The sequence below is a fragment of the Pelobates fuscus genome, chromosome 1 (genome assembly GCF_036172605.1).
Source record: "Pelobates fuscus isolate aPelFus1 chromosome 1, aPelFus1.pri, whole genome shotgun sequence".
In the NCBI taxonomy this organism is placed as follows: domain Eukaryota; kingdom Metazoa; phylum Chordata; class Amphibia; order Anura; family Pelobatidae; genus Pelobates; species Pelobates fuscus.
In genome coordinates this window covers 30,816,032-31,104,389 of record NC_086317.1, presented here as the reverse complement: position 1 = coordinate 31,104,389, position 288,358 = coordinate 30,816,032, and the positions used below count along the sequence as shown (strand labels likewise).

The window sequence follows — 288,358 nt, the reverse complement described above, 5'->3', positions numbered from 1 at the left end:
CTAAGCTCCATATTCCTCTCTCCCCAGCTTCATCTCACCCTCTGCCCCAGTTCCAGCTCCGTCTCTCATCCCAGCTCCCTCTCCCCAAGCTCCACGTTCCTCTCTTCCTCAGCTCCATCTTTTCTCTCCAGGCTCCATCTCCCTCTCTTTTTTTCATGTCAATCTCCCTCTCTTCTCTCCATCTCCTTCTCTCTCTCACCCCAGCTCCATCTCACCTTTCCAGCTCTGTTTTCCTCTCACACTCAGCACCATTTCCTGCTCTTTCCCAGCTCCATCTTCGTATCTCTTTCTCCTTTCCATCTTTCTCTCACCCCAGCTCCATCTCACCTTTTCATCTCTGTTTTCCTTACATACTCAGCTTTATCTCCTACTCTTTCCCAGCTCCATCTTCCTATTTCTCTCTCCTTTCCAGCTCTATCTCACTCCAGCTCCATCTCTCTCTCACGCCAAGCTCCATCTATCCTCTCCAGCTCCATCTCCAGAATCACAGTATAGCTCTATCTTCTGCATAATTCTTCTTCTGAACATTGCAGCTCCCATGGTGTGTGGTGTATGGAGAAGCACTACTGAGGGAGGATAGGAGCTTAAAATGTAATTTCCTGCTCACTCCCTTAGAAACTTCCTGTCCATCCCACTGGACTGTGAATGGTCTCTGTGAGCAGCACCATCACATGTTGCTGCCTCATTGCACCTATTCATAGGTGATAGAAATCCCTCAAGTGGTGACCCTTTGCAACCCAGGCATGCTGGGCCCCATACACCTGTATGGGCTGTACCCATCTGGTGTTTGCCTTAGTGAGACTGCAGGGGCATGATCTATACACTTAAACTGCTTCATTAAGTTAAGATTGTTTCGGTGGCTAGATTATCCCTCTAAGATTATTGAGATTATTCTGTTGGTGTCAACCCAGCATACTTTATTTCATAATATAATTCTGTTGCAAACTCCCGAAAGTTCTGATCTCTCATAGGTGGAATTTGGTTCATTAGAGGTGAATGGACAATTGTCACAAGTTGGGGAATGAATAATAGCCTGGGGAGGAGGTGTAATTTGATACATTTCTTCATCTTCTGATTTCACCACATTATACAAGCCATGCCATGAAAGTTTATCTAATAAATCAGCAGCAATAGATTTTATATTGTTTTGAGAAGACAAACAAAAACTTAGCAGTGTTTTAATTCTTACCCCATACAGTTTATTTTTAAGCTGACAAAAATTAAATCCTACATTTTGAATAAATGCAATTTTAAAAGAAATAATAGTTATAATTTACCATTGGGATGTTGAAAAAACAAACTATGGTTTATTTATTAAATATTGAATGATGGTGAATTGAAAACTGATTTTTTTTTTAATAAATTGTTTGATTCAGCTGGTTTTCTAATTGTGCTGCTTTTGGCCTTAATTTTGAAACTTATTTTTTTTCAATTTGCAACAATTCACTTCAAAGTTATTAAAGCCTTGTGTTTTTAATAGTGCACACTCCTACCACCCATATCACTGCATTTATAACATTCTTACTGTTAATGTAGAAACTATGATTTCTTTTATAACAGTCTAAAAGGACAGGGCAGGCTACGCAAGCAGATGTTAAAGGAAATGTAGGGAAATAGCACCTTCAGGGGTGTTCTGAAATCTAAGGATAATCCAATATAGGGAATACAAGGAGAGAGTGGAATATAGTGTTGTATATATTAAAAACTGGTAGTTATAGATAAAGCAAAATGCACTTACAAATTTGTGGAGCCTGTGCTTGGCTCCAGAGATATCCCCCTGGACGGTGCAATCCGTCCCTGGTCAGTAAGGCGGTACAGGACCGAAAATTGGGACTGCCCAACCAGAAGTGGGACGGTTGGGAGAAATACTAATGAATGAGTTAATGAGCAAATAAATGAATGAGTTTCTTTTGTGTTATGGTGATAGTTATTGAGAGTTTGAGAAAGCTAGCTAATTTGAGTAGCAGCACCTCCTAACTGGCCGGCAAATTACTACTTACTGTCAGCCAGCCCTTCACCTCATTATGCCATTGGTAATAGTTGAGGGCAAACAAACAACAGTTGGAAGGCGTAAAGGGGTTGAGAAGAATGTGGAGCAGGGTTAATAGACCATAGACTGCCGCCTAGAGCCCATAGGTTCTGTAGAGGACTCAAAAAAATTGTCTTCCATTTTTTTTTATTTTTTTTTTTGTGATTTCCTACCTATTTAAGTTCCCAACATCCCAGTCTATCACATGACATATCACTGGAATATCCTCTTTACAATACAGCAGGGATTGATAGAGTAACTCAAAAGAATAAAAGGAGATGTACGTGAATGAAATAACCAGTATATAGGACACAAGTTAATGGGCTGGGTCTCAGGAGGCTATGTGTAGGAAGAATGCAGAAGGGCAAATGGTTAACCTGACTATGGCCCTGTGGGAACTTAATCCTATACTATACTAACTGAAAAAATACAGTGTTACAAATAATAAGCGTAGATTAGTTTAAAACGAACTCACGCCTTAACTAAAATTGGATTGCTTTGTAATGTGTTCTGAATGTACAGAAGAACACATGATGATTCATATATTCTTTCTATGACAAACATACTAACATTTAAATGAATAGATCGCTTATCAGCTTATCAACTTGGCCTGGGGCTTTAGTGAAAAGTCAGTTTCTTCATAATTCTCCTTCAACTGATTTTTTGCTGGCTGGTTTTGCCATCTACCTAATGAAGGGGTTTTTCAGGAGGGTAAAATTAGTATCTTTTCCATCGTGCACAGCTGACTTTGACAAGCTTTCATCACTGCTCCCTATCTCAACTAGGTATCAATAATTACATTGAGAAACACTAGATTTTAACACCATCAGTGCCAACTGTGTGTCCCTAGCATTGTGCCAACAATTGACACTAATCTGTGTCTTTTAGAAATATAGCTTAGAAAAAGGTGCTCTCCATGCCTGATTTAAAGGAAGACTTTCAACAAAATCTATAGAGATTAAAAGGCTATACTACCATTACCTTGCAAGAGGAATTATAAATATGCATTATGCCTTTCAATTTGGAATAAATGCCACTGGGAATATATAGGTCTACCAAAGAAGATCATTACCGAGACGGAGGGTAAAGCCAGCAGCTACAGGGACCCCAGGTGGGCTTGCTTGCTTTGGAAGGGCTTGTCCTCACAGGCAGGTATCAACTCTGTCCTGTCCTGCTTCCAGCTACTGCCTTTTCAAAGCCATTTGTATTTCTTAGGCCTAGCTCTTTCTTGATATGTCCTCAGGACCAGAGAAAAGTGCAGCCAGAAGCAGGTCCAAAACATCTGTTACTGGATTCCCTGATCAAACTAGACAGGATACACAGCTCGCAATGGAGTAATGGCACAACACATTATTTTGGACAAGGACTAGCCTTTAGTGACTTGTCCTTAAACATGTGGTGAAATATATATATTAATACAAAGTTGAGATAACAGGTAATAAACAACATAACAATAATAATAATATTGTAAAATATTCATACAAATTGTGGGGAAGAAAAACGCAAGTGGGATTATCTCTTTTACCTGCATAAACCACAATATGCAAATTAATGAGTCTTGTTTTTCAGCTAATACTCATAACTGTTACAATCAACAGGTGGCAAAGCACAGGCCTCACAGCCAGACAGGAGAATATATGAAACATTCCTAAATAATATTACAATATACACCCTACATAGGGTAAATTAAACATCAGAGTCATCCGGGGACCTACATGACGTGTCAGGCTTAAGCTCCCAGTGATGGTGACTACCATCACACAAGCATATACAGAAATGTTACAGTAATCATGCAAACACAGAGCAATATGTTGAATACAGAAACAAAATGAGGCTAAAATAGGGCAACACGTCTACATTCAATGGGATTTACTAGTCTCTGAGAAGATAGGAATCTCACTTTATGGGAATCTCAAGCATTATCTTCACTTCGGTCTATTATTCCCAAAAGACCGACTATTATATATAAACGAGCAGCCAATCTTAAAAATAAACTGGCCCCTAGTCTCCTTCCCGTATATCCCACATCCTCTACTGGCTCTTTTTTACAACCTGTTAAAGGCTTCTACAGCTGTGGACATTGTTCCACATGCAAATACCAAAAGAGAAAAATTATTAATTTTGCAAGTACTCAAACTACCAAAATATATCCCATTAAAAAACACATTCAATGTTCAACCACCTTTGTGATTTATTTACTCCAATGTGGGTGCGGAGCCCAATATGTGGGCCGCACCACCAGAAAGCTTCATATCAGACTTTTGGAACACTTTAATAACATCAAAAAGGGTAAACTTGATCATAGTGTTCCAAAACATTGTAGTACGTGTCCACTCTTTAGGTGGGAAAATTTTCAAGCCTTTGGCATAGAACATGTTACTCTAGGATGTAGGGGAGGAGATAAACTCCAAGAACTAATCCGCCAAGAAGCCTTTTGGATATACACTTTAAGAACATTACATTGTGGTCTTAATGCGGAAATAGACCTACAAGGTCTTATTTAGCACTTCACAATGTACTGTTTATCATTCGTTCGATATGGTATTTCTCTTTTCTCTCTCTCATTAATATATATATAGTATATTACTATACCTATATTGGGTTTGGGTTGATCCATTTTGGATAATACTATCAAACATGATTTTTGTTATATTTTATTTCCATATTTTGTTCCTTTATTGTGTATCTTTTCGGATATGTTCTGTATAATATCTCTATTTGAATTCATGTTTAATACTATGTCTTCGCTCTGTAAATTATATTTGGCTATTCTGGTCACTATCCTGAGCCACTACTATTTCTAATAGGCTTTATATATATTTCTTTGTTCCCTATTTTAGTTGTTTTTTGCTCTAATGGATCCCCCTTTTTTATGTGGTTCTCGATTTTCATATCTATGGCGACATGTTCGCCTGTTGTGTACATTTTTCTCTTTATAGACCGTACACATGCGCATTATCGCGCTCGACTCTCGAGCGCATAGAACTCTGGTTTTTACGCATGCGCATTTGGAATGACGGACGAAACAGGAAGTTTTCCCTTGCGTTCCAATCTGGAACGCATGTGCCGGTGAACGGCATGAAAGAAGATTGCGATGGGTATAAGAAGCTCCTCTACAGTCGATCCTCTATATATCCCTGACGAAGTCCCTTACCTACCTGGACGAAACGCGTTGGATATTGGACTTTATTGTCTGCTTATTTTATTTATATTTTATTATTTTTTATGTATGCTGATTTATTGTTCCTGCTCTCTACTTTGAATTGGATTTGTGCTGCCTATTTCTACACTGCCATCCAGTTCCACTGAGAGTGGAGATATGCCCACTACTATTTTACGTCTGTAAGTGCTCCCAATAAATATTTTTTGTACTTTCTTATACATACTTCACCATGTATGGCTCTTTTTATCCATCTCTTTAAGACATACTTCGTTATTTGATCTACTATCAAGATCTATACTTATATACCCCAGGGGGGTGAGAGGCCTGATTTGCATTTTCGTTTGTGAGTTTAATATCTAAACTTTACACTTTCACATTTAATCCAAACAATATTACGCTATGATATATATTTTTATCATTTCAGATTGTATTATATTCCCATGTTGAATATTCTTATTCTGGATATATTCTCCAGGTTGTATTAATTACATGCTCATTTGAAGGTGTCTTCCACTTTTTTTCTCTGGATTATCTTCACTCTACTTGCATTTTGTTATGTATTAAAAGAACAAAGGAGCTGAGGTTGACTTTCAAAACTAATTTTATCTACTTTTGCTAAGTTTTTTTTTCTTTTCCTACTACTGGGCCCCTTTTTCTAGTTATTGTTAATTAAATGTAGGCTCACTTTTACTTTACAGTCCTTTTTTACTGAATACCCAAGACCAATCTCGCAATGGTTGAACTATTAGGGTCACGAAGGTCGCAACAGCGACCAGGCCGTGGAGTTCGGCCTGTCCAGTGGAGTCCATTGGGGATGGAGAGTGCAATCAATAACAGTAGCACTGGACGACCATGGCAGGTTGTGCCACAAGGTCCTGGCATGCAAGGGGTAGAGGAAGGCCACAGGCAGGCCAGTGTTTGTGTGTATCAGTGTATGTATCTGTATATGTGTGTCATTGTTTTTTGTGTGTCAGTGTATGCATCTGTGCATGTTTGTCAGTGTTTGTGTGTGTCAGTGTATGTATTTGTGTATGTGTGTCAGTGTGTGTGTATGTCAGTGTATGCATCTGTGCATTTTTGTCAGTGTTTGTGTGTATCAGTGTATGTATCTGTGTATGTTTGTCAGTGTTTGTGTATGTCAGTGTATGCATCTGTGCATGTTTGTCAGTGTTTGTGTCTGTAAGAGTGTATGCATCTTTGAATGTGTGTCAGTGTTTGTGTTTGTCAGTGTATGTATCTGTGCAATTGTGTCAGTGTTTGTGTGTGGCAGTGTATCTCTAAATGTATGTCAGTATTTGTGTGTCTCAATGTATATATCTACACATGTGTATCATTGTGTATGAATCTGTGCAAGTATGCCAGCATGTGTTCACTTTCTTCTTAAATAGAAATTGAAGGTCTTTAACTTCTACGTCATCATGTACAGTGTGATGAAGCAGAATGCCACTAAAACTATAAAGATCAGTTTTATGACAAAGGAAGGAAGGGTCCCTAATTTAAAATAAAGGAGCATATTTAATTAAGTTAAATACTAAATAATAGTAAATAAAATAAAGTACTAAATGTCAGCTCAGACTATGTCAAATACAAAATTTGAGGATTGCTAATGGAAAGATTTAGGTCATGGAGTTTGAGAGATTCACATTTTTCTGTTACTTTTGCCTAACATTTTTAATAATCTTGGCATATCTCCGCAATTCACAGTCTAGATCAGGGGTAGGCAACATTTGGCACTCCAGATTTTGTGGACTACATCCCCCATAATGCTCTTACACCCATAATGCTAGCAAAGCATCATGGGAGGTGTAGTCCAAAAGGTTGCCTATGCCTGGTCTAGATTATGCATCCTTGGATGTTTCTGGCCTCTAGTGTGGAAGTTGAAAAATTGTTATGTCCACTTATAATAAAGTTATGTTTTAATGTCACAGAAGTTATTCCTTACAACTAATGTTTTTTTTTGGTTTTTTTTTTTTGCAGATTGATACATTTAGGGGGGATAGCTTTTATTTCTCAATGAATTCTTGAGTTTTCCGCAAATACAAATGGTGTTTTCTCCATACCAAATAAAGTATTGTTTGATTGTTAAGCAGCTATCATTTTATATTTCATGCTAATTATAGTGGTTTCAGACTAGTATTTTGTTCCATGCAGGGAATTCTGGGCTGCCATATATGTGAAGTGTAAGGAGATTCTTATGCTCTTTTCATAGTTTTTGTTTGAGATCAAATCTAACCATTGAGTAAGACTTATATCATAATTTTTCAGTAGGCTTATTTATCACACTACCGCAGCTGTGCATATTTTCTTGTATGATTTTAGTGGGTTTTTATGTTTTTTTTTTTTTTAAATATTTATTTTATGACAAAAAGAATTGAACTGACAATTCTCAGGAACATTGTTTAAAGAAACTTAATATGTAAGCAAATGACATGTTAATAATGCTATTGATGATATCTTTGTCAAAAATGTATATTGGTTGAAATATAAGCAACCATATATTAATATTCTCATTTAATCCCAAACAGTATTTATCAACAGGTTTTAAATTTCGTCTTTTAGTGGTGAAACCCATGTCAAACAATCTACTATGGGAAAATAAAGTTTTAAGAGGATTTAACCAAAATGGCCACCTGCACACGTTGATCAAAGGCTCCCCTGACTGTATTTCTGATTCTCAAGAATAGAAGTATGAAAAAAATGCTATTCACACCAAATAAAGTACCGTATTTTTCGCTCCATAAGACGCACCTCACCATAAGACGCACCTAGTTTTTAGAGGAAGAAACCCAGAAAAAAAATATTCTGAACAAACTGTCCCATAGTGTTTCTTACTATGGGACAGTTTGTACAGAATATTTTTTTTCTCCCCTGTCCCATAGTGTCCCCCCCTTCCATAGTCTTCTCCTCTCTCCCATAGACTTAATCTCCCCCCCTCCCCACAGACTTCATCTCCCCCCTCCCCACAGACTTCATCTCCCCCCCCCTCCCCACAGACTTCATCTCCCCCCCCCTCCCCACAGACTTCATCTCCCCCCCCCTCCCCACAGACTTCATCTCCCCCCCCCTCCCCACAGACTTCATCTCCCCCCCCTCCCCACAGACTTCATCTCCCCCCCTCCCCACAGACTTCATCTCCCCCCTCCCCACAGACTTCATCTCCCCCCCTCCCCACAGACTTCATCTCCCCCCCCTCCCCACAGACTTCATCTCCCCCCCTCCCCACAGACTTCATCTCCCTCCCTCCCCACAGACTTCATCTCCCCCCCTCCCCACAGACTTCATCTCCCCCCCTCCCCACAGACTTCATCTCCCCCCCTCCCCACAGACTTCATCTCCCCCCTCCCCACAGACTTCATCTCCCCCCTCCCTCCCCATAGACTTCCACCCCCCCTCCCTCCCCATAGACTTTATCCCCCCTCCCTCCCCATAGACTTTATCCCCCCTCCCTCCCCATAGACTTTATCCCCCTCCCTCCCCATAGACTTTATCCCCCTCCCTCCCCATAGACTTTATCCCCCTCCCATACTGTCCCCCTCCCCTTGTCCTATAATTACTTACCTGTCTTGCAGCGTTGACCGGCAGCACAGGGCGCACCGCGGTAGTGGAACTTGAATTTCATGTTCCGGTTTCCGGCGGGACTGAAAGGAAGTGCGCACTCAGCTTGTGCACACTTCCTTTCAGTCCCGCCGGAAACCGAAACATGAAATTCAAGTTCCACTACCGCGGTGCGCCCTGTGCTGCCGGCCAACGCTGCAAGACAGGTAAGTAAAGCTTCATATTCGCTCCATAAGACGCACAGACATTTCCCCTCACTTTTGAGGGGAAAAAAGTGCGTCTTATGGAGCGAAAAATACGGTAATGCTTTTAGTCACAAAAACCTCTATTATTATTTATAATTATTTATTTACTAAAGAAAACTTTAAAGGCTAATAGTAGTATTGTAGGGACATTATTTGAACGTTTTGATTTTGTTTTTTCTAAGGGATTTTGGTCATTTTAAAAGCTTATCCAAAAATATTAATTCAAGGCCAGATTGTGATATCATGCTGATCAAAATGAATTAAATCAAGGCCCTTGTTTCTTCTTCCCTTACAGTGAATTGGAAATTAAAGAGGACAATGACTGGCATGATCATTCTGTTATGTTTGCTTATTATTTGAAATGTTTTTGTAAATTATTGATAATTTCCAGTGTTGTTAATAATTTGTATTCTTCATAGAAGTTTGAAAAAAAAAAAGGTCTACAATGTTGTGTATCAGCAAATCCTCTCACGTTTTGGACTCCACTCTACAGTGGATCAGTCACAACCTTAAAACCACCTTCCTAATATCATGTAGGTAATGCTACCAAAATAGTTGTGATGCTTTCAGGCATGGACTCCACAAGACCTCTGAAAGTGTCCTGTGATATCTGGCACCAAGATATTAGCAGTAGGTATTGTAAGTATTGTAAGTTGCAAGGTGGGGCCTCAATGGATCGGATTTGTTGTACCAGCACACCACAGATGCTCAGTTGGATTAGGATCTGGGAAATTTGGAGTCCAAGGCAACACCTTGAATGCTTAGCCATGTTCCTCAAACCATTCTTGAACAATGTTTACAATGTGGCAGGGTACACTGCTGAAAGAGGCCACTGCCATCAGGAAACACCATTGCCATGAAGGAGTGTATATGTTTTGCATCAATCTCTAGGTAGGTGATTTGTGTCAAAGTAATATCCACGTGAATGCCAGGACGCAACGGTTCCCAGCAGAACATTATCCAGAGCATAACACTGCCTCCTCCTGCCTGCCTTCATCCCATAGTGCATTCTGCTGCCATCTCTTCTCCAAGTAAATTATGCACACACGCGGTCATTGTCACGTTACCTATGGTGTCTACCTCAGATGAGGCTAGACACCTAGACGTCCGTCCTCAAAAGGGGGGCTGGCACGCCCGATCTAATCAGTCTTCCCGGCCGTTTACACGCCGGCCGCGATAGCTCCGCATCCTTTTATGACGCGGCACTCATTAGCCGACGTCATGACGTCAATCACGTCCCGATCCGCCAGAAACCACGAATCAGGACTTACTGGGGGCAGGGCCAACAATTAAGAGCCAAGGTATAAAAGAGTATTATTTGGAATGGTTCATTGCCCTGTTGTGGTTCTAGCTAGTCTGGTCACTCAGTGCACTTTTGTCTCTTGTCTTTTGGTTTTGATTCGGCTTGTATTTCCGACCCTGCTTACCTCTCTTGTCCTTTGACCCGGCTTGTCTCTCGATTATCTGTCCTCTCATTCCCTCGACCTCGGCTTGTCTCAGATTATTCTTTGCCTACTCCTTATGTTAGTCCGGCCATTCTAAGGTCCGGTATACGTACCTTTCTCCTGTTTGCATTCTGCGTGTTGGATCCCTGTCACGATCCTGACAGTCATCTACCTAATCTAAAAGAAAACATGATCAATCAGACCAGACAAGCTTCTTCAAGCGTTTTCTTCAGGCGTTTTCAGCAGTGGACTGAGGTCATCATGGGTCATACGCAACAAACTGTGTGTTCTGACACCTTTCTATCGTGATTAGCAAGTTTTTCAGGAATTTGAGCTACAGCAGCATTCTGTGTAATTAAACCAGACAGCCTAGCCTTCACTCCTTATGTGCATCAATGAGCCTTTAAGACACCAAAAAACCTGTCGCCAGTTCACCAGTTGTCTTTAGTTGCAACACTTTTGGTAGGTACTAACCACTGCACCGCACCAGACTTGCCATTCTGGAGATGCTCTGACACATTCATCTAACCATCACTCTTTGGTCCTTGTAAAAGTCACTCAGGTTTTTTTGCCCTTGCCCATTTTCCCTGCCTCAAACATGTGAAGTTCAAGAACGGACTGTTCACTTTCTGCCTAATATATCCCAACTCATGATAGGTGCCATTCTATAAGTATAATAAATTTTATTCACTTCACCTGTCAGTGGTTTTAAAGTTGTAGCTGATCAGTTTATATATTTTTTGTCCCATTTGTAGCATCTCATCTGTTATGATGGTCCTCACAAATATCACATCGATTTTGTGGGTGAATATGACCCTCTTTCCTAAACTGAGTGATCGCTCAGTCACCGTTTACGATCTTCTTTCCACCTTGACAGTCTTTGCTCAATGCCCACTTACAAATCAGGTCACTGAACCCCACGGTGACTCTCTAATGCTGTTCTGTAATTGTCTAAGGATTGAGGTCAGATGAGTAAAGTGTTTTGCTTTGAGTTTAATTAAACCCCATGGCTTAATACTTTCATATTCAATGAGTGCTGAAGGCCATTCTCAGAAGAAAGATATGATTTTTGTTTTATTTGTGCAACAAATAAAATAAGTATTGCTGGATAAAAGGCAGGGCAAGAATGGTTGTTCTTTTGGCACAAAACATTTTTTTTATATTTTAAGCATGATTATTAAAAAAAACCTCACCTATTATAACTAAACACAACATTTACGTCTAACATGCATGGGTGTCTGAAGTGCCCCTTTAAATACCCTCTGGCCTTCGAACATGAGCAGCTACACAAATGAAATCTCTATTAATACCAAATAAAGTAATGTTTTAATGCCAGAGTTGATATGCCTTACAACTACTGCTCATTTTATACTGAATGTTAAATTTAGTAGGATTCATTTCCGGTAAGGAAACATGGGCTTCTGTGTTTTCAAAAACGTAATGTGATCCTAATCGTCTTTTCATACTTTTAGTTTATTTTGAAATCATATCTAATAATTGAGTCAAAATCAATTATATCATAATTTACCACCAGACTTACTTATTACAATACCACATTTACAAAGTCTGATCACAGGTGAAAGCCTATCTCTACTTTCCTTGAATTTGTACTAAAAATACCATTGTCCTGCTTTCGAAATGTGGTTTTAGGGTTTATATATCTCTTGGTTTATTATACAGCAATTAGCATTTAATTCAGATTTCTCAGCAACTCTGTTTGCACAATGTAACGTAATACGTTAGGACATAATGTCTCTTTCCGAGCATAAAATATTTTAAAATATCCTTTCAGTGTGGGAACATTATATCGATGATCTTTTTAGCACCTATTAAAACTGGTTGAAGAAACAACACAATAATATGCTGCTTTTATTCTGTGTGAACAGTGTGTGTAATACACATCATACATAAGTGTGCTTTTTAACAATAAAGCATGTCTAAAAATAAAGAACGTGTCGTGACCTCATCATCACCTTTGTATAGTATATGCAGCACCTTCTCAGTTATACCAGTTTTTCTTGGATTTATACCTGAGGTTGTAAGACAAAGGTAAATTTATAAATTCCTGAGGTAGTGCAATTATGACAATGTTATGTGTCAACTTTGAGAGTTAATCATTGAACATTGAACCTAGTGTAATGGATGGTTTCGCACACAAGAGGATAAAAACCATTTAGGCGATAATCCCCTTCCAGATAGACAAGCAGCTACTGCAATCACCAATCTCCCGAACTGCAAACTACACGAATCCTCCAACCCCCGATCAAGAGACACACGAACACTGGAAACAGCCGAACAGGAAAAGCCATATGAACAGCTTACACTCCTGGCAATCGGGATACACTCCAATTCCCCCCAAGAACGAGACGACACTTCACTTTGAGGGTTAAGCAGGAACTCATTTACTGGGGCTACCTGCATGGCTTTTATGCAGGTCTCCCACCTGGTGGACACTCCCCTAGGGGACCAGATGGGAGACTTGGAAACATATAGGACACTGACCAATCACAGACATACACCTTTAAACAATCCCACAATGCATTACAATCCCTCCTCTCTGGCCTGGAGATAATTGGGAAGTAATCCAATTATCTCCAAGGACAGAGGCAAAACTCCATTACACACATGGCAGACAAAGGACAATAAAAGACATAAAAATACATAATGATACATTTAGTACATAAAACATATACATTCTACATATCCCCAGATAGCTTAGATCTGAGCGCACATTATTACTGAATGGCGCTCAGATCACATACATACAGTTCAATCGCCATGGAGCCAAAGTCTTTCACATAGTCTTTCATTACACGAATGGGCTCCATGGCTTAGCTATCTGGGGTAGCATATTCACATATCCAAAGTACCGAATGAACTGGTGTTCGACCCTAAGAGCACGAATAGGAACCAGGGGGCGGACGGCTCAGCGGTGTTCGCGCAAGTAAGTGTCCATTTTCAGTTCCATAGTTTTAGCGCTGAACACCGCTGGCCGTTCGGGACTTGTAGAATGGACGCCGCCACATGTTCGGCAAACGAACAAAGACCACCCTGCATTCGTCAATTAAGCTGTGGTTAACCGCAGCTTCAGGGAGGTAAATTGGCGGCACACTCCAGCTCCTAGGAGGTCGTGCATTCTGTAGTTTGTTCGGTAGATAAAATCTACCGAACACCCTGGCAGAAAGGCACGAATAAGCCTTTCTGCAGGGAAAATACAGTCTTTTTAAAGTCTGGTCCATAGTCCAAAGGGAGCAGGCGGGCAACCAGGCTCCTCCAGTGGACAGTGGCGAGGTTGGTTTCGCCACACTTCTCCCCTTTACCAACTAGACTAACAGGTTATCTGACCTCCTGCCAGTCAGTGCCCTGGTTAGTCCAGCAACCCACCCATGAAGCACAAACAGCAGTACAGCCCACCCACAATAAATGGTTACTCCACCTGGATAACGTGGAAACTTGTCCATGTCCAGGTGCCTCATCATGGCTTTGCAGAGGACTGGTAGGCTGCCTTGGTGGGTTTCTGAGTAGGCAGAGACCAGCGGTACTCTGCCCTGGTGCCAGCGCTACTACGGAAATAGCCTGGTTGGAGCCTGGTTGTGGGAGGGGGAGACCGATTGTCTACCCTCTGGATATACCGCTCTGTGGCTGGGGGACGGGACCGACCGTCCCTACCCTTTGTGCTGTAAGTGCAGAGACTACGGTCCCATCTGCACAGTTGTGTGACTTAACATCTCCCCTTGGTGGGTTAGGCTGAACGCTGGTGAGAGGGGGTAACAATCTCCTTTCCCTGAACTGTAGACTGCCGCTGGGGAGAGGGGTTAACAAGCTCCTCTCCATGAACCGTAGACTGCCGCTGGAGGGAGGGGGTAACAAGCTCCTCTCCCTGTCACTCTCTCTGCTGGTGGAGAAGGGGACCAACTGTCTCCCCTTTCAATATATTGTCCGGCTGCTGTGGAGGAAGGACGGCACCTTTGTCTCCCTGGGACACACACTGCCGCTTATGAGGAAGGGCGACACCTTCAGATCCCTGGGACACACACTGCCACTGGGGAGGAAGGACGACACCTTCAGCTCCCTGGGACACACACTGCCATTGGGGAGGAAGGACGGCACCTTCAGCTCCCTGGGACACACACTGCCGCTGGGGAGGAAGGACGACACCTTCAGCTCCCTGGGATACACACTGTCGCTGGGGAGGAACGACGACACCTTCAGCTTCCTGGGACACACACTGCTGCTGGGGAGGAAGGACGACACCTTCAGCTCCCTGGGACACACACTGCCGCTGGGGAGGAAGGACGGCACCTTCAGCTCCCTGGGACACACACTGCTGCTGGGGAGGAAGGACGGCACCTTCAGCTCTCTGGGATAAACACTGCCGCTGGGGAGGAAGGACAGCACCTTCAGCTCCCTGGGATACACACTGCCGCTGGGGAGGAAGGATGACACCTTCAGCTCCCTGGGACACACACTGCCGCTGGGGAGGAAGGACGACACCTTCAGCTCCCTGGGACACACACTGCCGCTGGGGAGGAAGGACGACACCTTCAGCTCCCTGGGATATACACTGCCGCTGGGGAGGAAGGACGACACTGCTGCTGGGGTCTCTACCAACCTGCTAACTCACGTGCCCACTCTGCTTTGGCCTGCAGGTACTCTGCCACGTGTCTCCTCACGGGCTGCAGGTATTCCTCTGGGGGGTTGGGTCCAAGGAAAACCAGCTGTGATCACAGCTCTTTGTCAAACTCCTCCTGCGTGTAGCTGGGCGCCATGCTTGTTCTGCTGAAGTTGCTTCTTTTGTAGATAGGGGCGCTGTACGGGTACTAGCGTTGCCCTTTATTTGTAATCCAAGGAATGGTGTTACCCTGCAGCTATGCTTCTGGGCTGTGGAAATGATCCCGCCGCTTGCCACCAATTGTAACGGACCGTTTCGCACACAAGAGGATAAAATTCCCCCCAAGAACGAGATGACACTTCGCTTTGAGGGTTAAGCAGGAACTCATTTACTGGGGCTACCTGCCTGGCTTTTATGCAGGTCTCCCACCTGGTGGACACTCCCCAAGGGGACCAGATGGGAGACTGGGAAACATATAGGACACTGACCAATCACAGACATACACCTTTAAACAATCCCACAATGCATTACAATCCCTCCTCTCTGGCCTGGAGATAATTGGGAAGTAATCCAATTATCTCCAAGGACAGAGGCAAAACTCCATTACACACATGGCAGACAAAGGACAATAAAAGACATAAAAATACATAATGATACATTTAGTACATAAAACATATACATTCTACATATCCCCAGATAGCTTAGATCTGAGCACACATTATTACCGAATGGCGCTCAGATCACATACATACAGTTCAATGGTGTTCGCGCAAATAAGTGTCCGTTTTCAGTTCCATAGTTTTAGCACTGAACACCGCTGGCCATTTGGGACTTGCAGAATGGCCGTCGCCACGTGTTCTGCAATTGAACAAAGACCACCCTGCATTTGTCAATTAAGCTGCGGTTAACAGCAGCTTCAGGGAGGTAAATTGGCGGCACACTCCAGCTCCTAGGTGGTTGTGCATTCGGTAGTTTGTTTGGTAGATAAAATCTACCGAACACCCTGGCAGAAAGGCATGAATAAGCCTTTCTGCAGGGAAAATACCGTCTTTTTAAAGTCTGGTCCATAGTCCAAAGGGAGCAGGTGGGCAACCAGGCTCCTCCAGTGGACAGTGGCGAGGTTGGTTTCGCCACACCTAGTACCAGAGCATCTTTAAAATGTAATTATGTTGCGTGCTTAAAGTATGCAAGTTTAACTCTCCCTTTCCCCCAAAGCACCAACTTTTTGTAGAATTGTACTAGAGGTGGTGGAGATATGGAGATGGAGATTTCAAGGGACAAGCAGTTACAAAAAATAAATATAATTACACAGACATAAAAATGGACTTGTATGAAATCCACCATTTGGAAACTTTATTTTGCAATTAACTTTTTTTTTTTATGCAGAAGTATATTACTTTTGGGAAATGAAAAATACAGCACAGTCTGGAGCCCAGATGTCATATGACTACATCATCCAGAATTCAGGCCCTGGGGAGATAGCGCAGCTAAGCGGACAAGGGCACATGTAGGAGTGTGGGGATAGATGCAGGGGAGGGTCTTTGATAGTGGGTGTATTGTGTGGGTGGGGGTTAGGGCTATGTGAGCTAGCAGGGGGGAGGTCTTACCTCAGTGCCACTTGGGATTCGGGCCAGTGAACAGTTTCCCGCCCGCCCACCCCGAGTAGGTTTAGTTAGTCACAGCGAGTCGGGGGTATGTCCTTGCCAATTAAGTGTGGTTATGTTAAGGATGGAATAAGTTCCTCATGTTTACAGGTCTCAGCCTCCCCTGCTTCAAAAGGTTTAACTTTAGGTTGCCTGAGGTCTCGTGCCCATCGAGCGTGGATAAGGTCGGCTGATGGCAGGCATTGGAATATGTTTTTTATGACGGGGGGGGGGAGGTGAGAGGCAGTGGTGTTTAGGAGCCACTGCAGGTTTTTATTGGCAAGGACGGGGGGTTCTCTGTATAGCACTGTATGTTGAGTTGTTATTTATATATATATGTTATTTATGTTTTGTTGCTAACAATTTCGTTACAGAAAGAAGAGTTTAATATATGGAGTTATGGGTGTGTTATACAGTAATTTATTTATGTTTTAATAAATGCTGTGGCCTGTTCATCCATACCACGTTGTCTGTCGTTATTGGGGGGAGGTTGAATGGGGTTTATTATGTTTATGCTGCATCGTAATTCCCCACTACGTACATACAAGTAAATCTACATGTGTAAGGGCTTGACCACTTGTCTCTGATGAAGACCTCTGGTGGAATGCTTAAGAGGAGCAGCTCCTATAAGTAGAAACTGCAGGGTAAATGAACCTCTGTTGTAGAACCTGGGTGTGCATGTTTAGCCCTGTTATCAGGAAGAAACTCTGTCAGTTCTCTGCTAGCTTCATGATTTTAGAAGTCTTCCGTAGGATACCAAGGGGACTTACATGTTCTCAGTTCAATTTTTCAAATTAAAGCAGCTGCTCCCATCGCTAGCCAACTCCCACCCCCAAAAAAACATTCACACACGCATTTGTATATTCATTTCAACATGTGTTGATGTGCATCAATGTTGTAGAGGAATATCACAAATATCCTGAATTTTCCTTTGGCTTAAATAAACTAACTCAGCAGTATTAAATTTCTTTGTATCAAACTCAATGGAAACATTTTAATTAGCATGACCTAAGTTACCTAGACCTCACCCGGACATGTACAAGTGGGGCTTGTGAAAGATATTCATTGTGAGAAATACCAAACATTTTAATAGCTTTAACTGCGACACAAAACAAATCTTCTTCTTCTTCTTTCTGATGTTGCAAGGAATGTAGAAATTCACCCAAGGATTAGCACATTAAAAAAATAACGCAAATACCCATGGGGCAATTCTGCTAAGACAATGTTATTTATATCATCTCACTTACGGTTAACGATGTTGGTGGAAATATCAATGTATTTATTTTACTCTTTTAACCTCTGGAACAAAGTCCCCTTTCAACACATGTCTTCAACTTATTCCCACCCATTATGTCATCTAATACCCTTCATAGCCTACAAAACAAAAATAACACTCTTTATTTTATAATCACTACATTAAACAACTACTGTAATCCATAGGCAATACTAACGGTTATAGCTTGTATCTTCACACTTTCCAATTGGATCTGTAGGTAATTCAGAAGCAAATCCTGATCATGATCATCTCGTCAGTGAAAAAGATATATGATATTCAATAGCGGTCTTATATAATAACAATATAGTCTTATATACTAACAATAGCCTAGAGTAAGTGAACTGGGAAAATACGTCACTTGTATCACATTGGTTATTTGCTAAAAGCTCGGATTTCCAAGTTTACAGTCGGCAAATGTAATAATTTGAAGGGAAATGAGGCAGAAATTTAGGTCTTCTCATTTTAGCATTTTGCTATATTAAATGAATAAAAATGATGTATGAAAAAAAATTAGAACTCAGATGCAGAAGAAGAAAACAAGGGTGGAATCGTGCATTTTACAACCTCAAAATCTCAACCTCAAAATGTAACAGAAAGCTAATCTAAATAAGCTTGATTGCTTTGATTATTACAAGAAAAATCTGGCACATCAGTAGCCATAACATAAGAGGGATTCCTTTTGCCGAGGGTTTCACTCTAGAGTCAAGTCTTGAGATACATGGGATCTCAACTTGCCATTTCCAGAAGGATTTAGCTACATAACATAGTCTGGTGAATGCATCCACACGTATGCGGTGTGGCAGAGAACAGATTTAATTCCAAGAGTTTCCAGCCAGAAAAAAAAAATGTGCTTGGATTATTGTGAGCATTCTAATGAATAAATGTAATGTTTTTATTTTGGATCATACCACTAACGTGGACAGAGAGGAGGATGGACTGTAGCCGGTACGGTGGATCATCTCCCATGGCGTTACGTTTAATATGTATATCTTGGCATCCAGACAGCACACGCATAGATGACAACAACAACAAATAACCTATTGACATAATAATTTAGCAGGTCAAAACATATATATGGTAGAAACATAAAGGTAGAATATGGTCTGGATCCAGGTTTTGTGCAATGGGATTAGATTAGTGACCCATTCTAGAACTCTGATATAATATATTCTAAAATAGAATTCTACAAAATACCTTCTTTGGGCGCTTCCCAATGTCAGAGTCTGCTTTGTACTGCGGAATGCAGTATTGTAATAATAAACTTGATTAATAAAAGGGAAGTTGAAGTTTTATTCATGAAGGTTGGCATTATATCGCTTCCTGCAAATACCACAATCTTCCAAAAAGTACTAAATATCTGAAAAACTGTTCTAGAGGTATTTATGAATTGCATAGGGAGTGGAAGTAATTGTGGACAGGTATATGTTTGTCTTTTGTCGACATTTTGAAATTTTCCATCTAGATGTAGTAGTTATGTCTATTTACATTTGTACTTCTTCCACTGTGCACAACACACACAAAGCCATCAATTAATAAAGCACACCCTAGATGCAAGTACTGCTCCCAGCTATTGCAACATCTATCTAAACACATAAACAATCATGTGTTTGTCATTATGTAATATAGTAAGTGTCATAACAATTTCATTTTTTTAAAAGGTTGATGGTGTAGAGAGCACCCTGCACCCCATCAGAGTGGGCTTATAGCTGTATCACTTTGTAAAAATTGGTGCAGCTACAAAAAAATATCTCTATCCCCCAGGACTTTGGTGATCTCTCTCTCTTCCTTTTCTGAGATATCTGAATCGCGGCTATCCACATGCATATATACTATTTGTGAATGGGCTATGTGACGGAACCAATCTCGCCACATTGTTTTGGAGGAGCCTGATTGCCCGCCTGCTGCCTTTGGACTATGGCCCTGGGAGATTGGGCCCTTTAAAAACAGTATTCAGCCATACCAGAGTGTATGTCACTCAATCTGGCCCTTTAAATACAGTGGGGCCATTCGGTACTTGCCCTGTGTGAGCAGTGATACCCCCCAGATAGCTATGCCATGGAGCCTATTCATATAATGAAAGACGATGGGAAAGACTTTGGCTCCATGGCAATTAAACTGTATTTGTGTGGTCTGCGTGCCATTCACCTAATAATGTGCACGCAGACCTGAGCTATCTGGGGATATGTTAAATGTCTGTGTTTAATGTATAAAATATGACTTTATGTATTTTAAAGAGTTTTATGTTGTTTTGCAACCATGTGGTTAATGGAGTCTGCCTCTAGTCCTGGATAATTAGATTTCTTCTCCAATTATCTCCAGGGCAGAAGGGAGGAAGCCAGGATGCATTGTGGGGATGTTTTACTTTTACTGTTTGAGCCAGGGGGAATAAAAGATACTTTTACTAAATTTTGAACCCCTGGTCTGATTCATGCCATTTTTTAATATGTTGTTCCCCTGAATGGATTGATTGTGGATATGTATTTTTATGTGAATGTGATGTATGGTTTTAAAGTTATGAAAGTTGTGTAAAAGTATATTTTGAACTGTACACATAATGGGATTAAGTGTCACACTAAGGGGAGGGGATGTGTGGGAGGTAACATCTATGTTATTGGTTATTTTATGCCTCCCCCTGGGTGTGGCCTGTATGTGTACTCATGTAATAAAAACCAGGCTGGGTGCCCCAGCACCTCAGACCACTGCTTGACCTTCAACACGGAGCCTTGTCTCGTTCTTGGGGGGATTCACTGTATGCTGTTGGAGATTGATTGCTAGGAGTGTAAGCTGATGTCTGCTTTTCCTATTCATCTGCTAGCAGCTATTCGTGAGGTTCCAGCTTGGAGTGCTATCTTATTCCCTGGTATGCAGTTCAGGAGTTTGATGCATTCGCCTATAGCCAATTCGTGAGTTTTGATGTTCTGCAGTAGCTGTGCCTTTCTGAGAAAAGGGGATTATCGCCTAAACGGATTTTAACCCCTCATATGCTGAAACGGTCCGTTACAGGCTACGTATAAACCAGGGGTAAGCAACATGTGGTATGCGTGCCATGCATGACTTGCAGGGTCCTTTGCATGGTATGCAAGATGCCAAACCCAAACAGGTTGGCTGGTGAGAGCAATGGTCTCAATTGGATCAATGCATGCTCATCTCCTTCCCAGCTTTCCCAATTTCACTTGAAATATATGTTAGTGCCACCTGAGGGGGTCAGAACTAATGGTAATTGTGGCACACAGTGAGGGTCTGTCCACGCTAGAAGGAAGTGATATTAGAGCACTTCCTCACAAAAAAGTGGAATCCAAACAGGACCACAGCAGCCAGCAGCAGTCCAGTGCCTTGCCAGCCTGGTGCCCACTGGACCTCAGGAATGCCACCCTGCTGCTGCTATATAGCAAATACAAGGAAGGGTGGCTAAAATGTAATTATATTGAGGTTGTGTGTGTATCAGGGCCAGATGTCCCACTAGGAAGAGTAGGCACATGTCTATGGTCACCTGTCCTGTAAGGGGCGCCTATTTACAGCACTTATAATGTACCTTTTTGGAGTTTAGGTGGCTGGTGAGGGATGGTAAGTGCCAGGACACTTGTTCAGTGTCCTCTGTAGTTCAGTCTCCTTTGGTTGATAGCAGAGCTGCAGGAACACTTATTGAGGGTGTAAAACTCAGTGTTCTTTTAGCTCCTCCAGTGTGTGAGGCTGGACAGGAAGTGGAAGGGATCACTTCCCATATGCACCAAAACAGCCTCTTATACAGGAAATGCATTGCAGGAGGAGCAGGGACAGCACTGAGTGTTTCACACTGTATATCAGCTCCTGCAATTCTACTATCAATCATAGGAGGAAGAGTACTGTGCAATAACCCTTCAAACCCACATGCCCGCACCCTAAACATCCCCTTTTTCCCTAACTAAATGTATCTCCTTCCAAAACCAACAAACTCTTTCCTTAGTCACAAAATACTTTATGCGAGCATAAACCTGAAAAAACATTTACCTTAATCCTATGTTTAAGTCTTCTTAAACATTAAACACCACCTGTATCTCAATACTGAATCCAATTCTAATCATAAACCCAATAATTCAAAACACCCCATATACCTCAACTGTAACCCCTCTCAAGATTTTAATCCTCTTACATTAGTCTTTAGACATATTACTGGGCCTTAGAGTGGCTTAACATTAATAAAGATAGAGACAAAGTCAGTAATAGCCATGGTCAGGATAATAGAAAACAGGGATATACGAATAAGTCAGCCGGGTCAGGATTCCTGAAATATTTAAAGTCAAAAACAAGCCTGGTCAGGATACCAGATATACACGAAGTCAAATACAAGCCGAGGTCAATATCAGAATATTACAAGAGACATACTATAAGCACTACAATTGTTTCAATGCAGAAACCACAATAAGGCTCTGAATAAGGGAACAAATAAGCTCTATAGTGAATTCAAAAAGTATGAAAATGGGGTCACCTAGATTATGTGGTCACTTTAAGGCTTAATGTGACGTCATGTGTATTTGAACTATATAAGGATGCGTCATTCGAACGGACAGCGTCCAAATTAATTCAAGGAAGTAGCGGCTGTCTGCGGAATTGGTAAGTATGCTCACATTCAGCATTTCGGTTTCCAGGCCACGCTGCCTCATGGAGCGTTCAGCCTGCGCAACCCAAGGAGGGGAGTTGCTCAACGTACAGCTGGTAAGTGACGTTACCAGCCCACACACAATACATATAGCCCACACACAAGCAGTCTCCTATAGACTGTTAGCTCGTTTGAGCAGGGTCCTCTTCAACCTATTGTTCCGGTACGGTTTCTTGCAATTGTCCTATTCATAGTTAAATCCCCCCTCTTATAATATTGTAAAGCGCTACGGAATCTGTTGGCACTATATAAATGGCAATAATAATAATAATAATAATATACACAGTCCACTTACATACATATTACACAACGCACAGAATACTACAATCTGTTTACAAATATACACAATAACACACACAGTCCACATACACACACATATGAAACCCAAAGCAGCCACAGCATCAATGCATAACAGAAACAGAATATGCCAACACACACCACACACATTAATAAAAAAACAAAAAAAAACACATATCAGACTGTGGGTAGGATAAACAGTAAACAGAAATGCAATACTAAAGCACTTGTTGCCCCACCCACCTTTGGATAATTTGTTTAAATGTAATGTAAAATGATAAAATAAAAAATGGAAAGACATGTTTACCTTCAAATATACTAATATCCTAATTCTACTACAATTGCATGACAAATGTACAACTTGAACATAATTAGTTTTGACAGTCTGGAAGACAGCATTCCGTCTGCATGATTGACAGTTCAGGGGGGCTGTACTATGGCTGTAGTGGTTTGTAAAAATCTCTGGAGTTTTAACTCACTCTCTCCAATGATGGAAAGCTGTTATGGTGCAAATTCAGACACTTTCAGAACAGCACATCCAGCAATCTGCCCGTGTGTCTCGGTCGGTCTGTCTATCCATCAATCTGTCAGTTTGTTTATCCACCCATCCATCCGTCTGTCTGTTTATCTGTCTTGCTATCTATCTATACAAAATGCAGAGTTCTAAGTATTTTAAGGAGATAAAAACACAAAGCTAAGCTAACCATTTGCTAGTCGTATTTCATTTCCAGTTTTAAGGTAAGCCGTTGGCGTCTGTAAGGGGTGTGCCAGGTGTGTCCACATTTAGGAAACTACCTGCTCTTATGCGCCAATTTATTATAACTCATCTGCCTCAATATGTAAATTATCATTGTAAATTATGTTTATTACTAGATCAAACACATTTGTTTCATTTTTTTTAATTAGCTTTTTAAGTATTCGGTTAAAAAAAAAAATAACATAGCTACTATTTAGTTTATTTGAGTAATAGAAATGCACTTTTTCATGGCTGAGTTGTCAATTAATGCTCTCCGTTTGTATAAAATAAGCTCTGGGTTCACACCACCTAATTGCTGCACACCTTAGCCTCAAGAACAGCTGTTATTAATTCCCAAGTCTAGGGTAATTCACTTATTTCACTAGGCTGTCAACTGTAGACTGATGTCTTATGCCTCCGATATGCGTAAGTACAAGACAAGAAAATGTTTAGCATTTTTCCCACTACTCTGAAATTACTTTATTTTTCTCACAGCGGCACGGGGGACTATACATGAGCTGGTCACAAAGGCAGAATACTGTCCCCATTAACTTTCATTCATATCAGAAGAATGCTGTTTGGCTATACTGCGCATGTACACACGTCTCCATTCTCTACCAACGGGAGACTCCGTGCTTGGGTGAGCTACACTACACATTTGCTGTTAGAGTTTATGAGAAATCAGTGAATTATTGTGATATGACAGCCACTTACTGACCCTGGAACCCTGTAGCGGAGTAGTAGTATTATCCACGGTAGCTCCGCTGGTAGACAGGATAGGTAGATCCAAACAGGTAAAATACAGGTAGCGTAGTTACAATCCCTTCCTCCCAAGAACTAGACAACACATAGCTTGGAGGTCAACTGACACATAGCTTGGAGGTCAACTGAGGTCTTTATTAGCAATTCCAGTATATATGCGAGTCCCCATGCAAGGGGTTTCCACACTCATATAACAGGGGCATTCTGCACATTTCTCCCATCAGGCACTGCTGGATGAGAGGGATACTCCCACTAAAATATACCGTTAAGTGGATTATCCCTCCGTGCAGCAGAACCGGCATTTCACATTAAAATGTATAACTTTTATAATATTCACTGTATTCAGATGAACGGACGTTCGGTAGATAGCTGGGGTCAGAGCGCACATTTCGTGAGATTACCGCCCAGATCCCAGCATAAATCACCGAATGCCGCACTGAACCAATAATACATTCAAGTTACCTTCAAACTACCGATTAACTGTAGGGAACACTTTACCGAAGGACCGAGGCTCCCGAACAGCTTGGAAGTCCAGCGGCACTTGCGTCGCCAAGTAGCTGATTTTAGTTCCAGGCGCTCGACGACAAAGTACCGCTGGGCTAACAAAGGATCCAAGATGGCCAACCGGCGCGTAGTCGGTAGCCGAACGACGGCCACCCTGAATCCTCTTAATTACCGATTGCAACAATGTTGCAATCCTTAATGGGAGCCACACGACCTCCTGTGTGTGGTCTCCCTTCGGTAGTTTGTTAGTTTCACGAACAGAGTTGTAATTCACTGTTCGTGAAACAATTGCATGAATGCTGACGGGTTTTTATGCCGCCAGCATACGAACACTATAGATACCTGAAACACATATTACGCATGCATACACTTGGTTCTTAAAGTGGTACATACATATTTAAGTAAACATAGTTTTAAAGTGGCTGCTGTTGCCACAAACCCCTTTAAGTGCAAAATCTAAGAATTTACTGCAGGTAAAATATCCACTAAATCTCATAAATCAACCTTTCTAGGCAGAGAATTACCTGTCCTCATTGTTAAGATTCTTCTTTCTGCTGTATGTGAAATCTCTTTTCCCAGTTAGATGACCTCTTATCTCTTGTGCAGTCTTGTGATAAAGGGTCACTAGAGAGCTGGTTTTATTGGTTTAGTATATATGTGTAGTAGAGTTGAGATGGTCATCAAGATAGTATTTATCAGGAAGATAAACTTTGTAGCAGGACAGGTACAAAACTATTTATAAAGTACATCTGCCGTTCAGCAAGACTGGTCAAAAAAAGCGAAACATACAAGACTTTAACCAAACTGTATGCAAAACAATGTAGATCAAGTGGTTTTTGAGAAAACAAACATTAAGACATAGGCAGCAACAACCATGCTATAATTCCTTCTCTTAAAGTGACACTCCAGGCACCCAGACCACTTCTGCCCATTGGAGTGGTCTGGGTGCCAACTCCCACTACCCACTAAATATTGAAGTCTTCATAAACTGCAATATTTACCTTGCAGGGTTAACTCCTCCACTAGAGCGAACTTCCGGGTTTATAGCACACATTTCGTGTGCTACAGCATCACTGGACGTCCTCACGCTATGTGACGACCTTCAGCATCGCTGAAATCCCCATAGGAAAGCATTGAAAGCATTTTTTTGCAATGCTTTCCTATGGGGAGGTCTAATGCGCGTGCGCATGCGCAATCGGTCTCCCCGGATGACGTCGGCGGGTGAGGAGCGTGGGTGGACTCTGAACCTGCCTGGAGGGAAATCAGCGCTGGGTACAGGTAAGTTACTGAAGGGGTTTTAATCCCTTCAGCAACTTGGGATGGGGGGTGGGAGGGAGAGGGGACCTGCAGTGCCAGGAAAACGGTTTGTTTTCCTAGCACTGGAGAGTCCCTTTAAGTAAGCAACTTAAACATGCAAAGTCAAAAAAATAAAAAGAATATAAATCTATGATTATTGATCTGTCCAATCTTTCCAACAGCCTGTCCGATGGACATTAGATACCAGTTTTTTTATTTCAGAAAATAACTTGACCGTGTCTTTAGAGCATTGGTGTTTTAAAAACATAATATTGTATATGTTAAAATATTGGCTTGTTGGGATATTAAATTCACTATTTAATTGTGCAATACTCTTAAATCCTTCCCCTTGGAACAAATCAAAAACTTTTATATTCTCTCTGTTACGCCAAGAAACTATGTTCAAATCAGCGAACAAATCCTCCAATATAGTTACTGGGATCTCCTTAAATATGTAATTTTTTAACTGACATTTCTTTATAAATTTCATCTATATTCTCAAAAGCAATCCTAAGGTAAAATTATCAGCATCCCTAATTCTAGCTCCTAATACATCTTGGTTGATCCATAAGAGGCTTGTCAGATTTTTCACCCCCATTAACTGTTGCTCGATCCAATACCAATCCTCCGTTTTTGAGGAGGGGGATTGGATCCTACTTACATGAGTAAGCACACAGGCCTGTGCATAAAACCCTGTCCCACTATTTTAGCTTCAGAAATGTTATATAAGGCCCTGTCCGAACTTTTGGTTCAGCTACAGTCCCAGTATGTTTAGATCCTAGACATAATAGGACTGATATGTGAATCTATTTTGAGTTCTTACCTTTAATTGCATTTGATGTGTAAAAAATATTATAAGGAAAAAAAGTTAAAACATGCATGGTTTCCCATTTTATTCACGCTTAATGTTGCATTAGGTATACGAATAGGATATTGAAAGATAATAATTTTGATCCTTTAAGAGTTAAAGAGTTGTTTATGCTCATTCTAGTGTTCATTGTAGACATTTACAGAAGAGATTCCAATGAAGAATAACCTGATTCACTAAGTCTCACAAGAAAAAGCCAAAAGTGATTGGTACATATGTGGACAAGTTACATTCGTCTTAAACCAGGCTTCTAGTTGCTGTCAGACCAAAAGCCACTACAGGCTGTTCTCCTTAAAGAAACACTATAGTGTTCGAAATCCAGTTCTGTATTCTATAGTGTCCAAGTTCCAAATTAGAATCAGTCCCGACCCATGAGCCATAAATATCATTAAAAAAAAGGGCTTCCTTGCAGATTGTTCAATCAAATGCTGTGTCACTTGCTGTGACAAGTGCCATGTGAGTTTACTTTTCAACATTTTTAAAACTTCTAGCATATCCATAATCAAAATATTAAAATAATTTCTTTGTTTCCTTACGTCCAAGTTAATTGACCAGAATACAGTATTTAAATTGACGTATGGATAGTTTTATTGCTCTATCTGGAACCAGGCATTTCTTTGAATATTTTTTTTTATTCCATATTATTACATTCGCGGTTAGGCACGTTTGATGGAATTTAGCGATAGCCGGAAATGAAATACCACCTTTATCATAATTGTTTTGTAGGATCTCCTGAGAAATTCTTGGACAATTATTTGCCCAAATAAAGTTTGAAAATAATCTTTGGAATTGTAAAATCCTATCCTTGCCTAGTCTAAAAGGTAAAGACCTAAATAAATATAACAATTTTGGAATTGAATAAGCGCTGACTATATTTAAACGTCCCATCCACGAGATCTCAATTTTACAAAAAAATTTTCAGTTGCTTATCATCAATTAAGATGTAAATATCCCCGTAGTTCTTGTGTATAATACCCTGAATATTAAAGGATAATTTAATCCCTACATATTCAATATACTCCAAGTTCCAATTGAACTGAAATTTAGATTTAAAAGTGGATAGTTCTACCTCAGATATGTTCAAAATTTTAGTTTATTTTATATTTATTTTAAACTTCGAAATTTTCCCAAATATTTCAATTACTTTAAACACCTCTTGAATAGCAATTACAGGTTTCATCAGGGACAGAAGCACATCATCGACAAATAGGGAGATTTTGTAATCTCGCTCAATTGTTTTGAACCCATATATATTTTTATTTTCCCTAATAAGAATAGCCAATGGCTCAATAGATAATATATATTTTAATGGAGCCAATGGACAGCCCTGCCTAGTACCATTTCTTATTGAAAATGAAGGTGATTCAAAAAAATGGATTTATAATTTTCGCAGTGGAGTCAGTACATAATGACAAGATTTTATTTTTAAAAGGACCTACAAAACCAAATTTATTTAATACTCTTTCTAAAAATCTCCAATCGACTCTATGGAATGCTTTTTCAGCATCGAGGGCTAAAATAACTATTTCTGAGTTCATAAGATTACTCTTAATTATCAAATTAAATATTCTACATATGTTATCCGTTGTACCTCTGTCCCTGATAAAGCCAGACTCATCGACCGATATTAAATCAGGAATAAGCAATTTCATTCAATTAGCTAGGATATGAGAATACATTCTAATATCTAGTTTTATCAAAGGAACACTCCAGACACCCAGAAAACTTCTGCCCATTGGAGTGGTCTGGGTGCCAACTCCCACTACCCTTAACCCTGCAACTGTAATTATTACAGTTTTCATAAACTGCAATATTTACCTTGCAGGGTTAAGTCCTCCTCTACTGGCTGTCTATCAGACAGCCACTAGAGGAACTTCCGTGTTCTTAGAACACGAAAAGTGTGATTTACGACCATGGACATCCTTGAATAATGCTTTCCTATGAGGAGGTCTAATGCACGTGCGCAGCCATTTCCGCGCATGCGCATTGGGTCTCCCCTGCCGGCTGACGTCGGCGGGGGAGGAGAGTAGGCGGAGCCTGATCCAACACCAAGGGACATCGGTGCTGGATCCTGGTAAGTAACTGAAGGGGTTTTAAGCCCTTCAGCAACTTGGGATAGGGGGAGGGAGGGAGAGGGGCACTGTAGGGTCCTGCAGTGCCAGGAAAACAAATATGTTTTCCTGGTACTGGAGAATCCCTTTAAGGAAATCAGTCTATAGTTTAATGTATTTGTTGGATCCTTACCTAGGAATCAGAATAATAGAGGCTAACAGCCTCTCCTTAGGGAAGGGATTTCAAGAAGAAACTTCATGGAATACTTTCAATAATATAGGGACCAAGATGTCCGCAAATGTTTTATAGAACCTCGCTGAAAAGCCATCCGGTCCTGGAGCTTTATTAGATTTAAGGTGTTTTTGAATTAATTATTTCTGTAGTGGTTATGGGTGCATTCGATTCATTAAGTTTTACAAGAGATATCACCGGGATAGACAATTTATTCAAAAATTCATCCATTTCTAAATTTGTTACCCTGGAATCCGGGACGTTATATAAAGCCGTATACGTATCTACAAAAGCCTGGGCTCTTTCCTTAGGGCTTAAAGAACACTTATCCCGGACTATTATGTTTTTGATAGCTTTAGCCATAAAGGTGTTTTTCAATTTATTCGTAAGCACTTTACTAACTTTATTGTTATTGTGATACCATTTTTGTTTAAGGAATATAATCGATTTATTCACCTCATCCAAGATTTTTTTTTATTAATGGCTTGTTTCAGAGATGAGATTTCGTTTGTAATAATTTGGGTTATTTGAGCCTTATTTACTCTTTCTAGTTTGGCCAACTTAATATATAGATTAGAAATATTTTCATCATTATTTTTCTTTTGTCTCGACCCTGCTTTTAGAAGGACCCCTCTGGCAAAGCTTTTTAAAGTGCACCAAACTGTGGATATAGAAACCTCAACATTATCATTGGTTTTAATAAAGTAGTTGAGTTCTGTAGCTAATTCAGAGTTTACCTTATCTATTAATAATGGGCTTTCGTTTTGTCTCCATCTGTTTCTAATTTTAAAACAATTTGGGGGTTTCAGTGTTAGAACTACTGGGGCATGAACCAATCCTGGATTCAACAACTAAATCCAGAAGATCGGGTCTAATTAAAAAAAATCTATATGAGAGTATGACTGATGAACATGGGAAAATTAGATATAGTGTCTTGAACCTGGGTTAAAGGTTCTCCAGCAGTCGTATAGTGAATTTTTCTGCAAAAATTCACTAAATTTGTTGGCGGAAGTCTTAATTTTTGGATTCCAGTGTTTATTCTTATTTTGGTTTTTGTCTAATTTTAAGTTTTGAACACAATTAAAATCACCACCAATAATTAAGTTTCCACACTTGACCTTTTCAATTTTGGAAACACAATCTTCCAGGAAACTCAATGAGAAGTCATCGGAGCATATATATTCACCAGAGTGAATATCATGTCATTTATCTTAGCAATTAGGAGCAGAAATCTGCTGTTAGGGCCACTTTCTGAATGAACATATTCAAATTTAAGATTTTTCATCAAAACGATAGCTGCACCCCTTTTTATGATTGTGACGAAATGCCTTTTGTCACTGGATTTTTAGGTGACAAGCTGCCCTTTGCCCCTGGCTGTTGGAGGAGCCTGATTGCCAGCCTCCTGCCTCGTGACTATGGCCCTGGGTTGTATGGCCCTTTACAAACATTATTTGGGCTAATGGATTTATATTGTGCTGCTGCTGGCCCTTTAAGAACTGCATTGTAGCTTATGGACTTGTATTGGACCATGCTGGCCCTTTAAGAACCATCTGGGGATATATTGAGACTTTGTGTGACAATGCCCCTTTAAGACTATGTCCCCAGACCTTTAAAATACTTAGTCTATGGCTTTCGCTCGCTTGGTTCAGTACATGGAGCTTACTGAACCAAGTACCACACAGACGGACCACCCAGAAGTGGAAGTGTGCAGGCAATTTACCTCTCAGGCTGGGAGCCTGCTGTAGGTAAATTGCCGACCGCTGGGTGGCCGCAGTTTGTGAAAACCAACACGTGGCGGCGACCATCTTTGTTCATTCGAACGTGGTCAGCGGTATTTGTAGCCAAATTCACGGAACTGAAATCGGCTACACATTTAGCCGAACACCGCTGACCCCTACCTTCTCCTACACTAAGTTTGAAGTCGCAGAGACTAAGTCCCGTTCGGCAGTTTGAACTCACTGCTATACTAAGCTAAATGCACTGACGGCCTCGTTCGTGCATTCGAATGGGACTTTCTGCATAAAATTGACCGGCCGCACAGCAAAAAATCTATGGAACTGTTTTGGGCAGGAAAATGTGCTTGCAGTCAGTCATAAAGGACTTCCGTCTACCTTTTTATGTACTGTAGGGATTTGTATGATTTTTGGTTATGTTTATATTTAAAGTATGCTGATACTGAATATGTATGTTTTATGTGAGTATGATGCATATTTTTAAAGTTACAGTGTATGTATAAAAAGTGTATTTTTCCTGCCTGTGATAATTACATTAACCCATTGTGTTCGGTAATTATATCACAGGCAGAGGGGAAGGTTTGTGTGTAATTGCTGGGAGTGTGTTACTGTAATGAACATGTTTTATTGGTGGTTCTACAAAACCCTGTGGGCGGGACTATATGTGTAAAACCTGCATAAAAGAAAGTCCTTTGGTGCCAATTAAAGCAGATCATCTTGTTCCTTCAGGAAGTTTCGGCTCATGTTTGGGGGATTGGAGAACTACACTCTGGGAATTGCTATAATCACTATACTCCTCAGGGTATGATCACTAAGCTCTGCTAAGAGTTTGTTCCTGTTCCTGCTCTCTGGAATTCGGAGAGGTTGACCTACTGGAAGCTGGACCCTGGTCTTGGGTCCAGAGTGGGTGGAGACAGCGAGACCCCAACAAAGCTGCGGCGGTTCGTGGGAGTCTACAGTGGTTATGGTGTCTGGCGGAGTGCTTGGAGTCCTTGGGAAGCACTAGGAGCATCTATCAACAGGAGGTACCTGGTCGGGGTGCCAGCGGTTCCGTTACAATGATTACCTTCAAGGTTGGCATAATATACTATCGGGGGGTTACTAAAGTACCATATTTTAGTAGGAGAAGAGATCCAATGGGTTTCCTGGATAAAATATATATATGCAGCTTACTTTTCTTTAAAAAATGTACACAAAGTCCCCCGTTTTTGAGGAGAGTTAAGCCCCTGGATATTCCATGAAACACACCTAAGTGCCATTAAGCTTGAGTCCTATATCCATGAATTTATTCTCCAGTTTAGCGACTCTATCTTCTAATAGTTTATTTGATGAAAACAGATTCTTATTCTCTCCTTGTAATTTCTGTATTGTTTGGGTCTGTTCTGTTAGAGTAGTAGTTAAATGAGTGAGCTCAACTTTGAGCATAGAAATACTTGAGTCAAGATCTTGCTTTATTTTAATATAGATTTATTCAGGGGCTCTTCCATTGACTGTTGCGTTATATTGAATGGAGGATTTATCTGTATATCTTGATACTGTGTGGTATCTCTAGAAAGGTTCAATTATTCTCTTGCTCGTTGGAAATTGATCTTCTATTAGTCTCATTGTTTTTTGGGGAGTAAAAGGTACTGATGCCTTTATTTCAGAGGTTATAATTTTATTTTTATCTTTGTTTGCAGCCAATATTCCCTCCTTATTTTCCTTATTACTTCCTTTGGCTCTTCCTTTACTTTCTCTTTTTTCTTTTATTTTCCCTCCTTTTCTTTCTTCTTATTTCTTATCCTCTATTTCTTACTTTTTCTTTTTCTTTTTTGTTTTTTTCTCCCCTTTCTCTTGATTTTTTTTCCTTTTGTTCCTTTTCTTTTTTCCCCTTTCTTCTCTCCTTTTCCTATCTTTTTTCCTCCCTTTTCTTTCTTTTTTCCCTTTCCTTTTCTTTTTTTTTTTAAACAAAAGCTACAGAAAGCCACTGCATTCCTTTAGTTACAACTCATTTACTCCTCTAATCAATTCCTCTAATCAATTCCCCTTTCTGTGATAATTTCTTCAGCTTCAACTTTTATCGTTGATATGCTTTCCCCCTTTGGTAACCTAGTTCATGGCTAGGTAATTGCCAAGGATAGATAAGACATTATGGATTATCATCAAATTATCATGAAGTGTTTCCCTGAGAGACTTGTGATGGTTTTGTAGGTTTGTGTCTTTTTACCATCTGCCAAAATATAGCGATATGTTCCCACGATGCAATTCTCATAGTAGGATAGCACAAAATCAAACTACTAACTCAGATTACTATGAGTTCAATAGACTAATAGATCAATTAGGTAGGATTTCCTTAGCATTGGTGTTGCCGACAGGATAACCTGCCCGCAGTATTAAATTATTGTCGGAAACCGACCCTCACCTTTACCACTTAGTAAGATGTGTGAAGTGCTTCTTTTGGTGGTATCCGGTTAGCCCTCCAATATATATTAACAAGTGACCTGTAATCATTCAATGTACAGTGTCCTTCAGTGTCCTGCAGGCGACCTTCAGATGCACAGCATTCAGCACTCAATATAAGATGACCCGACGATCAATGTAAAGCGGACCTCTGTTAATATAATGCTCCCAGCATCACGGCAAAAAGCCTGCGCATCCTAGCTTCACCCAGCACCTACCTCCAGCATAATGTACATGCGTGCTACGTCATGATGCCCCCCAGCCTCATGATCACGATTTCCTAATAAAACAAAAGTTCCCTTGGATATACTGAAACTGTCGCACCCTGCTGCTGAGCCCCAAGGTTTGCAGTCCTCAATTATGTACGTCCACATTTTGTTGTTGTTGTTTGTATCGGTTTGAAATGAATACACAGCCGTAAAGTCAACTTATCTCTGTATTAGATCTATATGAACTTACTATGTCGATATGTAATGAAATACTGGATCTGTTTTTGGTATTGTTGATAACAAAATAAAAATGAATAAATATAAAAAAAAAAAAAATGACTGATTGTGTCCAATACTTCTAACAGGGAAACATTGAATTCAGTGCTTCACTGCAAGAAAAAACAGATTTGCTGAGCATGGCTATTACTGTACATGTACCCTGTTTTCTCAGCGCTACTATACAAAAACTGATGACCTCACAGAAAGTGCAATAGCTACCGAACGGAGACTGTCTTAGCTTTGGATTACACCTAATTTTAACCGCTTTTCTCCTTCATTTTTTTTTAAATAAAAAAAATTAGGGGTACAATAACCCAACAGAGCATGGAATACTAGAATATTAAACATAAATAAAAAGACTATTCCTTTAATGTGCAGTTGAAAAATGAATGAGCAGAGAATAGACCTCACCTCTCTTGGTCGGGTATTGCTGCCATCTAGCTGTTGTAGGTGAAAATGCAGCACACATATATTTATGAGAAATATTGAGATTATGATGAACAGATTTATTTTATACAGTAAACATTCCATTTATTTAAAATCCATGTTGTCTGAATGTATACTACAGCATTATTTTTGTGATGATCAATAGATTCACAATATACTGTGACAGGTGGCAAACTGCACGACTAAAGGAACTCCCCAATTTGTTTGAAGAAATTTTAATTTCTTGACACTTTGGGGCAATTGTTCTTTAAATAGTGTGGTGAAATGAACACAGAGCTCATCAAACCATAAGTTAGAATTGCAATTCTGTTGTCAGGCACCACCACAAAGGGTTTAGTGAATACATTTTACCATGTGTTTATAATTCTTGGGGAAATTAGACAAATGACTTAAAATATTTTTGCAAATCTAGCAGGGGCAAGGCAAGAGCAAGGTCATTCAGTCCAGTAGTCAATATCTAGGCAGCAACGTTAAGCAATGGTAAAAGGTCAGGAAACCAGTATAGCAGGGATGGAACACAGAACATCTGAGCAATGACATGACACAACTGGAGGTTGCGTCTCGCCCCTGGTTTTCGCACATGTGCGCATTCAGGCGGCCGAGACGTGGGAGCACCGCCGGGCAGGGATGGAGCGAAGGTAAGTCCTGACACATACAGACTCTGATAAAACCACCTCTTCATGCTGATTTATTTGTATAATTTTATCATATCCCCTTTGAGGTGCCGTTTTATCAAACTAAAGAGATTTACATTTGTTAACCTTTCTTCATAACTAAAATGCTCCATTCCTTTAATCAATTTTGTAGCTCGTCTCTGCACTTTTTCTGGGGCCATAATATCCTTTTTTAGAATAGGTCCCCAGAATTGCATAGCATATTCAAGGTGTGGTCTTATCAGTGATTTATACAATACCCTACTGGCCTTAGCAACTGCCGAATGACATTGCATATTGTTTTATTGTGTCATTTTATGTGTGTTTGAATGGTTTTTGCTGTTATTAATTCTGTCCATTAATTAGGACTCAAGTGTTGTTACTCCTGTGTCTGTCTCCCTCCAAGTCAACGGTGCTACCATCAGCTCCACCACGCAGGCTCGCTGCCTAGGTGTTCTCTTTGATTCCGACCTCTCCTTCAAGCCTCATGTTCACTCTATCGCCAAATCCTGTCATTTCCATCTCAAAAACATTGCGCGCATCCGCCCCTACTTAACGCCAGATGCGACTAAGGTGTTGGTCCATTCCACTGTCCTTTCTCGCCTTGACTACTGTAATCCGCTTCTCAGTGGTCTTACGTGCTCCCAACTTGCGCCGTTACAGTCCATAATTAATGTGGCAGCGAGGCTCATTTTCCTGTCCGCCCGCACCTCCCATGCCTTACCCTTCTGTCAGTCCCTACATTGGTTTCCTATACAATATAGAGCTCAATTTAAAATTCTGGTTCATGCTTTCAAATCTCTACATAATGCTGCTCCCACCGATCTATCCTCCCTTATACACAAGTATGTCCCATATAGGCCCTTACGATCTGCTGAAGACTTACGTCTATCTTCTGTCCGTACTCCCACCTCTGATGCTCGCCTTCAAGACTTTTCGAGGGCTGCACCGTTCCTGTGGAACTCGCTTTCCTCCTCCGTTAGATGCCCACCCAGTCTCCACTCCTTCAAAAAATCGTTAAAAACCCACTTCTTCATAAAAGCGTATCAATTAAACTCTTAATAGCTCCCAACTGATTCCTCTTCTGCAACTGTCACTAGTCTAATACTATCCTTACCTTTTGTGTCATTTTACCCCACTCCCTCTAGCATGTAAGCTCATTGAGCAGGGCCCTCAACCCCTCTGTTCCTGTGTGTCCAACTTGTCTGGTTACAACTACATGTCTGTTCATCCACCCATTGTAAAGCGCTGCGGAATTTGACGATGCTCTATAAATAATAATATAATAATAATAATAATAATAATAATAATAATAAAGCATTATTTCATTTCTTGTTACCCCCTTTTTGAATATTTGTACTTGAGAGTAATTGCTTCTAGAGTTTTTTTACCCTTTTGGGTTTTTTTCACCCTTTTTTTTGTCTAATTGATTTGTAGTTGGGTTATGCCCTAAATTACCCTACAACCATCACAAACACGGGCACAGAGTTATTTTGACCTTGTGACTAGTGTCTGTTCATTTTGACATTGCATATTATTGCCTAGTTTGTTGCCTATAAAAATTCCCAAATCCTTCTTGTATGTTGTTATCCTTAATTCCCTACCATTTAGGGTGTAACCTCTCTGATCTATACTTATACTTACTTCTTCATAGAATGCAATTAGGTTAGTTTGACATGAGCTATGTTTCATAAATCCATGCTGATTATTGCTAATAACAAAGTTCAATGAATTCCTGAATATTATCCCTTAATAACCCTTTAAATAATTTCCAAGCCACATAAGTTAAATTAACAGGTCTATAATTTCCAGGCAAAGATTTTTAACCCTTTTTGAATATAGGAATCTGCCTCCCTTCAATCCTCCGGTACAATTCCTGAAAGAAAAGAATCTTGAAAGACTAAAAACAGGGGTTCACTTATTTCTACACTTAGCTCCTTAAGTACTCGTGGATGAATACCGTCAGGCCTCAGAGCTTTATTTACATTAACTTTCTTTACCTGCTGTAGCACCTTGTCTTGAGTCATCCAATCTCAAGTTTTTTTCCAGCAATCATTTGCATATCTCTTGCCATAGTTTCCTACTTAATAAATACTGAAGAGGGGGGCGTGGCCTGGCAGCGCGAAGATGGACGCGAGAAGTGTCGGCTCCTGCGAGGGTGATTGCCATACCGCAAGTAGAAACGCGAAATCTGCTATAACTGACTCCGAAGCCAACACACAGGTGACTCTACACCATAATGTCACAAAAGGTCCCCAAAAAAACGAAAATGCGCCCGGCACAAACCCACATTTCCCCGCTCACTCCGCCGCGCATCAGCTTACAAGATGGCGCCGGCGGCCCGGCATCACCAACAACCTGCTCTGAAAAGAGCGATTGCACCTCCATATCGATGAGAACCACCGAACCTGCATCAGAGCATGTCTTACACTGCATGCTCCAAAAGCTCCAGCAATCCCTACAAGCGGAATTTGCCAAACTGGCACAAGATGTCCGCTCTGACATCAGAGAAATTAATGAACGCGCAACTCTGATAGAGGAAAAAACGGAGGAGCTTATAGACGCACACAACAAGCTGACTGCGGCCTGTGATAGTGCAGAAACTAGATTATCATACTTAGAGACCAAATTTGCAGACCAAGAAGATAAACAGGAAGACGTTAAATGTACTTAGCAAGGCAGTTAATTTAGAAAATACGTTTATGTTTATATATAAACCGGGTTATAAGATTTAGATTTTCTGGACCGGCCCAACATACTTAGTCTAATTATACGGTCAGTTACACCATATAAAGGTTTCACCCTCCCCCCATCTCGCTCCATGGGGCCATTTAAAAAGACTTTTCCACTCAGGTTGGATGACCTCTGTCCGACCCTCTCAATGTATATAGTTCTCCTTTCCTTCTTCTTCCCTATTCCCACCCCACCCCCTCCCCAACACCCTCATAATTACATACTATGTGCTACAAACATATATAAGGTTCGAGCCATCAGCATTATGAACCCGAAACTTACACTACTCATTACCGAGACATCGAACAAGCGACACCTCAGATATGTTCGACATAATTGGCAGACACTAATATGCCTATTCAGAAAGACAACTCACTATGAGTCGTGGAGGGACACACGGATAACACAAAATAACTTGAATATAAAACACAGCGATAAGACATACATCTCTATTACACTCTTATGGCACTAATTATCCTATCACTTAACGTTAAAGGTTTGAATTCTCCACATAAACGACGAATGGCCCTTGAAGAGGCTCGCAAAGCGAAAGCCTCCATAGCTTTTTTTCAAGAAACTCACTTTTTACGCTACAAAATGCCCAAATTCTCTTCAAAACAACACCCCATAGGCTTCCATTCCGGATACCTGAAAAAGAAGAGAGGGGTTTCAATCCTAGTCAGCAAAGACGTCACTTTTTCACTGCACAAAAAGAGGGGAGACAAAGAGGACAGGTTTCTACTCGTCCAATGCCACATTAATAATGAGCCTTACACCCTCCTTAACGTCTATGGCCCACATGATAACCAGGCCTCATACCTCAACAAAATCTTAACGATGGCAGATGCTCACAAATTGGGAACACTCATAATAGGAGGAGACACAAACTTCATTTTGGACAACACATTAGACTCCTCCTCAAACCTCCGGGTATCCCGCAAAACTCTTGCTCAGCGCACCACTTCTACCGGTGCCATCAAGCAACACCTTCACGATTCAGGTTATGTAGATATCTGGAGGATACTCCATCCCTCAGAGAAGGACTTCTCATTCCACTCCCAGGTCCATAACTCATACTCGAGAATAGACAGGTTCCTCATACACTCAATATGTGAGGAACTGACTCTGCTGGGTTTCAAACCCTGGTTTACATGCTGCTAAACCTCTTCCTTACCAGTACACCAGCCTGCCTTTTGCAAATGTACCTGAGATCTGGTATCCTTGACTCTACAGCATTGGTATCAGTGACAAGTCTCTTCAGCTGTGTCTGGTCATGTGTCTGGTTCTTGTCCTATAAAAGCCACTTCCTGTCTCTGTACCTTTGCCAGATTATTGTGGTTCCTGTACTCTCTAATCAAGCTTGTTCCTGTTTCGCCTACCTGTTGCTGATTTTGGACCGTTTTGACTTTGCTGCTTCTCCTTCCCACTGACCTCGGCTTGCCTCACTACGATTATCATCTCTCTGTTCCAGTCTCCCATCTCTGCTTAAGACCAGAAGGCCACTCAAGGCTCAGGGGCTCAACCACCTGGGTAACGAGTGGCTACCTCTGGCAGAAAACATTTCATGATCTGGCTACTGGACTCCAAAACTTTGTAACATCAATATCATTACACAATACTAATACCCCGCATCCAAGACACAAAAATCGGTCTCATAACTTGGTCTGACCATGCCCCAATTACGCTCACTATATCCACCCAATACCCCAACAGAGGGGGAGGCTCTTGGAGACTAAATGACTCCTTACTGAGAGACCCTGACATTGTCACACAAATCAAAACAGAAATGGAAGTATACTTCCAAACTAACTCCACAGAAGACACCTCCATCCCAATAACATGGCAAGCACACAAAGCAGTACTCAGAGGCCTGTTTATAAAACTGGCTAGCTATGCTAACAAAAAAAGACAAAAAACATACACCGACCTAATCCAACAGATAAAAGTCCTAACACACACAAACAAAGGGAACCCATCCCCGAATATCTACGTAAAACTCAGGTAACTACAAACCCAACTTCAAGAACTAGAACTAGACAAGACCAATTTTATATTACAGAAATACAAACACAAATTATTCGCACAAGGAAATAAGGCAGGAGCGATCCTAGCATCTAAGTTAAAATCACGGATGGCCAACTCTAGAGTAGCCTACTTACTACGACCAGATAAAACCAAAATCATGAACCCACAAGACATCGTTGAAACGTTCGCAAAATACTACAGCTCCCTTTACAACCTCTCAACTGACAATAGCATGCACACACCATCAGTAATACAAATACAAGACTTCCTCAGCACAGTACACCTCCCTACACTAACTCAAGCAGAAATAGACGCACTCACTAAACCGTTTTCGGTAGAAGAACTGAAAAACGCGATTAAGAAACTACCCTCCCATAAGTCGCCAGGACCGGACGGTTTTACCAACTTATACTATCAGACTTTCTCCGACACCTTAGCCCCACACTTCACCGAACTTATTAACCACTATTTTTCCACTGGAGTGATCCAAGCGAACATTTCTACGCTCCCCAAACCGGGCAAACCAGCAACGCTTTGCCAAAATTTCAGACCCATCTCATTACTTAATTGCGACACAAAAATATACGCCAAGATAATTGCAGACCGTCTCTCGCTCATTCTTACACGAATAATACATAACGACCAATCAGGATTGATCAAAACTAGACAGGGCTCAGATAACACGAGGAGAATATTGAACATTCTCGCTCACATGGACACACACAATATGGAAGACCTTCTCCTGGCGCTGGACGCAGAGAAGGCCTTCGATAGACTGAACTGGGAATACATGACCCAAGTGCTGCTCAAATTCGGATTCCCTAAGGACTACATCAAAGGCGTTATGGCGCTATACTCTACTCCGTCTGCTCGGGTCTCCAACGCAGGATTCATCTCAAACCCTTTCTATATCACTAACGGCACTCGCCAAGGTTGCCCCTTATCTCCCCTGTTATTTGTGTTGTCCCTAGAACCATTAGCGTACAAAATCCGACTACACGCCAATATAAAGGGCATAACCATTAATAACACAGAATACAAATTGTCGATGTTCGCGGATGACATACTTATCTCCATGACACAACCAGATCTATCATTACCGCATATTCTCCACACACTAGAGGAATATAGTCACATCTTATATTACAAGCTTAACCAAACAAAAACCCAGGCTTTACCCATACGTCTCCCAACTACAGAAATTACAAAAATGAAACATAAATACACGCTCGGTTGGAGACAAACTTTCCTCACCTATTTAGGGGTGAAAATCACAGGCACACTTAGAGGCATTAGCACCTGCAACTTCTCTACTTTACCGCAAACTTGTAAACTGATTCTGCACAAATGGAAAGATGTTATGATATCCTGGTTCGGCTGGATAAACGCCATCAAAATGATGGTCTTACCCAAAATATTATACATATTCCGAATGCTACCAATACCCATCTCACCTACGTTACATAAACAAATACAATCTATATTGACAGGCTCAGCGATCGACCACATGTGGACTCCCAAACATTGCAAACCAATACTGCCACTTACCAAATACACCATCCAGCCATGGGACTACCTCCATCGCTCCAGCGGAAATGACACTAAGTTCTCCCTCTGAGCACCTATCACGTCTCTGAACTCGGTGTCTCCATGGCTATCCCTAGGTAAATGGGGGGAAAGGGGGATCTCCCGAATTGCAGATCTATGTAAACAGGGATCCATAATACCATTCCCGGAACTAAGATCACAACATCATCTACCCCCATCTTTTATCTTCCCATATATCCAGCTGAAGAGTTTAATCTCTGACAGGGTATCTGCACACAGCACTTCCGACACCCAACACATACTTCTATACAACCAATGTCATTATACACCGGTCAGGAACAAAACCCTCACGAGTTGCTATTCAATACTACTAAACCAAGTTCCTCAACCAGAATACAAATACCGAACAAGCTGGAGGGAAGAATGCACCCACTGTCCCACAGACAAACAGTGGTTGACATCACTCCAGGCTCTGAAAGGCATCACAACCTGCTACTCCCACATTGAAGCCCATAGAAAGCTAATTTACAGGTGGTACTACACTCCTGACAAAATTCAAAAGATGTTCCCCCAAGCCTCACCTACTTGTTGGAGATGTGACAGAGATAGGGGAACAATGACCTATATCTGGTGGGATTATCCAGATGTAGAACCACTGTGGGTAGAAACACAACACATATGGGAACAACTGGGGATCAACCTTCCACCGATTACTCCTACGCTGGCCCTTTTCCTATTACTCCCAGGCGATGTGTCCCGTGCGGACGCTCACATACTGCTGATGACAATATTAGCCACAAGGAATATAATTGCAGGCCACTGGAAAAAATTGGGTTGCCCACTTCCTGTTTTAATATGGCACAAAACCAGACAATTTCTCAGATATGAGGTACTATCTGCCATCACACCCAAACAGACCCATATAGCACGGTCGAACTGGCAGAAATGGAAAAATCTAGAATTACACAAAGTACACTACATTCTCACTAAATTACGAGGAAATATAGTGTTCATAGTGTTCACTCTTCTCTTAGAAAACTTAAAACAATTAATCACAACGTACGACTACGAACTATTTTACATGTATATACTTGTACCTAGGGAATTGATCCAAGGATAGTGATTAATTATACCAAAAGATTAGGATATCGTATAGCACTCATATTCGCCCCTACAATTGACACTTGACACTTGAACACAGCACATGGTAACTCCACTCTCGATTAAAAAGTCACAGTGGGCTGTCAATTTATGATCATTATGAACAATACGCTCAGATGTTGGAGAGAACTCCTAAGACTCTTATGATTCTGTTGATCCTTGTAATTCTAATGAACCTAAAACCACAACTATGTATGTTTGTACAAATGCATAATCACACTTGATATGTATGTCATACTGGATTATATTATGGATGTACATCTCCCATACCCCCCCTCCCCCACCCCCCCTCTTCCTTTCTGTACCCCTCCCCTACTTGAAAACTGAAAATTCATTCAATAAAATACTAATTATAAAAAAAAAATACTGAAGAGAAAATGTTAATTAAACGTTTTGCCTTTTTTTGGTCTTCATTCACTAACATGCCTATCTCTCTGTTCAGTGTGCCTAAACTTTCATTTTTTGCTTTATTAGAATTTCTGTACTTAAATATTTTGGGGGTGTTGGTTTTGCTCTCTTTGGCTATCAATTTATAATTTTTTTAGTTCTGTCATTCTAATTGCCTTTTTTTGCATGCATTATTGGCTTCCTGATATCTTATATAGGATGCTTTTAATTTGTCTCATTTAGATGCTCTAAATGCCCTTTTTTGGTTTTAATCTCTTGGTTTACTTCCCACTAAGTCACATCAGTTTCAATGTGTTTCTTTTATATTTATTACCCAACAGTACAATGCATCTTTCTAATATTTGAATTAAGAGTTTCCATTTATCCTCAATGTTTTTATCAGTTAAGAGTTTAGGGCAGTCAATATGTTGTAAAACTGCCCTTTTCTCATTGAAATTGGCCTTTTTAAAATGATATGTTTTAGTATACCCCACTTGCTTTTGATTTTTTAAGTTTATTTCAAAAGACTCCATTTTGTGATCACTATTTTCCAAATGCTCCCCTTTACCCAGTTTATGTCCGGGTAATTAAAATCTCCAATAATTAAGGTGTTACCCAGATTTGCAGCTTTCCCAATTTGCTAAACAGCTGTTCTTCCTCATTATTATTTACATTAAGTGGTTCATAACATATCCCAACTAATAATTGATTTCCCTTTTTTTGGCCATTTACCCATATAGCTTCCACATTATTCTCATCACATTCCATGTGCTTAATATTTGGCATTAACTCATGGTTAATATACGAACATACCGCACCACCATTCCTGATTTTTTTCTATCCTTCCTTAATAATGTGTAACCATTTAAGTTAATTGCCCAGTCATGTGTCTCATCCCACCATGTTGCTGTTATGCCCATTATGTCATATAGCTTAGTGTATGATATTGTCTCTAGTTCCCCCATTTTTTTATTTATGCTCTGTAAGGATTAATATGAGATTGGCTAACACTCCCTCTCTGAAAGGATTAATGTACTACTCTGCTATCTTGTGTTTTACGAGATCTCTGTTTCTTAGAATGTTTCTCAGAATGTTCCACCTTTTCTTGGTAATGACACACACTGCCCTACTCTGTTTCTAACCTTAATTGACGTAATCAAAGAACGAGGCTGACATGGATTTCTACATCACATATTCACTTCCCATTGGTTCATGCACCGAAACAGCTGTCTTTCCCGAGGCATAATGAATGCATTCATGTGTTAATGTATTGATAGGTATTATTGTTTTTACTGGTATGCCTGGGATCCGCCTAGACACACCGTCTCTGTATAAAACCTTCGTTCCACCATTAAACGGGCGGAATAAGCTCTGAATTACATGTTGTCTCAGTGATTTTGTTCCACAAGCAAGCATGAAATTGTGGTTTTTCTGTTGGGGCAGAAAGAATAAGCCTATAGCAAGTCAGTGGATGGATGTGATATATCACTAACAGGGAATCCTTTTTCTAACAGACTCCTTGCATTTGTAAGCATACATTTAATATTATCATGGGTCACTTCTAATGTATGTGAATTTTAATTTATTACATATCTCCTCTGTTCTGATATTGCCACTCACCCATCTCCACCCTCCCACCCCACCCATATGCTGAGCTAAAGCACATCTTCTTTCTATCCTATCTCCATTTTGTAGTTTTCTATGTCCCTCCCTCCTACCACTAGATTAAAATCTCCTCCAATCTCCTAGCCATCCTGTTCCCCAACACAGTAGATTCTCTTCTGTTTAGGTGCAATCCATCATGGCTGTAAAGATTGTACCCATTGCAAAATCGGCCCAGTGCTCTAAAAAGCCCAAGCCCTCCTTCCTACACCAAGACTCCAGCCACGCATTGACCTCTCTAATCTCCTGCTGCCTTTCTGCTGTAGCGCGCGGCACAGGTAATATTTCTAAAAATATTACCTTGGAGGTCCTTTTCTTCTGTTTACTTACTAATTCCTTGAACTCATTATTTAAGGCATTCCATTTTCCTCTGATTTTGTCATTGATACCAATATGGACCATAGATACTAAAAAGTAAAGCAAGGTAGACACACTCAACCAGTTAATACAAAGTAGCCCCAAATGGAGCTCTGTAAGTAAGTATTGGGTGCTCTGAGGCTCTATCCCCAAAAGTCCATATAAATGTGAATACAAATGGAGTAAGGAGCACAACCAGAATAGTTATATACCAAGAAATCTTTATTAAATGGGAACACACTATTAGTGTAGCGGAGGGCAATAGTAAAATCCCCGATATCCGCTGGTTACACAGGTACATCCACAGTCAGCGCTGAAAAGTTAGACAAGTTCCCCAATCCTCCCAATAACCGGACGAAACACAGTCTGGGAGTCAACTAACTGCTTTATTCACAGACTTCCATATTTATGCAGTTCCCCTTGCAAGGGGTTTCCTTACAGATAGTACAGGGGATTTCTCCCATCAGGCAACAGGATTATCCCAACAGGCATTGCTGCACGAGAGGGATACTCCCACTAAAATGGACGATTAAGTGGATTATCCCCTCGTGCAGCAAAACCGGCAATTTATACAGAAATCTATATTTTACACAATTTTACTCGCTTTTAGACGAATGACCGTTCGGTAGATAGCTGGGGTCAGCGAGCACATTTAGTGAGAATACCGCTCCGATCCCAGCTAAACTAACCGAACGCCGCACTAAATACATTAAAACATCGAGTTCGGTTTAAAAGTACCGAACATCGATGGGGAACAGAATGTGCCGAACGCGGAACTCCCAAACGCTCTGGAAGTCCAGCGGTGTTCGGATCATTGAGTAGCCGTTTTCAGTTCCAGGCTCTCGACGACCGAACACCGCTGCAGAGACAAAGGATCCAAGATGGCCGACCGCCGCATGGTCGGTAGCCGAACGACGGCCACCTAGGAGAGCCCTTAATTACCGATTGCAACATTGTTGCAATCGGTTAATTGGTGCCACACGACTTGTGAGTGGGTGGTCTACCTGGGGAGCCCGCATTCGTATGGTGAACGGCCCGGATAGCCGTGTTTCGTCGAACGAAAGGTTTTGTATGCTGGCAGCATACGGCTGCCAGCATGCGAACGGCCATAATACATCACATACACAGTTTAACATATACAGTACACATTCAGCCTACGGACAACCTTTAGTAACTATAGTCCAGAAGTGGCTAGGTTTGCCACAATGCTCCCCCAGAACCAAGCCGGCATACACAGTCTGATCCCAACGGATCGGCTTGGGGATGTCCGGGAGAGTACTCACAGATCACTTCTCGAGTTCAGTCTGTCTGGATAACCCATCGGCGTTACAGTTTTGTTTTCCTGGGCGGTAATGGATGGTGAAGTCAAAGGGCTGCAGTGCCAAACTCCAGCGCAGCAGCCTGGCATTGTCCCCAGACACACGGTTCAGCCACACCAACGGGTTGTGATCTGTGAGTAAGGAAAAAGGTTGTCCATACAAATACGGTTGTAACTTTTTAAGGGCCCACACCACGGCCAGGCATTCTTTCTCAATGGCGGCGTAGCTCACTTCACGGGGCAACAACTTTCGGCTTAAGTAGGCTACGGGATGCTCTCCGCCATCGGCTCCCACTTGGCTCAGCACTGCCCCCAATCCAAACATTGAAGCGTCTGTGTGGACAAGAAATCTTTTAGTTGGATCAGGAGCAGTTAATACGGGAGCATTAGTCAGAGCTGTCTTGAGTTGTTGGAATGCCTGTTCACACTCTGGGGCCCAGACAACCAGTCGGGGAAGGTTCTTTTTGGTCAGGTCCGTCAGGGGTTTGGCCAGGGTGCTGTAGTCGGGAACAAATTTTCTATAATATCCGGCAGTCCCTAGGAACGCTAGCACTTGAGTTTTAGTCCTTGGGGTAGGCCACTTAGCTACGGCCTCAATCTTGGCTGGCTCGGGTCTCTGCTGCCCACACCCCACTCGGTGTCCCAGATACTGCACCTCGGCCATACCTATGTGGCACTTACTAGGTTTTAACGTTAACCCGGCTTCCCCAATACGGTCTAAGATCGTAGGTGGTCTTCCCAGGTCTGGCTAAAGATGGCTATGTCATCTAGGTAGGCACAGGCATACTCCTGAAAGCCGTCCAGTAGCCGATCTACCATCCGCTGAAAGGTAGCCGGAGCGTTTTTCATTCCGAAGGGCATGACCTTGAACTGGTACAGGCCAAACGGAGTGACAAACGCCGACTTGGGGATGGTGTCATCGGCTAGAGGAATTTGCCAGTATCCCTTACACAAGTCAATGGTAGTGAGATACTGACCCCGTGCCATCTTATCTAGCAGCTCGTCTATCCGAGGCATCGGGTAGGCATCCGACACCGTTTTGTCATTTAGCCTCCGGTAGTCGACGCAGAATCGGGTGGTGCCGTCCTTTTTAGGCACCAGGACTACCGGCGATGCCCAGGGGCTATCTGAGGGTTCGATAACCCCTAGCTGTAACATTTCGTCTAATTCTGCCTTCATATGGGTCCGGACTGATTCCGGAACCCTATATGGAGCCTGTCGCATAGGTAGCTGTCCCGGGGTTTCGACTCGGTGGGTGGCTAGTGGAGTGTACCCAGGTAAATTGGAGAAGGTAGCCCCTTTAGCTACAATCAGCGCTTGTACCTGGGCACGCTCGTGAGGGCTTAGCCGCTCCCCCAGCTGAACTCCCCGGGAGGGCTCTATCGGTTCCTCCGGTTCTAGCAAGTCAGGTAGGGGTAGATTCTCCTGATCTTCTAAGGCGGAGGCACAGATCGCCGTCACATCCTCTATCCTCTCATGGTAGGGTTTGAGCATGTTCACGTGGAGCATGCGTCTCTTCCCTACCCCTGAGCAGGGGCCAATCACATAGGTAGTGTCGCATCGCTGCTCTACTACCTGGTATGGGCCTTGCCAGATGGCCTGCAGCTTGTCTGTGCGGACGGGTTTTAAAATTAAAACCTTCTGTCCCACCTGAAAGCTGCGGTCTCTGGCTCCTCTATCGTACCAGCGTCGCTGGCGTTGCTGCGCCGCCTGGAGGTTGGTGTGTACAGCCTGAGTTAGCGCCTCCAGACGGTCTCTGAACTCCAGTACGTATGATACGATAGCGGTTTCGTTAGTAGTACTCTCTCCCTCCCAGTGTTACCTAATCAAGTTCAAGGGTCCTCGCACTCTCCTCCCAAACAGTAGTTCAAATGGGGAGAATCCGGTCGACTCCTGGGGGACCTCTCTATACGCAAAGAGTAGGTGAGGCAGGAACCTCTCCCAGTCTTTGTGGGTTTCCCCGAACGTCCGAAGCATCTGCTTCAGCGTCCCGTTGAACCTTTCACATAGTCCATTGGACTGGGGATGGTAGGCAGAATTGACTATTGGCTTAATGCCACATACCTTCCACATATGTTGGGTGACCTCGGCAGTAAATTGGGTGCCCCGGTCCGATATTATTTCTTGGGGAAACCCTACCCTGGAAAACACTTTCATCAAGGCTTCAGCTACGGTCTCAGCATGAATGTTAGTGAGGGCCACAGCCTTGGGGTACCTGGTGGCGTAGTCCACTATGGTTAAAATTTACTTTTTGCCAGAGGGACTGGGTTTTGGCAGGGGCCCTACTATGTCTACAGCTACCCTGCTGAAGGGCTCGGCAATAATGGGTAGGGGACATAGCTTGGCCTTGTGGCGATCCCCTCGTTTACCTACTCGCTGGCAGACGTCGCAGGAGGTACAATACTGGCGCACGTCCTGAGAAATCCCGGGCCAGAAAAACGCATGCGTTAAGCGATATCGGGTGCGAGTCATCCCTAGGTGTCCTGACAAGGGAATATCATGAGCGATTCTAAGCAGCTCCTGCCTATATTTCTGCGGTACCACTAACTGTTTATTGGTCAAGGTGACAGACCCGCCCACGTCTTTTGCCGTGCCACGGTATAATAACCCTTTCTCCCACGTGTATCGCTCCCCCTCTAGCCCTGCCTGGTCAGTGTGTGCCCGGTCCCTATATACTTGTAAGGTAGGGTCTGTCTGTACTTCGGTCACAAAGGTAGTCGGGGTATCCCAAGACATGGGAGTCGGGTGGGGGTCATGGTCTCTTACCTGAGCCTCAGAGTGTATCGGGGTAGCCGTGGTGCGAGCCTGCTGCCGTGTAGTTACTGGATGGGCTTCCTGGTAGGGAGCCTGTGGAACAAAGGCAGAGGTCATCTGGCCCAAATCATTCCCTAGAACAACATCTGCTGGTAAGTTCTGCATTAGTCCCACTTCTACTGTCCCCTCTCCCGCACCCCAGTTCAAATGTACTTTCGCCGTGGGTAGTCGGTATACAGCTCCCCCGGCTACCCGAACGGCCACAGATCCGCCAGTATGCGTGCCCTCAGATACCAAATGGGGTGCTATCAGGGTTAAGGTAGCTCCCGAATCCCGCAGTCCCTGAACCTCGTTCCCCTCAAGAGTTACCAGCTGCCGGTGATGCTGCCGGTTATCGGTGGCTCGGACCGACATTACCTCATGCAATATGCCCAGGGGTTCCTCCGCATGAACACTCCACAACTCCTGAGTGGCTGGTTCCCTCTGGTAATGGTGAGCAGCCGCCCTGGGAACTGGGTTTGGACGCCCCTGATTCCAGGTGGGCTTGCCACGATTTTGGGTACATTCTCGGGCCATATGCCCCCATTGTTTACAGGAGTGGCATTGGATGTTGGCCCGCCCGTTGTATCTGGAAGGTGGAGGTACATTCCCTGGTGCAGGACGGAACGGGGCGGCGGTGGGCGCTGGAGGTGGTGTAGCGCTAGGTAGTCCTGTGGGTCGGGAGTAGCTTTTGGCTATAGGTCCCTGGTGCCTCCGTGCATCGAAGTGTTGGTCGGCCAATCTAGCCGCTTCAGTTAGGGTAAGGGGTTCCTGTCTCTCACCCATTCTTGTGTCTCCGGGGATAGTCCATTAAAAAACTGCTCCAGCAACATCAGCTGGCGCAATTCCTCCATGGTGGTGGCTTTGCTGGCCTGTATCCACCCTTGGAAGGCTTGATCTAGTTTGTGTGCCCATTCTGCGTGCGAATCTCGCTCTGGTTTGCGCAAGTGTCTGAACTTGCGCCGGTACGCCTCTGGAGTAATGGCATACCTCTCCAAGATTGCTCGCTTCACCTTTTCATAATCTTTGCTGTCCTCACTGGGCACAGCACGGTAAGCTTCGGCTGCCCGACCCGCTAGCTTGCTTGCTAGCAGTTGCACCCATACTGTCCGCTCTAACTCATGTAGATCACACAGTCTCTCAAAGTCCTGCAAGTACCCATCGATCTCATCTTTTTCCTCGCAAAATGCTTTGAAGGCCTGGTACGGGATCTTGGGCTTTACCGGGTTGTAGAGGGACCCTGTGTTGGACTCGGTTCGAGTCAGGGTGTGCTGCGGGCTGTGTGCCATTACGTATTCCTGCACATTTGCCATCACCATATGCATCATGGCCTCCGATATAGGCTGCGGCAGAAATGCTAACCTGGTCCTCATCTCTCTTTCATAGAGCGTTTCTTCCATGACTGCTGGGGGTGTAGCGCTGCGGGCTTGGTCTCCCTCCATCAGCTCGGCAATTAGTACCGCCTTGGTTTTGCTGCTGGCTACTTTACCCCTGGCTTCCAGTAGTTCCTTTAATGTCTGTTTCTTTAGTTTAGAGTACTCCGTCTCCATTCACTTCGGCAGTCGGTTCTTTCGTTGGATTCTGCTTGCCATTCCCTTTTCTTATTCGGCAGTTGCAATTTGCACGAATTGCGCTTTCGGCTGTAAGTTCGGATCCCGTCGCTTGCCACCAATTGTAGCGGAGGGCAATAGTAAAATCCCCGATATCCGCTGGTTACACAGGTACATCCACAGTCAGCGCTGAAAAGTAAGACAAGTTCCCCAATCCTCCCAATAACTGGACGAAACACAGTCTGGGAGTCAACTAACTGCTTTATTCACAGACTTCCATATTTATGCAGTTCCCCTTGCAAGGGGTTTCCTTACAGATAGTACAGGGGATTTCTCCCATCAGGCAACAGGATTATCCCAACAGGCATTGCTGCACGAGAGGGATACTCCCACTAAAATGGACGATTAAGTGGATTATCCCCTCGTGCAGCAAAACCGGCAATTTATACAGAAATCTATATTTTACACAATTTTACTCGCTTTTAGACGAATGACCGTTCGGTAGATAGCTGGGGTCGGCGGGCACATTTAGTGAGAATACCACTCCGATCCCAGCTAAACTAACCGAACGCCGCACTAAATACATTAAAACATCGAGTTCGGTTTAAAAGTACCGAACATCGATGGGGAACAGAATGTGCCGAACGCGGAACTCCCGAACGCTCTGGAAGTCCAGCGGTGTTCGGATCATTGAGTAGCCGTTTTCAGTTCCAGGCTCTCGACGACCGAACACCGCTGCAGAGACAAAGGATCCAAGATGGCCGACCGCCGCATGGTCGGTAGCCGAACGACGGCCACCTAGGAGAGCCCTTAATTACCGATTGCAACATTGTTGCAATCGGTTAATTGGTGCCACACGACTTGTGAGTGGGTGGTCTACCTGGGGAGCCCGCATTCGTATGGTGAACGGCCCGGATAGCCGTGTTTCATCGAACGAAAGGTTTTGTATGCTGGCAGCATACGGCTGCCAGCATGCGAACGGCCATAATACATCACATACACAGTTTAACATATACAGTACACATTCAGCCTACGGACAACCTTTAGTAACTATAGTCCAGAAGTGGCTAGGTTTGCCACAATTAGAATATCTCTTTAAATATGAAGCCAAAAGTGGAAAGTCATATCATATTGTAAAGCAAAAACCAGAAAAATTCTGGATATATATATAAACACCAAATGCGTCATGTGTAAATGGCAGGAATATCCGTATCATAGGCAACTAAATGAGATACCAATACAATCCAAACCCCCAAAAAACAAATACATGTAGAAAAAATACAAAAAGCATACCAGACCTAGTGAGAAGCAGGGACAGAGTCAATCAAAAAGCCCCCACTGTTTCGGCAAGAAGCCTTTATCAAGGGATGTTGCTTTACAACATGATATGACTTTGCATTTTTGGCTTCATATTTAAAGAGATATTCTAATAGTGTGTTCCCATTTAATAAAGATTTTTTTGGTATATAACTATTTATGGTTGTGCTCCTTACTCCATTTGTACCAATATGGACCATGACAGCTGGGTCATCCCCTCCCAATAATCCATCCACTCTGTCCGCACCTAGGAGACAACAAACTGTCTGGTTGAGCTGATCAGAGAGGCAGATTACCCTACCTACTCTCTTAATTTTAGAGTCCTACCACAACCTGTCTAGTTTATCTTACACTCAACCCCACGTGTGCTAGAGGGACTGTTCCCTTGGCTGTTAGTAGGACCAGCTTCCTCCAGTACAGCTACTCTTGATGCTTCTTCACTCAAACGGGCAAATATGTTAGGTTTGCACAAAATCAGGACTAGCTAAACCTTTCCTCTTCCCTCAACCCCTGCTACCTTGCCCCAAGTGTTATCCAGCTATGTGCTTGTTCCCCAGCTGTCCAATACCACTGCCTGCCCCCATTAAACTGCTTAGTGAGCAGCAGACCCCTCTCAATATTGGCAATCTTCCTCAATATTGCAATTTGCTTCTCCAGATATCCAATCCCAGCTGCCAGAGAAGTCAGTTGCTCACACCTGCCACAAAGGTATGGATCCTGGCGGGATACACCCAGGAATGCATACATGTAGCAAGATGTCCACTGAGAGGCTGGGAAAGGAGAGAAAAAGACAATCAAGGGAGCTGGGGGAGAAATATACACACAAAGGGGCCAAGTGAAGTAAGAGACACACAAAGGGGCTGGGGGGAGTAAGAAACACAAAGGAAAAATGGGGGATAAGATATACTAAAGGGGGAAGACATTTAAAAGAGAGGATAAGAAACACAAAAGGGGGTAAGAAATTTAAGAAGGGGAATAAGGGGCACACAGGTGAAGATGCATTTTGGTGGGGAACAGAGCGTGGGGGGTGGCAAAATGCATCTTTGCCTGTGTAGCCAAAAATCCTTGCAGGCCCTGACAGCTGCAATATTTATTAGAAAGCTAAAGTTATCACAGCAGGATCACTACTGGAGATGCGATCATGAAAGGAAGAGCTAAGATAGATAGATAGGAAGATAGAAAGAGAGAGCTGGAGCGTTATACAGAGACATGTACTGTGTGGGGATCACTATATTGCAGCTCTGTATAATCCATCACAGTGACCCTGGCTGTGTGAGATAGTTATTTTATATTCTTATTGTGCCCAGCTCTGTGTGCTGTTGTACAGGTATCTCTGTAGTCTACCCAGCTCTGTGTATTGTGTAGATATATTTGTATTGTGCTTAGATTTTTATTATTTATATAGCGTCAGCAAATTCTGTAGAGCTGTAAAATGGGATGGTTTTCTCTGTATTTTATATTTGTATTGTGCTCAGCTCTCTGTATTGTATGCGCATCTCTGTATTATGCTCAGCTCTCTGTATTGTATGAGGATCTCTGTATTATGCTCAGCTCTCTGTATTGTATGAGTATCTCTGTATTATGCTCAGCTCTCTGTATTGTATGAGGATCTCTGTATTATGCTCAGCTCTCTGTATTGTATGAGTATCTCTGTATTATGCTCAGCTCTCTGTATTGTATGAGCATCTCTGTATTATGCTCAGCTCTCTGTATTGTATGAAGATCTCTGTATTATGCTCAGCTCTTTGTATTGTATGAGGACCATCTTAAAACTTCACCAGCTGCCACTGGTCTCCATCACTGACCAGTATTAAGACTTCAAACTGTTTTTAATGGTTCCTCTGGGCACCGCAGTCCTTTCGGTCTTCAGAGATATTGCTAAATTCCCATTCCGCTATAGTCCATTTATTAATCAAATTTATAGTTACAAAGCTGAAACATTATGTACATTTTGTCCCATTTGTAACATCATCTATTTACTTGGATTGTCAGCTGACCCTATGAGAAAATCTCACAATTATCACGTGGTTTATTAATTAAACTGGCACAGGTTTAATGAAAAAACAGAACTTTTTGAAAATCTGTTTTTTATTCCGAAAATCTGTAATTCTGACTGGCCCCAAACCGAATGGGAAAAAAACATTTGCTGCAGTTAGAGGCCGTTAGTCCTGCAAACCCAGACATTGTTCACAGTATGTAATGTTAGAATCAATCCTCGGCAGCACAGTGTTAAGTTCTCTTGACATGTCCTCACCGGTGGGGGCATAAAGGAGAACTTAAAGCTACCTTATAGTATTATGGGAGCCATATTAATCATATGGGGTGTTCGCTTTAGTAAATATACTAATAGCCATTCGGATGGGAATTCAGCCCTTTTCACAGCCATTTTTGTTTAGTGAATATAAAATATAATTTCACTTCACTCTGTAAAATGCAGCCAGAAAACTCATATGTGTCCTCAAAATTCAATAGGCATTTAGGTCCTGCCGAAAGTCAAATTGGACTTTCTTGGAATTTCTTACAAATTTTGCTTTGCATTTTACTGCCACCTAGTGGATTTATCAAGTAGATTTTATCACGGATCGGAGTTTGGAGAGGGAGAGAAGTTCTATTGTGTTCTATATTTATGTACGGATGTCAGTAGGGTATTCCTAAATCAAATTCACAACCACATGTTTCTCAAATATATATTTCTCTTAAAATAATGCTAATGTAAACCCGACACTTATTGTGCACTATTTAGTGTTGTTTTTGTGAGGAATTCATGAATGATGATGTCTAAACTGCAAATTAATGTATCAATAAACCAAATGATATCTCCTTTCTCTGACCTCATGTTCATTAACCTCAACTGCATCTGCATTGCATTGATAATAATAGTAATAATTACAATAATAATAATAACTATACTAAACTTACTTTGGAGGCAGAAAAATGACAAATACGGCATCTTTAAAAACTGGGGTAAATAAGCATTATTGATCTGAATTCTTGTAGTGGATTTGTTACTCTGTTATACCAATAGATAAACTAGAGATGTTTATGAGCACACTTTGTTTTACCTTTTCTTTGTAATGTCTTCATTCCATTCATGTATCCATGAATGCCTAATACTGTATACATTTTCTTATCTGATTTCCTGTTTTATTTTCTTCCACTCATTCTGCTATTTCTACTCTGTCGTATAACTGGTATGTATATTAATGTTTTGTTTTTCAAGTATACACATGTGTAGCTCTTTTTGCTTTCTTGATTGCAGTGTTACTCTTCTTAACAGTTTAAACGTCTAAATATCTTTTTTACTTGGGCATGGCAGAAAAGTTTGGTTCGGCCTAACCGTTTCTTTTACAAAAATGAAATTATTTTAGGACCACCATGAACTCCAGCACTCGCTCATCTGACAGTTCAGCTTGTCCATATATCGTCCATGGAAAAAAACGGGAACACGATTTGCACCTACCAAACATGGTGCATAAACGGTGTGCTGAAAGAGATATATACATAATATATCATAATTCCACTTCATACATGGGTTCCTTGGAGTTTGTGTCTGCTGTATACAACAGCTTTGAAACACAACTCAGGAAGTGGAGCAAAGCCAGTGAACCACTCATGGACAGCCGTTTCGTTGTTAATGCAACTCATCTGCATGAGGTTGCTTATTGGCTTGCTATGGAGGCTTGGCGTTACTGGTGAATTACGTACCAGCACAGTTGTGATGGGGAAAAACGTGTGGTTGAAAACCCCTTCCACCTGATGTAAGTGGATAGTTAATACATTGTTCAACACAAATACACACACCAGTCAAGCCATAAGACTTGCTTTTCCCACAGAAATCTCACTTTAGCAGTGCTATCTGTACTGCAAGGGATTCTGGTTGGGCATAAGCAAATGAGCTCAACATAAAAACATATTTTTACCTCAAAATTTCACTTTATACATGTATTCCTTGAAGTATGTGTCTGCTGTATACAAGAGCTTTGAAACACAACTCAGGAAGAGGAGCAAAGCCAGTGAACCACTCATGGACAGCCGTTTCATTGCTAATGCAACTCATCAGCATAAGGTTGGTGGTTACTGACTTGCTATGGAGGCTTGGCGTTACTTGTGAGGTATTAACAACGAAACGACTGTCCATGAGTGGTTCACTGGCTTTCCACCTGTTCCTGAGATGTGTTTCAAAGCTGTTGTATACAGCAGACACAAGCTCCAAATTTCTGCTATGTGAGGACTTCATGTCAGATATAGTGGAAGAGCACTGCCAGGAGTACTGAATGTGGTAATGGTACATTGGACATATAATTGTTATTTTATTTTTATTAGTACATGCTTTGGCTCGTATCTTACTATTACCTTCTGCTACTTTACAAGTTTTTCATTTTTATCCTTTTTAGTACTTGGATTTTTTATGTTTTTTATCTTCTTTTTATTGACATTTGATATAAGCATTTGACAAGTGACGCACCTAGACTTTTTATGATCTCTTTTACTACCTGTTAAACTTGTAATGGAGAACTGTCGCTTCTCTCGAATTTACACCACCGAATAAAATAGCGATAAGCACTATTATCTTGTGTTTACCTTTTTCTTTATGAGATGCTCCATTTTCTTTTTTACATTCAACATCTAGCAAATTACATCATTATCCGGATCAGATAGGGCAAAGTCAAGGCACACGCTGCAACCATAATAAATGTTAAATGTTAAATTTCACCCTCTTATATCTATTCTTTCTTACTTTTTTCTAATATGCATGAGTGCAAAGGAAAGAGTTTGTAACAATGACTGACAGGGAGCAATGATAGAGTTGCCCAGTTGCAGGATAAAGAGGTGTGAAGTTCTATATTTAATCTTAATTTATACTCCGAGCAAACACACATGTATATACACTGATCAGCCACAACTTTAAATCCACCTACCTAATAGCTTTGGGGTCCCCCTTGTGCTGCCAAAACAGCTGTGATGCATTGAGGCATGGACTCCACAAGGCCTTTGTCCTGCGGTATCTGGCACCAAAACATTAGCACCAGATCCTATAAGTCCTGCAAGTTGCAAGGTCCATGGATCGGATCTTTTGTTCCAGCACATCCCACTGATGCTCAATCAGATTGAGACCTGAGGAATGTGAACTCTTTGTCATATTCCTCAAACAATTCCTGAACAATATTTGCAGTGTGGTGGGGTCTTATCCTGCTGAAAGAGAACACTGCCGTCAGGGAACACCATTGCCATGAAGTGGTGAGCGTGGTCTGGAACAATCTCAAGCCAAGGTTTCCGAGCAGAACATTGCCCACAGCATAACACTGCCTTTCCATAGTGCATCCTGCTGCCATCTCTTCCCCAGGTAAACTATCCCTGCACCTGGCTATCCACCTAAGAAAAGATCAGACCAGCCCACCTTCTTCCAGTTCCGATGCTCCCATCTCCATTGAATATGCTTTCAGTGATAGAGAGGGGTCATCCTAAGCACTCTGACCTGTCTGCGGAAAACTGAGATAGACTGTCAATTCTGACACCTTTCTTTTCAAACTATTTTTATTGAACAGTATTTAAAAAAAAAAAAAAAACATATTTCACAATTAATTTGGTATATAAAGAAATCAACATTTAACAATAGAAACAAGTAAAAATAAGAAGGGAAGGTTAAAAAAAAAGGACAAAAATATTTTTTTTTAAAAAGGGAGGGGACGAGTACTATCCAAATGTATAATAATAAAAAAGTGGATTTTTTTTTCCAGTCAAAATATAATACAGAGAGTGATATAGCCAACTTTTTGTCTAAATATATTGTATATCAATATGTAACAGGTTGTGTGGAATTGTTTACAGGAAAACCTCTTTACTTATTTCATTTTCCCAGGTGTCCCAGTAAAACAGCAATTTCACTTTTTGAGGTGAGGGTTGCCGCAACGCCCAGTTCATATCTTTTGTTATCGAGCACTAAAATCAGTGCTTCCTTAATTGATGGTAAAGTAGTAGACTCCCAATAACAAGGTATGATTGACGTGGCCGCAATAGGAATGTGGCCTACCATGATTCTTTCTAATTTACTTGATGTCTTGGGGAGATTTTTTAATAAACCCACCTCTGGAGAGACTGTTGTAATTGACGGCTCTATCTTTTTAATCAGTGAATGTATTCCCAGCCATTACGGCTGCAATTTTGCAAAGTGCCACCATATATGTGAAAGAGTACCAAGGCCTCCACAACCCCTCCAACCCTTATCTGAATATTTTGTGTTCATTTTATGAAGTCTAGAAGGGGTGAGGAGCCACCAATATAAAATTTTGTAGTGATTATCTAGATGGTTGGAACACTGTGTGATCCCTTTGAGAGATGGTGTGAATGCAAGCTATTCCTCCAGGTCCCATTTCAGACCCAAATCTTTTTAAAATCTGGCACCGTTCTATCATGACCAGCATTGAGTTGTTAGCAATTTGAATTACAGAGCTTCTGTGTGATTGGACTAGATGTGCTAGTCTTCGCTCCCCACATGCATCAATGAGCCTTGACCACCCATGATCCTGATGCCAGTTTACCGGTTCTCCTTCCTTACACCACTTTTGGTAGGTACTAACCACTGCATACTGGGAACACCCCACAAGACTTGCCATTTCAGAAATGCTCTGACCCAGTCATCTAGACATCACTATTTGGCCCATGTCAAAGTCACTCAGAACTCTTCGTTAGCCCATTTTTCCTGCATCCAGCACATCAAACTGTTCACTTGATGCCTAATATATGCCATTGTAATGATGTAATCATTAGATATTCACTGCATCTGTCCGTGGTTTTAATGTTGCGGCTAATTAGTATATATATATGCATATGTATTTATAAAATATTTTACCAGGAAGGATACATTGAGATTTCTGTATTTCTGTACATTGAGAAATGTTCAAGTATTTCCTGGGATATATACCTGGGATATATATATATATATATATAAAAATATATAGTGACAGTTTCCCTTTAAGGACATACTATTTTTCATAACTGCTATTACTTACTTATGTACTTGGAATTAAAAAACAATGTTTGATGTGTATGGATCTTTGGAGTATTAAAGGGACACTTTAATTCAGCATACAGCTACAGCTTAATGTAGTGGTTCTGGGGCAAAGAGACTGTCCTTGTAAACTCAGTAGTTTAAGCACTGCCTTTTCTGAGTAAATGCATTATTTACATTGCTGCCTAACACCACCTCTATTGGCTGTCACTCAAACAAGCACCACAGAGGCTTCCTGATGCAATCCTGCAAAGATCGCAAGGCCAACATCTTGTACCTTGTTTGAACATTGGCAACATATTTATTGTTTTGGAGACATACTTTTGTCTTTCTTTATAAATTAATCTGTCAAGATTTAGAAAACAAAGTGAAAGTAAACTTACCAGATTAGATTATATTGTAGAGGATACATTTTTGTGCTTGTTTTGTGTGTACATATTAGATGATCTCAAAGTGTAAAGCATTAGTTGTAACTTGCTCATACGCTGTTGATATTTATAAACTACCCTGTGAATTGTCCAACTGTCTCTGTTGGTGACAATATTGTGAGCCATTTTCCACTTTTATTGTAAAATTTACTATTCCCGCTTACACTTTAAATAATTTTAGCAGATTATGTGACTAATGCACATGTATTTGTGGAACTGGTTGTTTGTTAGCTTTAGAAACTTATTAATGACTCAAGTTTTAAGACTCTGTTTCCTTCCATGTGGCTAAACCATTTCAAGTGTTTTACCAACAACCCCGGGCACACTGTTTTCAAAAAGTACTCTCGTTGACACTCTTTTGTTTCCATACTCTCTCTCTACATCTTCTTCAGTGCTTTCTGTGTCCATTAAAGTGTTTTACCCAACTGTTTGCTATCTCTTCCTCTCATTCAGTACTCCACACTCCTCCAGCACATTGTTTCCCTTCCATTACAGTACGCTCTTCTCAAGTATTATGGTTGGGGATTCATTAACAGGAATGAACAAGATGTGAAGCATTGGGAGAAGTCCATATACCAGGAGAAGCGTCTATGGTACCTGGTTCAACAGACTTGGAAATTTGTTTCAGACCAAACTGCAATTCGGTTGAATTTGGGCCAATCGAATGAAGGGCTGAATGCCCAAATTCTGAACTAACATGCTCCTGAGATGAGTAATGAAAAAAAGATGATTGATGGCTAGGGGAGAGTCACCTAATGGTGATTTCATTTATTTAATCGAGAATTGAGCAATAGAGGGAAAATCTGCAGAAGCAGTAAAACAAATCTATATTTCTATATTATATATTTAAGAAATATAAATATATATATATAATTATCGATTCTTTATCCTCCAGTTTGTCCCTCTATTGGTTGCTGTCTCTCATTGGATGTGTGTGCTGTAAAATATATACATAATATTAAAATGCATGGCCCGGCATGCGAATGATGATAATAATAATAATAATATCAAATTATTTAACCGGAATACGTGCATTTAGCTTATGCCCTGTGATCTAGATGTTATTGTTAACCAACATACCACTAATCGTTTTATCATCTAAGGAAGGATGACAACATGATTTCATCTTGCCAGAAATCAAACCAATCAAATGAATCCCACAATTCCATGCACTCTGGTCTGTGACCATAAATGGGAAGATGCGTACAGACTTGTATAGCAAAATAGAGAGATACTCAAGTACCTACACACCTGCACTTTGCATCTTGTGAGGATACTAGTGACAGTATTTCTAAGTGCTACAGATAAAAGTACGGTATTTCATTGTATTCCCACTGCACTCCCCACCCTAGTAAGTACTCTATCAGCATTTACTAGAGTGTGGTATAGATAATGCCAATTTTTTTTATTTTATTTTGTATTTCATATAGATACCTTACCAATGTATAGTTATTGAAACTATTATATAAAATAATAATAAGCTTTGAGGTCTCTCTTTCATCATCAATACAATACTTTTTTTTAACTATAGTAAAGTATAGTAAAAAAAAATTAATGAGTTTAATTTAATATTTTCCAGTTTCTTCCCGCCCGCCCCTTTGCCCTGTTTCTTCCCACCTGGCCCCAGATAATGCCGAATAACCTCCGGTGACGAACCGACTATAAATCAGAGTTTATACATCATGTAATCACGTTTATATGATGAATTTTATTTATCTATTTTGAGATGTAAAATGCTCTTCCAATTTGTGTTTCAACCACAAGTTTCCAAGTAATGAGTATCTTAGGAGACGTAAACTGGCTCATAAGCTAATTCTTCTTAGTATGATCTTTCCATGCGATTCATATCACACACAATTATTACAAACAAATAAATAACAAATAGTTATGCCGATGTTTTTATTGGTTTAGATATTTGAATTACTTTAAATAATAATTAGTACAGCTGCTTTAGACAAAAGGTTTTTTTTTGTTTTTTTTTATGCAAAATGCAACAAATCTCTGATTAGTGTTAGGTTCTGGTTAAAAAAAATGTAACTAAACTTTGTTACATAAAAAGTACAAATGTAGTGGTCCATACGAACAGAGAAGGTAGACTTTTGGGGGGTTTTCTTTTCTTTTTACACAAATAAGTTCTGAGGACAGAATGATACATTTCAGCATGAAGTTAACAAAAATAAAAAAAAAATAATAAAGTATTCAATAAAGAAGAGTTCAACCTTGTGGCCTAGAATTTGCACACAATCCAAAAAGTTTTTTTTTTTTATGGTAGAAAAAAACCCAAGAAAACACACATGTTTTAGATTATTTGTAAAAAATCTCAGGCTCATTTATGTGGATGTTAAGAAAAAAAAATCACGATAAATCTTTTTTGGCTTATTCAAACATATCTGCTATGTTCAATTAAAAAAAACGGGCCCTTTTTGAACAAATTCATCATGTATACCCATTGCAATGCCTCTATATAAAATATATTCAATATATGTATCAACTGATGTCATCAATGAAACTGTCTGTGTTTTGTACAATCTAAAACCCTATATTGCCATAAATGTGACTTTAATTGTCTAACACTAATAGAATTTTATTTAAACCAATTGATGTATGACTCACGTTATAGTGTTTATTGAATCACACAACGAATTGTGCTGAACTGAAACATAATTAGCAAAATTAATTAAAAAAAATTCCAGTATATTGCCAACTTAATTATTTGGCATACATTTTTCAAATTTGGTACAAACTTCAACACTATACATTGTTTAGTGACGAAACCCCTATATTTTATTTTTGTTGTAGCAATTTGTTTATTATAATTAGCACCAAAGCTTTCACCCATTTCATTCTATAAATAGCCTAATTAGTAAATGTATGTTTCCTGATAATTCTTTTTCAATGTTTTTTTTTTTTTTTCTGAGCGGGGGGTGGAGGGGGGGGGAGGGGAGGTTCATAAAATGGATCAAAAACTACAGAAAGTAAAGTTAGCATTTAAGAGCAAAATAATATCTACATATTCATGTATAAAAGGGGAACACTCGTATACACATTAAATCAGGACGATACTATTTATAGGAATAGTCCTAATTATATTGTAAACTTCAATTAAAAGATTTTGGATTTATTAATCCAGACACTTCCATGGCTGTTTACAAAACTGAGATTTTATGGGGGGAATTAACTGGAAATTTCAAACTTTAGCTGAAAATACTTGAATTGGGAAAAAAGTTTGAAATTTAGTTTAGAATTTTCTCAGCTATATCCAACCGGAAATTGAAGTTTCATGGTCAGTTCAAGGGTGGGATAGGAATAAAATTGATATAAAAAACATCAGAACATTTGAAGCTTCTCTTGCCATAATTCTCCATTTTAGTTATTAAATCCCTATGTGTAAAATATGTGGCCAAGACTCTCAAACTTTTGATGGACTAAATATTCCACAATTCTCCTCCAGCGGCCATTATGCAGTATAGAGAGTGTCCATTTTGTAGGATATTTTTGGTGATAAAGTATAACTTAGAATTGAGTTCTATGTGGGTTCCTAGATGCTATGGGTTTCAATAGCTTGGGTGAGTGATGCTTAGCTCTGTCTTCATCATACTTGTCTTTGATATAAACTACAAGCATCAGTCAAGGTTCAGTCTGTTTCAAGGACACACAACTCTGCCCACATTTTGGTCTTGGGACTGCCCTGTTTGTTCATAGACATCTTAAAGGACCACTCAACAAAAGCTGAAGTGCTTTATGGGTGAGGAGTACCCTCATTTTACTCCAGTTTATAAACGTGCTCATTTCTCTGAGAACTTTTAAAAAATAACCAGGGAATTCCCCCCTGGCTGTCAATCAAACAGCCATGGAGGATTCCTTCCTACTTCTGTTAGCACCCCTGAGCTAACGGAAGTGGCAGGCATGCTCTACTTCCTCCCTCACCGACCACAGACCAGCTCGACAGCTTCATCCCTGCACATGCGATTGGGTGGGCGTGCGTGCATGAACAGCCGCACGTTCAAGGTCCGATATACGTGCACTCAACATTGTGCACGTGCATGCACGAGCTGGCGTGCATGTGCACGTGGGCACCAAGTCATTGGTTATTTCCTTGTGAAGAGACTGAACATCTCTTCTGGGGGGGAAAGTGGAGGGGCTTACAAAGGCTGCAGTCATAAGAACTGTAGCTTTTGTAAGCTATTTTAAACTATATTCCCAATGAATACAATCATGAAAATATGCATGTATGTATTGATTGGGGGTATTTCTACTAAATTGTGGGGCTTTTTTTGGTGGGGTTTTGGAGGTGTGGAGTGGTCCTTTAATTCTAAGTCCTCAATAGAATAAGAAAGGAGAAGATCTCTGGGGGCAGGATGGTAAAAAGTGCTATGGATGGATATAGCTATTAAAAAATTTTTTAGACTCAGTTCTAGTCCAAAAATCATTAGGACTAATCCCCCTTTGTTTCATTTTTGCATCTAACAATAAATTAGACTATAAGAGAATAGTAGGGTCAAACTTTGTGCTTTTATTTATGGCTAATATTGAGGTTTAAATGGATTAAAAGGCTTAAAGAATAAAATCATGATCACAATGAACCAAATGCCGCAGGTACAAGGTATGAGTTTTGAGATGGGCATCGTGGTCACACGTAAATGCATATTGACGACTACTTTCTAAATCTGAATTGCCATGCTAGGCCAAGCTTATTGTATTGCATATAAATTGCATTCTAAGTACTAATACTTCATATTGTAAACTTTAAGCATACAGAGTTTATATTCAAGGCCACAAAAATTTTAAATGTCCCTTCTTTGTTTCTTTGGTTGGCCGAGCTCAACTCGTAGTGTATAAATGCATAACTTATATAATTATATAAAAAAAGAAAAAAAATACCATTGACTTGAATATTTCGATCTGACAAACGCACAGCGTTCGCGACTCAAATAAAACTGGCGCCTGCTTATTAAAACTTATAAAAACACAAGAATTCAGATTTTAAACAATGAGGAAGATAATTTTACGTTCAATTCGAACTTCACCCAAGTAGAAAAAGCATCACATACAAATTCAACCTGAGAGCATTGGCAGATAAATCTGATACGTCTCTACAAAATCCCTCCAATAAGCATCCTTTATTGCTGTAATAATCATGCTCAGTGCTATAATAAATTCATCTGTTGACACATATTCAAATAAACCAATTGCATTAAAACTGTGTCAAAATATCATTCTGACTTCCGTGAAATTTTTTTAAATACTAAAGTTATGACAAATATGAAAATATTATGAAAATATTTTTTCCAATCATTACTAAATACATATATAAAAGGTTGCGATTTTTTTTTTTATTCCTTCTCTTACAACAACTTTGTGTCCCATTTGATGAAATTGTAGGATGCGGTAAATTTAAAATATGAGGTCCTGAAAGCTCCTTTTTTAAATATCAGACAATTCCAGTTTTATAATATCATTAAAGATAATCTAATCTATAATAATTCCCTTTAATCATTGTTTATATTGTATCTTTTTTTTTCCAGGTGAAGGTTTCAACCTTCTATAATACTGGTCGTGGTATTTGAAAAGCTGGTGCAATATTCCTAAAGGAAGTCTGAAAAATAAATCTTCATATTGCCCTTGCTTCATATCCTACATCTCTTCTGTAGCCTTCATTAAAATAATAATAGAATATTCATAAAAGTCCTGTTTCTGAATTTTCCACTTGGTGACTTCTCTCGTTCTGGATTTGCATCCAAATCTTCTATCATACACTTAGTTTTTGGCACTTTCTAATGTCCTTGCGTGGCTCATTCGACATATTCCTCAGTCTCAAGGAATGTAGTTAGTCTTCACAGTTTGACACTTGGTACTTTTTTTGTCAAATATATTTGGTGAGAAATTATCTTTCCAAAAGTTCCACTTTGTCAAAAAAGACTGTCTTAAAAATATTGGCACTGGAGATTTCTGTGATAAATGACTTTTTTTTTTCAAATGGTTCCCATAAAATTCAAAAAGTATACAGCCTAGTATCATTTAAACACCATTTCCAGATAAACCTTTATCGACTCTACTAAGTCCTATACATATTGGTCCAAAGCCTTGATGCCATTTTATAATACATCTTTAGCCTCTGAACTTCGTTAGTAATACATTTTTGTAATCCCTACTTTCTACAATAAGTCTATTTGGCATGGTTCCCCTACGTTCATATGCCTCTTACATAAGGCCCTTGAGTAGCATTGAAATCTCTTACTAGAGTTTAATGCAATTTATAGGGGACTGTATTCCACAACAAAAGTCTTTTAGTCAGTAACTTAGTAGTAACTTCCGAGGTGGGATGGCATGTGGCTAGCCGGAAGTCGAGTGTTGGGATAAATACTTCCAGTTGGAGAATTCCAGTATGGATTTGGAGCTGCAAAGAAACTGGATGATGTCACAGGTAAAGCTGGGGGGTGAGGAGCAACAAAGTTCATCTTCTGAGGGTGTGCGTGGTAGGAGCTCATGTAGGGAAGTTCTGATGGGTACTTGTACATGGTTGATTCTGGGGGATGTGGCTGGAGAGCCTGAGCAATCCCATGAAAATCAAATTTGTAAGCGTAGCGCTTGCCATGGACCTTAGTCATAATATTTTTGTCATAGTAGTAACGAAGTGCACGGCTGAGCTTGTCATAGTTCATGTTGGGCTTGCTCTTTCTTTCCCCCCATCGTCTTGCCACTTCATCAGGGTCTGTCATTTTAAACTCTCCATTGGTTCCCTCCCAAGTAATACAGTTAGAGTTTGAGCTGTCAGACAAAAGCTCCAAAAGAAACTGCCATAGTTGGATTTGTCCACTGCCTAAGAAGAAAGAAGACATAGGGAAGAAATTAGAAAGAGACACAAAATAGTCATGTGTAAAGAAATTCTATTCTAATACCATATATAATTTTGTAATTGAACAGAGTTTAACATTTAACTAGAGCTGGACATTTCTTCCAACCCTATGAACCTATGCCTAATAATGTGTAGGTCCCCATTGTGCTGCCAAAACAGTTCTTATGCATTAAGGCATTGATTCCACAAGACCTCTGAATTTGTGCTGTGGTATCTGGCACCAAGACATTAGCACTAGGTACTGATTAAGATCTGATAATTTTGAGGGGCCAAGACAATACCTTGAAAACTTTGCCATGTTCCTTATAGTGTGGCAGGGTGTATTATTTTGCTGAAATACACCACTGCCATCAGGGAACATCATTGCAATGAAGGGGAGTACATAGTTTGCAACAATCTCTAGGTAGGTGGTAGGTGTCAAAGTAACATCCACATTAATGCCAGGACCCAAGGTTTCCCTGCAAAACATTGCCCAGAGCATAACACTGCCTCCGCTGGCCTGCCTTCTTCCCATAGTGCATCATGCTGCCATCGCTTCCCCAGGTAAATTATGCACATGCACCTGGTGATCCACCTTAACTAAAAGAAAAATGTATTTAATCAGACCAGGCAACTTTCTTCCATCCCATGGTGCAGTTCTGTACTTATGTCCCCATCACAATAGCTCTTCTGCATTAGCTACAGTAACTCAGACCAGATGAGCTAGTCTAAAGGCCCCACATGCATCAATGAGCATAGGGAGCCCATGACCCTGATGCTGGTTCACCAGTTATCCTTCCTTGCACCACATTTGGTAGGTACTAATTACTGCATAACGGGAACACCCATGAGACTTGCTGTTTTAGAGATGCTCTGACCCACTAATTGGCTCTTGTCAAAGTCACCCAGAGCTTTTCTCTTGTCCATTTTTCCTGCTTCAAACACATAAAATTCAAGAAATGACTGTTCACTTGCCATCTAACATTTTCCACCACTTGACAGGCGCCATTGTAACGATATCATCAATGTTATTCACTTCACCTGTCAGTGGTTTTAATGTTGTGGCACTCAATCCAAGGTCCTATTAAATTCCAGTCAGGCCATCTCACCAGCAAGTTTTCTTGGGCAAGACATCTAACAATATAGATCTGCCTACCTCAAAGCCTCATATCCAAATAATAAGCTTTCTTCCTCACCACTGAATATCCCTTTTCTATAATTGTAAAGCACTACAGAATATTTTATTGCTGTATACATGCTAATAATAAAAACGCTAGGTAAATAAGTTAATATTAGTTCACATATCAATAAATGATTTATTACTATTTACCTGGATTTGCAAGCCGGCTGCTGGTTGGGCCAAGGATTTGATACGGATCTGAAAATAACGTATGTTCATAATACTTAAATGTATTGAAAAATTTTCCTTACATGCTAACACACAGTGTTCCGTAGCACTTAATCATTCATAAAATCCAATACTATGAGATTGGTTTACTACATTGTGTGCTGAGTTGTGACTTGCGATATTCAGCCACAAATCTTAAATTACTGTTTATTAAACCAGAACCAAGTGTATTAAATTGCTTTTGAATCATTTTTTTTAACAGTTTGCTCCTTAAATTATCTTAAAAAATAAAAACAAATGGCAAAACAATTACAGTATCTAAAATATATCTTATTCACAGAAATTAAAAACCCAGTTAAAGTTCACTCTTTATGCTTATCATCTTGCAACATTTACAAGAACCTTCATCATTTAACCCCTTAACACCGCAGCCAAATGTACAAGTTGTGAACGAAACAAAACGTAAACAAAACCTGGCATTTGCGCTATATGTCTGTCCAACCGTAATTCACCTCTTTCATATTAAATGCACCCCCCTTATTATATATCATTTTATTCAGGGGAAACAGGGCTTTCATTTAATATCAAATATTTAGCTAGGAAACATAATTTAATATGAAAAAAATGGGACAAAATAAGATTTTTTTTTATTTTTTTCGTTCTACATGACATTTTAACTGTCAATGTCATAATACTGTTTGCTTTTACTGCAATAAAATACACATATTTGTATTCAGCAAAGTCTCACGTGTAAAACAGTACCCCCTATGTACAGGTTTTATGGTGTTTTGGGAAGTTACAGGGTCAAATATAGCGTGTTACATTTGAAATTGAAATTCGCCAGATTGGTTACGTTGCCTTTGAGACTGTATAGTAGCCCAGGAAATAAATTTACACCCATAATGGCATACCATTTGCAATAGTAGATGACCCAAGGTATTGCAAATAAGCGATGTCCAGTCTTTTTTAGTAGCCATTTGGTCACAAACACTGGCCAAAGTTAGCGTTCGTATTTGTTTGTGTGTGAAAAATGCAAAAAACGCCAATTTTGGCCAGTGTTTGTGACTAAGTGGCTACTAAAAAAGACTGGACATACCTCATTTGCAATACCTTTGGTTGTCTACTATTGCAAATGGTATGCCATCATAGGGGTAATTTTCATTCTTGGGCTACCATAGGGTCATAAAGGCAACGTAAGCAATCTGGCGAATTTTAATGTGAAAAAAATTAAACACAAGCCTTATATTTGACGCTGTAATTTTTGAAAACACCATAAAACCTGTACATGAGGGGTACTGTTGTACTCAGGAGACTTCGCTGAACACAAATATTTGTGTTTCAAAACAGTAAAAAGTATTGCAGCAATAATATCGTCCCTGTAAGTGCTGTTTGTGCGTGAAAAATGCAAAAAACGTCACTTTTACTGGCGATATCATGGTTGTAATACATTTTACTGTTTTGAAACACTAATATTTGTGTTCAGCGAAGTCTCCCGAGTAAAACAGTACCCCCCATGTACAGGTTTTATGGTGTCTTGGAAAGTTATAGGGTTAAATATAGTGCTAGCAAATTAAATTCCCTATACTTTCGGCATGGGTGGTCAGGCAGGTCCCGCTAATTGTAATTAATTAGGATACCTAATTATGTAAAATTATTACATAAATATATGTGTAGAATTAATATATGTATATATATACATATGTGTATATATACGTATATATATATATTTTTTTTTAAATATTTTTATTTATATATAGGTATATATATAGTGATATATATGTATATATTTATGTATATAGATATATATATTATTTCGTTCTATGTGTATTTTGATATAAATATATATATATTAATATCACAATACAGTTAGAACGAAATAAAACACATCTATATATTTTTTTATATTTTATTTTTAATTATTTATTTTATTTTATTTTTTTACGTATTTACATATTTATTTTTTTTATATTATTTATAAATATATATATAACAATAATTATATATATATTTAATCAGTATCAGTCTACGTGTAATTTGATTTTAATATATATATATAATTATATATATATTAATATTAAAATACACCTAGTCGGTGTATGTGTGTGTATGTATATGTGTATATATATACTTAGATCATATATATATAATATATATATATATGATCTAAGTATAAATTTTTTTTTTTACACTTTTAACATTATTTTTATTTTATTTTCAGCCAGCAGGGGGACCAACTGTCATTACAGTTGGTCCCCCTGCTGGCAATGCCTGAGCCAGCTATCCCGGCCATGTGATTGTGAGGTCCTCGCAAGGACCTCACTCTCACATGACCGGGAGGCACCGGAGGAGGAAGATGTGCCGCGGGGGGGCTCCCTGGGAGTCCCCCCAACCGCGATCGCCGGCGTGGGACCGCCGGCGACCGGGTAAGTTACTAAAAACCGGAGGGCGTACTATTACGTCCGGCGGCGTTTAGAGCCGCTTTTAAAAGGACGTAATAGTACGCCCTCCGGACTTAAGGGGTTAATTATAATTTTGTTTACAAGTGTGGAATGTGGAATGCTTGAGATTTATAAGCAGGTTCTTAAAGGGTTAATCCAACATCTTCTTTTATAAGTGGCCGTAGGGCAAAGAATCAGTATATATCCATCATTTCAGCTTGAAACGCTGGCATGCAGAGATATTTGCACTATTGTAACAAGTGTTTGTTGCACCGCCCAAATATATGGCCTAGGCAGCCCGAAGCTCTGTCAACTAACATTTTCTCTGAATTTCGGTCTGACCAAAATGATAATTTTTGAGTTTCCACTGATCCGAAATTCAAAAACAGCTAACAGCTTTTTAAATGAATATTATTGAATCACAGCCTGTGTCAGTATAGCTAGGAATCTGTCAACATTGAAGTTGCTGTTTAGTAGATAGGAGAGTGCGCTGGATCTTGTGTATTGTTTATTGTATAATATGGCCCCCAGCAGCACCCCATTTAAGCATGTTCAGGTGAGTGCAACCATCCCCCATGTTTCATAGCTAGAAAGGGAACTAAATAACCACTTCATCTCACTACTTATTTATATTGTAAAGGCAACAATTTGAAGAAAAGAAGGGCCTTTAACTTTTAGTGCAAGCCAGCTACTGCCATAAATGCTCCATCAAGCTGCCAGGTCATGAGGTTCTGTAAAAATTCTCAAAGAGACTTATATACAGAAACAGTAACTGCGCCATATTGACAAGGGGAATGCTCATTTTCTATCAAAATATCTGCAAAATTAACCGAGAAAAGAGGAAACTGCCTTTAGACTTTCGGATCTGCCGCCGTTAATAAACATGCGGCAGAGTCTTAAACTTGTAAGGCACATTTTTCTTTTTTTTTGTTTTAACCTTTTCTATGGGACAGGTCTTTTGCTAAGAATGGATAGAGAACTACTATATTATTAGAGCATTTTCTGGGGGGTTTCTTTCTGATTTGAAAGTGTAAGCCTACTGAAGTGCAGCAAAAAATGACTGTGTTTGTTAATTTGCTACCTGACAGGCACGAGATAGGAGCTTTTTCTCTTTCTTTCAAGATCTAGTTTTTAGATGGTTAATACTAAGTGACATATTTCACTGTGCTTACATTTATTACAGACAATGGTAGGGTTGCAAGCTCGTATATGTGTTTTTGTTTGTGATTATAAAATGTGCAAATTTCCTTGTCTCCCTAATTCCCCTTTGACTGTTTTTTTTTTAAATCATAACATCGGGGGGTACATGTTTTTAAACTAGCCACAGGTAAAAGAAAACAAAACACTAACCATGTTAAATATCATAAACTTACTCAGTGATGCATTACTCAAAGTAGTGGAATAGAACAACAAAAACAAATGTCCCTAACATATTACACACAAAAATACAACATAAACCACAAGACAGATAACAATTACATGTTTTTTTTGTGATTTTGTTTAACATTTGTTAGTGAATTATAGGTTTATTTTCCTATTTGCATTTTTCATTCTAACTTACCCAGCTGGGGTCTTGGGTCCTCTGTTTTGGGTACTGTGGTAGATGGCTGGGAGGCTGAAATAAGAAATAATAATAATAATAATAATAATAATAATAATAATAATAATAATAAAATCACCCATAATATACACACACAAGTAGAAGTGAAATGTATTATTAAGTCTAATGTTATGCATCAAATTCTTTGCTGTTACATACATTAACAAAATAAAATAATTGAAGACAAGAGAATATAACTTCCATATGTTAAAATGTAGCAAAGAAATTCTTCAACTAACTGTTACATATTATGAAGAGCCTATAACAAAACAGAATGTTCAAGGCACAGTCCCTTTTTCAAGTAGGCTAGTAGGTGTATCATCACATTTTCCAATTATTCGTCTTTTAAATATGCAACACAATCAGTTATTCACAAATTGACACAATATGTTACATTTTCTGTTGTGTATTTAAGGAACACTAAACTATAAAAAAATATATAAAATATTTTTTAATTAATTGTAATTATTTTATGTTTAGATCACTGGGCCTCACATCCTTTTTAAAAAAAAAAAAATAATAATTACAATCATAATTAAACTTACCTTTATTCCACTGGCAGGGCGGTCTCTTATCAGCAGCCAATCGTCCTCCAGTGGAATCATCAATCTTGATGATTTTTGTTCAATCAGATGCTTCTCGTGAAGAAGCATTGAAAACACAGGGTGCGGAAGTGACAAGTGTCAGTACAATGCTTCCTATGGAGAGGAATAACTCTTCCAAAGCAATGCATGCACTGCTTCTCAATGAAAAGAATTAGTCACTTTTGGCATCATCATGCTGGGTGTAATGATACCAAATATGAAAACCTTCGGAATTCAAAGAATATAACGAGGAAGTGATACTCGCGTTTGTCTGTCTGACATCTACTAGTAGCGTGTTTATTTATTTATTTTGCAATTATAATGTGATCTCCTTGAAAAAAGGTTTTGTTTTTTTTAAAGTAGAGGAAATTGATGAGCACGATGATATCTTTAGTACTGTACATTTGGATTTTTATGTTGATATTTTGGGATTTAATTTGATTTCCGTGACATATAAAAATAATTTTACAATGTCGGTGTTACCTTTTGATTGAGGTGCAGGGTGGTTTGTCCAAGCGGACCTTCTTGATGGCTCATAGGTTAGATCTGTTAGAAAATACAAATTCATAAAATGTAAATTCATGTGTAAAATGTTTTGTGTAAAATACATTCAAAATATGAGAGTATAATAGAATATATTTTCAAACTATCTATTGCATCTAAAACATTTCAAGTTCCAATTTCTCATCAAATAAAATGCACTAGGCAGTTTGTTTACACACAAGAACACGAATGGACTAATCCGAATGGATACAAATTCATCAGAGTGAATTTTAGTTTGGTGGTAATTTACTTGAAATTCTATTTCATCCATTGGATGAATGCGGACAAACAACAGATTACACATACTCTCAGACTTAACGAATCAGTATGTCAATTTTATCATGCAGCTGCCCAACTTAATGGTTCTTATTTTATGACCTTATTTTTAGAAGGATGGCATGTTAAGTTGTCCACATCATTCTGTGTTTTTATACTACTAGGGCCTCATCTTCCTTGAAACCCAAGATGTTAAATTGAACATCTTGGGTTTCAATAAATAATTTCAAGGCATGAAAAAAGTATTAATCTCAATAATCTGTCTTTTTTTTTATAATAAAAAAAAATAAACTTGTGTGTGCATTGGGGATAATTCCTATAAATCAGAGTACAACCACTTCAGAAAAAAACCTGGTCTAACTTTCACAGACTTAATTCAAATTAAGAGAATAGTCTGAAGTTTATAGAATATAAACCACCTAAACTGTTCTTTTATGACGATAATATGCTTATAGACCTTTGTTGTAGTTATTTTCTAATTTCAATAAAATTATATTTCTCCTTTTTCAGCAAAATTTACACTCACATTTGGATAGCAGATTTGCATAAACTATAGTCTATCAATTATCAAGACTCTCGGGAGCTGCAGAGAGTCAAACAACACAGTCGTAAACATGAGGAGCATGAATAAGTAAAAACTGCAAAATATATATGCAGATAAAATAAATAATTTATTTACCTGGCCTGTTTGTAACTCTTTGTGTTGCTTCCGGATAAGCAGATGTGTTTGGAAAAATAAAACTTGCACCCCCTATAGAATATCAACAAATATTAACAAATAATTAAATATGTTTAATTTCATCAGAGCAGTTTAAATAGTGCTTCTAGAATACCTTGTTACATATACCTGGTAAGATTTTATACAACAACATATCACACTTTTAAATGCATGTTCTGTAACATTTATATGCGCAGATATTGTACAATATTGTACAAGTGGTTTAATGTAAAGATAGTTCCAAATACAGCTAATATGTGTCTTAGAGATTTTTACAGTTAGGCTTTTAATTCAGTTTAGCTTCTGTTTGGTACATGAAGTAATGTGTTTCTTCCTCTCTTGTAGTAGAGAGTTCAGGAGTACATATCATTCTAGGTCTAAAAGCATCAAACTTCTCTGCTACTGTGGTTTCAAATTTCGATCAGTATCCACTACAGCAATCAATGTACTCAACCAATCGTTATCTCTATATAGTCAGCGAGTTTAGAAATTATTAACAATGGCCTTGTATACGCATTTCAAATGATTTAATATTTTTTTAATACTTTTTTTTTATTATATTAACTTATTTTTACATTATATATTTCTGACATTTTAATATTTAAAAACTAATAATTTTAAAATATAATCCTAAAAAATTAAAACATTTGAAAAGCGTATGCAAAAAATATTAAATTGATCCCAAAGTAAGTAGACAAACCTACTTTTTGCTATCTGCCTCTCTACGCACCTCTCTGTCCATCTATTTATATATCATCAGGGTGAAAAGCATTAACACTGTCCATGACATAGGGTGACACAATTAATCCATTGGAACTCTGTGATCCATGGTGGATGCAATACGTTAAATATATACTTCGATCAAGATAAACGGTTTAGAGAAGAATATTTGGCACAGCTAGGCCATTGAACCAGCACAAATGTTTAACCAATAATAAATGCCAGCAAGATGGCCAGGTCTCAAACCTTCGGAGTATCTTTGTGATGGATCAAGCTATATGGGGCAGGCATGGTGTCAATGCTCATTCTCCTTACCGTACAAACTCAATTGGCTTCCAATTCAGGAGCACTTTGTCTTTAAATGTTTTGCGTAAAATAAATACGTACACATGCTAGCACCTCTCTACCAATTTCATTTCCAACTGATTTACAGACTCTCAGCTAAAAGAGTAAAGTTAAAAAAAAAAGGGCAAAATGTATTCTTTATTTTCTAAAATAAACAAGTCACATTTTGATGAACATTTCAAACAAGACAGCAAATGGACACATTTGCAACAATACGTTTATATTTGTTAAACCTGTCACCTAATTAATGTGTAATGTTGTATTTCGAAACAGTTTAGTCAAAGACTCCGCCAAGGTAAAAACAATAGCGCCACTTTAAGAAGCATTATTTTTGGTCATTTAAAAAAAAAACACCAGACTATAATTAAGCTCAAACATATAAAAAAATATGGCTAATACAAACTTTCACTAACAAGACAAAACAAAAATAATGCATAAAGTAGCTTACATGTAAAATCTGTAGGTAACCATATTTAAATTATACTAAAATTTTTGTCTTTTTTTTTTTTTCATTTTTCATCAGCAAAGTTGACTCGCAGAATTGGCAGCAGCGCCAGAATTACCTGAGTTTCTAGCATGCATTAATCGTGGCGAGTTTTGTAAGGCCTTATCAACATCATCTGAAGTCAAATGTGGAAGAGGAGCTACAAAACAAAACAAAGCAACACCAAATTGAAAAAAATTAAATAAAATTAAGAGGTCTTAAAGTTTATTTAAAAGACCAGTTAGTATTGTGTTTAATTTTTTTAAAGGAATTGGACTGGAGATGAGCAAATGGCAAAAACAAAATATGGATGGAGTGATCAATATGTTGGTGAAAGGTGAAATGCTAAAAATGGGGAAAAGCTAAATGACGCAGAAGATTTCTCATGCAAATTTTAAATGACTTTCCAAAAACCTGTTAGGGCTCCTAGGAGATGATAAGGAGTGGATACAATTTTCTGATAAGTAAATCTTTGGTTCTGTGAGTAATAATACTCAATACGAAAGATACTATTTTATATCATATTAATACTCTAAATTAAATTGTCATTAAAATTAAATAAATTGCATATTGAAAATATTTCTATTTAAAACTCAAAGAAAAAAAATGCTTATTTGAAATAGAAACTAATGTTGTTGTTTTTTTTGTTGTTGTTTTTTAACAAAAGGGATTAAAGCAAAACAATAAATTGGTGTTAAAAATTGAACGTTGTTTAAACTGCATCCTGTAATCTTCTGGCAACAAGTCAATGATTTGGCAAAAAAAATGTAGATATGACGGCAGGATGTAGTTTTAGCAATAGGTTACGCTGCACTGCATAAACAGGATATCCAACAATATAATTGATATGTATGTAAACAGGTTGTTGATCCAAGGACAAATCTGATTTCCATTATGGAGTCAAGAAGGTTTTTTTCCCCCTTTTTGTGGCATAATTGGAAATGGCTACAATTGTGTTCTTTTTTTGGCCATCCTTTGGATCAATAGCATAAAAGAATGGGCTTCAGGGCTTAACTTGATGGACCTTAGTCTTTTGTAGCTATGCAATTTAGACATTAGCACTACACACTCACAAATACATTCTGGAGGGTATAATAATTATTTAGTAAGGGAAACGTATATTATATTTTAAAGTAATTGAAGCAGGAGGCCTCAACGTTAAAGCAATGTTTGATGAAATTTAACTACATTGTAAATTATAGGTTAATAAGATACTTATGACTATCTTATCTAATTTGTTCCAGAACGCTATGAAATTTTCATCTAGTCTTACATACTAATTTGTAAACTGATTTGGGAACTTTTCATTAAAAGTAAATTGCAGAATTATCCATAAAAGGTCAGCTATAACATTAGTAAATATTATGTTGTTTCACTATTCCTTTATATACCCTGTGTTCTTTATGAATTATAAAATTGTATTAATTAAAAAAAAAAAGAAAAAAAGAAATGTAAAAATTACATAAATTTAGATGAATAATTTGAAATTAAGATTTGGTGAAGTCTTAACATTATTGATTTGAAATTGGTAATGGGCCATTGGTTTGTGCATTGATTTATATATGCAGATCCTCAACCATTTCATATAATTAGACTGTACAAGTTAAATACTAAAAAAAATGCCTACAGAAATGAACTGATTATGATACTGATGATTATGAAAGAAGAATTTTGAGAAGCAATATTTTGGTCAGCATTCCTTAAGAGTCAAGGTTATTCATGCACAATCAAATCATTTTTTTTTAAATACTTTGTGGCGTAACATTCTAAATATGTTTACAGCCGTTCTTACTTTCTCTGAGGTAGTGAAGATGTGAGAGAAGAATGTCGGCATTGTAGCTTGGAGTGAGTCTGTGAAAGTCTTCTTTGGTCATTTTGCACAGCTCCTTCCCATCGATGTTATGAAACAGCTGCACATCGACGTCTGGTAGGCCATATTCTTTAATTGCCCATTCCAACCACTGCCGTACATGGTCGGTACTCCACAAAGTTGGATCTGAATCAAATAAAACAGAAACACAATCTGTTCAATACGTGGACGACATTTTTTTTATATTATTCTGTTTATTCTGCTCAGGGTAAGCTCCACAATGTCACAAATTTGATTTCTTGCAAGATTATAATAATATAGCAATACCCAAGGGTGTATATATATATATATATATATATAGAATCCCATTTTTTTAATTTTATTAATAAATCCCTGAATCCGTCATCAGACAAGTTATTCTTCACTAATGTCTGCACTGCAGCAAGCAAAGAGCTCCTAGTAGATACCTCACAATGGATAACGACATCCTCACAGTTAAGATATATGTAGATGGGGCCTCATAAAACGAATCATGTATACGTTGTTTCAACCAATGATTCAAACAGGCAATATCAGAAAATCTTTTAGGTGGCCCCTTGCTATCTGCTCAACATCACTGTTTGCGAGCCCTTGTCTTGTAGGGAGAAACTATTTGCAATCAATGTGGGGAAAAAATAATCTATAGTTTAATTCACACAAATATGGTATCTCAGAACAGTCAATATGCGATTATATGATGAGTTTATTAATTAAAGATATACGTATTTAGAATGATAAAATTGTATTTGCTGTTCAAGTCCAAAGCATAACTCATGCATTGTCAACTAATCTTAAAGATTTAATGCAACTAACAATTAGGGCATAATAATCCAATTTAATTTCCCTTACAAATAAATACTATTTCTCAACAGCAAACATCCTAAAATGCTTAATGAAAGCCTGTATTTATTTAAATAGATGTCTTTCTTTTTTTTATTTTATTTCCTGGCAGAAACATTGATAGTTGATATAGCACAAGATGTTTTTTGATTCTGTACAGAGTATTTTATGTTAATGAACTAGTGTTATTTTTACGTGGATATCTTGAACATAGTGAACTAAGTCATTGGCTTAATAAGGTGAATAGGATTGGTTCCATACATTCTGGGAACTGATGCTCTTGAGAAGTTTTCCTACATGCCTAATAAACTTTTAGATTCATTTTGGACTGAAATACTCCTTTCAGAGGATTGCAAAATATATACATATTAATACAGTGTTAAACAAAAATCTGCACACCAGTCAAGTCAAGACTTGCTTCTCCCACAGAAATCACAAATCTGCAGTGATGTTACTACCGCAATTTTTTTCCCCACCATAACCTTTTTGTTTTATATATATATATACATAGTAGCAGCACACTGATTGGCCTATGTTCGTGCCTTTTTGGTTTGTTCTCCTGATTAGTTTCCCAAACAAACATTTGGCCAAGCCAAAATGAAACATGGCTGAAATTCGTGTGTCCATAAAAATGTTCTATCTTCAGATAAAATGATTCAGCAGAACTTAATTTTCTTGTCGTGCACACGTCTAATATGTAATTCTACAACCAGAAAGAGTAGTGTTGGTATTCAGTAGTAAGTATACTGAAGGGTTAATTAAGGATAAGCAAACAATAAGTTAACATATCTTATATAGGGAATACACTGTGAGATTCCACTTTAGTACAAGATCTTATCAGAAGTTTAGACTGCAGTGGGGCTTAGAAGAGATTGGTGAGAAGTTCCCACGAGAATTCACAGACCTAAAGCCAACCTCTCACCTTCATTAATTTCAATAATGAATACTTCACATATGCAGATCATTTTTGGGCACCAGTACACATAAACAGATAACGTAGAGATGAAAACATGATCAGAGCCAAGGAACAAAATGAATAATAGGAACAGATTATTTTAGTTACGAGGAAACACTTTTCAAATTACGTATAGTTTACAGAAGAAAAGAGGTGTCTAAGAGGATAAACAGTACAATAACTACAGAATATCTACAAGCTTGCCAAGTTTATACAGTGATTGTTAAAACCAACAAGAAAAAAACATTAGCAATCTCGTCTTCAACAGGGCAATACATAGGACATCGCACAAGACTTTGAAAAGGGAAATTTCACCTTGACCCTCAAAAATAAAACGTATATCTACACAATGGACTATTAAGGTATCAAAGTCATTTGAAGAGATGACATCATTAAGTCATCCTTGGACAACTTAACTAAACGAAAACCATGCAACTGGAAGCTGGTGTACATTCGTAAATAATGATGTCATGTGCTCTAAAGTAATTAAAGAAGAACATATAGAATTCAGCAGTTATCTAACGGCTATAATGAAATCTTTGATCTTTTTGAAGGAAGTATGTACCGGTATTTGTTTAAATCTTTAGCAATTAAAACAGATATTCATTATACATCTTATACAAAACACAATTGCAGCCATTTCCATCTGCTGCAGGATTTATATAAAAACACTGTTAAAATATTTTAAATAAAACAGTCACCGTATAGTGGTCTTAGTAAAGCTATTACATACTTATATTTATATAATCAGAATGTAAATAGAATGTCTTCATGTAAGCATAATGTCTGCATAAAATTAGTATAGTTGCTTGACTGTAACCAGTGTCTGTACTATATAGAGAAACAGCCTGCATTGAAGCTGCAATGTATTCTGGGCATTCCTTAGCTGATGGGAGATCTTGCCATCAGTTTATGCTCTACTTACTGATATATATTATAAACTTTAACCAGGGGGGTCAGAATAGAAAAGATTACTCTCAGCAAAATCAATGTTTTTTTTTATTTTTTAAAGAACTGTATTTTGATTGAAATAATCCTTTAACATTGACAAATATACAGTTACTAAAAGAGTAGTATGTTCTATTTTGGAATACAATCCTTAAGGACCAGATTATGATTGTGGCATAGATCAACACTGGTCTTTAAGCGGTTAAAAAAAAGATCAATGAGTTTTTCACCAGAACATCCCTTTAACCCCTTAAGGACACATGACATGTGTGACATGTCACGATTCCCTTTTATTCCAGAAGTTTGGTCCTTAAGGGGTTAAAGACAATCTAGACAATTGGCTATTCAGGAAAATGAAGCACCTGGAAGTCAGGCAGATGCCCGGTTCTGCCCAAATAATTCTGGAACATATATATTAAAAAAATCTCCAGTTTTCATCTGAAAAAAACATATAGGTTTTGAGTTTGTTGAAACCTTCTTGATCACAAGAAGGAAAACTTTTCAGTATGTTATAAATGATTTATTTTTCAAGTCACAATCTTTTGTTTTTCTCTCTTGACATACGATTAACCTTTATGATATCATTAATCACTGCTGCACATGTTGGCTTAGTTGCCAGGTACGGAATTGTAAAGCCAAAATGATGTGCCATGAACCACACCCAAAGCTACAGAACTCCAAAAGAAAGGAAGGTATCATGAATTATTAATGTCTATTTTTTTTTTTTGCCAGAATGTCTATAAAAGCAAGTGAACCTAAAAGGCAGCCATTTTATTTTTCTACAATAATTGTTTACAGTGTGTCTAAAGTCAATATTTGCTTCAAAGGGAAGCAAAGCAGACATTGCCCTGACCCAGACTGATTGGAAAGGAGTTGTTTGATCTCAAAGGAACTTTTTTTTTTGGAGTTATGCTGAAAATGTCTGGAATGTCTATGAATGCTTGATAATTGAATTTTCTTAAAACTAGAACTAGAAGTTTATTTTTTTGACAAATGTTGTACTTGCTTTATAGGTGTAACATAGTTGGTGGGGTTGGAAAGGCATACGCCTATTAAATTAATTAGGTCTACTTTTGTTGACCTAGACTGAGCAAGTGTGTCCAACCTTGGCAATCCACCCAATGGTGGTCTACAATATACTACTTCTAGACATGTTTGCAAACCAATTGGAAATGTAGCTCGATTTGTAGGATCATCTCAGATCTGCAAAAAATGCCAGGAATGCTTTATCTTTTAAGTAGAGGAAACCTACCGTTTATAAAATCTTATTTTAGGCTTACCCGGTAATTGGCATCAGTCTGAAATTCAAACTATCTCCTAATATTTTTGGATCATAAAGTCCTCACTTAGCTCTATTGAGGAGCTGTAATTATTAATTTTTAAGAATGAAGTTGAATATCACTAATATTATATTATTGTAAGTTCCAAGTATTACCAGGTAAGCACAAGCAATACAATTGTAACAAAGGACATATACAATGTAAACGAGCAGTAATTGCAGCACAGTTTGGTTTAGTAAAGAATAAGGCAGGCGATTTAATGGTTTTTAGAATAATGGGAGATGTTATGGTTTCTGTAAGGTTATTCTACAGCTGTGGAGCTGTGCAAATTGCTCAACTGCTTCCTACTTGTTACATGGATTCAAAGAATAATATCCTGGAAGTGGAACAACATTTTAAGAAAATATATATTTTTTATGAAATGTTTGTTTCCTGGACAGGCTGTCTATGTATAGATTGCCCCGGCATTGTAATATAAGATAAACTGTCCTTAAGCTATTTGGCTAAAATAATTAAGGACCAAAAAAAATCCAATTTGTAGCTTTGATGTGTAATCTAGTGCAACACCTTATATTATTTTCTTGTCATCTTTGCATAAGTCTCTATAAATAGTGAGTCACATAACTTTGTGGAAAAAGGGACAGATTATGGGTTTTGTAGTGTAACACACTAGTCTGTTCAATGATAAAAGCATTTGGTAATTAAAACTCCCCTAAAAGGTGATACATATGTTAATCGCTCTTGATATACTCTTTGACCTTGAAATGACTTTGTTTTCATAGTTGTGTGCGATCTTACCAGCGGGGACAATGACTCTTCGTTCGTTGGTTGTCATGTTGGGAGGTGGTACATGCTTCTCTTCTAAGTAGCTGCCGTAGTTCATCCCAACATCGGACCCTCCACTCATCTTGCCTCCTTTTGCTATACTGCATCCATCCGGGGAACTCCTGGGAAAAGACAATATTCTCTAAGAAACTGTTCAAATTCAGGACCCAGTGCGACTCTTTTCATTATTAAACCCATGAGAATAAATAACGGTCTGTGCAGTGATATCAATCTGGACTTTATAGATCATATTTCAAAATGGAATGTTTCGCTCCTTTAATCAAAAACAGAACTTTACAGAGCTGCCAAAAGTTCAATAAGGAAGAAATTTTAAGTTAGCATTTAGGGGGCCAGGTTGTGATGACTGTAGACACTTCAGTAAGGGGTTAAATAGAACTCAAAAATAATTAAACTTACAAGGTGATATACGAGTGTTTCTACCAAAGAAAATATCCATTTGTATCAATAAACCACCCTTTCCATAATTATCTACCTCAGCGAACCTGCTACTGTGTTCTTGTGCCAGTTTAAACCTTAAAAAAGGGCTTCTTTAGAATCTGCATTCTCAAAAATATCTGCAGACACCTTGCAGGGTGTTAACACATAAATGGATCTATATAGAAATGTATTCTTGTCTATATTTCATTTTTTTAATAAAACTTAAAAAAATAACTCAATGTATGTATTAATGTAATTTATAATTAACCCCTTAAGGACACTTCTGGAATAAAAGGGAATCATGACGGAATATATCCGTCATCTGTCCATACGGGGTTAAAAGTATTGCTTTGTTCCTGTCTAAAGAACACCACGGTTGTAGTTCTCTATGTAATATATGCAGTTTAACTCACAAGAGTGAATCTTTGAGTGCAAGATTTTGGGATTGATACATACAATGTTTTTTTTTTTTTTTTAAATGCTATTGGCTTTAACCCCTTAAGGACCAAACTTCGGAAATAAAAGGGAATCATGACATGTCACACACGTCATGTGTCCTTAAGGGGTTAAAGCTAGTTTGAGTTGCATTGTATATGTACATTTATTTCTTATTTCTTTCTATCTTTCGTTCTTTCCTTCTTTCGTTCTTTCTTTCTATGCTGGGCAGGGAAATGGTTAACTATTCCAGTGCCTGGGAGTTCAGTCCAATACATGCAAGGGAGATAATCGTCTCAAGATCATTATAGCTACAGGTGGCATTTATTTTCTGAGATACATTTTCCCTTTGTTTTTAGAATAAAGTAAGATAGAGATCATGTGAAAATGTGCTAATCGCTAACAAACATTAATTCTGATGTTTTTTTCCCCTAATCAAAATTAAGGGAACGTTTAATCAGATTTGTTAAAATGTGGAAAAATAAAAAAGTTCTTCACAGCTTGAGATGGATTATTACAATACATTTTTTGTTTTTAATTTGATATAAAGGCCAATACTGCACCGCCTTTACGCAGCAGTAACATTTTCCCAGATTATGCATGGTTTTCCAGTGCCATATTTAACCCTTACAAAAGTCCCAGCCACTGGATTGATTGATCTCCGTAAAAAAAAAAAAAAAGTCTGTATATTAGTCAATAACCCCAATCTCTAACACTAAGCATGATCTATGACAGGCATTGGCAACCTCCGGCACTCCAGATGTTTGACTACACTTCCCATGATGCTTTGCCAGCATTATGGGTGAAAGAGCATTATGGGGGATGTAGTCCACAACATCTGGAGTTCCGAAAGGTTGCCTATCCCTGATCTATGAGGTCATATTTTTTTAACACTTTTACTCATAACCCCCATTTTGTTTTGTATGTGGTTGTACAATGCCATATATGACATAATTTACTGTATATGATGCACTTCATGAGTACTTGCTCTTATTAATACACGATTAAAATAAAATATAAAGAAATAGAGGGACTGATTATAAAGTATCCATTCTATTCCAATATCTCACAGAGACTTTGAAGTAATAGCATAGAAACAAAAACCATAACATTTATTTATATATGTATACAATATTTAACCAGGAAAGATACATTGATATTTTTCTTGCTTTCAATTATGCAAGGTATAATATTATAGAATATATATTATATATCCTGCTTGTTGGTATTTGTAAGGAAATATCGGTATTATGTGTCAGATTCCCAAAATGTCAACTAAATGTAAACATTATAATTGTATAAAAACATAATGCCAACATACAGTAAATACAGTTGATTGGCTACACCAGGATTCTGTATCATGTAAAGTATCGAAGGCTTCCTTTTTTTACCCATGAATAACCCATGGCTGCATTAATCAAGCCTCATCTAGGTGAAGACTGACATTGTAAATTCCGATTATTCTTTTTATTTTGAATTACAGCGAAGAGCAATATAAAGCCAAGCATCTATTCATGGTTTCGTAGAATGCAGTTAAAAAAGAATAATGAATGACAAAGAAGCCATGTTGGGATTTACAAACATAGATCTCAGTAGAAAATGTGTTTGATGTTTTTAATCTCATTAATTGTAGTGATTTTTTATTTTAATTTTTTTTTGCAATAAAGACATTGCAGTGGAATGAACTAAAGGAAAGGAGAGCAAATACTTGCTTCCAGTTTGTTAAAGCCCTCCCCAGAAAAATACATTTACGTATTCATTTTACAGGAAAAAAAATAAATACAATTTTGGTGATCGTTTGCTTTGCGAATAACTTGTCAATGGATAGATTGAAACACAATTTTATGCAGGTTGTGCACTTAGAATGATTGTGTTTATTTGATGCCCGTAGTACATGTAGGACAAGAGGCACTGACTGTGAAGTTTATTCAATAAACACTGAATTACAATGAATTGAAAACTGAATTGCAAAATTAAGACAAAAAGTGCTGATTTGGTCAAATGTATCTAGATGGCAATAGCATGACTATTTTCGTCTGATTACTATAATTTCAGTTCAATACAATTCATGTTTAGTAAATAAACCCCTATAAGCTTATGGCTAGAGAACCATAATGTATACACTCCTATGGAAAATGAATGTAACAGCTGAGAACCGATGCCAAGTTACTTAAAAGCATGCCTTTCAAGAGTCAATACGACCTCCCTGTGCAAGCTGGGGTTTTCATAAGAACATTGTGCTTCGACCACACTCACTATTGTAGATTCCTTCTCTTGTAGGCAGACGGGTATTGGCACAGACAATCTACGCAGACTGTGAAGTGAGTTTAAATATATGTAAGTTGGATGTGTGTCAAGACAAGCTTATTTATATAAAGAACCCTACATTCATGACTTTTCATGTGCTACTCCTTTTATATATCAAGTAACATACTAGTGGAGACAGACAGATTTCTTCTACAAATATTTTTCTTGGTGTACCCTCAACACATTTGCTTAAGTGTGGTGTTTGCCCACAGGACGTCAGGGAATGAGTTATACCCTTCAATATGTAGCAGCAAAAAGTTAAAACATTTGCTCAAGGAAAAAAATTATTCAATATTAAATTAAAATTGAAAAAAAGCCCCTCCTCCCCCCTCCCCCCCATACCAATTATTATTTTTTTTGTTTAAATTCCAAATTCACCTTGTGTATTTTGTTATATGTGATATTGTATTTTTAAACTTTTTGTATGTGCCAAGGTTCTTTGTCCACTAGATGTTTAGATTTAGATCTAAAGCAGGGGTAGGGAACTTTCAGCCCTCCAGATGTTGTGGACTACGTCTCCCTTCATGCTTTGCTAGCATTATGGCTGTAAGAGCATTGAAGGAGATGTAGTCCAAAACATCTGGCGGACCGGAGCTTCCCCATCCCTGATCTACAGGAACTCCCAAACTGATTCATACAAGCAGGGGAATTCTAATGCCACACTGACCCATGGCCAATATTGTTCGTTCTTGTAAATGCCTTTTTAAGATAGAGAGTTATAGTTCTCTCTGCAGCATTGCTCCCTTGCCGTGGGTTCAGCTGTGTCCAGGGTTCCGACGTATAACCAGCCATAGCCATAGGAGATGGACTCAGGATGAGAGAGTAAGTTTGGGATAGTGAGGAGTACAGGAAGACCAGCAGGAAATGGACTGTGGACCATAGTTGAATACAGTGAGAAAAGCATTAATAGTTCTAGGAAAGGCATGAAAGTAATTACAGGGAGGAGCAAAAGTGCAAACCAACTAAAAGGAATGGTTAATACAAGGGACTGGATGTTGAAAAGTAGTTCCAGTAAATGGAGAATAAAAGAGAAGTAATAAACATCTACAGGACATTGTGGTAGAGTGAAATGGGAAGGAATATGTAGTAAATGGTTGGTTGGTTTTGGGGAATATTAGATGAGGTGAGAAATAGAATTAGAGGGATGGAAGCACTTATCAGTGGCAGTATGTGACAATAAGAGATTTCTAGACACTCATTGCTTTTCCCTTTTTATGAAAAAAGAACATTACCTGGCATCGCCTTCCTATACTGGCAAAGGATGTATCAGTGGCAAAACTAATGAAGAGAGAGTCCAGTGCAAGAATCCTTATTCGAGCCAACCCCTATAGAGCACATTGACCAAAAAACTGTGAACCCTTAACTGTTGTATAACTCCCACAATGCTTTGCCAGCTGGGGATCTACTAATTGCCCATCCAAAAAATGTATGTTGCTGCCACCCTCCTGTTTTATAACTTTTGTGTGCAGGACGGTGGTTTGCCTGGAGCACAGTGGAAGCAAGATGGTGCAATTTGCTGGTTCCCATGTCCCTCTCTCCTAAGTGTGGTTCTATGTGTCCATCAGGAGGCAGTGACATACAATGATTTCCTATCAGGGCAGTGCTGCAAGATGTTGTTCTGATCTAGCTGAGGCCTATCCTTGTGGGCTGTTAAATGTGATCCAATTTGGGGAGATATTTCTAACTTCCCGACTGGACCACGTAGTGTTAAAGGGCCCTGGTGCTTGATAAGGAATGGGATGCAAACATGTATCTTAAATCAGATACAAGGTACAGTATAGTGCATTAACTAATTAAATACCCTCAATTCCTGTTCACATATCCAAACACTTCTAAGCAGATCATAAAATTATATTTGGTAAGGGCTGATTATCCTTTAGAAAAATAATTTTGAATCCTCTCGGTCAGCCCCACCATTAAGAGTAATTCTGCTCTAACAGACCCAGAGGAGTCGTGGCAGAAATACACTGGCAGCCAAGTGTGTTATTCAGTCAAATAAAACCTAACTATGGCTAGATTGAAAAAATATTAATTGTCATATGTCCCTGGGCACAAAGATGCTGTGTTTACATTACGCGCTAGAATTGGGAGAATAAATAAAGTAAAGCAATACTAGATTCACAACAAGAAATGTTAAAATCATATTATTACTTTAATTAGTAAGACTCTATTAAACTTGGCAATATTTTGATTTTCAGACTAAAGTCATAATATTTCCCAGCTGAATTTCAGTTTCCAAGGCCAACAAATGAATGTTTTTATTTTATTAACGGGACGGTAATGTGATAGTGATATCATAGGGTCAAGTTTATCGAGTTTTCAGACTTACAGTATTAAGCCGTAAAATGAAAAAAAAAAAGTCATAAAAAAACTTATTGTAAGAGCTCAGAACATACGATTAGCTCAGGGTTTATGAGAGCTTTACAGCAACTGCAAGCATGAAGGCTGAGGCTGCTGTGAGAGTAGCTTCATTCATGAAAAACAAGCTAATGGAACATTCAAGTACTCAACTTATGCCAACTCAGTATTGCTGGTGAGTATAGTCAATTTGCAGACTGTTTGAGATCAGGCCTAGGCTCCAGGTCTAGGGTACCCTTAGCTACCTAAAATATTTCCTTCCCAAGTCAGTAGATGACACTTGCTATGTACAAATCAATACAATATTTCACTGTACACAGCATAATATTGGAAACAATGTTTCAAACTGTTGATTCCTTTAAAATGTTTTAACTAGGCATCCCAATTGAAAGAAAATTCACGGGACTTGCCTATATCTACTTTTTTTCCCCCCAGGAAAGTCATATTTTAAAGCATAGAGAGGTCAGCCATCATTGTAGGTTCATCTGTGTTTCAGAAACCAATTATATGCCATTTAGGAGTTAAATCACTTTGTTTAAACAGCCCTAGTCACACCTCCCAGCATGTGACTTGCACAGCCTTCCTAAGCACTTCCTGTAAACTGAGAGCTAATGTTTACACTTCCTTTATTAAAAATTCTGCTTCATTTAGAATTGTTTTTATCTCCTGCACTATTAATAATGTGCTAGACCTTGTAGGAGCCTCCTGTGTGCGATTAAAATTAAATTTACAGACGAGGAGATAACATTGAGAACAAGTAAGTCAACATCTGATTGAATATGAAACCATTTTTTCACGCGGACTGTGTGAGTCACATCCAGGGAAGGTATGTCCAGGGCTGCATAAACAGAAACAAAAGTGATCTAACTCATAAATGGCAGAGGATTGAGCAGTGAGACTTCAGTTGCACGATCTAGACACCTAAACGGCTTCATTAAGCTAAAGTTGGTTTAGTTACTATATTGTCCCTTTAAATACTTAAATAGTTTGCCACTTAGTTCTTTTTCATATGAAATATAATTGTTTTATGATATGCCGGCCCACTTAATATTGATAAATATATGCTAATATAAATGTAATCACAGTACATTTCTAAAAACAAACAAAAAAACCAAAACAGTCCCAAATCTGCTTATAAAAGTATGAAATGGAGATAGCGTAATAAACAGTTTGGCATTATGCATTTTAATGACAGCTGACAGGGTTAATATGGTGTGTTTATTTCAGCCATGTGTTTTTACTTTTGGTCACCTCAAGATGGAAAATTATATTTTTGTAATCCATTTTGGAGCTGATTTTTTTTTTAAAATCTGTTTGCCTTTTCAACCACCACATAAAATAGTACGGCGATGCCAAGTGCTGTAACATAACTGCTAAATAAGACAGCTTAGACCAGATCAAAGTATGAAAACATTGGTTTTTGAGCACCTTTCCACTCCAGTATTTATTTACAGCTCGGACTCAGACTTGAAAAAATAAAACAAACACTTTCCACTTGGAGCTAATGAAAGTGAATAAAAAAATGCTAGCATTCATAAAAATAAACTTTGTATATCATGAATTTCAAAACATATATATGCTTCAACTAGGATTAGGGGGAGGAGAGTGTCACTTTAACGGGGCAGAACATTAAAGGCACTCTAAAGTCACCCAAACCTCAATGAAGTGGTCTGGCTGCAGTGGCTCTGCCTTTGAAGTTTTTATAAACTGCAATGTTTCCATTGTAGGGTTATTCCACCTCTAGTGGTGCTTCCAGTAAAACTCTGTCATGTGACGTGGAAGACTGGATCGTGCCCCTGAGGCTCAATGAGTATTATTGGATTGGACCATCTCGGAGGAGGCCATGTGGGAGTTGGAGACATGAACAGTGCAGAGGGAGCCTCGGCATTGGAAAAGGTAAGCAAAACTTGAATTATATTGTGTTTTATGGCATACGAGGGAGGAGCAAATATAGAACTAGGGACACTATAGCGTTTGGAATATAAAGTTTGTTTGCTATAGTGTTCCTTTAAGGACATCTCCAAATCATGATTTAATAGAGGGTCCAGCAGGATAAGGGATGAAGCTGGAAGTGTTTAGGAGAATTTAGAAGAGCTCCTGAACTCAAAGAATCATTACTGTGCTCTACGCGGTATGATAAGGCTTACAAACATCCTACCTTCTACACCTTGAGGAAGAAAGAAAACAAGTGTCCACTCATATGTAAACATAGTCTTCGTATAAGATGATTAATAAACATATTTTTACTTTATCTATTATTTTTTACCTGGATCCATTCACTTGATTTGGGTTACATTCCATCTTGATGGTCACTCTGGATGGAGGTTGTGACAACCAGTCTTGTTGAGGGACACGAGGACTCATTTTTGAAGTTTGCCCATATTCACTCGAGGAAGATGCAGTCATCTCCGTCTTAGTGAGATGCTGAGTTCCGTAAGCGCACTCAAACAAGGATTGATCGTCACTCACCACTGATAATGCTTCCTGTAAACAAACAAGGGAAATGCTAAAGATTAAAATCATCTAGAAACGCAGCTAATTTTAGGATGGGGGGGGGGTAATATTTTATCATGGATCTCAAATATAAATAGGCACAAATGTCAAAAATGTTTAACCTTATTTTGGACATGATGTAGGCCATCCATTAAAAGTAAGTGGGTTTCGTTAATGATACATAGCTACATACATTACATTAAGTAAAAACTAAAAATAACATTTATACATTTTACTTAATTTCATGAAACTATTTGTGCGCATGGTATACCGTGTTTCCAAAGTATGTACACTGCAGTGTACATAGAACGCTGCATGTTTACAGAACTGTACCATCAACCATGTAACATATGCTATGAGTCTCACCAGGCAACATAAAAGAGATTCCAGAAACAAAGCCATTCAAAAGCTCTGGCTACTCAACCAAACATAAATTAAGTGTGCAGCAACAACTCACTCAGAGATCATAAAACCACCTAGGGCAGTGGTTCCGAACTCAGTCTTCAAGTACCCCCCTACCAGTCCAGGATTTAGGAATTACCCTGTTGTGTCTAAAGTGTTTTTTCCCCTTTTTTCTAAAAACACCTTAGACACAACTGGGTAATCCCTAAATCCTGGGCTTATAGGGGGTACTTGAGGACTGAGTTGGGAACCACTGACCTAGAGCAACATATAAGGAACTGTGGATCTTCCTAGTCTCAACTGAGGTCAAAGATCATATTTTGACAATGAGAAAGAAAATGGGCAAACATTTAATTTATGTGAGAATTCAAAGAAGACAAAAAAGAGAAACATTAATGCTTACTTCACATTTGCAAAAAAAAAAGCAAAAAACATTTTGATGACCCCAAAGTGTTTTGAGATATTGTCCTCTGAACAGGCAAGTCAGAAAAGAATGTTTTGGAAGACATGAATTCCGTTATGTCTGGAGTAACACAAACACAGTATTTTGCAATACAAACATGAGGTGTGATCTAATGCCAAACCGTAATTGCGTTATACAGCATGACAATCAAAACACAAGAGCAGGTTCCCCTCAGAAAGGCTCAAAAGAAACTAAATTAAGGTTTCAGAGTGACCTAGTCGAAGTCCTGAATTGAACCCAGTTGAGATGCTTTGGTGGAACCCGAAATAAGCAGTAAATGACAACAATTCTACAAAGACAAATAGGCCAAAATCAGTCGATAGCGATGTAAAAAGTTGAGTTTGAATAGTAAGACACATTTGGTTGCAGTTGGTGCTGATGTAAGTTATTAATTTCAAAGGGGAAAAATAACGTTTTCACTTTCCTCAAATAAATACAACTAAGATAAAAAAATGAATTTGGTGTTTTTGTTCCCTTACATTTTGTACAAAGCTCCGAAAGCATACCACGTTCATATATTATTATATAAATATATTATTTAGGAAGAGGGTAAATGTGTTTTTTTTTTCCACAGGATTGTAAATGGCTGTATTACTATTCATTATACTGGGTGCACTCTAGCCATCAGCTCAGTTAGTTAATGTACCAATTATTTGATCTGTTTAAACTACGTGGTTGAATGTGCATTTTCGGGCAAGGCTAACGTAGGATTGCTGACACTGGTGATACACTGTTGAGCTGATCAATACCAAAATCTATAACTCAGGACATGCTCGAAAAGAAAAGGAACTCTCTAAATTTGTGTTAGTAAAACACTTGCATAAACTGATTATTCTTACCATTTACTAAAAGGCCTATTTGATCAGTGGTGGTGCACGTGTGCAATAGAACATGGCTGAAAAGTGTATATAATAGTGTGGATATATTATACCCCTGCATGTGTACAGCGCTACGGAATCTGATGGCGCTATATAAATAGTAAAATAATAAAATAATAATGTGTATGACTCACATATTATGTCTTTAAAATTAACCTCTGCCCCCTATCCTTATAAATTTAACTCCGTGCAATGTAAATATGTAAGTGTGATGAAAATTATTATAATAATACATTTAAGTCATTTTGGTCAGAATACATTAGGAATATGCTGCATTGCAATCAATGATTAAATCTGACAAGCTAGAATATGATAAGTGAATTTTTTCATAAAATTAATTTTCGATCGTTGCCACAGAAAATATTTTTATTAACACCACTGGAGGATTTTGTATTTAAAACATAATAAATTCAAAGTAATGTTATAACAACATAACCTAAATCTCAATGTATCATACAGTTCAAAAATTATTAATTCATGAATTCATTTAAATAATTTTTTCAGGAGTCAGATGTCGAAGCTGTGGACATTACATTCCACGCAAATGCTTTAAGCCATTTTTATATTTTTTTTATCTGGTGGTTTTACTGTGTAACAAACCACACTGTTTCATGTTCACATAGTTATGTATGTAGTGGTTTGATATGTGGTTTACTTGTTTCCTTACATTGTTTTATCTTGCACAAGGCAAGACGGTTACATGTTGTAATTACCTCAATTACTGGAATGCCATTAGATGGCTTTACACTGGTTCTGGTAAATTTTATTTCATTTCTATAAGCCAAAATTATTGGACGTAGTGTAACAGTGTGTCACACTTTGTCACCGTAGGACACACAAATAATAACAATTGTATTTAAAAATATCTTCTGAGTAAGAATTACAGGTATAACTATATCCAGAATACTTGCCAACCCAAAACCAAGGTCTAAAATAAAACATTTCCTCTTTATCTGGAATAAAATCTATTTAAAGAGACACTGTAGGCACTAAAGCCATTTCATTTTTCTGAATTAGTTATAGTGCCTAGAGTCCCCTGGCACTGTCCTTCCATTCAGTGTTAAGCCATTTTATAGCAGTTTAACAATATAAATTGGTCCCTGGGTTCCCATAGCCCAGCCCCTACTGGAGGTGTGGCTAAGGCAGATATTACATGCTTCCTTCTAGCCATACTAAGTCATACCAGCGCTGTGATAGACTGAAAGTGGTCTGCTGACATTATCAGCTAATCATTGCTATTCAGGCTAATGCTTACTTACTAGCCCAAGCAGCACAGAGGGCATGGGCAACTATAGACTCTCATTTAAAAACATTTTAATGTTGAATGGAAGGATGGAAAGATGGTGCCAGAGGAATCCAGACAATATAACCACTACAAAGCGATGAAGATGTTACAGTGGCTACAGTGTCCCTTTAACATTTTTCTCTTATTATATTTCTAAGATATGGATGTCAATTCAGTTTTTCAAGAGTCCACATCAATAGTTTTGCTCTGTTGGCAGGCATAGGGAATTGCATTCATCTTTATCTCATTTTACCAGCAGCAGCATGAGTTAAGCAGGGGAGGTATGTTGGGTGGCAGAGTTCTATACACAATGTTATGGGGTTATTCACTAAAAGTCTGAATGACCCCTTACCGAATTGGGCAAAAACATCCAGCTACATACGGGACCAATCAGATTGTAAAGTCTGGACATGGAATTCAACAATGTCCAGATCTTGTAATTCGGGCCTCAAACAGGCCTTACTAACCAGCCATCACGTGAAAAAAGGTAAATAAATAACAAATACATTTTAAAAAATGGGGGTCATGAAGGCCCCTATTTTACTATCATGGATGTATTTTACCTCCATTGTGTTTAAAAAGCCATTGCTGCCCAGTATCTAGAAAAGGTCCAATCCCATTGGGCTGCAGCCCGTGGGCAACGGGTGGAGGTTATTTCAGCATTCCTACGGGATGACCTAGTGCCCTCCTTGGCCTCCAACCATTAAACTAGTGAAGAGGGGAGGGCCTTGTGTCACCTATTATAGTGGGTGGGGTCCTGATAATTATAGTAAAAGGGGAGCACCTCATCACCTCTATGTGGCCCCCACCCATGAATACCCAGTTGCATGATAATGGTTAATCAATTTGTAATACTGTTATTATTATTTTCATGTACAACATTCAATTGTTATCTTATTTAAGACAGGGATCTAGAATATATATTTTTGAGTTGTAAAAAATAAAATTTAGAAATCCACACCTCTTTTCTCATGCAACTGGACGCCTCAATCTTAGCTCCCAGTCAATCATTGTTCTAAGATCTGTCCTTTTGCCCGCCTGGCAGTCAGCATAGAGTAAGCATATAGAGGAGACATGAAACAATATTTCTGTTTCTCCTCTTCATCTGCTTTATTTGCCCTGGATTTGCCTTGTCTGAACTGGATTATGATGTTTGCTAAATCTGTAATGGGTATTTTTCAAAGATAACTGAGAATCTCTTGAAAAAAGGTAAACACGGATTTTAGGAGATGTTCCATATTTTATTCAGTTGTTTAAAATCCAGAGAAGTGCACTTTCCTTTTCAATATCTTTAAATGTAAAGCATTTGTGCATGCATGGTAAGTGCTTCTACTGAAATGCATCGTGTACGGGTGGAAATGTTCTTGTTGTAAATGGAATCCCGGGAGGCCATGTTTCAGTAGATTATCCATGAAGCAAATAGTTATTTTATGTTAGCTCATGTGGATCATCAAGAATGATATTAAACCTTATATGTTATCTTACCATAAAGTTCCATTTGTATTAAATATTTGTATATATTGTTTTGTTTTTATTAAGAGAGGGTAACAAACATACATGTACATGTAAAGAACATAAGCAATTTCAAACAAGATAGGTCAGAGGAGAATCGCCAAATATATTCAAACTGGGATGAAGGCCACCATGTTATCAAACATTTGGTAGACAAATGTACCTGTACTAGAGAGGTGGATCCATACCTCCCAAATCCTTCTGCCCCTCTTTTCTATCCTAGCGTCCACCATTTCTAGGAGCTCCTCAGCAATAATACTCATAGTAAGAGGTCCACAACAATAATACTCCCAGTAATGTGTCTTTAAAATACAATAAATGTATTTAGAAATCAGCCAGTGTAAATAAGAAACGTCCTTATTCTAAATTACATTTTAGTTCCATAAATTGTTATTAGTAAGTCACCTTAAATTTCTCAGGACATCCCCGCCCCGGTAACACTCCCACTCACACCCCTAAAATTAAAGTGTCCTCATTTGTCCATTTAAAATTATGTGAGGTAAGCGAATCAAACAAAGTGGCCAATGGGTTTATAACCTAAATGTCTCTAAATTAGCTTTTTAGTATAAATTAGATGTCATGTACATTGAATTTAGGCTCAATCAGTACAAACCCCCGAATTAAAGAAAACACTAAAACTGGTAGCAGTTAGAACACTGCCAGTCTCTCTTATTATTAATTGATCATTCCTCAATATACTTAAGTACCATTTCACAAACAGGATCTACACATGTAGAGAGGCAAGTTGAGTAAACAGGTATATAATGCGGAAATGATAAGGACTTCATTTCCTCAAAGCTGTTCCCATATATTGTAAAGGATCCGACTCTTAACCTTAAAACTAAAGGGTCGTATCTTCAATATTTTATTTTTTCCCACGGATGTTAGTGGTTAATAGGTTACCTTTCTCTAAAAAACAAAACAATGCTCAATTAATTTATTAGAATAAAGGTGAAAGATGAACCATTTTTTGGACAAGATTTAATTTCACAATTAATAAAAAAAAAAAAAAAAGAAATATATATAATATATAAATCCTAAAAATAAACCATGTATTGGGTGGCGGTGTGTAACTCATTCTGCTAGTGCTCTGTGCTAAACTAGCATTTTCGTCACATTTTTATATTGATTTTTGTATCTGTAAAGAGACAACTAGCAGATTTAAGCCAAAACAACATAACTAAAAGGTTTTCCATATTGTCTGTTATGATCTAGTATTTAAAATTCACTTTGACTTGAGTCATTAACCCTATGGAGTTGTCGAACCGTGTATACCCTCATAATTAAAACATCCGCCTGCAGATATATCAAAGGATGATTATAGCTATATTGCCACAAATGCAGGAACAGCACAGAACTAGTCTATTCCTGCTTTGTTGACTGTCCTGAAGGGGTAAGTAACTGTTGTCAGGGTGGGTTGATGGGCATGTTATTAAATGGGGACATTTCAATCATCTTAGGTTTCTAATAATGAACATTAGTTTCATAATGCATCATACCTAGTAATTTAGAGTATTTTTTGAATATGCACACATTAAAATCCAGTGTTGTATGTTTAAATACATTTAAAAAATTGCTACATACACAAATATGAAACCAACAGAAAAGCAGAACAAAAAAGAAACAAGTCAAACAGGCTCAGGAAAATATATAAACAGCTAAATATACCAGTTACAATAAAGCTTCAACTGTACAACCCACAACGAGACTTCCAATAAATACCCCACCATAATTTCTTAATGCTCAATACAAAATAATGACTTGATCATGACTCTAATTTTACTTTAGCATTTGCCGTTATAACTTTTTAAATATATATTTAACTAAATTTTTATTAAAAGTATAAAATATGTCAATGACATTTTTTTAAATTTTTTTGGCTTTAGGATCAATCAGGTTAAGAAACAAACATAAAAAAAAAAAGAATTAATCTGTCAAACCATACACCAAACGCTCTTCCAAATCAATCAATATTAGATATATCAGTTATCCAGATTGATCACAATGTATCAGCCTTTTAATTAAATGAATAAAAAACATTATATGTTATACGTCATGATACAGGAACCACAGAACCACAATGCCCGTCTGGCTCTTATCTGATTCTATCACGTTAATGTAATTCTGATGAAGTAAGCATTGACTGTGAGTGCAGTACACAACTCTTAAAAACTCCAAAAAAGACAGTGAAACGCCTCTCCCTCTATAGTATTCACTATCAATGTTACTGATTATATTTAAAATGTAAAAGACAATGCCATCAATAAAAAAAAAAATATGGACTTACATTGGGATATTCCTTGTACATTGTGACAAATTGCATTTGCTGCATTTTTGCAGATAATGTAATTCCCAATATTTCATCCTTTCCTTTTGTCTCCTTTCTGAGAGACTTGCATGTAGAATTTTACTTCCTGAATAACTAGCCTGAATGGCTTATTCTAATCTCCGCCCAATGTGCAGATCACAAAAGAATAAATGTGATTCGGTTCCAAGACGATGTTGAGGAATCCTTTGGGGTGGGATGAAAATGACGGTCTTCTGGTCTGGTTTTTACGCCTTCTTGATATCAAGGAACCTGTGACTCACAGTGAGCAGTGAGCTTAGATTGCAAGAGTATCGAAGAACTGATGTGTAGTTTTATGGGTAATAGTCACTCGTGGTGGAAGTCACGATACCAGAACATAAGAGTCTGATTTCATATCTCTCAGTGTGCCGTAGCTCTCGTTCGAGAGGATGTTGTGAAACTCCTATGGGAAGTGTATATGTTCAATTGATTGTTCTGAACATGTTACAAATGTGCAGTGTCTTTAAAGTACGACAAATAGTTTCAACTTCCTGTTTTGCTTCCTCTCATCTTTTCCTCTATTACTTTTCAAAAATAAAACATAAATCAAATGAAGTGAGCAGAATGTGAAAAGTCTTAGTAATGCACAGCAAAAGAGCGATTTTGATTGTGGATTGCTGTCCATTTATATGTAAAAATACAATTTAGTAAATGTGCACATTTATTTAATTTAATTGATCTTCTATAGTAGAAATATTAGATGACAACATTTGAAAGAATCTGTTGTATCCTTAACTTGCAATATTTTGACAGGGTCATGAATGATTAGCATTGAAGCAAAAATAAAATTCTTGTGACATACATTAGATATAAAAAAAATACATTATTCATAGGTATTTGTAAGGAACCTAACTGCGTCTTGGGGTTGTAACCTCTTACAAATGAAATAATGTCTGTATTTGGGATCTGTACAATATAGGGAGTTCCAGGCTAGTATTTCAAACTACGTAGAGGTTCAGTAGCATACCTAGATTCTTACGTCCTCACTGGGTTAGATAGGAGATGTTAATTCCATAGTCCTTGTGCTAGATGATTTTTGGTGGTCTTGCATAATCTTGAGGGTGCTTTGGGTCATTATCTTGTTAAAAATACAGGTCTGCTGAACTAGTGCAAGTTCTAGTTAAAGTTAATAAACTGATAAATAATAAATAGCAAAAACGTACATTTTCGGAAAACATATATTACTCGAAAGAGCTACAAGTTGCATTCCTGTTGCCTTGTGCCCAATATAAATAAATAAACAAGCAAATAACGTTGGTGCCTATGAAAGTGTTGTCTCACTGGTGAGAATGTCTCACTAATATATTTAAATATATTATATTATATACACTGCTTCCTGTGGCTTTAACCTCTTAAGGACACATGACATGTGTGACATGTCATGATTCCCTTTTATTCCAGAAGTTTGGTCCTTAAGGGGTTGAAGAAGTTGGTATCCAGTTGACCTTCTATTGGTGTACCCCAATATCTTGGAATTGCAATTGCAATATGTAATATTTGATGTAATGTTAGAAATCCGATATCTCATTCAATGTGAACTCCAAATTGTTTTGTGTTTTATTTTTTCCCGGGTGAAGTGTACGGGAAGATTTTCAGGTGTTTGAAAGCCATAACTACCACGGACAGTTGGACTTACGGTTCTGCAAAAGTCTGAAAATTACTTATTTCATATATTCATTTTGGAGTGGCCACGACTCCTAACCACAATTATAAGGGGTGATTTTACATGTCAGATTAATAGGTAAAAAATAAATCTGTATTAGGCCGACAAAAATTCTAGTTTAATGCATTAGAATCAACTTTTCTCTGAGTATACAGTTATTTATTACAGGATACCGTATTAATGGGTTTCACATTGCATAAAAGCATGCTTGCATATTTTTAACTTCTGCCAATTGGAACTGAAATACAATCTGGAACCTTTACAAAACCCATGGTCCTTAGAAGCACGTTGTAGTTTGTATCCTTTAAAAAAATAAATTAAATATAGAGAGAGAGATTTTTCTTTTCTGATCCATTATTGCCATCAGTTGGATCACTGACATATTAGACTGGCATATACAAACTATATCAAGTTAGCTCTATATTTATATAGATGTAGCTGCTTGTTTATTGTTTTCAAATTAAGCAGACACATGTGGTTTAACTTAGCTAAATAAGCCCAATGAAACTCAAATATCTCATGCACCTATTTCTCTAAAAATGGAACACAACTTCATTTTTTGGTCTTTTGAAAAATGTATTCAGACTTCATGGAAATATCCCCCCGTAATTATTTTGGATATAGGATACCCACTCGGGATGGGTGAAAGGTTGCACCTAAAAACGAAACACTGGCATTTGTTTGCTCTTCACACTGACATTTGCTTGTTTATTATTGAGACTTTTTGTAAAACATTTCAGACTAAAATGTAATTCTCATTTTCTGAGTTGTACAGTTCAGAATGTGAACCTTTGACATTGTGAAATGTTGAGTTTTAAATAATATAATAAAAAACATCAGTTAGGAGGAAAATATCTGCGTTCTGCGGGCATACTTGCGAGAAAAGAGGGTAAAAGTTCCAGCAAGGAAAATATTGGTATTATTACAAATTAAATCATTTTGTGAACTACTCAGTGATTTTGTCAGAGTAACAAGTAAATGTGCATCCCTATATTACCTTAATGTTACCTGTACAGTTCATTATTTATGTAGTGTTTTTTTTATATTAATTAATTAATTGGTACTTGCTTTCCTTTAAACTTAGTTTGAGTTATAGGTTTTTGCACAGCACGGCACAGCACGGCACAGCACGGCACAGCACGGCACAGCACAGCACATTTTTTTTTTTTCAAAATCTCTGTCTCTCTCTCTCTCTCCCAATAAAACTTTCTAAACAGCACAATGATGCTGTCTGTCATTATTTGTTTATTTATCAATTCTTATATGAAGTCACACGCCGCTTCTTTTATTAGCTCTACTTAATTTTAATTTGCAAATCCCTTGCATTAATCGATTAATATTTACTAATTCTTTACACCCTCCAGTTTCATTGTTGAGGTCTCACAGTCACCTTACGTTAATGAGACCTGATATAGTTTTGCCAAGAGATAAAGCATCCCATGCACATCACAATAAGTTACTTCCTCATTACTGCACTATTTTTACAAAAACAAACAAAAGAAGGAATGAAGACCACGCATGTATTCTGTCTATAATCCATGTCCTTTGTTTGTTATTACAGCAATTGGTTTATTCATTCTTATGATGATTGAGCTATTTAACTACATTTAAGATGAATTATGAGTCACTGAAATCCAATTGCCCATTCTGTACCAGTCGGCGAAAAGGACCCAGACCCTAACTCTACTAACTTATTTGTGTGGGTACAATACTTCCAGGGTTATTTACTAAATTGAGAATTTAAAGTGATTTCAAACTCAAGGCAGCAATGCTTTAAATTCAGCTACTTTGGCCTTACATTTAGAACTCGCTTTCGAATTCTCACTTTAATGTAAATTCTCCTTTAGACCTCCTTAACATTAGAATCCATATTCAGTTATAAAAGAAGGAGGATTGCTGAGCTGATACCTCCCAAAACATGGAGAATATCAGGGAAAGTTCATCCATAGGGGGACTTGAGGCAGCGCTCCAACAGTTTTTATGTGAGAATAAACGTATTTTCTGTAGTTTAGAAACACTAAGATTATTTTTATGGAGGGGAGGGTGGTAAACAAAAAATATGGGGAAAACATTTGTGTCTCTCTAATTTTGTAATAGGTTTCAGTTTTGCAGGGCCCATCCCCCCTCATTGGTAGCTGTTCGGAGAAGCTAACTAGAGAGCATTTAGGCATGTCCTAAAAATGGGGCAGGTTTGAAATCTGTCCTTTTTCAGCTGGTTTTGCACATGCCTATTGTCCCTGTACAGAGCAATTTCAGGAATATCCATTGAGTTGATAGCAGCAAAGCCAGTTTACCATGAGTGGAGGTATGCTATTGGTCCCTATACTCGGGGGCCATCATTGACTCATAGAACCAGATAAAAGCAAGAGGCCATCTTAGAAGAAGCATAGAAAAAGCACAGCAGCAGCAAACGATTTTGCCCCCCTGGCAAATGTTAATGTATAATATAATTTTCTCTCCCACAGTCTCCCAGGTAGTATGAGGGAATTTACTCAAATATATAATCAATATATATAAAGCCAGGAAAACCCAGGGTTGACAAGGTAAGGGGTACATTTCTGATACAGAGCACTATGCTGCCTGTTACTAATAGTTTTTGTATCCCCTAATGCATGTACCCACCATCTTCTTTAAAGTACACAGTCACTCTACAGCTGAGACCTGAGACGCTCATGCTGTGGCTAACTGAAAAGCTGTGAAGCTTTAAACTGCAGGACTGGGGCTGTGACTCTGATGACTGATCTGATTTTGATTTCAATCTGTTGCAACCTGTAATGATTGTTAATTCTGGTAACCTTGTCATCTACATCTTGGCTCCATATTACCACTGCAGATTAGTTATATCACTAGCTGCAAAGGTAATAAGGATCTTGATGGTTTTACCCTGTTTACACTATGTGCTGAGATCTATTAGTTAATCAGGAGTAGCTGACACAATTGGAGTCTATCAGTATCTTAATGTCTTATCGCTGTGCACTGTGTTTGCTGACAGCTAATGAGAGTTGACATGTTTCATAACAGCAGCAATATTTAATAGAGAGCTAAAGTTATCATAGCAGGAGCAATATTATAGATGAGATCATGAGAGAGCTTGGAAGATAGACAGAGAGAGACCTGGAGCATTATACAGAGACATGGACTGTGTGGGGATCTCTGTATTGTGTAATCGATCACAGTGACCCTGGCTGTGTGGGGTAGTTATGTTATCTCCTTATTGTGCCCAGCGCTGTGTGTTATTTCTCTGTAGTTGACTCAGCGCTACCTGTTGTGTTGTTATCTCTGTAGTCTACTGAGATCTGTGTATTGTATAGGTTGTGCCTAGCTTGTTTTATTGAATGAGCATCTCTGTATGATGCTCAGCTGTATGTATTGTGTGAGTATCTCTGTATTGTATAGGGAGGAGTAGAATTGTAGGGGAGGAGTCTAACTCCCCACCATGTTAAAGCTATACCAGCCACCACAAGAGATAATGTGACTAATAATTAAAAATATGGAATTCTTTCCCCAGGTAAGTGGGTTAATCTCATAAGAGCAGCCATTAGGCTGTTAGAGTAGGACCTGCCAAAAATGGGGTACGTTGACATTGTGGCAGGCTTATGCAATGTATGATAATATAATGTAACTAAACCCCCATTATTTTGGCCTAGATTAGATGTTTTTAAAAAAAACTAATACAATCTGTCAACATTATAGTTGCTGTTTAGTGGATAGGTGAGTGCACTGGATCTTGTGTATAATACTTAAAAATAATCTTAAAGTATATCCTACCCTGGGGGGAATTAAGAAAACTGGATAAATAAATAACATAAATATGTGCACCACCATGAATGAATGCTTTTTTAAACCACAATGCGTCTATACATTATTGCTACTGCTACCTTTTTAATTTTCACATATTTATCACTGTATTATTTTGACATAGAATACTAAAATTTCAATTTCAATTTCATGATAATGTATTTATTTTGGTAATGTGGATTTCCTTACTTGAAATGGATGACAAAACAACGCTTTACCTTTAATTATTAAAGTGCCACATGAGTATGATGTGTTTTGAAATTGTTGTACCTATCTGGCACTCAAAGAGTGACCAACTATCATACCATCAATCTAGTAGTACACACCATATTTGTTAAACACAGGGAAAAAGTAGACAGAATATTTAAAATATTGGAAAGTGACAACTCTTCTTTAAGTTAGCTTTTAAAATATGTGTTCCCATCCTTATCTCAGATTGTTTTGTTTTGCTTTTTTTTTTTTTTAATGGAATACAGAAACTCTTAAGAAGTTTCTTAGAGTCAAATGAATTGCAGATACTTTTTTTTCTCTGAGTTTGTCACTCGCCACCTCTTCCCTTTGACCCGATAGTTTATTTTGTGTAACATATGTTAAAGAAATACTCCCTGGGCATTTAACTTAAAAAAATGTCATTGTTTGATTGTTTTCTTCAACAAAGGTTGTTACTTTGCATGCCATTCCCATATCTTCTGCACCACGTCCAACTTCCCCGAGAAACAACAGGAAGGCAAAGTGCAAACTCAGAATAACCACATCTAGAGAACAATGCACTCAACTGAAAAAAAGAAGGTATTGCCAAGGGACTTGATAAATAAAGGAAAAAAGCAACTAAACAAGCCTTCACAAGTAAAGTTTTATTGTCATACACGAAATGACATTAAATAAAAGAAAATAATCTTCTTCTTTACCCACCTACTTCCTAGATTGTCCATCCCCGTATTGGGAAATTGTGTAGATGTTTACGCATTTTCTTTATTTTTGTTTGTTTAGTTTAATCCTTTTTTTTCAGAGTTATTTGCGTGGATGAAAATCACCCTAGTTGAACCGCCATATGGATGATGTTTGGCTACCTGAAGACATTTTATTTTTTTGTACAAATTGAGTTGGCCAAACCAAATGTTTCCACCATGCAGAAGTCTAATGATTTGAGATGATCCATTACTGAATAAAATGGAATACATTTTTGTTACAGTTCTGTTAATCTAGGTAAAACATGACTAAAATCAATGGAATCTAAACAAAAATTACTAAAAGACCCAATGTGCATGGGAGTGAACACTGTCGTTTTATTTTAAAGTCCTGCCATATCAAAGGAAAGGTGTAAAAGAATAAAGACATCACCCCATGGATTTTTGATCCCAAACTTGATTACAAAACTGTAACTGCAGCCTGCCCTCTCTCCTTCTGCATTACCAATGTCAATTCCATGCAACCTGCGTAGAAAATGTTAGCAAACTCCCCTATTGTAACTAACGTCTCTTGTCAATACTCCAGAATTTTTGGTTTAGTGAGTAAATCTTGAATAAGGATTTTTAAATTCTGGCCTTGTTGATAGACTACAGTTCCCCTATGTTTTTGACTGTAAAAGATGTGCATAGAACTATACCAGTTGTATACCAACAAGAACCAAGGCCTGGAATTTGACAAATTTTCCATAACGTTTGCAGGTAACTTGATTTCTCTGAACAGCATCTAAATTATTACAAGACACAGTGAAAATTAAGGAAAATTCAATGACAGCTCCCTTAGTAATGAAATAGGATTTATAAGGAAGTCCTCATGTGAACATTTCCTCATCAATTTTTGTTTTGTTTTATTCCAATGTATATATCGCTTTAAGTGATACGAAGCTTTGTCGATATCATTTATGTGTGATAAACAAGATAATCATGAGTCTCACTTCATTGTGAATCAAGTGCATTTTGATTTTACATCCGTTCCTGCTAAGAATACAAAGAATTTTATATGTGTTTCAAGGATTCCTGCCCTTCCTGAGCTCGCTTGCTAAATACATCTTTCTTGGCTGAATCGTGTACGACAAGCTGATGTTTACTTGGCTTGGGAGGAAATAACATTTTGCAATTTTCCAGCAAATATTTTTTTTAATTCATTTTGAACTTCATTTAAGTCAAAACAAATGAATTAATTGCAAATGAAATGGAGATTCATATTTCATTGCAAATAGATTTTATTTTATGAAATAAAAACCAGTAGTGATAATCATAGTAACAACAAAATTACCAACTTGCATTATCAAACAATACAGAATTGAGAAGAAGGTGAGAAAAACCACCGATAGGTTTTGCTAATTTTTTATAAAGTGTAATGTTATGTACAAAGTAGCGACAGCAACGTATTGAATGTAGAGTCGTGCTGGCCAAAATGTAGCTCTTCAGTTGTTACAGAACTTTAAAGATCATAAACAGAATTTTAGCTCTATAATGAAATCAGGACCCATATCACTCCTGATCAAAGTCATACATGTTACAAAGTGCCATTATCACTTTAAAACAGCTCCGTCACCTTTATTGATCCTTGCATATCCTGCAAAGACACTCGAAGATGACATACCTTCATGGAATGTGGCAGTCAGGGGAGGAAATTGAGGGAAATGTATTGATTTAAAAGCTGTCCCTCGTGGGTGTCAACATTTTTTTTTTCAGCCAATCACAATTCATCCACCCACTGCCACGCCACTGTTGTACTCTTCCTCGTGTATATGAGTGCAAGACTGAGGTCTATGAAGGATCCTGTGTGACTGTGGGATCCTCCATAGCCCAACTCTCGCAATACTTGAAAAGATGTTCATTTCCATGTGGGAACCGGCACAAAAAAAATTACAGGAGAAGCTCTGCCTTTTTCAAGTTTTGATAACTTTGCCATCATCCCCACTTTCTTTGATGATATTTTTTTGATTGTACTAAAATTTCAATGTAATTCCAATGCAGTAAATAGGAGAATTTCTTATAGAATTTATTTTTATGAAATACCCAGAAATGTTATCGATGAGGCAAAGTCTCCATGAGACCACCCCAACTTCACGTGTTATTACAGAGAAACTTTCCTGTGGTGTAGGGCTAATGTTAATGTTAGGTGAGGGATGAGGGTTAGTGGTAGGTTGTGCATATTTCCAGGAAGAATATATTATTTCCTTCATTCTTTGGCATAGAGAAAAACTAGAAAAATAGATCTCTTAAAAAATCTCTTAAAACTTGAAATTACTTTGTGATTGTGTTTTATTATGAGAATTCTTATATTTATCTAATTTCACCAATGTCATCATCATTAATGTATCACTCAGCACTCGGAACATATCTCTATTCCAGTGAACAAAAAACAAAAGTGAGATCCAATCCAACAGGGTTATTCACTAAGTTGAGAATTCAAAGTGAATTCTAAGTAAATTTCAAATTTAAGGTCAAAATACTCAAACTGATAAAATTCTCGATATCAACGATGCTTTCGTTCGGCTACTCAGGGCTGAAATTCGGAATTCACTTTGACCTCAGTTTAAATTCTCACTTTACTGAATAACCCTTCAAGTGCCATGTTTGACATGTAATTAACTGTTTGAAAACACACAATCCCTCTATATTCGGGGCAGAAACCCCCCCCAGAGATTTGGATTATATTAATACATTATGCACTTTTTGTTACTGCCCATTAGGCTTGTTGGAAAATCGGAAAAAAACTAATTTGATTAAATTTCTAAATGTGAACTTATGGACTTACAGCTATAATAGTTTGTTTTTCTCGGTGTCTTAAAATCAAATGAATTAGTTGGAAGCTGGTGAGTATTACCCCTTGATTCTACATAAATCCATGTTAGTTCCAGCCATTTTGGTGGAAAAGTGATATTTAACTAGCTATTCATCAAATATTTTCATCTGCTCACCCCCTACTCTTCAATCTAAATGACTAAATCCTGCCCACCTGAGTTGGTTTTCCTGCCATGGCCCCCAATTTCTTTGCATCTATAAGTAAAGAACATGGAAGGGCTTTGTATCACTGAATAACAAATGTTTCCAGTGATTTTAATGACTCGTAAATCTCACCCTTCATTTTTTGAGCAAAAACAAAGGTCTTGCAGTGATACCCTGCAGGTCACAACGCTCCCAGGTGTATAATAAGCATTTCACACAAAAAAATGCAATTAGTCCCAACACAAGAAATTAAATGTATCAAATGTAGTTAATCCTCGTACAATATTTAATTTTAATTCATCCAGCTATGAGAAAAAAAATATATCAATTTACTTTTACTTAAGAGTAGTACGACATTACTCGTAAACTTGATCACTCCATGTCTCGTAATCAATCCAATGTGTGCCGACTGGAAACAATGTAAAGGAATAGCTTCATTGAACACAGAGGAGTTCAAAGCATCTGGACGCGACTATGGTTAAAAAAGCCACAAATTACATGCTTCTTAAAAAACCACAGGATAACAATCCCAACAGAAGAAATCTCCAAGCACCTGCATTCAACTGTATATACAAAGAGCAAGAACGACAAACAACATATCCACAGTGCACAGATCTGATACGAATGAACAACAATACAATACGTTTGAAAGTCACATTTGAACTCATTTATGCTTAACTAAAATGCAAAACTCAGAAACGAGGGCTAGGAAAGGCTAAATACACACTTCCTGGTTCAACAATCTAATATAAAAGTGTGCAGTAAATCAATCAATACCTAAACTGATTTAAAAACAAACAAACATGATGTCACTTATCATTCTGATCATATGAACAAATTCTAACTTTTAACTTAAATGTTGCTTTATATAAAAGAAAGTTTTTTTTCTGTTCTTCTAATATTCCCATCGGCTGTCAAGTGCAATATCTAGCGTCGGATCCAGCATCAAGTTGCTCTGCATTGGCTGTTAGATAATACATTCAATGTTTTTAACAATATTGTTTTCACGATACCCTGGGTCACTGTCAAGGAGCCTTGAGTGTCAGCTCTCCTAATCGTATCTGTAAATATTTATCCCTCGTTGGTCACATGGGACTAAGGTACGAAGACTGGGTAGATGATGTTATTAGTCCGAGTGGTCTTGTTTTCCTTTGTCAGATAGTTTTTTAACATTGGTTTGGTGCTTGTGGTATGTTTTCCTTTATACAATGTCTTCTCGACTTTATTAAAAAAGAAAATTAATGAAAAAAAAGAAAAAAAAAACGATTTTAAGCTTTCTTTAAGTGTCTTCAAACTTTTGACACATATTGAATATATAAACAGGAAAATAACATTAAAGCAAACATGTAACTTTGTCGTTTTTGATGATATGCCTTTTTCATTTAGAGCGTGTTATTTACCTTCATATATTCAAGTGCTGATGTTGCAAACCCTGATAACATTTCTGAGCTGACATTACTACATACATAACAGTTTTTGGTCCTTGGGATATACAGGAAATTATAGAATGTCATGTACTAGTACAAATAATGGGGAAACTTCCTCTGTGCGATATGCAATCAGAATTGTAACTGTTTTCTAGTCGATGTGCAATATTTTGTATATCTACCAGGAACCGTCAATCTTCACCCTAGTTCTTTAACATTACTCCAGTGCCAGACAATGTAAACATAATGTATGGGAACCTTTACAAGGCAATGCCATAGAGACTATTCTAGATATATCTAATATATGTGGACAGCATATCTCACAATGATTAGCCAATGCAACATTTGGCTGGCCGTGATGAGAATGAAGTCCACAAACAACTGTCAAGGCTAGCAGTATATCTAAATGCAGTTCATGCCTGTAGCCTTTGCAAGCCCTCCCCTTCTTACCCCACCCTGACGTTCTGTGGCTGCACAATCACAGACTACCCAATGAGGATCAAATAGAAGTCTTTGCACGGCAGATGCTCTGGGCAATTGCTGTCTTTTGAGTCTAGCTCAGCTGAGCTAACCAAACCAGGAAGTAACAGGACTGGATGTCTGATTGACAGCTGAAGGGGTGTAACAAGGTTAGGTTAGTTTATAAAAGTGTAACTTTCTATTGAAATCTGTTTTCTAAGTAACTAACACACCTAAGAACTCTCTCTTAGATGCTTCTGCTTGCTCTTCCATTTCTGGTCATCTGGGAATAGTACATTGAATTCCAACTGGTTCTACATGATTCCCTCAGTGTATAACAAAAAGGAATAATTCATATATCACATATATGAATAAAATGTACTTAACTGAATAAGAACAAAATAGCTTCCCTAGAGGTCTTTCCCACTTAGACCTCTTCAATATCAGATGTGTAGAAATAAGGAAAAAAAGGATGCAGCTAGGAGCTAAATGAAAACAAATAGCACATAGCGATGTACAGTTAAGTTAAATAACACACTGCTATAATAGTTGCACTCACAGAATTTGTATGAAATATGCGCCTTGAAATCCACTAAGGGATATTTCTGGACCGCTTCCACTGGAGAATGGTGAATAGTAAGCAGACTCAAAAGGCTTTTTATTTAGGCAAAATTGCCTAATCAGAGATAAGAACAAATTCATCAATGGTACATTAAAAAAACAAACATGCATGTTTGTTTCATGTACCATTGCTGAATTTGTTCTTATCTCTGATGAAGTCCACTGTGTTGGACGAAACACGTAAGATTTTATTTTATTTTATTTTATTCATTTGTTATATTTTATTGGGCAATTGTGCCTAAATAAATCTCTTTCTTCAGAATTGTGGTTCCTGATTGTAACCTGAGCCTTTTGAGTCTGCTTACTATCCACCATCCTCCAGTGGAAGCGGTCCAGAAATATCCCTTAGTGGATTTCAAGGCGCATATTTCATACAAATCCCTGTCTAATGCCTACCCTATCCCACCCACACTAGAAATTCAATATATCCATTCTTGGGTTTGACCATAACAATCTGAGAATAGAATCTTCCTGCCAGTCTAGAAATAGCAGGGAATATTCCATCAGGTATTCCAGGTATGAGTCCAGCTATCCCACGTATGATAAATATAGTCATCTGCTTAAAGGGACACTCCAGGCACCAAAACAACTTAAGCTAAATAAAGTTGTTATGGTGCCATAAGGCCCAGCAAGACACTCTTACCTTACCTTCTAGAACGGTTTACTTCTAAGTTGCCTCCAACGCCGATCTCAGCTACCCCAGTCAGCATCCGGTTTCAGAATTTTCACTTACAGGGAGCGCAAAGTGCCTCTGATCAGAGGCACCGCTGATTGACTGAGAGGGGGTAGGCTAATGCTCTCAGCCAATCAGCGACTCTCAATTCACTAAACTGGCTTGGAAAAGGTAAGTTACTTTTTAAGCCAGCTTAGTGAATGGGGAGTCACTGATTAGCTGAGAGTGTCAGCTGATCGGTCTCAGCCAATAAGCAGTGCCCCTGCCCGACGGGGTTGAGCTGAGACCTGAGCTGCAGGCAACTTTAGGGTTAAGCCATTTGAGAACAGTCTAACCCCCTGACGTAAGAGTGCCTCCAGGGGCCTCCTGGATCCACAACAACTTAATTTAGATGAAGTTGTTTTGGTGCCTGGAGTGTCCATATAATGTTTAATCAAAAATGGCACAGATGTGTTACTTTAGACTACAGGGGGTGAAAGATCTATATGTTTTGTAGATCCATAATATCTTGGGATTTATGTTTAGTAGTTCCCTGTATTAAATAGTATTAGTTGGTTTGCAATGTTAATAGCACTTCATTATCAGTTACCAAAACCACAATAATAGTGTATTGTAGGAAATGTCTTTCTTACGTTGGAGGTAGAACTTCCCTTTAAAACACATAGATATGTTATGTCAGTGACTCATTAAGATGATTTGTATCCTATAGCAGCTATCTTTATTACTGCCTCTCTGTTATTTATGGTCATACCACTGTGCAACAGTTTTACAGCTAGGATGCCATCGGTTGTGAAACTTCTAGACATTTTGCTTTTAAGGAACCAATCAAGTAACCAAAACATTATGGTGATATCAGAACTGACTGGAAAATAGTCAAGACTGGAAAAAAAAAACTCAAGCCAGGAAATTTCAAGACGTAAAATTTGCAATTCCTTGTCAAGAGCCGTGAAATATGTTAATGCTTTTATATATTTAAATATAAGATTAATAAATACACCTATTTAAGATCGATACTGATAAGTACATTTTGAAAAGGCATTTACGTCTCTACAAACTCCGGAACTATTTTCTTGCACATACGATATAAATTGTGAAAATTGCATTATGTCGCTATTCGAGAGAACAGTTTCCTATAATTTACCAAATCTCCCAGAACTCTTTAAATGCATTTTTTTGACTCATCCATCTTTATAGAAACTAATGACATATACATAATACAGGTCAAGAATTGTATAAATATTACGAAAAAACACGAAATATTTTGCTAAAAAACAATACCAACCCTGGCGCCTATCTAGCAGATCAATGTCTATTCGAAAGTTATTTTTTTAAGTGTTTTATTTATTTAACTCATTTTAGAAAACTGTTTCCAAAGAACTGTACCACTTCCTGCGTTTGATACATTGTGGGATACGATCCAGTTTTTTTCTCACTAATCGGGATTGGTGAATTACTCACACTTTTACACACATCCTAAGCTATTATTATTTATATTATCATTGGTAAAGCTCTGTTATTTCCCTCAGCTCTGTACAATGTGTGGATACAACATACAAGTAACTTTGATAAAGTACGTTTGATACATTGGAACAAGAGATAATGGACCGCCCTGCTGAAACGATATTACAGGGAGATCGGGATAACTGCACACATTGTAAAAAGCACTATATACCAAGGAAAGATTGATTGTTAGGGATCCTCACAGTGTAAATTATATAAATATATGGAGTATGTAGGAGACAAGGTGGACTAACACCAGCAAAGACTATGGGGTAATTAAGAATTCTTCTTAGTAGCGCCACCTACTGCCCAGTCTTCCAATGACATTTGTTATAAATAATGAATATGAGATATATGCCATACTGCAATAGGTATAAGCTATAACTTTGGTGTCAGGCGTATTCAACTTTGCTTTCATTTTTTTTATTTTTTATTTATTTATTCCATAACAAGATACTCTTTGACCAAAGATTATTACTTTTGTATTTTTTTAAGAGAGAAGGGTTGTGTTTCGAAACTAAAGGCTGTTGTATTTTATCTTTGCAATTTGTTGACTTGACTAATTGCTTGAGTAGTTCTATTATACGCTGTTATTCATTAAATTGAGAATTGTGTGTAATTCAAAGTGAATTTGAAGTTTTAGTCCTCAATAGCATTAATGGAATTATCCATGACTCGGAGGTAGTTTCCAATGCAGTTATCATGCCTTAAAATTTCAATTTCTTGTTTACTTGACTTTGAATTGACGACGACAAGAGCTGTGTGAATTTTCTTTGTATGTCATCATAAAATTTTACAATTTTATTTTTCCAATTTTAGTTAAATAATTATGTATGCTGTTGAAACTGCAATGCCATTTTTATATTTGGAGCCTACAGTTTGTTTTAGCTGAAAAAAAAAAACTTATGTAAAAAGTTATCCAATTCAACAAATGTATAAATTCAATTCAACTGTAAAGTTCTGCAATTGGCTTGTCAGCTCACCACAATGTATTGGCTTAGTGATTAGATCTCAAGGTCCTATATTTTTCTGTTCTATATAAATATACATGACAAGCAAAAAAAAATGTAATGACAGCGGTATAAGTAATTGTTGAATCAGTTCTGGTAGCATTTTTAAATTATCTTTTTAGTTTATTTGTAAACATTGTGACAATCTTTGCCAGCTAGTGATTTGGGTGAGGTTCACTGCAATTATAGAAATTCTAAAAGAACAAAGCTTCATGATTAGAGTAGTATTTTATCTACATTCAAACCCCATGAATGGAAGGGTGAAGGTTAATATTTCCCCTTGTCCAATTATACCATGCTAGTTATATTATTAAATAACTTGTACTTTTTGGGGGCAATTTCTCAATTCTGAAAGCACATATGGCAGTGAATGGTTTAATGCGTAGTTTGAGGACAGCTACTGCTTTTCAACATCTACTGTGTGGCGACAAGCCTACCAACTGTCCTGATTTTGGTGGTTCTGCCCCAATGTCCTAGGTTTGTTCCCTGGTGACTTGCTTTTGGAACTGGCCCTAGAAAGTGTACCAGGAGATCATCAATTAACGAGCATGCGCATCTCTAAAGTGCCGGCTGACAGGGCTGCCTTCATGTAAATACACGCCATATTGAAATGCCTATTCTTTGGGTGGATCTGCTCATATTTGGGCAGGCCTGCCTCCCTTGGGCAGCGCCAGTGATGCAGTTATCATCACTGGCCCGCCCCTTTTACCAAAACCACTGGTGGCTCACTATACAGGATGCCAATGTTGGGAGGTTTGTGTTGAGGATCAAGACATTAAATTATGGGTCACAAAATGCCAAATATGAAACTCTGCTAGAAACACAAAGACTCAGTAGTGTTCAGAGGTGGCATTCTATATAGTTAAAAATACAGTATTAAAAATATGCCCTTATTTTGGGCATAGGCTATGAAATTATTTATTTATTTTTACAATTTTAACAATTTTTTTTTACATTTTTTTGCAGGAAATGTTTATTGAGGACACTAAATAACTGTATATATTTTAGATTGTGAGAGGATGAATTAAAATGTATTAGTTTGGTATCAATTCCTTGACATTTCACTAAGGCAGTTATAGGCAAAAGTGAGTTTCTGGCACTTGAATTGGTGTAGAGGCTGTGAGTAATATCAGGGAGAGAGGAGGGCTTGAGCATCCCTTGGCACAGTTCTTAGTATTGGCATAGGGGCACATTTAAAGGACTAGTGGTTTCAGAACCCACAGTTTAACTACTCAAAGTTTGAAAAGCTGATTTGACCCTGCCAGACATCAAACATGCCACTATGAGGTTCGCACAATTACTATCAATAACCACTGCTCTATGTTAGCCCGGCCTTTTTATCGCGTATAATTTTCCTCCCTTATCATTAGGGCATAAAGCTGCTTGCTACAAAAAAAAACAACAAAATATGGATAAAAGGACTGAATGCTTCAGAAGTGAATGTAAAAAAGGAAAATAATTTTCAAAGGCATAAAAAACACAATGAAAACCCATTAGTGTTACCATTAAGCACACACACAAAAAAACACGCTTAATGGAGAGATCTCATTGAGTCCTGATTGTTTTAGCTGTTTATGAATCACAACCTTTCAAAAGGCAATGAAATTTACTCTATTCTAAAGATGTTCCCTTGCGATAGGTTGCAGTCTATTCATTGTTTTAGAGTGCTAAATTCCTTGCTGGGCCCTATGGTAATGGGCTCCGCTCTTAACGGCCGCTGACAGGTCAAATGGCTGAGCAAAAATCAGTTGAGGGAAAAGGAAGTCTTGTCGGAAATGAGATTAATCTTGTAACGAGTGTTCAGGGCTGATAACCCATCTGTGCTTAGAATTACTTTTAAATGGAGAGCATTTAACCTTCACCTGACAATCTGCATTCAACTGTTATAAACAACATTAAAGGGGCAGTACGCTCTATTTTTCATGTAGACTAAACATTTATTTTAGAATTTTACGTCCAGCTTGCGGTGTGGAGTTTGGAGATTACAGAAGCCACATTCCAGGACTTTAATTGAAAAAAAAAAAAAAAGCATGAAAACGCATTGAAGAAAGGAAAAAATAACGAAGACAATGGAAGCTGGAAATGTAATTTTTGTATTAATGCTAATGTGCCACTTGCTACAGGATAACAACCGTAGCTCTCAAGGGTCCAGAATCTGATGGGACAGAAATGACAAAACAAAAAAACAAAAAACAAATATGCATCCACACATTTTGGAATGTGTATCTTACTTAAAAAGAAGAGAGTGCTAACAGTTACAGGGGCACTCTAAGCACCAGAACCACTTGAACTTAATGAAGGTTTTTGTTGCTTAAACCCTGTCCCTTTTTATCAGAAAATATAACATATTTCTATTTCAGAGAACGAACAAAGTTTACATTTGTGCCAAATCACGCCTCTTTTGGCTGTCAGAATGACAGCCAATAGCAGCACTTCCACTTGAAACACCTTAAAAAGATAAAGATCTTTACATTTGTCATCACTCGTTATGAGGACACTGAACACTGGTACTAGATAAGTACTGGATTCAATGCGTCCGAGAAGCATCAGATAAGAGAAACACGGAGATTGTTGCGCATGCACCATAGGTCCTCAGTGCGTCTCTGTGAGAGACATTGTATTGGAACAAGATTGTCAGCCTTGATGACCTCAGAAGTGACAGAGTGGTTGGTGAGAGTAGACTGTCCCTGCACTGGATTACAGATAAATCCGAATTGCAGATGATAACATAGGTTTTGGGGGGTGTTTGCTTAATTGCAAAGACCCCCGAAGGTGACATGACTGGTACTCTATAAGGGGAAAGAAATAGTATAACTATAAAAATGAATTGATTATTATAAAGTTGAAGTGTTCCTTTAAGTAAATCTTAATGATACACTATAGTCACCAGAACAACTTTGGTTGTTCAGGTGAGTAGTATCAGCCCCTGCAGGCTTTTCAATGTAAACACTGCCTATTCAGAGAAAATTGCTGCCTAGGGACACCTCCAATGGCAGTCACTCGGATGGGCACTAGAGGTGCTTCCTTGGGCAGTGCTGCACATTCAGTGTCTCCACCCTCTGCATGGAGACGCTGAACTTTCCACATAGAGATGCACTGATTCAATGTATCTCTATGAGGAGATGCTGATTGCCTCCCAATGCTTTCCTATGGGAATGCATTGATGGGCTGAGATTATCAATCTTGATGATCTCAGCTAAGAAGGCATACCGGGGGCGGAGTCAATGCTGGCAGACCTCCTGGAATAAAGGTAAGCAAACTCACCTTTTACATTAGACAGAGGAGTTGAGGGACTACAGCTATTACAGCTATAGTGACAAGAATATATGTTTGTATTCCTGTCACTATTGCGTTCCTTTAACTAAATCTATATCGCGGTTGCTGGCTTCGCTAGGGACGTGGTCCCCTACAAATGTAACTTATCTGTTGATGTAAAAACGAGAAAAATATAAATGATAGACTAGCAAGAGACATGAAAAACACACACATTCATAAAACCAAGACAAAAATAGCCAAGATGGAACCTTAGCTGACTTGAAGGATTTTTCCAGTTTAACTCTTTTTTTTAAAAAACTCTTTTGGTTTAAAATTTGCAATTGGCTGGTGAATTCCTGACAATTCCCATTTTAGTGGGTAACCCTGAAGAATATTCCCTAGACTAGGAATTATAGAGAATAGACAAAGGAATTATAAATTAAATGCAAAAACAGCAAACAGAGAAAAATTATCTTCAATTTTTGTTTTTGTTCTACACGCAATTCTGTCAACTGTCTTCAATTTTAGGCTTAGCGAATAGCCCCCAAGAGCATCTTAGTCTACTGTAATTCCCATAAAACTGTGCTTAATCCTTTGTAGAACACACTAATGAGACATTTACACTTTCAGGGTTATTCACCAATGTGAGAATTCATAGTGAGTTCAAAGTGAACATGAAATGTAAGGTAAAAATAGTTTGTATTCCTATCACTATAAAGTTCCTTTAAGTTTGGCTAGTATGAAGTTAAATATACAATATTCATTGAATTCACACTTTAGTAGATATCCCTGCTTGAATTCGAGAAGAATGGCTTCGATATGGATCATATTACCAGCAATGGAAACGCCGACTGTAGCACGTATAACTAGAACATTTCAATAAATCTGTCTGGTGCTGCGGCCGAAACTTTTTGCAGAACAGAATTAAACTCTCCTCCTGCATAACCAAGATAATGCAATAAAAATATTTTTTACAGAAGCTTACAATTGGGCATTTCACTTGCTCTTATGCAGCACATAATTACAACGAAACACGGTTCCAAGTTAAATATATTAGACATCTCCGAGCCAAGAAGGGATTGGTCGAAAGCCAGACTAGAGATGTGTGGAGCAAACCCCGAGCCACAGACAAATCCACAAACTGAGCACATGTCACTTCCACTTACACAAGGCTTTTTCTATATAACCACTCATACATGACCTACGGAATAACAGGGGAACCAGTTACAGGCTATGTATAAAAAGTTGGGGAAATTGCTTATAGAAATTCCTATTGTTGTTGTTTTATGTGCATAGAGCATTTATATAAGTATAACATGGAAACTTTTAAGATTTCTACATTTACAAAAAAATACATAAAAAAATCGGCCACTGTGAAAGTGGTTCTACAGTTTTCAAGAATAAACGCTGCTATGATTTAATGCATCTATATAAATATATATTTTTTTTAAATCACCAGCGCCACAAAAATTGAGACACAAAAATTGACTAATATAGAAACTTAAAGGGATCGCTCCACTTATATACATAACACCCATTATTTGCCATGTTCTATGTATCATTCTGTAGTTTTTTTTTTTTTTTTATATTCCTACAACACAAAGCTTTCTGGGTGTCCAAGCCAATGCTACATCTCCCTAGGGCCAGGCTATGCTTCATCGTATATGGGAGTGGTGTGTAACATGTGCTTCTGTCCAACTGCTCATCCTATATTCAAGCCCGATACATTAATTGCATTACAAAGACAAATCCCAGACAGCTGCTCATGAATGCAGCTAGATATGGATGTAGTTCATCATCACCTCACAGCTGTCCGTTTAGTACCGGTTTCATCTTTTTCTGTGGGTAAGCACAGATGACAAGATGTTTGCGCCAATAGGAAAAGGTGAGCGACCTCTGATGATAGCTGTTGGATCTCATAATACCATACTTCATATGAGGCAATGGCAGCCATCAGGCCTCAAACAAACTCAGCAAAAATAATTAAAGGAACACTATAGTCATCTAAATTACTTTAGCTAAATAAAGCAGTTTTAGTGTATAGATCATTCCCCTGCAATTTCACTGTTCAATTCACTGTCATTTAGGAGTTAAATCACTTTGTTTCTGTTTATGCAGCCCTAGCCACACCTCCCCTGGCTATGATTGACAGAGCCTGCATGAAAAAAAAACTGGTTTCACTTTCAAACAGATGTAACTTACCTTAAATAATTGTATCTCAATCTCTAAATTGAACTATAATCACATACAGGAGGCTCTTGCAGGGTCTAGCAAGCTATTAACATAGCAGGGGATAAGAAAATCTTAATTAAACAGAACTTGCAATAAAGAAAGCCTAAATAGGGCTCTCTTTACAGGAAATGTTTATGGAAGGCTGTGCAAGTCACATTCAGGGAGGTGTGACTAGGGTTCATAAACAAAGGGATTTAACTCCTAAATGGCAGAGGATTGAGCAGTGAGGCTGCAGGGGCATGTTCTATACACCAAAACTGCTTCATTAAGCTAAAGTTGTTCAGGTGACTATAGGGTGCCTTTAAATAAAGGAAAGTTTACACTGTTTTCATTTGTTTTATTCAGTTTCTTTCTTAGTAAAGGATATTTAGCATGTGAAATAACGTGTGTGTATAAAAGATTTCAAGCAAATCTGAAACGTGGACTATTCAATAAAAGTAGTTTTTTTTTTTTAAAGAAAACCTAGCGTGCTATCCTCTTTGCAGTTGTGTACTCCATCATTCCAGTGACAATGGTACATCACTCAGAGGCAGCAAAGATATATATAAAGAGACGTCCCATAGACCCCCTATTAATGATAGTGACACTCACATGGAGCCCGTACTCTTGGAGTAACGGTTAATTTTAATGAACTGGGCAGCAAGACTCCTTCTATTTCCTCCATTCCATGACATTTGCCATTGTGCACATTAACAAGTATTACCCTATTCCCTCGTCCCAGGTTCACAGAGATGTTTAAACGGTAGAATGAGGAAAGCTGCCCTCTCATCTACCATCATTCCTACGAGAAATTAGTTATTAAATAAAGGGCCCAGAGCACCATTCAACAATTTGGAAAGTACCAATTTAGCATGTAAGAATAGTAGATAGATTCCTTGTTATTCTAGTACGATTACTGCAAGCCTCTGAATTTCCAATGGGATAACTGCTAAATACTTTTCTACTTCTCCCTGCCTCTAGATATATATGAAAAAAATTATAGTGAAAAATTTCAAATAACAGGTAAAAACTTTTCTTCCAGCTACGAAAAACCCGGCCTCCATAAAATCTAGAGGCCATTATTCAGAAAATCATCCACTCTTCATGGCATCTGCTGACTACTACTCTCTATTTGTTCCCTTTCAATCGCTGTCAAAAAAAAAAATCACATTCAAATTACAATACTGTGTTCAGGAATAGACCCAGATAATGGGGTTTATTCACTAAATACCCGTTACATGCACAATTTAGGTTAAAAGAAGCAATTTGGAGAAAATCTCCAAGACAGGTGATCTGGAGTTTTCTTTTCCACCTCAGTTTTACGGCCCGTCTTTCAAAGCACCTCAACGAGCTGTTTAGTCAACAGACCACCGATTTTATCTAAATATGTCCCATACATTTATGTTTGTCCATACAATAGTCATTGTGAAACTTTTAGCAAGTCAGAATAGAGTTTTTCTATTTTATTAATTTCAATAACTTTGTTAGCAATTATTTAAAAAACGTTTTGAAGGTTCTCTACTGTGGAAAATATTCTTTCAGTAATTTTACTCTACCCCCCCCCCCCCCTTCAAGCGTAATTCCACAGTAGGATCTCCTACCAACCCCTCAGCACTGTGCACAATCCAGGAAGGACATAGACATGCAATGTACGAGCGGGCAGGAAAAAGCCTTAGAGCCCCATCAATTCTGTTAGCAATGCAGGAAACACTAGTATTCCGTTTTTGTAGAATGATAACCAGGTTGCATATGCCGACCAGGAAAGGAGTAAGATCTCAGGGAATGTGGATTCTGATATTTCTACACCACTGATATGACTAGTAAAAACTAACAACAAATGAGCCTCTTACATGTTGTTGTTAAAGGGACACTGTAGACACTCTAACAACTACATATTATCGAAGCTATTATAGTGCCTGCAGTAATGCTCTGCAATCTACCCTACAAAAAAAACCAATATTAAACTAATTAGAAAGCTTGCAAGATTGGATTGAGAAATGGTGAGTAAATAGTTTATTTATTTATTTGTTTTTGTTTTTATTTTTGTGCAGATGGGGGAGTGGGGTAAAATGTTGGGGGCATCAGGACTGTAGCGTTAGGAATACAGATATGTATTCCTAGTGCTACAGTGTTCCTTTAGGCAGTCAGTAGTATCTATAGAACATTCAGATAAATACAAAGTCATACATACATACCTTTAAAACAGAAAACAATCGTATTTTGCCGAAACATAAAAGAAAACTACAATATATAGCATTTATCAAACTGTTAATACTTTTACGCCTTTTATTTTTTCAGATTTTATTGGAACAGTTTATTCGACCTGTCTGTATTTTTTATCTGTTCTTCTTTTGTGAACTGACCATTATTATTTTAATATATGCCATATTTTACCCAACATAGTTCAACATGATGGATACTATATATAAATTGTAAATTAATTAATCACATTTACTTTATGGCATACCTGCATAAAAACAAGTGTTAAATATATCTGTGATGTTTAACATGATTAGCTCAGTGTTTTACTAAACCTCCACTAGGCTGGGTTAGCTGTTGTGTTTATTTATTTGGGTTTATTTCACTTTCATATTGAGGATATTTTCACCTATCACCAACTCTGAGGGTCGTACGTCTCCGTAGCACATCTAGAATGTGTTCCGGAAGCAACTGTCACTGTGTCATTACTAAGTTCATTAAAATGTAACTGGCTACCAAGAAGCCCAATGGACACTTTGGTGGTTTGATAAAAAACGGTACATAAAAACGGTAAATAAAATTTGGTAAAAAAATGTCTTGCTATAAGTGAATTCAATGTGTTCTTTTTCTACGATCTCTGTAAACCCCGTGTTGAGTTTTTAAAGTCTACGGCAGAGCTTGAAACGTGGAAAAACACCAGTGCTTATCTAGCAGAGCTTTGCATGATATATTTGGACTTTGTTATTTGAAACAATTATATCACAGTCATGTAAGTAGGAAATGATCCTTGGTAATGTTTGTAAATTATCAGCTAACAGAAAAATGACCCTAAGGGCTGCCACATACCACAATTAGAAAAAGTTTAGTTCCATGATTTATAGGGAATTATGAGGGTCTTGTTGAGTTGACTGAAAGAGATAACTTTTTTGGAAACCACTCAAACATCTGGCAATAAAAGATAAAGAGATATGAGCACCAAGCAGACTGTTATTTAATGTTGTGTATAAAGTGACACCACAGCAACGCAGTTCAGTACTTAACTAACAGCACACAATAGGAGAGATCATCTTTAAGCACTAAGACATGTCATTTGATTGCAAGCTCTTAGGGCCGAAGCAGGCACTTTCTACTTTTGTTTTCTTGTTTAACATTTTACCAAACTATTTGAAGTGCTCTCCAGTTCACAAATATTAAAAGAACACTCACAGCACTAAAATTACTACAGAGTGCTGTAACAATTATTGTGCACCTCTGCACCATTGTCAACAGTTAAACCATTTGCTTACAGTTTCAAAACTTACCTCAAGTACACAGGTCGCTGCCTTCTGCTCCATGGAGAGCTCCAAGGTTCCATTAGCTGAGCTAATTTCTGCCGTACAGTGTGAATTCAGCTGTTCACTCTTAGGCAATGAGCTAAGCCTTGCAACGGTTAGCAAATGGTTTGAACTCTTACATGTAATGGTGGGTTCCAGGGCAGCCTTGGCACCATAACCACTACATAACATTGTAGTGGTTATAACGCTTTGGAGTGTTCCTTTATAAAAAACATTTTTTTAAAATCTTATGCGAAAATTGCCCATAGAACAGCCTGCCTCCTCACATAGGACAAGTGGAATTGTTCTCTAAGTGATAGGAGCCTAATCGCAGCTGCTATCAGTGTACAAATAGTCATGTTCCTTGCATCATAGCCACTCTGTCAAGCTAACAGTGGCCATTTATTTATTTAACTCACAAAACATACCATTCTAACACATTGGCTTTTTATCTGTGTGACCTATTGATTACACCCATTGGATATTAAAGGAACACCATAGGGTCAGGAACACAAACTTGTATTCCTAACACTATATTGTTAAAAACACCATCTAGCCCCCCTGCACCCCCCCTTACCCTGTACAGTGTGCAGCACAACACCAGGAAGCACCTCTAGTAACCATCTGAGGAGTGGCCATTGGTATCCCTAGGCTGTATGGTAAACACTGCATTTTCTCTGAAAAGACAGTGTTTACTGCAAAAAGCCTGAAGGGAATGATTATACTCACCAGAACAAATACAATGAGATATAGTTGTTTTGGTGACTATAGTGTCCCTTAATCGTCTCTGGTGTTCTGTGTCTGGGCACCCCAAAAGTAAGGTAAATCTGAGACCAGGTTCAAAGGAGCTTACAGCTACAAGCAATGCTTTTTGTCACACACGTGTGTGCGTCTGCAGTATTTTGGGTATTGGGAGTTCTGATTGGCAACCTGTCGTTCTCCTGAGCATTTATATGCATGCTTGGCTGACACACCTTATTCTCCTGTTATGTCTGACATAAACTGACCTTTGAAATTATTCATTATAAACCAAGCCATCAAGATATAATACTTCTCCAACTAAGGCTCCATTTAATTCATTTGGATACACTTTTCAGATGATCACAATCTGCTAGAAAAACGTTTCAAATGATTTATACATAGAAGTGACCATTAACAGAGTGTGATCATTTGACAAGCGAAACCACAAAAATTTTAATTGAGGCCTACGTCACCTGTGTCAAACACTGACTTCCCACATGAAATGATCGTAAAATAAAGCGGTAGCCAGATTTCTAATAAACAAAATATCTGTACAGCACTGTAGTAGAGCGCCGTGTGTAAAAATCACACAGGACATTCTAATGTATATATTATTAATTATTTTTATAAAGCACTAACAAATTCTGCAGCGCTGTACAATAGGCGGACTAACAGACAAGTATTTGCAACAAGACAAGTTGGATGCAGGGACAGGAACAGAAGGTGTTGAGGACCCTGCTCAAACAAGCTTGCTTTATAAATGTACAGTGCCGTTGTAGACTTAAAAGGAAGATAAAAAGATTGTGCCAGTAGATTTTTAAAAAAAAAAATTGGGATCAAGAGGAAATTAAATTACTCATTGCTTGCCCCACCCACTTTATGACATGTTTCATAATATGCAGAACCATTATTCCCACCGTAGTGGTTTACTTAGCATGAGTCTGCATTGGGATTTGATGTAACAAAAAGGGTGTGGTTCAAAGATTTCTCTCTCTTTCTTGATACATTTGTGTTTAATTCTTAAAGTAAATCATGAACACAATACTATTCGACAGGAAGTTGCTATTGAAAGCACTTCCTGTATTGGTCCTCCCTGGTTTGGCTAGTTATCTACATGGGAAATTAACAAAGGAAGTATCTGTCTGCAGACTTTTTATCATTAAAGTTATGCTGGGGCAGCAGTTTGTGTGATCAAGGTAGCACGGCAAACACATCATTACTGCATTTTTACTACATATACATTTTGCAAACTTTAGCAAACAGGGCTACAAGCATACTAATAAAGATTAACAGGTTGTTTTTTTTTTTGGTTTATAAAATTGTGTATGACTAGATTAAATGTTTCTTTCCCTAGAAGCTTTTGTTTGCACATCACATCCTCCTGTTATTACTGATTAGAAGGAAAGAGTTGAAGTCAAAAGATATGGAGATGTATAATCCCAAAAAATATATCTTTAACTATAAAAAAATACAAATGGTGGAATTACCCATTTTGTTTCACTTAGAAACCAGAAGTTATTACAGGACTTGATTCATATGGTAGCTCTGCATATTTGGGTTATTTGGCAAAATCAATAAAAATAATTATAAAAATTTTGCAAACCTGAAAATGATGCAAAATGATCACAATTATGGAAATTGTCAGCTGATTCTATTAGTTTCCATGGCGATTTCACACTTTTCAAACTTTGCACCAAACCCTTCCCTGTTAATATTCGCAGGGCAGTTGTTATTTATACAGCATTCAGTATACAAATTCACAGGGAAGTTAATTCAATTGCTGTTGGGTTTACCTTATGGTCAGTTACTCATAGAAAGGCTTAAAATGAGAGAAACTGGATTTGCAAGTATGTTTAGCACCTGCGTCAACAGTTAATTATCTTCACTGAATATACCAATACTACAATTTAATAATAATTACCATCTCATGTAAATATATAAAGACAAGATGTGTTAATTGAAAAACAATCCCTAAGGTATGAATAAACTTTGAAAACAAGCTGTGCACATAGCTAATACTTGATTATTTGGCAAGATAATTGCTTAAATTGTTATTAACCTTTTTCAGTGTTTTCCCAAATCGACTCAGTACCTCAACTCTTCGATTAAACTCTTTGCATTGTGTATGACTTGTCTTTATTTTGGTTGATTTTACTTTATTAGGTGGTACTAGACAATTAACCAATTTCTTAATTGGATGGTACTAGATACATAGTCAATTTCTTTATCAGGTGGTACTTAGACGCATAGCCATTTATGCAAATATAACAGTATGCAGATAACCTTTTAGTATAGCTCACTCACCAACAAATATAACACCAGATTTTATAATTATAAGAGATGTAGTCAATCGGCTTAATGGACAGCAGTATGAATTAATAATACAACAAAACATTGAATATCATTACTGGAGGGGCGCATAAAAAAAAAACAAATAGGGGAAAAAACATTGTGTTCCAACACTACCCCGAGCCTTCTCAGCCTATGCCACACTGTGGTAAGGCAAGTTTGCAATGATAAGAGACTAAGAGGAGAGCATTCTGTCCTGTAAAGTGTATCTTAAGATACACTTTACAGGACAGAATGCTCTCCTCTTAGTCTCTTATTTACCACTAGGGTTACCCCCTGCTCTGTCCTCTGTGATCAGTTTGGCCACCCCATTTTTTCTCCAAGTTTGCAATGATTCACTGGTCCAAAGGCCCAACCAGCTCTCCTAAGTGGATTGCCAAAGAACTAAAGAAAGCTGGTAAGCAGCACCCGGGCTCCAGAATCAATCCACACCATCTGACAACCCATCATGTCTGGCCCTACTCTGGGGCTGCAGTAGCTGGAAAGTATCAATCTAAGCCCCATTACCAAGTGGCAACACTGGCGATATCTGGTGTCCAGCTGGAGATTCCTTAATGCCTCTAGAACCACATAAGTAGGTTAGAACCTGCTTGAGTATCACTAAATTGGAACCTGGTATAGTGGTAAAGTTGAAAGCTTTAGTTCTCACTCTGTAGGACAGCTTCAGACAGAATTGTGAGCAAAGGCCATCGAATGCTTGTAAAGAAACCTCCATAGTCTCTTGCGGCAACATCACAATGTGTCCCTGTCAAATTGGTGCTTCACCATGCACACATGGTTGGCAGTCATCTTAGGTAGGTAGCGCTGGTACTAACTCATGGCTGGAGTAGTGTTCGGAGACTCAAAGTGAGTCTCTCGCCTCTTCCATCCAAAGAACCCACTAGGCCGCACTGTATATTGTAAAGGACTCCATATGCAGGTCTGCGATTTTAGCTCTATATCTCTCGGAGGTAGATCAGCCAGTTCAGGGATCAGGGAAGTATCTATCAAGCTCAGCAAGATTCCAAAAACGCCAGTTAAACCATCAATTATAATAGATTAGTTAGGAGCTCTCGCAAAACACATCCTCCTGCATAGAAGTCAGGCCACATGTTAGTGTGAGGTAATGATAGTGTACTGAGCACTCAATCTGACAATTTGTGGGTTTTTAGCTGAGAATGATTACATCTACTGTCCACTTTACAGCTCTTTACTTTATCTACATATCACATGTCACAATTTTTGATGTATCGAGTTTACATTGCAGGTTATGTTGTTAATGTAAGTTCTGAGTATATTATCAAAACACTATTATTAAAATCAGATTGATGAAATAAGCTCAGCATTTAACCGCTGATAAAGACTCGAGTTTAATGTTTAAATAGAAGGTGCAATGGTGTCCTGACCGGAGAGCCGAGCAGTCGCATGTACTAGCAGCTCCGTTCCCGATCAACCTCAGAAGAGCCATTAAGCTGGAAAAAGCTTAAAATAAATAGCTAAAAAGCAGAGATGTCGCAACAAAAAGGAAAGAGGAACACGGACAGGTCGGAGAAAGCAAGTTTCTTCACATCCAGAGCCAGCCAGCAGAAAAATGTACAAACGCAAGAGCAGGCCCAAGATGGCGACGATGACAACGTGGAACAAGAGGAACAAACGGCAAATCAAACACCCGTCTTAACACAGGACTCAATGAAAGCACTGCTGGAAGAGATGTCCAATAAAATACTCACCAAACTGGATTCAGCCATGAAAGATATACATAAAGATCTACGAGAGCTGGGCACAAGAACATCGCACCTCGAAGACAAAATGGCGGATTATGAAACGGCCCATAACACCATGGCAGACACAATGGACGACCTACTCGCCAGAATAGAAGAGCAGGATGTCAAAATTGCGGACATGGAGGACAGGGCCCGCAGAAACAACCTGAGAATACGGGGTGTTGCAGAAACGGTAAACACACCGGACCTTATGGCCTACATCACAGGGCTTCTAAAACACCTCCTACCTGACTGGCCCCAGGAGATGCTCCTGATTGATAGAATCCACAGAACGGCGAAACCTGGCTTTCTACCGCCGGACACCCCACGAGATGTGCTGCTCCGCATGCATTATTTTCACGCTAAGGATGCAGCACTCAACGCTAATAGAACGAAAAAATCAACGCCGGAGGAGTACAAGAACATTGCCATATATGCGGACATTTCCACCCATACACTGAAACGACGGAGGGAGTTCAGAGACATTACTCAAGCATTGAGAAACAGCCATCTCCCATATCGATGGGGATACCCAACAAAGCTCCTAATCACCAAGAAAGGGAAGACGACGGTAGTGAAATCACCGGAGGAGGGGACCACCCTTCTCAGATCCTGGGATATCACACTACCGGACCCCACAACCGAACGAAGGCACATCACTAGACTTTCCCCGGACTGGCAGAAATCGAAAAAGCGCCAAAACTGACCACAAGCTGAACACACGCCACATGGAGACAACCCTTGACTGATCGGGCTAAAACCTGGAGAAGGCCAAGAGTGGGTAAAGTAATAAAATGGCACAGTGACTAACGAAGGACTGATACACTGGCACCCTTTATTCAAAAGACTAGTGCAGATAGAGATGATATGGGAAAGACCGTTATACACTGTTATTTACTACTGCTTGCTAACACGAATAATGGGGTGATATTAATGTGGGAAGGGGTCATTATAGACGGGAAAGAACCCGCGGTACAATAGATAAACCCAGGCCCTCCTAGGGGACCACACATATAATGATGATCTCCATGACAGGTTCAATGTATGTATGTACTAAATGCCGACACCAATCACTACTTACCAAGGTCCATAACAAAAGACTGAGGTTAGAGGACGGAGAAGAAGTCGGACGGAAGCTTAGCTTCAACCCCAAGGCACGAAGATGCAGTGCCTAGCCACACTAATGGCAATGTTTAATGTTGTATATATCTATGTTAGAGTTGTTAAGTTTTATTTTTTATTTCCCTATTTGGTTTATTCATATACCGCTACACAAGGTCATTGTAACAATAATCACGAAGTAGTAGAGGCTACACGGGGACGCCCAACGCAGATATCTCTGACACTAGCAGAGTCAAAACTTAGTAGAATTACGGGACTGGCACGACCGGACCATAGGAGCTCACACCTCCAAGCCCAACAGACACCTTCACTCGGCTCTAAAAGCTGGGAAGGAGTGCAGGGTGTCGCAAACATAGAACTGACAGTACACCACACAGCAAAACACCACAGGAAACCACCGTGAAGATCTGTACTTATAATGTGCGGGGGCTAAACAACCCCACGAAAAGACACCTACTTAATAGAGAGATTAAATCACTAGATGTCGATATACTGTGCCTACAAGAGACACATTTTAGGCATAACGATCACCCACAGATCTTGACAGTACAGTTCCCACACCAATACCACTCAACGTCACCACACAAATCAAAAGGTACTTCCATACTTATAAGCAAACACATTAACTTCATACCACACACCCAGGAAGTGGACAAAGGAGGCAGATATGTCATAGTAACCGGAACGATAAACGATATGCCATATACTTTAGTGAGTGTATATGCGCCTAACACTAACCAGGGAAACTTTCTGCGCAGCGTACTAAATAAACTAAACAAGCTCAAAAAAGGCATTATGGTGATCTGCGGGGATTTCAACCACATACTAGACCCTAAATTAGACACCACGTTACCACAACACCGCCACCGGCATCGCCCGTTAGCAAGACAATGCAAAAGTCTGCAAAAAATCCTACACGAACACCATCTCTACGACTCGTGGAGAATCACACACCCGGAGACCAAGCAATTTACACATTTTTCTGCCGTCCACAATTCCTATTCTAGAATAGATGGGTTCCTAATATCAGGCTCGCATTTAGACCAAATACAAGCTTGTGATATACAACAGATCACTTGGTCAGATCATGCACCAGTAACTTTAGACATGAAAAACACGTATGATTTTAAACACCGTAGCCCATGGAAGCTAAATAACACATTGCTAAAGGACAGGAACTTTAATAAAGATCTCCAAAATGATATAAACGCGTACTTTGCGACTAACGACAATGGAGAGGTGACACCAGCGACCTTATGGCAAGCACACAAGTCAGTGATTAGGGGCCTACTGATAAGAAGAGCTGCGCACATTAAAAAAATCACCCAAACAAAACTTAGTGCATGGAAAAAGGAATTATATGATCTCAACTCCCAAAACCAATTACATCCACTAGCAGACCTTAAACAAAAAATAATGACAGTATCCAAACTAATACACCAACAGGCCCTAGAACAAACTCAGTCACACTTGGTGAAACTAAAAATAAATCATTATATGCAGGGAAATAAAGCGAGCAAACTACTAGCGTCCCACCTCAAAAAGAAACAAGCTAACCAGAAAATAGCATACCTCCTAGACGCCAAAGGCAAAAAAGTTACCAAACCCAAAGACATAAGCGATGTATTCGCCAAATACTACCATAACCTATACAACTTGAAAGAAGATGATAACACTGTCCAACCTACAGAAACGGGCATCCAAGATTACCTGACACAGATAACTCTACCAGAACTCACAGCACAACAAAAAGCAGACTTAACTAAACCAATAGACGCCCAAGAAATCAGATCGGTTATTCAAACATTACCCATAGGCAAATCACCTGGACCAGATGGTCTGACGAACCTGTACTACAGAACGTTTAGCGAAACACTGGCACCCCACTTAGCTTCGACTCTTAACTATGCAACAGCCACAAAATCACTCCCACGAGCCATGTCGCTGGCCCATATAGTCACACTGCCGAAACCCAATAAACCCGCTACAGTCCCACAAAACTTTAGACCCATCTCATTGCTAAACACTGATGCGAAAATTTTCGCGAAACTTTATGCAACAAGACTAGGGAAGATCATACCACATCTCATACACCGGGATCAAGTGGGATTTGTAAAGGGAAGACAGGGATCTGATAGCACGAGGAAAATACTAAACCTGCTGCACAAACTTCAGACACAGGGACAAGGAGGCCTCTTTGTATCCTTAGATGCGGAGAAGGCCTTCGATAGGCTGCATTGGGGATTCCTCAAGGCAACTTTAACTAAATTTGGGATACCACAAGAATTCACAGCAGTGGTGGAATCACTGTACAGCGCACCTACAGCACAGGTCCTGAACTCAGGCTTCACGTCAGAGCCCTTTCACCTAACAAATGGCACACGACAAGGATGCCCCCTGTCACCACTGCTTTACATCCTGGCCCTTGAACCATTAGCCAGCAAAATCAGAGAGAATACGAATATACATGGCATACAGATAAGAAATACAGAATACAAGGCAGGTCTGTTTGCGGACGACGTCATTCTGACGCTCACGCAACCACTCATCTCACTCCCCAATCTTCTCAAAGAAATCAAACAATATGGGGACCACTCTTACTACAAGCTTAACCTCACTAAAACACAAGCTATGGGGATAGGGTTATCTGCTAAAATACTGACCCAACTTAAGGAAGGATTTCAGTTTGATTGGAGGGAGGATTATCTCACTTTTCTAGGTCTAAAAATCCCCAAACACCCTGCGAAATTGCTAGAGCTAAACTATGGTAGACTACTGCGGGAGATGGGGGACACAATGAACAGCTGGGAAGGCAAATTTTTGTCGTGGATAGGTAGAATGGGGGCCATAAAAATGATGCTACTACCCAAGTTCCAATACTTATTGCGCACTCTACAAATTTTCCTCCCAAACTCGTACCTCAATAAATTACAACAAATAATCACGAGATTTGTATGGGCAAACAAAAAACCCCGAATAGCCACAAAACTCTTATGCAAACCACTGAAACATGGAGGCCTCGGCCTCCCGCATGTACACTTGTACTATAAAGCCGCCTTAATGTCAACAGCCTTGCAGACACACGAAATGAGCGAAAAAGGGGAAAGACCACAATGGGAAGAGATAGAATCTGCCGAGGGAGGTCATAAAGGCTTAAAATACTTGTTTTGGGTACCACACAACTTAAGACCAAAACCACTACAAGTTTTGCTGACAACAGCGCTACTGCTGAAAGAATGGGATTCATCACTAAGGAAATTGGGACATGATAAAAAATGGGCATTACAGACACCAATGCAGAGTCTGGCTATAGCCAACCCCACTATAAACATTCGCCCATGGGTACAAGCCGGATGCACGAGAGTGGGCCACCTAGTAAGTAGGGGCACAGTCAAACACTTTCCTGACTTGCAACAAGAATACACCCTGCCAAGTAGCACCATATTCTCGTACCTCCAGATAAAATCCCTACTAGGGGACAATACTAGCAAAACCTCCTCCCATTCCCTAAAGATACTAGATAAAATAAGTGAAACAGGCAATATGCCGAAAAAAATGTTTTCTACGCTTTATGCAACATTAAGTGACAGCACACCAAACGACGCACTCGATAATCTCAAAGAGGACTGGCACAGAGACATACACAAACGATTTACAGATGACCAATGGCAAAAAGCTTTTACAGCACACAAAGGAAGGTCAAGATGCTCCTCACACGTGGAGCTGATGAGAAAAATCCAGTATCGGTGGTACCTGGTATCAACCAAACTAGCTAAAATCTACCCAAACACAACAAACCTATGCTGGAGATGCAGGGAAGAGGTGGGAAACATGTACCACATTTGGTGGACGTGCCCAAAGATAACAGGATACTGGGAGAAGGTGGGGGGGATTATTAATGACGCCTTACACACGAACATAGCACTAAAACCCGAGAATGGTCTGCTCTTCATGATCCCGGATGAGCTCCACAAAGCACACAAGACACTTCTATTTCACATACTAATAGCGGCAAACACGTTGATAGCACGAGCATGGAAGCAGACCACCTGTCCTAACTCAACAGAGCTCCTATCTCAGATTGATCTAAATCTAACATACGAAACTAAACTCACGACCACATACTCTACCCCGACTCACCTTCTGGAGGCCAGACAAGAGTGGGATTTGTTTATACAAGGTGGGAACAAAGAGACCCAATCTCTTAACACACGAACACTAACGGCTAAGTAAGACACTATAAGATGAGAAGAATGATTGACAACACAAAGGTATCATGTACCCCCAAACGAGCCTTAAATAACAATAAGGGCAAGGGCTACTTCTATATTAAAGACTAGCAAACACGCAGACTGTCAGCACACAGATGCTCATACCTTTCCTAGAGTAATAGGTTTTCTTTTGGTAATGTGTTGTTTTTCCCATTCTAAAATTGAGGAAGAGAAGGCCACACGGCCAACGAAGCCAGCTTTGTGTCAAACAGTTTCAATGTACATTGTTAAAAGGATGTGGATTAATATGTCACCTACAATGAAAGAGACTCTACTGTAAACGGTTTATGTTTTTCTGTTTTTCTGTATTATTTTTCCTTGTTAACATGATGTGCAATATATGAAAAATCTGAGGTTCTGCTGAACCTAACAACACTTTCCCCAACACCCCCCCCTTTTTTTCCTTTCTGTACCCCTGTTTATGCTCTATATTAACTGTGAAAAAATTTCAATAAAGAATAAATTGAAAAAAAAAAAAATAGAAGGTGCAATAAAAGATCTACTCTGAAGAGAAACCATATTTTACTCTAAAACTTTATTTTTTTAATACCAGTCACACATCCTCATCCATTATAGTGACTTTAACCCCTTAAGGACACATGGCATGTGTGACATGTCATGATTCCCTTTTATTCCAGAAGTTTGGTCATTAAGGGGTTAAAGCCTTCCACTGAACCACTTGTAAAACCATTTATACCGCAGATTAAATATACCTTAAAGAAAATATTTGTTGAAAAATTAAAACATTTATTTTTAATTGGTTTATGCACAAAACGTATATGTACTTGACATTTGTAATGTTAGTTGAAAAAAAGCCAATGCAGGGAAAGAATTTCCAAGTGGCCTATTCAATAAACGTACACATTGCTCAACATGTCTGAATTCAGGTAGATCAAGTAAAAAAAACAAATGAAAAAAATAAAAAAAACATTCAAAATAAAGTACCGCGTCTCACTAAAACGGAAAATGTCACTTGTCAATATCTTTAATTTTACATTCACTCATCCGCTTTATTTATGAAATATTGTGTTTGTTCACTATACACCTAACCGCAGCAAATTGACAAAATGTAACCTAAAATAGACCAGCTACGGCTACAGCTCATCAGTTGTTTTTGCCTAAACATAGCACAATGTTACAAGCTGGAGTCTGATAAATAATCGGAATGCTTATGAGGTCTGAAAAATAAAATTAAAGGCAGAAATCCGTACTGCTGTGTTTACATCTTTCCTGGGACTGATTGCCTCCATCTTGGCTCCCTGTCAATCATTCCTATGCAATCGGCCCTTTTTTGTCGCTGAATTTAGTAGGTGGAGATAAAAAAGAAACTATGCAATGTGTGACCTTGGTTGTGCTTGGACTAAACTAGAGGAGCAATAATCCTGAGCATGGGCCCTCTCACCAACACACCATATCATATAAAATGAGATCTTGGTATGATTGCTTATATTCTTGTTTATATTCACCTATTGTACTCTTGCCCTCACATTGCTCACTCACGCGAGAAAGCCAATGTAAAGATAGAAATGAACAGCTGAGATTTTTTTTTTTTAGCTAAGATTCCCTTAGTCTGTCTGGCAGCTCAGTGACATTCAACGGAACTAAATCGCCCAATTATCTGTCATCCCAGAATTTATTTCTATATTATTTGTAAGAAGATAAGAAACTGTATCCCACGTAAAATGAAAGAAAATGGTTTTATAGAAGCTGTCTCTTTATTTAGCTGCCTCTTTATACACACATCAGTCCAGCCATGAGACTTGCTTTTCCCACAGACATCTCACTTTAATAGTGCTCTCACTACCTCAAGGGATTCTGGGTAGGCGTATGCAAATGAGCTCAACAAAGAACCACATTTTTGCCTCATAATTGCACTTTATACATGGATTCCTTGGAGCATGTGTCTGCTGCATACAACAGCTTTGAAACACAACTCAGGAAGAGGAGCAAAGCCAGTGGACCACTCATGGACAGCCGTTTCGTTGTTAATAGAAACATAGAAACATAGAAACATAGAAACATAGAATGTGACGGCAGATAAGAACCATTCGGCCCATCTAGTCTGCCCAGTTTTCTAAATACTTTAATTAGTCCCTGGCCTTATCTTATAGCTAGGATAGCCTTATGCCTATCCCACGCATGCTTAAACTCCTTTACTGTGTTAACCTCTACCACTTCAGCTGGAAGGCAATTCCATGCATCCACTACCCTCTCAGTAAAGTAATACTTCCTGATATTATTAATGCAACTCATCATCATGAGGTTGGCTACTGGCTTGCTATGGAGGCTTGGCGTTACTTCTAAAGAACATACCAACAGAGTTGTGGTGGGGAAAAAGTGTGGATGAAAACCCCTATTCCATTAAACCAACTCAGATGGGCGGAATGTCTCCGAAATAAAAAGCCACATGGACGGTTTTCAGATAACCTAAATTTTTTTTTTAGCTGTGCACAAGTCACGTGTGAGCATTGTGAGCGTGCATATGTGCACGTACAACACCAAGCATGCATGTTAACATGTGATACACAGGAATGCATCATGGGAAGATACATATGCCAGAATCTGCTGCTTACCTTAATTTTAGCCTTCATCCTGTGCACTCATTTGCATATCCAGCAGGGCATTCTGGAGGAATTGTAAATATATATAATTGTAAATATATATTCACTTTATATATTTTTGTTTTATTCTAGGTTAACTTCTTCCTAAATGCACTCTTAAGAATTATTCTGCAAACTTCTCTTCTCTTGTTTTGTTCCTGAGACTGCGGTTAGAATTATATATGTCAGTTAAACACTCACAAATTGCCCTAAGTCACAAAAATTAGGCACAACAAAGCTGTGTAATCACCACAAACCTCAAAATGTCACTTAGACTCACATGAGTTAGCACTTTGGAACCACACCATCTGCTAAACAGAAAAAAACAGTTTGCACTGTGCAATATCTTATTGTTTCTTCTTGATTGCCTTTCAAAAACACAACTGTTTAAAGAAATAAGGGGATGTATTCACTAAACGACAATACAGAAAATATTGAATATTAAATGTTTTTATTCTGATCAGAAATTATTTATAAAAGATGCACGGTTTATGCTGTGCAGCCAAATTGCTAACTAGAGCATTTAAAAAAAAAAAAAAAAAAGTTTGTAAATAAGCAGAGGATTGGAGACCACCTGTCACTCAAAGGGTAATTGTAATATTTAATAAAATTTACCAAGCGCAGTACAGAATCAAAATGAATAACTAATAGTAGACCTTGGTGTCATTATAGGGAGACTCAGCTATTTGAAACTCATCCATTTTAATTATATTTTGAAATATGCAAAAAAAAAAAATACAATATTGAAGAAGGACTTACATTTTGTGCCATAGGTATACAAGATATCAAGGGACCAGGAAGTGGCTGAAAATTATTAGCCAATCCTGGTCCTCCAAATGTATTCTTTACGACTGTGGAGAAAATCCCATATTTCCCATGTGACATGTAGTTCAGTAGCATAGTTTATGACAATAAATAAAGTTACCAAAGAGGCCGGTTTATTACCTTGTTGAATAGCTCTAATAATTATTTGTTTAATTAATGGAACTCTGTGTGGATAACTCACAGTCTCTCATACTGAAAGCTATGAGTGAAAGTGCAAGTTAACCAGGAACTTGCATTGTGGGTAAAGCTAGGATTTCCTTGTAAAAGAAGGGCTAAATCTTTATGCAAGTCTCTGCAACTTTAATGATTTGAGTGATTTGTTGGTTATTATGTTTTTTTTGTTTTTTTAATTCTTCATTTTGTAGTAGTGAGCTCATCCACCATATTTTAAATCAGTGTATGCAGTATATGGGAAACCACATTGCTTATTATTTAGCATAATAGTGCACTGGCTCCTCTCTTTCCCTCTAAACGTTACCTTGTAGAGATGGAAATATCGACAGACAGGCAGTCAGACAGAACAATAGACAGACACATAGACAAGCAGACAAACCATGCATACCATCTGTTCCAGGCCAGGTGGGACCGTCCCACTGTCCCACTAAGTTTGTTTCCTGGTGTCCTGAATTTTATGGACACCAGAATATGCCTGCAATCAACATAGGGAGTGTGAACCATTAGACTCGCCCACGCGCAGAACACTTCAGAAGCTCTCTGAGTATGACCTGTACTGAGTGGTGGCAGCCAGACAGGTTGCTAATCCTATTGGCGTTCACATACTCCAGGCTGACGCAGTGCCCAAAGTTGTCATTCTTTCAGCCTTGGTGACCCACCTGTCTATACCTCCAATTATTGATAGGCATGAACATACAGGCAGACATAGATAGATATATAGATAGATAGATAGTCTCAGTTTTTTTTTTATCAGAGATAAAAGTCATCATAATTCCATTAGGTCATCATCAATCGTCATCATAACCTTGCTCAGAGGAGACATAATATTCCAGTAGTTAGTGATCCACCCAAGAGGAAGTAAGCGCTGACCATCATGTCAGTTCCAGAACAAGCTACTGTGAGCGCATTTACAACTTCCTGATGCTATACAGTCATTGCCACAGGTGGCCATGGGATATTGTCATCCTTAGAAGGACACATTGTTTTCTACATCAGCACTAACTGCACGGTTACCCTATAAATATGATGAAGTACAAAGGTGTCTATTCACTTAGCATTGCATTATGACCTTGACAACTGACTTCACCAGCAACATTTAGGCCAGCAAAGAAGACTTGGAAAATTTGATAACTAAACGTTATCCTTTTTCGGCTGGTTTCTTATATTTTGGCAGAAGTTTCCAAAGTTCCCATAATTTGCTGTTTAGTGAATAAGCTCCATCTATGTAACCTTAAAATAAAGAAAAGTATTATGTGTATCTTAGAATATAATTTACATACCGTATGTCTCTGAAATTCTAGTTAATATTGAGGTAGCATTACTTGTGTGAGAGGTTAACACACCAATCATGCCTAACTATTGTGAGATAAGCACAGGATTATCTTAGCTATACTGAAAGGTGAATATCAGGCAATGTTTGAGTTTTCTTAGACAGGTGAGAAAACTTAAGCTTTGCCAAGTGATTCTCCTCTACAGTAATCATCTCTTACTTTGTAAATACATAATATTTAGATTGTATTATTTAATCAGTTTATTGGGGAGATATCAATTCAATTGTGAAATGTCGTCTAAATTTGCAACAGTGAAACAAAAAATATTTCTAGGTTTATAAATTTAGAGATTTGACCAGCTTCCCTATTTTGGTTTACGTACGCAAGTCAGTTCTCCAGCTTTCCTCAGTTCACTGTTTACTGCCCAAACCTCATCTCATAAATCTCATATCTGTCAGAATTCTACTAACAGGACATATTTACTAAACTGAGAACGGAAAAATGTAGACAAGGGAAATACAAATTTTATAGAAATCAATTTATTTTTTTAAATTACCTATTTTAGTCCAAATGTTGCAATTCCTTTGTCAAACCCAAACAAACAGCAATGGACATTAAATAATGATGAAATAAAATAACATATAGTAGAGCTCTTTTTTTTTAGAAGCTTTGAGCTCTAAAATTAACTTTAAACTTTAAGGTTAATATTTAGATATTTTGAGAATTAAAACTCTGTACTGAGGCGTGTAATCCAGGACAGTTGGCATGTATGAAATTGATAAATTTGCACTATCATACTGTATATATTTATATTAATCATGTCTGTATATCTGACTAGTAAATTAAACTTATGACTCCATTCCCTCATGTAAACAGACTCTATATATGTTTGAGTTTCTGAATACAGATCTAACTTTGTTCGGGCTTTTTTCAAGTACAAACAATAAAATATCTTATCACAGTAGACCAGAGCTCCAGAGAAGATATAAATATTATGCTTTGTGATTTCATTGTTTTTGACAAGTGGACTTTCCACGGCCAAACCAACCATTGTCTCCTTTCTGTACTTTAAAAATAATAAAGAAAAACAATTTTGACAATGTTTACAATACCGTTTTAAGCATTTCGAGTATTCTTTGTATTTGTATTATTGTTGAATCTTTGAATTATCATTATGACAATTCTTTTTTTTTTTTTTTGTTTAAATGTTTGTTATATTTTAAATTTTTCCTGCCTGTTGGGAATGAGTGTAAATAACCATCTACCTACATGGATCGTTTGCAAAATTAATATTCAGCAATTTTATAATATTGGTAGAACGTAGCAAATTATTTAATTTCATTTTTTTAAATGTATGCATCAATTCATGCAAAGCAATGCGTTGAGTGCAGCTGTAAAAGTTCCACAAAAAAATTAATTTTAATTCTAAAAGTGTCTAAACTATAGTTTAAAGTCACAATTCAACTACCGTCGCATTAAACAGATTACTTAAGACTTTATCTGTATGCTTTGATTGATATAATAAATTCCCATCGGCATATATTTAGATATACATAGAACTTAGAAAAACATGCAAAGTTTCACAAGACGAAAATATAGCCAATTCATTTTTTGTTATCATGCATGTATTAAAGAAAATGTATTTAACCAGAATGTTACTTGTTACTTGTTCCCAAGTAAATACTGGCATCAAGAAATTATAATTGCCCAACTTGATTGAACCATGTTCATCGAACGATTAAGGACTGTTTGTAATAGATCCTGCGAGTCTGAGATACTGTTCAATTCACTGAAATATCACACCAACATATAACTGAATTCTTAGTAGTTAATGAGCATTACCGTTGTATCAATTTGGAACATTTAACATATCTTCTAGAAACAGTTACTATATCAACCAACATTCTCAAGCCCTGTCAGACAATGCACGGTTCGATCCAGCAAAATGGAACATTTGATAAAATTCCCCTGATGTGATACCATAGAAAAATGTCTAGGAAGTAGAATGCACAAATGTGTGTATATGTGCAGATACTTGACTCGTTTACTCAATTCCATCACAGAAAAGTATTTTTCTATAGATCAACTGAAAGAGGGCACGGTACACATTAACATTGTGTCTTCACAAAATAAATATAATTAAAAAGAGTGGCAACTCTTCTAGTCATTACAACTAGACAATGCAATACAAAGAACATTTATCTCTTCTGCATTTGAAATATACCTTCAAAATGTACAAAGAAAATGTACCTTGTACAGACAACCATGAAATGAAAATACAACGACATACAACAGTATAGAAGACATCAAACATTCATTGTCAAATCCAATATCAGCAAATATTAGCCAATTCTTTTAGTGACTGGGAACATGGATTAGCCCCAATCATTTTCTTTGTAAATGTTTTCTAAACATGCCAAGAAAACAATCATATAAACAGCCTTGATACAATGGAGTAATTTACCAAATATGCTTTAAAGAAAAGGATTAAAATAAAAAGACAATACAAAATTAATCAAGCAGAAAAAAGTCTAATAAAAACAATCCACAAAAAAGCAAAACACACAACACGTAGTACTACAACGTGCACCATATCATACTAAAAGAGAAAAAAAAAAGATAAATAAAAAACATGAAAAAACGAAAATCCCAAATTTATCTGAACTTCCACGACATGGAACATGGAATTACAAATAAATATTTTTTTTTGCAGAGATTGACTTTTTAAAGCTTGCGGATGGTCGGGATAGGAAAAAGGAAATTTACTAAGCAATGCAGAGGAAATCTTGTTGCCTTCTATTGTGGTAATGGGGGTGTAGCCCGACTCAAACTTATCTCTCTCGATAAAGAAAAGAAAATAAAAGCATCGAAAGAACTTGTTGCTGAAAATGATAGAACGAATATAAAATAAAATTGCCATCTTACCTTGATGGTGCTTGCCATGTTTCCAATCACTTTTGCGGATTTGTTAATTATCGGTTATAATAATTAATGCTTCGCACTGACCAGAAAGTAGATTTGATCGAGTTGTTTGAAGCGGATGAGATTGTGCTAACTGTGGGAAATGAAGTCAGCCAATGGCAGGAAGAGGATTCTATTGGCCCTGGTTACAGCAGTACGAAGAAACAGGATATTTGGGAGCACTGAGATAAGAGAGCTTAAAAACAATGATGTTTTTCTTGATGATACGTGCTACAAGTTTTTTTTTTTTCTTTTAGTTTTTTTTTTTTCCAAGTGTCAAATGCCCATGTCTGCCTGGGCAGGTGGTTGAGAATGTATAGTACAAATGATATGCACATTCAGGCAGGATACAGATGTTGGAAAAACTGGCCAAGATCTGTCTCAGTGCATTGTAGAATGTCCCTTGCGTATATGAATTTAGTTTATGCTTGTCAGCGAGACTTTTTTTGTTTTGTTTTGTTTAATTTAAATTTCTATTGATCGTAGAGGAATGGCTTTAGAATCTTGTTTAGAAATATTGCACACATTCATTAAAAATATGGAATAAACAATATGGAGGACAGGTTGGACGATATAAATATATACTTATACAATAGGTTCTATAATTATTCTAATTGATGTGACTTGGTAGCCCATCTATACAGGTACACATTTAAAACCACAGAAGAGATAACAGTAGCACTACACTATTGCATACTTTTTTTCTTTCTCTTTTCTCTTCCAAAATTATCTTTGTCCCTTTACCTTTAATTCTGGGTTGCGACTGGCGCTTAGCAAACCCACCAATTCCAATTGCGTCAGTTGGACAGCACCAGGGCATAACGTCTCCCAGTACCCAAACACCGGATTAGGAGCTAGGGAGTACGAAATACTGTGAGGAATATACATTAGAGTTCTGTGGGGAATATCACATTTATTTAGAGCTCTGAAAAGTGACATGTAAATTCTGTCACAAGTTTCATTGTATTTATGAAAGTGTTCAAAGTGATCTAAAAAGTAACCCTTTTCTTTATAGTGAATTCTGCCAGTTTTGCAGAACTTTCCCTTGCAAATTTAGAATGGTGGGAAAAGGATAGGTCAAACAGCACACTTTGCTCTCATTAAAAGTAACGGACATATTGATAAATCCAAAGAAAAAAGTTACTTGTGCACTATCCTAAATCCCTATGCACTTTTAAATAACTGCATTGTTAGCGTAGAAGAAGTTTTGCCTTGACGTGGCAGGAGAGCTTACACTTGAATGGCCATTGGAGTGATACTAAAAACCCTCCAGTTGTTAAAATGTGCATGGGGATTTGGAATAGTGTGCAAGTAACTTTCGGTTTCTTGTATTGTATGCATCGGGACTGATGTGTGCTATAGTCATCGTGCCAGGAGTAGTGGGAGTTTGAGGGCAGGGCTTAATTTTGTATGTTTGTATATTGATAAATCTATTGCAAAGCTGAAAGATGGTGGGCAATCTAATAAGACAAAGTGCAAGAGCAGAAACAGAAATACCCAACAGATATGTTCAACAGCGCCAAATGTTTGCTGAAAATTTGCTGCAAATGTGTCTGTGATACATTGATAAATCTAATTTTGGGCCCCAGCACTCCCATTAAAGGATCACTATGTGGTCAGGAACATAAACATGTATTCCTAACCCTATAGTGAAAACCCACCATTTAGGTGACTTGCTCCCCCCCTTAGCCCCCTCAGAATGGGGTCAAAACTCACCTTATTTTCAGCTCTCCAGGGGTCTGCCGCCGCTGGCCCCGCCCCCATGGTGACATTATCAACATTGCCGATATTTAGCCAATCCAATGGAAAGCATTGGATTAGCTAAAATCGGCAAGGGGCGGGGCCAAACGCAATTTTGGCCAATCAGCACCTCCTCGTAGAGATGCCTTGAATCAATGAATCTCTATGAGGAAAATTCAGCATCCCCATGCAGAGCGTGGGGATGCTGAACGGCAGGGTTGCTTACTGTGCAGCCCTGAGCCAGGAAGCCCCTCCAGTGGCCATCTAAGGAGTGGCCACTTGGAGGTGTCCCTAGGGGCAATGTAAACACTGCCTTTTCTCTGAATTGCAAAATATAATCTTTAAAGGACATCAAGTCAATCTACACATTGTGCGAACAGTTTTGCTAGTAATATACAACAGACAAGAGGTCGTGCACTGAGACTGGAAGAAATGAGTTTTCACTTACAGCAAAGGAAAGGGTCCCTTACAGTATAAACAATAAAGATGGAGAGTTCTCTACTTTAAAAGGTTGTCTTATCAGCTTGCATATGTATATATATTAAAAAAAAAAAAGAGCTTAGATGCTTTTTGCAAAAACTGAATATTCAAGGATATAATTAATATGTATGTGAGCAGCTTGTTGTTCCAAGGAGAAATCTGATTAGGATTTTTACCCTCTTTGTGGCATAATCGGAAATGTCTACAATAGTTTTTTTTGCCTTCAGTTGGAGTAACAGCATACAAGAATGGGCTTCAGGGTTGAACTAGATGGACTTTAGTCTTATTTCAACCTAGACTACTATGTAACTAAATAATTTATAGGCAAAATGTTGGGATTGGTTTTATTTGATGACTAATATTTCTTTTTCAATGTGAGAGATAATTGTAAAAGATAAAATGCACCACAGATATTGCAAACATAAAAATAAGTATTTATCACTAACCCAAAGTGAATTAAAAAAGAATGTCAAGTTTTAGACAAACATAGGCAAATGCTTGTCTATTTCGGCTTATAATTTTTATTCACTTTGCATTCCTGACAGGTTTTACTTTAGCAAATAACTCTATAAAGGTGTATTCACTAAAGTAGGAATTCAAAGTGAGTTAAACGTTAATTTAAAAACCTAAGGCCCGAGTAACCAAACTAAGAGCAGAGCTGACATCGAGAGTTTTCCCAATGTGGATATATTGACCTTAAATTTGAAATTAACTTTTAACTCTCAATTTAGTAAATAATCCTGAAAGCGTTACTTAATTTAAATAAAAACTTCAATATCTACAGAATATTGCTGTAAGCAAATCAGAGCAAAACAAATTGTAACTACCTAAATCTACCTAAATCTATAGCATTCACATATAACATTCTTTGGTTAGTTTTATACAATAGCTGGGGCTGGGCAACTGTGGTCTCCGAGTGGAAAACTAGAAGAACATGCTAAAGCTAAATCTTTGAAGACCCACTGCCGTGGCTGGTAGCCTTGTGCACTGTAAGAATATTCAGTTCGGGAGAGCCATTTTTTCCGGTATATGTACAATTTTTTGAGATGCCCAAATTTTGGCAATGTGTTGGTTCAGTTCGTTCAGAAATTCCATACCGAAATCCAGATTTGAAAATAAACAGGGGTAGAATGATCATTCAGGTCACTCAGGCAATGCTCGAGGGCCCGGGCGAGTGAGGGGTCAGCGAAACCTCCATCTTGACGTTGGGTTTGTGGCCCCACAGCACAGGCCAGCTGCCATGCTATTTTTTTAATGATGGTAACCGCGCATGGCAGCAGCCATATTTAAACCTGTTAGGTGCCCAGCAGTTCCCAAGTTTGTTGCCATAAACTTCCATTAAGCAATGATCAGAGCGGCCTTTGCGCTGGCAGGAAGTGATTACACTTCGCTTCCTCCCTGCGCATTGTCAGAGAGCAGTGTGGGGGAGAGGGAGTAGGCAGGTGAAGAGGAAAGAAATGTCACAGGCTCTGCTGGGCCACCAGAGTCCAAAGGTCCGAACACTGAATCACTGGGCGACCAGGAACTAAACCACTGGGCCACCAGGGACCAGATACTGAACCACTAGCCAACCAGGGAATAGGGAAGTGTGTCCCTTACCTAAGGTTAGCTGGGAGAGGACAAATAATTTATTGTAAATTTTGGGAGGACACAGACTGACTCCCTACACACTTCACACTCCTCTCTCTACTCACCTAGCGTCCTCAGGCTACCCATTAACAGTCAAACACCTCACTCACAGCTACACACTCATCACTCACAGCTACACACACATCCACACACTCATCACTCACAGCCACACAAATCACTCACAGCTACACACATCACTCACAGCTATACCCACAGCAGCACACACTGGTCACAGCTACCCATAACAACTCACACATACTACTGACATTTACTTACATACATCCCTCACTGTACGCATGCTCAGTAACACCTACAGCTACTGCACTTACAATCACCCTACGCATAGCACACAGTCACCACACAAGTAAACACACTGACAACACACACCCTAAACAAACTCACTAAACACACAGTCAGCCATACAGAGCCACAATACACACATCACACACAGCACCTTTACAACACTACAATAGCTACATCATTTACAGCCACTCTATACCTAGACAACGCCCAAAATCTCCCCTCATTTACAACACACATGGTATCAACCCACACACATGCAGGTTTTTAAATGAACACTCCAAGAATCCTATAGCCTACTGTAGTGGTAATGGTGCCAGGAGCACTTTGGGGCCTTTCAAAGTAGCTTGAGAACAGTTTGACAACTTACCAGGGTCCTGGAAATTATACACACTCTAAAGCCCTAAAACACACACACTACAGCCCCTACCAACACACACTCTACAGCCCCTAAGTAAACACAATTTCTACAGTGCTTCGACATGCATACACACTAGAGCCCACATATAGTACACAGCAAACAGTCTCCTTTATACACATACTACACCAGGAAAAGACCCCTCACAATCTCACAACACTCACTCACCAGTGTAAGTGTGCCACTAAATTTGCTTTATTTTAAAGGGGAAGGGGTTGTTATTTGAACACTGTTTTTGATTGGAGTAACTACCTAAAAGTAACTTTGTCCCTAAATAGGGGTCCTGCATGTGAGGTAGTCCTAACTGTGCAGCTGTTACACATCCATTCTTGCTATGCAGCAAACTTATAATATCTGTGAGAGTCGCACAATCAAGAGGGAGAAGAGTGCGTGCAATGTGAAGTGGGGGGCGACCAATGCATCTAGGCCAATGGTGGAACTACCAGGGTCGCAGAAGTCGCAACTGTGACCTGGCCCTAGAGTTCTGCCTGTTAGGGGGGCCCAATTGCAAGCAGGGCAGCAGCAGGCAGCTTACATAGTTTGCTCACCTGCTGCTACCCTGCAAAGAGTCCCGCGCTGACTTCTCTACTCAGCCAGGCCCAGGTGGTGGTGTAACTGACACTGTGCACCCTTTCTGGTAACTCTCTATGATATTCCCTCCCTGACGGCTCTGGCACTCAACTAGTGTGTCACAGCGCCGTCGAGGGGATTCCCATTCAGCGTTGATTCAATACTGTGCGCCAAAACTGCGAAGGAGTCAATATCATAGAGGGTTACCAGAAGGTGTGGACAGTGTCAGTTATACCACCGGACCACGTAACAGCAACTGCAGCACAGGACCACCAGGGCAAGTGGTGCCTTGGGGTTCCACCACACAAGGGATGGAGACAAGGTGCAAGCAGTCTCATTTGGCCTGATAGAGAAGGTAAGTGTTTTTTATGTGTGTCAGTGTTTGTGTGTCATTGTATGCATCTGTACATGTCTGTCAGTGTTTGTGTATGTCATTGTATGGATCTGTGCATGTGTAATAATATATGCATCTGTGCATATGTGTCAATAGTTGTGTGTGTCAGTGTATGTATTTGTGCATTTGTGTCAGTGTTTGTGTGTATTAGTCTGTGTACATGTGCATATGTGTCTGTCTGTTGTGTGTGTCTGTTCATCTGTGGTTGTGTGTCAGTGTTTGTGTGTGCCAGTGTATGTATCAATGCATGTGTCATTGTAACTCTCTATGTATGTCAATCTGTGTGTGTATCTCTAGTAGTGGATCTGTGTGTACAGGTGTGCTCAAAAGTTTGCATACCCTTGGAGACTTGGTAATATACGTACCATTTTTTTAAAGAAAACATGAGTGAGCATGCAAAACACATTTCTTTTGTTTCTTATGGGATTCATATTCAACTGTAGGTTATAACAGAATGGCACAATCATAAAAAAAAAACATGGCAACAAAGAAAACAATTAAATGACCCCTGTTCAAAAGTCTGCACACCCTTAGTTCTTAATACTGTATATTGTTCCCTTTAGTATCAATGACAGCATGCAGTGTTTTGTAATAGTTGTCTATGAGGCTCCTAATTATTGCAGGTGATAGGGCTGCCCATTCGTCTTGGCAAAATGCCTCCAGGTCATTTCGCATAAACCGCACTTTTGAGATCTCCCCAGAGTGGATCGATGATATTAAGGTCAGGAAACTGTGATGGCCACTGCAGAACTTTGACCATTTTCTGCTGTAACCACTAGATGGTCAGCTTGGCCTTGTCCTCTGGGTCATTGTCATGCTGGAAAGTCCAAGAGCGCCCCATGTGCAGCCTTTGTGCAGAAGAATGCAAATTGTCTGCCAGTATTTTCTGATAACATGCTGCATTTATCTTGCCATTAATTTTCACAAGATTCCCAGTGCCCCCAAAACATCAGTGAGCCGCAACCATGCTTCACTGTGGGGATGGTATTCTTTTCACTATAAGCTTTGTTGTGACCATAAAGCTAAATTTTGGTCTCGTCACTACAAATTACAGTGTGCCATCCATTTTCACAAGATTCCCAGTGCCTTTAGAGCTCATACCCCACTTCCCCCAAACATCAGTGAGCCACCACCATGCTTCACAGTAAGGATGGAATTATTGACCATAAAGCTCTATTTTGGTCTCGTCACTCCAAATTACTGTGTGCCAGAAGCTGTGAGGCGTGTCAAGGTGTTGTCGGGTATATTGTAACTGGGCTTTTTTGTGGCATTGACGCAGTAAAGGCTTCTTTCTGGCAACTTGACCATGCAGCTCATTTTTGTTCAAATCATCATGGGATGTGTACAACAGTTGAGGATCTACCTATAGGCCAACACTGCTCTATAGCAGGGGGTAAGGAGCTGGGGGGCGAAACAGATTCTTGCTGGGAGTCTAAAGTTTCTTGTTATGCCCCCTGATCTATGCCTCAGTAGCCAAAAATCCTTGCACCCAGAGGGAGGCCCTAGATCTCTTATTGCCAGAGTATCCAATGAATTGTGGGTTTGACCCTGGAAATAAATCCACCGAATCAAGACGAATGAGGTGTATACTTGCAATACATTGATAGGAGCATTTTCCTGCTATTTGGTACACAAATCAAGTGAGCTAAAGTAACCAATAGAGTGAAAAACAGGAGAATCAGCAAAAAAAACTATTTCTGTATAATACATTTATTAAATATATAATTTGTAAATATAGATTATTTGTACTGATCCTCCTTTTTTCCCTCTTTTGCTCACTTCTCACTTGCTCTGTGAATAACATCAACATTTAGTGACTGTCCCCATCAATCTATTTTTCCCATTAATCATCTCTTATTTTAGAGCCATGGTTGGAATGCGGAATCCACTGCTTGTTTGATTCATGATTCAGGTTTATATCGACTCGGCATCCGGGAATTCAACTGATCGCCCTGATCTGCCCAAATTCAGCCAAATTGCAGTTAGGTCTCTGGGTCTAGTCATTAGTGTTGCGTTTTGTTTACACATGTTAACAATTATGTTTTTGTAGTGCAGTACCTTCCTTTTGAGACTACTTAATTTTACACGACTGATTTACATATAGTTCAAAATGAGGGTCTCTTTCCAAAAATGTCCAACAAGACCAAAAGGCTTGCTCTCTGATATGTGACTAAAGCCACCCTTGTGTTACACTGTAAAGCTGAGGAAACGTACACAATAGAGCCCAGACATAGCACTAATACCATAATGCCTCCCAACATTACTAATGGTCCCAACTTTCTTAAACTGCATCATTAGTAGCACTCTGGTTACACTCAGGACACTAGGTCCGTACATAGAGTACTGAAGCAGTGCTCTCGGCATTGGCTGTTCGCAGTGGGTCTGTCTGCTTTATTAGTGCGTATTCACACCAGGATGAGCTACCTGTAATTTGGGCAGGACTGCCCTAATTCTGCATGGATCCGCACCTTTGGGCAGTGCCAGTGACACAATTCATCACTGGCACCCACCCCCTTCAACCCGTCCCACCGGTAATCCGACTCACTAAATATAATAGGTGATACATACAATTCTCATAATTTCCCAATTCCTTTTTTTTTTTTTTATTCACCACAACTCATAGAAATGTAAAAAAACAACAATAAAAAAAAATAACTCTGATCAGGAAAAAAAAACAAAAACAAATTGGTAATGACTGAGCTGATTAGGAGTAAGAATTCGGCCACCAAACGTTCTTAATACAATGAGTGTATCAGTGAATGTAAATAGATGAGCATATTGTATTGCACAACATATAAAATATATGTAAAATGTGTAACACCACCTGTAAAAGTTCAAACAAAAACTACATTTTTTTTGTGTGACACATTTCTGTTTTTTTCTCGTCCACTATTCCCAACTCTATTTCACTGTTCTTTCCTGTATTAGTTAAAACAGTTCATTGAAACATAGAATCTTTATGATTCATAATTCACATTGAGTGAGTTGGAATTTCTATGACAAAGTAGGGGTCACCTTGTCTCATGTAGGACCCGTCCTTGAAACACAATACAGTTGTCCCATGAATTGTTTCTCCCACCTCATGATATCTATATCTAATCAGAATTACTATGTGTCATTTTAGTAACTTCTCCGACAAATTCCCTCCTTACCCAGTCACTGATTTTTGTTAAATGTCATTCCTAAGGTAGAACTATGGCTCGGCAAATGTCTTTATATTTCTTTTGGCTATGGATCTAACAGTGTTTCAGAAGATGACTAAAGTTGAGGTTGTAGTTATAACCCAACCCTGATTGGTGGTTCTCCAGAACTTTATCCAAAACTTGAGTTGATAACATCTTGGTCCTCATGGAGCTGTTTGTGTTAACAAACCATGGTATGTACTCTATCAAGAGAACCATTTTTATTTTTTATTTAAATAAAAGCATGAAACGTGGGTGCATAGTTAGCCCATGGTTCATTGCTGTTCAGGGATTCCCACAAATGTAGAAATGTGGCTTTTTGTAAAAAGAACATTTAAGATGAAAATAGGGTAAAAAGTATGATTTTGCATCCAGCTACTAAAACATTCATATTGTTTATCGGGCTGTACGGACAGCAGGCAGTGGGAATATTGTGTGTCACATAAGATATGTGTGGTTAAATACTATTCTTGAATTTTTTAGTTGTCTTTATCTAAAAGATTTAAATAGCAAGTCAAAGGATGTGCACACAGAGGGCACATCCTGTCATCTGAGTTCAGGACACAGTGAGGTTAGATAACACAGTATTGTTTTGTCATCGTTTCACTGTAAAAAAATGAAATATGGGTTTTGACTTTGTAACACCAAAACTAGACTTTTTAGCTAAAAAGGCTTTAGCTCCCGTGAAGTAACTGACAATAAAATTAAAACAATTCTGCAAATGTTATCTTTCATAGTAAATTAAAACCTACTTGAAACTTTAAGAATCCTGTACATTAATCAAGAAAATAGAAAGAACGCTATCGAAGTCAGGGCAATTGTTGAACCACTACTCATATGTACTCCTGCCTGCATTTGACTCAGTAGAGGGAAACTTAGAATCATGTAAATTGTAGCGGAACTATATTTTGAGTGCTATTTCCTGGCTACCGCAAGTCTGTATGTTATATTTACAATAAGTAAATAAGGCGTTAAACAGGCTACGAAATGCACAAAAAAACAAAACACTTTTTTAATGACTTCCCCTTATATTGATCTTCTGATCAATTTATGTCATTTTACATATTGCAAGATGTTTAATAACTTGAGAAGAAGACAGGAGGTGGCTTAGACATGTGCCCCATAAGTATCATTAATTTTGCAGCAGTAAGAAAGTAAAAAAAGAAAAAAAAGAAAGAAATATTAATACCAAAACCGTAAAAAGGTATTTTTATTAATAAGTCCACTATAGATATTTTAAAAACACCTTTTCGTTTATATAGAGGAACTCATGTTGCTACATTTCTGGGATATTTAACTTAACTCTGAATGTCACCACTATTTTATTTGAACAGCTTAAAAAATATATGTGTATAATTTGTAGCTAAAAGAATGTGGGACTTCACAACATGTAATTCCTTCAACTGAAAAGCTTGCATATGAATTGCTTACAAACAGTTCCAAAATGGAACCCTTTCAAAGTGGTCACAATTTGCCTTTAATGCCATACACACAGCACGGAGAGAAAAAAAAATGCCAAACGATGCCAATGCCAATGCCAATGATTTAAAAACATCTCAACTGGAATAAAAGATCCAGTTTGGATATAGTCAAAGTCTGACTATTCTAGCATGACTTCTGTCTTTTGGTTTTCAGTTTACCCCTTAAGGACCAAACTTCTGGAATAAAAGGGAATCATGACATGTCACACATGTCATGTGTCCTTAAGGGGTTAATACAATTCAATGCTTAGTGAATATACCTTTTACACAGATTAGGAAGTTGTAATTGGCTATTGCATCCCTGGCCCACGGTACCGATTGCTAAATAAACAGAACTGTCTTTGAAATATTTTGCAATCTACCAGTGAAAGAATATTTTCAATACAGGGATCCGGAAATAGTAGATCTCTAGATATTGCGAAACTACAGCTACCATGATGCTTTGCCAGCATTTAGAATGCCAAAGCATCATGGAAGCTGTAGTTATAAGACATCCAGGGATCTACACTTTGGTCACCATTGCTTTATTAAAATTTACGTTTAGAGAATTTCTCATTTCAACTTGTGGTAACTTCAATCCTAAAGTCCCTGTAATGCCCCTTCAGAGGTAAATAAAATGAGTGTCGTTAAGTTAGGTGATACTATCTAGAACCAAAGAAGCTCTTGCATTTCAGTCTATGGTTGGATAATCTGTGCTTCCAAAAAAGAGTGCGATATGCACAATTGCACAGAAATGCCCCATAAAAGACTAAGGTAATGCATTTTGTATGTTTTTTTTGTAAATACTTCCCTTAGATATAGGATGTTGGGACAGAGGTCCATAATGGTAGAAAGAAAATTAGGATGGAGGTCCATAACTGGCCTCTCATGCCAAATTTTGGATGGCATGCAAATATGAAATAGAGCTGTGATTAGAATTCTGATAGAAAAAAGGGACAGATGGATTTGGGTCCAAAATAAGATCTGGCCCTCAGAAATAGGGACAGTTCCTATTTTGAATCCAAATCCAGTTGTCCCTTTTTTTCTCTCCTACTGTCCCTCTTTTCTAGGAATTCCATATTGCTGGTGTGTCTAAGTCAACAGCGGTCTGCACGCTCAGGTGGCCCACGCACTTACGGCCACCTAAAAGGTATTGCTGAACAGGGCCCGGTCAGGTACAGTTCTCCTGTAGTATCAGCAGCCAGAAAGAAAGTGAAAGCTAGTCACAGGTTCAGCAGTTTCATCCCACATACAGAGGGAGCCACGTGGGAGGCAGAGGAGGTGACACAGGCATGGGTAGGAGCAAGGAGACAGCCAACTCCAGATCCACACGCCAATTAATCTCTGCCAGCAACGAAGCCACCCTCCTGCACACTAAAGGTATATTAATAGGAGGGTGGCTACAAATATATAAGTATGACATGTATTTCTGTCAATGTGTGTATCTGTGTGTAAAGGTGTGTGTATATCTGTGTGAAGGTGTGTATCTGTGTGTCACAGTGTGTATGTTTCAGTGAGTATATGTGTGTCAAGGTGTGTGTATGTGAGAGTGTGTGAATATGTGTGTCAATGTGTGTGTATATGTCTGTGAGTGTATCTATGTGTCAAGGTATGAATAGGTTGTATGAATAGGTTTCAGTGTGTTATATGGGTGTCAATGTGTGTGTATGTGTGTCAAGATGTGTGTAAGTATTAGTGTGTGTAACTGAGTGTGTGTATGTTTCAGTGTGCGTATCTTATGTCTCAGTGTGTATCTGAATGTGTGTATTTGTCAATGTGTTTATATATGTGTATCTGTGTGTGTTAATGTGTATGTATATCTGTGTAATATGTATGTAAGTGTCAGTCTATGTGTGTATGTGCATTGCAGGAACCAAGCACAAACACAACATGCGAACACACCCCTGCATTCAAAGTTCAAAATGATATAAAAACACACTCCTTTATCCAAACACTTAACTTGCACACAAATGTGTGCATATAAACACACCTCTGCAATAAAACGCAAACATTACATTTAAACACGCCATTGTATAAAAATGCTCAAGTTATCTACAAACACCTCACTTAAAAACCAATACTACACACAAAAGCAAATATGAATTTAAAAGCCAGCATGACATACAAACACATCCCTGCATTTGAATGTAAACACTACACACAAGTAAGTGTACTGCTGCATTCCAAGGGCAACAGTTCATAAAAATACACCCCAACATGCACACGCATACTCTATATATAAAAAAAAATGCTTACAATCAAATGCACAAACACAGTTTAAAAATGCAGCCCTGCAAGTATTGGCATAGCAAGGTAGGAGCTTGACAGATGGGGATCCATCTTTTGGCCACCCATGTGCTAAAGTAAATTCATATCATGGGGCTCTCTCTACATTAATTCCGCCCCTGGACAGAGTGTATAACAGATCAATAAAACTCGTGGTAATTTGTCTTTAAACTATAGTAAATATGTTTAGAAATCAGTCTGCGTAAGATACATTTTTCTTATATTCTCTATATTACATTTGATTCCATACGTCGTTATTTGTAAATTACCTAATATTTCTCAGAATGTCCCTGCCCCTGGCGACACCTTCACACACACCCTTAAATTAAAGAGTCCCTCTTTGCCCATATGGAATAATGATAGGTAGCTTTAATATAAGAAAATACATGTATTGCAAACAAGTAAAACATTTTGTCAAAGTTGTAAGCACCCATGGTAATTCCATCATACTGAAAACATATTGTGAAGAGTAAACGTGTTCCACCAACAGTCAGTTCCATAAATACATTCTGTGGCTGCCTGGTGTTGTAGATGAGAAGTTCTTGCTATCAGTATTGGGTATGTACAGTGACCATATTTTCAAAACCAAAATTAGGAACAACAGTTTTCAAAGATCTACGTTACATATAAAGAATTGCTGTCACTTAAAATATCACAATGCTATTTAAAACAGCATTTCTAAAAGCTGCAAGACAAGTGAGCACTTTATTATATTACTAATCAGATCTCGACTGACAAATAACTTCTATCATTTGGGCATTATATGTCAAGGGCACCTTGTGCTCTAACTACAAGCACCCTATGACAGCACTGAACACAATTAATTATATATTAAATAAGGAAAAAATATATATTAATATCGATATATATATATAAAAAATAAGGTGTGCTATACCTTTAAAAATATAAATATGTACATAAGTAGTGCATCAAATTCTTAAAGTGCAAGTGCAATGTGCAACACGTGAAGGTACCTTCAAAAAGGAAAAAGCACACTTAAAGTGGCGACTGGAACATATACTATATGGCACTGTATGTTCCTCAGGGTAATATATAAAATAAACACAAAGAGAAATATCATAGGATAATATGTAACATAAATTGAAAAATCGAATGTAAAAGAGTGACACTCACAATGGTAGAGCAGTGAAAGTCTGCTCTAACTTACCGTATATACTCGAGTATAAGCCGAGTTTTTCAGCACGTTTTTTTGTGCTGAAAAACCCCAACTCGGCTTATACTCGAGTCAATTGTCTGTATTATGGCAATTTGCATTGCCATAATACAGACTGGGGGCTGTGGGGGCTGCAGAGAGATGTTACTTACCTTTCCTGCAGCTCCTGTCAGCTCTCTCCTCCTCCGCCGGTCCGTTCAGCTCTTCTGTCAGCTCACAGTGTAAATCTCGCGAGAGCCGCGGCTCTCGCGAGATTTACACTGGGAGCTGACCGAGGTGCTGAACGGACCGGCGGAGGAGGAGAGAGCTGACAGGAGCTGCAGGAAAGGTAAGTAACATCTCTCTGCAGCCCCCACAGCCCCCTCCTACACAGTGCCCATCCACTGGACCACCAGGGAAGGAGAGCCCCCCTCCCTGGCCAGCTAGCAAGCAGGGAGGGGGGACGAAAAAATTTATATATATTAATAATAATAAAAAAAATAAAAAATAATAAAATAAAAATAATAATTAAATAAAAAATAATAATAAAATAAAAAAATAATAATAATAAAACATGTAATGAAACAAAAAAAATATTAAAATAATTAAAAAATAAAAATGCCCACCCCCCACCAAGGCTCTGCATCACACTCTGCATTACACACACTGCATTCATACACACACACTGCATTCATGCACACACACTGCACTCATACACACAGCATTCTCATACACACACTGCACTCATACACACAGCATTCATACACACACACAGCACTCATACACACAGCATTCATACACACACACAGCATTCATACACACACACAGCATTCATACACACACACAGCATTCATACACACACACAGCATTCATACACACACACTGCACTCATACACACACACTGCACTCATACACCCACACTGCACTCATACACTCACACTGCATTCATACACTCACACTGCATTCATACACTCACACTGCATTCATACACTCACACTGCATTCATACACACACACTGCATTCATACACACACCCAGCATTCATACACACACACACTGCATTCATACACACACACTGCATTCATACACACACACACTGCATTCATACACACACACACTGCATTCATACACACACACACACACTGCACTCATACACACAGCATTCGCATACACACACACAGCATTCATACACACACTGCATTCATACACACACTGCATTCATACACACACTGCACTCATACACAGCATTCTCACACACACACTGCACTCATACACACCGCATTCTCACACACACTGCATTCTCATACACACACACTGCATTCTCATACACACACACTGCATTCATTATATACACACACTGTAAATAAATATTCAATTAATATAATTTTTTAAGGATCTAATTTTATTTAGAAATTTACCAGCAGCTGCTGCATTTCCCACCCTAGTCTTATACTCGAGTCAATAAGTTTTCCCAGTTTTTTGGGGTAAAATTAGGGGCCTCGGCTTATATTTGGGTCGGCTTATACTCGAGTATATACGGTAGTTGGCATGAGTCCTCATTTCTCAGGACTTAGAGACCTTTCAGATCCAAGACAGCAGTTTCAACCTTTAAAAGTGGTTTATTAGTAGATGTGCATACATATGGTTATTCAGAGTGATATGTCTCTTATAGCCCGTGCAGGAGATGTCCCCAGAATAAAGCGGTCACAGAAAAAACAGTTCAAACTTGCCGGATGTTTTGAGCTATCTTTCACTTTGAGGTGCAGCTTTATAGCAAAACATAGTGTTTCACTGAGTTATAAGCTATCTATTATCACTAATATCACACAGCGCCTTTTTGCTTGTATATATATATTCTTTACAATATATATATATAAAAAGTGTCAAGATTCCTAGAAAACTAGAGTTGCAGTGTGCTAAATATTTTAATATGTTTTATATATTTAACATATTTTGATATTTTGAGAATTGAAAAAGATATAGTTTAAGAAAATTAAAAGTTTTAAAAAAAGTATTAAATCACTTGAAAAGCTTATCCAACAATATTAAATGAATGCCATAATATTTAAATGACAGCCTTTCTAGACGGTATCCTCTCTTCCTTAGGTCAGAAGCATTGAGGAAGAGAGGATAACTCTTGAAAGCTTGTCTTTTAACCCCTTAAGGACCAAACTTCTGGAATAAAAGGGAATCATGACATGTCACACATGTCTTGTGTCCTTAAGGGGTTAAATATTATGTCAGTCCAATAAAAAAAGGTATCATTGCATACTGCAATACTCTAGTTATGTTGGATCTGGTCTACTGGGCTAATACATCTAATCCAATCTACATTATTATCTATATTGATTATGAACTTTTTCTAATATTTTAGTGATTAGTAAAGTTTATGATTCAAAGAGTTTAAAGGGACACTAGAGGCACCCAGACAATTTCAGCTCATTACAGTGGTCTGGGTGCATAGTCCCAGGTCCCTTAACCCTGCAATGGTAATTATTGTAGTTTCTAATAAACTGCAATAATTACCTTTGAGTGTTAACTCCACCTCTAGTGGCTGTCTGCTAGACAATCACTAGAGGGACTACCAGGTCGTTAGGCGACTTTTGGTCATCTAACTGACTCTGCACGTCCTCACGCTATGCATGAGGATATTCAGCTTCATATAAAACCCCCATAGGAAAGCATCATACATGCTTTCCTTTGGGGAAATACTAATGTGAGCACAGTCATTGCTGCACTGCGCATTAGGTATCCCCCGCTAGCTGATGTCGGCAGGGGAAGTCTGACTCAGCGCTGAGGTACATCGGTGCTGGACTCAGGTAAGTGACAGAAAGGTTTTTTAATCCCTTCTGCACCTCGGGGGTGGTGGGGGTTGACACAGGGGGAAACTATAGGGAGCTATAGAGCCAGGAAAACAACTTTGTTTTCCTGGCACTATACTTTCCCTTTAAGTATACAAGTGTCACTCTCCCTGCGGGGATGGGCTCCATAAATGATTGACCTATTCATGTAGTCTCTGCAGGGTCATCCAAGAATTACCAACCAGTCATATCAGAACCAGAGGAACACTGATCTATACGTATCAATCAATTTTATTTATTGTTTTTAATGCAAATATAGTTATGTTTACTTCATTTATAGTCTAGCACTAAACTGAGTGTGTGATACTGTATATTCTTTATTATGATATTATTCATAATTTTTAACGTTTTTAGTAAAAATAAATGTAAAAAGCAACATTAACTTGGACAATGCTGATAAATTCAGCAGGGCTTTATATAAGTAGTCATAGTCTAAAAATTGCAAAAAACAAAACAATCACTTTATGCTCTAAACAAAGAACAAACCCTTAAAGGAAAATAGTGTTCAAAAGCAATGTAAAAAAAGAAGGGGGAAAAACGTATAAACATCACCAAAAGTGAATAATAAACATATATAACCTGTGTATAGATATCAGAAATCAATAAATCATATCTAGAAAAAAATTTAAAAAAATATAGTGCAGGATAACCAGCACAGAGATAGGGGTGCGGGGTAAAAAAACTCACTGAGTGGATGAAAAATCAGGTAAATTTACCTCTTAAATGGGGTGAGGAAAAGTATGTGAATAATCAAATTCAAGAAGATCCTTTTACTCATAAGTGGATTGAAAATCAGGGATAACTCCCTCACAAATGGGATGAAGAAATATATGTAGATAATCTTCAAGCAGATAATCTTACTCACTCAGAGTAGGAAAAATATTCAGAGAGAATATAGTGCAGATGGTATCAAAGTGACACATTTATTTAACAATATTGCTCTTACAAGATGTCAGATAAGAATAAGAATATCTCAACAAAGCGTGGTATCCGGACTTCTGCAAGCAGCAAAAGGTTCCAGGAGTGCAGAGTACAAATAAAAAATACAAAACAGAAATAGAAACAAATTTTAAATAGTCTAAATTTTTTAAGAAATATAACATAAAGGTAGTATAAATATACATCAAGATAGAGGAGGCATTTGGGGTAATAAACTATAAAGTTTGCAATTGAGGGCAAAGTTGGAGGAGAATGAGGGTAAGAAGGTAAGAGGGTAAGAAGACTCAGACATTTCATATTTTAGATACATTTATGTTTTAGAATTCTGGAAGTAGTTTTTTCTTATGACTGACTATATTTTTACAAAGTGTTAAGGGTTGATTCCAAAATACATGTAAAAAATCATAGCAACTAAAACGTACTGTAGTTGATGTGCTAATGGGCTATGGGTTCAATCAAGTTGTTTTCAAGAGGTTTAGAAATATATGGGATAAACTCCGGACCTTGAAGTCCCCTCATCCTGGATTGTAATCAGGGCCGGTGCATCCTATAAGCCAACCTAGGGCACAGCTTAAAGGGGGTGCCGGCAGGAGCTTTACTGCTCTGCTCATTTGGCAGCCCCTCTATGTTTTAGTAATTGTACAAATTGTGCCGCTGGCCATGTTACCGGGTGCTAGGGACACTTACATGTCTGCTGACTAGCGCCCGATGTAACAATGGTCCGGCGGCTTCCACTTCAGCCTGCTCAGTGAGGCCCCCAAAAGCCCTCCCATTGCTTCAATTCCTCACCCCTTGCTCTGTACGTGGGGGCATAGCAGGTGCGGGTGGCCAGGAACAGGGAAGTGACAAGGAACACGTGACAAGCAGTCAAATATTAAGAAAAGTAAGTGGGTCAATCGGGAATGTGTATTTGTGAAGAATTTGTGTATGTCAGTCTGTATGGGTCAGTGTTTCTCTATATGGGTCAGTGTGTGTCTGTATGGGTCAGTGTTTTTCTGTTTGGGTCAGTGTGTGTGTCTGTATGGGTCAGTGTGTGTCTGTATGGGTAGGCATTTTTCTGTATGGGTCAGCGTGTGTCTGTATTGGTCAAGGTGTGTCTGTATGGGTCAGTGTTTGTCTGTATGGGTCAGTGTGTGTCTGCATGGGTCAGTGTGTGTCTGTATGTGTGTGCATGGGTCAGTTTGTGTCGGCATGGGTCAGCGTGTGTCTGAAGTATGGGTCAGCGTGTGTCTGCAGTATCATTATGTGTGTCTACATGTATCAGTGTGTGTCAGTGTATGTGTCGGCATGGGCCAGTATGTGTGTCTGCATGAAAAAGTGTGTGTCTGCAATGAAAAGTGTGTGCGCATCAGTCTGCATTCATCAATGTGAGTGCGTCAGTCTGGATTGGTCAGTGTGTGCGTCAGTCTGTGTGTGTCAGTGAGTGTGCGTCAATCTGCGTGGGTATGTCTGTGTGCGTCTGTCCGTGTGCATCAGTGCGTGAATTGGGTGGAGCAAATAGGGCAGCAAATTTTTTCGTGCCTAGGTCGGCAGAAAATCCTTGCATCGGCCCTGATTGTAATATTGCAAATTTCTCTTTTCTTATTATACATCCAAAATATTTGTATCACAGTTGAAAGGATAAATGGCGGGGTGGTTGACCATACTTCCTCAAATAAATGATGGCATATAGTGAGGAAAATTTAACCTATTCACTTAATGTCCTTGGTTTGGTGGGGGAGGGGGCTTTGGGTGCTGGGGAAATCTCATTGTTTTTTTCGAACTGCTTGAAAACTGTTTGAAATTTTTAAAAAATGAATGCTACCCATAGAGTTATTACACAAAAACACTGAAATTATATCTTCTTTCTCTAAATTGTGGTGCTTAGAATGTCCCTTTAAGCTTTACATTTCTCTAAACCCTGTACCTGTTACATGGGTGTATTTTATATAGTTGTGGGTCTCCTTTTGTGTTTCACTTAGAATTATTTTGTTGTTTTTTTGTGCTGTTTGTGTCTGTGTTTCTATTTTTGTTTGACAAATAGCTATTTAGAATTCTATTATTCTGACTGTTTAGGCATTTCACCAGCCTGCAATGATTATAGACATTTCTTCTCGATACTTTGAATGACTCTAAGGTTGGACAGTATTCATCAAAGTAAAGGAAGGACGCAGAAGACAAAACAAAATGTGACTGAGCTCATTGATAATACCAACGGCAGTAGAATGTTTAGGAAGAGATTTTACATTGCATCATGCCTGCTTTTAAAAGACAGACAGTTGTGCAGATTCAAAAAGTCAGTTACTGTAAAGAAACACTACAATTTTTACAAAAGTTATACAATTCTAGTTTCACTCCTAATCCACTGCCTAGAACCACGTCAAGTAGATTGTGTAATTAACAAATATTGTTGCTTCCATTTAATACACATAATAGAATGTTAGCATATTGGTTTAATGTGCAATGTGATATGTTGGCAGCTTTTCATATGTCTTGTGCCTTCGTGTTCAGCGCACTCCAAGCACCGTAACATTACAGCACTACAAAAGTCCCCTGGTACCCCCAATTGTAAGTTGCTAAGTTGTTTTAGAATGGCTTGACTTCTTATCTTCTGAGTTTCCATCAGACATAGAAACATAGTGAAGACAGGAGGTGGTGCCCACCAGACCCAAGGTAAACGTTAATTTCTTCTAAAATAGTGTAAATATTTACAATGAGGGGTTTCAAGGGAACTTGTGGCACCATAATCACTACAGAGAGCTGTAGGGGTATAAAAAGCTTGAATTATTCCTTTAACAAAAATGAGCTCTCGCACACATAACCTGGGTGGGACATGTGAATGTTCTCAAGATTACAATTTTTACCCATCTCGATTATATGTTTGAAATCCTCCCTACTCATTTCCACAAGCCATTTTTCCCCACCTTGAGACATCATATCCATGGGTCCTGGAGCTATGAAAATCAATCAATCCAGACATTTGCCGGCAATTTTGCCAGCATAGTGTATGCATGCGACAGTTTTACATAGTTAATCATCATCAGATTTGCGGATTACAGATTACAGATTTTAACAGGCAGAGAGTTTGGGACTTTCTTTTACCCTTCCAGATCCCATGATAAAGATCTATCCTTGTCACCTTACCCTTCGAGCACTTACGGTTGCACGTAATTTTTTTCAAACACACCATTATTAGCATCATAACATTTATACATAATTTCACAGAATAAAAATATCTATTGTTTTGAATTATTACTTTTTTTTTATTACTTTTTAGTAAATGTATAAATGTACTGAATGCTTAAAAATACTGTAATTATCTCCTATTTAAATTACTGCATGTGCAGTTTGTCCTAACATTCTAAGGTTTAAAAAAAAAAAAAAAAAATGTAAAACGACTTTGCTAATTTATTCTGAGAATTAGGATTTAAGAATAACAATGTTTATTGAACTTGATTAGGGCTTAATTAGATGCAGGAAACACTAGAGGGCGATATTATACTGTTCACATCTGCCATGTAAAATTCAAGCTCGTATTTTATAGTTAGTGTCAGGCGAATGTCTGGGAGACAGAAAAATCCCAAAGATTCCAATAGTCTGGATGCAAATGTCACCTGAGGAGTGGCAGAATGTTCTTCCAAAATTATTATCGACTGTTACTCTGCTTACTTTTTTTTTTTAGATCTTTTTGCCAACTACCAATTAAATTGAGTTTTCTTTAATCCAGAGACAGGGCTATTCAATCATTAATATTGCAGATGAGCCTGACAATATAACTAGGATGGAGCAATTTTATCAAAGATTTCTCTCCCATATTGAACAAAGCTGTTTTACATTTTCAGCACTTTTAACAAAGCATGGAATATATTAAAGTATTTTTCTAAATTCAGCCAGCACGTTCTCTGCATGACTACATCTGTAGAGCATCTACTACACACAGCCTTTCCAAATGTTCTCCCTAGATGTGTGGTTCCATCAGTTATCCTCAGTGAACTCCAGATTACTCTTCGGGGATATCCCACCAAGCCGCCAATCGAACGTCAGTTATTCCCTCATGCATAATTAATTAATTGGCTAATTATCCAGGCTTAGACCATGTCTTGGTACCCCCTTGTGCTTGTGATATTCAGCTATCAAAATACCTAGCAGTCACAAAGGCTTGCAGAAGGCCAACAAAATGATAATCTTTTGTACAAATGTCTGATGAATTGCCCTGCTTCACACCTGGGGTGATTTGTATTGAGACAGACTGACCATGTCCATGCTAGAGTCAAAGTACTATATAATGGCCATAATATTATTAAATAAGATTTATTGATTTACATAAATATATATTATAACTATTAATACTATTATTATGATTGTTTTAGAACATGGACACCACAGACAGATTTGAGTAGTTTGATGTTGATAGGGGCCAGACTTATATCACAGGTGTCAGTAGGCATAGACAAATCTGGCCCTGATGTTAGTATCAGCATATGCTTACAAATGGGATGGGCAGCAGCATTGTTACATAGCAGTGTGATACTAATACAAAAAAACAAGTCCTGCGCTCACTCCCATCACTCCAGGGCGGCAGCAACGACCACAGTACACATCAGCCCCAATACATACAGTAAAAACCAAATCTCAAGAAAGCAGGGTGAAAGAGCAGTGTAGGAACCCACCTGAGGGGGTCTGCCTTGACATTGGTAGGCGGGCATTCCTTCCAATGGTCATTGGAATAACTAAATGACCTCCATTAGTTTAACTTTTTCAGGTAACTTTTTCTTTGGCTTTTACTGTATGTATTGAGGCTGATGTGTACTGTGGTCGTTGCTGCCGCCCAGGAGTGATGGGAGTGAGCGCAGGACTTGTTTTTTTATATATGCTTACAAAGGTACCTACTGTACATTTGTTCTCTGTGTTTCTACTCTGTGTATACTGTTAAAGGGATCCTATAGTGCCAGGAAAAAAAGCTGTTTTCCAGGCACTATAGGGTTAATAGGTCCCCCCTCCCTTGGGGACCCCGTCCCATGGGGCTAAAAGGGTTAAAACCCCTTCAGCCACTTACCTGAATCCAGCACCGATGTCCCTCGGCGCTGGGTTAGTCTCCGCCCATGCTCCTCCCCCACCTACGTCAGCCGGCGGGGGAGACCTAATGCGCATACGCGGCAATGGGCGCGCACATATTAGACCTCTCCATAGGAAGCTCTCGGTGGCTAATGGACCAAAAGTCTGTTTAGATTCTGGAAGCTCTCTAATGGCTGTCTAAAAATGATTTAATAAATAAATGAAATAAACATAATAAAATGCATGTGTGTTTTTATTGGGGGATATATCTACTAAATAGTTATTTTTATGGGGTTTTTTTTATGTTTTTTATTTGGTCAATGGAGTACTTTAAGTACTTTATAATTACATGCAGAACTGCAGATAACTTAATGTATGTGTATTAGAAAAAGATACAGCCATCAGCATATGTATTTGTAAATCAGAGCAACAAAGGGTGGAGTTAGTTGTTAATGCCCTCAAGCATGCAAAGGATAAATACTGTCACCATCTGTGCCAGTGTATGAAAAATTCCAAGTTTATTTTATCTGAGTCCACGCATACATTTTCCTATTTGAGTTCTGTGATTTTTAATCAGATTTAACCCCTGAATAAATGAGAAGGAGGCATTGCCGCTTCGAACATCTGGCTGAGATTCCAAACCCTTACATATACATATTTTTAGATCTAATATTTTTATTTTGAATCTTTCAACTATAAAACGTGTGCCAAATGTCTGAGTGAAAGCTCAGATCTAATTAAATATCCCAAAGAAAGCAACAAGTCCTTTTTTTTTATTTCGTCCGTTCATCTACGCCATGTCTAATTTGGCCCGCGTCTCAATGCACACTAGTCAACAGAATTCTAATGCAATGACACTGGCGGGCAGGCTTCGAAGGCAGAACTCCAGGGAATAAGGCTCCACTTCATAAAATCTGATACTAAAAATAAATAATAAGGAAGCAAGGCACACAGCTAATAAATGGAATCTATTTTTTTTAAAGACTGTATCAACTTAACAGCATTTACAGTGTGATTATAATGATGAAAAATATAGAAATATAGAAATTGTGTTAAAAAATGCAAGTGAATGTGGAGATAGATTGATTTAATTTCAACCTATTCACTTGCTGGCAATTCTCCAGTGTCTACGAATTACTCCTTTGGGTGAGAGTTTGTTTCAATTGCAGCCACCAGTTCACCTATTCTGAAGGCTATCCCAAGTAATGTGTAAATCAATGTATAAGTCACACGTATGTTCCTATGTATAAGCCACTGAGATAGCTCAGTAATTATGTAAACAATAATGTCTGTATATGGGTATAATGTCTGCATACAATATTCATGGTTGTCTAGCCGCTGTGCTATAGAGGGCATTGCCAACTGGCGATGCAGACTGCAAAGACATTTTTTTAAAAGCCCACCCTTCTCTGACTTCCTTGGCTTCTAGAATGTTGCCCACACACTTTGAGATATAAAGGCCAGTGTAATGTGTACAGTCCCTCACAGGGTTATTTACTGAAGTGAAATGTGTTGAGAACTCCAAGTGATTTCAAAATGAAATTCAAGGCAAGAGAAGTTCAACTTGAATCATAATTGACTTTCTAATTTGGATTTTTGGGGCCTTGAATATAAAACGTACTTTAAATTCCTGACATTACTCACTATAATGAATAACCCTGTAAGGGCTACGCACAGGACTACAGTCACAGAAAAGAAATTCATGTTGGCTGCAAAGCTAGAGGAAGTTAAGAAACTTTCAACTTTCATATTTCCGTGCAGTTTCGGATGAGGAAGACTCATGGTGTAGACAGGGATGTATTCACCACAAGGCAAACAAGGCATTTGCCTAGGGTGGCACTTTCAGGGGGTGCGCCAAAAAATGCCACCCCAATGCCTTGTTTGCCTCGTGTTCTGGGGCTATCCACCTTACTGTGAGTGAGTGAGTGAGTGAGTGTAGCTGTCTGTGTGTGTCTGTGAGTGAGAATGGGTGTGCCTGTGGGTGTGTAACGAGTATATACCCCTACACGCAGGATCCAGCCTAACAGAAGACAGTACAGAGGAGAGATACGTCTACCGGACCTTAGAGTGGCCGGACTCGACGTAATAGGATAAGACAGAGTCAGGAACGATCCGAGGTCAAGGGCACAAAGAGACAGCGTAAACGAAAACTAGCCGGGGACTGGTACACAGGGATCAGCAAGCCGGCAAACAGTACAGAAAAGGATAAAGCGAAAACGAAGTCAGAATACAAAGCCAAGGTCAAATACGGAGAAACACAACTGAACACAACAAGCACTAAAGGGAACTGTAGCAGAAACCACGATAGGGCAAGGAACTAAGGGAAAAGGGTAAGTATAAGTAGCCTTCAAACTAATGTGATTGGCTCCTGTCACTTCCACTCCCCCAACAGGTAAGTGTATGGGGTGATTGGCATGACAGGAGCCAATGGGAGCCTTTTTGCAATTTAGGCTCCCACTGTCTCTTTAAGAGCGCGCCCGAGATTCGCGGCGCGCTCTTAGCTGCAGGCGGGACACGTGACCGCTTCTCGCGGTCACTGCCCGCCTTCCTGTCAGAACAGTCGGACGAGCCGCGCGCGGCTCGTGCAGCCGCAGGACCGCGCGCGGCTTGAAGAGAGGACCGCGTCCGGCCCCCGGATAAGGTAAGTACCGCTACAGTACCCCCCCCTGAGGACACGCCCTCCGGGCGGGCAGGACCAGGCCTGGCAGGAAAACGCGAATGGAAAGAACGTACAAGGCGGGGAGCATGAACAGCATCCGCAGAAATCCAACTGCGCTCCTCAGGCCCATAACCCTTCCAATGTACCAAGTACTGAAGCCGACCCCTAAGAAAACGAGAGTCAATAACAGCAGATACTTCGAACTCCTCATGACCCTCCACAGAGACAGGAGGGGGAGGGGGAGTATGCCGGGTATAGCGGTTGTGTACGTAAGGCTTCAACAAAGAGGTGTGAAATACATTGGGTATACGCAGATTCTTAGGCAGACCCAAGGCATAAGAAACGGGATTAACCTTATGTATAATGCGATAAGGACCAATGAAGCGGGAAGCCAATTTCATAGAAGGCACCCGGAGGCGAATATTCAGTGTGGAAAGCAAAACCCTGTCCCCCACAACATAGGAAGGAGCCGCTCTGCGATGCTTGTCAGCCTGAGCCTTCTGGCGGGCAGCAGAGTCCACCAAAGAACGCTGAACCTGCTCCCAAGTATTACGCAAACCAGCCAAATGCTCATCCAGAACTGGCATGCCCTGAGAGGAGAATGCAGCCGGAAGAACAACGGGATGCTGGCCATAGACAACGTAAAAAGGGCTTTTGCCGGAAGAATCATGAGTGGCATTATTCCGAGCAAATTCAGCCCAAGGAAGCAGGTCAGACCAATTGTCCTGATGGTGAGACACAAAACAACGGAGGTACTGCTCTAGAGACTGGTTGGCACGTTCAGCAGCTCCATTAGACTGGGGGTGGTAAGCGGAAGAAAATGAGAGGGAAATACCCATCTCCGAACAAAAGGCTTTCCAGAACCTGGAAATAAATTGGCTACCCCTATCGGATACAATAGATAAGGGAATACCATGTAATCGAAACACTTCTCTAGCGAAGATAAGAGCCAATTCCTTGGAAGTGGGCAACTTGCGAAGAGACACAAAGTGAGCCATTTTGGAAAACCGATCTACTATCATTAGGATGACTGTGTTACCATTCGAAGGGGGTAATTCAACAATGAAATCCATTGATAGATTAGACCAAGGTCTCTCGGGAACGGGCAACGGATGCAACAGCCCACAAGGAACTCTACGAGAGGTTTTCATACATGCACAAGTAGTACAAGCACTTATATAGTCAGTAACATCCTTACGTAAGGTATCCCACCAGAAATACCGAGAAACGGCTGACACTGTTTTGGAAATACCAGGATGTCCAGCAGTCTTAGTATCGTGATAAAGTGACAGAATATCCCGTCTCTCGGGAATGTCAACGAACAATTTATCATTAGGCCTCTCGCTGGGTGCCATGCCTTGTTTCGCTTGTATGGCCTGCAAGAGGGACGAGGAAATAGACAATATAGTAGTTGCTATTATCCTGTCTGGGGGAATGACAGGAGTGACATCAATCTCCTGTTTGTCAATAGTCTCGAATTGTCTGGACAGGGCGTCCGCTTTAGTGTTCCGGTCACCTGGCCTATAGGTGATTATATAATTAAAATGAGACAAGAACAGTGACCACCTAGCCTGCCTTGAAGACAATCTTTTAGCTTCGCTAAGGTAGGATAGGTTCTTATGATCTGTAAATATGAGAATAGGATCCTTAGTTCCTTCTAGCAAATGTCTCCATTCTTTGAGTGCTAAAATGATAGCAAGGAGTTCGCGATTACCCACATCATAATTCCTCTCTGCCTTGGACATTTGTTTAGAAAAGAAGCCACAAGGATGCAATGGCTTGTCAGGAGACTCTCTTTGGGATAAGACAGCACCTACCCCTATATCGGAAGCATCAACCTCAAGTATATATGGCAATGAGGGGACAGGATGCTGTAAAATAGGGGCAGAGGCGAACGTAGTCTTAAGAAAGTCAAAAGCCTGAAGTGCCTCAGTAGACCAGACACGTGTATTGCCATCCTTTTTAGTCATACGAGTTATAGGCGCTACTATAGACGAAAAACCTTTGATAAAACGTCTATAATAATTAGAGAACCCCAGAAAACGCTGGATGGCTTTCAGACCTTGCGGCAGAGGCCATTCTATGACTGCAGCGAGCTTCTGGGGATCCATCCGAAAACCCTCGGCGGAAATCAAATACCCTAAAAACTGGACCTCGGACTGGTCGAATAGACATTTTTCTAATTTGCAATAAAGACCATTAGCAAGAAGGGTCTTCAGAACTGTTGTAACATGTCTGTGATGAGCGTGAATGTCTGTAGAATATATTAAAATGTCATCCAAGTACACAATAACAAATGAGTGAATAAAATCCCTTAAGACATCATTAATAAATTCTTGGAATACTGCTGGGGCATTGCAAAGCCCAAATGGCATGACGGTATACTCATAATGACCTGACCGAGTGTTAAAGGCTGTCTTCCATTCGTGGTCCTTTTTAATACGTATCAAATTGTATGCTCCTCTAAGATCTAATTTGGTGAATACCGTAGCATGTTTGAGCCTGTCAAACAATTCTGTTATTAGAGGTATAGGGTAAGCATTTTTGATGGTGATCTTGTTAAGACCTCTATAATCAATGCAAGGTCTTAAATCACCTTCTTTCTTTGATACAAAGAAGAACCCCGCTCCAGCCGGAGAAGAGGATCTTCTAATAAATCCCTTGTCTAATGACTCTTTAATGTACTCCTCCATGACACGGTTTTCTTGAACCGATAGGGGGTACACCCTGCCCTTAGGAGGTATAGTACCAGGCAACAAATCAATAGCACAATCGTAGGGTCTGTGAGGCGGTAATTTGTCAGCCTCTCTTTTATCAAAGACAGTCTTTAAAGTTAAATACTGAGAGGGTATAGTCGTAGATAAAGGAGGAACAGTAGGAACGTTAATAGAATTCACAGGCGTGACTTCAATAGTACATGACTCATGGCAGGCTTCACTCCATGATTTTATCTGCCCTGTCTCCCAGTCAAAAATGGGATTGTGGGCACGTAACCATGGATACCCTAACACCAACTGTGAAGAGGGAGAGGTGATGACCTGGAACCGAATGGTTTCATAGTGTAGAACCCCTGTGTACATGTGTAGCGGTGCAGTCTCGTGAGTAACAACAGGAGATATCAATGGTCTACCATCTATGGCCTCAACGGCCAAGGGTATCTCCTTCTCTCTGATGGGAATATTGTTTCTCTTTACAAAACCAGAGTCTATAAAGTTCTCGGCTGCCCCAGAATCAACCAGGGCTTCTATGTTTTCAACTATACAACTCTCTCCCATATGTAAAGAAACAGGGAGAAGCAGTCGGTTAGGAGGCAAAGTAGGAGACTTAGAAATCACACCCAAGGCCAGTCCCCTATAAGGTCTTAGGTGCGAGAGTTTTCCGGGAGCAGAGGACACTCCTTTACCATATGGTCTCTCTTACCACAATATAGGCAGAGTCCCTCCCTTCTCCTATGTAATTTCTCAGTATCTGAGAGTTTGGCAACCCCTAATTGCATAGGTTCCTCTTCAGGTACTTTAACACTCTCCGGTATATTAACTCTGGGTTGAATAGGTGTAACAAAACGTCTATTCCTGTTCTTAGTATAGAGCCTGTCACGAATCCTATTATCTATATCGATGAGGTAGTCAATAAGGTCCTCTAAGGCAATAGGAAGCTCCTTAGCTGCTACCTCATCCAATATAGAGTCTGATAAACCTTCCATGAAGGCCGTAGTTAACCCATTATTGGTCCAATCGACCTGTGAGGCAAGGGTACGAAACTGTATAGCGTAATCAGCCACAGACCTAGAACCCTGTTTAACCCTCATTAATGCTCTAGCGGCATTCTTAGACCTTTTCATAGTATCAAAAGTTCTGCGAAAAGCTGTTAGGAAACTGTGAAAGTTATGCACCATAGGTCCATTAGCCTCCCAAATAGGGTTTGCCCATTCAAGTGCTTTGTCGGTAAGTTGGTGCATAAAGAACCCAACTTTAGACCTCTCTGTGGGAAATGAACGTGGATACATTTCAAAATGAAACTCTATTTGGTTAATGAACCCTCTGCATGTCTTAGAATCCCCTCCATACCTAGGAGGAGGCGTTAAATGTGCTGTAGCGTTAGGCATAGTCGATACTTCAGGAAGCAGGGGTGCAGGAGGGTTAGGTGCGGTTGCTGGAATGGTTCTAGCTAAGAGCGTCTGGAGAGCCTGAGCTATTTGATCCATACGGTGATCCTGCTCTACAAATCTAGCCTCATGGGTCGCCATCTGTTGAGCTAAATCTGCGGGGTCCATGGCCCTATCGTAATGTAACGAGTATATACCCCTACACGCAGGATCCAGCCTAACAGAAGACAGTACAGAGGAGAGATACGTCTACCGGACCTTAGAGTGGCCGGACTCGACGTAATAGGATAAGACAGAGTCAGGAACGATCCGAGGTCAAGGGCACAAAGAGACAGCGTAAACGAAAACTAGCCGGGGACTGGTACACAGGGATCAGCAAGCCGGCAAACAGTACAGAAAAGGATAAAGCGAAAACGAAGTCAGAATACAAAGCCAAGGTCAAATACGGAGAAACACAACTGAACACAACAAGCACTAAAGGGAACTGTAGCAGAAACCACGATAGGGCAAGGAACTAAGGGAAAAGGGTAAGTATAAGTAGCCTTCAAACTAATGTGATTGGCTCCTGTCACTTCCACTCCCCCAACAGGTAAGTGTATGGGGTGATTGGCATGACAGGAGCCAATGGGAGCCTTTTTGCAATTTAGGCTCCCACTGTCTCTTTAAGAGCGCGCCCGAGATTCGCGGCGCGCTCTTAGCTGCAGGCGGGACACGTGACCGCTTCTCGCGGTCACTGCCCGCCTTCCTGTCAGAACAGTCGGACGAGCCGCGCGCGGCTCGTGCAGCCGCAGGACCGCGCGCGGCTTGAAGAGAGGACCGCGTCCGGCCCCCGGATAAGGTAAGTACCGCTACAGGGTGTGTGTCAGTGTGTGTATGTCATTTTATGTGTATCTGAGAGTGTGTGCCTGTCAGGGAGTTGGTGTGTCAGTGTGTATCTGTCAGTGAAAGTGTGTGTGTGTGCCAATGACTGTATATGTGTGCCAATGACTATGTATCTGTCAGTGAGTGTATATCAGTGCATGTATCAATGAGGGCATGAGACAAAAAAATGGCCTTGACACAAATTGGGGGGGAATTTAGACACCACAGGGTGTAGAGCAGAAATGATTTCAATCCCACCAGCAGCATACCTGTTTTAAGGGGCATTCGGAGCTAAATGTGACATATGGTCAACTCTGTATATGGGGAGTGCTTAACGTTCTCACAACACAGGTACATGACGGAGCAATTTCCAGCCCGCTCTATTTATGGGTCTCTTGTTTTTACTATAGGAAGCCCAGGCAACATTAAAAAGAAAAACACGACTAGGTAAAAAATGGTAATCTTTGTATAAGACATTTCTTAACACCCAACAATGTTTCCTTAGATGGGTAGGAGGCTAACCCAGCACTCTCAGCCATCAATAGATTGCACGATCTGGTGTGAAAGTTAATTTCTGCCCTCGATGCGCAGTCGGCAAAGGGTCGGCTTATAGCTGAAAAAGTGTTTTATTTAATCCTTGGTCACTGACTCTGCCAATCTATCCCTCTCATTTTTGAGTCTGTGAATAAAATGTTTAAAAATGCAATGGTCTTTTCAAGGTCGCATCATGCTTAGTTGAAAGAACATTGCAAAGTAGAGGCTTTGTAGCCTTATAGAGCCAGTCACTCAGTCATTACCTTTACTCTGATAATGCTGGTTATCGATGCACTAAAACATGTGAATTTTTAGAAATTCAGAGGACTTCACATTTTGGATCAAAATACTTGAATTTTATTATTTATTCTCATAATTTTGCATTAAGTTAAATGTATACTTTAATGAATACTTCTGTAAAGAATGCACCTTGTCAAGAGGAGGTTGAAATGGTAACAATTCTATCCAGTACCAGTTCTCAAACCATTACAAGTCACTGCTTAGTGAACGGACCCCTACATTTCCCATGAGGCATTGGTCAGGCATTACTGGTTTAGAGAAATTCAGATATGAACACTATACTGTAAAAAAATAAAAAAATACAAATAAATGAAATATTTAAATAAACAGAACCAAAGCAATTGAGCACCAGCAATCTCAAAACATCTAGCGAATAACTTTATAAAGCAAACAGAGGGGGTTTATGCCTTGCTATAATCATACAAAATTAATAAAAAAAATATATATATATATATATATATATACATACACTGATTTAGTTAGTCTTCTTTATACGTATTGCACTATGAAATGTTTTTTGTTTTCTGTTCCATATTATAAGTGTATGATTTATTTATACGTACAGAAGACCGAATTGATAGAGATTAGCAGTAAGTTGCACTTAGTTGCTCCATGTAGAGGAGGAACATTTTATCCAGGTAAGATTAACTTATAGCTATAGGGAGAATGGCAAATTAAACAAGGTAGAGAGAACAGAATATATTTATTTAACTAATCTAGATTCCGTCTGAGCAATTCAGAAAACACATGTGCCGCTGGGGTTTATAGTACAGCATGTTCTGAACAAATCAGGAACTTTCTCAAATAGTTTAGTTTGTCTTTGCATATAGGTATTTTTTAAAGGGTTTATTATTTATAGTTAATCCGAGCATACTGCGTGGCAAAGTACACCGAGCAATCACATCAAGCGGTGTAAAATTATTTGGTTCAAGCTGTCCACCTTAAAGGCTGCTGGCTGTCTCAACACAGACTTTACAAAAACCGAATTACTGGTTATGACCCACGGCAACTGTTACAGTGAAATAATATTTTCCCTGAGGATTCCGAAGTCTCTTCTTCCTGTCATTGTCTTTTTAGTAAAATGCGTGACTGGTTTCTTCTTTGACTTTCATGTATTTTACTTAAATACTTTTCTGTTTCAGATTTAAAAAATAAATGAATAAAAAGGTGATGAAATTAAAATCAATAATCCAGAAGAGTACATTACTCAATATGATGGGATGAGCGGCGGACTTTGGGTTGGGTTGAGTTGGGTTGTGTTTTTGTCCAGCAGGTTTGACAAACCTATGGGCTGGGTATGGTGTTTAAAGTGCCCTTTTAATGTATTATTTTTTTTATAGATTTTTTTTTGTGAATTGGTAAAAATCACTTGCTCCAGTGTACATGCCTTTGTAACATTCTAAAACAGTCATTCAAAAAATCTTTATTTTTTTATTTTTATTTGTTTTATGTCTTAGACAATGACAAGTCCACTTTAAGCATTATAACTATTTAGGGAATTGTACTTCAAAGGTAAAAAAAAAAAAAAAAAAGTCTGAAACAAGTTATATAATACACTCCACTGGATCTTCCCCAAAAATGCACACTGATGATAAAGATCATGCACATAATTTGATCAGAAGCCTTTTAAACATACAAAAGGTTTTGAAGATGCTTGCCAGCAGAACATTGTGCCTCAAAGCTATAGTATCAGGAAAAAAACGCACATTCAATTTAAATTAATGCACTTGGCCAGACAACTGTATTAAAATTCTGTTTTGTTTCTCTCTCTCTCTCTCTCTCTCTCCATTGATGGTAGCTTTTGCTATGACAGCAACTCATCTGCAGAAATCTGGATAGTTATTGCCTTTCTTTTGCCTTGGGTGCATCATATGTTTCAAATTTAAGCAAGCAGCATTTGTGCCATCTTATTAAAACCACATAGGTAACAGGAAGGACTTCACGGCACAGATAAGTCAACAGGGTGTGGAGAGACTATCTTGCACATGGCTGTCCATTCATGGTCAGAGACACCCATGGTATAGTAAACAACATACCCTGCATTCATTTGCAAAAGCACAATGTGATTTGGTGCATACCGAGCTCACAGAAGCAATTGTTGTGCAAAGATCTAAATGAACATTTTGTCGGTTTCCATGGTAACTGTTATTTTGCACTGGAACTTCAGCACTCAAATGCCTCTCGAAACCTTTCCTTAAAAATATATAAATGATGTCCTTTGTACATGTCACTCATAAATAAGAGGATAGGGAGGGGGAACAAACAGAACCAATGCTTATTTTTATTTCCCTCCAATGCAATGTGTGCCCTGGCTATGACAAGCCTAAGCTTGATTGTGATGCCAATTGCGAAATCCTTTAAAAAAAATAATTTAAAGGAATACTGAGCGTCTGAGTGGTTTATTCAATGGTTTAATTTTTAGAGAAGTGATGGTCCCACTTTAAGTGCATAAACTTCCTAAATTCCACTCTACGTTACTAAAAAGATATGGTAATTGCTCTAAAAGAGAGACTAACCTGGATATATATATATATATAAAATATAGTGAAAATTACGAGTATATCATAATATAGAAATATTTGAAAAATAAGGTCGAGTGATACTATATCCAAAACAGCATTTACATTAATATCCCCATGGCCTACAGCTCAAAGCTTATCATTCCTCACTCATGTTTGCAAAACCTTCCCTCTAAAAAAACTAAAAAAATACAAAAAACATAGTATTAAAAAATTCCAAGACAATGCTACTAATATAAAGGAAATAACTCAAACTTTTAGCATCTAATTTGTTATTTGAATATCATTTACTATTTCTCCCATTTTCTTTGTTGGTTTTTATTTGTTTTGTAATTCTGCACTAGTTTATTTTTGCTTTCTATTAGAAAATGTTTTGTCAGAATCCATTTAGTCAGGAACAGAACTGGCATTCATTGAGAGACAATTAACCTTTCTTCAGTTAACTTAACTCATGATAGGATATTTTGGGCAAAGACTTAACCTCTGCTGGCTGTCATTTTCTTACTCATGCCTGGAAATAAGCATTAGAAACACCACTTCTAAAAAACAGAGGTATTTGAAGCCTGATTTCACAGTTTGAAAGGTGATCGGTGGTCTCTTGAGGGAATCTGAAACAAAGACACTTCTGTGAGCCATCCAGCACAGTTATTCTGTGGATAATTGTAGCCTATAAGCAGGCTTTTCAGTTCTTTGACTGGTTGTTTTTCTCTGTTTGCCCATATTTTTAGAAATTTGATTATTTTAAGGACTGTGCACCTGTGCCTTTAGAAAATTCTCAACCTGTGAAGTGTCCGAGAATAGAGTTAAGAGTGAAGAAGGAAAGACGGACATTTTACCATGTAAGAAATGTTCAGTCTAAACTTCCAACCACTTCAAATATGAGATGGAGAAAGAAAATGTCTAATCCGAGCCAAATAAGTCACACTTCTGGCTGTTCTTCAACTTTCCTGTGGCTGACGAGCCAAAAACCACCAAAGCAAGCAGGACCTCAGAACCCAACTTATAAAGACCCTGTTTTATAATGAATCCCAGCACATTTTTCACAGAAAAGCAATTGTTCAACATTGACTGATCAAAGCTCGTATATTAATATCAACCTACCCTTTGTCGGTGTCATAGTTGGTGGCCAGCACCTTCTAAAATGGCAGGCGTTTTGGATAATTTTATACGTGCGCATTTTGTTCATTTATTAAATGGACAGATTTAATGTTACTGTGATACGGTGCCAGTTTTCCTGGTAAGATAATTACCTACAATTCCACATCTGAAAGGAAGTCATACCTCTTTTAACATAACTGTTTGGTGCTATATTAGTTTGTGCTTTACTGAAGGTTTACGTTGCCCATATTGTTAATGGTTTTACTGGTTGACTGTTAATTCAAAGAGACTTTCCATTACTTCAATATTGTGAATTGAAATTGTGAATCAATGAAGACTTTCAGTTCTAAAGACTTGTTCCATGAGGCTCTATGATGTCTTGAGGTCCTAAATGTCCAATGGAATAAACGTATGACATGACAGTCCATAGGGGAGCATGTCTAATCTCCTTAACAGCCTCATGCCCGTCAATACCACAGTGACTCCTGGTCTGTTGTGGAGGTGTCTGAGTGACCAGTCAGGCACTCCCTATTTGTTTTTTTTTTGTTTGTTTGTTTTTTTAATATATAAGTTTATGTTGGAATTTTATCATAAACATTTAACAATTGTACATTTAAAAAAAAATAATAATAATATATATCTTACTTAGAGCGGTACCAAAAAAATAAATATTTTTTTTTTACAGCTGTGCTATACATAAATATAAATACAATCCATTTAAATGGAGGATGTCCGTCCTCCACCATATTGTTAAAACAAAATACAGCAAAGCATCCCCACTGTCATGCTAATGCCCACAATCATGAAAAACAAGCAGGATTTGATGAAAGTGTCAAAACAGTATTTGTTTTTGTTATACCTTGTGAAAATACTGAGTATGGGCAAGTGAAAAAAATAAAAATAAAAAACGTATCAATTCCGAATGCCTCTAAAAAGTACAGCACATCTTAGAAAAAAAAATATATATGGAATTAATGTAATGAACTTTGTGAATATATATATATATATATATATGTGTATATAATTCACACTGGGTCCCGCACTCCTGCTCCCAGTCTTGTTTATTGCCTAGGTGCCACTCCGACCTCAAAATATAAAATACCTTGTTGGAAGTGAACTCACAGGACTCGATACTGTTGCCAAAAATGTGCCATTTATTCAATCTTCAAAAGTTGATAACATAGTGTCGACATTTCAGTCTACTAGGGACTTTTTTCAAGTCGACACTATGTTATCAACTTTTGAAGCTTGAATAAATGGCACATTTATTAACAGTATCGAGTCCTGTGAGTGCACTTCCAACAAGGTATTTTATATATGTATATATAATTAATTCCAAATGTCCAAATGGTCAAATTCGAAAAATTCCAGTTCAGCTATTTTGGCCTTATATTTGAAATCCCCTTTAAATTTACTTCAAATTCCTGACAATTATCACTTTAATAAACAACCCTGATATAATACAACCACATCCATATATTTCATAAAATAGGTGAGTTCACACGTCTTTCGATAATGGGATGTTGCAACATTAACCCATTCAGGCTCTTAAGTCTAGTTTTCCTTTTCTTATTTTTTGTCATGAATGCTTCGTTAACATGATAAAATTGCATGCATGCATTGACTTCCTTTGAATTGAGATAGACAGAGATTTTAGTTTAGGGAGCCTATGGGCTCCATCCAAAATTAAATCAAAGTCTGCTGTATTAAGAAGGATAGATTTGAAAAACTCTTGTAGGTAGACAAAAAGATCAATATTTACAATGTATTTAGGGGTCTATCTTACCCTGATGTTGCTTCTTATATGGAACCCGTGGTGTGCAATCTTCAGGAGGGGAAATCCATGAGCAGCATCTGAGCTATTAAATCTCAGTCTCAACCATATGAATATTTGCTCCGCTTAGCGTGTCCAAATTGTTTTCAAATACAGGATCCTAAATCAGTTACATCCTTATGAGGTTCTTCAATTATTTGTTAAAAGCCTTAACATGTAGTGAAGTTATTGTGGCATGCTATATAATGCTCTCTCCAAGTCTGTTTTTTTGTAATAGAGGATCTGTCTGAATCAGATTGACATCTGAAAGTGGGGATTGCTCATATGTAGAAGCCACATCTTGCTGGCCCTTTTGAAGCCTTGTGTCTGTCCATCAACTTCTAATCATCATTCTCATGGTGTGATTGCTTTGTCCATTGGTGCAACACTGCTGTAGTTAGTATATCTGAAAACCATTTTTTCGGCATTAGGGTAGCTTTGGATGCGACTAAGACCTGAAGTCTCTGGAGTGCTTCGAGATTGCACATCCATAATAAATATTCTTTGGTCAGCCATGTCCTCTCTTCTCTAAATCTGTCCCTATTTGTGAATTCTGCAAAGCTCGCTCAGTTGTGATTTCTCTACAACTCTCAGTTTAACCAACAACTCCCATTCTTTAGCAATTCTTAAAGTTAATGAACTGCACTCAGATTAATGTGGGCTCTTCAACTCTACACTCCATCAGCCAGTCATAGAAGAACAGCTTAGCTAAATCTGTTTAGTTCATACAGTAGTTTTGAAATTTTCATGCGATTCCACTTTTGTTTTAATCTAAAAGAGACTTAAAATCCTTCAGTTCACAAAGATTCAAAATAACAAGATTTGGAGGCCGGCCATATGTGTGTGCTTATCACGTAATTATAGAAAGCCTTATAATAATAGACAGACTTCAGGAATTGCCTTTTAGTGAAAGCCAAGACATTTCACAATTCATATTTGTCAGATAGCTTTAGCAGCAATGAAGACCAAAAAAAAAAACCACAATGTGGTTAAATTGATTAAATTACAAATATGGGGCCAATTATCAGTACTATTTGATAATGTGGACAGAATGTAAAGGGCTCTCTTTGAATTTCTTTACATACATATTTCCTTTTAAGTCATGTTTTTAAAAACAACATTAAGTGATTTAATTTAGGAGGGGAGACAATTTTGCTCTCCCTACACAGAAGAATCAGTATTGAGAATGTAGTCCTGAGGAGTAAGAAATCTAATTTCTCCATATACATCAGGTTTTCAGCAACCTATTCTCATCGATCTACCCATCCCCCTAATTTTTCCCTTTGTTATTTTTCTCCTTTTATCCTAATATTACTTAAAAAGACATTAACAGGTTGTCATTTTCAATTTGTATATACGTGAGATATCAGACTTGTGCATGTCAAAAATTTTCCATTTCGTTGAATTGATTCAGTCAAAATATGTAGCTTTCACTCGAAAATTTCAGACAAACCCAAACATTTTAACAAGCATTAAAGTGATGGAGGAAAGGTGATGAAAGTGTCCCTTTAGTAAAAAAAAAACCCAAAAAAACTCTTAAATTTTAAATGAACGGAATTCCAAATTCTGAATCATCTGTTTGTAAATATTTTATTATATGTGTTCATGTGACAACACTGAAGAAATGACACTCTGCTACAATGTAAATGTCAGGATCTGTTCTGTTCTGATGTCTGACCATGGCTTCTGGTATCCAGTACTCCTTTTGCTATTCTTGTTTTGGTTTTCTGGTTTTCTAGTCTATGTCTGGTTTTCTTTATTGCTGGGATTTCTGGGTTCATTTCTGTAATCCGTCCCTGGGATTCCCAGTTTCCAGGTTTCCTTTAAATGTTTGTTTTATGTTGCCACACCCGTTTGTTTTCCTTCATTCCCTTTTGTTTCAGTGTTCCTGCAGGCAGCTGATCAAGACTTCTGCCCTTTCTTGTAGGTAAGTATTATTGGTCTAGTATGGTTCTTTTAGTGAACATTAGGCAGTGTAGGACCTGCCGTATATGGGGTACATTGGCGTTGTGGCAGGCTTATGCAATGTATGATCATATAATGTAACTAAATACCCATACTTTTCCTATTAGTGCTTAGTTATGTCTCCTCTTGTTTTGCCTAATATATCTTGTCTTGTTTTATTTTGTAATCCCAGTCCATGTACAGTCCTGTCCTGCCCCTGTTTAGTTAATGTTCCCTTATGTATTGTGTACATGTTCTGGGTTTAGATTCCTATCCTTTTCTGGTTCTGGGTTCTACTAGTTCTGTCTTGTTTTCATGTTTGGTGCCTGTTCTAGTCTTGCCTTGTTTCTGTACTGGATACATGTCTGCTGCAGAGCCCCCCTATCCAGTTCCTGGGAGGTATGCATATCAAGCTCCTAGTTCCTGGGATCCGCTGTAGCTGCATAGTTCCGCAGGATCCATGTCCCTGTCGTAATGTCACGACTACTAGTGTGGTCCAGCACGCAGAAACTATGTAAACATATACATAAGAAAGAAAAGGAAAACTAAAGGACAGAGCGTAAACCGGACCTTAGAATGGCCGGACTAATATGCTAGAGACAGAGTATGGTCAAAGGGAAAGCAGAGGTCAAGGAAGCCAGAAAATACACAATACCGTTTAAACAAGCCAAGTCAGGGAAACCAGAATTCAGAATAACCAGGGAAAAGCCAAGATCAGGATACCAGGAAATCAGAATCACAAAGATAAAGCATTTTCAGGAAACCAGGAACAGGAAACCAGAAAATACAAGAAAAACTAAGCAAGGATTGTAAAAAGAGTACTGGGTACCAGAAGCCAAGACCAGACATATCCACAGAACATGGCAAGATGTAACAGTAAAGTAGTAAGTGTACAGCCTGTATAACAGACAAATTTGCTGTCTCCTCAAAATAACTCATCACAGAGCCATTAAGGTCTAAACCGTTGGCAACAAAAGTGAGTACATCCTTAAGTGAAAATGTCGAAATTGGGCCCAAAGTGTCAATATTTTGTGTGGCCACCATTATTTTCCAGCACTTCCTTAACCCTCATGGGCTTGGAGTTCACCAGAGCTTCACAGGTTGCCACTGGAGTCCTCTTCCACTCCTCCATGACGACATCACAGAGCTGGTGGATATTAAAGACCAAGGGTTCTTCTACCTTCCGTTTGAGGATGCCCCACAAATGCTCAATAGGGTTTAGGTCTTGAGACATGATTGGCCAGTCCATCACCTTTACCTTCAGCTTCTTTAGGAAGGCAGTGGTCGTGTTTGGAGGTGTCTTTGGGGTCGTTATCATGTTGGAATACTGCTCTGAGGCCCAGTCTCTGAAGGGAGGGGATCATGCTCTGCTTTAGTATGTCACAGTACATGTTGCCATTCATGGTTCCCTCAATGAACCGTAGCTCCCCGTGCTGGCTAGGTAAGCTTAAACTTTAACGGACACTAAAGTGATACAAAAAATCTCCTGTTGTTTAAATATGGATAGAAATTTATGATAACCCATAGGTAACTTTTCCTGGGTTTTATACCTACAAAAGTGATCTGCTGTATATATACCGTGAAGGAAACAACTGGCAAAATATACAAGGATTGGAGATTCAAAAATAGCTTATTATCTTCAAACCGCAGAGGTATATCACTTCTCAACTAATGACCCACTATTACTGACTCTCTAAAATGTGTTTTTATCTTTCCATCACTCAACTACTACTGACCCTCTAATTCTGATTTTCTAAAAGATGTGTCTTCATCTCTCCATCACTCAACCACTACTTATCCTCTAATACTGACTCTCTAAAATGTGTATCTCCATTACTTTTCTCATAGTTCTGATCCAAATCTTACTAACAGTACTAAATCTGGAAGAGATGTGTAGAATATTCTCTTTTTTGGGGGAAATTTTTCGTGCATGCATTTCACAAAGAGGCATGGTTGATCTTGAGTGACATGAAGAGATTATAATAAGTCTTAAAAGGCTCTTTTTCTATTTCCGAGTGTCCATGGGATGATCTACAAAGGCTATTAGAATTGCCAACAAGAATATTGTATCAATACCTTTGACTACTCAATGCTTACACGCCCGCTGTGGTGGTATATATAAAGAATGTATTACATGTGTGAGACGGAAACAATAGGACAAAGAGACATAGAACTTCAAGGGCAGGGAGTCTTTACCTATGTCCACCAAATAACATCACCAGCTTTTGAACATTTCAACATCAATGACGCTGCAAGAACTGATTTTGTATTTGTGAAGCAAGAAGAAAAAAAATCTGTTTATCTAAGAAAAGCAAGAACGGTCTAACAGAGTTGTATTTTTATGCGACACAGAAAAACACATGCATGTATGCATGTTTGTATGTATGTGAATGAAGCAAGGCAAGCCTATTTTATCAAAAGAAAGAAGAATATATATATTATTTTTAAAGCGCTAAAAAAAATCTACAGTGCTGTACAATAGGAGGACTAACAGACAAGTATTTGCAACAAGATGGGTTGGGCACACTGCTACAGAGGGTTTTGAGGGCAGTGCTCAAACAAGCTTATATTCTAGAGAGAGTGAGATAAAGTGTCGCAAGAGGTAAGGGTAGGCTGTCTTTCATTAATGGGAAATGTACCTTGCTACAATAGATTAGAATGAAGGCTTATTCTTTTTAGATGACACAGTTGAAGAATAGGAAGTAAGGTGGGCTACCAAGGTGTGGGGAGATAAAGTTATTGGCAGTTTAATTTATATGAAAGAAGTGAGTTTTCAATAATTTATTGAAGGCATGGAGACTAAGTGAAAGTCTAATGGAGCAAGGAATGAAGTTCCGTAGGAATGGTGCATCCCTAGAGAAGTCTTGCATGTGGGCATTAGAAGTGTGAATATGAACAGAGGATAGATGCATGTCTTCGACAGAGCCTACAGGCCTTGATGGAACATACTTGTGTATTAGTGAGCGTAGGTTAGGTCAGTGTTATGCAGAGATTTGTAAGCAAGTACCAAAATTTTAAATTGTGCCCTATATCTTACAGGAAGCCAGTGTAAGGACTGATAGAGGGGTAGGCCTGGAATGTGCGGGTTGACAGGAAGATGGGCCTCGTGATAGCATTTAATATAGACTGTAACAGGGCAAGCTTGGAATATGTAAGACCAATGAGGAGTGGATTGCAGTAATTTCTCGCTGTGCACAAGTTTAATAATTACTCTCTAATCGTCTCACTAAACTTATAATTATTTCACACCAGCACATTATTTGCTTTAACATCTCTTAAACTATCAAGACTATCAACTTCAAAGTCTTCTGACCTGCTATCATTTATCTCAGCCTCAATTATCTTCTTCAGTAAGTAAGCTCAGGGACCAACATGCTAATCTCTTGATACAAAAATACCATAAATAGTATATTATAATTAATAATTTTACAATCTAATTTTACAATTCTAGGTCTATTTTTATTTTGTACTTCCCTCAACTTTTTTTTTACAAGATGATAACCATGTAATAGACCATCAGATACATGCCACAGTCTATCAAGTCTACCCGTTTATAAAGATTTTTCTTCTGGATTTGTTGATCTGTTTCATAATGATGATGTTGTGTTTTGGGGGGCTTTAAGCAATTCTAAACTGAGTAAAGTTCTGACCAGAAAAAAAAATATATTAAAAAAATGAATTATGATTACAACAGACGAGATAGGTGGGTGTAGGTTCTTTGAAATGCTATGTTTACATGTCCATGCATGTCATGCTGTTGTTTATAAATGTGTATGTCTGCTAGCTCTAATTTGTGAGACGTTAAATTTGGGCTGAACATCTCAGATGGAAACAATTATGAATTGAGTTATCTAGGCATGGTGTAATGAATATGAATAGGTCATCAATGAATCATCTGGAATTATTCTGTAAGTCGAGGTGGAAAAAAACACATTTCATCACCTAACTGAGAAGGTGTTTTAAGGTTATGGCTATATTTAGAAACTTTAATTGGGTTATTTACTGTTTCTGAAAGGGCCTCCCATTTTGAAAATTCAAAAATAGTTTCAAATTTTGCCCCAGATTCCAATTCCAGTTATTATTTCAGCCAGAGTTGGAGATTTAGCCATAATGGCCAAATTTGATTACGCAAGCTGATATACAAAGATAGTTGGTTGTTGTCCACTTTGGAACACTTGATTTGTATCTATAAAAATATTTCTATATTTAAAAATATTATATTGTTATTATTATTATAATATATGTAGAAGAGGGAGAAGGGGTGGTTCATTCGCCTGAGGACAACGTTACTGCAACCAAAAGCTGCCATTTTATGCCCAAAATACTACATTTTAATTTGTTAAAAAAACTCTTCAGTAAAGAAATATCTGTTAAATCCAGAATTTGTGCTTAAATAAAAATATTGTCTCAACTTATACACCTTATGTACTGGGTTCTAAAATTAATTTAATGATTGTGCACTAGTGGTGACAATCTATCACTGGAATTAAAATGTACCAGAAAAGGGTCATGCCTTCTTCACCCTAGACAAAAGGATACGAGAAGCTATTAAATTAATGTGGGGTGTTTTTAGGACAGACACATGTTCAGAAACAACCTGTTCTAACTTATAGTTTTCACTGTTGCTAATCAATACCCCAATTATAAGCAATTTATTCAGCCCCTTAATGTCCATTAATATGTACATACGAAATAATGTGAAAGGCAACAGAAAATAATGGTTTGCCATTAACAACTAATTTTCTATTCCCTTTTCTCCAGTGCTGGATTTTACCTTGCACAAAAACAAATTTCTCTGCCAGGGTATTTTTTGTGTCCCCATAATTTCTGGCATTCAGGGTTCAGTAATGATATCAGAACTGATACTATTAACGAGATTGTGCATGGAGGAAAATCTGCTTCTGCTGACACATTTAAAAAAAAAAAAAAAAAAAAGAACTGTAGTTCGAGAACTCTGACATTTATTCATTTAATGGTTCGGCTTATCCAAATATCATCCATAAAAGGTATATAGGAAAATGACTAGAACGAACAATAAATAAATCAAGGTGTGGAAATGGGCCAATCAGTGTACAGCAAAATCTGAATACTATGTATATATATTGCAGTACACTGGAGCATTTTCGGGCCATTTAGGTCACAGATGAAGTAAGAAACAAAAAATAACCAATAATGGAAAAAAGAGGAGGAGCAGTTAAAAAAATAATTTCATATTTAAATATGTGTATATTTTATGTATTAAATATATAAAATAGAAATACATAAATACAGAATAATTTTTACTGCTTTTCCTTTATTTCCCTCTGTTGGTCACTTCTCACTTAAACTGTGAATAAAATCAACATTTAGTGGCTGTCCAATAGTCAACGGACATTTTTTTCCATGAATTGTCCATTTTTTATTTTTGCACCATGAGCAGAAGTCTAAAATCTCAAATCCAAAGAATACACTTGTTCATCGCGCTAGTCGTTTCCTCGGTTATAAGTCCATACGGAACTTCAGAGAAACAGACCATCGATCAGACTAAATTCAGACAAATTGCATTCTGTCTGAAACCTAATGCACACGTCTAGTAATAACTGGCTTCTATTGTCATATTGGTGTTCCCCGGCCAAGTGTACATTGTCTATCAGGAAACGTACTACCGAGGCTCCGAGTGTTAAGGGCTATTCTCCTCAAATCTAATAAAACTTACAAAATAACACCGTACTCTGCAAAAAAGTTAATGATTAAAGTTAATGATTAAACTATTTATGAGCTACGTATGAGCTGGGTGCCAACAATATTAGAAAATATCACACATTATAACCCTATTTTGTGAGAATAACCTAATGAATGGAAAGAGGTGGCAAATCTTAAAGAACAAACAAAAAAGGCAACGGCAAAATGTCGTAATCAACAAATGGAAGGAGCTCACTAGATACATGATGTATCACTAATATAGTCCTGAGGTTTATTAAATTGCTCTGTGCCTCGGGTGCCAGACTGTGGCCTCCATTCTGATGCTGGGGCTGAACCAAAATGATTTACCTGTATTACTACACCTGATAATCTAATTCTATAAGTGTCAAATAATATTTAAGGAACGCGCCACAAATATAAAGCAATTTAGCTTGCTGAAGGCTTTATGTGAGAAAAGTGTGTCCTCGTATTTTTAATTGCACAAAAAGTGCAGACTTCAATAGAAATTGGTACTTTTAGAAATTAATCTTGTCACCCCCCCTCCCCCCCCGCCACCCAAGGCTGTCAATCAGACAGCCAATCTTATTACTTCCTGTTTTGGTTAGCTCAGTGGAGCTAAACTCAAGAGGCAGTAATTGCCCAGATCACCTGTCTTGCAAAGACTTTTCATTGAGCTGCATTGGGAAGTCTGTGATTGGACAGCTTTAGAAAGTCTGGGCGGAATCAGAAGGGACGGCTTGCTGAGGGTGCAGACAAGAGATCTGCAGCATTTGCAAGCTATTTACCCCCAATGAAAAATGTGTAATTAAATGCATGCATGTTTTCTTTGTGGTATCTACTAAACAGCGATTTTTAATTTTTTTTACTTGGGTAGTGGGGTTTCCCTTTAAGACTACAAACGGAATTTAGCATTGTAGACTTAAAAAACTGAGCTCTCTGGATTCCACTAGCTCTGTGAATTCAGAGAGCCTGTAGCAGACGGAAAGCTACTGTACCACTGCCGAGTTTTCTTTTTCAAAGTAGTGTCAACACATTTATTTCAGCCTGCAGGAATCACTTCTCGCACATGTGAAGGTTCCGCTACAATGAATAGTGAAATATATGTCTGGATCATCCAGTCCAACGGCCTGGGCAAACACTTTAGTAGATTGAATATTGACTTGTTTGCAAAGTGATTACAAAAGTTTTCTTTATGAATTCCTCTGAAGATTTCCATCCAATGTCTAGATAATTTAAATCTGCTTAATAAATGATATGTCAATGTGTAAATGTGCTCTTAAACAAACTTAAACAGCACTGGGCCAACTTCAATATATCACCTTTTATGCCACTTGGCTACAAAAAATGTTTCAGACTTTCCATATACCTAAATGCTATAACTATACTGTTTGAACTAAATGTGCTTTATTGGCTGCATGTCAGCACTCATGAATGGTGATATATCACTGTATCCAAACCCTTCACATTTAAGCAGTAATGATACAAAAATATTAAACTTAAATGTGACATGTTTCACTGGTAAACCAAGGGCTTAAAATGTCTTCAGACATAAAATGTACACGCCAACCATAAACATTACACACTAGCATATTTATATTTTTTAGAATACACACCAACACTGTGTAGAATTAAAATACATTAAAAGACCACTGGTAGCACCATAATAACTTCATCCTAATTATTTTCTAATCAAGTTTGGAGGTCCTTTGTGCTATCATACCTTACAGAGGTTATGCTTTTTGGAACAGTTGAACCCAGAAGATCTCTTCATCTACTTGGCCCATCTGCCTCATTCTCTAGCCCTGACACTAATGGGGAAACTTTTCCTTTGGGCATTGGTGATAAGCGGAGAATATTAGCTGATGCTTTAATGGCCACCCATTGAGATAAATACTTTAGAAATATGCATAGTTTTCTAAAGAATTCCTCGCAATGACCAGCCAGTTGTTGGCTGGAGAACTCTAGCAGGTGCCGTCAACCTATCACCGGCACCTATGGAAATAACATAAGGTCAGAGGAAGAGTCAAAGAGTCCAAGTGGGCAGGTGCAGTAAAGAAAACCTTGGGGTAAACTTGCAGATTCGTTTCTAAATTTGTCGGAATTTGGGTGGAATTCCAATCAGGTGGAATTCCTGAACTCAGAGTTGAAATATAATTAAATTACACACTAACTAAACCATGCAATGCCGAACATATATGGTGGTGGTGGTGGTTCAATGTTCTAAATTTTTAAACATATATTTTTTGACTGATGCTCCTGTTTTGCCCTCTATTTGTTACTTTTTCTCAGTTGATCTGTGAACCAAAGGGTGGAAAATGTTCCTATCAGTGTACTGAAAAATATATATTATTATAATATTATATACAATATTATTTTATGTACACAGTAATTGGTCCATGTTAGTGCCTTTTTAGTTTGTTCTTAGAATGCGATTTTCCGATATCAACATTCTGCCAATCTGAACCGATATAAGCCAAATTTTGAGTGTCCCGAAAAAACTTCTATCTTCAGAAAAAATATTCTGCAGAACTAAACTCCACTTTGGGGTTCAACCATTCAATAAAATTGAAAAAGGGTTAAACCCGCATAAGGTAAGGTGGCGTACAGAACCTCCAAACTACTTTGATAAGATGAAGCTCGTATGGAACCCTGTGTGGTCTATAAACGTCATCTATACATTGTGTTAGCAAAATTACTGGAACATGTATAGATTTTCAATAAATCTATAATAATATATGGTCTGTACCTAGTTTGCCAATCAGTTCTCAACAAATAAATACAACTCAATGCTGACAATTTAATGACAGGAAAGACGACAGATCAGACACGTGTTATCCTGCTTCACATCACAAAGAATCCAGGGAGCATATAAATCTTTGATAATATTGTTTATATGACTATTTCAAAAAAATATGAAATCTTACACAAAAACACAAACACTCATATGTAGTCTGATAAAAAAAACAGCATGCTAGGTACCTTTAAGATGTATACATTTTATGGCATTTGTAATTTACACAGTACATAAAACAAGACCATGAAGGTCACAAATAAGCTGGTCTTATGGATTACCTAGACCAGGGGTAGGCAACCTTCGGCTCTACAGATGTTGTGGACTACATCTCCCTTGATGCTTTGCCAGCAATATGGCTGTAAAAGCATTATGGGAGATGTAGTCCAAAACATCTGTAGAGCCGAAGGTTGCCTACCCCTGACCTAGACCCTTGTTTCTCCAGGGCTTTGCAACCAATATCATTGCCATGAACAAAGACATGCAAAAAAAGAAATCTGTGGTCAGCAAATATGGTTGATTTAGCATGGTTTTAGTTTAAAAGTATAGGTACCTTTGGCCAAACCACAGGTGAGCTAAGGAGGGTGTAAAGGGGACCGTGCTCCTAGGCTCCACAATTTTGGAGACATATTTACACCATCTATAACTCCTGTAGATTAACTTGTTAACATCGTGCATGGTTGTAACATAAAAACACTCACTCTGTCTCTCTCATGAGCCCCCATTTAGTTATATTCACCTGTTATGCCCCATGTCACAATCTTACTACTTGTTACACACAGTCACCCAGTCATATTTACCCAGTCTAAAATTACACACATTCACCTCACCCAATAAATATTAGATATTTAACAAACCAGTCGCATCTTAGCCATCCACCACCCCGTTCACATACTTCTATTTCCCTAGTCACCTTAATCTACCAACCCACCCATTCACATGGCTTCCTGCACCCAACAATTTATAATTCTCCACCAACACAGTCAAATTCACCTCTTTAGCCACCAACAATTTTGTACATACATTAAGCACAATCACACATACACATATTATACACAAGCCACCGCATGCATGTTATATACAGTCACACATACACAAATTACATATGAAGTCACATACACACATTTGTAAAAAAAAATCTGCCCCTTTAGAACGGTTTTAGATGTTAAAAATGGAAAGCGCGTTCCTCCAACAGTGATATAATAAACCATCATTACTACGGATCAAATTTTCCTAGATTTTTGTGGACTATATTAACTATAATGCCTTTATTGTGGGGCATATCAAATAAATAGGCATTTAAAGGGAAAAGAACAAAATATGAAAAGGGAAAAACTATTTAGATTTCAAAATAGGCGACCCCCCAAAAAAATCTCTAATCCAGCTATGTTTTCCGTTTAGCCTTAAATTTGAAATTTACTTTGAATTCTTACTTTATAAAATAAATCTGTTAGATCAATCTGACTCAACTACCAGTAAAAGCAAAACGTGCAAATTATAATTTTTTTGTCCTTTATAAAAATAGCCTGGGTTTGTGTCTGTGACAGAACCTTTCAGGGCAATAAATGTGAATAATGTCTCATCTGTTCCATTCTCCTATTCCAATGTCCTAAAATATTGGAGCATTAAAAAACTTAATGGAAACTTTCTTCAGTTTCTTAAGTGTGACGTTCACATCCAGATGCTCAAAAATACACACGTAGGTTGTTTGTCCAATTGTTAGAAGTGTCCTAAACGCCAAGTTTTTCTAAATACGTATGCTGCTTCTACCCACGTGTGTCTCTAAAAGCAGAACCTACGATATTAAAGGAACATCGAAAAAAAAAGGACAAAAAAAGGTCTCATGCTGAATTTGTTAGTTTTATCCCATAATTTTATTGTCCTATAAAATAATATTTTTGTCCAGATCTCTGCTCCAGGGATCCTCATCTGGATAGCAGAATCCAGGGGTCGACAGACGAGCATGAAACCCAGATGGTATATTTTCCAAACTCTGTATCTGTATATTAAAGTATATTGACTCATAAGCAACTTCTGAGGAAATGATAGGCTTTGCACAGATTTCACCCTGTTGCTCTGGAATTTTACCAAGACGTTTAATCAATTTATTCTATTTTATTTTTATTGCATCAGCACAGCAGGTTCAATCTTAAGAACCTGTGAAACATCTGGGATACTTCTTCTGAGCAGAAGTTACATTATACATATTTTTAGAAGCGGATCTGCAGGCTTTGGGCAAAAATTCTCTTGAACGACAATGGGCATTTCGCATAAACTGGCAACATGACAATTATGATTTTTTTTTAAAAATGAATGCACATTATACTTATAAAGCACAAGTTAATTTCACAGCACTTTACAATATTATAAAAGGGGAAAATTTAACAATAAATGAGAAAATAATGAGTCCAATAGGGAACTCTAGTGGATCCTCTAGTGGATCAAGTTCCAGATGGGCTCATTACATATCAAAGTCTCTACAAGTATACTGGACTCCAAAAGAAGTCTACTAAGTATTAGGACTATTATCTATATATTCTCTTGCCTTTTTCATTTTATGTGAGTATATTACTTTTATCCATTATTTTCTTTGTAGCGCGACCTATTTCCAACTTTTTGTTTTGCTATTTTATTTGAGGGTATGTGAGGGAACCTCATATTTATAGGTTGCAGCTTTACATTCGTTTTAGCTTCTATCCGATCATATAGCGCTAATCCAATATCTATTTGTTTGACTTAGTAAACACATGTTCTTCTCATAATTCCTTGTGTTTGCATAGCATCATGGGATATTCTGAATTTACATTTAATGCCAGACTTTGCCAGTAATACTATACAAATCCAATAGAAATCCAAAAGAAGACCTAAAAAATAAAATCTTAACTAATCCACCATTGCCTCCAAAAAGACAGTTTCTGCTAAAATGAAAGCATTATTTTTTACTAATGTTAGTGGGAATACCATAAAGATGGTTTCGTAAAAAAATCTCCTCTCTACTATAATGATGACGTCTGACAAGGGTTACACCCCTATATGTAAAGGTTTTTAAATAGATGAACTGTTTTAGCAGGTTCAGACCTTGGTTCAAATCCTGGTCAGACCACCTCAACAGTAAGTTTTCCAGGGCAAGACACCAAATTATATATATCCACCTACCTCAAACTCTCATAGATTGTGAACTTCGGTGAACAGGTCTTTCTTCACCTCTAAATATCCCAATTCTATAATGTTAAAGCTCAATGGAATATGTTGGCGCTGTATAAATAGAATTTTTTTTAGCTTAATGGTCTTTTAACTTTACTAACGTGACTTGCATTTAACAAAAAAAAAAAAGTAAATTCATGTCATGTACACTGGCACTGATATAAAACACCCGAGGAAAACAGGAAAACCACTGGGAAACAAAAACTATCTCCACAGTGGGAAAAAAATAGAGGTGAAAAAGGGTGAAAAAAGAGACATGTTAGGGTCTGGTGAACTTTAAGATGCATCAAATCTAATCTAATAAAAGTTAGTGAGGCGAACATAGAGTCCGTTTGGGTTACGTTAGAATTTGGTAATCACACAGTAACTCATGTAGGTGTGATTTATAGGCCCCCAGGACAAATAGAAGAGTTAGATAATCTACTAGTTGAGGAAATAGCTAAAATGACAATGAAGGTCTGTGTGTCTGTTAGTGTGTGTGTGTCTGTTGGTGAGAGTGTATGCCTGTCTGTTAGGGAATTTGTGTAGTTGCTAGTGACTGTATGTGTCTGTTAGTGAGTGTATGCGTGTCTGTCAGTGAATGTGTGTGTGTATATTTAGAAGGCGGGGAAGGAGGGGCGGCGCGGGAGGTTGCGCAGGGGAGGGGGAGCACCTGAGTTTTGGCATGCCTGGTGCAGCACAAAACCAGGATACACCACTGGGGAAGTTATCATCACGGTGACTTTAATCTTCCTGATGTGAATTGGAAAACGAAAATAGCTGCTTGTGCCAGGAGCACACATATTCTAAACTCTCTACTGGGATTGTTTTTTAAAATCAAGTCATTGAGGAGCCAACTCGTAAAGAGGCCATACTAGATTTAGTGTTAACAAATGGAGATTTGGTATCAGATATTACTGTAGGTGAAAGTTTAGGATCCACTGATGATCAGTCAGTGTGGTTTAATATAAGAACAGTGATTGAGTCACACCACACAAAAACAAAAGTTTTAGACTTTAGAAAAACAGACTTTTCTAAAATTATAATATGTGTAAACGAGTCATTATCAGACTGGAGCAATTTAAATGGAGTCCAAGAGAAATGGGATTATTTAAAAGTTGCACTGCTGAAGGCAACAGAAAATTGCATTAGGCTTGTCAGTAAAAGCAAAAAAGTCAAGAAACCCCTTTGGTACTCTGCAGATGTGACCAAAATAGTAAAAAACTAAAAAGTTAGCATTTAGTAATTATAAAAAAAACAGAGTGAGGAAGATAGACAGATTTACAAGATAAGACAGGAAGAGGCTAAGCAAGTTATAAGAGCTTCCAAATCACACACAGAAGAGAAAATTGCCCAGTCAGTAAAAAAGGGGGACAACAGATTTTTTAGATACATAAATGAGAAAAGGAAAGTAAAACAAGGATTAGTTAGATTAAAAAAAAATGTATGTAGAAGAGGATAAAGGTCTACCTGACTGCCTCAATTAATATTTTTGTTCAGTATTTACAGATGAAAATGAAAGCAAGAGGACTCCGTTAGGAAAAAGTACAAATTAGTCATTTGCTACATGTGAGTTTACAGAGGAAGAGATTCTATTTCAACTGTCAAAAGTAAAGACAAATAAGTCACTGGGACCTAATGGAATACACCCAAAGTTAATGGTGCACTAGCAAAACCATTAACAGATTTATGTAACCAATCATTGTTAACAGGAATAGTCCCAGAAGATTGGAAGTTAGCAAATGTTGTGCCCATTCACAAGAAAGATAGGGAGGAGTCGGGCAACTATAGGCCAGTAAGCCTTACTTCAGTAGAGGGTAAAGTAATGGAAACCATGTTAAAGGATAGGATTGTTGAACATCTAAAATCACATGGATTTCAAGATCAGAGACAACATGGGTTTGCTTCAGGGAGATCATGCCAAACTAATCTTATTGATTTTTTTTGATTGGGTAACTAAAATACTAGATCAGGGTGGTGTAGACATTTCTTCCATAGATTTCAGTAAGGCTTTTGATACTGTTGCACATAGAAGGCTTATCAATAAACTGCAATATTTAAGTTTGGATTCCAATATTGTTGAATGGGTAAGGCAGTGGTTGAGTGACAGGCAACAGAGGGTTGTAGTCAATGGAGTATATTCGAAGCATGGGCTTGTCAACAGTGGGGTACCTCAATGATCTGTACTTGGACCTATTCTCTTTAATATTTTTATTAGTGATATTGCAGAAGGTCTTGATGGTAAGATAAGTATTTTTGCTGATGATGGGAAGTGCTCATGCCATTGTACAGAACACTGGTGAGACCTCACTTGGAGTATTGTACGCAGTACTGGAGAACGTATCTCCAGAAGGATATTGATATTTTAGAGAGAGTTCAGAGAAGGGCTACTAAACTGGTTCATGGATTGCAGTATAAAACTTACAAGGAAAGGTTAAAGGAACTTAACATGTATAACCTGGAAGAAAAAACGAGACGGGGGGGGATATGATAGAAACATTTAAAGGACCACTATAGGCACCGAGACCACTTCACTTAATGAAGTGGTCTGGGTGTCAGGTCCCTCTAGGATTAACCCTTTCTTCTGTAAACATAGCAGTTTCAGAGAAACTGCTATGTTTACCTATGGGTTAATCCAGATTATGGGTTAATCTCATTGACAGCAGCTAGAGGCGCTTCCGCGTTTCTCATTGTGATTTTCACAGTGAGAAGACGCCAGCGTCCATAGGCAAGCATTGAGAATGCTTTCCTATGGACTGGCCGAATGCGCACGCGGCTCGTGCCGCGCATGCACATTCAGCCGATGACGCGAGAAGGAGGAGGAGAGTCCCCCGCCCGGCACTGGAAAAACAGGTACATTTAACCCCTTCCACCCCTTAGAGCCCAGCGGGAGGGGGGCCCAGAGGGTGGGGGGGACCTAGAGACCCTATAGTGGTCCTTTAAATACATAAAGGGAATCAACACAGTAAAGGAGGAGACTATATTTAAAAGAAGAAAAACTACCACAACAAGATCACATAGTCTAAAATTAGAGGGGCAAAGGTTTAAAAATAATATCAGGAAGTATTACTTTACTGAGAGGGTATTGGATGCATGGAATAGCCTTCCAGCTGAAGTGGCAGAGGTTAACACAGTGAAGGAGCTTAAGCATGCGTGGGATAGGCATAAGGCTATTCTAGACTTAAGATAAGGCCAGCGACTACTGAAAGAATTTAGAAAATTGGGCAGACTAGATGGGCCGAATGGTTCTTATCTGCTGTCACATTCTATGTTTCTATTTAGTAAATATGAAATCGCATCTCCCAAAGGCGTGCTCACACTTTCGAATGGAACATTTAACAGAGTTATGTCAATTAGTAAATAGCAAGTTTGGCATCATTTTTCATTGACGACCAAACAACATGCCATTGGACGCTAATAAATCGAGCCTATACTTTGTAATAAAATACGTTACATCTAACAGGTGCAAGAGTAGAAACTCGATTGATATTTGTATTCACACAGCTACCTGTGTAAGCACAGAGGCAAAAGGAAACTCAGCAGCCGAAATCAAGTTGCTTAAAATGTGTTACAATAATGTGAACTTATGCACAAAGTTCACAGGAAATTGCTGGTATTGAACTAATTTCACACTTTCTTTTCGCGCTAAGCAAATAGTTTGGCTTTAGCACACTTCCAAATCTTTTATTCTTCATTTGTTTTAACTTAGTCCAGATTTTTGGTCTGAAATCTAACAGATGCTCATTTTTAAATATGACAATTTCTGTGCAGTCTGCTCAGCTCTGCCACAGAGCTAAAACATACCAGAGAGAAAGTATATTTGTTCAATATGACTTTTGGAGTCGTGCTAAGTAAACGAAAACCGATCTAAAATGTATTTGGAAACAGATAACATTAAAATGTAATATTAGTCTCCTCTCTGCATAATCAGGCAGAAATCCAAAATTCTGAAGAACCAACATAAAAACAACAACCAAATGAACAGAAAATGCTTAGGATAGTAAACACTACTAGAAAATAAATTAGAATATTTGCAGGTTTCAAGTACAGTAATTGCAGCGAATTGAACTTTGAAGAGCAAAATAAAGTTTGAAAAAAGCGGACCTGGAAATAAGATCAGATGGTAACTAAAATGCGTCCCGGACATTGTATGTTTGTGTGTGTGTGTGTGTGTGTGTGTGTATGAGTGTGTGTGTGTTTGTGTCAGTAAACTTATCTGTAGTGTGCTTGTGTCAGTGAGCTAGTCTGTAGTGTGGTTGTGTGTGTGTAACAGTGAGCTTAGAGTGAGCTTGTGTGTGTCAGTGAGCTTGTCTGCAGTGAGCTTATGTGGGTCAGAGAGTTTCTGTGTGTGTCAGAGCTTGTCTGTACTGAGCTTGCCTGTGTGTTTGTGTCAGCTTGTCTGTAATGTGCGTGTGTGTGTTAGTGAGCTTGTGTGTGTCTGTGTGCTTGTCTGTAGTAAGCTTGGGTGTGTCAGTGAGCTTATCTGTTGTGAGCTTGTGTGGGTCAGGGCTCTCATGTGTGTGTTAGTGAGCTTGTCTGTAGTGAGCTTCTGTGTGTGTTAGTGAGCTTGTCTGCAATGAGCTTGTGTGGGTCAGAGAGCTTCTGTATGTGTCAGTGTGCTTGTGTGTGCCAGTGAACTTGCCTGCAGTGAGCGTGTGTCAGTGAACTTGTATGTAGTGAGCTTGAGTCACAGTCAAATTGTCTGTAGTGAGTTTGTGTGTGCAAGAAAACGTATATGCATGTCAGTGAGCTTGTCTGTAGTGAGCTTGTATGCGCATACCATTGCATTTGTCTCTAACTTTTGTGTGTCAGAGTGCTTGTCTGCAGTAAGTTTGCGCGTGAGTGCCAGTGAGTGTGTCTTTGTGTGTCAGTGCGCTTCTGTGATTTATTCTTGTAAAACATGCTTAGGGATGTGACCCCAGGCAGGTGCAATTACAGCAGACAGGCGGCCTAGAGGGCCTAGAGGGTGGGTATTACAGCACTGTAAAACCCATAACCCACCACTGGAGTGAGGGGCTGCAGGTAAGTAATAATACAACAGCTCCCAAAGCACATAAATATAAACAAATATAAACACACTATGTGACACAATGAATAATAGGGCTGGAATACTTTTTTCATGCGGCTGCTTTTTGTTTCCAGTCCGGACCTGGTTATAAGTCGTACTAACAAAGCAATCAGCAGAAAGCTGTCATTGGTTTCTATGGTGACTGCCCACGTTTAGAATTTTGACCCAGATAGACTATTTAAATATAACTTCATTGTTGTTGTTTTTTTACATTAGACATGTTTTATGTAAAGCAGACGACGTTTGTTTTCATTGGATGTGCTTTGAAGGTTCTGTAAAAATGTAATTCAAACAAAACTAATCCAGTTTCAATATGCTCTTTATCTTGAGAAAATGAATACCATTTACTGTCTGGAACAGGTATGCCCGTGTAGGGGGGTCTCTTTACAAAAACAAATACAAAAATTATCCAAGCATAAATTCAGCACATAAAAGTTATTAGTTCTTAAATAAAAATGGGACACATTTTCTGCGGCATTTTTCTAGTAGCAACATTTTAACATGTAGCGAATTTGACAGCTATCAATCTCCAATGACACAAATCTGTTAAAAGAGTTGCAGTCCACTGAAAATCTCCCATATCCAAACAGATAAATGTTTTATGTCCTAAATATATTTAGAAAAAAAAGTTGAGAGCTTAGATTTAAAGTAAATAAAAAATATACAGTGAGAAATGATGCTCTAACTATGTTCTCTGTAGTTCATGGATAATGCTCTGCTTGTTCATTTATTTTTTTCCCTCCAATATTTCATTTGTAAAGGGACTGTAAATCACAACAAATATGTAATATTTAATTTAATTACCTTTATTCATCACTGTGCTTGTCTCATGCAGAGTGTTGTGATGCTGAATGTAGGTCCTGCAGAGATTACAGAGCCTACTTTAGAAAGTCCCTATAGCAACTATCTGAGTGACAACCACTAGAGGTGGTCTTAGCCAGCATTGTAAACACTGCCATTTCTCTGAAAAGGCAGTGTTTACAGTACTGAGCCAGCAGCGACAGCATATATATATATCCCTGAACCACTACATTAAGCTGTAGTGGTGCTAGTGACTATAGTGTCCCTTTAAAAAAATTGATTTGTGCCTTATAGTGTAAGATATGTGTCTTCTGAGATAAATACCTTACATACCCTGCCACTCATACTGGAAATATTCCTCCATGTGACCAGGGACAGTAGAGAAAGCAGCAAATTGAGTAACGGAGCAGCACTTCTATAAGGATTACAGTGCAAAACAAAGCGAGATTTATCAGTATCGTTGGAAATGAGCAGTAATCGCCAATGGAAAGTTACTGATGACTTGGTTGGTTTCCAAAGTGATTTCCCCATTTTTTGAACCTTGTATCACTTTCCAGTTTATAACATTTCCATGTCTCTGGGCAGTTATATCAATTGTACTTAATTTCTCTGATGATAAAATATGCTTGACTTCTTCTATTAAAAAAACCTAGTCTAAGCAAGGCTAAAATAGGTTGTTTTTAGTCATTTTAAGTAATCCACACGTCTACAGACAACACTGGTTAATGACAGACCAGTTTTTTTTTTTTAGACAATCTTTATTTTCAGTTTATATTTAGCGTAAGTCAAGAGGGTGATACAGGTATACATATATCAATGGACACAGGGAACAGGTCGATTGGGTGAAACGTTTAACATTGATTTAAGGACAACAGATTCACTAGTCATTTGTTATAAATGCACAGTAACATCAACATCAAAATAAGGTGAAACTTGTAACAGGGATTACCTCCTATCAATTATGGGTGACAGCGATTGTACAGGGAAACGGAAGTTCGGGACGTCTCTACCCGATGGGGCGCTTAGGGGTTTTCCATCGCTAGAGGGTAGGGCGTACCGTGAACGGGATGAGGAGATCAGTGCCTCAGGAGGACTGCTCGGTTATCCAGTTGCATATAACCAGTGAGATTAATTTTTCGGTCAGATGGTAAGATGACAGACCAGTTTTATGCACAGTCCTAACATATTTCTCAGATATTATTCTTATGCACATGGGAGAAAACTGACAAATCACTTTATTCTGACCCAAAAGGATTGTATGAGATTGTTTTTCAAACCAGCGGACAATACAAGTGATTTCCATTGATACCATGGCATTCTAGTCTTCCTGTAATGTATATATAACATCAACCACCAGCATTTGCAGAGTGAATACAAAATAGTATGAGATTTATTACTCTGAGTAGTTTCCATCTACTCACAATACACAGCGGACTTAATTCTTCTCTCATCTTAGGAATACCGTAACCGTGTTTGTGCCTCGACAAAATGTTATTTTTTTTATGGCTTCTCATGGCTATCTTGGAGTCAGAACCGTGTTTCGAAGCTGCACCCTAGGCTACTATCTCTCAACAAAGACAAAGACCGATTGCCCAAAATTTAACAGGTAAGCTTGCAAACAGAGCTGTGATTTAAAGGTGCAATTCTAGTCTGCTTTCTCCACGCAAACTCACATTGTTACTGAAATATTTTTTTCTGTAAATCCCCAATCATTCTTCTTCATCAGCTGTATTTTCTCACAGGCTATCTTGCGCCTCAATGTGCACTGTTTGGCAAACCAACTTCTAATTTTCGCACCAAACAGTGTAGGCCATTGCATTTATTTTAGAGCACAGTGTTTAAATCTTCCATCTTTAAACATTAGCATTTCCAGTATCCAACAATGAATTGGAATTCATTTAAATTTTGGGCAATCGGTGCGTCATGCAAATTCCGCAACTCTAAAGCTCCATATAAAGGTATTATGAAGCAAAGAAAACAGACAATGGAATAGTCGTTATGTTTGATCCTGATTGAGAGTTCTGTTGGTAGTGCAAAAGAACCCCCAGAAAGTTAATGGGAAAAAAAGATATTAATGGATAGGGGATATCCACTAAATGTTGGTGTTATTCACAGAACTATTTATTCACAGTGAGAAATGGCCAGCGGAGGGAAACAAATATATTTATATATTATATATTTAATAAATATAGAAATATAGATAAAACATTTTAATGCTCCTCCGTTTTTCAATTTATTGGTTATTTTTCTCATTGATCTCTGAACCAAATGGTATATATTTTGCAGTACAATGATTGGCCCATTTTTAAATATTTCTGGATTATCCGAATAATTTTCCTGAAAATTGTCCGATCCAAAATGCCACGAGGACGAATTTTGGACCAGCCAACCAAAAAACAAAAAGTATTTCGGCCAAGTCAAATTGTTTCTCCATGCACAAGTCTAACAATTAGAATATGATGTGTCTGGCAGGTTTAAAATGAATAAACTTAAAAGCTGATTTAGTATTTTCTTTTTTTTTTATATGTTTTTTTGAAATTGAGCTATTGTAAACAATAAGTTGGACCTTGGCATTTTTCCTGGAAAAAAGAACAGCTCCAAGAAAGCCCATTAGAAGCTAATCTGGAATCTCCCCTTTTACAGTCAGACTTCTGAAAGCGTTTCCAAATATAACCTTTTTAATTTTAAATCGTAAAAAAATATGTGTGCAAAAACATGCTGAAATTGGTTACTTTTTGGATTGTGAGGTTTTGGAATTGGGATTTAAAATTCTAACGTGAATGCTATCTCGTTCCCAATGACAGAGCAATGGTGGATGTATAGGAGAGCAAGGCAGTCATTAGATCTATGGATCCCGATCATGTCCTCAAAGTGCCACCGTTACATTCATATTTTGTAATCCCAAAAGGTAGATCCCCAAATGCTGTATTACTACAACTCCCATGATGCTTTGCATGCTTTAAGAATGCCTTTAGAATTACAAAGCATCATGGAAGCTGTAGTTTAAAAAAAAATATGTGAATCTACCTTTTGAACACCCCTGTTGTAAGCACACCCTACTATCTAAAACTAGAATTAAAAAAAATAGGATTGATGAAAAAAAATGACTGATCGCTGGAGGACAGCCACTAAATGTAGATTGTATTCACAGATCAAACGAGCAACGGAGAAAAAAAGAAGGGGCAGTATAAACAAAAAACAAAACACTATTTATATATAATATTTTTTCCTGCCCCTCTTGTTTTTCCGTATATTGGTTACTTTTTCTCATTTGAACTAAATGGCTGTAAAATTATCCTATCAGTATACTGCACGATGTATACATAATAATATATACAAGATATATACATAATATTATGTATCAGTACACTGATGCTCCAGTTTGTTCCAAACGTATTGTATCCCCATAGTTATAGCAGCCCATTGCACTTGTGTTATCTACAAATAAATTATAGTGCCCTCAAATGACCCCTGCTCTTATACGGTTTGGTGTAAATGGAGGAAATGTTATACTAAAGGAAGCTGCTTACCCCCTTGTTAAAGTTTGGCTTGTTGTAAGAATAATACGTATCCCAATAACAGCACAATGCACGTTAGGAATTTTCTAAATGTCTAAACTTGCTATTTTTAAATAAAGCATTTGTTAAAGCAATAAAACCTCTGCAGCCCATAATAACGGGGTAATGAATCTTTGAAATCCATCTGTTTTTTTTAAGAAAATGTTTGTCAAAAATGTAGGCTCTCTGGGGACTTATCTGGAATGCTGTGATACACAGCAAGCACTAGGGGGCAGACTAGCTCACTGCTCCCAGTCTACCTTTGCCATCTAAATTTGGGCAGTATTTGATAGACAACATAGTAGGGAGATGTCTGTATCATATCAGGGGGAGGGAAAGAGCTGGGTTTTAGTCCTTAGTTAATTTAGGACCTTCAAACAATGGGAAATAGGTCAAATATAACTAGATGGCTTGTTTTGTACAGTCCTTTGGCCATAAAACATAAAATAGGCACCCGCTCTATTATACTAAAAATGGGTAACATCTCTTATTTTAGACATTGAGATTGTATTTGTTGTTAAAATAAGTTTCCAATAATGCAGTATTAATAGTTCCCTAATAGTTCCCAAATATAATTGAAAATTATAATATGAAAGAAAATTATCTTATTAACAAACTTAGTTTTGAAAGAAACAGTTGGTTCAATATGCAGGCTAAAAAAAAAGCAGGTAAATATTTTTGACTTCTTCTTTCTTATGATTTCCACACCCACTCCAAGGGGGACACTGATCTAACCAATCACTCTCCTATCCCTAGGTATGCTGCTGTAAAAGAGCATTGAGCATGCCAGATGGAGACACACATGTGCAGTTGGAAGATCTCTTTACCTTGCAACATGCGGATGGGGAGAACATAGGTAATCTAATCAGTGTGATTCATGCAGATTAGGCTCTAGTGTCAGGTTTTTCTTTCTCTCCAAGCTGTGTCAGTCAATGGAGGGAGCATGAGGAGCTTGCTGCTGTTACACGGTGATGTCCTATTTTTGTCATTAGTGAACTGGTCTGGATTGGATTAGTGTATGGGTAAGAGAGAGGGAGGAGGCTGAAGAAGCTTTCCTAGCTGAGAGGTGTGCCCAGCAATGCTAGCTGACCAAGATTATAGTAAATTATAAATGTTTATTATATACTTTTCAGAGTTGTTGGGCTTTTTGCTTTATTTTGCTTTGTATTTATTTGTTTAAAAATTGTCAAGTGGGGGCGTGGCCTGACTGGGAAGCTGTACAGTCGCACATGATATGGGCTCCTGGGCCTGGGCCTGAATACCGGCTGAAATCAGGGGCAATCTGTGCAATCCTGAACCCTAATCTATCACAAATTGCTCTGCAAAAGCTGACGACCTGGGGAATACCCCACAAGCCTGGAATGCCTGCCGGAATGACCGACCTGAGGCCTGGGGCCTACACCAAGCAGGGCAGAGGAGAGGCGGCCGCTCTCCCGGCCCGCAAACACATGCAGCACCCGCAACGCAAGGCTGCCCCCCCCCCCTTAGGACCGGTGGGGGTTATCCCGGTCCAAATAGCCTCGACCAGCGTACCTCTGTGGACCTCACACGCAGAAACCAGACCCAACCACGCACCATGCCTGCAAGTACCCAGCCACACAAAAATGGCGGACGTGCAGCCGGGTGGAGGAGAAAGGCCAGCGGAATGTAGCCCCAGCACAAGCGACTCACTTACCAGCCGCCTGAATGACCTGTTCACAGCCTTCTGGGCACGAATTATGGCCCGGCAAGTGGCAGAGCAGCAGCAGAAGCAAGAGAGCAGGAGACTGGGGGGCCAACATGACAGCGCCGACCGAAGGGGGACTGGGACACCCTCGGGCAAAGTCTTAGTAAAGCAGCCTACAAAACGAGATGATAGCCCATCTGGGCCGACGGCCATTGAAGGAACAACCCCAGGGCATCAACCACACAGGCGGAGACCGGCCCGCCGAAGGTGACGCAACACCAACACCAAGGCCTCCAGACCTGTCCCGATAGGGAAGGATCCGGACCCTAGAGGTACCCGAATCAGTGGACACAGGATGCCGGCCGTGCTACCGGCCCGGAGCTGGAGGGCGAAACCAGACAACTCCCGGCGGACCGACTACCAACGGGAACCCCCAATGCCACAGACTCGGTTCCCACCCAAAGGAAAGGGGTGACTACACAGCAGGCAGGCGGCCAGCCCCATGCTCATTACTGAACGCTGCCCGGCCACCTGGTGACTATATCTATGCTATCTCCCTCCCTCCCTGCCCCCCATATACATAAGCTATCAGGCTTACCACCACATCAACTGGGCTGCAGCTTAGACCAGCTCTACATACCACTCTTGCCTGATCCCCTAGTACAAGTGAGCAAACACACCCACGTAATACCCACAGAGGTCCATTAATCATAATCATTTAAAAGCAATTTGTGAGCATGTTTCATTAATCTCTCTCAGCATGATTGAACTCTATGTAGCAAATTACCACTGTTCACCCTACTCTATATCCTACAAGCATGAATATACATCTAGATATTATAACTATAAAAAAAAAGAGTGCAGAGAATCAGACATGTGATGCTGTTTAATGGTTGATATTTTCTCTTGATACCTTGCAATGTCTATGTTCATTTGTGTACTTTGCAAAGCACTACAAAAATAAAGAATTAAATAAATATTGTCAAGTGATGCATTTCCTTTTGAGTAGCATAAGTAATTAAATCAAACGGTTACTACAACTCTTTTTAAAGAACAGTTTGACTTAATCTAGAATACTTTATTGGCATTAATGATAAAGTCCTCTCCTTATCAAGCTTTAAAAAATAAAACGTAAACCTACATGGAATCCAGCGTCAGTTCCCCGAGATGGTTTCCATGTTAATGCCTCCACTGTGAGTTCTAATCAAATGCTTCTCATTGAGAAGCATTTTATTGGATCCCTCTCACCAGCTCAGATATCATGCGTGCACAATGACCAGGGGGGGAAGAGTATGGAAGGCATTGATAAGGGAGAGAGGGAGGTCTTTACTAAAGAAAAAAATAATCAAATAGCGTGCAATGGAGGGAGGTGTTGTGAGAGAATGCACCAAGGAAGGGGACAGTCAATCTTCACCTTGCAAGCTTGCTCCCAGCGCTGCCCGCAAGGGTAGAAGCTGATCACATATTTCGCCAGCACTCTGTGCGTGCTCACAGCAGACATTTTGTTTTTTATGCACAGAACTAATATCAGGCAGCCTGGGACTCTAAGTCACATGTCCTGGGGGAGGGGGAGGGGGTGCATTAGGCTAAATGCACAAAAGTACAAATATCTCTACTGGTGCAACTTTTACAGCAAAGACTCTGCAGATACAGATTCCTACTACCATGACCACTTTTAAAAGCTAACATGGTGATGGAGGTTAGGGTAACCTTCTACAGTTTTTTTTTCATAAACTTGATTCATAAATCATATTTTATCAATCCAGTATACATTTAACAGTATGTTAACTTTAGCACAAGGTATAGTTGTCCACGCTCTTTGTTTTGTTTTGTATTTTACATATTATATACATTATCATAAAATATGGCTGAAATCTCATTTTGTATTACCAGCTTGAAGGATCATTAAATGTGTTTATTTGCAAGTAACACAAAATCAAGAATGTTCTAATTTTCCTGCCAAATATCGGAAACCTTTGGAGCTGGAATACATTTTATAACATATTTTATGAGAATAATATTTCTTTCTTTTGACTCTACTAGTATAGTGTACATAATTCTCAGCAAATAACAAAATAATAATAAAAAAAATGAACCTAAAATAATTGAGATATAAATAACTTGAGATTTTTTATTATAGCTTTGGAACTGAAAATGTATACTATTTCTACTGGATCTGCCTTCGTAGTCCTTACTATGGATTTGCCAAAACTGAAATTTCATCCTATTGGAACTTTTTGTTAAGTGCTATAACATTAAAATATTTACTGCTTACAGACTGTGCAGCATTCAGCCCTAGGCTGGTTTAGAACCTATAGTGCATATTGCCCATCTTTAGTTCCAAAAGTGGCCAATGATATTCTACTGTTTTCTAGCTATGGTAAACTGATTCTTCAGGTCTAGAGTCAATACTAAGACGGTCAAAAATGAGCAGATCTTCCGTACTGATTCTAGGTCTTAGAGTTATCGGAGCCCTATGGTTTGTTAATAGTCAAATTAATAACAAAATGAAGGGTTCTTTCACCCCATCTCTTCATTGGTAATATTTATCTTCGAGTCACAGTGGTAGGCATCCTTTGACGCTCCAGATGTGGATTACATCTCCCATAATGCTCTCACAGCCATCATGCTGCCAAAGCAACAGGGGAGATGTAATCCACAACATCTGGATTGCCAAAGGTTGCCTATTCCTTGTCAGGAAACACCCTCTGACTGGCTCTGGTGGGCTTTGAAACACTGTTCCCCACTTTTGAGTGAGTGTGCTGGATCATGTATGTTGTATGAATTGGCCCCACGAACACCCTTATAATACATACATGTTTCAGGTGGATCAGAATCAAATAGACAACTCTCTGGAATCACCCCAGGAGAACATATTCCACAGTGGCACAGCAAGCTCTATGCAGTGACTGAAAGTAGGAAGCAGGGGTTCAGATCATAACAAAGCCAATCGGAGAGTGTTTCCCGACATCCCTGTAATCTAGTAAATATTAGTAAGTAAATGTTGAGTTTCAAGCACTGAAACGCCATCTGTTTTTGCTTGGTGGAGAAAACGAAAGTCTGTTTCTAGATTCATATTAAGAAGTCTTTTTATTTGCATACAGATGCTCAAAACGCGAGAAAATTTATTCCAGATATGATTGACCAATGATCATTCCTAAGCTTATGTCTGTTACCTTGTCTGGTCCTTGGGCACATTCTTCAGGATAAAAATTTAATGGAAATCAGCCGAAAAATTTCAGAACTGTAGTGCGTGTGTGTTTTTTTTGTTTTTTTTTAGTTTATTTATGTATTTTGAGAGCAAGGTGTATGATATACCAGAATAAAAATGAAACATGTGCATTTAGTGATCTTTTATTAGGACTAAAAATAGAAAGTGATGAGGTCAGATGAGTTAGACTGAGAGGTTTTAATAAGGAGAAGTAAAATTGAGTCAAGAACGGTATTGATGTTTTCAGGAGTATAGAAAACATCTTGGGAGAGATGGCAGATTAGACAAACGGCTGGAATCCAAGAGGGATAATCAATACAGGTCTTAATTTAATATAAACTTTTAAAATAATTTAATACTTTGATTTTTTTTTAAAATCTTTTGATATTTTTTTTGATTTATTGAAATATGTATGTTACAATAAATAATTTGAGTGGCTTACACATAAATATTAAACCGAGGCCGTGATGAGGAGTTGAGAAAGAGTAGAGAACGGACAATATTGCAGTGGGAGATGAGTGGAACATGAAAATCAGGGAAATGCGTGGTTGCAGAGGGATTTATATGCAGGTGTAAGGAGTAAGAAAGTCCAGTAGAGGTTTTACAACATTGAGTTTACATAAGCAGACTGGGACAGATCAGAATTTTGAACTTGTCTAGAACAATAGTAGGATATTGAGAACTGAGTTGGAGAGAGAGAAATTAAGTATTTAAGTCTGGTGAACATAGGTTCACCAGAGGTTTTACGGTGATCACATTCATAAGTATATATATATATTTTTAATGTAGTGAAATGGTGAAAATGGCAGGTCGTTGTAATAAAATATTAAAGGTTATACATTTCTTAACCCCTTCCCGACCGGTGACGGAAATTTTCCGTCAACCTTGTCCTTCAGTTAAGGACCGTTGACGGAAAATTTCCGTCATTTACTAAAGTTAACCCCAGATCGCCGCAATCGTGGCGATCGCGGTGTTAATGGTGCTCCGGTCTGCCTCTGTATTAGAGGCAGACCAGGAGCACCCGACCGGGCTGCCCCAGCTCATGTGCCCGCTCTGACAGCATGTCAGAGCGGGCACATGTGCTCCAAATACTCACCTTCCGCCTCCCTGCACTTCCGGGTTCTGTGTGAAGTGCAGGGAGACGGATATTCACTGATCCTGCCCCCTGGTGAAAAAAAAATTATTAAAGTTAAATCCCACCCCCCCTTTCCCCTGTTTTAATAAAATTAACCCCTTCCCTGCCAATTGATCACTGACTACAGTGATCAATTGGCAGGGTATACATTTTAATGTCATCTGATTTTTTTTAACCCCTGAGGGTTAATTATTCTTTTTTTTAACCCTCAGGGGTTACATTTATTTTATTAATTAATTTAAAAATTTAAAAATGATATATTTAGCTAGCTGGGATGGGTGGAAGTTAGTGGGGAATTGGGGAATTTGGTGTTAGGCTAACTAGGTGATAACGTTAAATTTTTTTAAAAATAAGCTTTAAAAAGGTAAAAAAAAATTTTTTTTAACTGTTTTAGTAACGTTTAAGTAAAAAAAAAATATCACCCCTCTTTACCCAGTCTAAATAAAAATGAACCCCTTCCCTGCCAGTTGATCACTGCCTACAGTGATCAACATACAGATCGCAGTATTATACTGTGATCTCATTTTTTTTTAACCCCTGAGGATTAACTTTTATTTATTTTTTTAACCCTCAGGGGTTCAATTTATTTAATTAATTCATTTAAATATTTTATAATTATATATTTTGCTAGCTGGGGTGGGTGGGAGTTATGGGAAAATGGGGAATTTACGGTTAGTGCTGCTTACTGCTAGTTAGGGGTTAACGGTAAAAGAAAAGTTTAGAAAAAAATGTAAAAGTGTAAAAAAAGTTAAGAAAATGTAAAACATTTAATAAGTAAAAAAAAAGTTTAAAAACGGGTTTTACAAAGTAAAAAAAGTTTTACAAAGTAAAAAAAGATTTACAAAGTAAAAAAATACATTAAAAAATGCTCATTACCACTACACTTGGTACAAGCTAGCGGAAAAATGATCCCACGCTAAGGTTCAAAATATGCCTTTTGAATTACCCTGGGATGTCTTCTTTAAGAAATGGTATGCCTTTATGGAGTAATTGGATTATATAGCCTTGTAAAATACTCTAAAATGGGACATGGACACAGCGTAAAAATTCAAAGTTTAAAAAAAAAAAACTGGAATGGCTGTGTCTCAAATGTGCCCCTTCAATGTCCACATATACCTGGCTGTACTCAGCCGACATAGTTGAGCAACATATGAAGTATTATACAGTCGTAGTACACATAAGGTTTGAAAAATATACTGCGCAAACTCACTTTGTGTGTCAAAAAGGCAGAAAAAATGCGTATTACCACTACACTTGGTACAAGCTAGCGGAAAAATGATCCCACGCTAAGGTTCAGAAAATGCCTTTTGAATTGCCCAGGGATGTCTTCTTTAAGAAATGGTATGCCTTTATAGTGTAGTTGTAATATGTAGCCTGCTCAAGAGCTCCAAATTGGGACACGGACGCATCAAAACCCTCAATGAAAATTCACACTTAAAAAACTTAACTTGTTATGTCTCTTTTACAGCAGTGTAACTTCACAAAATAGTGTCTAGGTCATACATTTGGCATATTGTTTTACTCAGAAGGCTTAGCTGAGCATAATTTGGGGGGTTTGAACTTAGTGGCACATATGAAATGTACAAAATGCCCAGCAAAAATGTAATCCATATGTAAAAAATGCCCAAAATTATATTTTACCACATACTTTGGCATATATTGGTGAAAAAATGGGGGCATGTTAAAGCACAATATGCACCATATGAGATACCCTGAGGTGTCTACTTTTACAAATGGTAGGCCTTTGTGAGGTTTTTTTGAACAGTCAAACTGCTATAATACCCCAAATGGAAGCATAGGCCCATTAAATCCGCCTCTCAAAATTCTACTGTAAATGTTGAAATGGACAGGTCTCCTATATGGCACTGTAGCTTCACGAAATAGTGCCATAGACATACAATGGGGGTACCATTGTACTCAGCAGAAGTAACTGAACACATAATAAAACCTTGTACAGGAATAGCACACACCAACTTTACAAAATACACATGAGAAGTTCTTTGTTATAAGTTTGTGTGCCAAAAACCCCAAAATACAAAATTTTACTCCAATATTTAGCAGAGGTTGGCGGTGAAATGGCTACTTAGAAAGTGTCAAAACAACCTTAGGACAATAGCCTGTGATGTCTACTTTATATAAATATATACTTTTGTGTGGCAATTTTGTTTTCTTTTATGGCTATTAAGCTTACAAGACAAACATACCAAATTCTAAAATCGCTCCATATTAAAAGTTTATTTTACTCCTTGTGCTTTGTGACCTGTAACTACAAAAAAAACCTGAAAATCCCAGACACATTATATATTCTGTAAATCAGAACAACTAAATTCATTTATTTTTAATTACTTTCTTTAACCTGCACTAATTAGGCACACATTATTATTGCAAAAACTGTACAAAAAACACAAAATGTTTCTTTTTTTTTTGCATTTTTCTGTATTTTTTTTAATAATAAATAAGCATTTATATATATATATATATGTTACATCAAATTAAAGCCCTTTCTGTCCTCTAAAAACCAGTATATAATATGCGTTGGTGCAATAAACGAGAGAGATGCAAATTGCAGTTGAACGCATACAGCAAGAAAATGCAAAAATTGCTTGTGTCATTAAGCGTAAGACAAGCTTCTGAAGCTGTGTCCTTAATGGGTTAAACAGCAGGGAGGAGTATACGCTGAGGTATAAGTGGGGGTGTCACACTGCCTGTCTGAACTTGCATGGTGGAATGATAATTAGCTCAACTCGAGTTTCTGAATGGCTGCTGGTAGCTAAACTCAGGAAAACTATAATTCAAAGAGTGTTTTACAAATGCAGGGAAGATGGCTACCTCACTAGCGAGAGCCAGCTATATTTGAGAATATCAACTTGTACCCTTAGTTTGCTGTAGCATGAGCAGAAAACCTATATTTGTATTATTCAATGAAAATGATTTCAATAAAGATATTTTCAGCTGTGAAACATATTTTAATACTCAATGTTTTCACGACATACCAGGCATTTGTTCAGAGAAATCGATGTAAAACAAAAGATATCTATATCTGCATACACCTGCAGCACCGGACTAATACGGCTACAATCTCTACTTCAGAGAAACACATATTCTAGAACAGTGATGGCGAACCTATGGCACGCGTGCCACAGGTGGCACGCCGTGCCCTCTCTGTGGGCACGCGGCCACAGGTCCGCCATCACTGCAGAGTAGGCACCTGCCTGCCCGAAACGGCAGGCGCCTACTCTGCTTCCGGGTCGGGAGGCAGGGGAGGGATCTTTGCAGCAGCTCCCCTGTCCTCCCGCGCGATGCTGTGTGGAGCGTTGCCGAGCGTTACCATGGCAACGCTCCACACAGCATCGCGCGGGAGGACAGGGGATCAGCATCACAGATCCCTCCCCCTGCCTCCCGAACCGGAAGCACGGCCTGCCACCACCGGACCACCAGGGATGACGGTACCACCACCGGACCACCAGGGATGTGTCCCCCCCCCCACTTCATTAAAGGTAATAAGGAGGGAGGGGGGGGGGATACTGACACACAGCACCCCTACCCCCCCCCTCCAGAAGTACCCTTACCCCCCCAGCACCACCCCTACCCCCCCCAGCACCACCCCTACCCCCACAGCACCACCCCTACCCCCACACAGCACCCCTTCCCCCCCCAGAAGTACCCTTACCCCCCCAGCACCACCCCTATCTCCCCAGCACCACCTCTACCCCCCCACAGCACCCCTACCCCCCCAGCAGCACCCCTACCCCCCCCCAGAAGTACCCTTACCCCCCCAGCACCACCCCTACCCCCCCCAGCACCACCCCTACCCCCACAGCACCACCCCTACCCCCCCACAGCACCCCTTCCCCCCCCAGAAGTACCCTTACCCCCCCAGCACCACCCCTATCTCCCCAGCACCACCCCTACCCCCCCACAGCACCCCTACCCCCCCAGCAGCACCCCTACCCCCCCAGCAGCACCCCTACCCCCCACAGCACCACCCTACCCCCCACAGCACCCTACCCCCCCAGCAGCACCCTACCCCCCCCCCCAGCAGCACCCTACCCCCCCAGCAGTACCCCTACCACCCCCAGCAGTACCCCTACCCCCTTCAGCAGTACCCCTACCCCCCCTCAGCAGTACCCCTACCCCCCCTCAGCAGTACCCCTACCACCCCCAGCAGTACCCCTACCACCCCCAGCAGTACCCCTACCACCCCCAGCAGTACCCCTACCCCCCACAGCACCCCTACCCCCCCTCAGCAGTACCCCTACCCCCCTCAGCAGTACCCCTACCACCATCAGCAGTACCCCTACCACCCCAGCAGTACCCCTACCCCCCACACACAGTACCCCTACCCCCCCCACAGCACCCCTACCCCCCACAGCAGTACCCATACCCCGCCAGCAGTATCCCTACCCCCCCAGCAGTACCCCTACCCCCCCACAGCACCCCCCTCACACACACACAGCACCCCCCTCACACACACACAGCACCCCCTCACACACACACAGCACCCCCCTCACACACACACACACAGCACCCCCCTCACACACACAGCACCCCCCTCACACACACAGCACCCCCCTCACACAGCACCCCCCCCAAACACACACACACACAGCACCCCCCCCCAAACACACACACACAGCACCCCCAAACACACACACACAGCACCCCCCTCACACACACACAGCACCCCCCCACACACACACAGCACCCCCACACACACACACAGCACCCCCCCCACACACACACACAGCACCCCCCCCCACACACACAGCACCCCCCCCACACACACACACAGCACCCCTCATACACACACACACAGCACCCCTCATACACACACACACAGCACCCCTCATACACACACACACAGCACCCCTCATACACACACACACAGCACCCCTCATACACACACACGCCCCCCCACACACACGCACCCCCCCCCCCCCCCACACACACGCAATTGCCGGCACTTTAAGGAAAAAAAAGTTGGCATGTATTGCGGTTTGGGCACTCGGGCTCAAAAAGGTTCGCCATCACTGTTCTAGAACATATTATTAAACATATTAAATGGTTAAATCTCACAGTTAACAGCAATAAAAGCCAGATAACTACAACCTATTAAAATGCACATACTCTTGGTACCTTGAGACATAATGGAAGTTCGCAGCCCCTTTTCCAGAAAACCGTAGTTTAGGAAACCTTACCAGCTGCAGTATACGATATACTTGAATATACATACAGTGCGTTACAGAACTCTTACCTATTCAAATAATTTTACGTATCTATCTAGCACGAAAGCCATCCTATTTATAACAATATCATCGTAGATTAACAAGGAAAGCAGAAAACTATCAATCATTCATATTATGTGGCGTGATCTTGCATTATAATTAACAACTTAGGAGGTCTGCTCATTAAGTAACAAGTTGTGGTGAGGTCGTAACCGATTTTCAAAATTAGACCACAGGAGCCAAGACTGATAAAATCTCCCACTTTATGCTAAAACTACCTATTTATATGGTTATCTACTAATGTGTGAAGTGTCAAAAGATCAAACTGAATTTTCAAGGAGATATTCTAAGCACTAAAACGACTTTAGCCTAATTAAGCAGTTTGGATGTATAATGCAATGCTCGGAGGTCTCAATGCTCAATTCTCTGCAGGTTAGGAGTTAAATCCCTTTTGTTTCTGTTTATGCAGCCCTAGCCACACCTCCCTTGCCTGACTCGCACAGCCTGCATTTAAAAAGGTTTTCATTTTTATCTTGTAGCACAGTGTGTTCACTTTAGAAGTTTGCATCTCCTGCTCGGTTAATTGAACTTTGATCACATACAGCAGACTATGGCAGGCCATTAACAGCAGGAAATATGAAATTCTAAATTAAGTACACTGTGCAATAAAGTAAGTTTAAAAAATAGATCTTTTTTTTTTTTTTTTTTTTACAAGAAGTGTATAGAAAGACAGTACAAGTTGCATGCAAGGGTTGTTTGACCAGAAGCAAATCTACTGAAAATAGGGCCTATGGCAAGCTCAGAAATTGTGCCTCTGTCCCAACATCTGACACCCATCTTTTGATAACCATAAAATTAGCTAAAAATACAAGCTGTATGTTATTTGTATGTGTATGTGTGTGCTGGTGGGAAGTGATATGTGGTGTGTGCTGGCAGTATGTGATGTGTGATATGTGCAGGCTGTATGTAATATGAGTGGGGTGAGCTGGCAGTATGTGATGTGTGATATGTGCAGGCTGTATGTAATATGAGTGAGGTGAGCTGGCTGTATGCAATATGTGTGTGTGGAGTGAGCTGGCTGTATGTGATGTGTGATATGTGTGCAGGCTGTATGTAATATGAGTGGGGTGAGCTGGCTGTATGTAATATGAGTGGGGTGAGCTGGCTGTATGCAATGTATGTGGGGTGAGCTGGCTGTATGCAATATGTGTGTGTGTGGTGAGCTGGCTTTATGCAATGGATGTGGGGTGAGCTGGCTGTATGTGATGTGTGGTGTGTTATAGCTGTATGTGATGTACGAGTGGTGTGTAGTGGCTGTATGTAATGTGTGAGATCGTAAATAACGTGCTCTGTGTAGCCCCCTAATGTTTGGCTTTCTAAAAAAAAAAAGGGGGGGAACTATGATGCCTGGTGGTCCAGCAGGGAAGCATAAAGTTTACTACACCAGTGGATGCAGACCTCAGTAATTGCTCCCTTGGCACTCAGTGAGTTAGAGTGCAAGCTCTGACTCTATAAAGGGGTCTGGAGTGTCCCTTTAATAATACTCCTTGCCAAGCCAAAGGATGTCAGATGCCAAACACAATATTTGTGTATACCATGGCTGCATGACATTTTCCTTTATCTTTTTTTTTACCTCTTTTTACCAAAGTAGATAGTATTATCATTTGTCTTTATCCACCCTTTATTACGTAGTTCTATAATATAGAAAGTTTTTCTTTAGTAGTCCATACACTCTGGTAGCAGACTTACTTTGATATAGGCTGATGGGTCTGGAACAGTTTGAATCATGTCCTTCCCGCAGTATAGCTTACATGTCACACATTCAGTCCGAGAGGTGGCCAGGCTGCTGAAAGTATAAAAACAAATGTTCTCAGAATTTTGCTTAATTACACAGACAAAAAAAAAAGCTGTGGAATAATCAGTACAATTCCTTTGGAACAAATAAAAAAAAATTCAAATATGAAATAAAAATGTAGGAGGTCCAGGAATTCTCTGTTTTACTCCTGTGTTAAATGTTACCATTGGGCTTCAAACGTTTAGAGCTCAGTATAAAAAAAACATAAAGAATTCGATTTTAGTTAAGGACTCTTTATAAATATGGAATTCTGACTTTGATTTTTAACTTACATTTTTTGTGTCTGTGAAATCTATTTGAAGTAAAAAATATTGTAAACAAACCTTTCACACACAAAAAAGGATTCATCTTAAAAAGAAAATAGTAATGTTATTGCAACTCACACTAAACATGTTAATATAGAAATACAGAAAGTGCAGGAGCAATCGGAATGCAGTCGTTACAAAATGGCAGACCCGAGGAGATGGAGATTTTACAATTTTTTAAACCAGCTTTTTCCATTTTTATTTTGTCACGCCAATAGTTAAAGTCTATGGTAAAGATTGGTATGAATGTGTGGTATTAACTACTTTGCATTAATTGTCCTTACCACCAAAATAATGGTCTATAGCAGGCTTCCCCAAACTCCGGCCCTCCAGATGTTGCTGAACTCCAACTCCCATGATTCTCAGCCTATCTATTTCATTCATAGAATCATGGGAGTTGTAGTTCAGCAACATCTGGAGGGCCGGAGTTTGGGGAAGCCTGGTCTATAGTGTGTGAAATAGTGGTGAAATAGTGCTCTTCAAAACCAACATCAAATGGAATTCTTTTAAAGAAATTCGACTTTAGCTGCCGCATATATCAAAGCTCCAAACGCTTAGAACACACGAGCTTCCTCGCAAACAGTTAATTAACTGGAGTTGATTTACATAGTCTATTTATATAGGGGTATTTTACATTTTTACATATGAGTCTATTTACAAGGGGCTCAGGGAGTAGCCCTGTCTTCTTCTACCATATGTGCAGCCGAGTAAAAGTTCATAAAAACAAGTTAGGGGACCGATGGTTGTGCTTTTTTTTTAACACCTGGCTGTCCTGCAAGATTGTGGTAAAATACGTTTGCAATCCATAAGCAAACCAAATGTTTGAGTGCAGTGCCAGACAAGTCTTGCTACACAGAGGCTTGTTTTATTGAACTAATGATGAACACTTTATAGAATATGATGCCATAGGGTTGTATGTGAAGAAAAATGGATGGCTAGCGGCAACTTTTAACTCATGTTAAAAGTCACTGAATTGAGGGAATGCCATTATTTTCACCGTCTGCTGTTTTTTTTTCCAGTTAAATCCCACAGCTGAGATCTTAAATAACAAGTACAACCAATGAGAACCATACATTCATATCCTGCAGCTAAATCAATTCATCCACCAAGGGTGCAAGGTCAAAACTGTAAAAAGTAGTTAATTCAGGAGGACCAGGGGGCATAACAAAGTAAACTCTTCATTGCTATATACATATTTCACCGGTGACATTTTGGTTTTGTTCAAGTCAACGAGCTTCCTGATTCAGCAATTGGACCAGTAGAAACCCGGATATTATGGATAATTTATAGGACTTTACACATTTTGGACTAAAATTGCCAAACTGGAAAAAAAATTCCAATACTTTTTCCAGGTTTTGCTGTTTTGGCGTAGTTTACATTTTTCTTTTCAATTCTCCGTAATTTTTGATTTATTGAGATAACCCACATATCTTAAAAGAACTGAAATCTCTAAACCCAAAATATGCTTGATTGCAGCACATAAACTTGGATCTCAGTGGACGGTCACTAAGGTATGAGAGAAAAGCCATATGTGCTTCATCAAAATCTCCAAGACTTCTATGGTCTGAATGTGCATGGAACATATTATAACACAAAATATAGAACACTGGTAACAACGTATAACAATGATTGGACAAGATGGGGGCTCCCAAGCAAAAAGGAATTATGAAAGAAGTGCATATTTCAACTTCCATTTAATTGTCGTTTTCTAACCTTAGAAGTACATATTTGTTAAATATAGGGACTAAGGAAACATATAACATTTTCATAAATTCTTTTCATAAAATTTCCCTTAAATTCTTTTCAGACTGGTAGGGGATAAAAGCTTTTCTATGTTGATAGAAAAAAAAAAACATGCAGTTACATTGTATTTATAATTCCTTTTAGAGTCTTTGGGTTTGTTTCCTCTTATCCAGAGTCATTTATTTCTTTGACTTTACCACAACACTGGATTATTGATTTTTGTGGAGTACTGTATTGGCAGGGTATTCATTCCCAGCACGCACTGTTCCCTCTGTGCACGATCTGTGAATAGACCAGCCCTGAAACATGCCAAGCTATATTCCTATCACTTTAGTGTCTCTTTGCCCACAGTGCCCCCGTCCCTCCTCCCTGCAACAAATAAAGGTTTAAAAACCCTTTAATTTACTAATCTTATGAAAGCGCCAAGGTCCCGCTGTGCTGGCTCTGTCTTTGCCTCTAAGAACCAATGCTTTCCTACGCTGGATGTCCTCATGCACAGCGAAGCACCTCGAATGACTGTCTGGTAGACAACCACTAGAGGCAGTCTTAACCATGCTATGTAAACATGGCAGTTTCTCTAAAACTACAATGTTTTACAATGTATACCACATGCAATTTGCCTAGAGTACTTTATAGTCCCAAGAAAACTATAGGATGTGGTTGATGTATAGATTGATTTGTAAATGTTTCTGAATGTTTCTAATGCCAAGTCAACGATGGACAACATATGACAACATACGACAACTCCTCCAAACCCCATACAGAAACAACAGCACTAGAAAAGAAGGCTGAATAGGTTTAATGTCTATGTCCAGTCTTATTTAGACATGACTAAACGTTATGAACATGACTATGAATTATATAAGAGAGTTTTTTTTTTTATTTAGTAATAAGTCTACCATTTTATCTTGTGCACTTTATAAATCACAGATACATGTATAAAATGACTGATACATTGTCGTTGCATTGTTGAATTCTCATTTTGGTTTTAAATCAAGTTCTTATTTTTCATTTTTTCTAGAATATATAATCCTGATTTTTTTAATTTTTTTTGGAATGACTCTCTATCTGCAGTAGCCTCTAGGACTAGTTACAACATATTTACTACACTTACTTCAGGGGTCAACATACAAGCATCACTCACCACTTGCAGGTGATTTTTTTGTCTTGGAATAGGTGCAGGGTTTGTTGAAACATTTCAATATGCATTAAGTGGAGTGGCACTTGCTAAATAATCTCCATCTGTGGTGCCTCCAGACCAGGGTGGACCATTCCCAACGTATAAATAATCATGAAGAAAGATAAAGTTGGACATGGTGTTAAGTCAGATTTATTGGACAACCATACAACGTTTTGGCTCCAAATGTGAAAAAGACTCCTATGGGAGTTGAAACATATGTTTTTCCAATAAATCTGCCTTAATACCAGCTCTAAGTGCCCAATCCTACATTCTTCATGATTATTGATGCAATGTGAAAACATGTCATGATTGGTAAATTACAATTGTAAACAGTGAAACATCTATAACACTGCCACATATTCAAAAACAAATATGGCTGGGGGACATGAGGCCCAGCATGTAACAAGAGATAGAATTGGGGAAAGAAGATCAACTGTTTCAAAACATCTATCGAAATAAATGTTAATGTTAATTTAGTATGACCTTAACCCCAATATTACCCAAGGATGGCCCATCAGATAACCTCCCCTTTTCATTCACCCCATGTTGCCTCCGCTGCTTACTACACTCAGTGTGTGGTGGGTGGAGGGTAAAATATGATATTATACAAATCTGATATATGTCCCCCTACCCTTTCCTCCACCTTCTGGGCAGAGCATAAAGCAATAACAGATATGGGAATGCCCTGTCCAATTAGTTCCAAAGGTAATGGGGTTGGCGGAACAGTATCCTTATTGATCCTCAGAATTAAGGAGGGCCTTACGGACCCTAGCTTTCCCTAGTTTTGAGGAAGGGTAATTTCATCAGGGAATCCATGCAATAGCAACTCATGTTTTTCCACAGAGATCAAGTCTTTGTTTTTGCCCTCAACACCATATGGGTACATTGTATTCAACTGGTGGGATTGTGCAGGAAAGGGTTATATTATGCTACACTCAATTGGCTTGATTTCCCCTGTTACATGAAGGCTGATTTATTTGGCAATAGTTACAACTCAAAGAGAGAGAGAGTGTATGTGTGTGAAAGAGTCAGAAAAACTGAGAAAAAGCTAATTTTGTATTATAGTGAAATAATGTCATCAAAACTTCTGGATAGATTGTTACAGTTATTTAGCTAATTAACGTGATCTGGGCACAGTGTCCCTATTGCCCTTAGTCCTGCAATGTAAAACATTTTGGTTTTAGAGAAACTCTCATCTTTACATTTCAGTACTAAGACAGCCTCTAGTAGTGCTTCCGAGAGTTTACCGGACTATAGGTCGCTTAACTGATGGTGAATGTCCTTACGCTTTGCATGAAGACATCCCTCAAATCCCCATAAGAAATCCCCATAGTCATAGCTTTCCTATGGGTAGGGTCTAATGTGCTTGTGAAAGTCAACACGCATGCCCATTATGCCCCCCTTTGGATGACGTTGAAGGAGGAAGAGCGCCATCCGAGAAAGACATCGGCGCAGGATCCAGTAAGTAAATAAAGGGGCTGCAAGGAAGGGGGGATCAGAGGGCACTATAGTGTTAGGAATACAACTTTGTATTACTAATACCATAGAATCCCTTAAAAGCACAAGTCTGGGTCAAGGGGTTTCTGATTGTCTCTGAAAGTTCAACATGGGATATTGTCCCCAAATGCACACTTGTTTGATTGTTTTGAATTAGTGCTAGGGCCGAAATGACAGTTCTTTTAGTCTTAGGGAAGAAATGGATATAGTCCCAGTCTATCCTGAGTTACACTCCCAAGTAGTTCCTCTTCAGTTATAGCTAAAGAGGAACTAAGGAAACAGCATTGTGTTGTTTATATATATTTAATGTGTTTATGTCATATGATTTAGGCTATCAACCAATTTGAAACAGTTTAAGCCAGATATATAAACAACAATTTTACTTATGAATATTACGTTTTTTTTTTTATTCTCTGATACTGAATGTATTAAAATAATATTACATGCACAGTTTACAATTCAGATTGACGCTGTTAAAGCAGAAACGCAGTTTTTGTTTCCTTGTAGTGATTTGCCCACCCATCTTGTCTTATGAGCTTGCCGTGATTAAATAGTTCTAGAGCAATCATATGAATACAAATGATGGCCCTGTTTCAAGTCGCTGACGGATTAGATCTGGCAGGAGTTTGGCTTGGCACAGCTTGTCCAAAGTACCCATTACTCGTTTCTTAACATGGGGGGCTTCATTCTCATATCTCAGCTGGAAATGATGACAAAAAAACTGTACTTCATGGAGAAAATAGCATTTGGACCCCTTTATCTGACTTGCTTCCAAAATGAACGCTTGTTAAAAGTGTGCACTCCACTAACTAAGTCACTCTGTAAAAAGTCTCTGACACTACATAAATCAGTTGTTTGTGTCATGTGCCATGTGTGTTTAATCACACACTAGAGAACTTAGTTTCTATTTCTTCATAGCCTGACAGCTAAGGAACATCGAGCAAGGTTCTTTACCTCTATGAACACGTCATCAAACTATCTAACAGCCTTTACCCACAAAGCTTTTCACTTCAAAATCTGCTGGCTCTGTATTACCTGCTAGAGAAAGTTTACAGCTGTGAGCAAATCTCTACAAACACCATTCAAGTCTGCACTCGAAATGTGACATAGATATAGCGTTATTAATATTTTAATCTCCATCCAGGAGCTAAGAGTTCTATAAAAGTTCAGTATTATTAAGATGGAAAAAATGAAATGACAAATACGCCCTAAAAGAAGAAAAATGAAAACAACCCAAAGCTTTATAAGATTATACACCTCAGAGGCAAATTAGTAATTTCACTGCCCTTTTAGAATGAAGTCAGTTATTTCCAACTGCAGAGCCAGATACGCCACACATTATGGTTCCCTGTAATTTACGCAGATGACACATGGCATGCCAACATGTTTGTGCCATGAACTCAATTCACACAATTCGAGCACAATATAGAACATGCCCAATTCAATAGAATTCCTTCTGGCTCAGCTCGGCCGAACAATGTCTGCTGCATCGTTTTACTGCATCGTTTTACTCTAAAATATTGAATTCTGGCTCACTTCGTTATTTGAGGTCCATGGTTGATACTTAAACTTCACAGTATCCATGAAGAATGTAAGCCATTGACACATATTTGAGCTATACTTTAGACAGATTAAAAACAACAAATCCTATGAGATTATGAGAAGAGGGCATGGCTTGTTTAGGAACAGTCAACTCAGCCTACAACTCCACCTTTTTTCTCCATGATAGCTTATTCCTCAATGTTTCTATTCTGGGTGATTACCGTAGTTGTGGGTAATTCTAAAAAAAAAAAAAAAAGTAAAATAGAGAAGAATGTGGGATTTGGATTACGACACTTGAATTGGCATCATCTAGTTATACACCGCGTTTAGAACTACAGCACTCTCGACCATCAATGAGATGCTGCTTGGATCAATATCATCGCAGTTGTGCACCAGGACTTTAGTGTTTGCCTAATTTTTAGGAAGCATAGAAATAGCAGAGAGTATTAATAGTTATATTGGTTGTACTTTTGGAACTGGCAGGAACAACTCTCTGCATGTCTGGAACACTGGAACATATAGGGCACATTGCATATGTAATATAATGTAATATGATATAATATAATACAAATCAGCTATGGTTGCCTAAACTATATCATTCAGATTTCAATTACCTGCAATTTGGCATTTAGTAGACTTGCACATGGTGGGAAAAGTGAGCTTGGCTGAACCATTTTCTCTCAAAATAGAAATATTTTCATGACACCCTAATTTCGGCCAAATGACTCGGCAGAATTTTGGAACCGAGATTCCAATTCAGGAACCAAATCAGAACATAAAAAGGGCATGAAATGGGCCAATAAGTGCACTGAAAAATATATAGATAATATAATATTATGAACTGCCATTTGGTTTACAGATAAAATGAGAAAAAGTAAATAATAGATGGTGTTTATATATATAATATCTAAATATAGATTTTTTTTCACTGTTCTTCCTTTTTCCCCCACTATTGCTCACTACTCACTTGATCTCTGAATAAAATCAACATTTAGTGGCTGCACCTTGTCATCATCTTTTTAACCCATCAGTCATCACTTTTTCTGGTACCACGGGTGGAACTCCGATTCCCGAACCAAAACGAACATGCACGGCCACTGCCGTTTTTGCTTGGTTTGTGATTTGGGTAGAATTCAGCTCAGAGTTTAGGAATTTGATCGATCACCCGATCAGTACAAATTTAGCAGGTTTGCCCGAAATGAATCACCAAGTCTAGTTTTTAGTTAATTAACTCGTAAGTGGTTTTTTTTGTTTTTTTGAGGCCTATATCTTAAAAATAGTTTATTTCAACATGATGCTCAATTTCGAATGCGTATCATAAGACATTTTTATTCATTGCTTCCTCTCCCAACATCATGTTTATTTACGCTAATTGTAAATTCTTTTTAACAGCAAATTAAAAGAAATGCAGCCCATATAATCCCAATCTAATTACTCCTTGCTCCAGTACTGGATGGCACCATGCAGAGAAATAAATGTATCCGACTGCATTCTATCTTTTTGTATCTGTCTGCTTCCTCTCTATGTCTGCATGTATCTGTATTTCTCCTTCTATACGCCACAGCAAGATTTGTTCATCCTTATGGCTGTACACATTAAAAAAAAAGAGAAAATTGGAGGTAGCAGAAATTAAAAATATACAGAAAAAGTGGAATAACCAGAGAAGAATATTAGATATTGTTAAAATATCACTTTTAATAGTATATATAAAACGTCCCAAGTGATTGTGGACTAAACCAATCCCAAACAACTAACAACAATAAATGACCAGTCACTAGACAGGACTAGATATGTCCAATAAGTCTTTGTCAAAACAAATATTGAATGGTGCCATAGACGGGACTAAATATGTTTAATAAGTCTTTGTCAAAACAAATAATATAAATCCCTATGGCTGTATAACAGAATCCAGAAGAGAGAGGTGGGGAGTGAGGGCTTTGAGAACTAAGTACACTACAGGACTTCTTTGAAGGCTGTAAAGGCATGTTATAAGGATATATGTGATCCCTTTTATTAATCTGTTTTATCAATCCTACTATATATAATAAAAGTGGTATTTTAAAGTAACAGAGATAGGTTAACGGATTATCAGCTAACCCATATTGACAGTTATGGGGAAAAGGCTCTTCAATTAATAATGATATGGGTACATTTTAGTCTCTTGTCCAAAATACTGGGCAGGAGGAACCATACAGTCTGGAAACATTGCATCCGTTCAATATATCTGGAAAAATAATATTGTGTAAATACACATCATTTGCATTCTACAGGTATATTCTGAAAAAAATGTTTAATAGATAATTGCTGTTTTATCTCAGTTGATGGGCTACACGTGTATCCTCTGTCTCAAATAAAAGTTGTATTTGTCTTCTTTTTCCAAAGAGAGAACTTAGTGGAGAAGAGGTTGAAAACAACTCCCATAAACTTTTATAGTTTCTATCCCTGCTTCCAAAAAGTTGTAAATATTCACAAACGTATTCTCAAGAATGCACAAAAAACATAATTTTCTTGCAATATTTGTAAGGGAACAAGCGTTTCCATAAGTTCTACAGCTGGTTATGAACTAGGGGTGGGCATGAGTGCACAGGTATAAATCTTTACTTTTAGTGAGGCTGAGGATTCTGGGAGCCCTGCTATTTCCTAGCTCTCTGTAGTGATGCAGTAGTGAATACAACAAGGCTCACTGTGAGAACATTTAGCCATGCAATAAGAGATTCAGGATAAGAAGTGGCGAGGAAAAGGGGTCTAACAGTAGAGACATCAACACGATGTGAGATGTAAAGAGACAATACGGGACATGGAGAGAGATCAAAAAGGGGGTAATGATGTGAAGAGAACTGCGCAAGGGAAGATGTAGGGAGACACATAAAGGGTTCAAGAAAGGGGAGAGTAGCATAAATTGGGGTAGTGGAAACAAACACTTAAAGGGGCCTTGCACTGCCCCCCAAAATATATATTTTATTTGGGGAATATATAAAAAGAGCTTGCAGAAGCTGCAGTTCTCTTGTCTGCAGCCTTTGAAATCCCTCCCCGTTTAAACCCACCCAGACTTTATGTGGCTGTCCAATCACAGACGTCACAGCTCAATGAGAAGTGTTTGCAATGCAGGTGCTCTGAGCAACTGCTGTCTCTTGAGTTTAGCTCCACTGATCTAAGCAACCAGGAAGTAACAGGACCTGTTGTCTGATTGACAGCCAGTGGATGTAACAAGATTCATTTCTAAAAGTGACACTTTTTTTGTAAAATGAAAAAAAAAAAAAAGAGGAGACACTCTTCACACATAAAGAATGTCAGCAAGCTATAGTGCCTAATGGGTCCGGCGTGAGTAGATGGAGAGATGCTCCAGGGTTGGGGAGGTGATACACACAGAAGAACATTATATACACCCAGAGAGCTGAGGAAATAAGATTAAAAAAAAAGATAATTTTGAATTACAAATATAAAATCCACAATTGCAACACATAATCCATGCACACTTGCAACACCGAAAAAACTACCCAGCATTTGTATACACTTGCTATACACGTGTGTATATTTGTTTTGACATACTCCACACAAACTAAATACATACACTGACACTCTACACAATTATAAACCTGCATGCACACACTCACATGCTAAACCTCAACACCCTGCGATTCACATGCATGTTCACAGACGCCACACAAAAGCATCTGCGCTGCATTCTCATATAATTGCAATATACTAAAATAACTCACAATGTTAGATAATGGTATACATACATACTACTTAAATACACACCAGATTATAAACTAAAGCAGGCATAGGCAACCTTCGGCACTCCAGATGTTTTGGACTACACCTTCCATGATGCTTTGCTGGCATTATGCGTGTAAGAGCACTAGGTGGGATGTAGTACACAACACCTGGAGTGCCGAAGGTTGCCTATCCCTGAACTAGAGTGACAATTCAAAGTGAATTTCAAATTCAAGGGACACGTCTACAAGTCAGCTAAGCTTTACTTTGCTGCTCTCTAAATTTGAATATCACTTTGAATGTGCTTTGGAAATTCGCCATCTAAAGACTCGTCGGGATTTATTTAACAACTAAAAAAATAATGGTAGGCTCTGAAGCAGAGTTTCTTGTTGGTTGTGCTATTTGTTGTGTATTCGGTCACATATCATTATTTTATTTTATGTTCCTTTTTGTTTTACATAACTAGTGCTTTAATACCAACTTCCAGTTTCATAATATATTATATACTATTACATACACATATTACAGCATAGTATCTGCATGCGATTATGATCAGATTTGCATTGCAATGACTGGAATCCATACTTGTTTCTTGAAAGGTGGCCCACCCTCAGTTTAAAGTAATAAAAATGCACAGGCTATGAACAATTTCCTCTAATCAAATTTATGGTTTTAGACGTTACTTGTATTTCGTTTACCCCTAGGTAGAAATATGAGTTGGTCAGCATAAAAATTTGGCTATTTCCAGCCAATTAAATGAATTCTTGTGTGATCTATTTGCAGAGAATGAGTGTGCCTTTTCATAAAGCCAAGCATTAACATGCATCTCCTATAACTCTTGTAAAACATCAAACCTCAGTAGGCTACACAGAGAACAGTGAACACGCATATGAAAACAATTTACGATTTGCTCTACGAAAGAGATGTGTTTAGATATGTTTTTTGTATTTTTAAAAAACATTTTATGCTTACAAGTGATAAAACAGGTCAGTATAAATAAATCAAGCTAAAGAGATTTTTTTTAACACAAAAACAAAACAAAACAACAACAAATGAAATCAATAATGATTTTTTATTTTTTTTTTAAACTGTTTAATTGAACATTGGATGGAAAAACATCTTAAGGTTTATATTTTTGTATCTCTAAACACTGGTACTTAGGACAGGAGAATAGATCAGTACACGTTTTCTATTAAATGTGTAACGATGTATTTGTTGAAAACAAAAAAAATAAACATTTTAATGTATTCCACCTGGTAAAATATTTTATAAATAAATAAATGAGTTGTGTTTTGATGTATTTTTTTTTTACCTAACTTAGGCCTTGATCTAATATCATTGGACAAGCTTTCCAAATGATTTGATATTTTTAGATAACACTTGACAATGATTTTTTTTAAACATATTAAAATATAATTCTTTCTATATAAAAAAATAAATATTATGAAAAATATCAGAATATTACAAAATTTCAATATTTTTCATAATATTCAATCATTCTAAAAACTTATCCAAATATATTAAATCATTTGGAAGTTGTATCCAACAATATTAAATTGAATCCTTACTAAAACATTCCTGAATTTTTCAATCTAATCACATAAAATAAATTTTAAAAAAATAGCTATATAAGGACATATATTCAGATCTGTGCTAGGAGATTTACTAGGATCTGACTAACCAGCAGGATTGTGACATTATCTTCAAATCCTTATATTTGACTCACAATTGCAATACAGTTTACTGGAGACAAGTTGTGGCCAAATTCACTTATTACTCTTGAATGAAAACATTCACTTTAGGAAAAATCTGTGTTCCAAACAATGTGTTTCTTGGGAAATGTGCTATATTTGTCCATTTGCACATAGTTTAGAATTTTAGTGTATTTGCTTTTTTGGGTACATTGGAAGAAAACGTGATTTTGTCCTGGTTTTTCCTTATGAAACATGTTGGAAAAACAAAACAAAAAATGTATGTGTGTGAGGAGGAGGACTTATATAATATCCTGATAAAGTTGTTTTTAAGAACACATTTCTATATATTCTCGTGTTTTCAAGTTATTTGTCCTGTGAATGTGCAATAATGAATTGGCAACGTTTCCATGTAAACTAAGGGATGACATAAATTGTAAATGGACAAGACAATGTAAAGGGACAACTGCTGGAAATACTGAACAATTATCAGCATGTAATAACCATTTTTTATAAAATGTTAGATAATGGTACACAGTTTTATGATGAAAGGGACACTTGAAATAAATGACAAGAACATTTGTGTATAAATTGCACTTATATCCCCTTACTTCTGTCAGGGTAATTTACAAAGGGGGAATTCAAAGAGAATTTCAAGTGAATGTTACATTTCAGGCCAGAGTAGTCAAAGTGATAGCATAGTTGACTGAACTTTTCCTATTTTGGCCTTAAATTTGAAACTTACTTTTAATTCTTACATTAGTGAATAACTCTGTAAGAGTTACCAATTTATAGCTGTGTTGACTTCACAATGTGATTCGTTTGATCTATATATAAATATAGTAATAGTATGTAATAGTCTGCAGTCACGGTCTCGGTTTAAAACGGAACGTGGTTAAAATGTGCACATACCTACAGTGATGCCAAAACAGGTCAACGTTTCAGTTTTCAGGACTTTCCTCAGGACAGTATATATTTATATAAAAAAAAAAATTCCTGCACTCACGCTAATGCATCCCTTAGTGACCGTGTGCCAGCCATACATAGCTAATGTATCCAAAAAATCCAAGTAGATGGCTGCACTCACGGTTTTATAAAAGTCCAAAGTTTATTGAAGTAGCATAAAAATATCTGCGATCAACGTTTCAGTCCTTCCAGGAGGACTTTCATCAGGATCATTCTGATGAAAGTCCTCCTGGAAGGACTGAAACGTTGATCGCAGATATTTTTATGCTACTTCAATAAACTTTGGACTTTTATAAAACCGTGAGTGCAGCCATCTACTTGGATTTTTTATATATATATTTTCCTTCTTCTTCTTCATTATACTTTTTACTTTATTACACAGGAACACAATTCCAAAAAGTTAGCAAAATAAAGAACAGAAAGTAGATTTTGTTTATTGACGTGTTCTGTGGGCAAATGCTACTTATATCAAATGTGATAAACTTTTAAATTCTGAAGTGGGATAGGATAATTTCTTATTCTTTCTGCACGCATGTGCTAATTAGGTATATTTTGGTAAAAACATTCTAAGTTTTGATAAGATGTTATTACCTTCTGCAGATATACCATATGCGCTCGGGTTAGTATATCTCAGCGTATTTTGCTGAATGGACTGCAATGGAATGAATCTTGATGCTGGCATGTGTATATAAAGGCACCTAGAATTCCCCAAACAGAGTCTTTACAATCAAAGTCATTTACAAATGTAGTTAGTATAAACAAAATAATTCCTACAGAGGGAAAGGAGACATGAGTCATGTCTCACACATTTCTAGAAAGAAATCCCCCTCCCCTCTTCTCATTTCAGTGGCTGTGCAAATTTTATTAATTTATTTATCTTCAGCCGTGGTAAAAAAAAAAAAAAAAAAGAAACCCCAAAAAGCTGAGTGTGGTGAACAGCAAACAGACGTAACATGGATAGCTGGCTCACAAACAGAATTGCTAGACTATCAAACTAGTAGTTCCAACGCAGTTTTGCAACTAAAAAATAATAATGACACAACAAAAAAATAATGATCTGATTTTTATTTAGTTGTATATTTTTACAATCTACTACAACTCCTTCCCTTTCACGTTCTTTGTGGGGAAAAAAAGTACCAACATAATCAAGCAGTTCGGCTATGTGGACCTTAAATTATAAAATTCACTCTGAACTCTTACTTTATCTAATTTATAAAAGTATATAAACCTGTAAGTGATACATTTAAAAGTATACAGAATTTTGACTTTTCTTTAATTTGTTTATCATTTGAAGAAGAATCAGGGGTACTAGAGATTTTATTGGTGCCCCAATCCTTCCAACTGGATCAGAACAATCCAGGGAAAAGGTAAACATGCATTTGCCTACAGAAGGCAGTGTATATATTTAGTTAAACACTCTCATACTGTAAACATACTTATCTGGCTGAAATCAGCCATATTTGTTTTATAGATGGCATCAGTGAATACTTATTCAGCTCACACATATGACTAATAATATGTTCTAAGACTTACTTCCAATATCAGCAGCACTGTACTATCTGAGCTATGTGAAATATGAAGAGATGATTATTTTACAGTCTCATGGAGTAATTGAGACGGATTTAACAAAGCTCTGGAAAATGTATTCGTTCAGTGGATGATAGACAGCACTGGAACAGAATGGAAAGTAAATTAGGGTTTTAATTAATTTAATACGTTTTAGAGGGACACTCCAAACCTCTACATCACTTCAACTCGTTGAAGTGATTTTTGTGTGAAAGAGTGTGTCTTCTTTTTTTTCATTTTACAAAAAATGCCAAGGTTGACAATCAGAAATTGGCACTTTTATAAATTAGAGGATAGCACACAACTATTCTTTTATAAATTAGTCTTGCAACATTCCCCAGACTGTCAATCAAACAACATGTCCTGTTACTTCCTGGTTTGGTTGTGTCAGTGAAGCTTAACTGAAGTGGCAGCAATTGCTCAGAGCACTTGCCTTGCAAAGACTTCTCATTGAGCCTCGTTTAACAGTCTGTGATTGGACAGTTACAGAAGGTCTGGGCAGGGTTAGAAGGGGGATGGGGGAGATTGAGAAGGATTCAGACAAGAGAACTGCAGCTTGTTTTTACATATCCTAATGAAGAAATAAATAATTAAATGCCTGCATGTTTTCATTGGAGGTAAATTTACCAAACAATGTTTTGTATTTTTGTTTTTTTAATTGGGCTTTGGAGTGTCTCTTTAAATTGTAAAGAAGTACAATTTGTTATCGGGTTGATGCATGATACTTTGTTTAAATTTAAATAACTAAAGGGACTTTCTTCCCTCATCAAATTCCATATCAATAAGGATGTTTTAAGGGCTGGGGTATCTGGACTCAGTCCTAACTTAAGGTGTAAAACTGTTTTCGAATGGTTTAACAACAAACTCTCGCCTGCACTCTCTAGTCACTTCTCTTCTTCAAGATAAAGTTTTTTTGAGGGAAGAAAGTCCCTTTAAGAACCAAAGAAGTTAGTATCAGTTAATAAATGCAGTTATTTGAGATTGATATATTAGAAAAGCCAGGAAAAGAACTGGATGAATGTTCTAACTTCCATCCTATTTCTTTTATATACAACGACACTAAATTATATGCCATGTTTTTAGCAAATAGATTGGCGAAGATAGTTTTTTCTATTAATAAGTGAGTCAAGTGAGTTTTGATATGATTAGGCCGGCCTCGGATAGCACCAGATGTTTCATCAACCTGATTTATCAAGTTAAATAATGTTGGACTCCTTCCGTACTCCTGTCTTTGAATAAATTTCACACGTATATATATAATATATATAATAACTATATATATATATATATACAATACCAATAGAGAGCACTCAGGAGTCTTTCAAGGTAAATTTCATCTGTTGCTTTATTGAGCAATTACAAATTCACACAACGTTCCAGTCGACGTTTCAGTCTGTAAAAGACTGGTCTTGAAAAGGTCTTGAAAAAAGTATTTTACAGACTGAAACATCGACTGGAACGTTGTGTGAATTTGTAATTGCTCAATGTATGTATATATTAATAAATAAAAATAAATATATATATATCCATATACATAATTCCATAAATAATTTCCTAAATATACTCGTAGACTTGAAATATCTAAATATATATATATATTTAAATTCTATGTGCAAATTTATGTAATATTTTTACATAGTGAAGTAATTTTATTGATTGCAATTTGAGGGACCTGCCTGACAACTCAGGCTGAATGTCCAGAGAATTTAATTTGCTAACAGTGTATTTAACCCTGTAACTTTCCATGAATCCCTAAAACCTGTACATGGGGGGTACTGTTTTACTCGGGAGACTTTGTTGAACACAAATATTAGTGTTTCAAAACAGTAAAACATATCACAGCGATGATATTGTCAGTGAAAGTGAAGTTTTTTTTAATTTTTCGCACACAAACGTCACTTTCACTGATGATATCATTGTTGTGATACAATTTACTGTTTTGAAACACTAATATTTGTGTTCAGTGAAGTCTCCCGAGTATAACAGTACCCACCATGTACAGGTTTTATAGAGTTTTTGAAATTTACAGGGTCAAATATAAGGCTTGATTTTCACATTAAAATTTGCAATATTGGTTATGTTTCCTTTGAGAGCATATGGTAGCCCAGGTATGAGAATTACCCTCATGATGACATACCATTTGCAAAAGAAGACAACCCAAGGTATTGCAAATGGGGTATGTTCAGTCTTTTTTAGTAGCCACTTAGTCACAAACACTGGCAGAAGTTAGCGTTCATAATTTTTTTTGTTTTTGTTTTTTTAACACACAAATAAATATAAAGGCTAACTTTGGCCAGTGTTTGTGACTAAGTGGCTGCTAAAAAAAGACTTTACATATCCCATATTGAATACCCTGGGTTGTCTACTTTGAAAAAATATGTACATGTGAGGTGTGATTTAGAGATGTATGACAGATAACAGTTTGACAATGTCACTATTGATACATTTTTAAAATATATACTACTACTAGTAGTTGTAGCCCTATACCTTCCAAAAAAAAGCTAAGAACTTGTTAACATTGGGTATTTCTAAACTCAGGGAAACATTTTGAAACTATTTAGCATGGTTGTTTTTTAGAGGTTGTAGCTGCGTAACAGATTTTGGGGGTCAAATTTCGAAAGTGTGTTTTTTAAACAATTTTCATCATATTTTATAAAAATGACTTATAGTAAATTATATGATATGATGGAAATAATGGTATCTTCAGAAAGACCATTTAATGGCAAGAAAAACTGTATGTAATATGTGTGGGTACAGTAAATAAGTAAGAGGAAACTTACAGCTAAACACAAACACCGCAGAAATGTAAAAACAGCCCTGGTCCTTAACGGTAAGAGAATTGAAAAACGGTCTGGTCACTAAGGGGTTACATAAGGGACAGCAGAATTGTGTAGATGCATCTGTCCCTAATCCAAGACTTGCAAACCTCCTTAAACAGTAATCAAAGCACTCAGAGGCACCCAATGTGCAACCCATAAAAAACAGAATGACCTAGAATCCAAATGAAGCATGTGGTATACAAACAATAACAAGTTAAAGTTATGCCTACAAAACTGAGCAACAAATTGGGAAATACCCAAACCTAACAACACATGTCTTCTAGAAGAACCGTGAATAATATGAAGTTGCTGCACCCCTGGCTTTTGTGACAGCCTTAACTTTTTCAACTAGTTTTTAGATAGTTGCTGAATTGTTTGTTTGTTTCCATTTAGCGAAAAAAATATTATTGCGATTATTTAATGATTTGGGGTAAACATTAGATCTGACTTACAGCCAAGGTTACACATAATCCAACAGGTGCTTAGTATGGTTGTGATTAGGGCTAAAACAAGGTATGATCTTCCGCACTTGTCTCTCCGAACTTTTTGTATGGATCTTGCTTTAGGTGAAGGGGAAGGTTTAAACAGTGGGAACAGGAAACGGAAAAGAGTGAGTCGGTTAATGTTGCCTGGTGAAAAAGGCCCTTTCATACGATGTGCCTCCTACATGACGCAAAGAACACTCTTACAGATATGTAATAATATATAGTGACATTGTCAAGTTTATTGTTCTATATATGGTAGTACATTGTCTTGGGAGATTTAAAAATGCAACGCGAAGAAGCATCATTTAAAAAATACAATAGAGTAATTAAAATGCCTATAGATATATATATATACATATAAATTTACAAAACCCTGATTTCAATTAAAGGAATACTGTAGGGTCAAATATAGGTCATATAGTGTTAAAAACCATGCTAGCCCCCCTGACCCTCCCTTGCCCCCCTTAAATAACTAGAAAGCTAACCTTATTTCCCCCACCATGTGTGGTCACCGGCTCTTTAATCAGTGCATCTCAATGGGGAAAGTTTAGCATCTCAATGGAAAGACACTCCATGGAGACACTGAGGAGACATTGTGCAGCACTGACCCAGAAAGCACCTTTAGTGGCTGTCTGAGGAGTGGCCACTGGAGGTGTTCCTAGGCTGAAAAGGAAGTGTTTCCATTAAAAAGCCTGCAGGACGTATACTCACCAGAACAATTACATTAAGATGTAGTTGTTCTGGTGACTATAGAGCCCTTTTAAAATATAAGTATCTAAAAAATTAAGATGATGATAATGAAGAAAACTGCAAAATTATCCTCCTCCACTGCAGAATTGTTTTGATTTTTTTTTAATTCCTGCCTTTATCCATTATATTATCATGTGTTATATATTAAATCACTAACATGTTTGTCTTATTAAAAAAAAAAAAAATGCAGCATTTCATGAAGATAACTGTTCTGATGCCAGGCCAGAGCACAATCAAATCCACGGCGTACCACTCAAAGGGTCAAAACATTTTCTAACTGCGTCACACTTTGTAGGACATATCTAGAGTAGGAAACAAATCCTTCAGACATATTGCCCTAAATGTGTCTTCTGGCAAAGAGAGGGACCCCGTGGAGAAGAAGTACTTATTAACTGTGGGTATAACCGTATCATATGCCAGTGCTTCACGCAGTACTGGGGTGTGAACACTCTGCATCTTGCTGACTCTGAATGGAGTGACTCTCTAAACCTGGAAGAAAAAGATGTTAAAAATCAGTGCTATTGAGTTTCACTGGCCAAAAAAAGCTATTTTTGGCCCTTTTTCCCCTGGATCCTCTGACAGAAGTCCAAGAAAACCCTGGCATAGAGGCCAGAAATCTGAAACTCTTCAAATTGGAGCACCATCTTCAGCACGGAGGTCTTGGAAGCATAAATGATTCCTTTGTAACAACACAAACCTCTCTGTCAAGAGCTGATAAAACACCAGCAGAGGTCTTTGGCCCAAATCCATGTAAGGCTGACATAGGTTTATCAGGCACTGATGACTTGAGATGTTTATTTAGGGCAAAGTCCTATGCTGAAACTCAACGAGTCAGGAATTTCGGTTTTGTCAAAGCGTCCATGAGCTTAGCTTTATTATTTGGTGTTTTCTAGTTTTTTACAAGAAGTTAAAAACTATTTTATTAGGTATATGGGCAATGGATAAAGCAAACTCATGATAAAGAAAGCAGGTCAGGATTTATGAGTGAGAAATATCTAGATCTTACACAACCTGCAATGATGAGTTCAATATCCTCAGATAATATATTATATGATATGTACAAAACTAGCCAAAAAAATGTATATGTTCATCCCTAAATGTCTCATTTCACTGTTGACTGTTTTTGTTTTTTTACTAAAGTGAAGTCATAGTGAATTTGAGATCGCAATCTGCAGGTAATTGCTAATACAAACAGCTGTCGATATCAGACGTTTGCTGCTATCGTCCAACATGTGCTCATCCTCAGGGGTTTGTTGTCAATCCTATGCAGATAAATGCTGACAGTCACTAGAAACGTTGTCAGGGTTATTTACTAAAGTCAATTCAAAGTGAATTTCAAATTTAAAGTTAAAGGAACACTATAGTCACCTAAATTACTTTAGCTAAATAAAGCAGTTTTAGTGTATAGATCATTCCCCTGCATTTTCACTGCTCAATTCACTGTCATTTAGGAGTTAACCCCTTAACGACGAGTGACGGACGAGGTCCGTCACTCTGGGGATTGCCTTAACGACGAGTGACGGACCTCGTCCGTCACCCGTTAAAATTAACCCCAGATCGCCGCAATCGCGGCGATCGTGGGGTTAATGGTGCTCCGGTCTGCCTCTGCATTAGAGGCAGACCGGGAGCACCGGATCGGGCTGTCAGAGTACATGTGCCCGCTCTGACAGCATGCCAGAGCGGGCACATGTGCTCTCTATACTCACCTCCGCCTCCCTGCACTTCCTGGTTCTGTGTGAAGTGCAGGGAGCCGGATCTTCAGTGATCCTGCCCCCTGGTGACAAAACAATAAAGTTAAATTAAAATCCCACCCCCCTTTACCCATTTTAATATAAAATTAACCCCTTCCCTGCCAATTGATCACTGACTACAGTGATCAATTGGCAGGGATTACATTTTACTATGATCTGATTTTTTTTTTAACCCCTGAGGGTTAATTATTATTTTTTTTAACCCTCAGGGGTTAAATTTATTTTATTAATTAATTAAACATTTTTAAAGTTATAAATTTAGCTAGCTGGGGAGGGTGGAAGTTAGTGGGGAATTGGGGGATTTAGTATTAGGCTAACTAGGGGTTAACGTTAAAAAAAGTTTAAAAATAAGCTTTAAAAAGTTAAAAAATTAAGTTAAAAAAAAGTTTTAATAACGTTTAAGTAAAAAATGTAAAAAAATAAACCCTTTACCCAGTCCAAATAAAAATTAACCCCTTCCCTGCCAGTCGATCACTGCCTACAGTGATCAAAATACAGATCACAGTATTATACTGTGATCTAATTTTTTTTTAACCCCTGACGATTAACTTTTATTTATTTTTTAACCCTCAGGGGTTAAATTTATTTAATTAACTAATTTAAATATTGTATAATTAAATATTTTGCTAGCTGGGGTGGGTGGGAGTTATGGGAAAATGGGGAATTTACTGTTAGTGCTGCTTACTGCTAGTTAGGGGTTAACGTAAAAAAAAAGCTTAGAAAAATTTTAAATCTGTAAAAAAAAGTTTTACGAAAGTTTAGGAAACTTTAAAAAAATTAATAAGCAAAACAAAAGTTTAAAAAATAGTTTTAAAAAGTAAAAAAAGTTTTAAAAAGTAAAAAAATACATTTAATAACGCTCATTACCACTACACCTGGTACAAGCTAGCGGAAAAATGATCCCACGCTAAGGTTCAAAATATGCCTTTTAAAATACCCTGGGATGTCTTCTTTAAGAAATGGTATGGCTTTATGGGGTATTTGGATTATATAGCCTGGTAAAATACTCTAAAATGGGACATGGGCACAGCGTAAAAATGTAAAGTTTGAAAAAAAATGGAATGGCTGTGTCCCAAATGTGCCCCTCCGATGTCCACATATACCTGGCAAAGGTACATACGGGGGTGTTTTTGTACTCAGCAGACATAGCTGAGCAACATATGAAGTATTATACAGTGGTAGTACACATATGGTTTGCAAAATATACTGTGCAAACTCACTTTGTGTGTCAAAAAGGCAGAAAAAAACGCTTATTACCACTACACCTGGTACACGCTAGCGGAAAAATGATCCCACGCTAAGGTTCAAAATATGCCTTTTGAAATACCCTGGGGTGTCTACTTTAAGAAATGGTAGGCCTTTGTGGGGTAGTTTGAATTTAAAACCTGCGAAGATGCTTGGAAATTGCACTTAGGCCCGGCGTCAAAATTCAAAGTTCGGTAAAAACTGATATGGCTTGGTCTCCTATATGGCACTGTAGCTTCACGAAATAGTGCCATAGACATACAATGGGGGTGTCCTTTTACTCAGAAGACTTAGCTGAGCATAATTTGGGGGGTTTGAGCTTAGTGGCACATATGAAATATACAAAATGCCCAGCAAAAATGCAATCCGTATGTAAAAAATGCACAAAATTATTTTTTACCACATACTTTGGCATGTAATGGTAAAAATATGGGGGCATGTTAAGGCACAATATGCACCTTATGACATACCCTGGGGTGTCTACTTTTACAAATGGTAGGCCTTTGTGGAGTTTTTTTGAACAGTCAAACTGTTATAATACCCCAAATGGAAGCATAGGCTCATTAAATCCGTCTCTCAAAATTCGACTGTGAATACTGAAAAGGACAGGTCTCCTATATGGCACTGTAGCTTCACGAAATAGTGCCATAGACATACAATGGGGGTGTCCTTTTACTCAGAAGACTTAGCTGAACATAATTTGGGGGGTTTGAACTTAGTGGCACATATGAAATATACAAAATGCCCAGCAAAAATGCAATCCGTATGTAAAAAATGCACAAAATTATTTTTTACCACATACTTTGGCATGTAATGGTAAAAAAATGGGGGCATGTTTAGGCACAATATGCACCTTATGACATACCCTGGGGTGTCTACTTTTACAAATGGTAGGCCTTTGTGGGGTTTTTTTGAACAGTCAAACTGTTATAATACCCCAAATGGAAGCATAGGCTCATTAAATCCGTCTCTCAAAATTCTACTGTGAATACTGAAAAGGACAGGTCTCCTATATGGCACTGTAGCTTCACGAAATAGTGCCAAAGACATACAATGGGGGTACCGTTGTACTCAGCAGAAGTAACTGAACACATAATAAAACTTTGTACAGGAATAGCACACACCAACTTTACAAAATACACATGAGAAGTTCTTTGTTATAAGTTTGTGTGCGAAAACCCCCAAAAAACACAATTTTACTCCAATATTTAGCAGAGGTTGGCGGTAAAATGGCTACGTAGAAAGTGTCAAAACAACCTTAGGTAAATAGCCTGTGGTGTCTACTTTATATAAATATATACTTTTGTGTGGCAATTTTGTTTTCTTTTATGGCTATTAGGCTTACAAGACAAACATACCAAATTCTAAAATCGCTCCACATAAAAAGTGTATTTTACTCCTTGTGCTTTGTGACCTGTAACTACCAAAAAAAACTGAAAATCCCAGACACATTATATATTCTGTAATTCAGAACAACTAAATGAATTTATTTTTAATTACTTTCCTTAACCTGCACTAATTATGTACACATTATTATTGCAAAAACTGTAAAAAAAAACACACAAAAATTCATTTTTTTGCATATTTCTGTATTTTGTTAATAATAAATAAGCATTTATATATATATGTGTTACATCAAATTAAAGCCCTTTCTGTCCTTTAAAAAACGGTATATAATATGTGTCGGTGCAATGAATAAGTAAAAAGCAAATTGCAGTTGAACGCAAATAGCAAAAAATGCAAAAAATGCCGTTGTCATTAAGTGAAAGACAAGCTTCTGAAGCTCTGTCCTTAAGGGGTTAAATCACTTTGTTTCTGTTTATGCAGCCCTAGCCACACCTCCTCTGGCTATGATTGACAGAGCCTGCATGAAAAAAAAAACTGGTTTCACTTTCAAACAGATGTAATTTACCTTAAATAATTGTATCTCAATCTCTAAATTGAACTTTAATCACATACAGGTGGCTCTTGCAGGGTCTAGCAAGCTATTAACATAGCAGGGGATAAGAAAATCTTAATTAAACAGAATTTGCAATAAAGAAAGCCTAAATAGGGCTCTCTTTACAGGAAGTGTTTATGGAAGGCTGCGCAAGTCACATGCAGGGAGGTGTGACTAGGGTTCATAAACAAAGTGATTTAACTCCTAAATGGCAGGGGATTGAGCAGTGAGGCTGCAGGGGCATGTTCTATACACCAAAACTGCTTAATTAAGCTAAAGTTGTTCAGGTGACTATAGTGTCCCTTTAAAGCAGCCGAACTAGAAGCCTAGTTGATTAGGAGAGTTTTTCCAGATACGCTACTTTACTTTGAACACAATTCTCACTCTGTAAGTGTGTCTGTAATAAAGACACCCTGGTTACACACAAGGACTGTAATATAGATTAAAATCTGTCCCTTTTATTTTTACACCTCTCAAAAAGAAAAAAAAAATGATTTAGCCCCTCGATCACTATATTACACATTAACCAAAGGGTTAACTCATTTTTTATGGCTCTAAATGTCCCCCTTATTCATACATTGACAGAGAAGCTAGAGAGGCTTGGAGTTAAATGTGGTAACCCGCCCTCTTAAAAGAAATCAAGTGATAAACAGGTCGCAAGAATATCTGCCAATTCTATCACAGTGATTGGACAGACAGACAGATAGAGAGAGGCAGACAGACAGAGAGAGAGAAAGAGATAGACAGACAGACAGACAGATAGACAGACAGACAGACAGACAGATAGATAGATAGATAGATAGATAGATAGATAGACATATAGATAGATAGATAGATAGATAGATAGATAGATAGATAGATAGATAGATAGATAGATAGATAGATAGATAGATTTGAGAGGGTTTGGTAAGCAAAAAAAAAAGCATGTGAAAAAGGTGAACAATAAGCTACAGATACTAAGGTTATAATATTGTTAAACCCAGTAATTGTCTGATGGCTACTGCTTAACAGGTAAATATTAGCCGACCTTTTTAGACTGACCATTTAAACCCATCAGTTAACCTACTGTTACCATATATTTATACATGATATAGATAAACAAATATATATCATATCACCGGTTATTGGGGCATCATACATAATATCTTACTGGAGAATATTTCACCACTTTTGAGGAAAGAAAAATATACAAGAAAAGTGACAACACAAAATGTATATACAGGGAGAGCTACAGCCAAGACATTCACACACAGATAGCAGACATAAACAAAGCAATACAAACAACAAATATGTAAAGCTTTCATATATGGTAAATATCCTAGTAAGATATTATGTATGATGCCCCAATAACCGGTGATATGATATATATTTGTTTATCTATATCATGTATAAATATATGGTAACAGTAGGTTAACTGATGGGTTTAAATGGTCAGTCTAAAAAGGTCGGCTAATATTTACCTGTTAAGCAGTAGCCATCAGACAATTATCCTAACACATGACAATAGCAAAATAACCATCAGACCAGACTTTTGAAACTATTCATTTTTACTGAGGAGACCAAGTTCTCTGTAGATTGTTGGAGAGTTTGCAGGGAAAGGAGACCCTAACTTCTGAATTGGTAACAAAAGAGGTCCTGAAAGTTTATATATTTAAGTTTTGAAATTTGTATTTCAAACACCCTATAGTGACTCATTGTACATTGGTATCTCAGCCTAAGGGCAAGTCCTGGAGTGGACTTTAAGGGGCATAGACAACAAGAGTCTTGATATTAAACATATCCAGGTTCCTGCTTTGACCCAATTGGACTCGGAGTTCAAAATGCCTGCGTGTGCTGGAAATGAGTTTGAGATGGTTGTGGTTGTGTTGTGTAATGGTTGTGTAAGAGGAAGGCAAAGGATTAGGATTTTATTAAAACCATCTAATCTCATTGATAACTGCAACTGTCATCAAAACAAAACACTAAGCCCTCTGTGAATACTATCCCAGCAACCTACTTTTCTACCCTACCCTTCCTTTTTGTGTCATTATACCCCACTCCCTCTAGCATGCTCATTGGGCAGGGCCCTCAACCCCTCTGTTCCTGTGTGTCCAACTCGTCTGGTTACAAATAGGTGTCTGTTAGTCCACCCATTGTACAGCGCTGCAGAATTTCTTGGCCCTTAATAAATAATAATAATAACAACCTCTCCTATCACATATTTTTAGAGTACTTGTTGGATACACACTTGCGAACGTACACTATTATTTACCAGCACTCCATAATGATTGCATTCATTCTCTCAACCCATAATATCAGGAGGTAAGTTATTTATCAATGTTTCTCATTTACATTTTGTAAAACTGCCATATTCAGTCCCAGTATATAATGTGACACTGGCATGACATAGAATATTTTAAGGATATGCAGAAAACAAAGTTCTATTGTTAAATAAATGAGATATAATCTAGCAATTTAGCTGGCACAATATACATCTATAACATGAAGAACAGAGCAACGTAAAGTAAAACACAATCCTACAGCTGTAGTTTTTGAATCCCTGGTTGTGTTCTGAGTTTTCACTCTTCGCTTTGCCAAACACCTCTCACCAAATAATTTATTTGAGTATAAGAAGGGAACAAAAAAATAAAATCCTCAAATAACTAAACACTTCACAAAAATAGAAATCGAGATGATGAGTCATGTCAATGAAAAGATTCACAGGATGTAAGTCATACTTCACAATGCTTTGATTCTTGACCTTAAGCGATTGGTTTTAAGAGCATTGGACTTACACCAGATGAGTAATTTTAAAAGTTTCTCTGAATTGAGAAAAAGCGATTTGTGGGAGGAAATACTTAGATACTGCTCCTGTAAAATAGACTCCAGAGAATGAAAATAATAATTCATTGATTAGTCAGAAAATAGCCCACAATGATATGCTAACACATAGTAGGCTAGAATTCTACTTGCTAATTACTTCAATGACAGAAGAAATATAAGTTTGATGTTCTATATAACTATTTAGTAGAACATTACCTTCCCTTGGGCTGCTTATCCAATCATAATACATAATACCGAATAATGCTGGTTTATAAGAAGCCCAGCTTGGCGGTACACCAATAAGTTAATTCACTGAAGGTCAGTTAACCCCTTTCTTCACAGAGCTTGGACAAGTGAAATTAAAGGAACACTATAGGGTCAGGAACGCAAACATGCATTGCTGACCCTATATTGTTAAAGCACTATCTTTTCTCCCCCTCCCCCAGGCATCACTTGCTCCCCTAAATATAGTAACATCTTACCTTATTGCAGTATGCTGGTGCTGGTTCTGTTCCTGATCTGCTTCTTTGGCTGACATCATCAGAAGTGGTGATCTCAGCCAATCACAATGACTTCCCATCGGAAAGCATTGTGATTGGCTGAGATTGTCAAGGAGGCAGATCAGGGGCAGAACTAGCACAACCACCACCCTGGCAAATCAACTTCTCCTCAAAGAGATGCATTGCATAAATGCATCTTTATGAGGAAAGTTCAGTGTCTCCATGCAGAGGGTAGAGTCACTGAATGTCAGTCTCACTGTGCAGCACTGCCCCAGGAAGCACCTCTAGCAGCCATATGAGGTGTGGCCAATGGAGTTATCCCTAGGCTGTAATGTAAACGCTGCCTTTTCTCTGTAAAGACAATGTTTACTGCAAAATGCCTGAAGGCAATGATTGTACTCACCAGAACAAATACATTAAGCTGTAGTTCTTCTGGTGACTATAGTGCCCCTTTAAAAAAAAAAAAACCAAAAAAAAAACCTCCACTTGCCATTCATCTTATCTCTAGCACTGGTTTCATGCTATAGAGAAATCATTTATTTTATTATGTCTCTCTGCATCTCTGCAGAGGAACTGCAAGTGGGACTATCCATTTTCATTCCAACTTTACAGCAACCATTTGTTCACATACAAGGAAGGGTGAAGAATGTTTTGAGCACAGGATTTTTTTTTTTTTTTTTTGCTGAATGCAATAGTTTTACGTTGAGGCACTGCATTTCTAAAATGCCAATATATTCCTTACAAATACCTATAAAGATGGTATGGGTCCATTTTTATTTATCTATTTGTATCATTCATCAATCTGTGACAAAATGGCATTTCTGGTTTCATATTAAAGGGACACTATGGGCACCAATACTTCTTTAATGCGTGTGATAGGTCTTGGCCTCATTATCATGCTGCATTTTTTTGCATAAAATAAATAAATGTTTTGCAGATTGCTGCACTATAAGCCCGCCTCCTTAGTCACAACCTTTTACTCCAGAAAAATACTTCCTTATCAAATGTATGTACATAGATCAGCCACTGACTGCACTGAATGATGGGAACTACAACGTAACCTGCATTGGAAGTAGAGAATACTGAGTGAGACATATAGTAAGGATATTACTGCCTGCTTCTCTGACTGTCTGCAGTCAGGTTGTGAATTAAAAACCGCTCACTCAGTGTTGTTGGGGCTGTAACTGTGTGCATAATTTTGATAAGGAAGTCGTTCTGGCATGAGGGTGTGTGGCTAAGGAGGCCGGCTTAGGGTGCAGAATACAGCAAAACATGTTTTTAGGGGTTTTTTTTGCACAAAAACTCTAAAGATTTGAACATGCAAAGAATACAGTATATTAATGACGCCAAATTCTATTAAATGCGTTGAAGTTGTATTGGTGCCAGAGTGTCCTAATAATATTTCACAGCCTATTTGAAACATTGCAGCATAAGAGATACAGTTTCTAACTTTTTTCATCTTCCAATATTTCTGTATAAGGTGAAAAAGTAGTAAAAAAAATTGTGTAAATTTGCATAATTCAATATTTAGGTATCTTTACAAAAAATGCTATATTATTTTCTAACTATACTTCTAATGTTTTAAATAAATGCTAGCCTTTTTTTTTTTTTTTAATGAAAATAAAAATAGCAGCAGTGAAAAAGGTCTAATAATTATTACCCTGACATTTGAGCTTTTGAAGTAATAGGGGGAAACGGAAAGAGTTCAATAGAAGATAGAGTTGTTGTCCCAAATAGCCATTGCATTAGTCACAAAAACAGTTTAACGTGTCAAGGTGGAAATCCACAAATGTAATGGCGGCACCTAACACGTTAATAAACGCAATGATAAAGATAGTGTCCAAAAGTAAATGCTTCCTGAACAGGACAGACAGACATTTCACTGGATTGACCTAAATGACCTAAAAGAGCAGCCTAAAATATTAAAGAGACACTATGGTCACTAGAACAACTTCAGCTTAATGTGGTTGTTCTGGTTTGTAAAGTATGTCCCTAAAAAACATTTTAATGTAAATACTGTCTTATTAGAAAAAAAGCAGTGTTTACATTTCTGCTGAGTTACACCTTTAGCCTAAGTGCACTTCTACTAGAGGCATGGAGGCATTGAACGTTCCTCATAGAGATGTGCGTGAATCCTTCCTATGGGGAAGCATTGAATTGGCTGAGATCATCAAAATTGAGGGCAGAGCTTGGGCAGGGGCAGCCGCGATGAAGCCCATGTGGAGTTGGAAAAAGGTAAGTTAAATACTTTTTCACGTGGAGGAGGAATAAAAGGGAGCGGGACACCATTGTGTCCCTTTAACAAAAAAATATGGATCAGCATCTCTTTGAGTCAGTCGTATCAGAAACTGTACATTTACAAGTTTATGGTGTGCTATTTGAATTTAGTTTTTTAGCCAAGAACATTAACAATGATGCATAGATAGGGGTAAAAAATAAAATACTAGACTTCATAACAAGATAAAAAGAATAGAATCTAATGGGTTCCCGGGTTCGCGGAAGGCCAGATAATACCTTATACCTACAATTTATTTTCTGATGCTATCCGTTATACTGGATGTTAATGTAGTAAACATTATTAATGATAAGCAAAAACCTTTCAATCACTTTAACTAAAAATAAAGTGATCTTAATTGCAAGCTCTGAGAGCAGACAGGCGCTTCCATAATAGTATACTTGTCATGTTGCCGCAATATCTAGAAACAGTAGGTGCAGCAGTTATATGATGTATTATTGCATTATTTAATTAAATTTATATAGCTCTAACAGGTGTACTTAGCACTTTAAATGTTCCTTTACAGAAGAGGGAGGTACAGTAAGTGCAGTAGGTATACAGGGTATATATAAATATATGGTATTTATATAGCAGTAACAGGAGTACTTAGCACTTTATAGGTTACATTACAGTAGAGGTAGGTACCACATGTGCAGTAGTTATACACTTTGCCTATAGTTCATTAATATAGCTCTAACAGGTGTACTTAGAACTTTACAGGTTACATTGCAGTAAAGGGAGGTACAGTAAGTGCCGTAGGAATACAGTGTATGTATATTTTATTTATATAGCACTAACAGTTTTACTCAGTACTTTACAGGTTACATTATAGTAGAGGGAAGTACAGTACGTGCAGTAGGTATACAGTGTATGTGTATTTTATTTATATAGCACTAACAGGTGTACTCAGAACTTTACAGGTCACATTACAGTAGCGGGAGGTACAGTAAGGGCAGTAGGTATACAGTGTATGTATAATTTATTTATATAGCACTAACAGGTGTACTCAGCACTTTACAGGTTACATTACAGTAGAGGGAGGTACAGTAAGTGTAACAGGTATACAGTGTTTGTATATGTTCTAAGTTGTTAAGAAGTTTATTAGCACTTGGCTGGTCAGTACATTACAATAGAGGTGAGGTAAAGTGCTATAGTGTGCATATAGTATAACACAGATACTTGCATTAACATAAAAGGCTGCTGTCCAGTTTTTATCTGCAGGTTTTGCTTTTACTTTCTTGTCAATAATTTCATTTCTGTTTTTTGTCTTTTTTTTTTACTAAATGTACTGACTAACTGAGAACTGATTTGCAAAGTATAGGATGAAAATTAATGTATCAACGAGCAACTGACGAGTGCAATGGCCGAACATGTTTGTGTGATTCAGTATTCGGAGTTCTGCCTGTGGTAACAAAAAAAAGGAATGGTTGGTGGGGAAACCGATGATTGATGGCTGGTGGGACAGCCACTAAATGTTAATTTTATTCAGGGATCAGGTACAAAGTGACCAACAGAGGGGATAAAGGAGGAGCGGTAAAAAGATCTTACATAGTTACATTGTTCCCTAGCTGACATGCAGACATCAAGTTCAGCCTGCTCATATTTGCGTATGTTTTTGCTATTGATCCAAAAGAAGACAAAAAAAACAGTCTTAAGCGATTCCAGCAACAAACTAAAAAAAAATAATTATATCTTGACCCCAAAATGAAGTCAGATATCTCCTTGGATCAAGCAGCTATTACCCCACAAATTAGAAATGATATCCCTCTTTATTATATTTTTGCAAGTATTTATCCATTTGCTGATTAAACATCTGTATGGAGTCTGATAAAAAAAAACATTTCCAGGCAGAGAATTACATATCCTTATTGCTCTTACTGTCAAAAACCCTTTCCTTTGTCTTAGACTAAATCTCCTTTCTTCCAGTCTAAATGTGTGACCTCGCGTCCTATGTATAGCCCTGTTTATGAATAGATTTCCAGATAATGCTTTGTACTGGCCCCGAATATATTTGTATAATGTTATCATATCCCCTCGAGGCGACGTTTTTCCAAACTAAAGAGATTTACATTTTTCAACCTTTCTTCGTAACTAAAATGCTCCATTCCTCTTATCAATTTTGTTGCTCGTCTCTGCATTTTTTCTAGTGCCATGATATACTTCTTTAGAACAGGTGCCCAAAATTACACAGCATTTTCAAGGCATTATTCAAGATTTATAAAGAGGCAAAATTATATTTTCATCCTGAGAATTTATGCCTCTATTTATACATGACAAAACCTTACTGGCCTTAGCAACTGCAGATTGACATTGCATATTACTGCCTAATTTGTTGTTTATAACAATTCCCAAATCCTTTTCGTGTGTGGTTATATCCCTAATTCACTACCATTTAGGGTGTAAGTTGCATGTGCATTCTTTACCCCAAAGTGCATAACTTTGCATTTCTCTATGTTAAATTTAAATTTATATCTTTATTATATGTATATTTATTTATTTATTTTACCGCCCCTCATCTTTTTTCCTCTATTGGTTACTTTATCTCACTTGATCCGTACACCAAATGGCAGGAAAATGTTCCTATCAGCGTATTGCAAAGTATGTATATAATATTATATATTGTTTAAATGTTGCAGTACACCGACAGGCTCATTTTTGTGTTCTTTTTGGTTTGTCTGAAATGTTGTCCGGGAAGGATACTGGCGCTAACATACACCTTGAAATTGAGATTTTTTTTTATCACATACTTATTTACCTACCATGCTTAAAAGGAAAGTTAATCATTCTGCCCTAACAATTTAAAAAAAAAAAGTCCTTTGCCGTTGGCAAAATACTAAGCTACATTACAGTCTCACTTTGCTCTCCTTTACGCATAATGTAAAAGTTAACTAATAGCTAAATTCAAATCCAAGATACCTACTTCATCTTGCCTTAATTGTGTTCTATGTTTCCCTTTTCCTTTTTTTTTCATTCTTACAAATTGGACCTTTTTGTGAAGCAATTAATCACTTTTTCTAAAAATGTAATTTTGATGGATGGCTGCTGTCTATTTCGGAATATTGCCAAATGGCTTCATCATCTCCAATTACAGACTCAGCTCTTAAACCTTAATGAAAGGGGAAGGAATTTCAATAAACAAGTATACTGGAATGAACTGAATAGATTGTTTTATTGTCTGGTTCAAGGTGAAACTTACATTGGACTCTGTTCACTAAAATTAAGTAAATATTCATATTTTTATAAATATATATAAATGTGTGTGTATTTAATTTAATGTAACTTTTTCCCCTTATTCTGAGGTTTGCGCTTTTTTTATAGTTCTCTAGTGAGATCATTGTGTGTGCATGGACAGCTGTATTCTTAAAGGACAAGTTCATCGAAACAAAGTTGTTTTGGGGAAGGTCCCGGGCGACGGGTCACTTTTAAGGGTTAAACCATTTATGAGCTGTTTAACCCCAAATTCTGTGTTTCAGTGCCAGATCTCACTGCCCCCTGTTCTTTCCGTATGTTTCTAAAGTTGTTTTGTGAATGGGGAACTGCTGACTGGCTGAGAGTGTTAGCTGATCACTCGCAGCCAATCAGTGGAGCCCCTGCTTGTGACAGCCCTGATCTTCCATTTTGAAGCTTTACAGTAAACTGATGGAAGGGGGGTGGGGGGGGGGGAGCAGAAAGATATGGTGCTAGAACACAAAGTTTGGGGTCCAGCGCATTTAGATGAAGTTGTTATGGTGTACAGAGTGTTCCTTTAAGTACACCAATATCTGTCGTATCTCATAACTATGGTTATCATAGCCAACATTGGCCTTTTAATATTGTTAGAAAGCTTTTCAAATAATTTAATAATTTTGACTAAAATTTTTCAATTATTATTTTAAAAAGATATTAAAATCGAAAACATATATCATATATAAAAATATTATTAATATATACAGAAACTTTTCTCTAGCTTATCCACCACTATTACATCAAGGCCATTGATAGGGTGGGTGGTTCTTGACCACCTCGTTGATAGATTCTTTCTTCAGCTTAATAGATTAAAATGATTGATTAACGATGACTCCGTTGATTATATATAGGTCAGGCAACTTAAGGTTTCCTTAATGACTTGTATTGCAACATGTGAGTCATTGCATAGAATTTTGTTAATGCTTATTCATTTTTTATGCAGATAGACAGATAGAATGTAAAATGATTAGCCCCTTCATCTACCAAGTACTTTTAGTTTTTCAAAACATTTAAATAGTAATTATTCAGGATCTGTGGGGTCTATAGGAGGCACATCAATATAAGAAAGATCACGACTTTCAAGTATTGATTGCGGTTTAGGGATACCTAAAAAATGTAATTATGTAAATTTACGCCAATTCAATATTTACTTTATTTGCTAATTTATTAGGAAAAAAATTATTGGGGATTAATGAGAGACTGTGGTATTTTTCTTGCAGTTTATTAGATAGAAAATTACAGAAATGTAAATTGAGAAGCACTCTCAGCAGTTTCAGTATTCGTAGAGGTCCTCCTGAGCATATTACCCAAACCATCAAAGCCAGTCATAAGCACATTAGTTCTACATACTTAAAGGGACACTATAGTCATCAAAACAACTTTATCTTAATGAAGCAGTTTGGGTGTAGATTATGACGCTGCTTTGTAAATTGAATTATAATCACACATAGGAGGTTGTAGGCTTTAAATGACTATGAACAGAGCAGTAGATAAGACATCCTATATTAAACAGACTTTGCATATCTAGGTTCCTTTTCAGGAAGTGTTTAGGAAGGCTGTGCAATAAAGGGAGTTTAAACATTAGATAGCTTTTAACAGGAAGTGTTTAGGAAGGCTGTGCAAGTCACATGCAGGGAGGTGTGAATAGGGCTGTATACGCTAACTAATTTAACTCCTAAATGCTAAAGAATTGAGCAGTGAGACTGCATGGGCCTGATCTATACACCAAAACTGCTTCATCAAGCTAAAGTTGTTTTGGTGGCTATAGTATCCCTTTAATACATAATGTTTGTTTGAGTCTAAAGTAAAATTAGCATCACAAAAGTATACGATGTTATATTGGTGATATAGTGACAGAAAGCAGCATCCATGCAACTTTAGAGAACATTCCAATCACTATAACCCCTGTAGCAAGCTGTGGTAGTTATGGTGTCTGGAGTGCCCTGAAATTCCTCCATTGTATAAAGTAAAACGATTTTTAGAACAGTTTGACTTCCTGCCTGGATTCTACTGGGCACCGCATTCCATTATCACTGCAGCTCTTCCTTGAGCTAAACCTGGCAGTGCAGGGCTTAGCTCATTGGCTGATAGTGATCAGCTTTTTGTATAGAAGTAGAAATACTATTTTGGAATTAATGGCATTTCTAGGAAGGTAACGTTTTCATAATTAAATTATAGACAGTATAGAAAGTAATATGTACAATAGACATGATGCTCATATACAGTAAGTACAGCTACACCAAAGATCTGTAAGATACAAGGCATGTCAGGCTGTCACAGTGCCACATTTACTATTTGCGGGGCATTGGGCAAGGGAATAAAATAGTCTCACTAAAATGAGAATTCAAAGTGAATTTCAACTTTAATGCCAAATGAGCTAAACTGAATGCAGTTTGTCAGTTCGATTACATTGGCCTTAAAAGGACACTGTAGGCACCCAGACCACTTCAGCTCATTGAAGTGGTCTGGGTGCTGTGTCCCTTTTGCACCTAGTTCTTCAATGTAAAACATTGCAGTTCCAGAGAACTGCAATGTTTACATTGCAGCTCTAAGTCTGCTCTCTGTGGCTGTCTACCAGACGCCCACTGGGGGCGCTTCCTGAATCACAACGGACCTTTGGTCAGATATCTGATGCTGGACGTCCTCACGCTCTGCATGAGGATTTCCAGGGTCAGATTTTCTGCATAGGAAAGCATTGAATAATGCTTTCCTATGGGGATGTCTAATGCGCGTGTGGCCATTGCCGTCCATGCGCATTAGGTCTCCCCCGCTGGCTGACAATTATATAGCACTTAGAGGGCACGCTCTCCTATATTCATCCATCTTAACTAACTTTGCCAATACTTTGCCCTGTATTATAGCAATAATATATTTTTTGTTGCAAGAGATCTACTTGTATTCTTTTGTAATCCATGTGGTTGATGGCCACTGGAAGACATTAGATTTAAAACCTATAATAATATTAATAATTTAAAAGACATGCTTGGATGACCACACCTTCTCTAAATATAGTAACTTGTCGATTCACACTAATTTCACAAATAAAAAAGCAAAACACTGCACGTCTTACCCTTCATGAAGTTGGCACCACGTGTATAAATATATTATGAATGAAAGGTTGTGGTTATATAATTTGTCCAGAGCATAATTAAGCTTACTCACTACGGAACTAAAATTCATAATATCTTTCATTTCTGAGGCACCACGAATGTGTCAACACTTACTAGTTTTCAAATGCTTTCCCTGAAACCTGTTATTACCATCCCATATGCTCTCTTTTAAAGTTTGCATTGGGTTTTTTTTCGTAGCGATATTCATTCTAGAATGGTTGCGTTTAATAGGGGATCGTTTAGCTCTGATTTAGCATTCCACACACATACCTCCACCCTACCAAAGAATCCTTCAAATATTTTTTGTCTCTGAAAAAGTAAAAAAATAAAAATAAATATGACTTGATTGCATTTTCCTCGCAACACATGGATCACTGTGTTTGAAATCCCAGCTATGTCTGGACAGCACTCTATATAGATGTAAACATAGGTGTTCTCTACTTCTCTTTGGAGAAACTTTCTAAATTACCCGTACTCTTTGTATGGAAAATCATTTTTAGACTTGAGAGATTCATTTCCACTTCAACTAAAAAAAATCTGTTATTCTGGTGAGGCGTGCCCAGCTTTAGCTGAGGAAAAGCATGCCAGGAGCTCCTTTAAATCTCCTTAATCTTTACTAATGCATGGATAGATCAACATAGTTGCCAGCTGGTCCCCAAAATGCTATGGGATGCAAGCAACAAGAGAACTGGGTGTATCAGGTACCTAGGACAGGAGGGAGCTATAGTGCCAGGAATACGGCCATAATGACAGACACCAGATATATTTGGAGAGAAAATACCCCAAATCACACAACAGGAGGTGGTGACTCTGAGTGCAAAGATACAAGCAGAAGAGGTGATGGCACCAGGGCAGCGGCCTCTTGCCCTCAGTAAGGGTATATATATAAATTTGTTATCCTTTTCCCCATACTACTGACTCCTTCCCTTCTTTTATTTGGTGTGATTTTCTTTATTTATGTGTCTCTTGTGCTTTAAGCTGACATTCTTCCTAATTATTATTTTGTAATTTATATCCATATGCTCAATAAGTATTACAGTAAAGTGTCAATATGCTATTTTTCCTGTGGTCTAAAAATAGTGAATAGTAGACTTGTGCACAGAGGGAAAGTTTGGGTCAGCCAGATCGTTTTTCCATATAACAACACAACATTTAAATTTGAATGAATCAAGAGCTTTATTTGTGCAAGAAATCAGTGAATACATCAATTCGAAGCGACGGACAGAAATATAAATATTTATCAAACGCCAAATTGTTTTCAAACTGCACCAGCACCATTAAGCAGATAAAAAAAAAATAAAAAATATTTAAATATTTAAAACCTGGTGCTGTTGGATCCCTTTATAATCAGAGGTAAAGGATAAAAAATGTAATTGCGCTCAGATGAATAACAGGTTTAGAAGGGGAAAAACCTCTCCCACTTCAGGCATGGTCCATTATAAGCTAATGTAACGAAGCCTAGATTTGTGGCTTCCTTTTGTCCTTTCCTCTATCACATGGCTAGTGAGAGCTTGTATCTTTGCGGCTTTGGGCAACCAATCTGGGGCTAATCTTGGAATCCAATTTGAGACTAATTATGATTAAATAGGAAAGGGGCAACTATTAGCTGTCATTGCCTTAGTAATTGCATGATAGTAAATGTTATCAAATTCAATCAAAATCAGCTCATATTGGCTTTATTTTTAAAATTCAATCATTTCAGAAAAATTATTCCTGAACAAAATAACTATTATTTCGGGTGCATGTGCCATGTTTTGTACCAAACCAGATTATTATTTTTAAAACAAACAAAATATTTTCTTTGTCAATGGCAACAAAATGTTATTGGCCACCCTGCATTTAGTAAATAGCTGACTTTGATATTTCAGAAAGAAACATAAGCCCCATCCTGCCATACAGAGCTTCGTGCTCTATGAACCCAAATGTGTGCACGCACACACACATCAAGTGTAACGTGGAGAAAACAACCACACATTTATTGCACAAATTTCTATCATCGACAAGACAAATGTGTAACAAATAATAAAGTATGCCATCTACCTCATTACAAAAAATAAAATTCCACTGCCATGGCATCTCTAAACATTCCTTATATAGCTTAAATATGAGTACTTCTCACAATAAAACATGTAATGTGTGTGTGGTCTGTGCTGACTGTATGTAATGTGCGTGTGTGCTGGCTGTATTTAATGTGTATGTGTGTTTGTGTGTGGTGTGAGCCAGCTGTATGTGATGTTTGTGCTTGCATATGGTGTGTGCAACCCTATTATGTCTAATCATCTCCACTCCCAATAACGTGACCGCAATCTCCAACCTCACCTCTCCCATCACCTACATTAACCTCTCAGAACCTCTAGATCACAATCATATTACCCCTGTCCCCATAGTGCCTTCATAAGGGTGATGAATTTCTTGTGTGAATATGGAGGTTGTATTTCTGCAGACTGTGAGTGTATGAATTTGGGGTCAAGGCCAATGCATAGATTTTTGAGTACACAGGTGCAAATGTTTTTTTGCCCCCCTCCCACTCGAACACAGCCCATATGCAACATTTACGCAACAATACCACATACAATCATAAATGTTATTTATATAATGCAGATGTGCAGGTGTTTGCGGGAGTGTGTGTGTAGAGAGAGCTGTTCGTTGTGTAGTGTGTGTGCTTATGTTGTAGTATGTGTGGCTAGGGACTGTAGATAGTGTGTCTTGGTGTTGTAATCAGTGTAGATATATAAAGGATGCAGTGTGTGCGTTTTCAGGAGTAGTAGTCTATGTGTTTGCATGTGGGAGAGGGTGCAATGAGGCTTTAATCTGTGTGCATGAAGGTGGTGAGGGAGCAATTTATTTATTTTTTAATAATATTTATTAGTATCCCAAAAATATAAGTTTATTTTATTCCCCTTCCCATACCTTGAGCCAGGTAAGAGATCCCTCGTGGCCCAAAATCCACTGCCAGTTGTTCTGGACTGCACCCCAACAGCATTGGGTGCACTTGACTGATGAGGGAAATTCATGATCTCCCCACTGACCCATGAAAGGAACAATTCCCCTCTGTATGGACCAGTTATGGTGCAATCTGCTATCAAAGTTAGCTCTGGTCCTATGTCCTATAAGTGTAACTGTGGGGTGTATTTCAATGATGTGCCAGTATGTGAATATAAGGTGTGGCTTAGTTAGTGTCAGTCTGTGAATGTATTGTGTGGCTTTGTGAGCGTCAGTCTGTGAATGTACGGTGTGGCTTTGTGAGCGTCAGTCTGTGAATGTACGGTGTGGCTTTGTGAGTGTCAGTCTGTGAATGTACGGTGTGGCTTTGTGAGCTTCAGTCTTTGAATGTACTCTGTGGCTTTGTAAGTGTCAGTCTGTGAATGTACGGTATATATCTTGAGATTGTAAGTGTGTGAATATTGGGTATATTTCTATGAAGCGTCAGTAGTGAAGCGTCTATGAAGCGTCAGTGTGGTATGTCAACATTTTAATGTGAGATGAATTTCTGTGAAGCATCAGTATGTAAATGTAAGGTACATTCTTGTGGAAGGTCAGTATGTGAATGTGAAGTGCATTCTTGTGGAAGGTCAGTATGTGAAGGTGTTTTGCTGCTGAACATCCGACAATGAATGTGGGGTGTATTTTGAAGTGTCAGTTTGTTCCCATGCAGTCTGAGTTTATTGTATGTGGGCTTTATTTTTTGGGATATCTAAAGTAATTTTCTATAACAGTCCCTACGATGTATGCGCTACCCCCATCCCCCCCCCCCTTTTCTTCAATGTCCCATTCTTCTCTTTCTCCTCCTTTCCACATAGTCACTTTCCACATTCCTTCACTGTACATCTGTATTAAATAAATCATTAGAGCACTTTTATTTCCCCTCCATCCTACCTTTTATTTTTTTACAATGCCCAGCACCCATGCTTAACTGCAGGCTAGCTGTGATGGATCCAGGGAGCAGATCCCCCCCCCCCCCTCCCTCCATACACATAGAAGAGCTCAGGGATGTGCTCGCATGTTGATGGGCACTCAAGAACTTTGGGTTCTGTGACCATAGGTCCGAATACTTATACCATAGCTGGCAAAGCATGAGGTCTCCTCTTCACATCCCTTTGTAATGTTTACCGCAATCTACTAGTCAACTGACCATGATCAACTAGTAGGTCTCGATTGACTACATAGCCTCCACCCTGGTTCTAAAGAGTGTTGCTCATTGTATGTCATCATAACACAGTAGGCTGATACAGTAATCTTGTCATACCACGCTTGTGGAAAGTCTGAGTAATGGTCAATATACCTGTATTGTGTCTCTCTCTTGATGAGAAGCAATGATTGGTTAATTGACCTTGACATTTATAATAATGAGTAATGTATGCCATTGATGCAATAAGTAGAGATGCATTGTTGGCCTTTCTAAAAATTGAGGATATATATAGTGTATGACACCTAGAATGGATTTCAGTAATATTTTAGTGGTTAAATGATGTTCTGTGTCCTTCTCTGGTTGCACACCTGGACATTTGGAACATTTTCTTGACATCCTTAAATGTAGTTATTTCAGTAGTATTAAAAAAAAAAAAACCTGGTAAAAATATTGATAGTTTAAAAAAACAAAAAAGGAATTGATTCTTATATACACTTCATTGATTCTATACAAAATATATGTACTTTCCCAAATATATATATGTAAAGGAATATAAAAAATTTGCAATATAAAGAATGTATACAAATATATAAAATAACAAAGATGTAAGTATGAATGGCATGGCATTTTGTTCCTCAATGTAATACAATATAATTTGTTTAAGGAGCTGAGAATGTATAACTGACATTATCTCCAAATCTCATCTGCCTATAGATAAACGGTAAGAGTCTAGAATTACAAAGAATTATGAAATTTCAGTGTGTCACACTTTATATAATCTCTTAAATTTAGCTGAAGAGCTCACTATCTACTACCTATCATACCAAAGAAGGGATCTGACATCTCGCAGATGTTTAATGTGGTTTTAAGCCTCTGGTTCTCATTTCACTTCATGGGACAATTCTGCGTTTTAAACATTTGGGAAGAACGCCCAAAGATTTAAGCCAATCAGATTATCTTGAGTCAAACAAAACATTCAATTGTAACTTGTAATTCATTTTCGCGAGATGGAAAGTGTAGCAAAGTGTGTTTTCTTTATCGTCTCTTTGCAATGAAACATGAGCTACTGTTCTCAGAAAACCATGACCAGAATGTGTAACATTTTCCTCTACTTTCCATTTTTCCCTAATATTTTGTTTTCTATTTACAAGAAAACCATATTTCTCTCTTAAGGATTTGTATTCAAATATGCCAAAATTTTAGGTGACTCTTGGTTCATATTTCTAACAATTAAGCCAATTTTTTTTTTTTTAAAGCTGAAGAAAGACATTGTATTCATGTGCTAGAATCCCTAGAATTAGTCTGAGTCAAAGAGGGTCGTATTTTAATTTTTTTCTAAAGGATGTTCCAGACTTAATTTGATCCAATAACGCACCGTGGTTGGTCTGGAATTTTAAAATGTTGTTGCCAGCTTAAGAAGAAGAGATGGAAAGGACTCAGTGTATGAATAGACCCATTTTGGTACATCTACGCATTCAATGGACTTCCCATATGGTAAAGTTATCATATTCCTAAAACTGACTAAAAGCTAAGGATAATGGCAGACAGATACAGCAGCTAAAAAATACAATTTAAAACAGAGTTTTAGCAAACCACTCTAGTGAATTATATGTTTCCGCACTCTTAAAGCTGGCACTATATTTATCCAGTAGATTAAACTTCTATTACAAGTGAGTATGTTGGCCAAGGTTTGCTAAGTTCTGCTACTGGGTACTGGATAATTCATTCCATTCCATAACGCATAAATATTTTGTTATGGACATTCTCTTGGTCAAGGCTAAAATTAGCAATACTCAAAACTGTGGCTTCATGAGTTATTTCCAATAATAGAAACTATTAATACGAGAGGAAATTGTAGACGCAGGACTGTCCTATAAGCACCCACCTAGTATGTATGGGAATTTCACCTCTCGGCTTCAAATCGACCAAGTTGGTCTCTTGGAAGTCCACCAATGGTCTGGGTGCCGATATGGTTCCTTTAACTTCTACTTGTTGTACTTCTACCTCATTTACCCTTGGATTTTTTTTGTTTTCTTTTATTCCAAAAGTTCCCATAGCAAAGTAGTCCTCTCCTCTAGTTCTTGGATGCCTATAATTATTTTACCAAATAACGTAATTACTTTTTTTTTTTACCTTAAACTGCATTCCATCTTACTATTGTGGGCGCTGCATATAACACAGAGCTCCAGTAGAGCTAAAAGGAAAGTACAGGCAGGACAGTAAGAAAATGACAAAATGTAGCCAGCTTGTTTTTACACTCCAAAATGATTATACGTGTGTGGCTATTTTGAGTTTGTACTTTTCAGTTTTTGCAACTGCATCACTCATTCTGGCCGCTCGTCAAGAAAAACACACTTTAAGTTTAGATCGGTGGTTTTCAAGATAGAGTAACACAGAAAGCAGTAAAATGCCCAAATTTTCTATAAACAGACACACTGCCAGATATATACGCTACATGGTTTGTAGTGGTTTATATCACATTTATGTTGCATGTTTCAGCATTGGATTTTGCACATCACCCTATGATGCTTTTATGTATGTTTTATATAGGTTGCGAACAATAAATGTTCCTGCTTTTAATGGAAAATAAACATATTCCATATTGTTGTACGGAGCTGCAGAGGGACTTACAAATCCATACAATCAGTTTGTCCATTATCTGTAGATTCCTTCATGTAAAATACCTCACATGGTGGAAAAATACATGACCGGTGTATAGTCGCCATATGGGCAGTCGGAATCTAGGACGAAATCCCCCCCACATCCCTACTCCCAATAACAAGCTGACACTAAGGTATATGGGTCAAATTGTCCACAGCTTTATTAAAACAATCTCCTTTAATAACGATAATAATAATAACGATCATATTAATGATAATAATAAATTAACATGTTAACATGGGTCATTGCCCCCCATGCTCGGCCCTCACATCTGTATCCTTCTTTTCATATAAAAGGCAATGACCCCACATAAATAAACATATACATATATATAACATCTTCAACTTTACTCCAACGTAAATGACTTAAAGTGCCAAACATAATTAACCATGGCAGGGGTATACCCGGATACACCTACCCCATCAGGTTCTGAGCCACCTCCAGGACTCGAAACCTACCAACCACCAATGACCACAATGTTTCCTGTCCATCACGTTCTTCCTGGGGAGCCTCTTTCCTCTTCTTTGGCTCACTATCCCGCCGCTGTGACAAAACGGGATAACCCCTTCACTCAATACAGACCGAGGGAGGGTGGGCGGGACAAACTTAACCAGGTAGGAGATTAAAAATGATACTTACAAAATGTCTGCCTATTTAAATAGCCAAACCCCTAACCCACAACCCACCAGTCCTGGCCGTTTCCTCCTAAGCTCGCCTCCTAACCCCTGCCAAGGCCCTTTTCCGCTAAGCTGTGCTTTGGCTACATGGGGCTACATTAGGCTCCTTTATCCTATTTGTTTTCTGAAAATATTACATTTGATGGGTGAAAATGGTCTTCTCTCTTTCTTGCTCCCTCTACTTCCACTCTCTCTATCCCTTGTTTTCTCTCCTTGTACCAGCAGCTCAGATATATATATATATATATATATATATATATATATATATATGTATATATGCTCCTATCATAACTGGGACTACTACTGCCTTCACTTTCCACACCCATTCTATCTCCTCAGTCAGCCCCTGGTGTTTGTCTACCTTCTCATGGTCCTTATTTTTTAAATTATAGTCACTGGGTACTTCCACATCCACCACCACTGTAGTAAAGTTGTTAGGCCAGTACTTGCATGTCTGTCTGGATATGAAAGTTCCATACGATCTTAGTCATGTCATTCTTAACTACCTTTTGTGGTATCTCCTATCTGGACTTAGGCTGGTCTAGTCCATATTCTATGCAGATATTTCTGTACACAATCCCAGCAACATTGTTGTACCTGTCAGTGTATTTTGTCCCTGCTAACATGTTGTACTATTATGTGCTGGTGGCCTCTTTGTAAAACCTGTACCTTGAACCCCCGCTTCTATTGATCTGGAACTGAGTGCCTGTTCCTGAGCTGTTGGATTAGTGACTCAATAATCCACCTTTTTCTAACCACCTTTTTCTAACCACATAAGTCACATCTACTAACTGGCAAAAAAGGGGGCACACCCGGAACATGCATTTCTAAGTAGTGGTGCTACCGTAAAGACCAAAATATATACAAAATACAGATTAGGGAACACCGCACACCAAAAAAAATATAATTTTAAAGGGCTCTTCTATCTTGTGGGGAGGCAGGTGATTTGGTCGGTAGTCAGATAACGTTGTTCCCTTGTGAGGGTCATTCATGACCAGTATTGTTCTACCTAGTGTTAACCAGTAAGAGTGGGAGTCTGTTGCTAGTAGCTGATTTATATGTTCTGCTAGGTAGTCATGCTGTGTTGTTAGTTTATTTATTCAGAAGGTCTGTCGGAAGAGGAGCTGTTGTGTGGGTCCTGAGATTGGTGTGGACACTTTTGGAGCAATGGCTGGTTTGGCAGGCTTTCCTGTGCCCGAGGGACAAAGAGCTCTTATCCTGCGGGCGTGCTTTTCACAGAGGCTCCTGGGAAGAAGACCCCCTGGCATCTGGGGTCTAAAACCCTGTGTTTTGGTGGCAGGCTTAGAGGACAAAGGGAACAGAGTCCCCTTCCCACGCTAGGGCCCCAGGAAGGGGAAGGATCCTGTGATGTGACCCTGTACGGTTGTGTGGGAGATCCCTTGCATGGGGATATGCATAAAAGCCGGTGGTCCTACAGTGATCCTTTAAATACCATTGGCTAGCTTACATTAATACAATAATGTACATGATTTAAAAAACAAACAAAGAAAAACTGTTTTTGTTATCAGCATTATTAATAGATGTACTTTATTAAATTATAATTACTGGTTATATTAAAGGGACACTGTAGTCACCAAAACAACGCTTAATGAAGCAGTTTCTGTGCATAGATCATGCCTCTGAAGTTTCACTGCTCAATTCTCTGCCATTTAGGAGTTAAAGGGACACTATAGTCACCTGAACAACTTTAGCTTAATGAAGCAGTTTTGTTGTATAGAACATGCCCCTGCAGCCTCACTGCTCAATCCTCTGCCATTTAGGAGTTAAATCCCTTTGTTTATGAACCCTAGTCACACCTCCCTGTATGTAACTTGCACAGCCTTCCATAAACACGTCCGGTAAAGAGAGCCCTGTTTAGGCTTTCTTTATTGCAAGTTCTGCTTAATGAAGATTTTCTTATCCCCTGCTATGTTAATAGCTTGCTAGACCCTGCAAGAGCCTCCAGTATGCGATTAAAGTTAAATTTAGAGATTGAGATACAATTATTTAAGGTAAATTACATCTGTTTGAAAGTGAAACCAGTTGTTTTTTTTATGCAGGCTCTGTCAATCATAGCCAGGGGAGGTGTGGCTAGGGCTGCATAAACAGAAACAAAGTGATTTAACTCCTGAATGACAGTGAATTGAGCAGTGAAATTGCAGGGGAATGATCTATACACTAAAACTGCTTTATTTAGCTAAAGTAATTTAGGTGACTCTAGTGTTCCTTTAAATAACTTTTGTTTTTGTTTATGCAGCCCTAGCCACACCTCCCCGGCACAGCCTGCATAAAAAAAAATGCTTTCAGTTTCAATCAGATGTTACTTAATCTTAAAGTTTTCATCTCCTGCTTTGTAAATTGAACTTTAATTACACACAGAAGGCTCCTGTAGGGTTTAGCAAGCTATTAACAGAGCAGGAGATAATACATTAAAAATTAAACAGAATTTGCAATAAAGGAAATACAAACATTAGATGACTCTTTAAAGGAAATGTTTAGGAAAGCTGTGCAAGTCACATGCAGGGAGGTGTGACTAGGGTGCATAAACAAAGTGATTTAACGCCTAAATGGCAAAGAATTGAGCAGTGAGACTGCAGGGGTATGTTCTATACACCAAAACGGCTTTATTAAGCTAAAGTTGTTTTGTGACTATAGTGTTCCTTTAACGTATCACAACATAACAACTAGCAAACATTAAAGGTAATTTTTTTTCAATGGTAGCTAGCTATATTTTTCAGTTCAGTAGGGTTTCTATATTAAAGGCAGTTCAGGCACAAGTGGGTGAAGAAATCCCATTGATTTCCATGGTGACAGCTCCACATTCAAAATTCGATCCAAGAATTGCTTTTTATAGATAGCAACAATAGAATCAGAAACAATCTAATCCAGAAGCAAGGTCAACTTTTACATTGAAGCCACCAAAAAAGAGTTGCTGATCTATTTTATAACAAAATAAAGGTAACCGTCCAGTAACTCCAGACAGGAGCAACTACTACACTATGGTTTTTACTTTAGTTTTCATCTTCCGGTATTAGACAAGGCCTTAATTTCATATTTGGATGAACTTTTAAAATTATTTAATACCATGATAAATATTTTTAATAAAATGTTTTAAATATTTTTTGATAAATTTATATTTTATGTATACATGATTTATTAATCATACTTTAATATTTGGAAAAAAAATAAAAAATGAAAAGACTATCCAAAAATATGAAATAATTAGAAAATGTTATCCAACATTATTAATTAAATCGAGGCCTTAGGTAAAAAGACCAAAACCAGGACGAAGCCTCAGACCCTTTGACCAAACTCCACCAGCCACTTCTGCCTCTACATCATTTTATTTAATATATGCGTATATACTGCTCTTTTTATACCCATTAGAGAGTTCTTTAATAAAACTGTTTGGCCAACACAGTAAAACAAAATTGTTTTTTATAGCAATATTATTTTAAAATGCTTGTGATTAATAATAATAATAACCATAAAATGCCTGCCTGGTAGTACAAATTGCAACGGAATCAACGCTGGCAGGGTTAAAAAAACAAAACAAAACTAGAACGTGGCCTGCGATATTAAAACCAGGAGTTCTCGCTTGTGGCAAAGAACACTTTGCTTTTCTCTGATTGTCCCATGACAGGTTGAGCCACCATGCAACTGGTAGCAATCACGCAAGACACTGCAGCCGGCAGGAAATCTAAAATTAGCTTTTACTACCTATAATGGAGGATTTATGGAATGGTTTAATTGGCAGTCTTGGGACTGAAACCTTTGCTGGGGAACAAAAACATTTTTTCTGGACATGTTATATGAACCTTTCCTTTAGTGCTCTGAAAAAAAAAGTGGAGGAATGAAGTTTAACAATGTAATATCCCTTCTTTGAAAGGCAGCGCTGAGTAGCCAAATCTTTTAAAATGTGCGTTTTGTTCTTAACTCCCCCCCTGTCCCACGGGAGTCCATGTAATTATTTTCATATTTTCATTTACTTCTTGGTATATCACTTTTTTTCACAATTTTTTTTACTTTGTCCAGATTGAAAATATGCATCTGCAAGACGCACAAACCCATCACCACATACATTCATTCACACACTCACACACATACCTACATATCTACCAACCTAGATACACACCTGCATATACAATACAAAAATGGATACATACACTATATATAACACAACTTTGTATACAAAGATGTTGGAGTTACAATGTAGAAGATTTAATGCTATTTTAGGACAGGGGTAATTCAAGACTTATTGAATAAGTATTCATTGACTGACCTCATGTTTTGTTTTGGTGCGTAGTGAGTAGATCACAGTTTGGATATCAAAAGTCAACAAGTTGCAGCTTTTCTTTGATTGACGCTTGACAAGGCATAGCAGCAAGTGTCGTTTGGGAGATTACTGAACTGGCCAGAAAATAGCCTCGGGGTGTTTAGAAAAAAAAAAATTCTGGTCAACTCTGGGTGAACTAAAAGCTTAAGAGTATTTCTTACAGGGAACCTTGAATACAGGACCCTGGAACGTGTTCTGTATTCAATATGTAACAAAGGTTTGTGCACAGAGTAAGACAATTGAAGAAATAATAACTCACTGAGAATTGGAGAGAATTGATAAATTACTCTAAAATATCTGATTTCGATGTCAGGAAAGGCCAGAAAAGTATTATTGCTATTTTATGCTTCAAGAGACTCAGGACTCAGAAACCAAGCAAAAATAAATTTTTTATGTGAGAGTCTATCCTTGTTTATCTCGTTAAATAAATTATTTATCCTAAAATATAACAGCCTCAGTTTCACAGAACTCGGCATAAAAAGAACATAGTAATGAGAAAAGTTACAAAAACAGCATTCAAATGGAAAAGTGTAAAAATAATTCAATCCTTTTCTAATTCACCCAGTGTGAACAGCAGGGAAAGTACAGCACAGCTCAACATGTTTCAGATCTGCTAGTCTTTCCTCATTGAAATGGAAAGAATACGTAGTATCATCTGAGCCCCTTACCTGGTATTTCAACCCTTAACGTGACGAGAGAAGATAGGCCATATATACCCGCCCATAATAGTGGTTACAGAGGGCCCTATTACAAGTAGAGACCAGTTTAACAGGCCCTCCCTAATTGGTAAGGGCATTGTGGATCCAGTCAAAGTGCTATAAGGCGGCAGATGCATCCTTATAGGTTTTAGGTCAAACTGAGATATGGTTTATCATAAACCAGGGATGTTTCCAACATCTAGACATTGATCCCTCATCCACTGCATTGATAATACACAATTGACACATTGAATCGAGGGATGTCATCAAGACCCTCTTCCAATATATCAACTGCAGTGGGTTGACGTAACAGAAATTCAAGCACAATGATGCCTGGAGATTGCAATCAAGTCAAGGCAAGCTTTCCCAGCATTGCTTTCATTTATCTTAAAGCAGTGGTTCAGATGCCAGAAGTATCTTGGCCTGGTTCCCTAGTATTGGTGCAGTCCGTTTAGCAACCGTTTGCCCCCTTATCTGGGTTTCCACCCACCTCCATTGATCAATGATGGTTCAGGGACGCTCTTATGGCTTCTGCGACTCTGAAGTCGTCTCCATTCATTGGCTGAGAGCATCAGCTGACATGCTCTCAGCCAATGACTGACTTTTTGTGCAATGAAAGTTGACACAGAATTGACACCAGCCCAGAGTGGAGTGGAGTTGAGTTATTCCTTGGTCAGCAGAGGGTTTAAACTCCATACGTGCATCATTTCAGAGATGCCCACCTGGCATATACAGACTCCAGGCACCTTGACCACTTCAATTAACTAAAGTGCTCATGTTGTTTGGAGTATCCTTTAATTATTTATATAGGAATGCATTGAAATCTACTGCATGGATGCATGATCATGATGTCATGACTGCCCCATGTGCACATAATAATAATAATAATTATAATAATAATAATAATAATGATAAAGTATTTAACCAGGATAGGTACATTCATTACTCTGGTTTCCAAGTATGTCCTGGGGATATTGCTTTTGTTACCCAATTTATTGGTACTCATGGGGATGTTATAGGAGTCTTGAGCACATGAAAGTGATGTAATTCACCAAACTTTAAGCACTTCTTTATTGTCAACAGAATTCATTATACACTAGCGGTTTCAATGAGTCTTGTCCTCTCGCTGTATACAGTCATCCAAGTGTACAGAATGTCATCAATAAAACTCTCCAACTAGCACGGTCCTGTTTAAATTAGATGCAAGCTGGCTTACTAGGAAATTACGTACCTTCTCGTAGGGGTATTCACTGAAATGATAATTCAAAGTGGATAGCTAAACTAAAAGCGTAACTGACTTAGAACAGTTCCCAATTTGGCTATTTTAACCTTAAATTTAAAATAAATTCTAACTTTAGTGAATAATTCCGTCAGCGGCCGAGACAAGCCATGTAATAGTACATAAACTATATACTGTAACACATTTAGCTTCCACAAAGCCCAGTTATGTAGCATTATTTGCCGTGTGTACATTCTGATTTTATAAAAGCCCATAAACAAGCATTGGGACCTGAAGTAGGTCATCTGATTATTTAAAGGATTAAATGAATTGCAACAAACTTACACTCCTAACTGTTGATTTATAGAGGTAAACTGTGCTCCTATCTCTTTGGTTTACTTCAAAATAAAATAACCAATTTTGAATTTGTAACAAAAAGTTTAGAGACAAATCGTTTTAGTGGACCAAAATACTCTAAAAAGAGATTAGATACATGCACATTTTGGTGAATTCATATCCATTTTCTCATGTGTGACAAACAATGCAGTTTTTCTAATATTATCATAGTTCATCTTCATAACTTTGTCTCATCGGAATCACAAGCTGAAGAAAACGTTCTCATAGAATGTGGTATATCTTAGTGGAGTAGATGGAAAAGTGGATCTTTTTTAGTAGAGTATCCTACGCACCATAACCACTTTACCTTGCAGTACAGCTACAGCTTATTATAGTGGTTATGGTGCTTTGCATCAATGGGCATAACCCCAGAGAAGCATTAAGTTCCCACAGGGCTCCAGGAAAATGATCAGTCCCACCCCTTCATTCTTCATATTGGGATGGTTAAAGAGGCAAGCAAATGCATAGTTCCTTGGACTCTATCTAACCCACGGACCCTAAGCGGCCCACTAGGACACCTAATCCTGCTCTGCACCACCCCTGTTCTTCTGTTCAATAGCTTTCTCCTAGAGTTTGAAGTCGGACTCCTCTCCAATGAATAATTATCCTTGTATTTTATCAAGAGTGGGCCAATCACTCTTCCCAGCAGTTTATCATTGATGTCCACTATTGAATGAATTGTGCCAGAAAATCGGGGACGGTAACCATAGATACATAACACACATTAACCACTATAATGTGCAATAGTAGTTATGGTACTTAGAATGTTCGATTAAAGCACATAAAAACACTGCGAGTTTGAAATAGCCATTCACGTTGGGAGGTATACATGTCTGCCACCTACTTCTGTTACCTCATGATGTCATGGTGTTTTAGGCTCAGTATTTATTTACGCCTCCAGGATTAATGGCTACAAAGTACACAGACTGTGAGTGACATGTCAGAAGCCCCCGAGAGCCACTGATGTCACCTGTGCCACAGGCTCTCTATTAGCATACTAGATCAATAGCATAATGAATGCTCTGATAAAACACGTTGCCCTTTCGGTTTACTGCTTTCTGCGCGCATGTTCACCTCTATGGATTATTTTTGGTCAGAGAAGAAAGTGGTGAATTCCCTATACAGTGAATTAAGATGTATTGCAAAAAAAAATTGCAAAATTCGTGTTAAAGTAGAAAAGCAGTGACTCATGCTGAAATGGAGATTTTGTATTTTTTTCTTCTAAATCAGCATTTTCTGTCTAAATTTTCAATTTGGTTTTCAAGTCACTATAATTCACTGTTTATTGACTAAACCTCAAAATGTAAAAAAAAAAAAAAAAATCATAATAAATACAGGGTTTTTTTTTCTCAGACTTCTTTGGAAAATACAGAAGTGTAATCCTATGCGGTTAAAATGTACTTGCTGTGTCCACAGGGAAACCAAGTTACTTAAAATACTTTTTTTTTTCCATTCAAAGCTGTCCCAGCACATACGTGTTTCTTTTGTCAGGCACCCAAATCTATGGCCTTGTTGGTTGGTTTTAACCTCATGCTTTGCACAGTCATTGGGATTTGTGAATCAGCGAGCTCATACATCACACATGGGTTTGGTAATTGCAAAGACAGATAAATACAGTCACTGTTGTGTACGCATTTACCAATTCACTTTACAAATAAAGTAAAATAGTCATCACTTAATAGAGAAATACTATAATGAGCTGCATTTGCCTGGTTGCAACAACATTAACCCCTTAAGGACACATGACGGCCATTTTCCGTCATACTGGCTTTTTACTTCTGAAGCTGTGCTATGGAATGTAACACATATGATAATCAAGCAGATAAAGCACCCCTTCTAAGTCTATCTAAGGCTGCTCCAACTGTAAAACTACAGTAACCCCAAACCCTAACTCGCCAGCCCGAATATTATTTGATCAACTTCCTTTTAAATACAGTATTTGTCCTGTGGTGGTTTAATGATGTAGGGTCATATGAATGCATTATTATGGTGTCATTCTGTTTATTTAGGTCATTTATAGTATGCTGTTTTAAATGGTTGGATGGTTTTAGACAGATGATGTGGAATTGTAACTTATTTATAGTCGTTTTGGCTGCAGATGGACAGGCTTTTTGCGCCTTGGAGAGCACAGCTTGCCATCAAATTACTTTAAAATGGTTTGACAGAAAACCAAAGCTGCATTGCATCATAACAACTACAACAAGTGTTAGAGTTCCATTACACACACACATATATATATATGGTATATAGTATATAATAATGTTACACCTGTGGGACCTGTTGACAAACGTAACAAAATACCATTTTGGTACAGGACAATACACCAACGCACAAATTACCTAGCACAAAAATAAATGTACACTTTCAAAATACCCAAAATATTTTAACTTTTATTTAAAGATATAGGGTTGTATTCAGCTACCAGAGACATGTTTAATTAAAGAAACACTTCACGCACCATAAACACTACAGCACGCTGTGGTACCATTACCATCAGTGTCCTGGTGCCACTCCTATGTGAATAGTCAAAGTGTTTGAAAATGATTTTAAAAACGTTCCTGTGGTCTGCTGGCACTAGCACTTCCTCCACGGACAGCTGAAAGCTCCTGCTAGGAGCTTTTATAAGCTCTCTCGAGCTAAAGACCGGGCATGAACAGCCAGCTCATTGGCTGAGAGTGTCAGCTGAAATCTTTCAGCCAATAAGTTTCTGTCTCTCCTGGTGGGGATGACCAGTGTCAGTGGACCCAAGGTTAGTTGACAAACTGTTAGCAAATGTTTAAAAAGCACACTGTAGTGGTTATTGAGTGTTCCTTTATAGTCTACAGGAAAAATTCAATTTTCTGTTTTTTTGTTATTGTTTTTTTCTCCCCATAGATCTTCTCTGGTATGGTGCAACAAACACGCATTATCGCCAGATGACTTAAAGAGACACACTATGCAGCATTAGCACACAGTGTTATGGTGTCACGAGTCCAATAGCATCATCCCACTATTAATACGCAAACTGTTTTAGAATGGTTTGATGTTTACATGGGTTCCCCGAGGCACCCACATGCTCCTCTTCATAGATACTGTTATACCACAAGTTCCCTTACCACAATAACAATATTGATTCCTTAGTCCATGTTTTGATTGACCAAACTGATATTTGTAAAATGGAATGGTGACTTTTGCTTTAGTAACATCTGTGAAGGCGGGTTGGACCACAGGTACCTTTGGAACCCTGGTAAGTGTCAAATCATTCAAAAATGGGTTAAATCGTAACAATGAGATGGTTATAGGGGACTTCTGGCACCATAACTTCTACAAAATGCTGTATTGGTTTTTATGTTTACGGCCCCCCTTTGAGTTTTCAATCTATAACCAGCACAAAAATGTACAGTCTCTTAAAATACACTGCTCAACACAAACGGATGTATGCTAATATATTACAATGTGACAGCATAACAGAATTACGAGTAGTTGAACGTGAATTGTATAGAGAAATTACATTAACTTTTTAAGCCCCCATGGGGGGTTATCGAAGACGGGTAGTGATGTCCCGAACTATTCGCTGGCGAATAGTTCCTGGCGAACATAGCATGTTCGCGTTCGCCACCGCGGGCGAACACATGCGATGTTCGGTCCGCCCCCTATTCGTCATCATTGAGTAAACTTTGACCCTGTACCTCACAGTCAGCAGACACATTACAGCCAATCAGCAGCAGACCCTCCCTAGCAGACCCTCCCACCTACTGGACAGCATCCATTTTAGATTCATTCGGAAGCTGCAATCATTTTATCTTTTTTTTTCTTTTTTTTTTTTCTTCTAATGCAAAACATTGGTATATAGGGGAATATTCACTAAATGCAAAACATTGTTATATTCCCCTATATAACAATGTTTGACATTTAGTGAATATTCCCCAATATTCACTAAATGCAAAACATTGTTACATAGGGGAATATGGCTCCCACCCCACCATGAGCAGTGGGTGGGGGCCCTAAAAAACAATAAGGGGGGACCTACTGTCCTCCCCCCTGGCCTCCACCCCTGAGCGGTGTGTGGGGGCCCTAAAAAAAACAATAAGGGGGGACCTACTGTCCTCCCCCCTGGCCTCCACCCCTGCGCGGTGAGTGGGAGACATAAATCACAATGGGGGGACCTACTGTCCTCTCCCCCGCCCCCACCCCTGCGCGGTGGGTGGGGCCATAAATCACAATGAGGGGGACCTACTGTCCCCCCCCGGCCCCCACCTCTGAGCGGTGGATGGGGGCCCTAAAAAAAACAATAAGGGGGGACCTACTGTCCCCCTCGGCCCCCACCTTTGAGCGGTGGTTGGGGGCCCTAAATACTAATAGAGGGGGACCTAATGTCCTCCCCCCTGGCCCCCACCCCTGAGCGGCGGGTGGGGGCCCTATATACAAATGGGAGGGACCCTAGTCACCCTCTCCCCCCCAAAAAAAATATTCCCCTACCTACCCCCATCACCCTAAAAATAATGAGGGGGGGACCTTTAACTAAAAAAAATTAGAAAAAAAAACTTACCATTCAATGTTTTCTTTCTTCTAAAATCTTCTTTTTTCAGCCCCAAAAAAGGGCAAATAAAAAACCATAATAACCGACGCAATTAAAAAAAAAAAGAGCGCAAAAAAATAATCCATCTTCACCCATGGAGGCCTCTGCGCAGACTGAGCTCTGCAGGGCGGGGGAAGGCTTATAAAGCCTTGCCACGCCCTGCAATTAGGCTAAGAACACTCTGATTGGCTGGTTTAAGCCAATCAGAGTGCTCTTTGTCATTTTACACAGTGTGGGAAAATTCCAAAGAACTTTCCCACGCTGTGTAAAATGACACAGAGCACTATGATTGGTTGGCTTGAAATCCATCCAATCACAGTGCTCTGTGTCATTTTAGAAAAAAACAACGTTTTGCCCGCACAGGGGTGGGGGCCGGAGAGGGGGAGGACAGTAGGTCCCCCCCTCATTATCTTTATGGCCCCACCCACCGCCCAGGGGTGGGGGCCGGGGGGGAGGACAGTAGTTTCCCCCCTCATTATCATTATAGCCCCCACCCGCCGCCCAGGGGTGGGGGCAGGAGAGCGGGAGGACTGTAGGTCCCCCCCTCATTATCTTTATGGCCCCCACCCGCCGCCCAGGGGTGGGGGCCGGGGGAGAAGGACAGTAGGTCCCCCCTCATTATCATTATGGCCCCCACCCGCCATCCAGGGGTGGGGGCCGGAGAGGGGGAGGACAGTAGGTCCCCTCCTCATTATCTTTATTGCCCCCACCCGCCGCCCAGGGATGGGGGCCGGGGGGAGGATAGTAGGTCCCCCCCCCTCATTATCTTTATGGACCCCATCCGCCGCACAGGGGTGGGGGCCAGGGGGGAGGACAGTAGGCCCCCCCCCTCATTATCTTTATAGCCCCCACCCGCCGCCCAGGGGTGGGGGCCGGGGGGGAAGGAGAGTAGGTCCCCCCCCCTTCAATCACTATTGTGGCCAGAAAGAGTCCCTGTGGGCTTTAAAATTCGCCTGCCTATTGAAGTCTATGGCGGTTCGCCCGGTTCACGAACATTTGCGGAAATTTCGCATTCGCGGTTCGCGAACCGAAAATTTTATGTTCGTGACATCACTAAAGACGGGACTATAAAGCCAATTCTTCACTCCCAAATGGAAACCGCAATGCACGTTAATGGTTATTTTTCGACTGGTTTGCCAAACTGGCACACAACAACCTTCACTGAAAATCCGCACTAACCACCAAATAAAACAAAGTGACCTAAAACGTAAATGTAACAATATCCAGTATTTACCTTTGCATAGCTGCGGCACGTACTAGCAATAAGTCACAAACACTGAAATCATGTAAAAGAAGAAAAAAAAAAGTGGTCAAAAGCTATAAACAGCAAAGATGATGTGATTTGTTTTGTTATAATAAATTCTAATGTTTTTGATACTGTGCAATCTGAGCAAATATTTATTTTTATTCCTTAGCGCACAGACAGTTACTTCTTCTCAGTAAGGGATCAGCCTAATATTTATCAGTGTGCTTGCCAAGAAATTACAAATTCTGCGGACTCATTATTCCACAGGCAGACTTAGTAAAGTCTCACCCACAAACACTTCCTGTGTCGCATTGCATCACGGGAGACATAGTACGCACAAACCAGCAGATGCACATGGGTCTTACTGTAACTATTCCAAATATCTGCAATGTTTAGAGTTGGCTTAGTATTGTCTGAAAGGCGAATTAGCATATATATCATTGTGTGCTATTTTTCGCAAATCTATTCCCTGCAGACAATAAATTTGGATTTGTTTTGTATGAATTCCCATTTCAGCAATAGCAGGGATCTGCATCTCTATTTTTGAATTAACACTCCTAAGCCATTACAACTTCAGCTCAAGAAGAATAATATGGGAGCAGCTGTATCGGACACATGTTAATATATCGTCAACTTATGCAGGCTACCCTCATAACAACTTCTATGAGCTGAAGTTGATATGGTGGTGGGAGTGTCCTTTTATTTCTTTGCCCCCCCCCCCCCCATCCACATATATTTATGGCGTAGAATAACAAAATATAAGTTAAAATCATTATTTTTCCCTCAGGTGCCAGTCTTTATATACACACATATTTAAACACATAAACACGTATATAAACGCGCATTTAAAAAAAAAAAAAAACACCATGACCACTTGAGCTCATTGTAGTGTTTTAATATTTTTTTCTGTCTGTCTGTCTGCCTGTCTATCTGTCTGTCTACCGCTCCGTCTGTCTATCTCATCAGTAATGTCATTCAGGTATTTCTGTCTGTCTGTCTGACTGTCTATCTGTCTATCTGTCTGTCTACCTCTCTGTCTGTCTATCTCACTAGTAATGTCATTCAGGTATTTCTGTCTGTCTGTCTGACTGTCTGTCTGTCTATCTGTCTGTCTACCCCTCCGTCTGTCTATCTCACTAGTAATGTAATTCAGGTATTTCTGTCTGTCTGTCTATCTGTCTGTCTACCCCTCCATCTGTCTATCTCACTAGTAATGTCATTCAGGTATTTCTGTCTGTCTGTCTATATGTCTGTCTACCTCGCCATCTGTCTATCTCACTAGTAATATCATTCAGGTATTTCTGTCTGTCTATCTACCTCTCCGTCTGTCTATCTCACTAGTAATATCATTCAGGTATTTATGTCTGTCTGTCTGTCTATCTGTCTGTCTACCTCTCCGTCTGTCTATCTCACTAGTAATGTCATTCAGGTATTTCTGTCTGTCTACCTCTCCGTCTGTCTATCTCACTAGTAATATCATTCAGGTATTTCTGCCTGTCTGTCTATCTGTCTGTCTACCTCTCCGTCTGTCTATCTCACTAGTAATGTCATTCAGGTATTTCTGTCTGTCTGTCTACCTCTCCGTCTGTCTATCTCCCTAGTAATGTCATTCAGGTATTTCTGTCTGTCTGTCTATCTGTCTGTCTACCTCTCCGTCTGTCTATCTCATTTGTAATATCATTCAGAAATTTCTGCCTGTCTGTCTATCTGTCTATCTACCTCTCCGTCTGTCTATCTCACTAGTAATATCATTCAGGTATTTCTGCCTGTCTGTCTATCTGTCTGTCTACCTCTCCGTCTGTCTATCTCATTTGTAATATCATTCAGAAATTTCTGCCTGTCTGTCTATCTGTCTATCTACCTCTCCGTCTGTCTATCTCACTAGTAATATCATTCAGGTATTTCTGCCTGTCTGTCTATCTGTCTGTCTACCTCTCCGTCTGTCTATCTCACTAGTAATATCATTCAGGTATTTCTGTCTGTCTGTCTATCTGTCTGTCTACCTCTCCGTCTGTCTATCTCACTAGTAATGTCATTCAGTTTTTTTTATGATGCATATGAATAATTTCTTGCCTTACGTATAATGTTTCATCATATCTCTAAGTAACAGGAAGTGAGCACAATATTTGGAATCTAAGATTTCCAAGCAGTGGGAATAACAGAATTTCTATATAATGTCCTGTCAGAGCAGCTTTAGACTCTCATATACTGAGCATCTGCATCATTGAAAGCAGGGGGTGTAATACTGCAACCCAGGTGTTATTTAACTATAACTGTCAGAGAATTAAGGGGAATGGAGTCCAGCTACAGCTGAAGGGTCAACATTTGACACAATGAAAAGCATTATATTTTTATTTTTATTACTATTCTTGTTTATGAAGTGACAGCAGATAAATATGAACAATCTATGTGTGTATGTAGGTTCTGTTTAATAAATGGGGTGAGACAGTGTACCTGTATGTGGTGATTAGCAATGCATGTAAAGGGATACTGTTAACGTAGAGACTATATATTGCACTTATCGAGAGAAACTAAAAGTGATAGTAATCAGCTGTCTGCATTCCACATTTATGACATCATTTATGGTCTACTTCAGTGCAGGAAAATAAATGAGTGTAATATGCCAAAAGTGGGGGATGCGCCCAAACAGCTATCAAACTGAAATCCTGTTATTTATTCTTAATCTGTATGTTTATTTGTTTGCAGTTCTGACATTGGGTACACAAACTGAATATGGCTCGCCTGTGGTATCGGCCGTCTGGGAGGAAGTGACAGACGATCACTTCCTCCCGGCTATAGAGAGCGCCGCGTGGGAGGGAGGAGTCGGTTGCAGCACAGGCAAGCAAGCCACTCTCCTGGACACAAGAGGTATGCGAACAGGAGGGTGGCTGCAAATGTAAAAATTAAAACATGTATGTGTGTGTCTATGTATGTCAGATTGTGTGGGTGTGTATCTGTTTGTCAGTGTGTGCATCTAAGTGTGTGTGTCAGTGTATGTGTCTGAGTGTATGTACCACTGTGTGTGTATCTGTGTCAGTGTGTATCTGAGTGTGCGTGTTTATGTTCACGTGTATGTATCTGTGTGTATGTGTCAGTGTGTGTATCTGTGTGTATGAATGTGTGTATCTGAATTTTCATGTGCAAGTGTTTGTATGTGCCAGTCTGTGTATCTGTGTGTCAAAGTATGTATATATGCCAGTGTGTGTGTGTGTGTGTGTGTGTGTATGTGTCAATGTGTGTATATGCCAGTGAGTGTGTATTTGTCAATGTGTGTATATGCCAGTGTTGGTGTGTATGTGTCAGTGTGTGTATCTGTGTGTCAAGGTTTTGTGTATGGGTCAAGGTGTGTGCAGGTGTCTAGGTGTGTGCCGGTGTCGAGATGTGTGCATGTGTCAGTGGGTTAATTGAATGTGCAAATAGTTGCAATATGTTGTTAAATAAATAGTTGTGTTCTGTTATAATAAAATGTAATGTTCATTTTTGGTGTGTGTGTGTGTTGGGGGCGCAGTAGCTGGTGAAGCTACCGCCCTGAAATGAGTTTTTACATGTTGGGATGTCTGCGTTAGGAATATAGATTTGTATTTCTAACGTTATGGTGTTCCTTTAGATGTGAAAATGCAATTAACAGTGATATGAGATAAAATATTCCATATGATAACTAACACACTTTTCTATCAGAATACCTCAAAAGGTATTTATAGGGAATCCAGGGGGTCCTTTCACATCTCTTTTTGGGGTGCAGAGATAAGGGGAAAAGCAAAGAAGAGAAGACCTACCATGAGCCATTTGTAAATGGTTTCTTGCTATTCCCTCTACGCTCAGTTTGTGGGTGTATCTAAATAACCGTGCGTCCCCAGATTCCCAAGAAACAAGACACACAGACTGTGGAAGATCCAAGTTTACACAGATAAATAAAAACTCACCATTCAAAGACACAATTACCTTTCCAATGGTTTCTGAAAGGTTTGAAGTATCACTCCAAAGGTTGGGCAGGTAAGCTTACACTTTAAGGGCCATTAGAGTAATACTAAAACCTCCTGGTATTTAAATATTCATAGGGATCTCGCATAGTGCGCCGAAATGTGAAATTAATTAGCACCTGATTTATGTTACTAAACGTGTAAAATCTCACAAACAACCCGAGAACACATCACACCCTGAATTTCACCCCTGAAACTATTGAGATTAGCGAATAAATTGAGATGGGGTTGTTTCAACCCAACTTTGGTTTCGTTTCAATCTGCTTGTTGTAATCATTTTAGCAATATGCCAGTTTCTCTAAAATGGCTCTCGCTATCGTTAGCGATTACGAGCAATTTCCATGTTACAAAACTTAATTTTCAATAACAGCAGCTGGTGAAAGTTTACATTTTCCCTATAAAGATTAATAGCAGGCACTAAATACCACGTAACACCTGGTTTCCATCCATTCTAAATGGTGAAAATAATCACCTGTAACTATCTAACAAACAATTACACCTCCATCAGCTAGAGGTAAAGACAAGGTGCATAAAACAGGTTGCCAACTGCAAGCTCTCAGTACATCTTATATTAAAAAATTAAATATTTAACTATTTTTAAAGGTAAACTCCAAGCCCTAATGCAGCTTTAAAGGCATTTGATAGATTTCTTCCTCATTTATATATTTTTTGGAATGCTGCACCATAAGCCAGCCCCCATAGTCACACCCCCTCATGCCAGAAATGCTTCCTTATCAAATGTGTGCACACAGTCTCAGCCCCAACAGCACTAAATAAGCTGTTTTTAATTCACAGCCTGGTTGCAGAAGGTAAGAGACAGTCCCTGGGTGTCCTCTCCTTCTAATATAGGTTGTTTTGCTGATCAAATCATTCAGTGCTGTCAGTGACTGCGTTGTGTACATACATTTGATAAGGAAGTATTCTGTGTGGAGTAAGGGGGTGTGGCTAAAGAGGCAGGCTTATGGTGCAGCATTGTGCAAAAACATTTATTTATTGTATGCAAAAGCTATAAAGAGTTAAGCATGCAAAAATAAAGCATATTACTGAGGCCAAAACCTATCAAATGCATTATAGTTGTACTGGTGCCGGGAATGTCCCTTTAATTGCTGAAGTCTATCTGTAAGCATGGTGTATACAGTTTTGAACAAATAATCGGAAAATTAGGTAAGTCTTGTATGTGGAAGCACTAAAGGTAGTTTGCTGAGATAATTGCAGGTGAAGTGCACTGAATGTGCTGAGTAGACCTTTTATAAGGTCCCAGTGGCCACTTTGACATTGAGTGGTGGTTGGTATCAATATAAGCGGCAATGAGTAGCCTGAAGATAATGAATGAAAAGGTGTATTAATTATAAACCTCCTGTGCGGGGGGGAGGGGGAGGAGGAGGGGTAACCCCTAGTGAATTGAGGTCATTTTCTCTTCTTCGCTGTGTGTGTTTGGGAATTGGGATTTTTATTCGCAAAATATTAAAAGTTAGATTTTATGCCATAGACTTTGTCTGTAGGGGGTCATTGACGTAGCTTTCCCCCTCCACATCTTGGCTCTATTGGCTCTGCTCTGTTTTTGAGTAGCCTGTAGATGTTAAATGTTTTGACCATAGCAGCTTGCCAATATTTTTTTGCCACACACATCTACTCTGTAATTGTATTTATAATGCTCAGTGAATTATTTTTTTAACAACAAGCATTGGAAAGTCCAGTCACTTTATGACCTTTTACAATGCAACATTTCACTTTTGCTCTGAATTAGCGCCTTTACTAACAATGTAAAAGATTAAATAATTCCTTTCTGTAATGGGATCTGGTTGTTTCTTATCACTGAATGACAATAACTTTCTTCTCTGCGATAAATTAACCCCATGGAACAAAACTCTTGTAACATTTTAAACCATTATGCGTGGCGTATGTACTTTTATACTTTTACTATTTGACAGATTCCATTTTGCCAGAGTAGCGACCTACTTTTTGGAAGTATGTACCAGCTTAGCACACAGTATCAGAATGATTTTGGTCTACCCTTCCTGGCAAAATTGCTACCGGTTGTAAAATTGCAAGATGGTTGTAAGTTCTTTAAGAACTGTCAGAGTTTTAGCACTTCAGATTTTTTGCGCCATACATTTTTCTCTAAACGTTAACGAGATGTCCTGTGTCTGATGATGACTATCTGTCAACCCCTCAAACCAGACAGCTCCTTCTAAATGATTGCTGGTGTTTCTGTGTTTTTGTAACACAAGGATCGTCCTACTTTGAACAATGTATTTTGCAGGATGTTATTTTTTCTCCTGGAGCCTGGAGTGGTGTTATCTAGCAATCTCTTCTTCATTCTTTACCAGCTATTCTCAACAATATTTTAAAACATAAATATATTATATTTTGTCGTATTTATTTCATAATGTAGTCTTGGTGTTAATTTATTTCTAACTGCTATAAAAAATGTTTTTCTTCAGGTCCGCAGTTTGACCAGGGATCATACAACAGTCGGGTTTCCATCCTGAAACTTAGCAGTGAGTTTAATGGTTCACAGGTGGAGGCCAATGGTAAGGTTATTGTATCCTCGTAAGGTCAATTTATTTCATCTGTGTAAACCGGGAGCTTCCACAGCACATGGGTTCAATACCTAGGCAAGCAATAGATTTTTCAGTTTCTCATTTTTCCTACAGAAATTACCATCATAAAACCACTGCCACCTTAAAACGATTGATTTTTAATTTCAGTGTGTTAGAATAGCTAAAAGAATGGAATTCAAATTATCATTTGTCATTCAATATATGAGAGAATCAATCTGAATCCATCTGCAAGACACTGTTGGCATTTTACTGACAAGACACATTAAGTTATCGTGAATAACAGACACAATTTTGACATATTAGCATCTTTAAAGTATAGCTCTAAGCACCATAACCACTATTGCTCATTGTAGTGTTTTAACATTTCCTTTTCTTTAGCAACCCTTCTGCCTGTCTCTCTATCCATCCATGCATCCATCCATCCATCCATCCATATGTCTCTCTGTCTTCTGTCTTTGTGTTTGTCTGCCCATCTGTATTTCTGCCTATTTATAAAGCTATAGAAACATTTTCATCAGAGGGGCATAACACTGCTCTATATTATCATTTTATATAAATGTTGTATCACTTTATATAAATACGGTAATGTGTGTTTTACTTTTAAACGTAGATTAAAAGGACATTCCAGGCATCAAAACAATTTTATCTAAATTAAGTTGTTTTGGTGGCTGGAAGGCCCCACGAGGCACTCTTGCCTCAAGGGATTAAATGGAAGCGCAGAGTGCCACCGGGCAGGGGCGCCGCTGATTGCTTGGGAGCGGTCAGCTGGCGCTCTCAGCCAATCAGTGACTCATCATTTGCTATACTTGCTTAAAAAAGTTATGATTTTTTGCAAGTCAGTTTTGTGAATGAGGAGTCACTGATTGGCTGAGAGCGTCAGCTGAGCGCTCTCAACCAATCATTGACAACTCTGCCTGGCGGCACTCTGTTCTTCCTAAATCTCAAAATCCCAGGGAAAAAGTGGAGGCCAGCGCTGGAGGCAACTTAGAGCTTAAACCGTCTGAGAACAGTTTAACCCACAGAGGTAAGAGTGCGTCCAGGGGCCCTGTGGCACCAAAACAACTTCATGCAGATGAAGTTGTTTTGGTGCATGGAGTGTTCCTTGAATACACATGGAAGATCAATCTGATCTATTTCAGTGTAAGTTTCTGAAGCCCTTTACAAACCCATGTAATAAATTTCAGCTTACAGTAAAGATAGTAGCACTACAAAACAAAACTGCTTTTAATGTCATGTTTAAAAGAAAATTATATATTTGCTGAAATAGTGCAGGCAATATTAAAGGATATATTGGTTAAGGGCATCTGGAACTGGTTATAGAGGTAGTAAATAATTTTAGAAATGACTGTTTTTTAAGAAACAAATTTACAACAGAGCTTTAAGAACTGAAATATTTGCTGAATATTACCTGACAGATGAATTTAGGGATGTAGAGATGAGAAATGGATATTAAATATAGTGAGAGCGGTGAAACGTGAGCTGGTGAAATGAGTTTAAAAAGGATTAGGCACTAGACAATGAAGACTGCTTTGGAACCTTTTCAGTATGGAGCAACTTATCATGGACCATAGGATATATTAGATGTGTAAATACTGTAGGGTATATGATCAGTGTAGACCCTCGCAGTGGAAATTTTCTGTATATATGCCGGACTAATAAACTTTAATTCAATATAAGGTCTTGAATATAAGACTTGTGCATTCAGTTTCAAATGAATGGCGATATGACCGACTTATCGTCAGAATTCCATAACTCCAAATCACCATATGGCTGAATCACAAAGCAAACAAGGAATTGACAAGCCTTTTCATTTGTTCTGGGATTCGGATTAACATTCTGTAGGGCGACAAAAATTATGACTGATGGTTAAAAAGATGATAGGATCAGCCACTAAGTATTTCTTTTACTCATAGATCAAGGGAGAAGAGACCAACAAAGGGGAAAAAAAAACAGTAAAAAAAATTAAATTCTAATTTATAAATTATAGATTTAAGAAATATATAAAAATCTTTTTTTTTTTTTACTGCACTTCTTTTTCCCCCTCAATTGGTTATTTCTTCTCACTTAATCTATAAACCAAATGGTGCAATAAAGCTCCTATCAGTTTACGTCAAAATATCTACACAATATTTAGAGTACCATTAAATTGGGTAATAGTAACAACCCTTGGATGTTGGGTTAAGGTAGCATCCCCATGACGTACTTGAAAACCAGAGTTATCTGAATGTACCTTTCCTGGTTAAATACTTTGTTATTATTATCATATGATACATATATTTTGTAGTGTACACTAATAGGCGCCTTTTTGAATTGTAAGAATAATTTTTCCTTTGAAATGATCGCATTGGACAAAATTTGCCAGAACTAAAAGCTGCAAGTATGAAACCAGAATCGCCCGAAACAAAAATGAAAAAAAAAATTGGGTGAAACAATCTAGACGACAAATTGTTCAAGAATCTACAAAACCTTGATAATCACTAAATTAAGGATCAATTACTTATTCTTGTTTAATCTTATTAATGTTTATTTTACAAAGAATTACAAATTAGTATCAGTCGTCGGTCCACCCCTCTTTATCAATTGTGGTTTAATATTACTGCAATAGTACAGCTGTATTTGACATAATTATACATGGTAATATTAATCTGGGAGTAACTTTTAGTGTGCATGGACACGATTACTTCATTTATAAAAAAAAAACACGAATGAAGACACACATAGCATTATAGAAGCCATACCCATGGCTTCTAGTACTTTGTACAAATAGCTCAATTGATTGGTTTTCATCAGCAAATCCGTTTATAGACAGTCTGCCTTGTTTCATACCTTTCAGTACATCTGAACCCACATTACAATAAGAATAAAAATAAAATAATACAACTAGCACAAACATAAAAGTCGCGAATGCCGCTATTTGCATTTAGCTTCTATTACCTGATGAAAAATAATTTTAAAAAATAGTATGCCTCGTGTTTTTCATGAATTAAGTAATTTCTTGCAGGTTTGCAATGGGTTACACAGCTTTCAGTACAAAGGTGATTATTTATCTCTAATTCCCATAAGTCTTTGATTTGCAGGGGCCTATGGGATACACACAAGGCAGCCATGAAAAATTCGGGAGGCAGGGTGGACGCGTACACTAGACGTGTTCTTAAACGGTAGTTCAAGTACTTTGCTATAGTAACCACTATCCAGTAACCTCATTCATGCAATTTAAAACGTCCAACTATGTATTAATAGACTATATCTCCCTTTCCCGTGTGTCTGGAAAAGCAAGGCAGTGTGATATGTACGCAGGAAATGCACAGGTAATAAATAGGCAATACAGCGCTAAGTTCATAAAAGCTTATTCATTTCAAATGCAAGTTCAAAGGCCTGGGTCAAGGTATAAAGAAGTCTTAGATTTAACAGCAAGAAAATTGAGGACAGAAGAATCTATAAAAAGCAGAGACACGTGTAAATCTAGACAGGGAATACACATTTGTAGAAAAAAAAAATCATAAAAACATTAACTTTGTTTAACAATTTATTCAGCAGAGCATCTGCATCAAGTTAAGTTTTCCGAACCCCTACAGTGAGGTTCTTGTTTAAGTCTGTCGATATACCAAAGCACAGATATAAAAGACAGCTGAATGTTTCTCCCTGGTGACTGATCCGCATGTTTTCTTAATAAACCAGCTCTGAATGTGACCTTCCTGTGTTGCTCCTTTGGCAAAAAAAAGTGCCCTATCTTCTTTCATTCACTTCTTGTGAGACTTAAGCTATCCCTAAAGGTGTGAAAAATACAGTACATGACAGCTACTTAATAAAACATGTCTGTCAGCTACACTGACCTGATGAAGGTTTGCTCAACTACAAACAGAGCCTTAATTCTGAGTTCTGCAGACGTTACAATGAAGCAGTAATCATTGCATTTTTGTGTTTCATTCTAATACGCTGGAAGGCTCTCTATGTGAGGTCATTTCCATTTCAAGCCAATAGCCACTGTCTTATAAATGACAAATTGGGCCATTCATGAAAATCACTACCATATTAACCTGTTAATGGCTGGACTGCTTAATTATCGAAATGAACGTTTTCTTGTAGAATCAAGAACTCAAAGGGTTAACAGCATTCCCACCTCCACCAGAAGACTTCAGTTAAGTTGTAAATACATTTCCAAGTCATGGTTCATATATTGTTCTTTCCTCTTTTTGTTATTTAGTCTGCTCACAGAACATGTTTAAAATACAAATAATGAAATATTATTCCTTCACCATGTGGATAAAACAACTATGAATCTTTAGCTAAACCTCACATGCTACTTCCTCTCTTACGAAAGTGCTCCGTTCAATCAAGGGACGAGCGGCTATCATCTGTCAAAGAAAAGTTATTGTGAAGTGTATTTCGCTGTATCGGACTCGGAGTCCCAAACACCATCTGGTTTCCCAGCAAAAGGCAGCAACGTGTAATATTAATCGTATCAAAAAGTAGCCGTCAGCTCTCCCAGAATTCCAAGATCAAGCTTAAAAACCACTGCAACTCTCCCATGTAACTCAATGTCAGTGACATTAAAAAGGAAAAGAAAAACGTTGCAGTCATCTTTCTTAATACCAAACACGAGAGACCAACAGTCCGTCTGCTACTATATTTTCCAACAAGAGCCACTTTTTTGTCGTTAATACATTCCTAACAACATGTGTTTTGAATAAAAGTTTGTTTTTTTTTCGTAAAAGTAGCAAGGGTACTAAAACTCTTCAAATCCAGTTTCCGTAAGAAAACCATTTGTATATTAAACGCATCCTTTTACATTTCAGCGAGCGTCTATGGTACAAAAAGTTGACAGGCAGAAGCAACCGACTGTCTGATCGCATAGCAACTTGGGAAAATAGCAAAAAAGTGTTAAACACTTACCGATTCAACAGAACAGAGTAGATGGTAGATCCGTGGATGGAGAGTTTGTAACTGCACTAGGAGAGGGAGGAGAGTGGATAACAGGAGGCTGGATTGGATGCTGCAGTGGTTGCAGGCAGCAACAGCAGCTTGTCTAGAAGTCTATGTGTAATTCCTTCGTGTGAGCGAGTGGGTAATGTTTTCAGTGGGAGCTCTGTGCCTGTGGATGGAGGGACGTACACTGACTCACAGGTATTGGCACTGCATTCCTCTTTAATGGGCCGCTTTCATTTCTCCAATCATGGCTCAGTGAAAACTGACTACAGTTCCCTCTACTTGCTACAACATCTAATCCCATGGAGACTCATACCATGGAGACTATATATAGAGAGAGAGAGAGAGAGAGACAGAGAGAGTTTTCTCAATCCTCCTTTAAGTCGTTCACATGGTTAAAAAGAAACTAAATGCTACTAAGAGCTTTGAATATTTCCAACATAAATTCACGGATGACTAATGAGTTTTAAAATATCTTGATTCATCGTGTGTGTTTTTTTTAAGCATATGCATCTTTTTAAATGTTTTTTCTTTTTTTTTTTTTTTTTAACGAACGCCAGTGAAAGTGAGGAGACTGGAGAATGTTAGCCAAAGTTAACCCCTGAAGTGCTGCATTTATAACAAAAATGAAGGATGCTGTTCACTAAACAGCAGACATTGATACATTTGACGTGGAAAATTAAAGCAAACCGATACGACTGGGATAAATATATTCAGCTCGGCTGAATTTTAAAAGTTATCTAAATGCGGCTATTTAGACTCTATGCTTCTGTACTGTTCTCCTGCTTTCTGAAGCTTTGCTGCTTAGTGGATAAACCCCATGTAAACACTATACAAAACCAAAAACATATATTTTTTTACATTATTTTCAGTCATTTCATAAGCCCATATATTTTTCGTTGGAGTATGCTGCTGACTGTTTCTGAAAAATTACCTTTTTTTAAAAAAAATAAAAATTAAAAATAAGTCACACACAGCAAATCGGATTAGGATTACATATACTCTGTTAGACACGCTTCGAATTCTAAATGAAATCATCAGACGTAGAAATGTAGAATTATAAACGAGCTGGGATATCCACTTACTCTTCTCCGCTATGTTTACATGTCCAATGTTGGCTGTAACTTTACTACAAAATACAAAAAGCCTCTTGCAGGGCAGTACGTTAAAGAGAGACTTCAAGAAGCCCGGAGTTCTGAAAAGCCCAACTGCATAATCTATTAATTGGTGGCTATTAAGGTGGTGTTTGACTGCGAAGAGCACACAGAAGTCTGATTGTGAGTGAGGAGTGTTTCCAATGAAAGTGAAGTTATTTTAGCTGCAGACGTGTTTACATTTCTGTGGTTTAGTCTATAACTTTCCCTTTTTCTTACTTCGGGATTCTGCTCCGTGAAGCAAAGCCATGAGCTCCCAGACATTCCAAAAAGTCTGCCAAATAATAGGAAAAAAAAAAAAAGAAGAAATAATAAAATATACGCAGAGACCCCCAAGCCAGAGTGAGCCTAGGAAATGATTACATAGAGTTAGTGTCCAGTAGTCTCTTAATTTTTCTTCCCCCCCAATCCCTCCCAAATTCACTCCTTCGACACTTTTATTTTCCTGCTTTGCTCTTTTTCTCTTTTCTTTCCAAAAAAAAGAAGTCCTTCGGGGCTCCATTTCCTGTTTGTGAGAAAAAAATAATAAAATAATCCCAATACAGAATTGGAATCGATCATCTTCAGGTGCTTTGGCGAATATCTTTTGTTTTCTGCAAATAAATGGAAACTTGGAATAAAATTACAAGTAAAATATAATCTGTCCCTCCCAGGCTTTCTCTTTCTTCCGCTCTTACATGTCATCAAAGTGTTGTTATTGCCTTTCCTTTACCTATTTATCCAACTCGTGTGTTCCTGATTTTCTAACCCCCTTGTGTAGGCCAGAGAAGCCTAACTTTCAACACTTTAACTGGTGTTCACTTCAATTCCCATGATGCTCTGGTGTTCTAGGAGTTTGGAATCGTATTTCTCACACTGCCCTTTAGATTAGTGGGTCAAAGTTTAGACATCAATGGTGTTGGCTTGGTGTCGGTAGAGTAATTTTTCGAAAAGTCGAGGTTTTATTACTTCATACTTTGTTTTAAATCAAAGTTTAACAGATTCATTCTTTGGGATTTTCTGTTTGAATCTGACTGATATTAATGTGTTCCAAAAATTACAAATCACCTGTTTGATTATATTGCTATAAAATTCTAAAATATCCAAATATTGCACTTCTACCTGAAGCTATACAATAGACTAATCAAATATTGGTATATATTGTATTATAACATGCAAAACTAAATTACATGAAGTGGATATGAAACTATACCAATAATCAATACACATTGTGGGTCTAATGTGTTTTCAGATAGAACAGAAAAAATATATATCTCAAATGTGGTAAAATGGATGGGTCCATCCAGAAAATGGAGTGTAAACAAGTCCAGGCTGGCCATCAGGCAAACCGGGAAATGCTGGAAGCAGAGATCAGAGGATCATGCCGGCCCATGCAGTGCAGCTCTACTGTGTGCCATTACGGGCCATTGGGGAGATCAAAGATCTCCAGCCGAAAGTCACTGGAATACAGAGCAGGAGAGAGGTGGACTTGGCAGCTCTAGCCAGCATCTCCTAAATGTTTGTCTTGCGAGGTCAAAGAGTTGCAACGGTTACCATGTCAACCCTCCGGCCAGATCTTGCAAGAGGACTGAATTATGCCTGCAGCTGGAGGAGCTGCAGGCCTTAGTTACTCACCACTGCACCTCCACAGTTTGGAATGTACCCCCTGCCCAGGGTAAAAGTAAGAAGGGAGGTGTGGTTTTTTGTAAAATGAATAAATATATTTTTAAGTTTATTTATTTAAAAAATAAATAAATAAGTATATACAGTATATTTGCTTCCTTCTGACCCCCTCACACACTTAATACAGGCCTGTACCACATTCACACACTGTACCACTCACACACATTACACCCTTCACACATACATGCAGGGATGTATTAGCCGCGAGGCAAACAAGGCATTTGCCTTGGGCGGCATTTTCCAGGGAGCGGCAAAAAAGCCGCCCCCAAATGCCCAGGGCAAATGTCTTGTTAGCCTGGCAGCTAACTAACAATCCGGTCAAGCGGCGCTGGCAAGGGAGCGCTGATTAGTGAGCTGTCTCTTGCGCGCCGCAGAGTGATGCCAGGAGCTGGAATATGATGTCATATTCCGGCTCCCGGCTTCACTCTGCGGCGCGCGAGGGAGCTGAACAGGAGGATGCTACACATATACTAGATCCTGTATAAACACTCTGGATATTGCATACACACAATAGACCCCTTACACATATACTGCTTTACTGACATACACACTCTGGATCCTCTATGTACACACAAGATCCACTGTACACAAACACACACACTAAACACACTACATTCACTAAACACACACTCTCTACAGCCCTTACACACACTACATCACCTATACACACTATGCCCACTATACACACACACTCTCTCACTCTCTTTAGCTGCTAGTCACACATATTACACCACAAACACAACAGAACTATAACCAACCTATTTACACAAAACACCACACCACAATCAGCTCACTCTACACACACGCAATCCCACAAGCAGCCTCCAAACCAGCGGTGTATTTACCGCAAGGCTGACAAGGCATTTGCCATGGGCAGCACTTTCATGGGGGCGGCAAAAAAAGCAGCCCCCCAAATGCCCTGGCAAATGCCTTGCCAGCCTCTTGTCCTGGGGAGCCCAAGAACTGACTGGCTGGCCATCTCAGGTCCCCCTGAGGCTGGCATCTACTATCTTATGAAGGAGGCGGGCGGTGAGAGAGCATTCTCCCCTGAGCTCTTCCCTGCTCAGCTCCCTTGCGTGCACCTCAGTAATGCCGGAGCCGGAATATGACATCACTCCGGCCTCGGCATCACTAAGAGGCATGCTAGGGAGCTGAGCAGATAAGATCACTGCTCCTTCGCAGCCTGCCTCAACTCTGCGCTTGCCTGCCTGCCTGCCCGACCGCCGAACTGCAGCCAGCCCCACTGGACCACAGGGAAGAATACACTCCAGCACTCCTAAAGGTAAGGAGGCTGGGTAGATTGAACTTGAATTTTTTTTTATTTTAAATTGTGAGTGTCTGTGTTTGTTAGTGAGTGTGTTAGTGTGTGTGTGTTAGTATGTGTGTGTGTGTCTGTTAGTGAGTGTTAGTGTGTGTGTCAGTTTGTGTCTGTTAGTGAAAGTGTGTGTGTTCCTGTTAGTGAGTGTGCATGTGTGTGTGTGTGTCTGTTAGTGAGTGTGAGGGTGCGCGTCAGTGAGTGTGTGTGTCTGTTAACAAGTGTTGGTGTGTCTGTTAGTGAGTGTTAGTGTGTGTCTGTTAGTGACATTGTGTGTGTGCTTTTAGTGTGTGTCTGTTAGTTAGAGTGTGTGTGTGCCTGTTAGTTTGTGTGTTAGCGTGTGTCTGTTAGTGAGAGTTAGTATCTGTCTGTTAGTGAGAGTGTGTCTGTCAATGAGAGTGTATATGTGTTTGTCACTGAGTATGTGTGTCTGTCAGTGAGTGTGTATATCCGTCAGTGTGAGTCTGTCAGCTAGTGTATGCTCTCTTGATAAAGGTGGATACGCTGAAACGTTGGGGGCTATTTTTTGTATTTGATGTCTGTACCCTCCTCTCATATTTCCTGTTGTTCTTGGTATGTATCTTTTTGTTTACCAGTATATACAGGTATCATAATAATGCTATTCTGGATAAGTGGTTATACCACTTTAATTAGATCACTTTTTGATCAATATCGTCTTTTTCCCTATTTTTACTTTATCTGCAATCAATGTTTACACATTGGATAGAGACGTTTTAGCATTTCCAATTCTTTGATATCTATGTTGATACCTGTTATACATGTGTTTTTTGTGTAATAAAGCTTTCTTGTATTTTACTTGGTTGTGCTCCTCCTTCTAGTATTATTTGAGCTAGTGTATGTGTGCCTGTCAGTTAATGTGCATATATGTCTCTCAGTGAGTGTGCATGTGTGCCTTGTCAGTGAGTGTGTATGAGTCTGTCGGTGAATGCATGTCTGTCAGTTATTGAATGAGTGAGTGTGTATTTCTGTGAATGTGAATGTTTCAGTGAAAGTGTGTGTTGGGTAAACAGTGTATATGTGACAATGACTGTGTATCTGGTGTATGTCAGTGAATGTATCAGGGAGGGTTTGTGTTTGTCACAAATAAATATTTGGAAGGGGATGGGGGAGTGCACGAGATTTGTAATGCCTGGGACAGCACAAAACAAGAATACACCACTGCTCCAAACATATGCACAAATGCTTTCCTGGCCATTTTTGTCTTCTGTTATCCACTTATAGAGACTACCAAAGACAAATCACAAACAAATACAATGTCAAACAAGAGTGTAATTAAATGCTGTCCTACAAAATAAGTGCTGTAACGCTGTTTGGATGGCATAGCACGCCCCAACGATCGGGCCCTCCCAGCAGTCTGTATACTTACACTCCTCACTGGATCTGAAACACTTAGAATGAGAGAGACTATATATATTTTCATTCTAAATGTATTTAATATCCTAATTATTTGTAATTATATTATTTTATTAAAGGGAGACTATAGTCACCAAAACAACACCATAAAACCTGGACATGGGGTACCGTTCGAGCAGTAAAACATATAGTGACGATGATATCAACAGTAAAAGTGCAGTTTTTGTGCTAAAAATGCAAAAAACAAATGTGAATGCTTTGGTCTGGGTTTGTGACTAGTGGCTATTAAAAAAGACTGGACATACCCTATTTAATACCCAGAATTGTAACCTATTGCAAATGGTATGCCATGATGAGGGAAATTTTCTTTCCCGGGCTGCCATACAGTCTCATAGGCAACATAAGCCCAGCAAACCAATCTGGCAAATTTCAATGTATAGAAACTGAAATGGACACGCTCTTTATTTGACCCTGTAACTTTCCAAAACACCATGAAATCTGTATACCTGTATATCTGTGTATTTGATTTTCACATCTTAACCAATTTACAGCACTGGAATAGGAGATTCATCAACAACCGCATGGTGGTCGATGATAAATTGGAAGCATCCCGCAGGATGCATGTTAGCAAATTATCATTCACTTGCTTTTTGCAAGTCAACTGATAAATGAAGAACTATTTGGCAGCACCAGAGGGCAAATAGTTAAAAGCCCTCGGCAGCATAAAGGTGAATTATGTGGCGGCCGGTCAGCCCCCCACACTTGTTGTTAGTTTTTGATGTTTAGTAGACATGCCCCCCACATGCTGAATTATTATAGTAATTATTATTATTATATTAATATGGGGGTCTTATAAACCCCATACGATTTGAATTTACTTATTATTTTTTTTTACTACTATAATTTAACTTAAATTAATTGTTATTGTACATGTTTTCTATGCTGCCCATAATTAACCCAAGTGCTGCCAAGGTTTATTTAACTATTTGCCCGCTGGCTGCTAGTGGTGCAAGCATTCAAATAGTTCTGGTGTTTTTTGAATCCATCCCAGAGTTGGATTCTCCGAGCCTGGATCTGCAGCATTTGTCCCGGATTACAGCTGTCCAGTGGTGTTAGACCAGGCTGAAATCCAGACCAAATTCAGGCCCATCTGGGGGCTAAATTACAAAATCCGGATATTAATGAATTCTATCATTAATGTCCACATTTGCAATCTGAAGGGTCTGTACAGCAGAGAATGATTTGGTTCGGGACCATTCAGACGTTATTGAATGACTCTGTTGATCTGAGAATGAAATCAACATTTAGTGACTGTTCCCTGACCATCAATTATTTTTCAATCATCAATTTATCTGTTTGTTATTTTTGGCACTGCAGGCAGAACTCCAAATCACGAATCAAATGAACATGCTTGTCCATTGCAAGCAGTGGCGTACATGCCGGGGTCGTAGGGGTCGCGGCTGCGACCGGGCCAGGCCCACCAGGGAGCCCGGGCCGCCCTCCAACCCGGTATGTACGCCACTGTGGCCAGCCTCTTCTCCTGGGGTGCCCAGGACCCGGCCACCTCAGGGCCCCCCGAGGCTGGCCCTGGTATCACCCGGCGGGCAGGCTGGCGGGCGCTCAAGGGAGCACTCTCCCCTGAGTGCTTCCTCTTCAGCTCCCTTGCGCACCGCACTGATACCGGAGCCGGAAGATAACGTCAGGGAATCCCCTGAGCTCCCCCCACAGGTAAGGAGGCTGGGGGGATTACATGTTTTAAAAAACGTGAGTGTGTGTGTTAGAGTGTATGTTAGTGTTAGAGTGTGTGTGTGTGTGTGTTAGAGTGTGTGTGTTAGAGTGTGTGTGTGTTAGTGTGTGTGTGTTAGTGTTAGAGTGTGTGTGTGTGTGTGTGTTAGAGTGTGTGTATTAGAGTGTGTGTGTGTGTTAGAGTGTGTGTGTTAGTGTGTGTGTGTTAGTGTGTGTGTGTTAGAGTGTGTGTGTGTTAGAGTGTGTGTGTTAGTGTTAGAGAGTGTGTGTGTTAGTGTTAGTGTGTGTTAGTGTTAGAGTGTGTGTGTTAGAGTGTGTGTGTGCTAGTGTGTGTGTGTTAGTGTTAGAGTGTGTGTGTGTGTGTGTGTGTGTGTTAGAGTGTGTGTATTAGAGTGTGTGTGTGTGTGTGTTAGAGTGTGTGTGTTAGTGTGTGTGTTAGTGTGTGTGTTAGAGTGTGTGTGTTAGTGTTAGGGTGTGTGTGTTAGAGTGTGTGTGTTAGTGTGTGTGTGTTAGTGTTAGAGTGTGTGTGTGTGTGTTAGAGTGTGTGTGTTAGAGTGTGTGTGTTAGAGTGCGTGTGTTAGAGTGTGTGTGTGTGTGTGTGTTAGAGTGGGTGTGTGTGTTAGAGTGTGTGTATTAGAGTGTGTGTGTTAGTGTTAGAGTGTGTCAGTGAGTGTGTTACTGTGTGTGTCTGTCACTGAGTGTGTTAATTTGTGTGCGTCTGTTAGTGAGTGTGTGTTTTGTATGTGAGTGAGTGTGTGTCTGTCTCAGTGAGTGTGTATGTATGTCTGTCACTGAGTGTGTGTCTGTTAGCTAGTGTGTATGCATCTGTTCGTGAGAGTGTGTGTGTGTGTCTTAATCATTTACCTTTCTCCAGCGCTGGACTCCCTTGGCGCTGGGGATCTCTTAGCCCCGATCCGCCTCTCGGCTCCAAATGCGCATGCGTGGCAAGAGCCGCGCGCGCATTCAAACCGCCCATAGGAAAGCATTACTCAACGCTTTCCCATGGACGTTCAGCGTCTTCTAACTGTGATTTTCACAGTGAGAATCGCGGAAGCTCCTCTAGCAGCTGTCAATGAGACAGCCACTAGAGGCTGGATTAACCCTCAGTGAAACATAGCAGTTTCCCTGCAATTGCTATGTTTTCAGCTGCAGGGTTAAAACTAGAGGGACCTGGCACCCAGACCACTTCATTGAGCTGATGTGATCTGGGTGTCTGTAGTGGTCCTTTAACCCGTTAACGCCGTTACGGCGTTCCATGCCGTCCCGCATTTAGTGGGCTTTAAAGCCGTTGCGGTGGCATGGAACGCCGTAACCGCTTTGAGCCCTGGAGCGCCCGGGATACTCACCTACCCGGCGCTCCGCTTCGGGAGGACTGCGTGACAGCCCAAGCAGCCCCCCCACAGCAAATCAGGCCCCCGGGGGCCATGTGATCGCTCTCAAAGAGCGATCACATGGCCCCCTATAGCTGGCTGTGGATCTGCCAGCAGGGGGGCTGTCTAAAATATTAGACAGTCCCCCTGCTGGTAGGTAGTGTAAAAAAAAAATATTAGACAGGTTATAAAATAAAATAAATATATTTATATATATATATATAATATATGTATATATATTATATATAATATATATACATATTATATATATTTAACGTCATACATAGTGTATTTTAATACTAATATAAGTATATATATTAGTATTTAAATACACTTAGAATGACGTTACATATACATAATATGTATATATATATTATATATATAATAGATCTACATATATATATATATATTATATATATATATACGTATAATTACAATAATAAATAAATACAATAATAAAATTAATAAATAAAATATTGAAACAAAATTTTATATAAATTATATATACATATGTAATTTCATTCTAACTGTATTTTGTTATTAATATATATATATATATATATATATATATATATATATATATTGGTAACAAAATACACTTAGAATGACATTCTATATATATCTATCTATATATAAAATGCAAATAACCACAAATATATATATATATAGAGATAAATACATATAATTACATAAAAGATTACATTAGTATACACGTAGAATTTAAATACCTATAAATGCATATATATTAAAATTCTACGTGTATATTTAAGTAATCTTTTAACATAATTAGGTGATTTGATTAATTAACATTTGATTGACATACCTGACAACACAGGGAGAAAGTGCAGAGAATTTAATTTGCAAGAACTATATTTGACCCTGTAACTCTCCAAGACACCATAAAACTTGTACATGGGGGGTACTGTTTTACTCGGGAGACTTCGCTGAACTCAAATATTAGTGTTTCAAACTGGTAAATTGTATTACAACGATGATAAGTAATAGTGACGTTTTTTGCATTTTTTACAAACGAACGGCACTTTTATGGACTATATTATTGTTGTAATATGTTTTACTGTTTTAAAACACTAATATTTGTGTTTAGTGAAGTCTCCCGAGAATAACAGTACCCCCCATGTACAGGTTTCATGGTGTTTTGGAAAGTTAGAGAGTCACATATAAGGCTTGCATTTCATTTTTTGACATTGAAATTTGCCAGATTGGTTATATTGCCTTTGAGAGCGTATGGTAGCCCAGGAATGAGAATTACCCCATGATGGCATAGCATTTGCAAAAGTAGACAACCCAAGGTATTTCAAGTGGGGTATGTCCAGTCTTTCTTAGTAGCCACTTAGTCACAAACACTGGCCAAATATTTGTTTTTTGCTTTTTTAACACAAAAACAAATATGAACGCTAACTTTGGCTAGTGTTTGTGACTAAGTGGCTACTAAAAAAGACTAAACATACCCCACTTTCAATACCTTTGGTTGTCTACTTTTTCAAATGGTATGCCATTATGGGGTAATTCTCATTCCTGGGCTACCATACCGTCTCAAAGGTAACATTACCAATCTGGCAAATTTCAATTTGAAAATGGAACGTTCTATATTTGACCCTGTAACTTTCTAAAACACCATAAAACCTGTTAATGGGGGGTACTGTTGTACTTGTGAGACATCGCTGATTACAAATATGTGCATTTTTGTGCAGTAAAGCCTAACAGTATTATGACATTCACAGCTAAAATGTCAGACGGAAATACAAATTAAAAAA

The 288,358-nt window shown here is 38.5% G+C and overlaps 1 protein-coding gene across 4 annotated transcripts; it reads right to left on the bottom strand.

The window, feature by feature from the left end:
• Nucleotides 1-63,303: 63,303 nt before the first annotated feature.
• Nucleotides 63,304-278,139, bottom strand: ERG (ETS transcription factor ERG). 4 transcript variants are annotated; one of them, XM_063447272.1, is made up of 11 exons: nt 277,930-278,139; nt 211,359-211,455; nt 89,791-90,008; nt 81,960-82,108; nt 77,082-77,285; nt 75,369-75,449; nt 73,702-73,773; nt 72,687-72,749; nt 71,581-71,634; nt 67,564-67,611; nt 63,304-66,218 (listed from the first exon to the last, which is right to left on the bottom strand). In XM_063447272.1, the coding sequence occupies exons 2-11, from the start codon at nt 211,395-211,397 to the stop codon at nt 65,698-65,700; spliced, it is 1,449 nt and encodes a 482-aa protein (XP_063303342.1). In that variant the 5' UTR covers nt 211,398-211,455; nt 277,930-278,139; the 3' UTR covers nt 63,304-65,697. The 4 variants fall into 4 exon arrangements, with proteins under 4 accessions (XP_063303342.1, XP_063303352.1, XP_063303334.1 ...); XM_063447282.1 differs by lacking the exons at nt 211,359-211,455; nt 277,930-278,139 and adding an exon at nt 138,977-139,191; XM_063447264.1 differs by lacking the exons at nt 211,359-211,455; nt 277,930-278,139 and adding an exon at nt 96,845-97,256.
• Nucleotides 278,140-288,358: the final 10,219 nt, after the last annotated feature.

Bases quoted from the DNA above. Each gene is read 5' to 3' on its own strand.
- ERG (XM_063447264.1), bottom strand. From the start codon at position 96,889: ATGCAGCAAATGCAATTTGTCACAATGTACAAGGAATATCCCAAT. The intron at 82,109-89,790 runs GTAAAAAATAAT...GTCTTTTCCCAG, and splicing joins AATCAAGTGAATGGATCCAG to GAGTTCCCCGGATGGATGCA. The intron at 73,774-75,368 runs GTAATTCTGGCG...GATATTCTATAG, and splicing joins AATGCATGCTAGAAACTCAG to GGGGTGCAAGTTTTATTTTT.